At 30.4% G+C, this 235,180-nt stretch overlaps 5 protein-coding genes across 8 annotated transcripts; 4 read left to right on the top strand and 1 right to left on the bottom strand.

The window, feature by feature from the left end:
- Positions 1-1,956: 1,956 nt before the first annotated feature.
- Positions 1,957-7,747, top strand: LOC126833948 (retinol-binding protein pinta-like). Its single transcript, XM_050565551.1, has 6 exons — positions 1,957-2,213; positions 2,328-2,505; positions 2,740-2,989; positions 6,356-6,466; positions 6,528-6,633; positions 7,239-7,747. The coding sequence occupies exons 1-6, from the start codon at positions 2,066-2,068 to the stop codon at positions 7,394-7,396; spliced, it is 951 nt and encodes a 316-aa protein (XP_050421508.1). The 5' UTR covers positions 1,957-2,065; the 3' UTR covers positions 7,397-7,747.
- A 36,058-nt stretch (positions 7,748-43,805) lies between these two features.
- LOC126835827 (uncharacterized) lies at positions 43,806-48,205 on the bottom strand. The gene is made up of 3 exons (XM_050568664.1): positions 48,082-48,205; positions 47,816-48,003; positions 43,806-44,003 (listed from the first exon to the last, which is right to left on the bottom strand). Exons 1-3 carry the CDS (start codon positions 48,203-48,205, stop codon positions 43,806-43,808), a joined length of 510 nt encoding a protein of 169 aa, XP_050424621.1.
- A 362-nt stretch (positions 48,206-48,567) lies between these two features.
- Positions 48,568-180,088, top strand: LOC126847069 (zwei Ig domain protein zig-8-like). Of its 3 annotated transcripts, none has more exons than XM_050587294.1 (9): positions 48,568-48,849; positions 64,492-64,622; positions 86,792-86,872; positions 150,922-151,082; positions 168,947-169,157; positions 177,766-177,893; positions 178,023-178,191; positions 179,251-179,385; positions 179,458-180,088. In XM_050587294.1, exons 2-8 carry the CDS (start codon positions 64,568-64,570, stop codon positions 179,361-179,363), a joined length of 918 nt encoding a protein of 305 aa, XP_050443251.1. In that variant the 5' UTR covers positions 48,568-48,849; positions 64,492-64,567; the 3' UTR covers positions 179,364-179,385; positions 179,458-180,088. The 3 variants fall into 3 exon arrangements, with proteins under 3 accessions (XP_050443251.1, XP_050443172.1, XP_050443092.1); XM_050587215.1 differs by having other exon boundaries at positions 179,251-179,362; positions 179,448-180,087; XM_050587135.1 differs by having other exon boundaries at positions 179,448-180,087.
- Positions 180,089-189,953: 9,865 nt separating this feature from the next.
- Positions 189,954-190,922, top strand: LOC126835819 (nocturnin-like). The gene has a single exon (XM_050568650.1). The coding sequence runs from the start codon at positions 189,954-189,956 to the stop codon at positions 190,920-190,922; it is 969 nt and encodes a 322-aa protein (XP_050424607.1).
- A 3,116-nt stretch (positions 190,923-194,038) lies between these two features.
- On the top strand, positions 194,039-214,237 carry LOC126834592 (COBW domain-containing protein 2-like). 2 transcript variants are annotated; one of them, XR_007685085.1, is made up of 12 exons: positions 194,039-194,329; positions 194,728-194,916; positions 194,988-195,047; positions 195,123-195,160; positions 197,895-197,962; positions 200,475-200,561; positions 200,873-200,917; positions 201,004-201,063; positions 206,116-206,173; positions 206,257-206,391; positions 210,918-211,125; positions 213,663-213,777. XR_007685085.1 is itself a non-coding variant. In XM_050566631.1 (12 exons), exons 1-12 carry the CDS (start codon positions 194,158-194,160, stop codon positions 214,084-214,086), a joined length of 1,098 nt encoding a protein of 365 aa, XP_050422588.1. In that variant the 5' UTR covers positions 194,039-194,157; the 3' UTR covers positions 214,087-214,237. The 2 variants fall into 2 exon arrangements, 1 of the variants encoding a protein (XP_050422588.1); XM_050566631.1 differs by lacking the exon at positions 210,918-211,125 and adding an exon at positions 214,022-214,237 and having other exon boundaries at positions 213,663-213,783.
- The last annotated feature ends 20,943 nt before the right edge of the window (positions 214,238-235,180 follow it).

The raw sequence follows: 235,180 nt of genomic DNA, 5'->3' as shown, positions 1-235,180 counted from the left end.
TTTTGTTATTAATTACATTTTTGAAACAGTACATTTTGCGTCAAAACATCTGCAAAATATATTGAAAACACGTTTGACAGTATTTTAAAAATATTTTTTAATTTTTATTTTTAGTAGCTTTAGAGTAAAACCACCAATCAAACCTTAAAAATATACTTATTTATAATAAAACTTTAAGACACGAATGTTGGCAGATTTTTAATATTTTATTTAGTAACGAAATCATTTATCAAAGCTATTTAAATTAAATAATTATTAGGAAACTCTATTTAAATTCATCAAAAATTCTAGAAGTATAACTTTCAGAATTATTGTATTTTATGAATTTGGTAATTGACTTGTTTTGCTCGGGATTTTGGGACGTGTGTTAGTAGCTATGCCCAGGTTGAGAAAATACAATTTATTTATAAAACAAATGTTTATTGTGACATTAGTTTTTGCTTAAGACTACGATTTTTCGGATAATGTTCTATACCGAACGCTTTGAAAAAAAAAGGAGTGTAGCATCCTTTTCAAAAAAAACAGCGCTACCATTAACCATAATAGTATTACACCGCAGCGTGTATCTTATTGAAACGATGGTCGGTCGTAGTTGATGCCGGTTACAATGTGAGCTGCATGTGGGCGGGACATGAAGTCATACTAGTAGTAATGGTATAATATTTTGTCTTTTTAATCTAAAAAGACTGTATTTTTTTCTTGCATCGTTGAAGTTGCACGTGGAGACGTTATGAATTTTCCGGTCCAGTCGTTCGTGTCCTCGCGTAAATGCGAATTCGATTAACCGGCGGTGGGATCAAACACTTGAGTTGTACTTCGGACAAAAGCGTCGGTCATGTCGAATGGAAATTTCGCGTGTACCCTTCAGACACCGGCCACACTTGTGCTGTGTTTTCACTGTCACATTTAGAAACGCTAACTCGAGATAATAGAATCAAGGACAGTGTCGGTTTTGTGTATAAATGATTTAAAAAATTACAAAGCCAAAGAAGAAAAAGTCGAATACTAAAAATATATGTTTTCGATGAACGATATATAAACGTAATATTATAAGCATACTGAGTAAACGGTAGTCGAATTAAAATATAAATCTATAAAATAACAAAAATACTCGTATACTTGAAAAAATCCAGATCTCAGTAATACATTTAATTTGTACAATCGACTAAACCAAAACAAAAAAAAGTGCGGTAAAGTAGATTTATGTTTCCAGTTTTTAATTAAATTTCGTATGCATATTATTTTTTTGACCTTACCGCCTTTGGTATGAGATTGAGATAATAGTCCCGCATGCTATGTTGTTAATTCAGATATATCTCGCATATATCATACTTCAATATAGTATGTGCGCAACCACAACACTAATATTAGCTATTGATGCTGCACCATACTGTAGTGTTCACCCATCGACAAGCAATATGCATGTACGTCAAAATCCGGTGTTTCGCCTTTGACTGATCATAGTCTCTATATTTAATATTATGATTATTATTGGATTCGTTGACTCGATGCCAAATGTACCATGCAAAGATTGAACGGAGCGATCAGGAAACGATGCGTGAGACGACTGCAAAACATACAACCAATATAATAATAATATTCAGGAATTATTATAATCATTGTCGGATGCCACTCTAACGCCTTTCCGCGTAGAGTGTAGGGTTATACGTTTTTTTAAGTATAATTACGAATAAAATGCTTAAAGGAAAAAATGTCACTTATACTTAATTGGTTACCGTCAATTTAATTATAGTAAATAAATAACACTACTGAGTATAAAATATAGACACGTGTGAAAAAAATTACAATGCTATTTATGATAATAATAATTAATTACGCAACTTAATTAAATCTTTTAGGAAAAAAACAAACAATCTTGTATATTAATTATTTTTCAAAAAAACTCCTAAAAAACTGAATGTCGTTAAAGATATAGTATTAGTATAGTCTTATACCTTTCTCAGTCTAGAGTGTTATTCTACAATAAAAGTCTGTTTTCATTTGTATTATAAATTAACCATTTATAACACTTAAAGCTTGTGTGTAAGATACCACTTCAATAGAAATGGAAACTAAAACGTTAATACTACCATCGCCGAGCACAATCAAACAAATATATAGCAAATTCGATACGACGGATGAAAAAATGGATCTCGACGTGAAAATTCTTAAGGAGTGGATGCGAAAACAGCCTCACCTTCCTAACCCAGACGGTAAAATAAATTATTTCTATTTTTGGGCATTATAATTTTTGTCCAAAACATTTACTGTCAGTACGATATTATGTTTATGTTATTAAACACTAAAAAAATAGTAATATTTAATAGATGATGAAAAGATAATAGATGAAAAGCGAATCAAAATGGTTCTGTTGATGTGTAAGAATAGTTTGGAAAAAACCAAAGTCAAGTTGGACCAGCATTACACTATAAAACTCTCAGTACCAGAATGGTTTTCCAACTGGGATCCGACTTCACCAGAGTTAGTTCAATCAATAAAACTAAAGTTAGTATCTATGTGTACATACTTATTTTTTTTAGTTGCTTCAAATTAAATAACCGATAATCGTTTTAATAAATCAAGCAGAATTTTTTCACAATCGTGCGTATAAGAAATTACTAACCTTATATTATTTATTATTATTATTATTAATATTATATTTCAGATGAAATGTTCTTAAGCATTATGAACATTTGATTAATATTTAACTAACAATTTTAATTGATAATCATTTTTTAGTTGTTTCGTCCCATTACCAAAGCCTACACACGAGGGCCACAGAGTTAGCGTTTTTTATAGGAGTACTCAAGATACCAATAATTTTGTAACTGATGATTATACTAAATTGAGTTATATGACATATGATCTCAGAACCGCCAAGTTAGACACCTGGGTAAAGGATATATACATAATTGATTGCAACAATACTACAATGAATCACGTAACACCAGCGTTACCCATTGTGAAGAAATACATGGAAAGTTCATTTGTAAGTAATTTTTTTTGATTTACATTTAACTTAACTGTGATGTACGATCTGATAAATTATTTGTTATAAATATACCTATACTTATATAAATATAACCGTAGATATTGTTATAAAACTACACTTATAAATCTATAAGGTAATTTACAAAATATGATCCCACCAATAACAGTGAACGTGACGCCTAGGTACGCATTTATACGTATTTTACGTAAAAAAAAAAAAACATTTATCAGGTAATGACATTATAGGGAGTTAAGCAAAAAAAAAAACAACGTATAGCTGTTGTATACAGGGTGATACACTGTGACCGGTTCGACACTATATGAATGGCAGGCGCTCCGTTTGCCTGGCAAGTAATCGTCCAGTAAAAAGTAGCCGCCGACCCCCAGGACATCCCGTCCCGGTTAGCGAATCCGTCTAGAAACCGCATCATCTCATGTTGGCAGCGTTAGGTGCCGTTAAGCTGATGATAATAATACAGGGTGGTCTACCTGATAGAATACACTCACAGAAAATATGAATATTTTGTAAATATTTTTTCCCAATACTTATAGGTACCTACATATATATTTCAATCCGTTGAAGATTTTTATTTATATCACATTTAAGTAAAATTTACATGAATCTCGTTTTGTTAAATAGAAACATATTTTTTAAATTCCATTAATATGTAAACAAACAGTTTTAAAATGTTGGTGTTCAAATTTAAACTTTCATTTATATGTTCGTTTGCTATGACTTTGCAAAGCGATTTCATTTCCCTTTATAACTATTACACTTCTTCGTTTTCCCAAATTCCAGTAGCTCATAAAATTCATATTTATGTTCGCATTGTCCGATAGGTGAAAACACCAATATCCAGACTATACATGTTTTAAGATAACGATAGACAAGCGGACCTTACTGCCTTTTCAAATATATTGGCAATTACTGTGCTATCTACAAGGGTCAATTAAAAATTAATGAGAACCTGTTGTGCTACTGTTGTAAGACCCGAAGAAATATTGTTCTTAAATTTAAATATTTACAATGTCATAGCAAACGAAGAGATTAATGAAAATTAAACATATCAAAACTTAACATTTTTTTTTAAATTTTGGCCTACATATTTAAAAAATTAAAAACATATGTTTCTTTTTGAAAAATTGGCAAGTTGGCAATACAAGTATGTCAACATATATGTTCTAAAAGATAACATGTCTGTAAAAAGTATCAAAAATATACATTTTTCCTAAGTGTATTATTGTAAGGCTATATTGTGTAAAGTTATGTAAACTGTAAAATTGTATCTAGACAAAAACTAACTTACTTAATTAACTTATTCTATTATCCTTGGCGGTTTGCAAGGATTACCCACCTTGCAAGACTTAAATTTCTGAGATTTACTAAAATCTGATATAACTGTTATCGTGACTTATTATTGTTAGTAAATAATTCGCAGTTTTAAAAGTTAACGATGTACTTACGTCAGCATTCACATAATATGTAAATGTCATAAGCTCTTTCCCTCAGAAAGGCTTGAAACTTTTAATAGTTAATGTTAGTGATGGGAAATAAATCCGGATTTTCTTAAAATCCGTAAAATCCGGTTTTCGAAGTTCAATGAAAAAACTCCCGATTTCACGAAGAATCCGGGTTTAATGACAAATCCGGATTCCAAACTTTGAACTTGAGAAACCGTAACCTGGGTTTAAATAAAAAGCCAAATTACCGATTTTAAAATTTATAAAGCCATTTTGTAATTACTAATTCAGCAGTACAAGATGACCAAATTGTTTAAATTAGTTGACTTTTAATCCTCTATGAAATGCTATTATCGGACCCTTTCAACTAAACTACCCTAAGTTATATGTTTCTAATGAACTTTAAGTTTCATATATGTAATTTAGCTTAAATACAAAGTAAGTATGCTGTATTACAGTTCACTATTTGTGATATATTGAAAACAATTACCTATTTAAAAACTGTAAGCTATATTTGAGTAGTTTTTATATGCTTTTCTTTAACTCGCTAACACGTACGTACGTCCGTACGTCTGTATGTTTGTACGGATATTTTTCAAATCTTGCAAAATTAATTTAACCCACTTCCCGATGACGTAGAAGGCTGAAACATGGCACAGACACTCATCTCGGATGACACTATAATATAATGTTATCATATTGGGACTCGGGCATCCAGGTCGCCCTACACAGGGTCATATGTGGGGGTCATTTCACTAAAATTTCATGTTTTTTTCAAGTCTTCTAAAATTAATTTAACCCACTTCCTGATATCATATAGGCTGAAATTCAACCTAGACACTCATTTTGGATGACAATACAATTTTACGTCAAAATATGGGGACCTAGACATCCAGGTCGCAAACGCCGGGGGGTCAAATACGGCGGCCATTTCACTAAAATTTAATTTTTTTTTTTCAAATCTTCTAAAATGAATTTAGTAATCTATTCACCAATTATTAAGTACCTTTAATAGGACTAAAAAGTAAAAAATAAAATAAATTAATAAATAGAACTTTGTTTTTAAAAACATGCTTTTCTAAAAAATAGTAAAAAGTGAACTAAAAAGTAAAAAATAATTTTATTACAAGAACAATTTACCAATCAACTGTAGCACATTTTATTTAAAATGTCAATTACTTTAAAAACAACCGAAAATTAACTACAATTTTATATAATGTAATTGGTTCTACTGCTTAACTATTTATATCAAAAAGTATTATTAGTATTATTATTATTTGTTTAGATTTAAGACATATACAATTCCAGATTGACTTATTATTTTTCCTAATTTATATATATATATATATATATATATATATATATATTGTGTTGTGTATTTTTCATAATATTACAACTTATTGCTCTAATCTATTATAAAAGTGTCATTGAGACTTGTAAATCGTGTTTATACATAATGTTCATATAACTATAAAAACAGATACCTAATTTACCAATTCAATAATTAAATATTTTTTTTGTACGCTACATAAACGCGTTGTACATAATACTAAATAATTAACAATTATAATTTATTTATTATTGTAAAAAAATTGAAATCCAATCTACGAATTTATAATGAAAACTCCGAAATCTGGATTTATAATGAAAACTTCGAAACCCGGATTTATAACGAAAACTTCGAAATCCGGATTTCGAAGTTCGAATACTACAACTCCGGTTTTTTGAACTTCGCAAAATCCGGATTTTCCCATCACTAGTTAATGTATGTATATGTTTTAATAATTAAATAACATTATGTATAAATAATATAATATAATGTTTAATTTAAATGTTAATCATAATTCATAACAAATAGGTTAATAATAACTTATTTGTATTATATGATTTTTATTTTGTTCAGGCGGCATTTCCAGTACGGCTACATGAAATTCACGTAATTAATATAAAAAGTTTCTTAACTCCATTTATTAGTTTACCATTAAGTTTTATGAAAAAGAAAATTGCCGACAAGGTAAATCATTCATATTTTAAGAGTTATTTATACAAATTTCAATGAAATATTAATATTATAGGTGTTTGTTCACAAATCCATTGAAGAATTGAAAAATTTCATCGATCCTAGTATTCTTCCACTTAACTACGGTGGAACTTATCCAAAGACGATTGAAGAAATAATAGGTTAGTAATCTGTAAAAATTATTCCAAAAAAAAGTGGGCATGATCTCTACTGCAAGGAAGAACATAGGAACATGAATATGTCTTAATATACAATTATAGGACCCTGGTAGTAATTGGTACTATCTAATAACGAATGTTTTATCTCTAATTTCTTACCTCACCTCCAGCATATAGCTGGACCACCTTTTAACTCTAATCTCTTTTCCATTATCTTTATTTTTATCTCTGATATCTTATCTCTTATCTATAATTTTTTCTCTATTCTAGTATCTCTAATATCTAATCTCTTATCTTTAAATCATTACTCTATTTTTATCTCCAATTTCTTTTCACTATTCTATTATCTCTAACCTGGTATCGCCATAACAATTTTAGTGTTAGTTCTTGCTTAAAAACGGATATTATCGCAGTATCTTTTGATGTACGAATTTCAGTTTTTGCTTGTTATAAAATTTATGAATAACTAACAGACTATGTTGATGGGTATGATATGTATGATTAAAACTAATTTATTTTTGAACTATGGATTACGAATTATTTATTTCAATAAATATGAATGTCGTTTTAGCTTGAATATATGAACTGTATAATAATTTTAATTTTAGATGACTGGGGTGATGAATTGATAAAGCATCGAGAATGGTTTATGACACAATCGTCAATTGTTGCAGATAACAGTAAACGCCCAAAAAATTCTAACAATCAATTGGATTATTTTGAAAACTCAATTGAAGGTTCATTTAGGAAATTAGAAGTCGATTAGTAATGATTCATTGTCAGTTAATAAAAATTAGTTTAATTCTTCAAGAAACCATTTTAACTGCGCATAATAGTGCATCATATATCTGTTGATATTATCTCAGCAATATATTTATTTATGTGTATTTACATTAAAATTTTCTGGTTGAAAAGTATTTTGTTTTTCTAAAAACTTATTGTAATATTATGTAGTATAAAAATGTATGTATAGGGTTAATTTATTTAGTTGTGTTGTTGTATAAATATGAAAAACAATGTTACATTTTTAAATAGGTATTACAATTGGTGTAAGTAGCATATGAGAGTATAGTTTGTTAACTGTAGTTTTTTTACATTATAAAATATTGTTATAAAATTGCTATTGTTTTTTTTTTTTTTGAGAGAGACTTTTAATACAGAAACAAATAATTAAGGCTCTAAGAACAACAACAATGTAATTCTTATTTAACTTTAGGTATTTAAGTGTTAAATCAGTTAAAATACTTTCGTTTGGCAAAGGTCTCTGTTTGGATGTCAGTTTAGATGTGGTGTTAAAGCTGAGGTATATTAGTTGAATAACATAAAGATTTCGTTTTTGTTTCAAATTTAGTGTTACCTAACTAAATAAATAATTTATATGAAAATTTAAAAAAGTTTTTCAGCTGAGTCTGCAACTACGAAAAAGCATTTTCATGTCTCGTTGAAGTACCGAATAAATTTAGAGTAGTGGTGGAATTATAGATAATGATATAGTATATTAAGAAGCAGTAACAAGCTAGTATATTAAAACATCAAGTTTCTGGCTAATATTGTAGTATTTAATATCTGGCTTAAAACAATTCATAGAGAATCTGGGCCCTTAAACTATTTTGAATTCATCATTTAGTTCTAATTTGAATAATCTCTTACCCTTATTTCTTAACCTTATCTCCCACCCCTAATAGACACATAAAACACTTTATGATTTTTCCCTCTGTACATAAATTAGGTGGTTTTTACATGTACTCGCATTAAATTGATTTAAATTAATTGACTTAATTATATAGTACGTCATATGTAACAAAACATTTTCCAACGAATACGTATAACAGGATAACCATATTTCTAGCTGTTTGATATACATAATATTAATTTTGTGTATTTAAAAAAATAAGTTAAAATAATAATAAAGTGTTAATAGTTTTTTTTTCATTCGCCGTAATAATAATATTATGTAACTATTGTTACTGATGAAGTCGGTGACGTCAGGCGTATGCTATGCCCTACAGCGACAACAATATAAAGCTAAACTATATCTGATTTTCGTTTCATGTTGAAGAAGTTGATAGCCAGCAAGGGGCGTGTAAAAATGCGATTTTCAGGGACAATATAGGACTTTACGGCTATTCGGGTGGCTTACTTTACGGTATCGTAAATCTGCCCCTCGGGATCTTACGAACATGTAAAAGTGTCATTTTTTTTTCTTCCTAAAGTTTTTCCGATAAAAATATGCTCAACTCGTACACATAACACAACAAACGGTTGGGAAAGCTACTGTCGTTTTGGTTTGTAATCGTCACACTAAAAATCATTGCCCCCATAATGAAGGGCGTAACCGCATATTACACAATATTATTATTATCTTTATTATACCTACAATGTGGTCATATAGCTGTACTGAGGAAAATATGTCTTGAACGTACTCGGATTACAAATAAAGCTTACGAAATAATGTACACCATAAAAAGCCTGCACAATATTTTCAACGAATACTATTTAAAAGCAAACATCAAAATATACTGTTATCGACGACGAGTGTAATGAAAAATGTTGCAATGAAAACAGTTGAGTGGTAAAATGGTATCTTATCATTTTTAGTAAAGTGCGCCTTTGCCAAAAAAGTGGGATTTATTTATTAAACAGCTCTTAGAAAAATAATGATTTTTAAAGTTACTATATTTAATTTAAACCATGATATGCCCAAGTATACTAAGTATACATTTAAAATAATTATTAATTCAATTTTGTGTTAGGTATTTTTTAGGATAAATATTGTCAAAATATTCTTTGGTTAAACTTCTAAAATAACTATTAATTTCACTGAAAACATATTTGATAAAACCATTGAGTTTCAAGTTATAATAACTAAACTCGTTTCTAATAGCTGCTATGCTTTTTGTAATCATTACAAATATAATGCCAGATAATTTTTCTCCATGTATTTTTTTTATATATATATTTAATAGAAAGATACCTAATAATAATTTATAACAATAGTAGTTATAAGCGTTTACTTATTTAACGAAATTTTATCAAAGAACATTTTGTACTTTAATGTAGGTAATATATTTAATATTTTATTTTCAGTATAATTTTAATATGTTATTATCACTTTGTTTTGACTTTTGGTTGCTTTTAATTAATGTTAACAAAGATATTAACGGCGTTTGTTAATTAATGAATTACTGAATAATTCGTATTGTAATTTTTTCGCTGTAAGAAAAATAAATCGATATTATTTGACATTCAAAAAAAAAAATTCGATTTTCTTTTAATTAGGGATAAGGAAAAGAACATAAATTATACTGCCGAAAAAACACCTGCGTATATACCAGTATTATACGTCTAAAGTGGTTGGTAATCAGATTTAAACAAATATTTTTCGAGTCACAAACAATTAAATACTTAAGCAAAAAGCAAAGTATTCGTTCCATTCCTAAAAAAGTTATAACTATAGATTTTGCAATATTTTTTTTAATTGATACTACATACCTAATGAAAAATAAAATTATTTAAAAATTTTTAGTTATCATTCAGTGGGATGAATTGTTGGTTAGCCATCTAAAAAAAATATCAATATATGGATTTATACCTTTCATGGTTTAATTAAAAAGATATGAATGTATATATCAATTTATCTATTTTATATAAAATATGTTTCTGGATAAGTATCAAATATTGTAGGTATTTAATGCACTGAATATTATTATTATTATGTAACTGTCCAGATCTAAACACTTAAAAGTTGTTTTATTTAACTGTTTATCATTTTGTACTCTTTGACCGTTTTTATAATCACCGCCGGACACTCGAATAATCAAAAATTAAAAATATTTGCTACAAATTATTTTTACTTACTTATTATTCTTCAATTCTTTTCTTTTTTAATATATACTGATTGACATCTAGACGTTTTATTCATGTTTTGTACTCTTGAATTCCTAAGTAACCGTCAGACCTTAAGTATCAAAGTACCTTTAGCATTTAAGGTCCAGATCTAAAATTTTAAAGATTTCGAGACATTTCATTTAACCTCTTTTTGTACGTTTTTATAAGCACGGCCAAATAGTCAATTAAAAATCAAAATAATATTTTTATCACTTTTCACTTCTTTCCCTTTTAAGTTTTAATACATACAGATTAAACTCTAGACATTTCATTCATGTTTTACTCTTGAGTTCTTAAGCACTTTTGAACTTCTGTTAAACCACCATACTTTAATGTACATATTTAATGCATTATGCTGATGGTTACATTATAAACGTACAGTGCGTCATTATCAGATAATGGCATAGACAGTGATTTCTGAACAAATAAGGATTTTAATTCAACCAATATCAAGACATATAACATACTACGTTTGATAAAGTTTTGTTATAGGTATCTACAGTACACCAGACATTCGATATTTTAGCCTACCGACCTCTAAATATTACGTTCTCTTTTAGACCATTGCTTACTAAGCCCTTAAGTAAGCAAAACCGGACACTTGATTTTTAACCGTCTGATTTTATATATTTATTGTAGTCTAATTAATCTAATAGTGAAAGGAGCACCAGCTACTCGAATTTTTATAGTTACATAGATCGTTTCTGATCTGACAGATAGCTAAACTACAGTTAATCAGTTAGCTTGGAAAATATTTTCTTGAACCTAGGTATGATAGCTAGACTACTATGAATTATAACGACATTGCTTTAAGACACAATGCGTTGGCCCGACACCCCCTCGGAACCGCTGTAAACCATTACAGACATTTAGCCGACTGACCTCAAGACATTTTTATCTGTTTTCAACTCATAAAGTTAAGCGGGATGACACCACTTTTACCAAAGACCTTTTTTCCCAATGGCCAGCTTCTTATCAAGTCTCTTTAACTTTTTAGAAAAACCTTACTTAAACTTAATTTTAAACCTGTAACCTTTTCCTAGACTATAGCCTACAAACCTAGGATGTTTTTAGTTAGCGGAGCGAAGCGACGGCGCCGAGCGAGCCTAGCGAGCAAGTGCCAAAATACTCGGAGACCTGTAGTCCTCATCAGTTATCAATACGAATTCCGCCCACTGATAAGAAACTGGACATTGGTGATTCATGCTATTTGGTAAAAGTGGTAGCAACCCAAGTAAGCAACACCGGACACTTGATATTTGATTAACCATCCAACTTCTAGAATATTCTTTTTAAATTAAAATTAAAAAAATTACAGATACATAGCTAGACTTACACCACACTTAATCAGTATTTAGCTTGAAAAATATTTGCCCAAAACTAGGTATGAATTCTGATCACTAGATATAGCCTATAGGTACCATGAATTATAACGATATTATCTTAAGACGTATTGCGATGGCTCGACACCGTGGCCGGCGCAACCGGGCACCCCACTCGGAATCTGTGACCTCCCCGAAAATACTTTGCAGCGAGTGGTCGTGAGCGTGTCCGGCGTAGTCGTGTATAGTACCAGGGGTCTGTGACCTACCCACTCGACTCGCGGGCCTAAGGGCGGAGCCCCCAGCTAGAGTGAAGCTCTAGTTTAGTACTAAAAAAAGAATATTAGATAGTCGTATAAAGAAGTTATGGTAGAATTGTCTTGTTTAGTAGAAGTTTTATAATCACTATATAAATATTTAAAATAATATATAAACATACATTCAAATTGGTCGATAAATGGTATCTTGGTAAACATAATCCTTTCGATCTCTTTTATTCATTTAAAAAGTCACAGTAAACACAAAATACAAATAATTTTTTTAAAAAATCACGGAACTTTATTAAGAAAAAATAATTTTATGAGTCGACGTAAAAGTAATGACTTATGAGTTTATGTTTTGTCCAGGCGATTCTGATTTGTTTGTTACCAAGCAAGTTATTTATCGTTATTATCCACAAAATCTATAAGTAGGTTACCTAACCTAACTATAATACAATATAATATTGTTAATCGAAAAATACATTATTAAATAAAATATATCATTTTATAAATTAAAAACCAAACGAATTGGTATCATACGACTGGATATTAAAAGATTCAATATTATATTTCAAATTGTAAAAAAAATGGCTGCTAAGGGAATTGGGAAAGTGGGCAGTTTTTAAGGAGTTTTATATAGGCAATATTTAAGAAACAGGTAGTTGCATTAAATTTCGGTCATATCATTTTTGTTTACGTTAATTTGTACAGGCTTTGCGGGGTATTATATTTTTTATATTGTATAAAAAATTTTCCATGAGTTAAAGCTATTTTGGTGGAAAATATTTTGCCTGATCAAATTACGCCTAATGATTGGATTTTTATTCTGTAAACATAATATATAAGCTCGGTGGCCTATTTCTAGGTTATTTTTGAATAACTGTCTTATTTACTTAAAACTAAATACTAAATATTTGAGAAATTATAATTATTATTAGAAATTAATATTTTAATTGAAATATCAAAAATCGATTCCCACACATAACCATGAAAAATAGCCAATATACTCAAATATTTGTTTGATCCATCCTAAGTAGGGCTAATTTTGTCAGGCTTTTTGGTCTGAAAGGTCCAAAAAACAGACCGGTTTCCATTCCCTTTGGTTTTTCAATCCACGAGAGGTTGAAAATTCCACCCCTAAGGGGGTTAAAATGGGGTCGATTTCTTGTCCGTTGTTCCGGGTGGAATCTTGCAATTCAAAAAAACTTATTTCTCACCCGCTAACTAAAAATTATGCGTGGTGCATTTGGGCGTGAACGGTGCTCAGATATGAGCGGTACCAGGTTCAAACCCGTTCCCATCATTACATTTTTTTGCATTTTCTTACAATTTTTATGATAATTTATATAGTAATTACAACTTAATTTTAACTTTTATGATAATTTATACAGTTATAAATCTAAAATTATAAGCTTTTAAATTGATTACTAATTCTTATGATAATCCTTCTGACCATGCAGCCTTTTCTATAACATGCTATAAACTTTTTATAACATTGTACATTTAAATTTACAGATACGTACATACGAAAACAAAAAAGAACAAAATAACTAAAGTAGATTAAAAAATTAATCTAAAAATAACGTTTTTATGCGTCTTAAAAAGTATAGAATAACCCTCCGGGGATCTTGATAACCAAATAGGACAGGTGAACTAAAAAACGTGGGGCGCATCTTTACTAATTCACACGTCTGAATATATTATAATAACATTCTCTTCTCACTACCTTAACTCATAATTCATGTACAATCATCTTTTCTCTTCTAAATAAAAGAATACTTAATGACATGTCTTGTAAAATTGAGCACCACATTACTTTAAATGTTAAGCAAGTAGGTAGTTAATAAAAAAATTGAAGCAACCTACCTTTTCAATTTGCAATGAAATTTAAGGCAAGTGGCACGGAAATCCATTAAATTTCATTTCCGATAAAAAGTCATACTATCACTTTCTGATCCGTTCGGTTAAAGAGACAGCATTATGAGAGACAACTTAATGCATTAGCATGAAAGCTTAGGTTTTAATATCTAAGTAGAAAGATGCGCCCCACGTTTTTCTAGTTCACCTGTCCTATTTGGCTATCAAGACCCCCGGAGGGTTATTCTATACTTTTTAAGACGCATAAAAACGTTATCTTTAGATTAATTTTTTAATCTACTTTTCTATATTCTTACTCAGTATCATGGTGACGTTATATACAATATTGTCTGGTTTGATTTAATTCCGTTTAAAATCATGCTTGAACGTACAAAAACTTAGACGTATAGACATATTAGCAACGCCTGAAGGGGTGGGAGCATAGGTGCAACTAGACCTACATTTTATGGGGTGCTAAAATTATGTATACCTGACAATACAGAATTCTTATCATCAAGCCATTAGAAATAAAATAAAATACTTTTAGCCAATATAAAGAGAAAAACTGTACTCCTGACTTTTCCCCTGTTTACTAAGTTATGGTTACGTATGAGTCAGTCCTACCTCCTGATAAATTTTAAACTGAAAGGTCCTAAAATTACGGCTCAAACACACAAAAAATCTCCCCCCCCCATGTACCATCATAGGGATGTGAAATAACATTTTTATACGTATCATTGTTTTTTTGAGATTTTAATTATTATATTTTGTAGTATGTTGTTGATATACCTACTACCGCTGTCATAGAACGATGGACCTATGCAAGCAAAAATAACCGTAGACCTAAAGTAAAACCGAAAAATCCTAGTTATTTTTTCAGATCCACGGGAAGAAATTGAATCATGGATATCAGGATATGTTATCTCATATATCGTATCTCACATCTCTTATCACTCATCTTTAACTAAAAGTGAAAGTGTAACGAGAAAATGGCGACATGGAATTTCTTGTATTCACCCCATAATAACATATTCACGTTAATAAATATACCAAACTCAATACTTACCGAATATAATATCATAAAATATATTATACTTTTATATATTATATTATAGCAATATCGCGTTGCTTTGGGGAGTTCTCTTGGTGCGGCGCGTTGCCGGTGAAATGTGCGGCTGGTGGTGGTCCTCTGGAGGAAAGGTTGGTTTTATTAGCGACCGTTATTTTATAGACGCCAATCGAGAAATTATTATTATAAACGGCCGTCGCAATAAATCGCGTTTAATCGGCTTGGCAAAATCGAATTTTTTTTCCCCCTATCGTTTAGAGGGGTTTTTTTTTATATTTATTTTATAACGAGTTTATATTGGACGCGCGTACGAATTTGCCGAGTGCATAAATCTTTACAGGCGGAGAAAGAAGGGTCGGCGGCGGGGAGGGAGGGGGCCAAAAGTTTCGATCACCTAATAATATAAACTTATCCCTGTGGTCAGGGAAAAAAGAATTCTACCAAAGGCCTCACACCTGTCGTAAAAGGCGACTAAAGTGACGTAGAGCACTCCGATAAGTGGCCTTCTAACAGGTCACTTCTTCTTGAGACACACTTCCCCGGCCCGCAAGTAGCACTAAAGCCAAGGAACACCTGTAATAATATAAACTATACGGCGGCGTTCGACGACATAGTAAAAGTTGCGTTTACGAGCGGTGAAGTAAAATTACAACATTTAACATTCGTCGGATACTGACGCAGTCAGTGCACAGTAATCGTGCATGTTGTTTGTGGTATACTCTGTAAGTGTTGTATTATAATATTATTATTGTTATTATTACTATTGTTAGCCGCTGTGGATTCCGTCAGTTATGAAAGATTTCCTTCGTCCGCTGGTAACACAACTGGCGGGTCTGTTTGGTTTGTTTTCGTCGGAGGCCGCGAAAACAACACAGCAGACTGTGTGCCGGAGGCATAATTATTTTCACCCATTTTTGTTAACACCGGCAAAAATCGAACAAAGAAAAATAACAACCCCGGGTCGTTAAACCCAACGGTGGCACAACATATTATGTAGACCGGTGTGGTGACAAAAATACAAACATATAATACAATAATATAACAACACCCGACGAAACCAAAGACGACACAGACCTTGTACTTTTGCGATTACCGAAACAAAACGCAATTTAAATTTTTATTTTTCGCTCGTTTGGGCCCGCACAAAAGAGTCCGTCGGCGCACACAATTGCTCGAATCCACGCAAATGCCTTCAGGCATTCGCGACTTTGCTTGACTACACAGCAAACTCAACACATGTCATGTTTAACACGTTCTTACAGTTTGCCTTAAAAACAACGTCTCGAGCAAGTTTTTTTTTTTAACTTTCTCGCTATGGTTGCACATATAAATTTATTGGTCCTGTAAAGTGAATCAAACTGCACAATATCGTTAGGCGTAGTAATACAATTATTTTACAATAATGAAACTCCGCAATAAGTAGTTTAATTAATTTTTCTCAGTTGGCACGCAAACTGTTGTAAAATATTATATACGACCTGTTAAGCCTTAATAACTAGTGCCCCCTCCCTCATCAAAATATTAAAAATGCTTTCAAATCTATTAAAGACAACAAATAACATTTATAAATATATATATAAACCGTTGATTAATTAATATACTATTATTAATTTATAATATTTAATAATGAGTAATGGTCATTTCATTACAATTTAAAAGTAACTTTCCCCATAACGAATGAATGGTGTGCGGGAAGTTAGTAAGTTAGTTATTGTCAAATCGAGAAGCAACTTAACAAATAAATAATTTATAATGTGCACTAAAAATGACATTTCTATGACAAAAAAACTAACAATTTTAAAGAATTTCATACAGACCTATAATAAAATAAAGCTTTAAAACTCATTTTAATAAGTAATTTATTTTATCTTAAATTTTGACCCTCACTATATACATGCCCACTTGCATTTTCTAAATGGTTTTATGATTTGTATGATCTAGATATTTCTAATAACTACTTCAAACTAGTTCTATATTATAAAACATATAGCTAAGAATTAATAATTTGTTAATATATAAAAAAATTTAATTGGATGCCTGAATTAGGTACTTTTTTTTATTCAATAACTAATAATATCCACAAAACGAGAAAACTTTATTATTTTCTTTATTGTTGTTGTTTGCTATTCGGTTCAATAATAATAAGACTTAAAGAAGCTTCTCGTTTGTGTATTATACAAAATGTTTGATTGTGCACAAGTTGAAAATGAATAAATTTGAATACATAGTTTTCTGCGAATTTCACCTATAGTTTTTTTTGTTCATCCAAAAGAATTCGCAAAAACTTTAAGCCGGTGAAAATACATTTTCAATCTTAACGAACTTTAACGGAAATCTCTTTAGTCAGAAAAAGCAACAAATCAAAATAATCAATCTGATTAAGCAGGCGGGGTTTTGCGAAATTCTTAACATTATTTTATTATTGGTTGTATTAAAAATCGATCCCGTCAAATGAAAACCATATCGAACGTCCTATTTAATAATTACATAACTTTTTACAGGATTTTTTAAATTGTTTTGTTCAAAATAGAAAATGTGCAGTCTGTTGTATAACACAATGAATAAATAATAGTAATTATATAACGATTACTAAGCATGGTGGCGTGAGATGAGGTGTTTATTAACGTAACTTCAGATTATAATTGATTAAATGATGGTTGTTAAATTTAATTGTTTTTTTTTTGTTAGGAAAACGTTAACAGATCTCGCGGACATTCCTTATAATACGACAAGAGGGATTTGCAGGGATAGGAGCAGAGAATACGGGATTTTTAAATTATTATTTTCGATAAATTACTTAAATTCCTGTAGACAACAATACTGTTATACATATTATAATTACAAGAAAAACAAAAATTATTTAATGTAAAATTTATTCAAATTACTATAACTTTGTTACTTGATTAGTTTTACCTTGTCACTTTGTTACTAATGTCTTATTATTTATTATACATAACGAATGGTAATTGTTTGCTTTTAAGATTGTTTGTGATTTTTGAATAGATTTCAGTATCAAAAAGATGTTAGCTTACTGATAAATTATTACAGTACATAATAAATAACATACTTTTATCGCACTAGAAACATGCCTATATCAATGGACACGATCGTAACTCAATCTTGTTACACATTTTAATTAAGTTAATTAACCTAAATAGTACATTCGTGCAAATTAAGCCAGTAACTCTAACACATTTCTTATGTTTTAATTTTTCAAACGCAATAGCTTAAACATTCAAATGCAGCTATACAAACAATTTTATTTACTAACTAACAGTAAAGTTTAGTTAAATAAAACAATAACTAATAAAAAAGGGTCTTTGCACAAACATTTGCCGTTGTTTAAATCTTAAATTTAAATTAGTTTTACATTGGTCATTTATAAAATATGTTGATTGTATAAATAGCTGTTTATGTACACCCAATGAGTTAATCAATATTCAAATGAAACGATTAGATTGTTGTAAAAAATAAACGCATGTCGCAGTAGGGGAAAAAAGGATTATACAGATCATTATTTTTTTTCATTGTATTCACAACCGTTCTTGTTTTATCGTGCGTGAAAGTAAAAGTAAAACTATACAAGCAAGGGTTTTCCGCACGAGTAGGTTATTTGTCTTTTATAATACGCGTTCTTCTGGTACTGTAAGTACAAATTATATATATATATAATATATGAGTATTATCTCTCATCTCACTGACGTTTGATTCCTAGTACGTTCGATTCGTTTTCGGTCACGTACGGATAAAAATCGAATAGAACCGCACGGAATATACTATTTCATTTGCACAAACGTTGGGTAGGTAAACTGAGCTGACACACACCACGTGTGTTATTCATATTTACGCATACACTTATGGTGTATTCGTATCCGCCGTAGGCATGATATATTGATATTTACATAGGTACTTGACGCGTCTATACGGTAAAATATGTGCCGGTAATGAAATATAATATTCAGCGCTCTTTTAAACAAAATTCCGAACTTATAGATATGCAAACATAATATCGCAGATACTACCCACGAAGTTCACTATAATATCATGACAAACTGTATCTGCGGTAGTTTACAAATTGGTACGATTTGTACCCATCTGGAAAATCAATAGAAGTGGTTTTTGGACGAATCCGCACTTGTATATTATTTTAAAGTTTCCTCAGTCTTGTTTTAAAATTGAACCACACTCGCCATGGGCTATAGTTATATCGATCAAAAATAAGCTAAAAATCGTTGCGTTCTCTTGCAAATTAGCTTGGTCACAAATCTATTTTATTTATAGTGTGAGTTTATATTATATTCTAGTCAATATATTATATTTTTTTCCATTTTGAAGACAAGTACATGCCCAAGTGAATATATCTTCCAAACGATAAAAGTATGCCCAACCAGTGTAATGCAGTATGTACAAATGGTGGAAGCGGCCATCGAGTTGGATACCAACAGAGTTGTTGTATTTGTTGAAAATTTTATCACTTTTACCCGTGTAATATTTAAGTGGTGGTTGCCGAACTGATTGGCAAAAAACGTTCAGCTCATTATAGAGTCACTTCTATTACCTATATGATTTATTGTGCAATTGCTCAGTCAGTTTTCTCTTATGGAATTGCTGCTTGGGGAGGAGCTTATGATGCGCATTTAAAAATTACTCCAACCATAAAGATTTTAATTTTAATCATGCATATAGTACACGTCAAATTGTTAAAAATGTTTTTAGAATTTTTAAGTATAATAGTGAATTTGGTTAAAGAAATCCGTATTATATGAATTAAAAACTCTGTAATTCTTTGTGTATTGGTATAAATAGTTTCCATAGTTTTAAGTTGTATAACAAATATGTCATCTATAAATTACGAGTGTCAACATTTTGAAAAATGTATGCTTAACACGCTAACTTACTTATAATTATTACAATCTACTTATTTTTTTTTTTATTTGTTCTTATATTATTGGTATATTATACTATTATTTCTCATTTGTAAATTATCTAAATATTGAAAACAGAAAAATGTATAAAATTTAAGACATAAGATATGAACTCTTGTCTCCTCCACAAGCATCAAGCTTTTGAAGACAAACTTTTTCCTTTATTACTCATATATTATAAATTATGTAAGTTCTGTTTGTTTGAAATAATAAATAAAATCATCATCATTATCATCACCTACCTAGAAAAATAAATTTGAAGCTCATTCCAGACGACGTTTGGCAAAACGTTTACTTTTAAGTAGAATAGTAAATGAACGCTGTGAGAAAGAGTTTATCTACGGTCTAAGGTCTGAGTGTGTACTGAACACACACAAGCTTCATTGACTGTTTAAAGACACGGAAACTTATGCCAAATTAGCAACAGACTTCAGTCGAAAAAATGTCTACAAAATTAATCCAATTGAATGTTATGTTCGGGAGTAAACGTCGGGCATATAATGGCCTCTATCCGACTAACGACCTGAATGTTGCTTGTCCCCATAGATCTGCACTCCCTTCAAGTACTTCAAGATATTTTCTTTATCTCTCCACAGAGGCGGTTGCAAGCTCAAGTTGATACTTCAGCTTGGATCGGCCGATGTGAGAGTTACTTTAAGAAGAGATAATTATACAGCAGTTATGTCCACATTTTACGTGATGGTGTTTAGCTAATTTTCAAAACTAACATACGATACTATTCAGACTATGACTATGACACCGAAACCACATTTCTATCGAGGAATCGTTTTCCTTATGGGTGTAAAAACTGGGAAATTCGTCAAAGGGCCCTGGAAAGCGATCATGTATTCTGACTAAACTCTAACTACAAATCAACGATAATTGTGATCAAAGTGTACGCCAGCAGTGGATCAATCATAGCGAAAACTGAAATTTGGAAACTGAAGAGTTCAAGTCCAAGCCATAATAAAAATGGATATCGAATACTAAAACCAAACCACTTTTTATAAAATATACAGTGGTCAACTTATTTGAAGGCTTTGGTAAAATTTGTAGAAATAACACCCACTTGGTAGCTAGTTTGCTTAATTGACAAATATATGAAAGTGTAAAATATTTGTTAGTTTAGATTTTGAGGAACGAAAACAACGTAGATCGGAAATAACACATTTATATACATATAATTATTTAAACCAACGCAATAGTTCTCTAGTAATTTAAATTTGTATACTTTCTCCCATTAAAAACAGAATTTACATAAACCTTTTTCCAAATGCTTGGAAAAACACTACTGGAAAACTAAAGTAGAGCTAAAATATGTAAGAGGACAAAAATTTTACATATTATCCAATAATATGAAATAATATAATATATGAATAATATATCATATAATATATGAACTCGGCAAGTCACCATTATTTATTAATTTTTTTTATTTTTGAGCAAAAATAGTCCAAAAAACTTAAAGATTATGAAAGATTCAATAATATTTAATATCAGATAAGTAATTTCAATGGTCAAGTTTGCTATGTATTTTACACTGATTGCGTATAATAGCTTATTTGTCATAATATTATAAATACATTCATGATTAATGTAAATTCAACATAGCATGTTAAATCGTAAATTGGCAAGTAACTGTTATAAATGGTCAACTGAGCAGTAATTAGCACGTTGTTTACTTATAGATACGTAATACAATTTTGTGATGGCTTAAAGACACAATATAAGATATGAAGGGCACAGGGGAAAAACGATAGTAGTCACATTATGATATTTTTTTTTTCAAATAGTTTTTTTCAATTTATGCCATTAATTTATTTTATTTATGTCGATAGATTGTTTAAATAAATAATTTTTTTATTAGAATACCATTTTATGTGATTTTTTTTTGTTCTTATGTAAGAAGGAGAGGAATTCACGAACTTTGTTTTTGCTATACTCTAAAATTTTCATAATGTGTCTACTACCGTTTTTCCCCTATGCCCTTCATATGTTTCCTGAAATATAGAATATATTTGCAGTAATATTTTTCAGTAACAATTTATATGCATTAAGTGTAGACGTGATGTATAACTAATACAAGTAATACTATTGGGCTTATTGCATTTATTAATAAACCACAAATTTCGAAATTTCCTTAACATTATTCCACGACACAAACTCTGGATGTACAAATTGTTTGGGTTTCTAAAAGGGTATTAAGGGTTTAAGACATGGAATTATCACTTAGTTTATCTACCCAAAATTCAATATTATTTTACCCTTTGTTTTCTTGTCTGGAACGTGTCTGGGATTCGAGGTATATAGAGTACTTGGTGATGAAAATTATAATTTTTTTTTTATGATGCCAGGGTTGTGCATTTAATTATGTTTAACAACAGGTATTTTTAACTTTCCTTTAAAAAAACTTTAAGAAAGATTTTTAAGAGTCTATTTGATATTTTTATTAGACTAAACTTTAAAAACTATGATTTAAACTCTTTTTAGTAAAATGACTGAATGGCAGAATAGGGTCACTAAGTAAAAGAACGATTAATCATTGGTCTGTATGAACAAGGTTAAATAAGGTTGAATAAGGTCCAACAATATTATTTTTCTGGAAATCTATTATACCCCAAAAAAATTGCTTTAATCCGTATAATAGAACTATTAGTGGTTTGCAATGCATACGTGTCAACACCACAGGCACGGTTTAAAAAAATTATTTTCATCTTTAGATAACACGTTATAAATTTAGAAATATCTGCAAAGATAAAAAAGAGGTCCGTATCGTTAAAAATAGTGTTCTGTGTAAAATAACCAAAAAGAATTTATCGAGCTGAGACTAATAAAAATGTTGGTCCCATCGAAATAGTTTTAGGCGATCATCAATCCTTAAGTAGTACCAGCAGTGAAAACGGCGGACAAATTTTTGTTTAATAATTCAAATAACATTAATAAATAATTGTATAGAAACCATTGTTATATTATATCCAAAGGCATTGTTTATAGCCTATCCAGCTCTAATGTGTTAGTTGTTACCTACAGTTACTAATAATGATTCGAGCCTATCCTAATATCGATTGTTAACTTAATACAGCTGTAAATTCCATAGGCGTTTTTTTTCAACTCTGATAAATATAATACAGACACATTTGGCATAACGACATTTGTTTAGTTGCCTATTCAATATAAAATTCTGTTCACATGTTCTGTGAATCGCTATTGCCGCTCTGTTTTTCTAGTATGTAGAAGCCAACTCTTAAACGTAAATGAGTTTCGGATGTTTCGGAAAAATATTATATTGTACATTAAATAAGTACCTTGACGATACATGATTTCAGATACGTTATTAGAAAATTAAAAAACAAAAAGAGAGAAAAAATCAATAACCATTAATTTTATTGAGCGTGGAGCAGAAAGGCAGGCAAAAAAACTAAGAAAAATAGGTACAATTATTTCTATACTATTTGGACAAGTTCCAAAGTAGCGTTGCTCGCTCAACGGTCGGAAAACAGTGGAAAAAATAAGAGGGGAATATTTTGATTCAAAAACGATTAATAGTATAATGATATTAATTTATTTTCCTCAGACTTTTGGGTAAACCCAAGGGACGTTTGTTGCACTTTTGTTTGTGTATTTTCGTTGGTCAGCGACGACGGGATTAAGCTGTATAAAATGTTGTGGGAAAGTTTTATTGGAAAAGTTTACAGAACCGTTTTGCAATTATTACAATTGTAAAAATCTGATACCATTTGAAATCCTTGTGTATTACTAATTTTTCTGATGGCATATCATAAGCGTGCGCAGACCACAGTCTCAATTAAACAAATTGTTTAATTAAAATGCATCCTTAAACAATAATATTGGACCCTTGTCAGTAATAGTCTACCATTTGATCTGTATATATATATATATATATATATTGATCCTTTATTAGATAATTTAGGACCTTTTTGGGTCCCGTTAAATAATAATTAATACATTTCAAACAGTAGGTAAACTTGTCATTATGCTTTATATTGTAAACATTATATAAAAATTCTTGTTGTTTATTCTTTTTGTTAAGATCAGTTACATATAATAAAAACGTACCGATGATTCAAGTGTGTGTAGAAATGTACCGTTTTATTTCTATTGGCATTTGGTCCAGTGCATAAACGATTCACGGATCGACGCAGCGTTTTAGCACTTGAAATTCCAAATTCTTAATAAAGCACGTCGGTTTTGGAAATATGTATTGGTTCTTGATGCTTTTCGTTCTGACGTTTGAGTGGTCAATATGTATTCCGGAGAAGTACACTTTCACTCGTTGAGATGTTTTTAAGACCACGTATGGTTTCGCTTCCTTGCACATTTATTTTTGTACTCTTAAGCCCTTAGGTTTATTGATTCTGACGTCTTGTCACGCCTTTGTTCCACTATTTAATTTACAGTATATAGGTATTTGCATTTATTTTTGTAGTCGGCACTTTGTATTTTATCTGACTGCGTTAGGACGAGAGATAATGTAATGCGTTTATTAGGTTCAATATTAAATATCTCGATTTGACGGGCATTATTTTTACATTCTCAGTACCTACGTCATACTTTTCACTGCAAGAATTTACAGTCAAAATGATATAAAATTATTTAAAATTGCATTTGATTTAACGCAAATGTAGTATACAGTTCAACTGCAGGAAGATTCAGTAGTTTAGAAAAAAACATAGTTAATAATTACTCAGGATTAGAAGATGTGTATTCAAAATTATACATATTATAATTATTTATATATTCAAACTAATATTATTTGCCAATCTATTTCTGATAACGTTCCAGTATAGTATTTTACAAACTAATTAAAATACTCTTCGTATATCAACCATATTCTATAATTGTTTCCATTAAAACTATATAGTTCAATTCCTTATGTAAAAATATACGTACAAAAAATAAGACAAGCAAGAATTGTTGGATATTAAGTTGAATGCTTGTTTTATCACTCGCTCGTATATTTTGCCATTGGGAAATAAATCACTAGATTTTGGTGTATGTAAAACTTTTATGTCTATTAATAATTTATATAAAAATAAATACATGGTAACAATAATACAACAATTTGTTAAAATTGCGTATTACCGTCCAACAACGTTCTATTTAGCCAGCCATTCTTCTAAGACAATTTTGGCGAACAGTGTTCCAATAATATTCCTATTATGAATTAAAACACCATCGCAGACTAAGGCAACTAAGACAGTGGCCATAAGAGTTATGGAATCGATCCTATAATATTCCCTATAACATATCCCTGAAATTATAAACCCATTACACTGTGTCACTGATCTAAATTAAATGTTAATTTAATTGATCTAATAGCCTGTTTTATTTGCGTTAGACAATGAGTTTAGCCAAAGATGATCAGACCCTTCAGATAATCTGCTAGCCCGATAAAGCACAATGGATTCGGTTTTCTGATAATCTATCCATTAACGGCTATGCTCTGTTAAACAATTATGATCCAAGTTAATTTTATGGAGTTTCAATAAAACTGTCTCCAACAAAAATATTCTGTGCGTGGCGAAATTCGGTTCTGTTTTAATGTTGTAAACAAAAATCTGTTGGTCAAATACAGTTTCACATTTGATTTGAAGCATTTAACACCATTGCTTCAAAATTAAACAAAATAAAAAGACAGTAACATTTGTTTAAAATTCAAAGACCTCAAAATCCAATTTTAATGTGCCCAAGTACAATAGCGTTACGCGTGAGTCCAAAACAATTTTCCGCAAGCCAAATATCGTCCAAAGTCGTTCAAATTAAGAAAGCAACACAAATTCTAGTATTTATTTAAGCAGTTTTAATTTGGTATTACAAGTATACCTGTGCGAAACAACTTTATGCAAAACAAAATATATGTACTTGTTATGAAAATCATATATTTTTTTTTTAATATATAAAATTAAAATCATATTATTAATTTAAAAAGAAAACTATTCATATTTAATGAACAATTGTTTTGGTTACTTTCAGAATTTTTGATATTGTATTTTTTATAGCTATATATTAGGCACTACTAACTATTGTTCTACTTTTACCACGGACCGACATATATTATAAATTGTTTCCACTGTGAACAAAAGACGGTTTCAGAAAAATGGTGTCATGTCACTTGTACAAAAAGAACACGGTAAACACATTTGGTAAACTACAACCTGCAAACAATGAAAAGTTGCGGTTCAAATTTCAAATACAATTTTTTTTAATAAACATATGCATAGTTACTAGAAATAATTTAAGATAGGTAACATAGGTTCATTCGTTTATAGTATTGATAGAAGTTTGAGTCGACTAACAATACAGTAACTAATAATAAATAATATTGTGTTGAGCATTGCTAATATCAAAATGATATCTTCGACAATGGATTACTAGAAAGATAGACTACTAGTTTTTCTACTCTTTCGAGTGAAACTAAAACTTTCTTACAAACAAGTTTGTTTGCTTTTAAGTACCCTTTTAGATGTAATAACATTTTATATGAAGTTTAAACTTTAAATACTAGTTTGCAATTAACTTAAAAAAGAGCTCCCAGTTTGATTTCAAGGACGCTAATTTCTTAGTAAAAAACAAACGCTTTGTTATTATTTCAATGTATATATTTTTTTATTGGTCATGATTTGAACTTTCACTTTTTATAGTAGAATGGGCAAGAGCAAATAGTTATGTCTGTCCGTTTATCAATAAACCAAAACATTACTATTATTATTGCTAACAGTTCTAATTTTTATCGCCCTCCGTTTTAAGAAAGAAGAAGATGACCACATTATGTAAAACTAACGATAAATGTTATTATTATTTTACATTACGATTGGATAAACGTACTAAGACAACAGAAACCCAATTGCATGACATAATAATATTTAATGTCACGGGTTACAGGCAGCGTTTTATCTTTGCAATAGTCATTAGGTCGGACGTGTTATTAGTTGGAAACGTTGTGGAGTCTTACGTTACACGTAGACATTTGATTCACTGCCAAGTATATAAGGTTATCGATTGTCGCCGGCTTTGGACATGCCAGGAAATTTCTGGAAGTCGTTTATGCCTTTTCTTCCGACGCGTTTTTGTGTCACTCTCCACACTCTATTACTAACCGGAAAGGTGGCATCCGCTATTTTTTATGGCTAGCATCTCAACACTAACATTATAGGTGGCTGAATTTTGTTTGCCAAGAATAATTTGTCGTTTGCCGCAAAAACCCCGTGACGATGAAATCTCATTTGTTATAATTGTATCATATTTAAAAAATGACATTGTAACGATATGTTATTTCAGTTTGTATTCCTCATGCTACCTGAAAGTAATCGCCCAACTACTTATTGCAATAATTGAGCCAAACATAATTTTTAAATTTTAATACTTATTATTCTCAAAAGAAGTGATATCTGATTGAAAAAACTTAATCTTTGATTAAGAATGTAGTGGCCATAATGGATACTTAACCAGTAACCAGTGAATGATGAAATGCCCTAAGGTAATAAGATAAATTATCTGTCTTCAGTCGTTGGTAACCGAACCGGGTATTTAATGTAATGTGGTCGTCACTGTATGTTCTTCAGCACTGCAGTAGTCCAGAGACAGATTCAAGGGGGGGGGGCATGGGAGCTGAAGCCTCTCTCCTATGTACTTAAATTATATGCTTCAAAAGTGTATGTTTTTTTATAATATAATAATGTATTAGATTATTATAGAATTTTATACTTTGTAAATTTCATGACTAATGCTTACATGTTTAAGTAAATATTTTTTGTATAGCCCCTTCTTTTTGTCATTCCTAGATCCTCCTATGTAGTAGTCCCATTTGAGATAGTTGATTATGCTTCTTCGAGCAGAGACTAAGCACATCTACCTTGAGGTAACCATAATTGGGTCAGAGTTCGCTACGTTTTTCGCGGTGTAAGCCTTTTACTTGCGACCGTGAAAAATAATGTTTGTTTTAAATACGGTTCTACTAATGCGTGTCTGCTCCTGATTATAAATCGGGTTAATGAAAACATTAATATAATATTATATAAGTTGAGCAATTGTAAAGTGACAAACTATGTACGTACCACCGTCTCTTCGTATTTTAACTTTGTTTTGTATACATATATATATATTCCACTCGATGGTAAAATGATTTATTATTGTGTTATTACGTTCTCACGAAAGAATGGTATTCTCGGAACCGCAGGGATTTAGACGTGGCGCAAACAAGATTTTCAAAATGTTTAATATCCGCATGGGGTCGAGAATACGCGCCTTGTAAAAAAAACAAAAATAAGTAGTAGTCTCTATAATATAAACAAAAGAAATATGACGAGCACTGTCGTAACGCTTATTACGTGTGTGATGTGAATAAAGTCTTAGTGTACACACGATAACGGTCTACCGCCATTGTTGGTCACGATTCCGTTATATTTTATTCAAAACAGAGTTAACCCCGCAGTGACAAAGTTTCAAGATGTGCTTTTACCATTTACCAACCCTTTTTTATTTTTACTACCACTTTTTTTTTTTAAATTCCGAAGGCGACCCGCACTCGGTCTGGCGGTAGTTTTACGGCCTATGCAGAGTAGGCGTATTCTGTCTTACACGATTTATAAGTCAATATTGTGCTTAAACTGCACACACGTCTGAGATAATAGGGCTAGCATATTGATTAGCCCGTCTCAATGTACTGTCGTTTATCAACGGTACTCGCAGACAAACCCCAATGCTATTTATCGGTCATTTATTTAAAAAAACGGAAAAAAGAAGTCACCGTGAAGTTTATTTTGAAAACTTTGAAATCGCCTAATATTTTTTTCATATTCCATTGATCACAGACGGTAGGACTTGTTTAGGCCTAGCTAGTACTTTTGTATTCTAGTGACAGAATGTTTTGTTTTGGCTATTTAGATTTCCCACATTAGAGGGAGGTGACAGTCTCTCCTAATCAGGTTGCTCTGTCCGTGGCTGGATTCGAACCAATGATGGTGCTTGCCAGCACTGGCACCTTAATTTACTCGGTCATTTTGTTCTTGTGCCCTCCCCCCCTCAAACATATTTATTATAGTAATAAAAAAATGAGTAATTTAGTCGATACAATATATTTAGCGTGTAAATCGTAGCTTTAACAAATAGAAGCAGTGCATTTTTAGAAAAAAATATTTTTAATTTTGAATGAAATAGTTAGACTAGGACGAACGGTGGTGGTAAAAAATGAAACACCATCCATTGTTAGAGTCGTTGTCGTTTTTATTTATGGGAGTTGAAATTGAAAACCGTCGAATAGGAGTATTTTAATAAAAAGAAGCTCCATGACCGTTATAAAGGCCAAACCAACCAGACCATTGTAATTGTATGTATTTACCTGGAATCGGAAAGTTGTTTTTTACAATGGCAAATAAAAACGTAGTTAATAAAAAGAAAACGTTGCTTTATCAGGGACAGCATTTTATCACAACCGCAGTGAATAGCGCAGTAATTCAAATTCGAATATTATGTAAATCTAATATCAAGATAAAAGAAAAGCATCATGACGGTCGGGATATGGCGGAAGATGAAAAATAAATAAAAGTAAAACAAACACATTGAATGATCATCAAATAAGGTACCCGAATCCGAATCCGTTATTACTACTGTTACGCGGTATATTAGAAGAGAATATTACAGCACTACCGGTATCAGATTTTGCAGTAAAAGTTTTGCTATATCTACGAAAAGCTAGGAACCAAAAGGAATATTAAAACAACGTCTTTAAAACAAATTTTGATTTCGTACGTGTGTCATGAGAACATGTCAAAGCGCAACGGTTGACAATATTAGAGATGATAATACGTTAAAAAATCACTGTACCTAGATGCTTACTAATATTATGTTTTTATGTTCTAGACAATGTGCAATATGAACAAATAAATAATCAAAAAGAAATGTTCCACGAAAGAAACTGCTTAGAGCAAAATAGAAAGACAAATACAAATTTGATACATTTTTGTAATACCATTTTTAAAAGTGACTGTTAATAATACCTACTTATCATTTCAATAAATTGTATTTATAATAAACTTTTTAAATAGTTAGAATGAGATTATTTTTACTGCAAATCCGGGGTTTCCAGGTTCTATCTCTAGTTATTAAATTGTTGTCAATTAGCCAAACCGAGGTTAAATTGTAAAACTTGGTCGGAACAAATAAAGTAATTTAAATAATTGACCGACCGGTTGACACAGAGTTTTACTAACAAATGTCATTAAAAATAGTTATTTTTTCCGGGTACATATATAGTCACGTCCTTGACAAAATTAATTTAAAGGTAAAAGGTTAAGCGCGTTTACAATTTATAATATGAATTCAAGATTTATTTATCACAGCATTCAAAAATCGGTGAAGCCCGCCTTAAAATATCATTTTAAAAAAATTGTCAAAATGTATAAACTGAAAAAAATGTCTACTTTTATTCTTTAAATTTTCTTTTTACTCTCGATATGATAAATATTTTCTTTGCATTTTTAGATACACGTAATTTAAAAAATGAAACATATACTGTAAAATTTGCAGTATAAAGCTAATATCAACATTCTAAAAAAATTGGGTGAATATAAAAAAATACCAAAATATGAAACTCAAGTTTTTGAATTCTGATTCTTTAAAATGTAATTAAAATTTGTAGCTCAGTCTTTTTCGAGCCATTCAATAAAAACATGCAAATGTATCAACTTCCGGGTCTTAATAATAATACAATTCAGTTATCAAACTATATATTGAGAATTTAATTGATTTTGAATTAAACTATTGAACATTGACGATGTGAGTTTTTATTGCTAAAAGCGTACTGTACATTAACTTTTTTAAGAACTATCTTTTTACATGGCATTTAAAAATTTATTTTTATAATTTATCCATAAGTTTTAATATTTTAAATTCAAACATAATATAAATTTATCTAACAACGAGAATTTGCTAAGAAATATATATTTAATAAATTATAATTTTTGCATTCAGTTATACAGTAGACAATTTGTCTAAAACGTTATCAAAATGTTTTTAAAGCAACTTAATTTTATAAGACTTTCTAAAGTTTCTTAGTTCATTAAAATACAGTTTTATCATAAGCCGATTAGACCTAGGCGGACTTCGATTTAAAATCCTTTAACTTTTTTGTGTTGGGATCCACTATGCCTCAACCGCTGAATCGATTTCTCCCTGTAACAAGTCTATAGAACAGAAAACCTGAAAGGTACTTATTGGGCCAAACATTAAAAAAGATTACCGCTTCATTTTAAAAATCGTAAACACACTAGAAATTTACAAATCTTTCGTCTTAAAATTGTGTACCGTAACTTTTATTAAAATAATCTTATTAATTAGACATTTGTATGGAACACAAATTACATTTTAAATATAGTACTAATTTAATATTAAAATAGTTTAATAATTTCAATTTTAATAAATTGTTGCATATTTGATTTACAGTCATTAAGTACCTACAGATTTATTACATTGAATCTTTTTTCAAGAATGTGATTTTTCATTTTAAAATTGTATTTTGAGCTGCCTTAAAATCTCTTTCAAATTATATTTACTGTGATAAAATTTGGAAAAAATGTCTGAAAATGAAAAACAAACAATCTCTACGGACCAATGATGGAATACTATTATTTCCTGTTAAGAAGTGTATAACACTCCGTCAAAGTCCTAGTCAGTATTATGGAATGAAAATGAATTTTTAAATTTACTTCGATTTGACTAGGGGCTCATAATACTTTTATATTTAATGGACCAAGCAAAGTTTGTTGTGCAATAATATCATCATGAAATATTTTATCATGTAGTAGGCTGTTATAAAGTCTTAGTATTTCATTTTTATTACCACGAAGCATATTATATTTATACTAAGATGCAACAGTGCACAAATAGAGGTTAGTTTTATATGATAAACTTTGATAAAAAAAAGTGTAATTATTTGCAAGCTATACTTAAGCATTTTTACTTGCTTTAAATCAATTAAAGTAAATTAAGCATTAGCTTAAGTCAAAGCACCTGTGTAATGAAACGGTCATTTTGTTGTATCGAATTTCTATGATAATATTATAAGATTATGCAATGAACCGTAAACGTATAAAATTTCATCAGCCAGACACTGCTCTTGTTTGAGAAAATTAAGCGAATTCAAAGAATACAACCTTTATTATCCCGGCGTCCCCTGTTATTAACTTTATTGTCACTCTCGTGATCAATGTCATAAAATAACGTACTATAGTATTGTTGCCCTTGAAGTTTTTTTTTCTCTTTTTTGTCATTTTTCACTTTTATTTAGTCTCGTGGGCAAAACAAATTATGTAATCAATAATAATCATTGTCAGTGTCTTCGCCCGGTGATCGTGTAAATACCGTTAAGTAAATGGTCTGATCCGGATTTAGGTCAACGTCATCGCTGCGTTACCCCACTGACAAGGATCATGTGAGAGAAATATATATATATATTTATACATTTGAAGGTAAAAGTGAGTAGGGGTCAGGTGAGGGAGGTATAGTTACTTGGTTGGAGCTATTTTGCGTTTTTCTCAGGTTGGCGCAAAAAGAAAAGCAGTGAGACGGAAGACAAGAGAAGGTCGGATTCCCACTCATCGTTGGGAAGACGGACCAAAATCACCCCCTCAGAATTCCTTGTGAGCAACACACATACACACAATGAACACTACCAACGCAGGATTCGTATCCCATGCGTTATTTATACAGGTTAGTTGGCGCGGTATCAAATAACCAGGGATCCGTTGCTGGTTAGGTAGCTGTTATATATAGGGAAAGCGCCATAAGGATGTGCACAAAAACGTACACACACACAAATAGACTGTAGCTGCTTTTGGTGTTATCCCGGCCTTCGGTTTAATGGATAATCTCTTGGGCGTCTCCTGCCACGCTAACGAATAACCTCTAACACCATAACTTTTATTGCGTACTCAGCTTTATTTTTATACATATACAGTAAATGTATATACTGTATTTTATAGATTCCTCGCTGCATACTTCCCCTGAGCATTAAGATATATTTTCTATTGTTTTATTTTTGAACGGGCAGTTTTCGTTGGAAAATTATTTCTATACGATTTTATAACATGCAGATATTAATCTACTATAATCCTATTGTTAAAGTGACATCAGTTAACGTGTATTTAACAGGGATATAATAATATTATGTAGGAAATTAGTCATTGCTACTTCAACTGCTGGCTGATTTAGTGTAAAAGTACAATAATTATATTGAAATAATCAATAATCAAATTATCTTATATATTATCAATTATCTCTCAGCAACTATATCTTTTTAGTCATATATTATATGGCATAATGCGTAACGTCCAGCACAGCGGTTCTTAGGAAGTTTCATTTCATCTTCACTGTTTATTCGAGTTCATTATAAACAATAGGATTATGAATAACTGGTTACTTCATTTGAAACTTGATTTTTTTTTCTCTGATATTGAATATGGAAACTAATTGTTCTAAGAGAATCAAGTGTTTTATTACAAAATTAAAGAGGATAATGTTTTAATTACCAATTCCAAATTTTACTTTAAAAAAAACTTACATAAGTTATAATATTAATTCCCACAAAATAATCTTGGATAAGGTAATAACTATAAAATAACCTTGTGCTATTAATTATCACAGCATTTCCGTTTACCGTTTAGATATTATAACTTTGTGACGCTTAATTAAATATCTAGGAGATGATCAAAATATTGGTATAATTTCCCCACGTAGCGAATAGATAAAATTTTTATCAATATAAGTTGTAATCAAAGAAGACGTTTGTAGCAGTTGAACAACTATCGTATCATAGCAGAAAATAAAACTTATAATTTACGGTAATTTGTATTCCAATATATTTTATTAAATAAAATTGAAGGATTTAGATAAATGCATATGTATATGTTTGCTATTACTGTCACCTGGGAAACAGTTACTTGATATAAATATTTCCATAAATTGTTATAATAATATTAAATTTAATTAATTTATGAGAATCGAATTCGCTATCTATGTTAATGTTATTTATTATTATAAAAGTTCAGTTGAAAATTTAAATTTGCATAATTTTTTCTTAACTAATGAGTATCTAACAATATCAATGATTAATTTATCCGTGTATGTGTATATGTGTATGTTTTTGCCGTTTTTTATATTAGGAGAAGACTCTATAGATAAGTTCATTTTATCAGAGCAACCATTCGATGACGAATACAAGGATATCCAACCGAAGAAAGATAAAGAAGAAAGAACGGCAGATGAGTTCAGTCTTTGGGCCAGCGAAGCTGTGTTAGATGTGGCATTTTATTTGAGGGCGCACAAGTTCAACGAGTTCGACCGAAGGTAGGGGCGCGGTCGATTCCTATATGTAAGTCTCATGTTATACATATTTCAAACGTGAGTTAAGATATTGCGTAAAACGTTTCACGAAATAAGATTATAGTTTACACAAAAAAAAAAAAACCTAACAAAATCGTATAGGGTGTAAGATTTTTTTGATAGGCCAAAAAAGGATTTCCAACTTTTCTTTTCTTTGGTTTTTTGTTTTTTTGTCAAAGAACTCGTTTGTAGAATACATTATACTATGAATTGCTTGCAAGCAAAAAATAATAGGTTTAGAATTTAAATAAAACATGAAAGTACAACTCTGATGTTTGGTATACATACTTGAACTTATAATACTAATTATATATATTTTTTAATGACATTAATCATAATTCATAAGTCTTGTTACTGAACTATGAATAAAAAACGATTTACAATTATTATTAAGTATATCAATTTATACTATAATGTAATATTGAACAGCTTTATCTCTACCATAACATTATACTGTAAAAAATATATTTAATGAACAATATAACCCAGAGTCAATTTATCACTAATAGGACAAACTGAAATAAGTATTTTATTAGAAATCCCTAAAAACATAAATTTGGGTTTTGGAATATACATAACCTTACAAATACATTTAATAACATAAAAATACACCACTTTCATGACTGTTATAAAAAAATACAGCAAAACTTGTGGATGGTTAGTGTATAATATTGTAGTAACATACTATAATAGCAGTATATTATAATATCGACAGTATAATGTTACAAAATATGACAATTTCGAAAATTCTTGTAGTTTAAGGATAAGAATATCTTGTATTACTATTATTTATATTTACACTTAAGCAAAGATAATTTTTATTCGGACACACAATTAAATTTAACAATAGTTTCCGTTTATAAATTACTTTATTTATTAGTTATTAGAGTTCATGAAGTAAAATAAAATAAAGTAAATATAAAGAATAAAATATAAATAAAGTTATTTTAAATGTTTGCAGTCAAGTTACAGCTGTTCAAATCAAGTTTAATTTGTTGATAAAAATAATTTCTCAAGTTTAATATATCGTTTATTAATTACCAAGTGTGGTTTCTTAAGGGTTTTATTAGCTGTTGTGTGTAATTATATAATATAAAAAAACTATAATACATTCACCAGAATTCGTGTAATTTATTAAAAAGCTATTAGCCGTTTTGCCTATAGTGAACCGCTAATACATTTTACGAAAACGGCGTGTTCGTTTTGTTCATTGTTTATAATTAACGTCGTGATATTATACTTATTATAGATTTTGAACTTCTCGGTCATAACCCCCAGTCGTAAAAACTTAAGCATTTTAAAGTTAGTATAAAAATATTTTCCAGAGTCGTATTTTTCTTAATTCATAAACGCAGCCTCGTAGCACATTTTCGCTCGTAAAGTGTAGAGCTTATTTTTCATTATTTTCATATCGTAAATAGTGTTTTTTCGTTTTATTTATAATAAAAATACACGGTATAAAAACGATGAGAGATTATGTAAAATTACTTTTTTTTTTTTATTTATAATTAAAATTAAAAAAAAATCTTTACAAACAAATATTGCGGCAGCAACCTTTTGACAGTATTGCTACAGCAACAATACTACATTTCGTTTTGCACCGGCGACGAGAAACGTTAATCTTGCGGTAAACGACGCCAGTTGGCGCCGCAATGATATTTTATTCAACCGACGTTGTTGTGGGTTCAAAAACGGTATAATTATTCGGAAATCGTAGAAATATGAATCGCGGGCTCAGTTAAATATTTCCACTGTACTCGTATTATGTTGTCACCTCGCGGTAATTTTTCACTTTTATGTGCTTGGCTTAAATCCGGCGACGGTATGGGGCGGTGTACGGCTTTTTGGCCGGTTTATCTTGCGTGATGTGTCACATTCCAAGAAAACGCAAAGCGCCAGCATGTTAACACGATAGCACACACCGTTGGAAAGTGTTCGCCACAAAGCGTACTGTATTACGGTGAACGCAATTTTTAAAAAGCCGTAAAAAAAAAAAAATGTGAATTTTATCGCCGCAATTTATACGCACGAGGTAACGGTAACGATCAAGTTTTCGCACTTAACACTTGTAGGTAGAGTTACGCAAATTCTTATTTAAATAAAACGTTAAAAATGTTGACTGGTCGACAACAAGTTTCGAATGAATAGTCTTAGAGTTGGGTTTAAAATCTAGTACGAGAGGAAGGGTGGAGTGTAGAGTTATTTTTTATCTGCGCGCATTACTCAACCACACTCCACATCCCTTTCTAAATTTTAAACTTTAAATAACTTTTAAACTGGCTCAGTTAACCAGTCAACATTTTCAGAAAATTATTTTTAAACGTTTAAAACGTTTATAAAATATGCACGTTACCGTTTGTGTTTCAAACTTGAAAAATCTCTAGAATAAACTAAAAAAAAAAAATTTGAATTTGAATACTATATAATACAATACTGTAACACCCATAGTATAAACAAAAAAGAAAAACTATAAAGTATCTGTTATTTAGGAGAATACTGGTGTAGGGCGTACAAAGAATCATCTGGTAACTTTATGTATACAAAATATGTTTTGAAATTAAATTACTTAAAAAAGCACTTACAAACTGTTTAAAGATTATTCGAATAATTAAACTTTAAATTATTCCGATCAATTTTCATTGCAATAATTATTTCTAAAATTATTTGAACAATTATTTTTGAAATTATTCCAAACATTTTTACTCGAATAACATGCTTTCTAGATGATAATTTAAATAACGTTTTATTCAAATAATGCACAACGCTGGTTGTAGGACACAGAACTTGGACTAGTGTTCGTTAAATTTTGCATAATAACAAATGCATGACGATGTTGCGTTTTTGAAAATAAGAAATTTACAAAAACATTTCTGAAGTAAAAATTAGATACAAAAAAGTTGTTGTTTTTTTATTTCGTTTATACAGTAGGACGTTTGATTTTGCATCATATTTATAAACCAAATATATTCAATAAAAAAAACCCAAAACAAATCTTGAAATGAATTCCTAGATATTGTCGTCGTTTCTAGATCTGAATAAATGAGTTTTGGAAATATAACATCTGGTTGCGGCTTTTGATCGTAATTTAATTTGTTCATTAGCACTCCATTTATAATACATGTGTATATTTTAATTTATAAAAAGGTACTATTTGGAGATGAACGAAAACAATTCGTACTTTTACGCTCAATTTCCGACGCCGCCGTTAGTTACATTCCACTGGGAAGCATTTGAGATGTGTTCGACGAGCGTATTCACCTGTCTTAAATATCTTCAAGACGTTATTAGCGACAGCAACTTCCAGGTAATGAACTTATCGTTAATACGGTACAACCGTATTGATCTTTGACGTTTGCTCGGTAAAGGAATTCGGATAATCTTGCATCAACATCAAAGCATATGCGATAGTTGCTTATATTTCAAATGAGAACTGTTCGGTGGAATAGATAACAATATTACCATTGAGTACCTATATAATCAGTTATATTCAAATGAAATTTATCCCGAGAAATGTATATGTAATACGTTATTATTTACATTACATTTTAACATCATCTGCAGTTTAAGTGAACTCTAGTAATTACTACAGTAAAAGAAAATTACGGATGTCAACATTGTTAAAAACTAATATACACTTGATATATTACAAAATTATCCGCTATAAACCATTTCACACTTTCAGCTTTAACAAATCCTAAATGTAAAACAACTCTAATCTATCCTCACTATGTGACAACCCCGTTGTTCTGCATAGGTTAACAATATTAAGTTATAATTAATTAAATATTAATTATACCTGAGGATTAAATATTATATCCTTAAGGTTTTTCTTTTGGTAACTGTCTTTACAAAATTGCATAGTATAGTTCATACACAGCTGTAGCAGTATGATAGAATATTAGTTAAATACAAACAATTATTAATAACGAACCAAAAAAAAAGCGATAGCTATATGTTTAAGGTATTTAGTACAATTTGTATTCAATACTTTTTTAAAGTACTTTATTAAATACCTGGAAATAAAAATATTTTAATACTATACAACACATTTGATAACAAATGAGAAATAGCGTGCAAGACCTTCACAATCAAATGCACAATTTGCGTTTTTGTTGGGCAACTTTTAAACTATTGCCATATCGTATACCCTAGAGGGATTCTTCAACCATTCACGTGGTGCGCCAAATGAACTGGACGATGGAGGATCACAAGGAATATATTCAGATAGTGGACAAAGAGTGTTTGAGACTCAAACACTTGGATTTTATCCGACCGGAACCGTTTCGTGGGCCATTGGATAGATTTCGATGGCGAGTGACGGCCAGCTATTTCATGTGCTGGTACACAATGCAGGTGAGCACAGACGCTCGTGTTTTCTTGTATTTATTTGTTCTTTTAATGCGTTGCCAAAAGCGTACAGACAAATCCAAAATTGGCCGTTTGCCGAACGAAAACGACGTTTTTTTTTTGTCCCATTCCTTAGCGTGAAAAATGTAATTCGCTGATTACAACATTGCTAACACCGATGTATTTCTCTACCTCGTTTTTATTGATTATAGCATTGATAATAATATTATGTCTGTTTTTTTTATTTTATCGAATATCAAAGCTATCTATTCTATAACACAACTGAAATATAAAATTTAAATAGTTATATAACATTGAACCATATTATATACATATTACACACACACATACATATGTATAAATATTTAAATACCTAAATTTGTTGTAGAATATATATTTGTAGTATTTAAGTTGCTCAGAATAAAAATTTCCCAAATTAAATACAAGATCTTTGGAAAATGTTGGCACTTAAGAATATAGGTTAAATTAACATACTTAATAAATTAGCAGCACGTGTATAAGCTATTTATAATGATGAATATTTTTGCGCTGATCGAATCAGAATATCACGTTATTGTCGAGATTCAATGAACCGTGCGACGATATTGGCGAATGCTATCAAACTGATGCGCATCCTGATTTTCGGTCTGATAACACAGTTCCTTATCAATGTGCACTTTACAGTTTTTGTCCGGATCCCTGTTGCCCCGTTCGTCACGCATCACATCCGACCGAGTGTGAAGACCTGGATCCATGCCGGAACGTTTCAGAAACCGTGTACAACAACACGGTCAGTAAATATTTATACAACATAAATGATACATAATATATTTAAAAACATTAAAAATATTATGTACCCATAGAGAAAAATATGTAAAAATAAGTTGTTTCAAAATCCTTCATTAAATATAGTACAGAGACTTTTGGTCTTGGTACTGATTTTGGGAACTTGCAAGTTTATAAGCAAATATTTATCAACTTATTGAAAGTTTTCACTAAATTATTCCGGTTAGGTTCGTAGTATAACGCAAATCTGGAATGAACAAACTTTGTTCTAAGGTTTCTTGGATTTTTTTTCTTTAATTCACCAATCAAGTTCTAGTTTCATATGCGAAACAAGTGCAACACAATATTGCCTTTTTTTTATATAAATATATGTACTTTGTGGTCAACTAATATTATACACTCATGTACGGCCTTTGCAACCGCCAAAACCATAATACTAATGCTTTATTAAACAACCAGTGCACGTTCCATCGACATCAAAACGGGTATTTGCCATCTGTCGTGTACAATGAGTGGAATGTGTCGTGCATTTGTGACACTGGATACACGTGGAACTCCAGGTAACTGATACACACCGTAGCTTTTGTGTAAAGAACTGTAGAGTTCAAATAAAGCAACAAGCGTAACCTAACTTTCAGTCGAAGTATTCACTTCAAACATGATGTCCACAGTATTTTAGATATCTTTTTTTCATAGAAAATTCCTTAATATATTTTATGGTGTCATTGAACTCAATTTTTTTACATAAACCGTTTTAGTTATGTTTTCAACACAGACACTGAATTTAATTTTGTTTTAAATAAATACTGATACGATTATATTTTCAACTTTGTTTACATAGATATGGCACTTGTGTTGATGTAAACGAATGCGCTGTCGGATCACAAAAGTGTGATTATAAATCAGAAACTTGTATTAATCTACCAGGGAGTTACAGGTGCATTTGTCGGTGGGGATTTATGTGGTCGGAGGACAAGCGAACTTGCGTACCGGATATGTCTGTAAAAAAAGCAGAAATCCGGTTGGTAACATACGATATATATAAATACTTAGTTAAATATTTGTATACGGATTTAGTATACTAGGACACGCAACAAGTTTACAACAACTATTTTGCTTAAACATATTCTGTTTATTTATTTAACTACATATTGAATGTATTGTATGGTTTTAGATTTGGTTTACGAAATATGCAAAGTACAAAGAACTCTAGAACGATTTCCAATATTACATGGTTTTGGACACACATAAAGAATATATGGATTAAGTATATTCTTAATTGAATACTGTAGAAATATATAAGGGACATAGTAATATGAGTATTACAAAACTGATAATACTGTATTTATTATAAGAAAATAAATAATACCATACACATTTCACAGGTTGGTTGGATAGACATACTCGAATCTAGGACATTTTATTCTTATTATTTAAACATTTGTTTATTTTTAATTTCTATTTTCTATACATTTACTTAACAACATTTTTGTTCTCTAAATAAAATAGAATCATGAAATAATAGCTGGAAGAGTAAAATGATATTTTTTTCTTCAAATAAGAATAAGTACTTGGTAATTTAAATAATAATTATTACATATTAAACCAAATTTAAAAAACCTGTATTACTCATTAGTATAGTAATATTGTGAAAAAATATTTTTAAGTGTCGTTTGTAATATTGTTATTTTTGTATAATTTGAATATAAAAAATAATTATAATTTTAATAACAAGTAATAATCATTTAATTTAATTTGTAATAGCTTGTAATTATTTTTCTAAAACTTTTGCTACCACTTTTAAACGAACTCTAAAAGAAAAATAATAATAAATTGAGTTTATGGCGAATTCATTAATTGAACAAAAAAACAGGACAGTTGGGCGCCAAATCATAAAAGTTTAGCTTAACCACTTAAAATTGATTCGTTATTACTACATTTAAACGTATAACACTCTTCCTTTATTTTATTAATAGTTTGTATAGTCCAAGTCTTGTAAACATAGATAAATCATAGTAACTAGAAAAACGTTTTTAATGTAAACCACCAAATTAGAGGTTTTAAAAGAAATAGGCCAGTGTTCTCTTGTGATACAAATCATAATAAAATGTATTTAAGCGGTATAAAACTACTTATAGTTATGTGTTTACCGTTGGAAATTATTTTAATTTCAATAAAATGTTTTCCTGATTATTTTGTAAATTGAACTCATCATTATTTTTATCGACAATAATATTTATCGTTTAGAATATTAATTTGACAGTCATTTTTTATTCAATTTTGTAAACATTTAGATAAATTAAGGTGTCTAATCTGTTTATGATAATCGTGTACCTTGACACGTGTCTCAAAATATATGTATTTCTTTGGAACTGGATATTTAAATAAAAACTATAGCCTTTAAATATGCAAGTCTATACTATTATATTGGCTTACAGCTTAAATTACACAGTAGTGTTAGGATAGTATAAATATAAATTTATACATTTCATTTGAGATAAATAAGAGATTAAGTAAGAGATAAATCAAAGTATTTTTTTAATTCTTCGATCGAATCTCATCGAAAATAAATACCCTAAATAGTGTAATGTAAATAAGAATTTTATTATTTTTAAGGATGTCTACTTGTCTCGTGGGATCGTTTAAATATAAATTTATAGTATAGTCTATACAAACACTCCCTACTTGCTGTAGCCCGTTTTATGCTTCGATTCTTCTGAAAATTCTTTTTATTGTTATCCCTTTTGTTGTTTCAAAATGAAAACGGTGGCCCTATAAAGTGTATATTATATATACTCTAAGCATTTTCACATTGTTCATAAAATCCGACCAGTTTTAATTTTTAAAACAATTAATATTCAAAATGGTTATCGGTTTTCGTTGAAATAAGTATTTTTAATTTTTTTTTTCTTTGAGTTTACAAACTAATTTTCTTTCCATAAATGTTAAAAACTTTCACTTGAGTAATTGTTTTTTTTAGTATGTTATAAAAAGGAATACTTACTTGTTTATTTATTCCATACAATTCCACTGTGAGTATTATTAATGTCAAAGAACAAGCCAAGTCAATCACTTGTATTCAAAATAAAATCGGATGGATGAACTGGGAAACTCATGCGTAAACAAACATTGAACGGAAAGTTAGGTTAAGAGTCATTAATATTTTTTTTAGTTCAAGAACTATATATATATACATAAATTAGCTCGTTTTAAAAACAGCTTAATTAAAATCGATTTTTATGGTCTCTTCGAGAGAAATATAACAAGCAAGCTGAAAGAAAATATTGTTTTATATAAAGCTCCGACCTTTGTTATAAATAATATAGATATCACATTTCATTTTAGAGTGCTCTCGCACAATTTCTAAGAGTTAAAATATTTTACTTTTGGATTAATATAGCCAGAATTAATCTGGTCCGGTAATTTCAATTGTTTTACGCACATGAATAGTTGTATATTTTTTTAAAATTGTTCAGAGAAATTTTAAGCAAACAGCAATTTTTATTACCAGTTTTTAATAGAAACTAATATTTTTAACCACAAGAAAATCAACAATCAGTAAATAATATTCTTACTTATAAAAATACAAAAACAAGTTAAATTGAAATGTCTATAACCGCATATTATAATACTTTAGTAAACCTTAATTTGAACTTCATAGTAATATTTCAACTTTTTCCATTTTTTTGCTACACACTTTCATTTTTATTTATACTATTTAATCACTTCTTCTTTGGCATTTTTCAATCATAAAATCATTAATTTTTTATTCAAAATGATCATTATGAATTCATTCTATATTTTATTTTAATAATTTTTACTGTTATTAAACAATTCATCTTAACACTTCTCTTGTACGCATTGCTTATTTTGCTTAACCTAAAAAATATCTAGTCTTTTCTTTTATTACATTTTTAACACTCAATTATACACATCATTCCTGGCTTCACCATAGTTTTATACAATTTACATTTTACTTAAAAAGTGCCTATTGTTTCCACACAATATCACTATATATTTGAACTTCAAACTTTGTCAGGGGGTACTTTTACTAGTTAGTAGTGTACAGTACAAATACTAAGTAACTCACCACTGAATCAATTTATTAATTGATTTGTACTTAAATATTTTTCAAAATCTTGTTATAAGCGCTATACATACATTATTGTGTTATATTCTAGCCTAAGTTAAAATATTAAACATTTTAAAACTATTACCTCTATTATTTTATAATATTTTAGTAAAAAACATTATGTTTATAAATAAAAATACAAATACGCAATGGTTAAATATAGTAAAAAAAAAACATTAAAATGTATTGTATTTAAACATACGCATAATGTCCTGGAGGTGCTAGTGCATGGGTATCTTGTGGATTGCTTAAGCGACTAGTAAAACGGCTATCCCGTTTGAATACGTCTGAAAGTGGTTTGTGAATTGCTTCTTTTTTTTTTGTCTTCTCGATTTCTCTTAAATGGACGGATTTTGCGGTGTCAGTGTAAAGTGGATACTTACTTTCAAGCTGTAAAACAGATTTTTTTTTAATTTCTATGTGTTAAAATAACAATTATATAATGAATAATATTAATGAAAATGACGATCGACGATAACACAATAATGCCAGAATTTATCTCAGCACATAAACATCATGTAGATTATTGTATTTTTATTTATAATGTTGCATAGATCTAAATTAGAAAATTATTGATTTCATAGATAAAGTTATTGAGTACTGTTTATTATGTATGTTTAATTCGATTTCGGTGAAAAAAAAAACAGAGTTGCTGATAGAGAATGGAACGATGCAGCGCATAGAATCGGACGTGAAAACTTTACAAAATAGTGTACGTACAGAAGTTAAACAACTAAATTTAAGAAACTTTATTTTGAATATTTTGATTTGTTTACGCATTCTTCGTAGTTCGTCGATCAAAAGATACGTTTTTTCCATTTAAAAATAAACGATAAAAGTTTTTTTATTTTTGTTTTATACTCTACGTTTCTTTTGGTTTTCATACCTTTTTTTGACCGTGTTAAAGCATAAATTTAATTAAATTCTGTCATGCGTAACATGTACAAAAATTAGATTTACGATAACTCTTAAGCAAATATATAAAGACACTTTACTATGTCAAATGATACTGGTCATTTTGTATTTATAAAAATGTATAAGTATAATCATCGGCATCTAATGCCATTAGCTTGTTAGTTGGTTTGGTTGGAACATGCGGGGTAGAGATATATGGCAAGGTCTACCGCACAAATACCCAGGTGGTCACTCATCAGGGATCAAGTAGCAACGGACACAGCTTAACCTCAAGTACCGAGTAACACCTAACACTAACAATTAAGGTGGCCTTTTCCAAAAATGTGTAAAACTGGTTAAGAACTATTTTTTGCAATTAGTATGTTAATTTTTTTAAATTATGCAGTAATTAAAAAATAAATAATTAAAGTAATTTCGTACAAGCAAAAATGTTTTATCGAATAACTAATGTTTTTTAGTAGCACCCTAACGGTTAGAAATAAGTATAATTAGTTATAGCAGGAATATTTTATTAGAATAAAGACGAATTAAATTTGATTTTATTTATTTAACTGTACTTTTAGAATTAGAGAGGATACATTAGGACGATACATAGAGAGGACGATTAGGGTTGATCGTCCTATGACAGTTATTGTGTAATTCTTTTTTATTTATCTTAGTAATTTTCCCTTTTTTTTTGTATTTCTTTTATGAAAAAAGAGTTGAACTAATGATTTCTAAAAAACATTGTTTAAGTTACAGTCTCAATCTAAATTTACCTACTGTCTAATTTTTATTTAACTTCACCTAAAAAAGTGAAATAAAAAAAGATTACCGTTGTTTTAAGTTGAAAAATATGTAATTTTTTTTGGTGTTTTCCAGATTTTGATGGTGAAAGGATTTACATTTTTGGCTCAATATAAAATATCGTTATAATATATAATCTACAGACTTTCTGCATGAAGATATCGGTTCAGGGGTTTAAAAAATATCGTAGATTCAGACATAAAATATAAAAACAACAGAAGTGAATGAGTGCAAATAAACCGGCTCAATAATGGAAAAAAAATTTGTAGTTTTTAATTAGATAGTAGTATATCTCTAATACGCATAACACAAATTCAAAATTTTTATTTTTACTATTATTATAAAAGTTAAAGCGTTATGTGTTTTAAAGTTTGAAAATATGCTAATCTGTCGAAGAAGATGAGATCAACTGACTTCAACTTAGAGCCTTTACAAGTATCTTTATGAACTATATATATATATATATATATACGGTCCATACTACATATACTTATACTATATTAAATATAACAAAATAAACACATTATCTTTTATATGTTTATAAGTTTTTACTTCTGAAACATGACAAAGAATTGAGAGACTGAATAGTCTCAACCATAGTCCATAGTGTAATAATATAAAGAAATGAACTAATATCATATATATATATATATATATATATATATATATATGATATGACCTTATAACCAGGTCTGGTAACACGGAAAAGCGTAGCCGTTTATTTCTAATATGGCGGCCACAATCGTGATGTTTTACACACGAAAAACAAAAAAACACAATGAGAACTAAAACCAGTATGATCACACAAAAAAGAAAAAGAAGTCTTCACTGTTGAGCACTTAATACTCTATGTGATGAAATAATATTTTATCCCTCATCTTAAAATATTACTGTTTTTATCAAGGTTCTGTTATCATTTAATATCTTATCACCTTTGTATATTGAACGGTATAGATAATTATTTTCCTATGAACAACTGTGTATTTTAAGTTGGAAAAGTAGTAATTATACAACATATAGTAGATACTTCAATAGTTGTTCAGTACCGAGTACAATATAAAATTTCGTAATAATTGTTAACGACTATAATGCAATTAAATGAGATTTCGCTGGGGCAGTATTTTAATGAATAATTTTGTATTAATCATCCCATTATTAATTCATATTATAATCATATTTCCAATTTAGCTACTTAATTAAAACTTTGACTTGATGAAAATTACTTACAGCTTAAAGTTTTATTTTAAACACTTCACAACCAGGTGATTATTATTTAATCTACATTCGTTTAATTAATATAATTATTATTATTATGCAAAAAGGGACGATGGTTAAATGATTGTATTATGCGGATTACGGTAATACAACAAGACAGTACTAACACACAAATAAGCTTTAAAATGTTGTGTCTACAATGAATTTTCCTACCTCTTTATTATAAAATACAGTAATTGCAATGCTCGTTTTATTACCTAATTTTTTTGACTAAATAATTCATAACATAATTAGATATTTACCATGCATATTAAGTGAAATAAATAAAAACCATTTTAAGTTATCAACGATGTGTAGATCAATAACTGAATTGCAGAACCCCTAATATAAAAGACTGGACCTCAAAAAGTAGAAATTCACGAAACCCTTAAATATTTATCCATATATATGTCTTATTTATACTCATTAATACATTAAAATTTACATACATCAAATACAACTTGTATGTATTTAACTAAAGTAAAAATATTTGCTAAAATAGTTATAAAAAAGTAATAGGTAACTGAACTAAAAAAAATTAATATATTTAAGAAAACTTCAAATTAAAAACTTCAAAGAAAAGATTTTCTCGTTCAGTATTGATTTAATACTATTTTTTTTTGTATATTTTTTTACCTACTTGGGCATTTGTTTTTTTATATTTCATATTTCAAGACTTAAAAAATAGTAGCCTCCATCGTTTTTTTTATATCTTAATTTTGAAAACTCCTTTCCTAATATATATATAACATATATTTATGATAAAGATTCAATTTTAAAAATTGTAAATGTCTATAAAGGAGGTCCCTATTTTAACTTTAATTATATATAGTAACTATGGTTTTTCCTCAATTTTTTTATTGACTTTAATAACGCGATAACATCTTATTTCAACTGTATCAGTATCAGTTAAATTCAATTTTTTTGCTTTTAGTAAACCACTAGAGTGAAGATTATGGTGAAATTATAATATAAAGGCTTTAGTAGAAATGGACTTTCTGTAATAAGCTAACCTATAGTAATAAAATTTGAGTTATTCGCTAAAGACGTGGACGACGAAAATTCACGGTTCAAAGGAGGTACCTGGTCACTCATTCGGGAAACCACTTGACCTGCAAAAGAGAGGTCGGGGGTTCGGGCACTAAAGGTTTTCTGCGATTTCATGCCTTTAACGACATAATATTATACGTGTTTGTATTTCTCTTACAATATATAGCTAGATGTACCTATAAGTCGGTTGCATTTACCTCTTGATCGATTTCGGTACCCAGTTCTTTAACGCGGAATCCCGTTGTGCCATAAGACTCGCAGTAAGACGTTTGACAAGCGGGTCGGCCGTATTCCGCGGCCGTTTGACGCTTTTCATTCATTTCGTTTAAAACCCTATCGGTCATGGTTCGCCACATGAACTGTTCCAGATCCCGTCTTTTGCGGTCTTTAGCAACGCGAAAAAAAACATGTATGTAATATGTAAACACCGTTAGAAGTCGCCAAATACACAACCGATACACACCGATTTCGTTGGCGGATTCCTTTTGTCGGACCACGGCTGCGGTGTAATGTTCCCTGGTGACCGAAGGCTTTTTGTACTCGTCTTCGCCGCCGGGCGACGTGAACACCCATCGTTGACTTTGCATGTCGATGGTAATAAAAAAAGAAACGCACACAGAACTGAGAAACAGGTACTGCTGACAACGGAAGTGGTGACGGCAATCTCGTCGCCCGGTTTACCGACGTTGAAAACACATTTTGTTTGTTCGCTGAACATATTTTTTAAACGCTCAATATAAATACGGCCAGTAAATATACAAATATATATATATATATATATATATATATATATACATATTATTACATTATTGTTATTATTATTATACTATGCTGTGGGGGTAACGTCTCGCGGTGCGTTCGACATGCGCCGCCCGGCCTGTGTTTTAGGCGCCAGGGGTAGTCCTTCCAAGAGCGGAGCGCGTTGCGGTTTCAGTCGTTTAAAAACCGTTGCTGTCGCCACCGCATCCGCCTCCGGCGTGTATACCTTTGCCGTACCGCCGTCGGACTACTTATCTTAGCGGCCGAGACACGACCAACGCATATTGCTGATATTTCCGATACACTCAGAAACGAACCGTCCGTAGTAAACGTTCGCTTTGTAGTTGTCGGCGATTAGTGTGTATGATATTATACGTGTGTTGACATCGGTAATAATATTATTATAGACTATACTATAGCATAACGGATGTGGTGTACAAGTCCTACGAAGGGTAACGCGGGTCTGTTCCCGGTAAGTCCAATTTGATAACATGATATATAGTTAATGGAATTTTCTATTGCCGTGACTAATATATAGGGTCGGGACTTTTGAAATCGGATTTACAAAAAAAGACAATAGATAATGATTTTCAGAAGCGTCTTCATTATCTGCGTATTTTTGGTAAAAAACGACACATTTTAATTTTTACATAGTTTTCAAAACGTATATACATTTTTTAATAATTGCTTGGTGCATCGACCGGCGTACATATTATTTTGTAATTTTCGTTTTTACTATTATTGTGGAAATCATAAAATAAAAACTTTATAAAATGAGATTGTTCACTTATAAATTATTAATTCCCATCGATACCTTGTAAATGTTGTGGAGAAGTCAAATGTTTTTTTAAAACTTAAATCCGAGTAAATAGTAAGTATTTGTATAAAAATAGGGCATTTGTGAGATCTAAAAGTTAAAAATAAATAAATATCAAAATTGATCATTTTCTCCTGTGTTAATATAATATATGTTTACTAATTTCAGCTCAATGTTAAGTTTTAATGAAAAGAGCAATGCATAGTGTATAAGCTCCTTAAGTCAAAATAATATGCAGGTCTAGAGTATACAAAAATAAATTAAATACAATATATTGAATAAGAAATAAAATAAATTCAAAAAATTCAAATTTTATAGAATTTTTCATTTATTTTTTACTTTTTAATAACTTTTTCAGCAAATATTTTATAATTTCAACGCATGTCTACAATTTGTGTCTTAAATGAGTATTATTAAGGCATTTGTATAACTAGACAATTTGTTGTGAAAATTCGACATGGTGTAAAAAACAAATATGCCTACTTAGATTAACATGTAAATTCGAGCTGATCTGTAATATACTATAACTTGAACTTAATCTAACCTAATTTTTATCTAACCTTGCCACCATATTTTATCAACTATTTTTTTTTCTACTTCTCAGAAAATATAATTGTTTTTTAAATAACTAGAAAAATGCTATAAAAAGTAATAACTTTTAAATATTATTCCAAAAACTATTAAGCTGCAATTAATCTGAATCAACTTAACTATAGCTCTCGGCTTGTTTCGTTGAGCCTTAATCATACCTACAATTATTATTTACTGTTTTTAAAATTAAAAATAATTACTAGGTAAATGAGAGTTTAGGCATTATAAGGCGTTATCAACAAAAAGTAGCACTTAGATTATCCGACCTTTATTAACTAGAACATAAATTATACAACAATTGTATAGCAAAACGAATTGTCGATAATGATATTGTTAATTTATATAAATTATTATACAAGTACACAATATGTGTTCTAATATGCGTCAGAGTAATATAATTATGAAATGTAACCGACAGATTTACATCTGTTGTGGCGTTGAACGTACTCAACAGTAGGAAGTTTAAAATCAGAAGTTCTCAGAATATTTATGCTTTCTACAGGTTAATTTTATTATGGCGTACTAATTGTTATTAAAGTATACAAACAAGCGAAATTTTGGTTTGAAATATATTTAAAGTATTCTTTGTTTTTAGATTTATCACAAATAGCACATTATTATAGTACCAGTAAACCGTTTAATTTGAAAATTGTTATGAAGAGGTACAGTAGATTCCGACGAAGTGATAATATTAAACTTAACTATATGTCAGTTGTTACTGTTATACGTCTTGTCGTTGAATAATAACTTACGTGATAAATAAAATACCGAACACGTATATTAGTACAACTCAACCAAAACTTCATGCATACGAAGTAACCGTGCGAAGTTTCCAATAACTATTATGACCCACAACTGTATTATTATTAATCAAACAAGTTAAAATAACAAATGCGGTTGGTTAGCTTTTAGATTTTCATCTAATATATTATAATCGTTTTAGGCAATTTGTTTGTTTATGAGATCGCTCGTATGTCTTTTGGTAAAATTCATATTACTACCGTTTTAACGGTCAGTCAAAAACCTAAAAGAGCTCTCGATTGTTTTTTTAAGAGCATGATATCACGTTTTCGGTCCTGCCCGCTCATACGTTATCACTTTTCTGGAATATTTCAGGCCAAAAACTTTTGTGAACTGCTTCTGTACACAGATACATTTGTTTACTGTCGCGCCGGTCCTCTCACCGGCCATGTTGTGTCTTTTGTTTTCCACAATGTAGATTTATTTAACATCCCATCGCTACCCTCAATTAATTTATTAAGATCCGCGGTAGGCCTATGTATTTAATAACATAACCCATATTATGTATGTTACCTATGTTCTGAGGTAATACTCATATTATTATAAATTTTAGCGCACAACAGCTGTACGGACAGTATATTAGGTTAATAATTTCTTGTCAGCCATCACAAATAATGCTCATTTAACTTCATAAAGTAACATGCCATTGAAGTCTGTTAACGACAATTATATCAGTAGCATAATTTTGTATCTTTCTTCCATTAAATCGATAACACATTGCACTTCTAAAAAATCGAACTAATCATTCCGATTTATAACTTTATTTTTTTATTGTAGGCATCTAATTAATTATATATTAGTAAAAATATTTTTTTATATAAACTTCTTCTCTAAAATAATTATAGAAAACATGTAGTCATAATTCCATAATTTATTTGGCCACTTCATTGTGCACAAAATATTATTCAAGAATTAATTTCTATAAAATTCCTTCTTTATAATAACTCATACTTCTTTCTTATTCATTTATTTTTAAAATATGCTTACCAATAATTTATTTTCATACCTTTCAATATTATAATTTAATGATATTATATAAATATGTTAGTATACATACAATATCTGAATAACGATTAAATAATAAACCAAATTTAACATTTAGTGTGTTTAAAACCGATGGATATTTTACATTTTGCATTCGAAAACTTTTTGTGTTCTGGGTAATATATACATCCAAACCCAACTTAATGTACACGATAACGCCAACGTTTTGTTAGTTTTTAATTTTGTTCCGTTGACCAAAGTTTTTCTAATAACAAATGATGAATAACATATTATTTAGTACACATTTATAATAATAAATATTTCTTGGATAATTGCCTTTAGAAATAAAAATCAATACGCATCAGCGTCACATGTTGTAAAATAATAAATGCCATAATGGTATACATTTTAACTACACAAAATATCGCATAAATAAATTCCTAGAATAAATGTTAATTATTTTTTGGATACTTGGTGAAATTTCGTTATACAGTTTAGTTATTCTGTATGGATAGGTTAAATGTTTTTGGAGTAAACTATAATATTAATTGGTAAATTTCATATTGAATTTGTCGTATATTAACTATATTGTAATTTAAGTTGCTGAGTGCTGACTAATGTGACTGAATTAATAATTGTTTATATTTGTATGCAAACTTGAGAAAAATGTCACATTTTGCAACCGTCCGATTGTTCAGACACCGTAGCCAGACCTTCCGGTCGTACTTGATAAACATATGTCACGGTAAAGTGTCAAAATTAACTTGATCCCACCCGAACGCCCCTCGATAGGCGCTTAACGTACCGAGACGTGATGGTCACCAGCGAAATCCAGGGCCGCGCTACCTTCCAGATTATTATTGCACTGACCCTACCTGATGGGACGGTTCAATTTAAATCCACATGACTCGCTTCGGGTAACATGGTTTGAAACGTCTTTCGATTAAGGAAACTTCGGTCATGTTTGAAAACGGCAAATCATATTATTTATCTCAAAACGACTTGACTTACCACCGTTGAAAGTGTGTAAATCAAGAACCATAGTAGAAGTTAAATGCCGACCGTGCTTGGATTGTGGGATGTGCTTATAATAATATTATATTTTGAACCTAAAAAAGTATTTGCACTCACGAGTATGCTCCGTCTTTTTATACTCTTATAAACTTATTGCAAACTTTAATTAATTAATTATTTACGTTAATCCAGTACAAAGTCTGCAGAGAAACGCGACGGAAATATTAATTAATGTTTTAGTTCTAATTTGTTCACGATGCGAAATCTTATTGGCGCAGATAATTTATATTTTTATATTTTTTACACGTACACCGCACTGTCGGCTGACAAGACTAATAATACTTTTCCCTGATTATACAAAAACATTTTTTAAACTCTCCAGTATTTTGTAAATATGGAATATTAAAAAGTCTATACCGCTTCATTTATAAAAGTACAAAGGTAATAACACTTCAGGGCATTATTTTAAATGCGATATTCTTTTGTACTTATTAAGGCATAAGGTTTTGAGTAGTATTCGACAAAGTAATATTGTCAATATGCATTTATAGACAATTTCCAAAGTATTTAGTATTAACAAATCTGGTACCCACTCGACTATTCTATGTTGTCAAAATAATTGTATGGGCGTGCTTACGCTCACTATGAGGAGAGAGTAGGGAAGGGAGAATGGTTCACCAATTTTTTTTTTTTTGTTACAAGTATTTGTTTTCACTTACTGTACAAATTTATTTTTACTCATTCACTACCATTATACAATTTCTGAGAACACCCCTGATTTTGGTCCATTTTTTTATAAACGAAAATCATAGTTTTTAAAATTGTATTATAATGCTTGTACGGTACTACGTTCAGTTAATGAACCTCGTACATGGTTAATAACAATATAAACACAATACAGTAAAATATCTTCTTGATTAATTTTGTGACATATTTGCTAATATTAATAATATTATCACCGGTTTTTAGTTGTTGTTCCTTGTACAGTTGTATAGAACAGGTAAAACTAACTTATAAATGAAAAACAAGTAGTATTTGATGAACGAGACATGTTATAGCTTACAATTACAAGTTGGCTATATTATATATGCGAATGTATAAGGGAAGTTTTAATAACATCAACGTGTACTAGTTATCCAAGTAGCCGTTCAGAGTGTAGCTATTTATGGTTTAAAACTTATTTCTTGTCTGGCATCTTATCGCTATTAAATCGAAACATATTGACATAATATTTATTTGTACTTACACGAAAAGTATAAATAACACAAACTTCTCATTTAATCGACATGCAAAGTCGAACGGCTCCCTTGTATTTATGTCGAATTGTATAATACCCTGGAAATAATAATAATAATAGTATAACGTTTAGAACGTGTGTACTTTAGCGTAATATAACAAAGGTTTGTCATTGCTTTGTGTCTGGAACAACCCTAAACCACAACCGTCAAAGATTCATTTGAAATATATTACTGAAAGTATTTTGTAAATTGGATGAGGCATAACAATGTAATTACTATGGAGTACGATATTACGGGAAAGTTTACCAGTATCAGTAGTTGTACAACCCAATTGTAATGACTTACGCTTGGTATTATAATATATAATATATAAATGTAGATAAGCGTTTTGACCGCAATAAACGCACGCATATGAAATAGATGGCGGTAAAACTTTTAAAATAAATTAAAACTCTATGAACTACTACTCCAAAAAAAAAAGAAATAAAATTGATAAATCAAAAGAATAATTTATGAGATAAACTTGGTACATCCCGAGTTTTAAAAGTACTTATCTCGAATTAAAAAAGCTAAACTACAACACTTGTAAAGTATACCTAAAATGTTTAACGAGTGTAATGAGATTATAATAAACCTTTGAAGTAGATATGGTCGACTTATAAGCGGAACTTATTTTGAAAATCTGTGTCACGTTTTTCGTTCACGTGTTTTAAGATAACATATACCATGATGTCAGAAGAGATACAACAAGAAAGACGAAGGGAAAATAGGGCTAGTTTAAAATAATTAGATTTCAGATGTAATTCGAGAGGAGACCCATTCGTAACAAACAAAATACCTAATGATCTTTTTAGCCTAAATTCAATGAAGATAAACAAGATCATATCTGTGTAATAATTTTTAGTTTAATATTTTATTTATAATATTAAAAAATTTAGAACAGCTTTTTTTAAAAGGAAGCAACAAAATAGTTGCTTTATACACTATCGATTGATAATATACTATAAATACTATTAAATCTAATTTGAATGGATAAGTAAGAGTATTTTAACAGTCTTATGAATGTTGTTTTTACAATGTTCGATAACAAATAGTTTGTTTGTTTAAATAAATCGTATTGCGTTACATACAGAAAAGACTCTTCTTATGAAATAGATGAATAGAAGTTAAAATATCTAACTGTATACTTAGTACGGTTTATCATAATATTTTGTATAGTTTTAGAAGTTTTATCGTGTATAAAAAACTTCTATTTATCTACTCAAAGACGAATACTTACGTTTGATGTGTTAAAGAGGTCATTTTCAACCTCTTTCTTCCTTTTCTCTTACCTACGGAAAAAAATGCATATTAAAAACGTTATTTACATTCACAAAAACAACATTTAATCCCCAAAGTAAAACTACCTGGAAATGGTCTAAAAGGATTAAAATAATATACCTTTCCACTTTTTGGGTGTATTATTTTTAAAAAAGATATAGTACACAAAACTGATGCTTGTGCGAAAATGGCTTTGAACGTTATTTGTTTTACCGTTTACTTAAGGGATTTTGTTGTTATTCTTTGAGTGTAGATATATTGGAAACAATCACAAAATAAATCAAAATTTCATAAAAAAAAGTTATACAGGACGCAGGTCAAAGTCTATTTCCAAGGTGAAGATAATAAAAAATGACCTATGTATGCCGGTTGATTCTTTTAACGCCCTACACCAGCTGTTTTCTCTTAAAAATATTGCAATTTTATAGTTTTTATTAAAAAAATTGTTATAATATTTTATTCAAAATATGATCATGTGCAAATAAAATGGGATAGTTAGTAAAATGTGATTGAAAAAAGTTTTCACTTTATTTACATACTTTTCAGATACTAGACATCATATTATTTGATGGATGACAAAATCCTCAAATTTTTCATCTTTACTTCTGTTCACATGATTTCAGTCGTGTCGTGATAGTAATATGTTCATATAGATTCAAAGGATCGTTCATCATTTAAATGGAACGCACGCTAAAACTAGGACCAAGGTGTACTAATGGGGATTTCGACATGCCGTTCTATAGGAAGATAACTCACACAAGTGTAAGCTTCTATAATACTTCCAATCGTACCATTACTCAACGCAAAGAACGTATAAAAACCTACTTTATAGTATTTTTATACAAGTAGGCCGTACGACAAATGCTAGGAGTATATAAACGATAAAGTAGTTGTAGCACTTCAAAATGGAGTTTGAAAATTTCATTAAGTATCTAAGTTTTAAATATTTAAAATGAATAAAATATTCCAATGAAAAAATAAATGTGTTTACTGCTAAAAAAAACTGCAATAACATTTTTCTTTTCAAATAAAAATGGAATATTTATAATTTTTTTTTTTTACCATAAATGAATAAGTAATATATTTAAAAAAAAAATATAGAACTTTTTCGCTTTATTATATTTTAAACTAGAATTAATTTATCTTGTAGTCAATAATTTAAACAAAGGATTTGATTAATACTGTATGCTCTTTTATACCTTAAAAAAACATAACTGTTTTTGTTATAGACTTTAACAAATAACACAAGGATTGGACTGGTACATATATTATTTAATTAGGGTAACATTCATAAAGCATTTCATGCACTATGCATTAGAAGCAATCTGCATACTCATTTTTTTTTATTTAAGTCTTGTGTATCATTAATACATGTATTTTTTAAAACATATTTTCGCGTATTATCGTTTTAAGAGGATTTTACTGTCGACCCAATAACTGGAGTGGGTGTTATAATATATTATATTATATTCGACGTCGCTAATTAAACATAGTGTTTTTCACTTATCGATTTAACAGCGTTTCACGATTAATGTTATATATTTTTTATTATTATAATTATTATTATTTGTACGAACAATACATAACACAAGTATTTGACCTAAAAAACTCGTAAAAACTTTTTATCCTTTTGGGCGCGTGTGTTTGACTAGTTTTTTTTTTTTTACAGACATCGTAAACTAACAAAAATATTAAATTACTGTATTTCAGCGCCGTCGTAAAATAAAACCGATCATGTTATACTAAAGTTCTTCCTTAAACCGCCTTTAAACATTTTCGACGAATTCGAATTGTTTTTATTTTTTCATCTTTGTGAAAATATCCAAATAACGAACGTTTTCACCGGATAGAACGTTTATATCTCATACTGTCATTTCTGCACTGCGAAAAAACAAAAATATTTAATTAAACGCCACGCATACAGATAACACGTGTCAAGCTCTTTTATTTTTTTTACCTCTCCTTCATTTCTGACAAACGTGCGGATATGTGTGTGTTCATTAAGCAACGAAACTCAAACGACTAGATAAAACGTTACACTTCAAGGACTACCGTATTACTATTGACATGACACTGCAGCGAAATTTGCGTATGTTTGATGTACTTTATTTACATCCGATTGAAACATTTCCGAAAACGTTATAATGTATTATATTATTAAACAGGCCATTGCGGCTAACACTCCAATAATGATGAAATTAATTTTAAAAACTGCTGGTGCGGAAGGCAACGGGAAACCACCGCACTATGCCCACTTCCCCAGGACGGCAACTCTCCTGCAACGACAAGGCCATCAGGCCTTTAGTAGAAGAAGAACATTATAACATATTAAAAAAAAAATGGAAATATGGTTGACAACATTTTAAGAAATTTTTAGTAGCTAACAATTTCAACCTGTCGGTCTACTGTTGTCTGGTATGTCCTTTTAACGGTTTTGTATCTTGCCGACAATGTTCGTTTAACTGTACTGATCTTCCATGTTTTAGCTTATTCTTTACGAAATGTTACAGTTATATACATTTTAGTATCTCACTTAAACTAGCACCCATCTGAGACATTAGTAAAGGATTTTTTTTTAACCCTTATGAGAACGTTCGACATTGAGTGCTTTATTTCGACCGTTACCGTTTATGTAATTTGTTTTAATCAAATTAAAATGCATTGTGTACTGTTATTCGGCAATCGCGTAATAAGTTAGGTTTCTTAATTTATTTACTTATATTTTTTAATAAAATACAAAATCAAAGTTATTTCCTAGCGAAAATATTTAGTCGGCTTTGTGATGTTTATGTAATTTGTAAAAATCACATTTATCTTGTATTATAGACCAGTGGCTGTTCGTAAGCGAAATAATAACAATAATTAAAAAACGTCGAGACCTAAAAGATCAACCAGATAAGGGAAAAACGTTTTTTTTTTTTTTAAACTGTTTTATAGTAATTAGTAAACGGACCAACGTCGGCAAAGTTTATGTTATCACGTCATAATAAAATGAAAAAATGATCGCAGTTTGACTTCATATTATAATATAGTGTACGTCCAGGTCTGCACGTCACATTACTATTAACTACTCGTGCCAACTATTTATAATACTATCAAGTGGGGAAAATAATTTCCCGGTGTGTTAGAATGTATGCAACGGTGCTCACAATCAGTATAATATCCACGATACGCGCCGGTAATCAAATAATACACGATTAAGCTTATGAGATTCGGATTTAGCATCTATAACCTGTATTACATTATTATTGTAATACAGAAACATTAAGGATAGACATTTTTATTTACTTATTATTAATACTTTGTAATTATGTATGTACATTAAAATACTGTGCGTTAAAATAGGATTCGAAAGTAATCGCAACCAATAATTTTTTTTTAATGTTTCCTTGTTATGGGTTGCCTGTAGTCACCTTTCGGTGGCTCTATAACGTTAACGTTAAAGTAGGATAAATATAACATTTTGCGCAATATTTTTTTTTCACAACTGATAATTTTGCCTTTTGCACATGGGTGGTTTCAAAAAAAAAAATAATAACCAAGTACGTTCCAACATGTAGGATAATAATACAAACGTGTAGTAAGCGAATCGATTTGCATAATATAATATTATTTGCATGTTTCATAATATTATTATAATAGAAACGTTTGCTCTGGATATACTACACTACATGAGATATTTGCATACTAAGTTCGAGAGATAATCGGAGCATCCGTCACTGGATTCAATGCGTACGAATAAGTGTTTTCGAATCCTCGTTGGCTTTTTCATAGGTACTGTGTCGACTATGACAACAACGACATACTTGGGTTTGACGATAGCGTTATACGCGTATAATGCTGTGCAAAACAAATAATGACGTATTGCACGCATGCCATGAGAATAACAATATTGTATTTTTGTCTGGGCTATAATCACAAAATATTAATACTTTCCTGTTTATTCAGTATAATGATTATTTTTAGACAGCTTCAGAGCTACCAAACGAAAATTTACTCGCAACCGAAGCAATGTTATCATTAGGCATGTTGTATAAACTGTTTCGTCTTTCCTTGGAATATTAAAGAAAATATTGTTACTGTGTACACGGTACACACATACAAGCGTACATATTGAACAATATATCTGTACCTCAGATATGTAGGAACAATCCCGATTTTCGGTAAAAATGAGTAATGACTACTCAACATAATTTGAACTGTCTTTAATTAAACTCTCCTAAATATATCAGATCTTTATATTCTCTTATGAAAAATAAGGACTCTAGTAACCCTGAAGGCCGTCCTGTAGAAAGCCCCAAACTCAGACGTTTAACCGTTTTGGGAATTCTCATTTGTTTTAATCTGTTGCGGAATTTTTTTTTTTTTATAAAAAGAGGAATTATACGTTTTAATACTTATTTACCGTCCGATGTCATTTTATTAGAACACATAACCCATAACAAAAATTGAACCACATATAGAGTTTTGGCACTAACCGGAGAATGGTCGATTTAGTCAAAGGTCTTATATGACAATAGTCTTAAATGGTCGAACCATTTTTCCATATTCTTTAAACATCTCATGATTAACTAGATAAACATTATTTAAACAAATATTAGTGGCTAATCGACTGTAAAGTGTTTATCAGAGCTCGATAAATTTTAGCGGATAAGCATATACCGGGTACTGATTTTCTACAGTACATTATATTCCTGTGGAATGTTGAATAATGGATGTAGAAAAGTATTGCACAACATCAAACACGTTATACTATGTACCTACAATATTTCATATATAGTTCACACGAGACCACTCGTGTATGGTGGAAGCTGAGTTCATGAGTATTAATTTTCCAGATTAGTATTCATTTTTATTACCGGCCGACAAGAGATGTGTAAAAAATAAAGTGGTGTGAGCCATTCGCGTATTCTTGTCTAAAAAAAAACTCTCATTAAAATAACGGCCATTTTCTGTACGGTTGATATTATTATTATTATTATTACTATTATTATTGATGTGCAGAGGAAACGCCTCTGTTTTTGCCTGCACGCTACGAAGCTGCGTGCTGGCGATGCCCCTGTAAAATCATCAAAAAAGAAATAACAATAAGAACAGACGCTCCGGCGCCGCTATAAAATTTTTTACTAACGACAAGCCGCCTCGGCGGACGGATGCTTGCCGCAAGAAAAACACAACGCACTACACTACGGCGGGCCCAGGGAAAATGGATGCCGTTTTTTTCTTTCTTTCTTCTTCTTCTTTATTATTCCGTACACTTGTACGCGGGCACGCATACGCACACAACCACGGCCGTAACAGAAACGAATACTGTTATTATTTAAGGGTGTGCCCGGCCGGAGCCGATTTGGCCGGGAATCAAATGAAACGGACCGGCTGAATTGCTGCGGTTCCGGCGAACGAGGCCCATAAATAATATCCACGCAATATCGGCCAGGGCTGGATATGAATAATTGTGGGCAGTGTGTGTATCGTCGACGGGGATAGACCTGCCGGGGAAACATCTGACGGTCGGGGTGGGTTGTGCGGCCGGCCACACCTCGAGTGCCGCCGTGATCTTGTCAAAATATGACACCAATGTGTGTATTACCGGGGCAAAAAAAAACCGACAACAAATTATGTGCGGAGGGGGTAGAGAATTCGAATTGATGACGTTGGGACATAAATAAAAATCTGTACATGAAATTAATTGTATTTGTTATTTACCGTGTACGAACAATAATTGTCTGATGCTAAAAAAAACGCGCGTTTTTTTTAACGAAAACCTATGAACTAACCAATTTAACCCACTTTGTGTCGCGAGGGGTAAAAATTCGTCCAAGTCACACTATGTAGTTTGTGTGACCGACGTTAAAAATAACACCCAAGTCAAACTCGATGTAAGTGCAACGGGAAACCGCGAAACTGATAGAAGGTTAAGAACATTTCTAAAATATTACATTTTCTTCGGAGCATATTTTGTATCGTAGAACAGATTAATATCGAATAGTTGTTTTGGAATGATGTTCTTTTCTCTCATACGATAGATTTCTAAGATATAGGTTATTTCACTAGGTGTAGCCTAATGTTACGGTAATCATATATGTTTGGATGATAAAATATTATATATTCACAAAATGTTTATTAGGTTTGAGCGTCAATTTTTTGTATGGAGTTACTTTTTCTATTATATTTGAGTTTCTGAAAAAAAAACTAGGTACTTTCTAGATATACAAGACAACTCTTTTATTATGTTAAGCTAAGGAACATATTATCATAAAATACACTCAAAGTTATATTATAATATGTAATTTTAGTATAGTAAGTTCTTTAATTTTAACAAAAAAAATAGTTGTCTTACATTTTTAACACAACCGGATTCCTTTTAAAATATATTTGATAACAATTCTCTAGTTTTTCAGTTTTTCAATATAATAACGTTATTGTTAAATTGTATTTTTTTGTTAGGACTTGAATTAATACAAATAATGCAATACTTAAAACAACTTTACTATTTACCAAACAAATTATTGTAAGTAATTGGTTAATCATTGCTTAAATTAGTTGTGAAATATAATAAAATTAAATATTACAATTATTACTTGTCCTATTTAGCAAATATACATTGTTAACTATTGTGTAAAGGATTAATAATGTTAATCAAAAAGGCTAAGGCCTACTTAATGTTGTACTATTATTATGCATTTAAGTATTTACAAAGAGGGAGGGATGGAGTATTATTATTTTTTTAAAGTAATTAAAACTACTATTTCTTACTGATATTTTTTTGACTGGAGAATGATAAAATACCAAAATTTACCGCAAAAGATCTACATAAAAAAATGGGTATACTTAACGAATAAAAATATATAATCATTTATGAAATGCTTAAAGACTTCATGGATGAATAATTTATTCTTCAATATATTAATAAAAAAAGTATAATTATTTTTTTATAATAATTATTGTGCTTGGAAAAATATATTTTTTAATTAATAGAGCATTAGCGTGTTTGAAAAAATATAAGAAGGAACCGTCTTTGAAGTTTTCTTAAAATGTTTAAACGTTTTCAAAGTAAGTTAAAAAAGTTCTGAACAAAATAATAAGCGATATCTTGAGATATATATAATATATGTAATTGTTTATGTTTTAGGACTAAACTTAAATTTAATTATTATAGTTTACCATAATATATAACTGGCAGAGATCGATTCGTTATCTTCACATACAAAAGAATACACTGTTCTACCTTCCAACATGAAATATATTATAAGTCTTATAAAACAATTATTTCAATTACAAATTAGAAAATCATTTTCTACTGGAATTTTAGGTCGATGGCTACCATAACTATTGATGAGCACAGCTTTCTTTTGGTCTTTTAAGCTCAATACATATTTATACTGTTCAACTATAAAAGTAATACTAATTTATTAAATACTTTTTTATTACAGTTAATTGTGTGTTTACTATGTAATACTTATCAATAGCTAAAACGTGATCGTTATTAACACAAGTTAATTTTTTGTTTACCTATATCATAATTTTTTGACAAAAACAAAATCCATTGTTTCGTGGTTTACTACAATTTGACATTATCAAACAATGTCTCTACCATTTTTTTTTTTTTTTTTGAAGCTATCTGTTATTTTCGAATAATTCTATGCACTGTGTTTGTTATTTTATAAGTGAATCAAAATAATTATTTAACTCCTTAAACGTTATTTTGTAAAAAACAAAGCATTATTCAAGGCAATTATGTTTTGTTTTTATTGGTTTTAAATATTTTTTTCAGGTTTATAATGCCACTAGTAGTGATAATACAATACTGAATTCAATATTAAACACAGTACAGATGACTTAAACAATAATTATACGTATACAAATTTGTACACTTTGTTACCTGTACACTATTATATCTCATACCAGATAGCAACAGATAGTCTATTGGATGCAAATTCTGTTAGGTAATGATTAAAGTTTGTGTACCGGGAATATCACGTACCGTATTAATCTTGTGTCGAGACGGAGTGTACAATTCGTCGAAAATCCTATTGAGCACTATAGTTATAATATTTTGATAATCCTAAATTACCTAATCAAAACGCCTGCCCGTTAAATTATATTCAAATAACTGATTCTGCCGAATACAAAGTAGCCGCATTAATAATAATTTTAGCTTTAAACTTAATTCTAAACTACAGAAGTACCTGTTTACATTATATTGTTATGAATAAAAAAAATCCATTAAAATAATTATTGTGGTCTTATAATAATAGTTATAAAGAAATAATTTCCATTTTAAGCAGGTAACTTCTACATTAAATCCGTTAACATATTGTATACAGATCATCATATTAATAATAATTTAAGTAGACAGTTGCTCAGCACAGTCTATTGTGAGCGCTGAAGATGATAATATTGCATTATTCAATTTTTATTTTTTAAATATTTTTATTTAATTTATTTAAATTATTTATTTGTTTGCTTAATACACCGTAACCAAGAGTGTTGTTTAAGTTTATTTTATTTTAGCTACGATGCTAAACTTAAAAGTTATTGTTCTTACAATATATGTTTTTTTTGTTCTCTGTGTTTTTATAGAAAACTATTTTTAGAAGAAATTACTTTATAGAACAGGAATAGTAATTTAATATTCCTTTAAAAATGTAATATTTGTTTTATGTTGTTTTGATATAATTTATTGTAGAGCATAATATTATATTATAACAGTGTATAACAAAACATATTCTATTAAATATTTATATATATTTATAGATATGAACAAGATCATAAATGTATGTGAATAAATGGACGTTATCGGGTTTTCGTGGTATTATATATTTTTCGTCCATGGTCTTTTTCCGTCCGCCGGCGACAGTTTTTTTCCACATCAAGCTATTTGATCTCTTTTTTTTTGTCCCACTTTAAGCAATACTATATTGTATCTCCTGAAATAAAAACGATACAAATGCTACCAATATTTCCGAACTCACATGATAACTTTGAAAAAAGTCAATGTATTTATTGTCCAAATAGTGTCTTAAACACTTTTTAAAGTCCATGATATGTTGACATAAGAGATACCGAAGTGAAACCGATAAAACAATATTACAATAATTAAAGTTATTCTTGGTACTCCTAAATTTATTTTATTTTACTTTAGTTTTAAATAATTCAAGCGATTTAAACGCCTGTAAAATTAAAAAAATATTAAACATTGCTATTTAACAATGGCTGCTTGCACAATACAAACCTATTTAGTTTATATTTAATAAATAAACATAGTTTTTAATTATTATGTATGTTAATTTTTGTAGGCAATAGTAAATACAGCTTTTATTGTAATGTATTTTATGCTATGTTTCAGTGAATTCAAGACACGCGATGTTAAACGTGTATCATACCATTTTACGGAGCGGTTTATAATTTTACAAACTTATCTCATGCGTTTCTGGGAAATGGTTGTTCATTTCATCTTAGTCGCGCTACTTGTAAACGGTGAGTGCAAAGTTTTGATATTTTAGTATAATTTATGGTAAACATAGAAAAATTAAAATAAAAACAGTTGTTACACAAGCTTTTAATTTTTTACGGCTTCTGGATTTAATAGATTGTTTCTTCATTGAAAATACAATTTTATAAAATAAATTATACATATGCAATTTTTCATTAAAAATTCATTGATTTTTTTTATAATCAAACTTCATTATTACACTTTACACAAAGAATTGAAAAAAACTGACCGTAATCCATAAATTATACTTACACAATTTTTTTTCTTTTTGATTGACATTTTTTTAATCAAACTACAATATTGTGTATTCATTTTAAATATTTTTCTTTATAATTAGATTTCATATTAATCATTATCATACCTTTTAATTATTAGCTCAGATTTTATAATACTTAAATATTTTAAAAATCAATTTACAGTTTTTTTTTTTACTTTATTATTGTATGATTTATTTGCATAATAATATAAACTTCATATCTTATCTTAATAGTCTAAAGTAATGATACAAAACTAGGTATTTCGCTTACATTGATTGTGTTGCATCATAGTGATAGCTACGACTGTATGGTTTATGTAAAATATTCTCAGATAATTTGTCAAGACACAATGCAGTCGAGTTGTTTACGTATTAAAACGATATTATTTGTGATAAATTGCTACTTAATAACATGGTAATGAAATGTCTGTCAAAAGGCTGCACATGGGGAGCCGAGTACTATATGGCACATTACAAAAACCTCTTCATTACTCGTGTCTCACGATAAGAAGTTAATTTTACTCTGGCTGCCATCAATAACGAGTAACCTCCCGCCAACAAAACCACTGGCAATTAAAATAAATTACTTTGAAATTCAGGACCCATGTCCTTGTTCCCCTCCAGCTTGTTGTAGACTTAATGTTCTCTAAGCCAAACTTTGGCTCTTCCACGAGTCCAATCTGCTTTATGTTTGAAAACGCTGAGATTTGAAGGGGAAAAAAATATGTCAACTCCTTTTAAATAATAAAATGCAGTGTTCCGTTTGTGTAACGAAGTGTCGCCAGCAAACATTGTGCATTTTGTTTTGCTTCTCATTAGCGTTTTTATGCTGTCTTACATTATTTTCGTTAGGGCCGCGTTGATTAATGGCCGGCGGGTATAGACGGCGATTTTCGGAAGATCCGAGATAATAGAAAACGCATTAAGAAGACGTATAGGCATTGGTATACGATCGGTAACGGTTATGTTAACGATTTCCTACATCAATTGCCGTCCGTCGTTCAAAAACATTACTTACTAGTACTTACTTATGGTGTATACGGCCGGCATAAGTGTTACATATTTAATCGCCGCGTCGTTATAATACACCTGTTATTGGGAACGCGGTAATTTAGAGGTAATCGCACATTATATAGTGCGGTAAAGGAGGGGCAGGGGAGGGGAGGGAAGCGTTTTTAGAAACATTTATTGCCACCACACTTTATCCGGCTATCGGGTCGTAAATTCAGCGGTTTCAATTAGGCCGGACAAACATTAATTTTCAACGGTGGCCGCGTCGAAGCTGTTATATTACTGCGGCCGTTGTTGTTGATGATAATATAACTTGTGTGTGTGGTGTGTGTGTGCTATAATATGTGTATTTATATAGATGTATAGTACTACATTATTATTATTTTTTTTTTTTATTAATCCAATCTACTTCGGGGCTTAAGACAAAACGACCGTTGTCGACTCGAAAATAATGTAAAATGATCTATGTAGGCCTATTGCTACGGTCGCCAGGCACATTTATCAAACTCCGTCACGGCGAAAACAATAAGAACTCCTTCTGGTCACGGTTTTAACCCTTGACAGACGCGCAGAGCCGACGAGGAGCTGCTGCCGTTGTTGTAGTATTAACAACAGTAGGTACATGTTATTATTATATAGCCACACCGACGGCAGTGCAGCAATGGTAGTGGCGTTGATGAGAGTGTACAGTAGACTGTAGATATATAACAGTAGGCAGATTATACACCGAACGCCGGGACATGCATTGCACATAGTATTTAATAGTATAGAAATAAAAACCGTTTGTTTCCGAACACCCTATATAACGCGAGACCCATCTATTTTAATTCGTCATTAGGGAACAACGCTGTCATTGGGAATTCTCCGGCGCGTTTTCTGTGTTTATAATGGACGGTCGATGCCGAACAACGGCGGCAAATAAAGTTATCTCGTTGGATTTCGGATAAAAGTTTTGACCCTGTCAAAAATGATTAATATTTCGTTTTTGTGTATTCGGCCGTTTTCCAATAGGCGTTTATTACATTTAAGTGTGCGCCCTTTCATTATAATCATTTGGTTTGACGGATTCGAAAAACTTTTGTCTCGTTCCCGCGACAATGTCCACCCGAGGTGGAGAGGATAATGTAAAAAATATCAATACAATATTATATCCGTTTTTCGGAATACATACTATTTTTTACTTAATTATATCAACATTAAAAAAAAACATGCTGGTACAGTATTTCTTTGTGTTAGTTCATAAGTAGGTTATACAAAACAGTTATTTTCACACACATTTAAATAGCAAAAAAAAACAAGTTGTACGCCTTTTTACTTTTTCGTCATAATTTTATGTGTTCGATATTTTTCTTTTCGTCTAGACCAATACGTGTTGTCGAGACAAAATTGTTTTAAAAGTTGTTTTTTAGCCGTCTAATTGCGCTCAAATATTTTTTAGAATCATACTACGATTCCCTGCCTTGATAAGATGTGTTATAGTATAGCGCAATAAAGCATCGATTAAATATTGCAATTATAATTTATTTTTTGTTTTCTTAAATTGCCAAAACTCTTGTAACACTTCTAGAGCACTATGTGTACATTTTTTTTATAAATGCAATAATACTTTAAAAAAAAAAAACACTATTTTATAGTTTCATAGTATACGCTGTAAAGTGTATAATATTTAGTTTTCAAGCAGTGCAGATAGAAGAGTTTTTAAAATTGAGTATTTCACTTGAAATAAATTAGACTCGCCACACTAAATAAATAATACCTATACTGAGTATTGTGAGAAGTTATTATTTATTTATTTAGAATGGATAGCGTTTTGTTGGAAATTTCTCAGTGAAAATATACACTTCAACATAAAGTTAACGGAAAACTAATTGGGAAAACAAACGATCATGATTGACAACGCGCCCTCCGCGTTGTTCCCATGGATCTCGTTGTTATTGTATATGTTCATGCGGATGTAATAGTTTCTAGAAGTTACGAATTTCGAACCAATCCTGCGTTCAAAACCCTTGGGATGTTAGCATATTTTATACAATAGGTATTCTCTAAAGCCTCAACAATTCTGCATTGATGAACACGAACCGCCAAACTAGTTTGGTACACCGGTTGTTATTGTTGATATAATTCTCATAAACTAAACTTCAACCGTGTAGATTATGATGATGTATTTTGCTGTCGACGTTTCGCCACACCCGGAGACTACAAAACCCAAACTAAAGCTTAACTTTTTCATAATGGTTCAACTTTTATCTGATTACTGTACACACAGGTGACGTGCGCTCCTTTACTATGTTTGACTTGACGTGACAATAAATGACCATCAGGTGTATGAGATCACGGCGTGCGCATGGCATTTGACACAAGGTAGTTCAAAGATTAAATGCATACAAATATGCAAACCGCAGATATTAGCGTTTTAAGTGCGGAATTTAAAAAAAATGCATTTGTTACACGGATAAGGATCAAATAAAACCGTTGTATAAAATACAAAATTAAAATTACACATTCTCTTCCTTTGTTCTTAATTATTAGAATACGCAAACATAATGTATACCTATTGAAAATGACTTTTGTTCCACCACATCTGAAACTAATGGCCATAGATGCCGGGTTGTATGTTATTACTAGATCAATAAAAAAAAAAAAAATATAAAATTATTTACTTTGTTACTAAACTTTAATAGAAATTTCATTGATGATTTCACATTTTATATTTACATTTCTTGTATTGTAAACGTGTGTTTTTTTAATTGTGCATTATTTTTTTTTCGATCTGATTTTCCAACTAAGCAATAAAGCATGTATTTACATTTCCCAGTACTTCTATACGCTTCGTTACATAGAACATTTTATTTGGCAAAGAACGCTTTCAACACACCTACAAATTAATGATATACACACTTTCTATCAAAAGTTGTTATAAATCTCTCTAAAATGTTTTTACAATTTTGTTTTATTTTCGACACGGTATAAACCATAACGAAACATATGATATTAAAAGTGCAGTTGTTGAAACAACATAACAATGAAAACTTTACCCACTTAGGATATCTGTTATCAACAATTGTGTAACTAAAAAAAATATAACTACTGCTAAAAATAAAATTTTTATGTCAATATTAACTTTAAAAAAGAATATAGGAATAATGAAGTATTATTATTATTATTACGGCCTTAAAGTAAAAATTAATTGACCTTGTTTAAATTTAAAGGTCTGTATGTAATAACAACCTAACTTATTTTCAAGTTTACTTTTATTTTTTTAGCTACCAAATAGCTCAAAAAATATTGAACACATTTGTTTTATTTTAAATCTGTTTCCATAAAATGTGTACAGTGAACTTTATTTAATGTAGATATTTCTATATAACTATTGATATAGCTTTAAAAAATGACCCTGGAAATTCGTATTATTATTGACATTTCTTTCATTATATTTTTTTGAAAATTAATTACATTATATCAAGGGCTAAAACGCAATAGTGTTACGAAATGTAATTGTATATTGCACTGACAACGTATTGGAAGTACTAAATAAATTGCTTTTAAAAGGGCACTTCAAAGTGAACTGTGTTACTTTAGATTTTTAGGTTTATATCTTGGGGATCCCACAAAAATCCATAGGATTTTATCATAGCATTCAACAGAGATATAATCCCATCAAAATGTATAATGTGCTCTTATATAATGCAATTAAAGATAACAATGAGCTGTTAATTAAATTACACATTTTAGCTGTTTCGTTCCTTTATCAATGCAAACTTTCCCCTTTTTGTGTGCGGCTAATATTCTTTATTATTGCAATATGTAATATTATAAATTTATAGTTTTTATAATGGTTTATTCAATTTTTATGTTACACTGTTCAATAATTATAATAGATATAATGGATTTTTTTGAAGATGAATAATTTGAATAGAGCCGGTGTAGCCACATGATACTTAGTAAAAATGTGTGTGTGTCTGCGTCTTAGCCGAGACACACGCCACAATCCATCATTGACCAATGCCATGTCACGTGACTCAATTAAGAACCGGCTGCTCCCAACGTACTTCAATCTAAGACTCCCTTCCCCTCTTGTCATTTACTACCGCATCTCGCTAAGGTGGTCGTATAATGACTATACCGAAACGATATAAACATTCATCATGTTCAATGTTGAATGGTGATCCATTAGACACGGTAGTTCAATTTTTCCTTCTATGCCAGATAACCGAAAAACGTTTCTAAACACCCATCATACCCTTGTATAAATAACCATGGCATGTCGTTCGATACCGACGTTCACTCTGATTTAATTTATTGTTTTCTACTAAATTGCCTAAACATGTATTACACAATAATGCCCTACAAAAACTAAGTTAAATAACAATATTAAAAAGAACGTAATGGTCTTAATTGTGGGAAAATATATTAATTTCTTGAAATAAATGTATTAATTTATTATACAAACATAAGATAACTATTATTAAAAACATATTATGATTTTTTGGAAAAGTATAACGCATAAGACGTTAATATATAACCATTTTTTTTATAACTAAGCTTCTTTGCAACAAAAAGTTGTCCGAAATAAAAAAAAAACTAAATCAATATACCCATAAAAGTAATACAGGAGTTTCATTAAATTTATATTAAATGCCACATGTTATTATTTGTATAATAATAATTTTGCAAATTGGAATTTAAAATGTATTGAATAATATCTAAATAATTCGTCAATGATATAAAAAGTATTAACAGAGTTATTGTTCACAAATCAAAGAAGAATATTATAAATGTAAATATTAATGTTATGATTTCCATAAAACCGTTTATTATTTTGTAACTGACATGAATATAAACTTTATTTTTCTAATCTGGCACAAACATACAAATGTTAATAAATAAAACAAACACTGATTACATTTCTGGAACAACAATGTGTTGATTAAAAACATTGTTTTAAATTACCAAAAACTCTATTAACTATATTTTGACCTAAATATTAGTTAAATTTATAGTTTTTTTATTATATTAAAATATTTTATGTGAAATAAAATCCTCACGTTCCAATAAATTATAACATGTTCTAAAATTTATCCTCTTAAATTTAAAATGATTAATAATAATTTTTTAATTTGGATAATGAAATTCGTCAATAATTTATATCTATCTAAAAACTACTTTTTTTTTAAATGTTATAATTATACAACAGGATACATACTACACAATTATATATTTAGTAAAATCGATATAAATAAATAAAGTAAGATAAACTTAATATTCGACATTTATAAATTTATAATGGACTTACAAAACTTACTCACAGACAGTATGACAAAACTGTGACTCCACAGCCGCCATTAAACATGTATTAACTAAATGTAGAAAATATAAAGAACTTAGAAGTCTAAATCAACTACCGAGAAACTTAAGGGAAATCCTTGGGCACAATGCGGAAACTTCAAAAATCATTAATTTAATTTCTCAATCCGACGTGTATAAACTTATTTAAAAAAAATTGTATATACCAAACTGTTGTCAACTTTAACTGTTTAAATCAATAGTATGTAAGATAATATGTATTTTATAGCCAATGGTCTGAGTAACTAGGGTTTTTCATCAAGGAGTAATTTTAAAAAAATGTATAATATTTTTTATAACAACAAAAAATGAATAACACATAAAAAATATTGCTAAGCTACTTAAAATGCAAAAGGTGTTGATGTTAGGAATAATTTATTGTGTTAGTACAATTATATTATTATGTAATGTATTACATAAAAAAGTCTATGTGCAAACCACCGTTTGCGGCGCAGTAAATAGGCAATTTAGGGTCATATATGTAGTGTTGGCTTTTTAACAATGTTTGTTAAAAGCGCTAATTTTTTATATTTTTATTGTTTTAAAAAAATACATTATGATAATAAACGTACACAAAACGATAATAAATATTACACACAAAAACAATATGGCATCGACCCTGTTCTCAGCGTTAAAAATATTTGATAGAAATTAATGATTCATTTGAATAGCATTATTCCGTTTTAAGTGTGCGTTCTAAGCTATATTAGTTATAGATGCGAAAGCTACAAGGAGGAGAATGTTGTTTCAAATCACAACTAAGCTTAATCACCCAAGCCAATTTATGGAATTGAATACATCAATGCATTTCATCATTACACTATTTCGTAGTCTAACAAACGTTCTTGGAATACGCCGCTATGTCATATCTGACTGTAATCGTGTAATGTATAATCAATAAAAGCACGAGGAATGATGGATCATCTATATGTGACAAGCTCAAATCCTTGCAGCTACAAGTAACAAGTTGTTGTATTTCTAGTTGGGCCACATAGTGGAATAAAACATATGAGAAGGCGTACTAAATTTATAGTTATAACAAATCCTTTTTTTTTCACAAAAAGTAATATCGTTTTCATTAGTTGACTTTAATTGAAGTGTTTTATTTAGTAAAATACTGTTAAAATAAGTTAGATAATACTTGTATATCAAATTAGGTCTATTATTTTTAATAATATTGGTAACTAAAGACTTTATAAAAATGTGATAAAAGTTTTTCTGAAAATAGATACCTCGTAACATACACGCTTTTTTTATACTATTGGCAAGTTGTACAACTTAAATGTTTTTGATTAAATATCGAAATACTATAATCGCAATTGAATGTATTATTATTGATTTTAAAAGTTCTTTATAAATACACTATCGAAGAATAAGTTATTTGAAAATGAAACATCCGGAGTTTCAAAAACATTTACCTTTTGCATTTAAGTTTTTATTAGTATACTAAAAAGTTTTCACTGTGTTGTAAAGTATTAGAAAAAAAGTATGTTATGTAAACACAGGTACAATATACAAATATTTTTTAAGTGCAATAATTAAAAAAGAAAAATTATAAACAAATTGTCAAAGAGTATTTAAATAGTATTTTAAAATATATAATTCAAATTAATATAGGGATAACATCATTATCAATGTTTAAGGATTAGTTTTTCATTACAAAATAAAATCTTAAGTGTACAAACCATAAGCACGTTTCGCATTATGTTTAAATATATTTTTTTTCTGTAAATAAGTCTCAAAACTAATATATTTTTAATGTTTGACAATATTTATTTAATTTAAAAACAAAAGATACAGGATTTTTGAAATAACATAAAAACTCAACAATTTAATGGTTTATGATAAAAGGGTTTGTTTATTTAATAGAATTTAGTTTAGCCTTATTATTTTTAGCGGAACCGGAAGTAAGTCATTATGATATTAACATGAGTAAAACAAATATTAGCTTCCGTATTGTTATTACAACAATCAGTTTTTATTTTTTTCATGTTTGAACCAACGGTATCTTCTAAAACGCTGAACCGATTTTTTCATGTAGCAAGTCTATAAATCAGAAATCGTACCAGAAATGATTTTATTTAAGCCAAATATTTAGAAAGTTCACACTTTCTCCTTTAAAACTGAGAAAAAACTAGAAATTTACATTTTTTAACTTAAAATTACGGCACTCTATAATTTTTTATTTAATAGTCAAATTAGTCCCAACTTTGAATGAAATATTTATTTTCCATAGTATATATAAGTATGCATGGACTAACCAACTTAAAAAATATATCATAACCCCTTTCCTAAGAGGGGGTTTGAAACTATCTTTTTATTTCGCTTCTTGAGGTGAAGTTTTGGGAAGTTTAAAAATTTAACCGAAAGTGGATTTGGAATAGGTAGAGCAGAAATTAAACGGTTTTCTCGAAAATCTGTAGTCAAGATTGTTTTTTGTTACAGAAAGCTCAACAAATAGAAAAACTACACCTTATCATACGTTAAATTTCCAGGTTATTATGTGTGACTGAATCAAAAGACAACAAGTTACACAACATTATATGATTTTGGTTAATTACGATAAATGGCTAACAACAACAACAAATTATTATATAAAGACGATCAAAACTAATCGTATTAATTTGTCATACAATTTGTTTAATTCCATAGTTATATTTGCACCCTCTGCAGATTATCATCGAAACGTTTTGTTTGCAATTCATTTTATCATAACAATGTTTAAGTAATGATATTTAATGAATTCCTACCGGGAAATAACAACGAAATCAAGTTTAACGTAATGAGATTTTATTCTTATTATATTAAATAAAAAGGAAAAGAAAATAAACAACTGTTGAGAAATGATTGTGTTCATGAACATAAATTTATATTTATTCATATTTCATATTGTAAATACTGTATTATATTATAATGTTTAACAATGTAAAAAATGAGTTTGAAAAATTATCATAATAATGTATAATAGATTATAATTATGTTTTTACATGCAAGCTGTACTCGATGCGCGTAACGCTATATGGATTATAATGCTTATTATAACTCTTATGGCATACATAATATTTATATCTTGCCTTTATTTGGTAAGCTAAACGGAGAGGGATCAGTCTTTTATTCGATGCGATTTATCATGAACCATGGCTTAGTGAACATTTATGCCTTTATGGGTTAAGTCTGTCGGTCAACTGGAATATCCGCTTTAGTACGCAAAACGTGAAATATTTTATTCTAATACGGAAAAAAACAAAAATGTACCAACATATTTTGAAACCGTCGTCGTTTTATAGTCCGTTTATAGGTCGACTCAATAGTACTGTAACGTTTATTACCTACTTTTATCATTGACTGGACGGCTAACAAAACTAAAAAGTCCAAGGTGTTTCAGCTTCCACATTTGGTTTCTGTTATATTACCCAAGGCACCGTTAATATTAGCAAGCACATGTAAAAAATACACCGAAGAGGTTCGCGAGTAAAACAAAAATTACATTTCTTATGCAGTTGCCCGTGTCCGGACCTACGGACAGGTCAAGTAAAAAAATATTACTTTCTAATGTTATAAATATAGCCCACGGCGTCCTGCTGAAACCGTCGAGAAAATTCAATTTAAAACGAATAGCCTCGCGTCGCCTTTCCTCGGCCGTCGTTGAATATTATAGACAATTTGTAAAAAGCGTTTTTTCCCCTCCTCGTCCGGAGAAAAAAACAGATTTTCTTTGTTTGAAACGTTTGATATCCGACGCGAAAAAAAAACCGAATATAAACGTTAAATAAAAAATAAACTTCGCGCAGATGTAAAAACAAAAAAAATGAAAAAAACTGCTCTGTACACAAAACGGTTTTCCAACGTCTCTCGAATCCTTTTGGCTGTAACGAAAGTTACTTCATTATCCGCGCGAGACCAAATGTTGCGGATCGGTTATTATCCGTGTTGTCGAACACAATGGCAACGGTGGCGGTCTATTGCCTTTGCACGTGAATGTACCTATCGGCTGAGTCCAAAGGCCCAAACGGTTAAAGCGTTTAATGCTAGGCATACTCCGGCAATCGATGAACTGCAGCCCCCGGCGGTAACCTACCCGATCACGGACTCGTGTGTAGTAAAACGGCAAACGGTACCGTCCGAGCTTATCGCGCGTGGAACTCAATGGAATTGAGCCCAATTTCCAAAAGTATACTACTTAAAGCAATAACTCTTTGAGCGAAGCACGGGGACGCGTTACGATCCATGATAATAATACGGTCATTGCATGTATCATACGGTAAACGTGGACGGTATCAAATTCGACACGACCCTTGAAATTGTAAAAGCCGATTTTATATGCGAGCCTAGTACTTGACACCTAGTTATTAGTAAAGAAAAACGCGCCGAACGTGTTGTAGAGTATGCGATATAAAACGTACACACAAGTACATGTTGGTCGAACTACCCATTGTGTGTAATTCATTGTGCTAATAGATAACTATAAAATGTAAACGTAAGTTTCTTTATTTCTTTTTATATACTATTACATTTTGTTTTGAGGCATTAGCAATATTGTATAAGATCAAAGGAGATAAACTCAAACCCATACAGCTATATGAAAGTTTTGATTTTTTCAACATGTTTTAAAAGTATATTTTGGCAGGAGATAAAATATTTATGAAATAATATAAAACAAAATTGTGTTTAAACTTTAAATATTATTTAAAAAAAGTAAATATTTACATGATGGTTTTTACCGTATGAGTAAAATATTGGAAATATTTTCATAATATCTAATTAAACAACAGTTTGTAAATAATAATTTTTGAAGCGTTTAATGTCTTGCCAAAATGTGATTTTAAAACCATTAACAAACATTTTGATAACGTTGATATTATTTGTTTAATGTACAAAAATAATTTTAAAATATTGTACAGGTCATTCGACGTTTCCTGACGTCTTAATTTGTAATTATTGAAATTAAAATAATCAAAAGAATATTTTAAGTAAATCATCATAGAAAAGTTACCGGCAACACGAGAATCAAAATAATACAATTTTTCTATACCAAATAATAAAGATTTTGATAAAAAAAACAATAAAATTATAAAATGAGAAAGAAACTGAAAAAAAAATTATTAAACAGCAGCTATTGGTAACTTATATAAAAGATTTAAATAATATTACTATATATTAATTATAATACAGCAATGGTCCATGTTATAAATCGTCAATTCGTAGAACAACCTTCAAGTAGCACAATTGTTAGAGTTGTAGCATATAAAAGAGTAAGAGTTATGAGTAGTAGATGGTTATCAGCAGACAAATAGCCACACAAGATAAAAATAGAGATAATAATACTATTTTTTACCACAAGAACTAGATGGCTAGTTAGTTAAAACCTAAAGAACGACGAAATAAGAAATAAATTATTTTGTAAAAGATTATAAAGCCAAGACAAAAAGGAAATGGATTACTGACTATTATACGTAATCTAGGGAGGTCAAGGTCCGGACAATTTCTTTTGTGCCATAAAAAGGCATTGTGAGTTGGTGAAATGATTATTTGGATTGTCAAGTATTTTGTGATATAAAACTACACAGCTACAAATGAATAATTTTAAATTAATTAGTACCTAATTAATGATAATAAAGAGCTCAATAACTTATCCTACCAAACATTAAATCAGAAATATGGAAAAAATAAAATAAAACACTGTACATTTTAAAAGCTGCAATTATACAGCCTTCGTGGACAGTTTTATTTTAACTATTAATTTAGAAATGGGGAAGTTAACGAGTAAGTGAGAGTATTATAATTTTTTAGAGTGTTGTATACAACGTGTTCACTATAGCGACACCTCATTCAAAGTTTCTTTCTGCTATTGAAATGCATTACAATCGAAAGTGTTATACTGTGTTAATATTAATCCTCATTAGTACTAATGATGGTAACACGATATTATTGTTATTCATTACTCAAAACTCTTCAGAAACTACAAATGATATTTTTTATGTTTTCAATCTGTCAACAACAACAATATAAATGCAACTCGCACGTACAACTTTTTTGCCTTACAATTTTTTTTAAAAACATTATCATAAGATGAGATTTTTTTTTTTTTGAAAAAGCTGAGAGAGATTTTATTTTTAATATTTATAATAATTTATTTACTATCCATACTAATAAGTTTTATACAGCATGAGGTAGTTTCCATATTATGGAGCATTTGTAAATATACTAAAATATTTAAATGATTTCAATGGCTTCCATAGTTTTTAAATTATATAAATAAAGTTACTGTAAATTAAATTAATTAGGATAATTATAATACAGGACTGGCCACTGACCGATGGGTGTATGAATTATCTAATATATTTCAAGAAAAACTACAATATTCCGTTGAATAAACACTAAAGTATTTATTTTCAAATAAGTATTGTTTAAAAATTAATAGATAGCATTATAAAGAATGAAGATTATATTAAGAAAAAAAGTAAGACTGTGGAATCAATATGATACCGTAAATATAATATGGTCAAGTCAGTCCAAATGATAGCTCTTTTTTTTTTTGTAGCAATCGCTCTAAACCACATGGCTTATAATCAAAGATGTCAAGCATTACCGAATATGGGTTGGCCACAAAAACGTTATTATAACTTATCTATAATTTTTTGTCAGTTGGTCAGTATAACGATTAAAGCGATACAGATGTCAATGCTAACAGACAATTCGTTTATTAAAAGTCAACCAAAAAAATGAGTACATTTTTCTACAATATTGCGATACAAAATTTGTTTATAAATAAATATGTTTTTGTATGTAAAACCAGCATAGTTTTACTGATACATTGTCATTTCATATTTTTATAAGTATAAAGACAATAATTAACATTCGTCGTTAGTATTATAATTTTGCTGTAATGTTTTTACCCTTCAACTTAATAAAATATACTTTATATATAACAAAATTATGTTGTAAATTTGTATCCCTTGAAGTATAACCAAATGCATTTGTCAGTTACACGTACATTTAAATTATATATTTTATGTTAAGCTTCAAGAACTTGAGTTTAAAAGCATTTGAAAGTCTCAACTTTTAATTAATACCATAATTGAGAGGTTTCCGAAAAATACATTGCATAAAACAGCACGAAATAACTTTATAATAAAGTTCATAAGCAACTTTAGAAATTCACAATGGACTACGTTCAATAAGAAGAATAAATACAGCGTTCCTGCATGTTAAAGTACATAAACAATATCAATACTGTTGTCGTTGGAGTTATTTTGTCAGTTATTTCTTAACTAATAAAAATAATAAATAAAAGTTATAATTTTATAAACAAAATATCATTATAATTTAGCAGATATAAACATCATACTCGTTAATTTGGTAACATTATTTAGGTTTTCTATTAATAATTACATGAGACGACCGTTTTAGGACCGGAGCCAAAACGCTTGTTGTTATCTTTTAACTCCATTCGTGCGTAAAATATTAATCCGTGGTATTTTAACTGTTATTGCAACGACTGTTAAGACTTAACAAAATCACAACGTTTTATTGATATTAAGACGGACGCAGGCCGGGTAAAATAATATGGTCGTTACCAGGGTAGGTAGGTACCGCTAAAATGAAACTAACATAAATCAAAAATACATTAGTATTTGAGTAGACAACCGCAAGGAGTAAGGACTGTTAGCATATTATTTTTGCTGTAATATCGCATGTCTGTTTATATATCTATACATGGTAGTAATAACGTTTAAAAGAGGTTTAGTTTTCTTATTCAAACGCGTTTTACGTACGACGGTTAAACAAATCAAATGCTATCATTGTAGAAACTATTATGTTCAAATACAATATGACACTTTATTTTTATGATTTCATATTTCTGAGTGCACCTTTTTTATATTATACGTTTTGAGTTTTCCAAATCAATTTTATCAAGGACGGGCGCCAACAGTTTTAAAATATATTGTAACATTTGTAGAGCATCATGTGTTTTTAAATACTTAACCGTGTCTGTTTTTCCCATTAGTTTGCGAATTAAAAATATATTTTATATAACCAACATATAATGAGTTTAGAAGTTCAGAGAATTTTCACTTTTATATTATCAACCATTGACACCAAAAAAAAAACAGGCTCATACTTTTTATTGGGCCAATTTGAATAATATTGTAAGCAAATTGGATTTTCAAAAATAGAGGCACAAATATGGGCGCTCGTATGTGTTTTAAACTCTCTTGTGTGAATCTCAATAGTGTTTTTTTATGGTTTATTGTACACACGAATGGGAAATGTGTCTTAAGCAAATCTAGACTTGTTTCTTTTTTTGAAATAATAATAATGAATAATTATATGAAAACAAATATCGCGTCGCAATATTATTTTTTCAGTATACCACTCTTTATCGGGTGACTTATGACTTTCAATAGCAACGTCCAAACGCGCAGTGTTCCGGTTTCCAATACAGCTGCGAGTAATTTTGTTATATTTTATTCTGTTCTATGTATGTAAACGCGCTGAAATACATTACATATACAATGGTCCCGGAAACCCGTAACAACAGACGGTTGGGTCATTGCAGTACTGTGCTGTTGCTGTACAATTGCTGTTCGCGAGACGTTAAAAAGATACTGAGAAAAAAAAGGAAATCGTCCCGGCCGAGGGGAGGTGATGTTGCCGGAGTTCAAAATTTATATCTTCGAAACAGACGGTAGCGTTCCGTGGTACCGAAGCAGCGCGTCTGTGTAAAATGGTATACGCCATAGTGGTGAACAGGATACTATGGGTAGGTCGGATGATAATAAAGCTGGCGCGTACGGACAAATTGTCGGAGGGTGCCTTTGGCAAGATGCGAGATTCGCAGCAGTAGCGGCTATAGGCGCAATCGTTGAACTGTTTTTTTTTTCTTTTTTGTACGCCCGTTTTTACCCTTCCGGTTTCCCGGGAAGACGTGTTTTCGCTTGCCCGACCATTAGCGTCTTAATCCGGCCGCCCGTTTAGGTGTTGATCTCGGATTATGGCACTTTGCGTTATCGCCGTTGCAGTGTAGCGGCCGCCTGTGCGGAGGACGTGCTCGCTTTAATGAGTCACGGTGCGATAAAATTAAAAAGAAGCCAAGAACAACGTAACGGTTAGGGCTGAGGGTGGACCAGAAGTGAAGACGGCAATGATACCAGTTTTACGACCTCGTTTTGATGATGGTCGCGGTCCATACGGTCGGAATTTACGGCCGTTAACGCGCAAAAAAGCACCGACCGAAAGCAGCCGCTTGCCGTGCAAACCATTTAATTGCACATCTGCGCAGAGATAGGCAAACTGATCGCCGTACATGAAAACACATCAATGAGTAAAATAATCATAGGCGTGGCTAGTACTTTGTGGCTGGTATCAACGGCCAAACAACAAAACAATTATTTTCACCCGACTGCGGAAAAAGGAGAGTAGTGTATTTGCTATATTTCAAAATGCCATCAAACATGTTTTTAACATATTTTAAATATGTCATAATTTAAAAGTTATAATTTGTAATGTAAACACTAAACATGTTTGACAAAATTTGTAAATATTAGAAAATGTTTGCTGCTGGTATGGATGGCGTTTTGAATGTTTGGAATTTGATACTAGAGGCTGCAAGGACATCATTAACCAGAATATCATATTTCCAAATATTTGTTTTTTCTTTAAAATCCGTTTGTATTTTTTTAAATATTCTAACGTGGTTGTTATTAATGCTAAAATAATAGCTATGGTTTTTTGTGGAGAACAAGGTACAATAAATTGTGAACGCGTAATCCACGAGGCGGACGATACACGATGATATTATAAAATATGTATATATTGCCCCAGTATAAAATAATCCAATCTATTTTCTACTCTCGCCTACCAATTCTGTTCATAAAACTTTAACCGTAACGTTTCATGCCAATAAAAACATTTAGAAACCTCTTTAATGCTTGGAACTTGAAAAGCATATAGAAATTATTAGCATTTTGTATCATAATATAAAAATAAAATTCATAAAATATATTTATCAAAATAATGAAGATTAATATAATATATTATACAATATGTTAAAAATTATAATGTTTAACTATAGTATAGAATAGTATAATATAGTGATTGACTTTATTCCATGAAATAAACCCACGAACGTTTAATTAGTTCATTACTTTTTTAACTATATGTGTATACTATTCTTTAATAGCATCAGAAAGTTGACCAGCTAATAAGAAGCTCACAGAATCAAGTAGAAAGTCAATAGGACCTCCCCGCGCAAGCCGATTGATCATGCTTTGAGTTCTTCCTAAGTATAAACATTTTGCATTATGGCATGTAACTCAAATTAGATGAAAACTCTCTAACTAAACATTCTTAGTTAAAATTTTTAAAACTAAATTCTGTTAAATGCTAAAATAACATAGTCAAAAGTAAAAATAAAAATAAAATAATCTAATGGTTTCTAATATTAGTTTATTTTGTTATACATTGTTTAATATCATTTAATAATTGAAGTTATTGATTTTCTTTAAGGGTTAGTGACTTTATGGCTAGAAATTTAAGGCTTCCAAGTGAACGAACCTTTATTATATTTCTCAATACATAATTTACTGAAAGTATATCCATCTCAATATACATCCGTCGAACCCTCCTCTTACAGCCCACATGCATCATTAACAAGTCATATGATTGCATATGATGCGAATATACGCATAAACTTTAACATGTACATCTATTAATTCACAAATCACAACGTATCTCCGTTAAAGTGTTGGTACAATTTTTTTTTAGCTCTCCTGTAAAGTTTTTTAAAAACCAATTGTATCCTTTTGGTTCTCACCACTTTAGTTATTATACTTTTAGTATATTTTATTAAGTAAAATTATTTAAAATAATATTCCAATATGTAGAAAAGTTTACCTCTGAAGTAGGCTCTGAATCAGTTATAATTACACCATTTGAAAAACTATTGTGGCTATGTTTAAAAGACATTTATTTTTTTAAGTTTTGGTAGGTACACTTTTAGAGTTATTAGGGCACACATTTAAAATATATATTGATACTTTTTAGTTAAACGTTTTAGTAGAGATACAAATTATATACTATTTCATATTATTAAATATTTATAACATGGCATAAATAGTTACCTTATAAATGTATAGATAATTTTCTTTATTTTTATTTGTACAACCACTATTGAGCCTGTAGTACAATATATAGAATACCGTGAAATGTACGTTAAGATTATCAGTTTATATCAAATGTGGGTATGTTTTTTTTTGCTTCTCTTACCAAAAATCAATGGCCGACATGACGTATTTTTCATCTTTTACGTTCTGGTTAATTAAAAAAAAACAAGAAAAAACTCACCTGAATTCGATCACGTTTTATTCAGGTGTCACGGTGGTCCGGCTTTTTATCTCGACGCGTTCATGAATATTTCATTAGCGGGAAAAATCCATTGCAACCCACCCAGTGCGGTGATCCCGACAAACGGCGGTAACGGTAATAACCGGTACAATGGGAAGATTTAAATTTGCCAGCAGGAGACACGTATACGCGGTACCTTTTTCATTATAAAAAAAAAAGAAAAGAAAAAATTGAAATAGCAAAACTAAAATAATAATAATAAATAAACGAGGTAACTTTATACGACTGTAACATTTTTATAAGGAAAATTGCGGATCTAAAGTTTAGTGTGGAAACTCATTTGAATAGGTGCATGCGTGCGTGGTAAATGGTAGTCGTGTTCCATCTTGGGGGGGTTTAACTTTCAAAATTGCCGGAACTTGCTCAGCCACACATCATTTGTGGTTAAACTAATCTTAAGAATAACATGGGCCATTTAATCTTATGGCCGCTGGCTAATTTCCGTTGTACTACTATTATTAAACGCAAGTACACAAATACATTATATTAATATGTTGGTAAATGTGCAGTGTGGTAACCAAAATTGGTTTTCGGTGAGACCAACTTGAAGCCAACTCAAATCGAACTGCCCGATAATGGAGATAATAGAGTTCTTCAAAAATGTACTGTAAACTTTTAGATCCAGTAAAACAATACGAACTCTAGAAAACATAGTTTACACTATAAATACAGCTAAATTTACTGTCATTCTCAGGTAATATCACAGACAAATTCGTCGTCGTGTACTAAAGTTTGGTAGAAACATGCAATTTCTTTTTTTTATAGATATACTCGTATTAAGAAGATATCTACAATTAATTTTCTTTATAACATAAAAATTAAGAAAATGGTTACTTATAAATTCAAACATTTTAGTCAATTGAATTCTCAAATCTTAAATTTGACAACATAATTTGATTTGTAAAAATAAAAATATTTAATGATTCATAATGTTTAAAATATAATATTTGTGAATCGATAACATTTTGTCATAAAATATATTAGTTTTTATATTTTAAGTTTTCCAATTTATGCGATTAGATCATTCTAATTTTTAACTTTAATTTCTATAATATCTCTATAATTAGTGTTGATGATAGCAGAACAATGAAAGGCTGACGGTCAAAATATTGTCTATAAGGATAGATAAAGTAATTAATTTTAAAAGTGTTGTCAACAAAGTTGAACGTTCTTGTCATATTTTAAAATCATATTTCTCGAGCAAATTAAATTTCTAATGGTTTCATCACAGTTAAAAATGAAAACAATATAATTTAATTTAGAAAAAGTGGAACATTTTTTTAAAAATTTTACTCTGGAGGGTTATTATTTAGCAAGCGAGAACAAACAGAGGATGGTCAATGATTAGTATACATATTTATAGAGTACAATATATTAGCTGCTTACATAAAGTACAATGAGAACCATAGCATAGGTTATCGATCGCATTGCGTCAAACTAAAAAAAATATTGACTATGCATATTTCTTCTGTTCATCGTCTGGAATACTAAAACCCTCCTGCCGACGTACGTTCGTATCGAAAAGCATAAAATAGAAATTGTTTCACTTCTTAAAAATATCTGTTTTCAATACTGGTAAAATAATACATTATTAATGTTATATATTAGCAGTAATATGTAAGTATAAAAATAACAATCACACTAATCTTATTCTAATGGACCTGCAAAAGCTCATTAACAACCGGACCGATTTTTATATTTAGTTCAAAAAACCCGTCCACCGTTTGTATACTTCACATAAAGCCAAACGGTGTATATATTTTGACTGTATACTTTAATGGCTTTAGTTAGATTCCCATCAGTGCGCGCTTGGATCAATTATTCAGTTGACAAATGTGAATTGCACATCCATTACAGTATACATAATTTAATTTAATCATACTTAGTCTGAATCTCTGCAGCGATGTTATACTTGTTGGATTCAAACCTGGGTTTTGATGTAGTATTTTTTTGTCAAATGATATATTGACTGGTAAGAGGCAAATGGGGCTGAACGACAGTTTTACTACTTTTCAGGAGAACAAAAATAAAATTTGGAAACGTTCTTAACTTTAACGAAGGCGCTTCGGTCGTTATTAAAGTTTTAGAATTGAGGTTGTTATATATTTCCATTCCACATTATGTTACATCGATGACACTTGTAGCATTGAAATCTTACATATATTTTTAATGAATATGAATTCAACAAAAACTTACCATTTTTTTGGCACTTACTCCTATTTTTTTTAACCTGTAATTTATGACGCTTGTACCCTTACATAAATCTTCCCCGTAATACGATTTTTATAACTGTGATTTTCCCATGTTCAATTGTACGTTGGAAATACTGTTATGCATTTTATCTTCAAATAGAAAAACTGTGAGAAAAATTGATTGTTTCTTTCTACCATTACAAAAAAAAAAAATGATTCAAAAACATCAAGCGGTTGAATTGATTATTTATTTTTGAACCTTTATTAAAATGTAGAACTATTACCTTCCATAAATGCTTTTTGTTCCAAACAAGGTATAGCCCTGAATAAGAAATGTAGAAAAATAGTTATCTGTACAATATTTTAATACAGAACTGAATAATGGAAATTTAACTGGATTAGGCGAGTACACAGGCAATTCGTTTTTAATAAATTAAATAATTGGTCTTATTAATATAGGATATCCAATTTGTTTATATCGTTTTTCTTACTTACGATTTTCTTGTTTGTTTCATAATTTAATTTAACTTTTGAGAAATAATTTTTGCTAAGTTTACGCAGGTAAAGAAGTAATCCTAGTTTATAAGAGGTAACTTTTTATAACTACATAGTGTTTTATTATTGTTATAAAGGAATGCGGGTTAAGTACTGTAATACATGGCGTTATAAATATACACATAAAATTACAACTAAAAATACTGTAAGGAGTATGTATAATATATTATATACATTTTATACCAAATAACACTTAAGGACAAAGGTAAAAAGATGTTACTTTTTAAAATAGTGTAAGCCGCAAGAGCAAATTTATATTATAATACGTGTTCTAGTAGCAGTATATTTTATGTGTAAAATATAAATTATTGTTGGTGAGTGTAATAGTGCGCAGTGTAAAATGGAAAAAAAACAGGAGTCGTTGTAAGCTCACACGAGTAGGGGTCTAGCACGTTCTTAGTGCTATTGAAATTTTACACTCATAATATTGCTTGTAAAACTCTTTAGTAAAAGTATTAATAGATAAAAGATTTTTATTTTGTATTATTTAATTTCATAGCAAATAAGGTTTTCACAAACTTAAGCATACAAGACTAGTTGATTTAAGTGTAAAATATTTTTTGACGTAGAAAAACAAAAAAGCCCGCCACACGATACCACAATGTCCAAAACTATCCCCATCCCTTTACAACAGCTTGCGCACGAGTCCACAACTACGGGAGACATTTTATTTCTAATCTCTTATCTTTTATTTTTCTTATCTAATCAGATAAATCATCTGATATTTGCGTTAGGTTTTTTAGTAACGCTAAAAACTGTCGGTTTTCCGGTTGTGTGCCAAAGTAAAAACATAAAGTGTCAAAAAATAGTGATTAGGAATCAAGTTTTTTTACCAAGCCAAGAAACACATTCCTGGTTCATTACTCAGCTTATTTTTGTTTATAAGCAAACAAATATTACAATACAATCTGTAGATACAAAAAAAATCTGTATTGATACATATAATGTAACAATAAAATTCAATATTTATTTTCTATGGTAAATAAATAAAGTTCTTATTTTTATATAATTTTGATTTTTTATTGACATTTTAGCTTATAACTATATATTTCTTCAACTATTAAAATCTTAAAACTAAAAATGATATTAATCTTTAAATTATTAGATACAAAGGATAACGGTAATTACAATAAAAAAACATATGATTTAAGATTAATTATTCAGAATACAAATCCGGGCTCATAAATATATAAGAGAACAGATTTGATTACGGAAATGGCTAAACAATTAAGTATAAAATTAAGGTCAAAAGGATTAATTGCATAGAAAGAAGTTTTTTTATCATTTCTGTGTAATATTTTCCTTGAAAAAAGCCATTGTCGGAAATCTGTCATTTTCAAGAAGTTTATTGTTTAAAATTATTACAATCTGATCATTTTTGTTTTTTTAGTATCCTGTCTACGGGCCTCGGACAGACGTCACAGTCGCTACGCTTCAGTCGGCGGAGGGTCTATCAACCGTCTGGATTCGAGTGAGTTTATCATGCGTTTTTTTTAAATTTTTATAATATACCTATACACGCATAGTTTTTTAAGCACCGGCTATTATAGGCTTACCTACTCTTCGCACCGCGGTGCCGCAGTCGATTTAATTCCGCTAAGTGCCGGCCTATGAACGGTTTTGCGATAGTTTGTACGGCATTAATAATATGGTGCACATAATTATAATAATAATAATAATAATAATACACACATAATTTTGTCGTTAAACGAGTAAATTTATAACGGATAAAGGACGACCCGGGTGTTTTGGAGGCGTAACACCAGCATGTAATAATTATAGTTATTATTATTATTACTGTACTTACTTTCCGGAGTATTGGAGGCGGCCCGGTCACGCAAACAAGTATGATTCGCGTGCCATAGGTACTCCCCGCCGGTCGATCGTGTGCCTCGTCAATCTATTGTATTATATTATTGCGACACGAGAGAGATAGTTATGGCGGCAATCATTAAAGTCGACGTTAATGAAACCGACCGGGCAGGGTTACTTTTTTTTTATACGTTTATACCCCCGACGAAATACAATAAAATATCTACCTATATATGTATATAAAGTATAGCGACCGACTTAAATTAATTCGGCTATTGGGAATATTGTTTTTAATTTGTTTTATTAGTTCACCGATCGATTTTGCCATAATATTTTTTATTTTTATTTTACCGTCCATCGACGGTTTGTCTATTGTATTGTGTATAGTAATAATAATTATAACCGCCGTTGGCTTTTTTCCCCTAGTCATCAAACGTAACCTGGGCGTCCAATTCGCCGGGCAAACCGACAAACACAGATTAATGGTTTAATCGGTAACCCGGCAAAAATAATTCATAATAATATTATTGTGCGTTACCGCGCGTCGTCGATCATGGCGACAGACCACTCGCCGGAGCGGTTCGCAATGAAATATTATTATTATTATAACGCCTGCTAAAGTTAAACCTGTGGACCTTGAGAATTTTGTACATAAAAGTAACAGCTTCAATCGATAAGGGCAATAAAGAGCAATGGCCCTTGCCTAATCCCGAACTGTAGAGTGAGTATAATATTATGTACATGTATATACAAGTACAATGTACAGTATATATATGTATGTATATATATATATATATATAATATTATATAAAATGGATCAAAAACATTTATTTTTTTACGGCTGAAAACGTCCATTCGGAAGCTCGGATTGCTGTAACGGCACCCGAATCTCTATAGATACTTCTTCTGTCTCTTTCTTTTCTTTTTTACATTTACATACATCATATACACATTTATGTAGTTGCCGGAACCGAGAACTATCGTTATTTTTGGGCCACTTTCATTTCAGACCCGTCGCATCTGTGATAAATGGATATGAGAATAAAAGGTTGGACCATAATATTATAAAGAATATGTGTTGGCCACGTATTGTTTTATAGAAAATATTATAACGGAAGTAAAAAAAAAAAAATGCAAAAGCCGTATAGCAGTTAATTTTATAAATATAAAAAAAAACACAAGTGCTTTTAGAAGTACCTAACTAATTAAAATGATTAAGTATTTATTTTTATATTATAATTTATAAACTACTAAGCATGTTAAACTCTTAGATCGTCTATATACTCTTAGATCGTCTATATACTCTTTGGTAGTAGGACGGCGTGTAGGACGTTAATTAAGTGCAAAATGTTGTTTCAAAAATTCAAGCTTTATGTTATCAAAACTAGTTTTTTCTTTTTTGTACATTACAGATAATAATTAATGACGTGTTTTTGAGCTTTGCTCTTTAACAATATAGCATGTGAATAGAGTAATAACAAAACAATAGAGTTTTTCGAGTAAAAATATAAGTGTTAATGTGGGTACATTTTATTATTTTTCTGCTGTATGCTATGAGTTATTAAAAAACTTGGTTATTTTTATAATATGTTTATTGATAACACTGCACATGAATTTAAATATATTAGCTATGAAATTAATGAGTTTATTAAATCTACTATATCATAAGATATTTAAAAGTAATAAAACATTTTGTTAACCCGCAAAAGAAATCTATAATATTGTTTTTATATAATACATTTGGATGGAAAAAATAGTTTTAATTTTAATAAGTTAAAAACATAAAATGTGTATACATTGAAAGTTAATACAACCGCGATACCGTTTCTTTTTTCACACGAAATAAATTATATTTAAAGTTATGGTTGAAAATTCCTTTTTTACAACTTATTCGATTTGTCGTTGCCAAGGTAAGACATCAATGACAAATAGCCGTTCTTTGGTTAACCAGATCTAAATAGGATTATTTGAAAGTGACGACAATAAAATAAATACTTTTCCCGATAAACAAACAAGACAAATGGCTCCTGTAAAATAATATAAAATCAAGTAAATTGGCTGTTGGAAAAGTGTTAATACAGAATTAACACAAAAATGCCTTTGGTTAAAACGATAAGGAACAATTAATTTAACAAAATATTTAGTTCAAGCACGTACTGGTAAAAAAATAAACAAAATGTTATATATTTTTTATCGCATTTTACTTAGCTCTCACCAAATAATTGTTAACAGTATAATTAAAATTTGTTACTAGTATACGTTTTCTGTAAAGTGTGTTTTTCGTGTCGTTTAAAATGTAAATTTTTATATAAAACCACTAACATTAAATCTTTTCCACAGTTATGTAATATTTTAAATATCTAATATTAATGTTGTTTGGTAAAATAAAAAACGCGTTTTTTTTAGTAATAATCAGGAATTAAATTTTTAATGAGTCACTATTATAGTTCAAATATTTAACTAATAATTTTTCCTAATTTTATAGAAAAAGTTATTTCAAATCTGTAAGTAATATTATTACGTTAGATACAAAAAAGTAAAAACAAAATAAAAGTTGATTATATTTTTAAAAAAAACAGAAAACTCATTTTTTATAAGAGAGCTTAGCGTGCATTTATTTTATTTGACGTCGCTTATAAATTTATCGTTACTAATTGTCAAAAGATTCCCCTGTCTTTTTGGTTTCTCAAGCTTAAGTGGAATTTTTTTTAAGAGGGGGTGGATTTTTCCACATTAAAATTCATGTCATTATAACGTTATCTTGTAAATTATTACTACAGCTTTTAAATTTGCTTACAAGGATGTTTGTGTTTTACGCCACTGTTGTAAGTTCCTTAAGCGAAACAGTAAAATAAATAAGTCAAAATTGAAATATTTTTCTCATTTTCGATAAATTAATATACTTAGTACGCTAGTATAGACTCGTTTTTCTTTTAAACCCTCGCGTTTAAATATTGGATTTTTTTAAGTATTTATTTAAAATCTTACACAACTGTTATTTTCTCCAAAAGACCTGCCTTGCGCGAATTAATTTCATAAAGGTTGTAATCAAAACTAAGAAACCAAATGTTCACATAATAAAGACTATAACATTGTCTATGTTCTACCATTGCCTTTTTTTAAATATTTCAACCAGATAATGAATAATTAATTGTATAATAATTAACTATACAAATATAAATTTCTCTATTATTTTGTATTAATAATGTAACGCATTACATTATTATATTGCATCATTTTTACTTGAAATACAAATGCCATCTTTTTGCGTACAAATAGCTTATGCCATAATATGTTGTTTTCATTTTCTATGTGTAATTGTGTCTTTAAAAAATCACCATTTAAAACTTTTCGCTCGTGTAAGTTGTCATTGTGTATTTACAGTTCAAAAAATCTGACGGATAAACTACATCAAGTAAAATTTGAATTATTATTTCTTATTATTCAAGACTTTTTATAACACATTTTATACTATGAAAAGTGTATATAATATATTATTATAAACGATAAACTTTACTTTTGTTTATCCTAAATAGTGATTAAGTTTTAGAAAACCATTACTTGTAAATGATATTTTATTATTTCAGTAAACACCCAAAAAAAAAAAAATGTTTAAAGTTTGTTGCTATTTTAAAAATATTAAAAATGACAAGAAACTGAACGTTTTATAAGTATTGTTTACAAAAGTTATTTAAGTACTATGAATTTCCAAATGTGTTTCTTTTACTAAAAATAATTTGATGGCATTTAAACAACATTTTATATAATATTATTTTTATAAAAATGTATTCTCCTACAATATAATTTAATAACTTATTTTAATTATAACATCTTTAAATAGGTCGAAAGGTAAAAATGGACAAGCTTTTTAAGATAAAATATAGTGTAACTTTCAACGTTAACTATTGGAACAATTCTAGCTGACGTTTCATAAAATAAGTTCCCTATTATGATTAAGATGCTGAATCTCCCCTAACAGCCTTGAGCCTATTTCGACTAAATTGTATTTATAAGCCGAAAAAAAAGATTTTTTTTTTTGTTGAATTTTATCATTGCATTAACAATATAATATGTAGAAAAATATATGGTGAAAGCGTTTTTAAATTGTCTTAAGTATCCAGTGCATATTTACTTTTATTGCTACTACTGAACAAGGTATTCTCATTTAAACTATTATGTTAATAAACTGGTATCAATGTAGTTTAGTAGTTCATGTGCAATCATGGATTTATAATTTATATCGAAACAAAGTGTAGTGTTAAGTGTTAAACATAGATCAAATATAACAATAAAACATTATCAAGAGTTTTTTACGAATTAGTTTTATTAAAAAAACCTTGATTATGTCAATATCATTAGTGGAAATTACATAAAATATACATGGTTGTACAATCAACTCCAATAATAATAATGTGCTTTTGTAAACATACTACTAAATGGGTTATAAAATAACACTGAATTAATAATTAATATTCGTTTAGCATATTTTTTTTATTTTCAAACAGTTTTACGCTTACTAAGTAATTTCAACAATATCTGACTCGACTAATAAACATTTTTTTTTATATCGTTTTAAGAGTAAATAAAATCTCATTCGAGCTTTTAAGTGATATATTGAAGTAGCTGTTGCGAAATTAAAATAACAATACCGAAAAAATAATTGTTAATTAAAATAGTGGTCTCTCGTCGAATGATGTACAGGGTGATCCAATTGGTGTAAGACACTCATTTTCTCAGAAAATATAAATATTTTGAAAATACATTTTTTTCCTATTTTTATGGTTCATATTTTACTTTATTTTTCAATGCTGTGAACATTTTTAACTTCATCCCTTATACGTTAAATGATTAGTGACTTTATTTTTCTAAATGGAACCAACTATTTTTAACTTGATATATATCGTGTAGTATAAAATTAAATGTTATGTTTGAACAATTATTGACGAGACGTGTATAAGCTGTCAAGGTATAGATAGGTAAAAAACTGCTTTTCCATATAATATTAAAAAAAATAAGGAGTGTTATTAATGTCTGTTTATCGGTTTTATGGCGGGATCGATAGTAATATTATTTAATAGGAAGTAACATGCTACTTGAGTTGAAAACCCGAATGAATATTGATAAAACATTATAAATATGTACATTGTACAACGTAATAAGTAACGAACCCAGTGATGAAAATAAAAATTCAGTAGTAAAATTTAATTTTATACTACACATAAATAGAGTCAAACATAGTTGGTCTCATTTAGAAAAATTATGTCATTAATCATTTAACGTATAAGGGATGAAGTTAAAAATGATCACGTATTGAAAAATAAATTAAAATATGAACCATAAGGAATAGGAAAAAAAGTTATGTTCAAAATATTTATATTTTCTGAGAATACGAGTGTCTTACACCATTTGGATCACCCTGTATATATATACATATATATAATAAAATGTTTGCGGGTTTCTTTCGGCAATAATTATAATATCCCATGAAGATTGTGATAATATATTTAGTCAGAAAATGATAAACTACAGTTTGTATTCATGGTTAACGAACAAGGTGCTCGACAATTTTACTCTCTCAGCCATAAAATACAAGTAACAACTGCAGCTATTAATAATTATATTTACCCCAGAGAAGCGTATACTGGTGTTTAAGATTGAACTTTAATACTTGTTCAATTACCCAGTCCAGAACCTGATGTGACTGATGTCCTTCAATAAAACTTATAAACTTCAGGTCGATTGTTGACAAGAATGGATGTGTAGTTTTTTTATGTCCATGTTAGGAAGATCTACCTTCTCAAGGTTTTCCTAAAGCTCGTGTAATAAAATGTTTGGTAATGGAATAGTAGTGAGGGCTATAGATATCGATTGAGCCCATGTGAAGTGCATTTGAAATTATAATAATATGTAAATAAACCATTCGGCGGTGACCGTCGCAATTACCATATATCAAGACTTGGGTCTATCATTTCAACAACCTTTTGCCAATATCTACAATGCACCTTAAATATACTATAAATTGAAGAATTATAAAACACCCACGGGTGAAGTATTTCAACGTTCATACCCGTTATTTAACATGAAAAACAGAAACCTAAGTACTTAATATTTCGGCCATTCAAAATGATCGATAGTTGAAACAAATTTGGACAAATAGCTTGTGCGCGGTATGATGAACATCAAGGGTTTTTAGTTTTTTTTTTTTAAAACGTAAATAACTCAAAATCAACTTGTTGGCTCTTAGCGGGTTACTGATTTCAATTCCTCGTTTGAACTAAAATTAATTATTAATTATGTTGTTGGGCTCAATCACATTTCAACTTAGTTGAATTACAAGCTACTAGTTAAACAAGTGTTGTCCGAATCGTGACACTGTAGTATAGCAAATATTTGACAATTAATCTGTTTTTCGAGTTGGACCACAACTTAATTCTGACGGGGAGTAGTTAAACAACCGGTAATTGATTGGTACAATTAGTGTTGGGGCGTTGAAGTTGACAAGTTTAGCAAACGAAAGTGCTCGACGCAGCATTTAGATAGAAATACTACAACATCAGTTGTGTTTTGCCCACGGCACGGCTTGTAGATTAATGATTCGTTATATCGGAGGAAGAAACAACGCCAGGGGAGTGCGACACGTGAAAGTAAATTAATAAACTTTTCTAAAAGAAACGAGAAATATGTGAAACATTCGTCGAACAAGACGTGACGCTTGGCAAATACTGATCGGTATATGTGCGCAACATGGTACTAAATAATCCTCAGGACCATGACTCTTGTATAATAATGAAATGCATATAATATAAAATATGTTTTGAGGTGTCGCTTTGGACTACATGTGAGTTACTGTAGAGACACCCGACCCATATATTAATGCTACATTATAGTTGTAGAATATTAAAATATTTTTAATTCGCGTGATTTAATTTTTAAAACTTCACTCGCATTAATCTTGTTACCAAAGGGATACAATTACTATGACCATGAATTATGTACAAAATACTGTACGATATAAAAACAAAAAGATATTACTTATGTCAATTGTTTTATAATTTTAGCTTGTCATCAACAATTTTGCTGGTCCATGAAATATTAAAAGCTCTATATATTGTAGTACCATAACAGATTTACTTAATTATACCAATAACCGTGTAATTAGTTGTTGAGCAGAAAGTTATAATCGAGTACCCGCCTGTAGTTAAGTTAGATATTATAGATTGCTTTCGGTTATTTGTAAATCAGGTTACTTGTCTCCCAGTTAATAATTAATTCGCCAAGTGACCGCTAAACTGTTATTTAGAAAGTTTGCATAATATTCCAAAGATGTCTATATATCTAGCGCAGTAGCTGTATGTTACGGCAGTTGCAGATATTACGGAAATTATTTCTACTTAGAAAAACTACAATTGTGTAAATAGTTTACTAAAAATAAAACGTTATTTTGTTGAATATTCGTATAATAAACTAGAAACATCGAAATGTTCTTTAAATTATGATTTATATAATATTATTTAAAAATAAAGTGTTAGATTAAAAGTTGTCATCATTTAGTACAATCAATATATAAAATACATTTTATTTAATAGGATTTAATGAAAATTTGTAATGTAAATTGTGATTGCTTTTATAAAACTCGTTCATTTGTACTACTTAACTTTAAGTATAAACTTAAAAACATCTGCAAAACACAATTGTATGAACGATTGTTAATTATTAATTAATTGTAACCTTCAAACTTTTATAAGAATCAAATTCCATGTAAAAAATATAATATGCATCCAAATAACTTTCCTAAAGTCGTGCTAAAAATAGAACTTTAATTCTATTATTGAAACAATAGTTTTTGTATATAAATATCGATTGGGTCGAATAGCCAAACACAATGTCTGTCAATGTCAGCCTGTAATATTATTATGACGTATTTCTTGATTACACATAATTATGGTATTATTACATTTTTAATAACAAATCTAGCTGTTTGATAAATTTATAATATGTTTACCCAATTCATAATTGTGAAATACAATTGTTTTTGTTAGCTGTAAAATCATATCATTAAATAATAATAACAGCTGAGCAGTTTTACTAATAATTTTACTAACCGAAAATTAGAGAGAAAAATTGTATTTTATTACTGGAAGCGTTAAGGAATTATTTACACAAAACGTTTGATGATTAGCCGTGATGAAATGTGTTATCCGCGTTGAACGCAATATGAATCACAAGTCCCACGGGTAACCGGTATAATATTATTTGTGTCATAACATAATAGAAGGTAGTTTTGCAATAATATGGCAAGAGACGTTTCTACTGTGTAGTTAATTGGAAATGTATTGGTAGGAAAAACTAAGTTTAAAATTTAAAAAAAAAAACTGCACTATTGTACCTAGCGGTACTTCCAGTGTATTATTTTCCTATTACAAAATCCGCGTGTGTTTTTCGCCAAAACTAGTTCAACCCCTTGCAATCACTACCATTGGTGAAAATAGTAACAGTATTCATAATATTCATAGAAATCGGGTCACGGTCGCCAACAGCGGGGCCGACACAAGGATCAGGTATCTTTGCATAGGTCGTTTAATATTCATTTGGTCGCCGAGGCGGTGCGCGTATCGTCGTCGGCCGGGTTTGTATTTTCAAAAGCGGACAATTATTATTCGTCTTTGAATTGGCGTGGCAAAGAGGTCTTTAATTTATCTTCATTTATTTACGCGCGTGTGTGTATGCATTACGGGCGAATGGAAATGATGGATGACGGCTTGCCCAACTTCAGCATCCGGAGAACTCTTTAGAAAAACGGCGGACCCCTCTGTGCGCTTATCGTGCGCCGCCTGTAATATTTTTCGTTTTTCCGTATCGCTCTACGATCCCATTGAATATGACCGGTTAAAAGTTGAATTCCTATTATATCAAATTGTTCTCTCCGCCACCACCGTCGCGGCCCACTTTGCCTCGGTAACGAAAATAATGGACGAGACGATCGCCCGAACAACAATGCTAATCGACAGATTTATCTAACGGAACGGACACCTGGAATGAAAAAATATATATAAAACTAAATGTAAAATCGTGCGGAATATATTTAAACTGGTCGACCGTAAACCGTCTAAAAAGTGGAAATAGTTTGACGTTGATTGCTTTTTTTTTAATAAGAATAATAAATAATATTAATATATAATAAGATAATAAAAAGCCAGTACAGTGTGGCCGGGGCACAGTGGGGACGGTGAGGTCACAGGGTTAGAGGAATTATTACAACTGACAGTGATCAAATCAATTTCGAATAAACGCTTCGATGCGAATCAGTATTTATTATTTTTAAACCAGTAAATTTCAAACCAAGCACAGTATAAACCAGCAAAGTAAGAAAGAATTATAGTGAGGTGCAAAGTTTAAAAATTAGTATCGAAGCGTTTATTTGAGAGTGATTTTATCACTTTTATTAATAATAATTCCTGTAGACCTGTGACCTGTAATTTTGACAGTTAGTTTTCATTGGTTAATACAAATTGATAATATAATCATCAAACTACGTCAGCAACGTGACAAGTAAACGAATTAAAAAAAGCAATTCAAAAACCTTGGGCTAGTATTACTATAAAGTCATTAAAAAAATTGTATGAAACTATACCCAACAGAATTTTTGCAGTCATAAAGAAAAATGGAGGTTCAACTAAGTACTAATATATATTAAAAATTGTTGCTCAATTATGTTAATTATTAGCTTTTTGTCACGAAAAAAAAATCAAAAAAATTTATTATTATTAAATTAAAATCTTATCAAAAATAAAAAATTATATTTTGATATGGTGTTATTTGTACTAATAACCTTAAAATATACATTTTAATTACTCTGCATTTAGCATTTTGTCATGCAGTGTATATTTGCTCATTTATACTATCACTTACAATATTCACTCAGACCATGAGTTTAACACACAAAACCCTACTACCTATTACGAAATCGAATAATGATATTCTAGGGAAAATATCGTATTTGTTTTAAAGTTCGAATTAAAAAATTATATATAACGATAAGTTAATTACCGTTAGGACAAACTTCAGTAACAAAATATAAGAACAATTTTGTTGAAATGAGCACATTATGTAAGATTTACACCGTTTGCTTGAGTAATAGTCATTCGACGCCTGTATTAGTTAATGGATTTACAAACAAGATATACTACAAAAACATATAGATGTATAGCCATTATATATGACTCTTTGGAATTCGGCAAAGCCATAATATAGTGTTGTCGGTTTGTAGTATTAAATCAAACTAGAGCTTATCATTTGTAACGTGTTTTAGAATACACGTGTATTTAAAGTTCAGATAATCGTAAATTTAATGTTCGAATGGCCTTGTTTTAAATTATGTATTATGTTCTATTCAGTGTAAGCTTAAACCCCGTTTAGATAAGAACACGGCTATCTGTGTTTTTAACTGCACGTGAAATAGACACCTCTAAATCAAACTATTGAAATAAACTAGGAAGTGATAGACCAAAATAGTAAACATTGAAAAATGTGGACAATAATTGATTAAAGTACTATATTAATTGTTGTAGTTGATCGAAATTTGAATTATTTTTTAATATTAATAAATATTTATGTGAAAAATTGATCCGTTTTAATAATGTATGGCTCCTCATTCAGTATTTAGCACTTATTTAACACCTTTGTATGGGAATTAAAAAAAAAACAACAACCATAGTCACACGATTGGCGACAGACAGTGAGGATTTTATTAATGTTCATGTAATGTTTAGAGGAAAACCCTTTAAAATTTTCGGAAGTTTAATATAAGAAGACGTGTTTTAGTGCAGTTAAACTCCAAAGCGTGTTTTACTAATCATTGAAGTCAAAATCGATCAATAATTAGATACTTGGAAGTAAGTAATCTCCGATGAGTCTACAGAGAATACGCTCAATGCTGATAAAAATAATTGGATCCATAGAATTAATGCATAAGTAAGCTGTATTACTCAAGAGCCGTACGGAGTAAAGTCCCATTTATTTAGTTCACTAAACTTAGAGTAGCTATTACGTGAAAAATAAACGTTTAAACGGGAATACAACGAATTGCATTAGATGTACCTAATGTTCTTTGTTAAGATGGTTCGTCGTGAAGCGAACTCACGTAAATAAATTAGTTCAAATAATAAACTTGTTGAAAGATGTTGAATTAACTGTTATTTGATGCCAAATTAAATATTTAACTTGACCTCGCGCAGTGCTTCTCGAATCACTTAGTATGTCATGTGAGAAGAAAACTAAAACAAAGCTCTTGAATATAATATAAGAAATAGACAGAGGAAAAGGAAGTTGCTATGAAAAAAAAAACAGCCGACTCATCTTAACATTCCAGAAATAATTTAATTAAGTGACTGGTATCCAAGCTATGTCTTTCACAAAATCGCTCTAAAAATCCGTTAAATATGAGTTGCATATTTTATAGGTGTAGATTATATTTTAAATATCATAAAAAATTCGAAACGTCGTTTAAAAAAAACAGAAATTGATGAATGCCACATTGACGCTTCGTCTAGTTTTAAAACCAGCTAATAGATAATGTCAAACCGTTTTTTTTACTTTTAAGTGGCCACACTGTAGTACACATGAATCGCCCGTCTGACGGAAATTTTTTGGTGTTTGTGAAAATTGTCCACAATTGCTTATTGCTGGTTTCGAAAATACACGTGTCCAATAATAAGCCCGTCTTGAGTTGTATAAAAGTTGGATGACATAATATTATTTGCCCGCAGCGTTTCTGTCGTTTGTCGTTTTGAAAATCGAGTTACATGAATAATATTCCACAAGCACGAAGGCGAATTTATCCGTTCAAGGTGAACCCAGTTGAAATTCAATCAGTTGAACCAACCGTGAACACGCTGAACATGCAGAAACGAAAGAGTCGTGGAACCGAAATACTGCCAAGGAGTATTATATTAATGAACAAACTCTTTGCGCCAGAGTGCACGCTTATTATATAAATATGCATGTATGTACGGTGCCGTTATTAATTATTAATGTGACGCGAAACACACACGTTGGGCAGATGGTGAACTAACCCTGCCGAGAAATGTTATGGTATTATAGTAATACGGTCGAAGCTTATACAATTATTATATTATTACATTTCATACGGCTTAAGGGGTTTTATTTAATTCAACCGAAACGACTTAGACAGTGTACCTACACATCCGGTTCGAGGCAAGTAAATATTATACGTCTTGGAATGGGCAAAAATGATCATCGAGTTTGTATTTATTTTTCTTAGTGTTGCAGAACGGCAAAAACGAGCGAGCAGCACAGCGGGAACCGTGCGAACCTCGAACAGACGGCAACGCTATGCACTGTCTCTTTGTTTTTTAAGATACGAGCAAAACAAATGTAATTAAAAAAGCCACTAAAGAAACGTGTCGACGGTTATTAACTAATGGAGGGGCGCCACCGCGCCTATGCCGGATTACCGAGTTGTTTTAGGCGCGCAAAAGAGAATAGCCATAATATGCGTTTTAAAACAGTCGCCACCTTGAACCTTGTACCGGGAAATTAATCGGTTTTTACATTTTTGATATAATATTATTATACTCGACAACCGGCGGCCGTTATCGGGTTGCTTAGCGAGCTGGGGCACAGTAGGAGCCGATGTGGTGTATTTGGAGTGGCAAAACTGTATACCTAGTGTATGCGCGGACTCGTGACACAATAGCGGCGGGGCTCGCATAAAACCTCTGTAATGGGAAAATGTACAGTTTTACGATCATCGAACACAGCGTGGTGTACACGGTTTACCGGATAAAAGTTCTTTTCATAACGAGACCAAATTGTTTCACACGCCGGAATCGATAAATTTCCATTAGTTAATCAATTTATGCGCGCTCAGACACTATTAAATATCGCGTGCGGCCGGCGGTTGGTCTTTAAACAAACTAAGCCGATAAAAAATGTAAAAAATCATAACCAATTTATGATGCGGTGGACGGATTATTATACAGCTGCAATAACACTCTTAACTGTAGCATTTAAGCGCTTTAAACTTGCGTCGTTTGCGAGTTAACCGAGAGAATTTATTTTAGTATTCTGTGTTTACTTTATCCTTGAAACAGAAATTTTCCAATCTAATTTTGTGCCGAGTGTGAGTTTACTAATTCGCTTTGCACAGTCTGCTAGAGATGTTGCTCGTGTTTGGCCGGATCTCGTCGACTCGTCACATGTTCAAATGACATTCATGATCTAATTTATGCGAAAATGTTAATATTACACTTTATGAACATTTAGAAATGGTTTTGTGTCTTCAGTGTATTTTACTAAACTTGTTAACACTATTGAGACGTGTACCCAACATACAGACTTCCTGACTACTTTGGATAGGTTCGATGCAAGGTGTTATATTTTAGTTTAAGAGGGACGCCTAGTTATAGTTGTTGGATACAAGATGAAATTCCACACGTAGACTTGTGCTAAGAAGTAAAACAAAGTAAATACAATTACATATTTTCACTGTGTTGACAGAAAACAATACCGCTCCGTCGTGGATTGAAGACCGTTCTACCAAAAAGTCATCTTATATTTCCGGTTAGATCATCTCTTTTTCCTGTATATTTTACGGGGTTTTATTTTGGTATTACATTTACATTATATCAAATTGGATAGATAACCGAAAGTAGGAGTAACTTTTTGATATTATTTACTAAAAATAAACAGTACCTACATCGTTCCACGAAGTTATGAACGAATAATTTTTTTTTTAAATACACAATGTAGAAAACGAATGTTCAAATAGCAATTCCAGCAAGTAAATACTGTGACGTGTTATGATTTATTTGTTTTAAGACTTAAAAATATAATAGATTTCTGTTTGTGTGTACATGATGTTGATGTACGATTTTCGTCGGTTATAACGAAAGTCTGCAAGTTCTGAGCAACAAACGACTGTCACAGAGAAGAGGAGTGCTGTAGAAAGGCAAAGAATAGAAAACGACGCGACCGGGTCGGAGATAGGATGAAAAGAGTACGGCAACGGAAAAATTGAATAGAGCAAACAGTATATTATATTATGTAGGTACGGTTAAAGTCGGCCAGAATTGAAATCGGAATAGAAAACGCGTTCAGGTATATTTGGAGTTAATAAGAAAAACGCACAGTGACGTACACATGATATTATAGAATCTCGGTTTTGGATGATTGGAAAAAAATGCAAAAAGGAAAAATGTCAAAAAATAAACCAAACGACGACAATACGACGTTTACAATGGTATACCAGAGTTCAGAGTTCTGGGTACACGGGCTTGTGTGAAATGTTCAATGTTCATTTATACCTAATGTATTGTTATAACGCGGTACAACTTTATGTATATATTTTTTAATAAGATCTAAACCTACAATAAATTATATTAAGATAGCGTCGATACCCAAACGTATTATGACGTTTAGCGATTTCGCGAATAGTAGTCGCCGTGAACTTTGGCAATTTAAACAAATGTAATCGTTTCCGCGATTTCATCAGTGTTTATCAAAAACTATTTCAAGGCAACGCGTTACCGACAACGCAGCGGTTCGGTTTGCATATTACAAAATAGTCAAGTCGTTGTAAATGGCGTTGGCTCTCGCAAGAAAACTGTCTCGGAAATGTAGATTGTACAAAGGGTAACAAAAAATACTTACTCTTTTGTAGAAATCACAATGTATTCATATTTTATTTGCGCGATTCCCGCGTTTACCTGTCAAATACTTATTTTGCCTTGTTTTAGATTTGTTTCGTTTTTTTTTTTTTTTCGTAGCGGGCCGGCCGGAAGGTAACCGAACACAAGTTGAATATCATCCGCACTGAAATAATTCCGGTTATTATTATTTATTACACTCGCCGCCATCGTCGGGCCGGCTTAAAAACCGTTCTCGTTTTTCTTGTCATATTCAACCCCCCCCCCCACTCCCCCGACCAAGGGTCCAGAGAACACCTGCTACCGCGGGGCTGCCATCGCTTTCGACGGCGGTGCTTTACTCCACCCGTGGCCGGGCCGCCGACATCGCGCATTTGTCAACTAGGGGCAAGGCGGTGAACCGCGACTCTGGTTGAGCGACCGTTTTTTCCTTTGCCGTCCAGCAGCAGCACTCTCTCCCCCAAGTCTCGGTGTACAATCTCATAAAATATGTCCGCATATTATTCTTTATACCGTACCCGGTTGTTGCTCGGATTTCCTGCCGCCGCCGCCGTCACGTTATTGAACAACTTGACCCCCGTCATCGTGTAGAGATGTTTTTTAGTTTGAGTATGTTTCACGGACCAACCTGCACGATTTTGCCGACGGTTTTTTCTCTCCTCCTTGTATTTTGACGACGTGTGAATTTTTACGGCACCGCCCCTTTACGTGTACCGTATGTTACATTCGCCCTTCGCCCTACGTCTATTTAATACTACACGGACGCGTATACGTCCAAACATGCGTGTGCACACATACACACATTTATAAAGTTTACTAGGTAAACGCGACGCACTAAGTCGCACGTGTACGTGTGTCGAAAAATAATCGAAACATAAATCCTACTTGCAAACAAAAAAAAAACACACGCATACCGTCGAACGGATGCGGGACAGATTAACTACAACGTATTTTCTTTATTATATTCACGTGACTGATAGTTTTTTAAAAAAACCGGCCACAGAGTTTGACGGGACAGTTCACAAGCCACGAGGAAGTGAATTATTTCGAGATTTAAATAAAAACATATTTGTATAAACATAATAAAGTACATTAATGTCGGTTGCACTTTGCTTGGACAAATTTCGGCTAAATATAAAAATAAAGTCGTTTACTAAATGCTGTTCTACTAAATCACAGATTTCTAGAATTATCATATTATTTTTATTTAATTATTAGTCATAGTTATAAGTGTTCAATGTGTGTTTAATGTTTTGTAAGTCATTAATCTAACTCATATAATATAAGTGGAAACTATAAGTAACAAATTATGTAAAATCGAAAATGTGCTTAAGAAAAAGAACATTACTATACGACTATAATATTATAATCCCATTATTAGTTTTTTGCTGTTGTGCGAGTTGCAGATAGCAGACATCTGTAAGACGGCGTAGTGAGTAGGCAATTTAGGGGCATTTGTGCACAGCTGGCTTTTGGCAGTATTTCATTAATCATACAAAATTATTATTTATTTTATTTTTAATATAGTAATTTATTAGTATGGTCAATACAGTCAATTATTAGACTAGCATTATATACACATTATTCAACAGCAAGTGTAATAATAGATATTTTTTTTAAATATAATATTAAAGCAGTCTTGGGACTTCTGCGAATTAGTTTCCATGTAATAGTTTTTATTCGATATATATATTAAATTAACTTTTCCGCTGCTTCACAATATGAACAGAGAGCAAAGAGGAAAACTCATTGTTTTCCCTCAGATTCGCGTGAAAGTTACAAACTCCTATCGATTTTATGTCTACAAAGCTCGATTCGGTTTATGCAATTAATTGGGGGTTTTGCTTTTTGCTGCGTATACTTTATACCGTAAAAATTGAATTGCTAGATATCTTTTTTTTTCACCTGGTAAAACGAACGACTTCAACAGTTCGCAAAATAATTGTTTTTTGCCAACCGTTGCGTTGGCCCTTTTTAATCACGGGTCATGATTAATAATTTTTATTGCCCTTTGCGCCTATACCCGGTTATATGCAATTTCACACTTGTCGATGGTGGGTATTAACAGTGTTTGCACTTGGGTGAAAATAATAAACCACGCGAGAGAGTTTTGCTTCCGATTGTTGGTTTTACGTGGATGTATTTGTTTATTATCTTGCTCGCTGGGAGTATAAACAATAGAAGTTCTGGCATTAACACTGTCCTTTCGCCCTTAATCAACGGTTGTATGTAAACGAAGCAAGCCAAACCGATTTATACAAATATAGTAAAAGGGAGGCGTTAAGAAAAGATTGGATTTATAGGAGGGGAAATGAATAAAAATAACCTATAAAAAAATTCACTATAGTGTATTATTATCATATTGCACGTTGTATTATTTTTCGACTCTTCATATTATAGGTTCGGACATTTACCGCACGCACTGTCAATATTCAACTATATTTTTTTACCTATGTATTCGACATTGTTTTAAATATTATAATATCAAAATATGTTCTATAGCTAACGTGTACCAGTATGAAATGTGATTAATCATTGTGGCCATAATGGAAAAAAGTCATACGCACGTAATCATAAATCAAAATGTTTTACAATTAGTTTAACATTGACGGTGCTGACTGGCTATACGGCTTAAATAAACAGTTGTAAAAATTAAAAAAAAAAATTGCATTAAAACGGTTTTCTTGTATTGGTTTATTTTAAATAGTGCACTCAGGTAAAGTATGTTATAACAAAATAAAATAAATAATTCGGTTTTTAATTAAATGTAGGAATCTTTTTTTTAGGAAATCAGATTAAACTATAAATAAAGTTTCCGAGAGGTTTGTACCGTAACGTTTTGCTGTTTAGAGTGCAACTGTTTTTCCGACGAGGTAACCAAATTATAAAATTCCTGTAAATTATTTACAAAGTTATTAATAAAAAAAAATGGAATACAGTTTTTTTGCTAGTGCGTACATTGTTCGAGTAGAATACAGAATTGATTTTCGCATAACATAACGGTTCGAAGGAAAAAAGGGGTCGAATGGTATCTAGACATTCTACAAGTGCAAAAAAACAATGCCGACGTCAAACTGGGCTGGTAAAATTATTGTTTCTCTAGTTTAAGTTATTACGCATTATTTAGTTGGACCTTTATGGAATTTCTTCTGAGTTCTGACGACTTGTGCGTGTGGAACGGCCAACGTAGTGTGGCGTTACCAAATCTACTGTAACTATTATTAGTATTTACAAAACCATATAATATTATGAAGGGTTTGCTAATAAATGGCCAATCGATAAGGAATTTTATCATTCGACAATCACATAATGTATTACTGCTTCGATTTTAGAAAACTATTACTCAGACGAGCTATATAGTAAAAACCGCATAGCAGGTAAGTTTAAATACATATAAAACAAACAATCTCTCGAAGGACATGTTTTCATCATGCGGAGTAAGTGGTTTATGATGTTATTGTGTTTGTTATAATTATAAATAATGTGTTTATTTATAAATATAATATTAATAACAGCACAATAAAAGCATAGTAAAGAAATTAAAATTATTTTGCTCGGGATTTATACAATGCTTGTGTAGTTTCCACGCTAAATATTAACACATTATGGCATTTTCATACACTGATTATTTAATCTTAGCTCCGGTGAGGACCATTGGTTTTAGACCGATTTGCTTTTTTTATCTAGGCCACGATATCTTATATTATGTATTAATCCTAAACTTTAGCATATTTTTCAATTTTAAAACACGGTACAAGTATATTTGAACGTCTGAAGATGATTCCGAAAATTACACTTATGATAAAAGTAGTATGCACCTTGAAAGAATAAATGCAATTAGAAACTGTATGATTTATAACGACTCTTTATAATTAGTTTTATGTATGATTTCGTTTTATTTTAGGATCAATAGAGTATTTTATATTATTCTATCCAAAAAGCATAAATTATCTTCTGAATATTTTTTTTGCTAGTTCAGAATCAGAAAATTGTATTGTTGATCATTTTCATCAACATGCGTTGTAGTTATAACAAATTAAGTAAATTTCGATTTGGTAACGTTTTCAAACCCTTATTGTAAACACATTTATCGTCTGTAAAGTTTTTCTATTAATTAGTGAACCTTTGACATTACCAAGTTATCGTAATTGAATTTAAACAGTGTCGTTTATATTAATATTTATACAAAATCCCTATTCTTAATTAGCAATTAAAATACAATAATGGTGGCGCGAAGTGAATGAATCGGCACGTCGCACACAGTTATATTTATTTTAACCGTCCCAAATGCACAAGTACAATACTTAACAATTTTGGCGCGAGTGGGTTTTCGGATGGGAATTATCCGTTCGTATGCCGGGGTGCAAAGTGGATGGCCAAAGGTTATTAGTAAACCACTCTAAGCACACAGCGACCGGTGCCCTTCACGCTAATTCCAAAACGAGAACGGGTACCGACTACCAAGACATCAGTCCATTTCGGTTGCGGCGTTAATCCGCGCGTAGGCGTTAAATCGTGATACTATATACATATTATATTATTATTAAGCTAGACTGCATTAAAACGCCGCTTAGACCGGTCACCACTTCCGGCAGTGTACAATGGAGTGCACTATATACACAATAGCGTTTTCCGTTTACATATAATATACTTTATTGTGGTAGAACATATATGTATAGGCTTTATACAAGTCTAGTTGCGGTGACCCACGAGCGACAGACGTTGAGAATTCCACCGACCGTGGTAAACGATCAACTCAAATAACAGTCTGGTACATACCTACCATAGTACTGTATATGTGAATAAACACGGTCGTGGACTATACTCGGTCGGATAAAAATATAATACCGTGACGTTTTTTTTTTCCTCGAGCAGAAATTCTCTTCGACGACACGATCAAGATTTAATTCGAGACGTGTCACTTTAAATCATGTCGAACCGTCGGTCGGTGACGTTTCACGCTTCAGAGATGTCTGTTGGGTGTATTTGCGTTAGCATAGCGGACGGTGTGTGTATGCTGTGGTTGTCGAAAAACTTTAAAGAAAACAAAATATAACTACAACACGGTTAATTCGAAAAATCGATCTCCGCCTCGCTGTCGTCGCCGATTTCGGTCAGGCATGTTCAAGCTGCACACCGTCATGTTGGCCGCGGTGTTTTATATTATGTACATACAATATATACTGCCAAGACCGTATCGGTACTGCGGTACAACGCATGTTTTATGCATTAAAATAATATCTTAACCGAGTGACCTGTATGGCACACTTTCCAGGCTTATACAGTGCAAGTTTGTTCACACACACACCCACGATCGTTGTGAAACACCCGCATTTGGTAATTATTATTGAGATATACTATATACGTATAAGTTTGTGCGGCGGTCGCGAGCCGAGATACTTAATTAAAGCTAATTAGATTGTGCGTGCATACTTAAGAATATAATAATATGGTTCCAGTAGTTCATATATGTATACGTTTACACTATGTATTCGCATAATCCTATACAGAAAGTTAAATTAACTCTCTGAATGCTTTTTGAATTTGCATTTCGTATTGACGATGTAAGACCGCGAGTCGTACAGCAGATAATATTATATCGGATACTTTGAAGATTTAATAGAATAAGATACGCCGGCAGACGAAATGTCTTAATTCTCAAAACTGCTTTAAACGTTGCCGTCAGATATTAGGTAACATATTATTATTTAGATTGCAAGAGAGAAAAACTTTTTCGGTGATCTTTAAATTATGAACGGTTAATTTTGAAAGATAAAGTTGTTACCACAAAAATACATTGCTTTGACTTTCGGTCTTGATGTGGTTATTTAAACTTTTCCGCTTGCTAATCAAAAAACTTTCAGAAGGAAGATTTTTGAACTTTCTCTTGGCTTAGCCATTCGAGCATTACGCATTCAAGCTTGATAATATTATATCAGCTGCCGATAATTGACACAATGTCAGTTTTATTAATTTTCATCAGAAGTGGCGTATTATAATATATATATATATATAATTTTAGTTTTCGCTTGCAACCACAAACAGAAAATCAATATTATTTTTATTTATTTGAAACATTACTGTTGGGCTCAAATCACTGGAAAATATCTGCAGTTTTAGTCGTAACAATAGAAAACGTCTGAGGTGTTCTTCGTCCACTTTAGTTCTTTACTTCGAGTTTAAATTCGTCGTCGTTCATATTTTGAATCTACTAAGAGACCTACTATATAGATGTTATAATCATAACCGTTGCTTCCGGACGATCCCACAGGATTTCACCGAGGGACGCGGTTCACATTTTAAAATAAAAAAAATGTGAGTCCCGTGGAATAGCTGACGAAGAATTGATATAATTTAATTCGCCGGCAGCTCTTTTTACAGGAAACTATTTTACAAGAGTTTATTGGGCATGACGGTATTGTGTGCCCCCGGTGCGTCAGTTTCGCTATTACCATTGCGATGTGCCCGTGTGAGTAAGAACATAATAGTATATGAGAACGTGTCTTAGAAAATCGACTCATATGTTATCCTCAAGAGGAGCCCGTCCCGTTCCCTCCGGCGTGCGAACACTTCCGTTTGAACATAGTTTTTTCGACACAATTATGTTTTTTCATCAGTGTCTTTGAGTCGCACAAAAAATAAATAAAATAATAAGTCTGCTGAGCCGCCATTATGAGAAATTCTGGCGATACGTCCGATAAACCCGCAGTAGGTATATTATAGTACGAAATGTCATGGATTCTATTCTTTTCGGCGTACTTACGTTTACAATGAAACCCACAACTCCCTCCCCTCTCCCCTCTTAGTTATTCAACGCAATAATACCCTTTGTGTCGCGAAATAATAATAATAACAATACCGACTGGATAGAACAACAACAAAGTATATCCGAGTTTAACGTGAGCCACTCGACGTACGACGCTTCTACCACGACAATATTACTTCAATCACTCAACGTTAGTCTGTATAAATTATGAACCTCTCCAGATAACGTCACATCACCTGTTTACTAAAGAAGTAAGTATATGGGTAAATTTTCACAAAATCCTAATTCAGAGCTTAAGCTATACAGAGTATTATGTAAGTGTAATATTAATAACTGAAATTTAGTACGGTCAGTGTACATGTTCTCTTTGTTTTGGTTTCTCGACGAAGAAGCTACGGTTGCGACTAGGCGGTTTCAAATTTTTCTCTAAACGTCTTATCAGTATGTTTTTTCAATTTCCTAGATGAACTGATTAAAGTTTAGGGGTCATTGGATTTCATTTTGCTGGGAAATTTTCACGAACTAACGTTTGAAATGTTGTGGTTTGTGTGATTGGCTTGTGTTAAAAATGTCGGTTGTGTAGCTCAGAAATGATTTATGACTATTATTACTGTAATAAGTCTAACTTGCCTTAAAACTTTTGGCCCTAAGATTTTTCTTAAGCTTATGTTACCTTGGAAACCTATGTTCTTTTGTTTTGTTTATTATGTTGACTACATGTTTTTTAGAAAATTGTATAAATTATTTAGATCCACACGTCGTTCGTGTATTCAATTTAACTGTGGTGGTAAAGTTGTAGCATTGTTATTGACTATATAACTGCGTGTATCGATAAAACGTGCAACGTTAAAATTACTCATAAGAAGCACAGCAATACTGTATAACATTACATAGCACCGAGATGTGTAATTGCGATTTCTTAATCTTTGGGTCTTAATCAATAATACCGTTCAACCGGTCACTGATGGCGGCCGTGGAGAGTTTTCATCGTACGTGTTTCGCGTTGTAAAATCCGTGTACTCGAAACAGCTATGATAGGGGTCGACTTACTTTTTGTAAAAGGTGTGCTAAATTAGTTTTTCAACACCTTCGAGTGCCTTTGCAAAATCGGCGATATAGTTTTTTCTCTTCAATTCTTCAACTGTTCACTTCAAAAACTACAAACTTAAAGTCTTGATTACATTTAAAGGAAATGGTTGCACCGTAAAAGTAATTACTCTATACCAACAAACAAACCGTAGATACTTAGTTTCGTTCGTGAAGGGTTTCAAGAACTATTGCAGCAGTAATTATTAAAAAAAAAAACAGTGCGAAACAATTACAAAGCGTCTTTTACCATCAAAAGTATTTTTAAATTTCTTTATATTTCATACATAGTGCTATTTCTTTTAATAGTCAAATTTATTTAACTTAAAAATATAATATCAATTTCCGTAATTTAACTTGATTAATCATGAAAGATTACTTGAACCGATTGTTTTGAATTAGAATAGAAGTTAGTTTTCAATGTATCTTCATTCATTAGTATTGTAATTCATAATATGTTATTTTCTATTGTTCCGTCCAAGTTATTGAAAGTAGTTAATACTACACACGTCGCTCATGAATACATGAGTTGTTAACAACTAAAAACAAAACTCTAATGTAAAAAAAAAAATAATTTTAAATTATAAAACCACAGAGTTATTCGCTTCACAATTCATATTATTAGAAATATTTTACATTTTTGGAAAGATATTTACTTATGATAAGTTTTTTATTTGTAAAACAAAGAAATACGATTATTACGATATTATTTTAATAATATCAAGAATTTATATACTTTTAGAATACTGAGAACCCTATTATAATATCTTCAGTTTTCAATAAAATGTAATATTCATACAAAAATTATTTATTTCCCTACAAAATACCCTTAAATTTATTTTCACGTTAATTCAATTTTTTATAAAACAATTCAATTGTTATTTGTTTTCTACTAACGCTTATTTAATATATAATAAAACGAATATTTAAAAATATTTTAATCGGAATTGTTTATTAACTCCGATTTTTAGATTTAATTTATTAGGCTTTTTTACAGTAATTATCTGTAATTTATTTTCTTTGTTTATATAATTTTAATTTAAAAAATAACTAAAATCAGTAAAAAGTTTTTCGACGCTTTAACTAGTTATGCTTGCTGTAAACTAACCAATTAGTCTTAATTAGTTTTAAGCTTCAAAACTGTTTGTCTTATGACATCTAAATTCCAAGTAGTATGACAATGGATGGCGTTATGCGTTGTTTATTGTTTCTCCAAGACAACACAGAAACATTAAACGGAATATTGAAGAATATTTTCCTAAATTCAACGAAACACTGTAATGTAATGTATTGTTGTATGTAATATATATTATATTTATTATGATTCATTTAGTAAGATTATAGTACAGTATATATTGGGACAAAGTCATTTGAAATTGAAACTAACTTAAAGAATTAATTATTTTCTCATCAATAGTTTTTTCGTAACTAATTATAACAAAAACAATTATTATTAAAGAGCCAAAGTTCCGTTGTTTGATTAAACAGTGCGGATGATACTAGTTAAAGTTTATTGTGTCAGCATAACATAGGATTTACTTAATTGTGCTCTATACATCATGTGCGGGTAAAACGCCATTGGTTTTATTGCAATTTCTAGTTCCAATTTGGAGATGTAAGAAAACTGCCGTAAGTGATATATTGTTATATAAAGGTCTTTTGTCCTCGACGCACATAAATCTATTGCCACAAAAAAAAACTATCACTAAAACTGTTTCCAACAATAATCGTTTTATGTATGTCAATAAATTAAGTCACATTCACAATTTCAAGCTTCTTGTAAAGATATCTGAGTAAGAAGAGATGTGTGTATACAATATTCAACTCAAAGATGTCTTTATAAACGTTTGGGATAATTTATGTTACATACAATATACTCAAATAAATAGTTACATAATATACTTAAACTTCTATAGAACATCGCATAATACTTCACTAAGCTATTCAACACATAAAACATGTATTTTTAGACACTACGTTTTTAATTAATTTAAAACTAACTTATAAGATTACTTTAAAATTCTTTCTAGGGCGTTCAGAGTTTATATTGTGTGATAATTCCAAAATTTTCATTTACTTGTGTTACATTAATTTGACCTTTTTAATGCTCTTAGACTTTCAATGTATAATGAGTTCATTGACTTTTATCAAATTTTGATGTAAAACATTTAATTTTAATCCAAAGTTGTAATATTTATAGTAATCCATTTTAAAATGTAATAATATAACCTTTTTAAAAAAACAAGATATTTTACACTTTTTTACAAAAATAGTTCTCGTTAATATAAATATTAAACACTGGTTTAACTTATTTACTACTAAGTTTATTTGTTTAAACAAAATAATGCTGCCTGAAGCCATCACCACCTCTAGCCTTCACCCCAAATATGTCACTGATAACATAGCCTATTCTAAAATACATTGATACAGTTTTAATCTAAAATAACATTTTAAAACCTAATAGAAATATGAAAAGTAATGTAACAGTATTTTTTTTTAATCAAGCACTGTAAAAAACTTAGCTTTGGATAACATGCTTTAACATGTATCCAATTTTCCAAACTGATATGTTAAAAACAGAATAAGAATTTAAATTTGAATGTTTGTTTGGTTCATCCTGAAAAGTTGCAAAAAACGAGGTACGACCCTTTTCGTTGGGGCAGTCGATATGTACACAATATTAAGTTGATTAATCCATACTATAAATCGGTATTTCAGCGCTAATAGTATTTTAACTAATCCCAATTGTAATATTGTCTCCCACGTCGTACACGAAGCCCAAATTATAGAACCAACTGCTCAAAATTTCATCGACGTACAAATCGATTACGTTTTCCAAATATTCCATTATGGTCGTTTGCTCCGGTATTAGCTGGTTGCTCTTTTGGTACTCAAATACATGTTTAAATTTCTGTGCTGTCCATTCTGTTTGTTTCGGAATGTTGCAATAGCGGTAGTCAAAGTTATATACATTCTCCTCATATAATTCCACGATATATTGGAGTATGGTTTTTATTTCGAGACCGATCACCTCGAGGAGGTCCTCGTTGGGACCGTGTGCGGACAATTTTGTCAACGATTCTGGCCCTAAAGTCAAAGTAAACTCGGTCAATTTTTGCGTGGCGACCATTACACCAGACTTAGGTTTTGGTTGTGCGACTAGCGAGTGAATAAAGTCCAACGTGTCTCTCATGCATTTAAACCTCGGTGACATGCTGTGGAGTTTTGGTCGGCAACGAACGAAAACAATACCTTCGATACGGAGAGTCGGACGAATTTTTTTTCGTATCGGCAAACCCGTATAAAGTGCTGTATAAGAATCTTGTATTTATAAATAATTTCGCCGTACTTACAAATGAGTAAAGTCCAGATGTCCTTATATCTTTCCAGGACGTTGGATTGGTCGACCGGCTTCCCGATATTGCTTCGAGTATTGCCGACATGGGATCCGCAATAATTTCTTTGCGTTGATTTTTATGTCTTACTATTTTAACGTTGTACATGCCATCCCGCCATCCCGAATGGCGCACCAAAATGTTTAGTTTCTTAGCTAGTTCCGATTTTTGTGATTCGGTCATACCCGACACAACGCGTGTAAAAACACAGTACAGAAACCCAAACTAGTGTGGAAATCAATGCCAAAGCATTATCGTAGCGACTAAGAAACAAAACACAATAGCACGGTTCGATGGAACCGTTTTTTAACTGACTGATAGTGTTAAACAATTTAATTACAATTTTTATAATAATTGCTTTTTTGTTTAAACACACGCCAAGACTATTTGTCAATAATATGCTCTTGATATTTTACACGCAACGTCCCGCTTGTTTATTAATTTAAACGCCACCGGTTTTTAGCTTTACCCGAATTTATACAAACACATATTTCAAGAAATGAATTTTACCAACGTAATATTAGTTCAACTAGTTTTTAAATAAATAACAATTACTTTGTTAACTTTCGCCTCTTTTTTTGTTTGTTGTAATTATCATAAATGTAATTTGAAAAACCTTTATTAATGCAGTACATATACTATGTAAATGTGTGTTCGTTTAATCAAGTAACTATATTACTTATAGCGGATTTTATTTGATTTGTCGCGGCTGTCGACTGCACGAGAAAGTTTCCCTTCTATATACTATTTCTAAGAAGAAATTTAATTGTCTTCCGAAAACTCAGCAAAACCAAATAATGTGAAACGCATTAAATGTGGCACTAGTGGTATAAATGCGAAAACTCTATTTAAAATTGTAGTTAGGAAAACTCAATGCTACTCGTGAAATTATATTATTATACATTGCGTTTAAGATGTGCTACTACAATTTTTTTGTCTCCTTTATATTTTAATTGCATGATGAATATGTAATTTATTAAAACTATGAATTCGATGAACAATGAGCATTAGATGTTGTGGTCACGAAAATAATATTAAGACGTGGATAATTATCTTAAGTCTGATAAACTCAAATAATAAAAAAAAAAATATATGCACTAGTTAGATATTGTAGTTTTTGCTCTTAAACTTTTTTTAAACAATTTATAGGTGTGTACACCAACTAATTATTAGTTTGCTTAAATTGTGTACAAATGTTTGAAGTTAATCTAATTAATGTGTGTATGTTTTTATTTTTCAGGTGAGTACCAATCGCATCATGAATAAACTTTGATCTAACAAGATAATATGTGAGAAAGCATATTATAGCATAATATCAAGTCACTAATCAGGTTGTTATAAAATTAAAGAAAAAAAAATATGGAACGGGGTGGTTACAGATTTACCGAAATTATTATAACTAAAAGTGGTAAAATCAATTTTAAATAAACGCTTAAATGTGAATCTGTAGATTGTAGAAAAATAAGTATCGATAAAAGCATTATAATATCAGTAGTGTGATTAAAATTATATTTTTAGTATTACAGTGGATACAATTAAGGTGATCGTCTACTTATAATAATTTGTGGCTGTTGTTGCCCATATAGCGTAGTTAACGAATTAATGAAACAATTTTTTAGATACCTGTTGACTGTTGATTTACTTTCGCAAAGCAACCTAGAAATTAACTATGGCCTTAGTGTAATATACCCTTTTTTTTGGTTTTCCATCATAAAAAAAAAGTTTGACTACATATTTTTAAGAAAATCTTATATGTCACAGCCCCCCCACTTCATATACACTTATAATCGGTTCAGCGGTTTAGAAAATATCACGAGTCCAGACACATAAAATAACATTATTGTAAAAACAATACCTTCTCATCTCCTATTTGCGTTGGAATATTCAACTGATAAAATATGTACCCGGTATCGTATTTCACCCAATGCTATGTTATAGGAAAGTTTTATTCTTAGAACTTGTAGGTCAGTTATAAATAATATGTTTTATCTATTTTCACACTAGTTCACTTTATTCGATAGCTTTCTTTTATAAAAGAGTACATATTTGAACAAAAGTTTAATGTATAACATTTTATAGTCGGTATCAAATCGATAACGTATGAATTTATTAAGATGACTGAAACAAAACTGTAAAAAAAAAAAAAAGAAACCATCCATAAATAAATATTTGATTCCAAAGTTTCAACTGTACCCAAACTGCGGCCAGGAATCTTAGTATTGTCAAGATACATATTCTATAGTTTTTTTACTTTATCGTACAAAATAATCTAAGAATAATATTACAGAATACAATAACAGGAAATGTTAGTGTAAAATTTATGTACATATTCCTAGAAAAGAGGAATACATTCCTTCAAATGTATATTTTGTGTTTAAAAAAAAAACATAGTGGTAACACAATATTAAACGAAACCAATCACAAATATTTTTATATGGTTGTTAATAAATAAAACTAATTATTTAGTAATTATTATAACCGTAATAGTATAACGATTCTAACAAAGATAATATTATGTTCCTTGTACTTATACTGTGGGAAAATTAACCGGGTTGTTGTTTACTGACTTAAGTATGATATTGCAGAGTAACGCTTGTTGGATAATATGGTTGTAAGGAAGCTTAATAAAAAATAAGACTATAAATTTACCAAATGATTTACGGTGTCACATAATACGGTATCCGGGCAATAACTCATTGACACTGTGACATAACTGCACTGTCTAAGACTTTATTTAATAGTCTTTTGGCGATACCACAAACATACACTGAAATATAATAATAATTATTATTATAGTAGTAGGGAACAGACTTGGGGGGAGGGGGGGCGAAGGGAGTAAGCTGTGCATTCTAAAATTAGCACAAAATGACATTTCAAGAACAATATTGTTGAAAACTTTAAATTTTTTCGAAATACATCTTATTTAGTAGGTACACAAAATCAATCAACTCCTATTACCTAATTTGTCTCAGTACGTAAGGAATATTTAAATACCTACGTTTATTATTGTTTAGAATTTTTATTTTATTGGTCTCGCTTTAGCGAGATTTAAACTCAATATAATTTGTATCTACTGTTAAGTTAAAAGAAAAGAGGGTGGGGTATATCCTTTTAATTGCTCCGCTAGTCTTTTGGGATCGGCGTTAGTTAAATCTGCTAACAAAAGGACAAAACAGATGAATCCATATTAAAGTTAAAATAAATTAAAATGGTCCAGTAAACACATGTGTAATTGTCCCAACTGTCCATCATAATTACTAGGACACGACCTACCGCTTGGCGAGGTGTCAACAGTAATTAAGCTAACTAGGACCTAGGTCATACATGTATTGTACATAACTGTATTAAACTTTATTGTATCACGACATTAACGTCAGGCATAAGGTTAAATAATGCTTTATTTATAATATTATAATGTCATCGTATAATTAATGTAATATTGAGTAATTAGTGGAACATGTTCTTAAGAAAATACTTTTCTTTTATTATTATAATATTAAATTTAATTATTCAAAAAAAATTATTGAATTATAAATAAATCAATTTGTGTTGAATCTCTTGGTGATCGATCTTGGTTAGGATATAAGAAATCAGAACAAGCATGATATTGACGAATGTTATTAGTTATTAAAATTGATGTGAGAGTGCATTGAGAGATGATTAATGACAGACAGAACATTTTGGTTTTAGAGAAGTAACTAACTGCTTTTGCAGGTTACAAATTACATTTTAAAACTAAACTAACTACATTAAAATATTTTCGTAGTATTAAATATCTTTAAATTTCTATGTTATATCATAGGGAATTTGTAATGCAACCAAATGATACATAGCAGCGTATATCAGATATAAACGATAATGCAGCTGTTAACCATCTTGCAAGAGGCAAAAATAAAGGCAGTACCATTGACTGACAAGTTCTGGATTTAAAATATTTAATTATATCCAACGGCTAATTAGAAAGAACTGGAAGTCGCAGTTTGCACAGCTTATTTTTTTTTTTGTTTCTACCTCCGACCTTTTAATTTATCGGTTGTAATTTATTTTAACGTAAATAGCGAATTGTATTAACGAATTGAAAAAAAAAAAACAATTAGTTGCATTCTACTAATAACATGTTCAATACCAATTTCGTTTCAATTATACAGACAATTAGAAATACACGATGTGCATACAAAATTAAACTTTTATTAATTTAATGATACTAATGATTTACTACTATGATTTAATATAACTAGGTAATTGATCCAGAATTATATTGTAATTCACATGTTAAAAACGATGGATAAATTTTAATTTACAGTGCAATAAAAAATGTTACTAAAAATAATTTATCTTTAAAATAATGTTCATTCGATTAATAAATAACTTTGTTATTAAAGAGATTTAACTTTATAGTTATTTATAATATGATAAGCTAAGTTTTAGTACCAAATATTAGCTTTGGTGCGTAGCTAACATATACCACAAACCCTTTCCTCTAGAAGGGTTCAAAACTTTTTCTTTATTTCACTTATTTTATTGTACTTTTCGGATTCAAGGTCTGAAAATAAGATCGGAAGTAGATCTAAAGGAGCTTATGTCAAAGAAAATTTTCTCAAACATTTGTAATCAAACGGTTTTTTTTAAGAAGAAACCAAAAAAGCGGGCAAAATCATACTTTGGCCTAATTACATTTTCATGTCACTGCAAGTGAATGAATTAACCGTATCTGACGTATATTTTGGATTTATGGTTGGCAATGGAAAAAAAATTATCATAGACAAACGATCAACCATAAATTGTTCGAGATTAGAAACAGCAAGATTATGGTCCCTTAGCCACTTGCGGGTCCTCTAATATATCATACAACTATTCTATTTAGATAGTATTATTATAGCTTAAAAAATATATAAAAATTATATAGTCTATGTAAATTTATTAATGGTTATTCGACCATCCACTTGAATGTGTCTCCAAGATATGATTAAAATTCAAACCGAAATTTATGAATTGCATTGATTACCATATTTTGAGTAAGCATTCATTTTGTATACATTATCTGTAAGGGGTTAATTATTATTCTTTTTTTTGGTACCAAATACTCTTCTTCTTTATAATAATGATTATATTTTAAATAATTTAATTTGAAAAGTTAATTTACATAATGGTATTAGCTCGTATGTTTTTTTTAATTAAAACTTTTCATACGGGTAAACATATTTCTCCGTACTGTATATGCAAATTTGAACTTTGAAACAATTATTGGCTGCAGGAATGATTATTTTAAAACTTATTATAATGGTGTTAGTAATATAAAACTCTCGTGTATGTTTAATAATAATGCAATTGGAAAAACATCAGCATCGTTTTCCAAGAATATTATAAACAATGATTCGTCACAATCGAATTACACTCTATTAACCGATTTTTAATTTGGACTTCCTGGTATTATTGCATTCCTTCCCAGAAATCTAACTATGTGAATATACATATGTAAATTCAACATTTAATTAAGTCTCTATTCGTTTGAATACTTGAATCGATAAATTATTAAAATTAATCAGTTTTGAAACGTTTTAATGCTATTTATTATCCTATAGAGCAAACAATTTAAATATTTTCAAAACATAGTCAAATATGTTTTCGGTTAAGTGTCTAAATATAATATATTAATCACGTTTTGGGCCGAAATGTAAAATTTAAAAAGTGTTATTTATAAAGAATGGGAAATATTTCTAATATTTAAATCGTTTTCAATTAATATTTTGTAAATAACATTTTAAAGCATTACATTTTGCTTTATATTTTTTGCAATATTCTTGCAACATAAACATGTTGTACGGCTTTATTATAAATCTCATTTTGTACAACAAGCTTTGTTGTCGACTATGCGCCTAGATAAAAGCTATTTTAAAAGAGACCTAATCATTTACAGTATTTTTTTATCTGCTGAGCATAGTTTCTTTTACGCTGAACGACTGAACATTACATTATTGTCTTACTATTGTCCTTAATGAAAAATTAATTGGGCCCTTTAAACAAGATTATGAGCAGTGCGGTCTCTCTCTTAGTGTAGCCCCAGTTTCACTCGTGCAATACTTGGCGTGCCACTTAGTCCACATCGTGTAGCCGTTGCGCCAGGTGGTCTAATAAGAGCAAGCCGTTTCTCGAACCGCCACGGCGATCCGTCTCTCCGTTATATTGTCTTTTGCCGGCGACGTCGTTATCGGCATCCAAAGAGTCTGGTACACTTAACCAAAAAAAAAAATAAATAAATAACGTGGTAGTGGTAACGATAATGGCTACCGACAACACGACGGTCCGTGGTAGTTGTTGCGCGACGGCTGGGCACGAGATGACGGAGTTTGCTAAGTGTGTGTGTGTGTGATGTGAGCATGAGTGTGTGCCGAGGAGAATACAACATAAAAGCTTTTAAGATAATACGGCCGAGAAAATAACATCTTGCCGAGCGTGTTGGATGGCGGCAAGTCCATTGTTGGCCATTGTTAAACGGTCGGCCCCGCGCCGTTTACTGTGTTTATCTTGTACCGGGATTTTGTGTTCTCCCGGCTCGTATGCCGCCGGAGTGCTGCACTTCGCCGTGCCCCTAAGGGCTGTAAGTGCGGAAACTGCCGCCGAATATTGTTGTCGAAACGACGATAATAACATACAGCTCTCCGATAGATGGAACCAGTGCCCAGCAGTCTTATTAATATCACTCTGCTCTCGCGAGACCGACCCCGGATGCGGTCATACAATACGGGAATTCCGCCTGTCTTATCGTTGTATAATATTAGCCCGGAAAAGCCCGCGAGTAAAACGATACGGGATGCCCGAAGCACACTGACCGACAGCGGCGAGACCTATTCGGAATTCCTCGCGCCGTTCCCCATATCGGTTTCGACCCTTTCGGTGACCGTGTAATGCATACAATATATAATATACAAGCGATTGGGTTTCCCCGACAGTCGATACGAACGCGACGCCACTCCAAAGTGAAAACCACCTTACTCACTCCTAAAAGAAATACGGACCGTATTGTCGGACATAAACAAGGTGCAAAGGTGAAAAATACAAAACCGAAAGCCCCAAACGGTAAATAATGCCAAACAGATGCCAATAATGTGTATCGTTTTGATATCGCCGGGATAGTTAATACAAAGTGTATCAATAATAACATAAAAATAATTCCCGAATATTACAAATTTAACAACTACACTGAACGAAAACCCACAGAAGTAATTCATCTGTAATAATATAATATATATATATTTATTTGCAAATAATTCCACGTTGTACATAGAAACATGATTTACAGTAAACAAAATAAACAAAATAAAATAAAAATGTTTCAGTTGAAAGTAAGAATTTGTAATATTTGCAACCCTCCTATAAGCGTATAGCTTGTGGTGAAGAGTTCACAATAATACAAAATACAACAATTTTTAAATTATATAACATAAAAAAAAAATCTGCTTTTATTAATATTAAAAATATTTTGCTTATGAAAATATATTGTATCAAATTAATATTTTTAACTTGCATTTTTTATCTAGGTTTTACATTTTGTATAAACGCTTTTATCGTAACAAACACAATTTATTTTTTCTACTAAGAATTTCATAAAGTATAGCGCGACTTTTATTGAATAGATTTTGATTTTTGGTTGAGTATATATGTAACTACTCTGAAACCCATAACAAAAAATACTTTATGCTTACAATAATATATTCAGCTAAACCGCAAACAAATTATTTAGGAAATATGTACTTTTAAAATGTCATGTAGGATGTCTCAGTAAATCATAATTCTGCAAAAATGAACCAAACTTATCACCTAACCGTTTTAGCTTTGATTGGAGTGCAAAAAAATTGTTTTGTGCTGTGGACTAATCTTTTATCTATTCACTGAATAGTATTTACCTAATTGATAATAACTGTAAATATAATTATTTCAACAACTTAATTCTAAGGGATTTATTTAAAAATAAAATTAACTATACAGTTCTTAAGGCCCCTGGATACCGACCGTTTTTTTCAGCCAAAACGCATCTTTTTTTGTCCATCGCACAGGTCTAACCAGTGATCCGATTAGCAATCTAAAAACAGATATGCATTTTTTATGAAGTTTACTTGAGATCGGTCAGAGCGTTTTTTTCAATTTTTAATTTTAACCCTTTCCAAATTTGAATTTGAATTTTGAAATTTTATAAAATTTTCAAACGTGTTTTATGCGTAGTAGGAATAAAATATCAAAAAAGTACGCTGACCGATCTCAAGTAAACTTCATGACAAATTCAAATCGGTTTTCAGATTACTTATCGGATCACTGGTTCAGCCTGTGCGATTGACAAAAAATGTATTATTATATTAACTAAAATGGCTTTTACTCATAGACAAAATGATTTAAATTAAAAATAATACCATGATGCTTTTAAAAATTAACCGGTTAATTAATTGGCATGGTCGAAATGTATTAAAACCACTTTTTTCTTAAATATTGCCTATACGAAACTCCTTAAAAATGGTCGGCATCCAGGGGCCTTAAATGTTTCAACCAATAACCAAGAATACAAATTTAAATTACTTATGCAAAGTGTTAATTATTTTACATGATGTTTTATCAAAGTAGATTAACACAAACATAATTTTATTATAGTATTAAAACGAACGAAAAACGTTAAGCCATTACTACACGCCATCACCTAAATTGCCTACTGACTACGCCGTCTCTTAATACTCACTACTTTCAACTATTCTATCTTACACATTTTTTTAATTCGACTCCTTTTATAATTTCGAATAACAATCAAAATAATTCATGACCAGAAATCAGAAACATACTGAAAATCAGTCTGTTATTTGGAGCTGGTAAGTTTTCTTACCATAGACTGTAGATAAATTAACTTATAACATTACATCATTAAGATTTTAGTATAATATATACTCTAAATAGTATATTCAATAACTATATTCTATTAAAAACAATTTTAGATGATATATAATTTATTTATTTTGACTGATTCTATAAATAAATAAGAGAAAAACGATTATCATTTTTATGATTGGAAGATTATAAAATAATAACATCTTTTACTTATTTGGACGGAAGAAAAAAACTACAGTAAAAATCATTTTTAATTAATTATTTTATTAAATTTCAAATCAATTGATTTATTTGCTTTCCAGGACCCTGTCGATTCGACAAACCATGGAAGTGTATTTAAAATAAATTTATTTTTAGTTCTGTTTCCTGTTAATGACGTCTCCTTTTGAACCAATTAAATGTATTGTTTTTGTATCGTTTTCGTGTGATCGTCAAAACAATTTAACAAGAAATCAAGTCACTTCCTTTAAACGTGTTTTCTGGAATTGGAATTGAGACTTCACAAAGTTCATAAAATATTATGTTGTGTTGTTTTCAAATAATCAATGATACCTAATAAGAGTTATAAATATTACATTATAATTGTTCAGACAACTTCATTATATTTTCACACGTTCATTGTTTAGTTTGATTAAAACAACAAATTAAAACGCAATAAGGTACGGTATACTAGTAAACTGATACGGTATTAATACTCATCACATGTACTCGCGGTGTGATCGTATCTATCATGTTTAAGGGATGTAAAGTTGTCGTCTATAATAATGAAGAAATATATAATTCAACATAAAAGCTAACGCTAATGTTATGTATCTAGTGAAGAATAACAAAAATCCTATTATAGTTAAGTTAAATACAGTTTGAAAAATACGGCGTTTGTTGTTATTCTCAGAGATAAATTATAATAGCGTTCTGCTGTGGAAGGAATACTTTTACACTAACAAACTGATGAACGCAGAATTTTAATTGGTTACTCAGTTAATCTTAAAGTCATAAAATGGGTGTGAAAACTATAAGTTTCCTTTTAAATTTTCCCTCAGAGACGGCTCATCGTCTGTACACAAAATAAATGTACATAAAATAAAATGCCATAAAAAGCGGCGGTCTTAAAACGTGGCTTTTATACATTTTATTCATCGCACCGATGTTTTTTACTTAATACCACTAGCGAACAAACACCGAACTATCAAAACAATAAAACTGGTATATATAATACAGTATAATACAATTTGAGTATAAAAAGTGTGATGTTTGTAGTGTAGGGTTTTGCATAGAAAAAGCTTGTTGGGAAATAACAAATCTGGTAAAATAAAGCATTTGTAAAACACATTTTAGGCATTTTTAAACAAATAAAAAATTGATCACTTTTATACAAACGTATCATTAAATATATTATTATTTAATGTTAGTGAATAGAAAAATTAAAAAAAAAAACATTTAAAAGTAATTTATCATAATATACAATCAGAACAATTCAATGTTCATTGATGTTTATTTCGGCGATTTGCTCGTTTAACCTGTATCCTCTGAGCTTAAGTAATTTTGGTAGCTTAAAAGTTATGATGTTTTAGTTATAAATGTAAATCTTCTAGAGTTAAACGGGAATATGTCACGTCTTACGTACACGGTTGCGAACTTTTAAGGTAAAACTTAAAACTGTCGTGTTTTGAAACGTTATAGTTTATATTAATCATGTCAGAAATCTCCACTAAATATATAGCCGATGAAACTAATGGCGGAAGTAATTGGGCGAAATAAATTGTATATTTTCACAATTTTCATAAAATATAGCTGAACAGTTGCAATCTTGTAAAAAAACTGAGTGTTTTGACGGTCGTTTTAATAATTAGTAGTAAAAAATGTAGTGCACTTAACTTAATGTAAAGACTATCAAATTTTAATTGTTGGTGTTTACTGTTTAGTATCAACAGATTGTTTTTAATTTAATTTTTCCATTTTCAATTCCTCTTTTTGACTTGAATTTATTGCTAAAACATTTAAAAAAAAAAATGAATTCTAAAGTAATGCCCAGGGTCGGAGTATATTATATTATATGTATAAAACTATTATAGTTATAATTATTTTTAAAAGCAAAAAATAAATATTTGTCGAGCTATGCTGACACCCGTGTGTTATACTTTTCACTTTCGATTAGTACGAGCACAGCATTAAATTAATAACTAAACATTTTTTACTAGTCACGGTGGAGTAAATCATTATTGTTATTAGCGGGGTAAAAGGATCTGCTTTTACCGGACATTGTCTATAATACATGGTAATTATTTATGTAAGACGGCGGGTAAAAAAGATTGTACGTCAAAATCGTACACGAACCCGGGCGTTTCGACGTGGAGTTCACATATATGAGACGAAGAAGTATAGGTGCCGTCAGAAACTTGTACGATGCCGCATACATCAATCTGTCACTTAGGTAGGCCTCGGTAGTGTATTATTATACGACCGTGGTCGTGGGGCGGATTTTAGCGGCGGGATGTGGTGCCGCTGGAAATAAAACGGGCTACGCGGTAAAAATAATACCTTTTTATTATTGCTATATTATTATATAAATTTATTACAGAGAGAGAGAGAGAGAGAGAGATAAAGGAAGATATTGGCCGATGGGTGGCGCCGAAGGAAAAGGAAGGACCGAACGCCGGCAAAACGGTCGCGTTCATTATAACTCGAGCGATTTCGCTTTCCGGCAGACGTATTTGCTGAATTTCAATTATGATCCGAACATTAATAATAATTTTCGGTTTCATTAGACGTCACCACATCCATAACGCAGTCGCTTCGGAATTCCCGGTCGAAAGAACGAAAAAACTTATCGACGGCGGTATCTCATGCCGACAGCAATTTTTACACGGACACCGACCCACCTGCGCGTGCTTGCCGCTGTTCGCCGAGGAATGTGACCAGACCCCTCTCCGGTGACAATAGTAATAATAATAATGATAATGATAATAACGACAATATGGTTGGTTTGGAAATAATGCGCCAGAACAGTTAGGAATTCGGTATACTATTATGCCGCCACAGTGGGCGCAAACGGTTGCAATATACCTTTAGGGGCGTCCGATCAGCGGCCCGGTCGTTTAATAACACCTAACCTGGTAAACGGTACGTGTCGCGGTTGGAAGTGACCGGGATTCTTTAAAACTCGCTCCTTTGCCCGGAACGATCATGAGAGAATGTGTTCGGTTATGATATTTGGGCAAGACAACGCCAAAAACCATCTCACGCACGTGCACGGCGCATAATATATAATATTATTATCTAATAGCGTTTCGGTGTCACCAAGAATGTCACTGAAGGTTTCTGACACGTCTGTTTGACATAGCATTGTATTACAACATACACACACACACTTATATATATATAATCGTCATCATCGAGTAGCTTAACAAGCCTCGAAGGCCCAACGCTGCCGTCATGATTTCCACTTCTCTACTACGGTATAATGCCATAGCAAAATATATTATATGCCCTTCGAGCGGGATTCGAATATAAAACACAACAACAACTCTCTAGATAATTATGCCGATCGAGTATAAAAGCAAATTAAAAAAAAAAAGTTTCATTAAACATCGAGATTAAGTACCCGGAACAAAACAAGCACATTTGTTCGTCAAACAAAAGACAATAAATAACGCTACAATAACGTGAACTAATACGGTTTAATTAGTCTTTGGACATAATAATCGAATGGGATAACAAAGGCCCAATAATAACAAGGCATCGTACTCGAATAGAATAATAACTTTATCCGGAGAAAAGAAAACACAAGTTTTCACTTTGTCAGTAGAAAGTAAATAGTTAACCCTGTTGTGCAAATACAAGTATACGACAATCGTTCAAACACTAATAAAATATATACATCACTATGTAGCACTACGTTTAATGTAAACTCACAAATAAACGTACCTATTAGTACACTTACAATTAATTTACTGAAACTGAAATATTTGTCTACACGAATCTTGAGAACTACTTTATATTGTTATTATGAAAATATATTGCACAACTTTAGTAATTACTACTAGCTACTCGTGTACCTGTAGCGTCGCTCTGGTTAATAAATACGCGACACATCGGTGTTGAATAATAATAATAATTGTAAATCCCTTATCAGTTATTTATGGATTGTCGATTTCCCTCTCCAACCCCAAGACATCTCCTCCCTCCGCCTTTCAATACTATGTATGGCCTCTTCTGCCTATAAAATATATATTACATCCTGGTCAGAGAACATGTTTATGAACTAAAAAACCAGCAGATAAATCAGATCGATAGTTTCCAAGTTATAAGCGCACAAACAGAAAAACGTCTTTTGAAATATTTAGGAAAGTTGTACAAAATAGGTATTTGTTTTGGAACACAAAATTCAAATATTTCTTTATGGTCTTAATAAACTATGTTAGTATCTAATTTGGAAGTTTAATAAGGTTTATTTTATTTTACAACTGCTTTAAATATTTAAGAAATATGTTTTTTCATAAGCAAATTTTGTTTTATAACACTCAATGTATTCCGATGAAAAAAAGTCACCTAAAAGTATCATTTTGTTTTGCATATAAATTATTAAATTTTTTTTTCATACAAAATACACTTCAGCTATTCTGCTTTGTAAAACTTTAAAAAAGTTACACAGTTAATTTAAATTAGTTAATAAAGCCAACTCGGTTTGCATAATTTTGAGTTTGTATTATGATAAACATAACATTTGACCTACGAATAATCACAAGGGTCATCTCCAGTCGTGTTGGTGCTTAGAATTGCCAATATTATTTATCATGATCATTTAATAAGATTTTTGTGCAGAATGTCTTACTCTAGCAAAACGTTGTCTGCTGTTTCAGCACTTAATCGCTTTAAGTTGTTATTAACTTTTTAATTAAAGTCATTTCAGCTTGTTTCAAGTTGTAAAGAGGTTGTCAATAAAAATTATAATTTAATTTTCAAGCAGTCATATCAAATTAATTAATTAAAATTATTATTCGTTCGCTAATATTGTAATTGTAAAATATTGTGATTTCGTAAAATTTAATTACTTTTACTTACTAATAAAAAAACATTTTCTCTCAGCTGTTTTTTTATTAATTATTTATTGTATTCAAATTGTACAAATAGTTTTTAATAAAATAAAATTATGATCCAAAAGTTAATTGTCTGTGTATAATAATATGTTGCCGTCGTAATCGATAATATAAAGATAATTTATTTTGGATACCTGTTGTCGGTTGATTCACACATAGAAAAATTTACCACGACACAAATGTGATTTTTTTCTTTTGACATACATGTATTTTATCGCTGGGGGTCATTCTAAACATTTGTCCGAAACGTAACGCTGGATGTCACACTCAATAACCAAATCGTTTTTAGGGAAACAACACAGCTGACAGTTAATCAGCTGACATATGAACAATTTGACAGCTGATCAGCTATCATCTGTGATATTTGCGCACGCACCGCCATCTATTGGAATAAAATTTCTCTATTTTTTGGTTTGTCAACTTACATAGAAAGTACTATGTATTTTAATTTATATGTGGTAAATAATATAATGTACTTTATCCATTCATAGTCTACACATTTTGAGTTAATGTAAATTCTAATAAATTTTGTAATAGTTATTATTATAGTTGTATGTTAAAAATAGTTTTATGTTACCTTAATGCCTAACCCGTAGTTAAATCAATTGTGCCTAGATAATAAATGTTGATGTGTTCTGAAATATTGTAAAAATAAAGTAAATATATTGTTAAAAACACACAATAAAAAAATATATATTGATACCGAATTTCTTTAGCTCAGTTGAAATGAGTATTTTTGTTTGAAAAACTTTGGTCAAAACGAATCCCAGTAGCGTTAAACAAGTTAGTGGAAAAACTTTCTGTTCTCTCGAGGATCAACCAGCATTCGTTTCTAGTAATCTATTTTCCTGTGCTATTTGATTTGATTTTCTACGGATATATACATAATCGTTTTTCTGTAAGAGGAAACTCTGACTTACATACAGTCTAGTCTTTTCAGAATAAACGTAACGGTTTATTGAAGTTCTTTGTGGAGTTCTACGGTATCGCAGTCAGTAGATTTAACACAATTCATTTGATTGGAATGCAAAAAGCATAGTGTATTTTACAATGAAGTCGTTGATCGTCTGTTAAATGGCATCGAGAGCTGAGTGTATTTCCGAATGTCGTTTAAGACAAATTGATAGAACGTCTATTTCTAAAACGTTTTAAAACGTGCCTATATTATCACAGCAAAAAAAGTTTGACATTCAATGTAATCGAATTATAAAATACTGGTATATTAAACATCCATTGGTTTTTTTCTCATATCAAAATAATATATTATAAGTAATGAAGCCAACGACAAGGCAAGGACTTTAGTAGAGAAGAAGAAGAAGTAAGTAATATTAATCATTGTGTTAGTTTTAGGTTTTAAATTACCAATAGGATAATGAGTAACTAAAACAATTTTATTTATTATTATTATTATTGCAGGTATACTTTTTACATAATGACCGATCAGCGATAATAATTGTTTGAAATCCACACCACGTCAGACGTTAATAATTCCTTCACAAATGTTGTATGCTCTCAGTGCTCTCAAGGTCTTCTAAGTAAACATATGATTACTAAATAGTGGACCTTAGAGTCGAACAAGCACTTATGTGTTAAAAAGCCGCTTTCTATTAGGCGATTTATACAAAGTTATATAAATCTAGTTTCTTGTACAAACATGTATAAAAAAACAACATGTCGTACAAAATAGCATAATATTTATTACTTTAATGTAAAACGAGTATGATTTATACAATTCAAACTAATATATATATATTCTTTATATAAATTTCTTCTGTCCGTGTGTAAGTATGCAAACTCCTCCTAAACGGCTGGACAGATGTTTATGAAATTTTGTGTGCGCGATTAAGTTGATTCGAGAGAGGTTTAGATTCACCATTTTATCCCATAGAACATGTTTTTAATTTTTAATACTACAGGGTTACAGTGATCCGATCAGCTGATTATGTGTCTATTCTAATACACGGGCAACGCCGGGTCGGGTTAGCTTGTAAATATATGTATATTAGTTTTACAATGATGTGTTTTTTTTTTTTGACTTAGGCTTTATAAATTAGTAAATGGATTCCGTGATAAATGTTAACTGGTTTTCCGAGTTTAAGTAAATGGTTTTTGGCTTGCCTTCTTATCCGACGTGCGCAATTAATAAAGTTATGTAGTGTTCGACTGCAGTGTTTGGGTCAATTAATCACAGGCGATTCCACAGAATCTGTGTTACTCTGGATACGCTGGATAATCCTGTGTTATACATCACTACAGAAACTGGCGTAAAACACCATTTGTGTGTAATATTTATGTTTTTAATATATTATGAAAATATTATATAGTTCAAGTCATACGATACCAAACTATACCACAATGCTATTGTCACAACTAATATTAAATCCGTAACTATAGCTACTTATAGACACTCAATTTCAAATGGTATTGAAATCAAATTTTATTATTATTTCGTAGGTTTGTTATTGCAAATTTTAAACATGGCATAAGTACAATATTAAATATTTGTCACACAAAATGATTAATATTCAATTAATAGTAAATGATAATGGTATATGTTAAAGGTTGAAGATATTCATAAAATATCTGCAAGATCTGTTTTTAAATAATTTGATATTTAGTTAAAGTTGTTAGGTTTATTAAATTAAAAATATGATACATATTTAGCACAAAATCAAAATGTTCTTATTTATTCTAAACTAGATTAATTCAATAATAATTACAACACATTAGTATATTATACTATACGGACTAAAGATTTGAAGGTGAAATATAATATGACATTTCACAAAGTCCACTTAGTACCTTTTTATCGAACGTCCATGAGTTACTTAGTTTGTAAAAATAATAGTTAGCTATTGATATTGAGTCTCATTCGAGAAGCATCGAAAATAATTAAAGTCTTATTATTTTGTTGTTGTTAACCATAGATTTATTATAATAATAAGTTACTACTACAAACATCGTTTATCGCATAAAATGCCATACTATAGAGATTAAACCTTAGTTGCCATTTATTATAAATCACCCATTATAAAAATCGCATACACTAATGTATACAAAGCCTTACGGCTCAAATCGCTTTTTGGACTATAATCCCTTAAAACATGTTGCGAGAAAATATTAAATTAATAAAGGGGAAAACAGCATTTTCTTATACTATACGTGGCAATCATTTTTGTTTATTAAAAAAAAAAATGAAAAAAGTTTAGCTTAAGATATTATTCTTGATAAAAATGCAATTGACTTTGAAAATATTTCTTAGTTACCGCGTTCGCAAAAAATACAACTGATTAAAACCGTTATCTCAGTGTTATTTTCTAGTTAAATATTTCTTGTGAAATGCAGATTTTTTCCTTTAAACCCGACGATGTTTTTTTATTTGATATTGTAATTGATTAAGATTGAAACTGTTCTTGTAATATAGTATAACTATAGTTTACTCGTCAGATTGTTATACGAATTGCTGTCATATCATTGTGTACACAATTTTTGTACGTAGACAAATGTTACGCAGCATTCCACTATGTAAAATAACATAAAATACAACTAAATCTCAGAACAACGCTGTAACGGTCACATTTAGCCGCCCGTTACCACTCGCCTCCAAATATGCATTATTAGCAGTTTACCCCGATTAGCATGTAAGCCATTATAGGTAGGGGAGACAACAGACACACGGGACAATGCCAGGGGCACCGATGCCCAGTTAGTTGACATACTACCATCTTCGGACCGCGACCTAATTATTCTAAAGCCTATCATTATTATTTCACGTTACATTACTATTTTATATTTCTTTTAACTTTACCCGTACTCGTGTGTCCGTTCAACTCCGCCATTACCTGGACTAACTACAGAGAACGCTTTAGGATCCAGGTAGAGGTGTAATATATATGTACATAGCTTTACTTATTTAATAAACCTGTTTTCGTTTCGTTGCACACTTGAGAGTTAAGTTATTTAGAGGTACGATCGCCTGTTAAGCTCCTCAGGCGATATAGCAAATATACAAAGGAGACTTTAGGGATATTTAAGTGTAGATACGGCCTAGCCATCCGTCCCGTCTTCGGGTCCACTAATTTAACCCTATCGACTGTCGTTTCGGCCTAGCCTAGCCAACTAGCCAAGCAGGCACGTTACAACGCAAAAATCGTTCTTCTTTTTCTATCTTTATTGTAAGCATTATCGTTATTATCTTTTTGAAGTCGTCATCCGTCTGATGCAGATTATTTTGTTGACATAAACCAACGCCTACACATAGTAAAAAAATTACTTCAAATATATACTGTATACAGATATACATATTAAAAAAAAAACACAGACAAGCTAAAGTGTATAGTCATTGAAATGCTGAATAATCAGATAATAATAAAAATTAAGGTAAAGTAATGTTCATAGAGGTTGTTCATGTTGTCTTGTTACAAATTAATAAAATTGTTTACACTAAAGCAAAGCGAAAATTACATTTTTTTTCTTTTTAAAGGGATGTTCTTTGAGTATCTCTTTTTGAAATTAATAAAAAATATAAAAAAACAATATACCTAGTTCAAAAAGATTCTATTCAAATGTACCATATAATACACTTATATATGGTGTACACGATAATACACATTTTGTTCTCATCACTTTAATCTTTATAAATAGTAATATAATTCCTAATGCAATAACACTTATAATATTAATTGTTTATGACTGAAAGTAACAACCGTAACTGATTAGAACAAAAAATCGATAAAACTTACAATATATATTATACATTTATAAAATATACAAAAAGGAAAAAAACAATGATTTATCCTTGTCAGTTTTGGCCTATTCCGGGCGAAATTCCCGTTCCATTTTCCTCTTTACAACATCGTTTTCAATCATACGCTTTTGCGGATTTCAAAATCGAAATACTAACAAAATACAAATTGACGAGAACATAAATCCATCTGTTGAACGCTGTCCTATAATAAATGGCCACTGTGCGCGTATTCGACGAATAGCCTCGTTTGCTTGTGGTCGAGGCGTCATGTTTAGGTCGAAGAATTCTATGGAAAGGGCACGTCAAACTTCAAGAGAATTCTATATAGTTTGGTTAAAAATGTCCAAGGCAAAACAAACTATATTTTAGACGTTGCATTTTTTTTATGTCCTATGGTAAAAAATATTTTCTTAAAAATAATTCCATAAAAGACAGACACGTCCCGACGTTTATTGGTCTTTTCTTATTCAGATCTACTCCAAACGACGCATGTTAGTATAAATTATACGTTGAGCACGTTTCGTCTAAGTTTTTTAAGGAAGATGAAATTTACTATTATCTCGCTGATATGTCGCTGATAATGGTTGTTCTCATACACATGATATTATTAATTTCGTATACGATAATAATATTTACAGCAATGTACTCTATCGCTCTATACACATGAATTAAATATTTATAGTGATAAACTTGGGGTAATCACTATTTGACCTTTAGCCACAAATAGTATAAATACCTAATACGACTTTATTTAACCGTCAATTATTTATTTATTTAACTTAATTTTGTTTTATATTTTGAAATTAAAAATGCGATACTTATTTTATAATATAGTAGACTATATTATATAACTTAAACCACGATCCCTAGATTTGAAGATTCGGTAGTTATATATTATTGATAACTTAGTTGCTTTAAGTTGAACTAAAAACAAATTGCACGGGCTGCTTTTTTTCAACATAATGTATTTACTAAATAAACATTACTTATAAGTTATATTTAATAACTCTTATTGAATCCGACAAGCGTCTTCATTTTCAGTTTAACACAATAAATGATGGTAGTATCTAAAAGTAAATTAAATTTTGACAAAAATGTCAATTAAGTTATATTGATAAGGTTACAAATTAGTTGAATGAAAAATTAATTGCAATAGTTGCTAAACTATAATCGGGTTATCTTGGATGAACGCGTAGATGCTATAGACACCCTTATGAAAATTAGCGAGCCGTATTGTATGGTAATATTATGCATAATTATATACATAGGGTATAACAGCTATAAATAATGGATAGTATTTCAAAATTATTTAGCGTGACATCACCATAGTAATAATTATTTAGCGGATTGGTTTGAATTTCTTATTATTATTCAGCGACTTCTCTGAATACAAACTTTGGACAACAATAATATATTATACTTAACAACACCACTATATTAGCTCTACTATGGTAGCTCTTAACTAAAATTATAGTTTACTGATCAATTGGTGGTTTTAAGTAGTCCATATAATTTTGTATAATAGAATAGTTGGTTCTTAATTGTACGTATAATGATTATCATTAAACAATAATAAGTGATAAAATACATTAATACCGTTAATGAAAATCCAACTGGTATTTTCTTGTCAGGATTTATTTATTTTTCCTTTTAATATCACATTGAAAAGATCGGTACGTTATTGTTTAACGATTGTCGTTTTGATTTTTCCTCAACCGAGATTCAACTAGTTTACTACAAAGTGACAACAGGTTAAATGACAATTGATGGTAAACATAATAATATCTTATATCGGTTTTGTATGTCGAACATAATTACTTCAAGTAAATTTATTTGTTTTATAAAAAGCTTCAAACCGTAGTTTCGAACTTCTGACTCGCTAATCATATTAGAAAAATACTTAAACGTCTATCGGTGCAAATAATGTGGGATTTTAAGCGGCACTGGAGAGCTACAGTACCGTCTGATGTGTTTGTGTAAGTGGTAGGCATATACGTCACGATGGTGCCACAGTACCGACACTGAGGTATGGTAAGTTGTCTATAAGTGATGATGGCGGCAAATATGGATTTTCATCGAGTATTCCCCAAATCCATTAGTTCATTTTATTTGTATTGTGAGAATCCTTTTCATAAATTCTAGAAATCGCCATTTTTAAATTCATCCCGACAGTTACTTTCCAATATACCTAAATAACATTTATGAGACATGTGGTGTTAATGCGAGCCATTAGATAGACCTATATTGATTTTGAAAATACAAACTCAATACAATAAAGTATACGTCACGGGTAATAAACAGTAATCGCAGTTTCTTTGGAACTGTTAACTTGTGTGTAATTCCTAAACTAAGGAAGGAAACATCATAAAGTGGTCATTACGGCTCTCGTCGGCCATCGACGACAATCCTCGTTCGTAAAAGCCACTTCAAACGAAAAGCCCATATTTAGGCTGATCGCCACGTGGGACTCATACTGGACGACAAAACAAAAGACCCTCCAAACTAGAAAGCATACCTTTACCAGCACGGCAGGAACAACTTGTCACCATAAATATTCCAAACCAATTGGATATTTTACTCACTATCGAGTATTTTAATTATAAACTTGGGTTAGCAAATGTTTTAATGTTTAAAACATTTTGTTTAAACATTTCTGATTAAAGCACAAATACTTGTAATAGTTTTGTCACAAAAAAATATTAATACTAGCAACATTCAATGTAATCTTGTTTATTTTATATAGATCTCTACAAGTTTCTTTAATAAATAAAGAGTTTTTTTTTACTTTAGCTTTTAGACATAATTGGATAATAATTTTTAAAGAAAAAAAAAGTTCGGAAAAGTTAGTCTCATTATTATAAACCAGACTACCACTTTGTGGCTTTTAGTCATGATGCACAATGCTTTTTAGTGAAATTTTTAAGAAAAGACGACTTTTTGTTTATTCGATAAAAAAGTTTTAAATTTTGCAGTAAAGAAACGCTAGCAAAAATACTGTTTGTTCTCTCTATAGGACTCAAGTCTAAACCCTTCATAGACTTTATATAAATAAACCGTGTTGACAAAGTTATTTTATGAAAAGTTGTTTATAAGTTTTACCTACACACAAACGTCGGAGGTATAAATATTGCTGTCAACAACCCGAAAGCGGATAACACTACAAAGAAGTAAACTGGATATAATTTAGTAAGAAAAGACATTTTTTAAAATATAAACACAAAGATTTTTCTCACTTTGCTCAATTATCTCCCATGAGTTTACTATTTGAAGAATTGTATTTTATATATAGACTGACAGTTATATCACTGATATTGTATAAATTTATTTATTTTACTATACTCAACGGTATAAATCTTGAAGGCTTCTTGCATTACAAAATATATATACTTACCTTTGAATATTTATTTATTTGTTTATTCAACCGCCGTAATATAACAGCTTTAAACAGTTAATATTGTGTAACTTTATTTGTATTTGTGTTGACCGACATCAGGTAAAGGGATGTACTGTTTCTCGTTTTGCTGCACCCGGAAATCAAAAAGGACACGAGTAAATATTTAATTTGTTTATTTATTTTGAACGTATAAACCCGAACGTTTGGTAAACAGTTTCTGTTTGTCAATCGTCCGCTTTCGTTCACATAATATGTATGTGTTTGTACGATTAAGGCCAGTAGGTTGGAGCTTAACTTCTAAGCCCATATTAAATTATTCAACGTTGCCAATAGCACCGGCAAACGCATTTCCTATTTCCTAAGAGTGAATGTTCGTTACAGCTACGGTGTCAGCGGACCGTTTAGGCTGTACAAAGATGGGCGGCAATAACTACCATAGTATAGGTATACCTCGGCTGTATATCTCCATAAAATTATATTTATGGGTGGCCGGTGATAATATCGTTCAAATGCCTTGGACCTGAGATCAGTCTGAATTTCCAGAGTATAGTTTTTATTACAGTGAGTCTAGTAAAATTGCATTTAAAAAAAATTGTTTTGTTTGGTTTTGAGACTTGGCAATCGCATGACAATAAGGTGTTTAAAATTTAAGTGTAGAACCAATTTCATGGTTTTTGCTGTTATATAATTATTTTATAATAATTTGTCTATAGATTATTTTTCTTACCGTTTACATATTATAATATCCAAGGTGTTGAGATCCAGTACGAGCGTAGAGCGAAAAAATAGAGAACTTGTTAGCGTGAAAACTTACTCCGAAGAGTGGTCCAATTAATTTTCTTATTAACGTTTTTCCGCGTCGGAGTAAGTATAATAAATTTTACTTATACCTCGGTTCACTAAACAAATATATATATATGTTTTTTTCTGCACCACTGTTAAACCCTTTTATTTTTGATTCTTTTTTTTTTTGGTTCGTTGATTCTAAAAAAGGGAAAGGAGGGAGTAAACGGAGCATATGAATTACACCACTGGGGCTTCAGCTTGACGTCGAATAAAAAAAGGCAAAAAATTGTTCCAGGAGTGCTCTAACCTTAATGGTTAATAAAAATAAGTAGTTCACACACAACTAACGGCAAACGTTGATCATTATAAAACAACAATGCTGGGTAATTTGAATTATCACCCAGATTAAGACGCCTTATTGAAAATTAAAATGTTCAAGTGACAATTCGGTTCTTATAATATGAAATTGCTCTGCTTCGTGTTATGTATATACGCGGTTCTATGCGGTTCTTTTTTTTTTTTTACTTAGCTTCGCACCACTACCGTGTCGCTGGATATATAAAATTCCAAAGTGTTTTTGTAGACACTAACGCATTAAGGTTTATTGTGAAAACGTTTCATCTCCGTACATAGGTCGTATATAAAAGCTACAGCCGATTGAAAATATCAAAGCCATTTACTATACATACAATATAGAAGTAGATATAAAGAAACTGTATTTAGGAAAAAAGTTGTCCGGTTCTTTATACGGCACGCACGAAATAGTGAGATAGAAGGAGAGAAAAAGAGGAGAAGATAAGCGTGCGAGGGGTTTTAGATTGATGAGGCGTTTCTTCGAAAGCCAATTTAGATTCTGTTGGTACTGTGGCGCTATACAGACACCTCGTGGTTCTAGTTTGTAAAGGTTCTAAATAGTTTTTTCCCCCAAGTCCTTACCTTTGCAATTTTAAGTAGTTTTAGTATTTTTTCTAATTACATCTAATATACATTTTGTAAGTTTTTCCATAATAATATAACTTTATTCACTTATAATAAATGATTGTTCGAATATTGATTTGATATGTTAAAAATGTGTCGTAAATAGAAATAATATCGTGCAATTTCTTGTTATGGACACATTCGAATCCTTTCTCAATTCTCCCACTTAAGGGCAGAAGCTATAGAAAGTGTGTAACTTTAATAGATAATGAATATGTGTAATTTCTCAAACGCAAATTATTATAAACATTTATAAGAATAAATAATAATAAAGTAAAAATAGTTGTATTATATTTTATTACTAAATTCCATAATTATTTCTTACATAAAATATGATTAAATAATAATTTAAGTGACTGGTTTGTCCATTTTCTTTTCCAATAGTGAATAATTTATTGTTTTAAGTTCCCCGAGAATATTCAATATTTAAAGTTCACGCTGTACAATAATTTTGTGCTGTTACCTCGTTGTTTTAAATAGATTAAATTTTATGCAATATGCTGTTAATTTTAATAATTATTACAATAGAATGACTTACTTGTAAATTTCAATGTTTTGTCTGTTTGTATATTATTAGGGTTCATTAAAACATAACACATAATGTCCAGTCAATACAAGGCCATAATATACACAACAATTCATATTCTGTAAACGTTTTCAAGAATACAATGAGCAAATAATAAATATAATTCTTTGTGAAAATATTAAATTGTTGAGAAGCCGTGATGTTTTCTTTTTCTTTTCAATCACAATAAAAGCTAAATGGAATTTATGTGAATACCGCCTCCATGACAATAAAACGGCACCGTGTACACAATTTATGTACGCCTATTGTATTGATAACAATTGTTGTAAAGATCATTTCGAGCAAAAAAATTAATGTAATACATGAGTTATGAAAACTTAAATTGTGTAATATGCTTTAAAGATATTTTCAGCAGAAGAATAAGTGTAACATATAATGTATGTATGGTAAATGTTTGTTACCTACTATTTTCTATTTAAGCGATACATTGAACCGGTATCAGTTAAATAAGAAAAACGTATGCTGGATATTTTGGTTTTTATGAGAATGTCTTATAACACGATCAGCAATCTATATAAAATACAATTTTAGAATTCCGCTCGACGACAATGTCATAAAATAGGCCATTACGGGTTCATAATCACACAATCATCGCATGGTTTTTTTTTTAACATTTGAGGAGCTCAGAAGCCAAGAGATATAAGTGCATTATTAAAAATATTCAAGAAAGTATTCGAAAATGTATTACGCTACATCATTACACGTATTTGATAGGTCTATAAGTCCTCTAACAGTAAAGCTGCGCGAGTCTAATATTCGTATATAATGTGTAGGAGAATTATCGAGTATCTAAACCATACAATTGAGTTAACTGAATTTCCTTTAAAAATTCACCTATTTCCCTTGGGGGCTTTGGCTTCTAGGGTTCGCGAATGGTTTTACTTGTTTGAAAAGTATATATTCATTGTTGTAAAACAGAATAGACTAAAAAAAAAAAAAGTTGTATTATGTAGGACCTACATTGTAGGTCATTTGACGGTGTCTTGAGACAAAATAGGGGTACATGGGTGTTATTTGCACACGGTACGTGTTTACTGTTTATGGATTATTTTTGTGTGAACGAGGTCATTGCCGAGCGACCGCTGAATTAAAGACAAATGGTCCGGCAGATTTGTCACCGTACACCTCGCCGGTAGTCCGGCACAGGCAGGCCGTTCAACGTCTGTAGTAGAGTAGCCACGTGTAATGTAGCCCCCCGGTCTTTCGGACAACGGGGAAGCTGTAGGGGAGGAAGGATAGGCTCCGGGGCCATTACGATCGGGCGACCCTCGCAAATACCCGGTCATCTATTTCCATACGACCGCATTTACCGCGTTAGAAAACCCGTTGAAACAACAGCGGACGATCAGTAGAGTACACACATTGTACGCCGGAAAGACGGGCGAGTTGATGATGATATTGTTAAAACGGATTTATATCCGAGATGGCAACAACACAGATAGCGCTTCGCCGTCGCTAATATTATTGTGCCGGAGCCCGTGTTCCACATTAGGTACTTTAATATATGTTGTATCTCAGCTGTACATAGTCTTTACTGTAGCGCACACACACACACTCGGCGGCCGTATTCCCTGCGGACGTACCACTTGTATTTATACACATAACGCACTAACGGCGAGAGACCTTAAGACTTAAACGTAACCCTGTTTGTTTTGCTGTAGAAAACCTACGTTAATCGTAACAGCGCGCCTATATTATATGTTTATACCACTACATTCTGCTGTCTCAAACTCTTCGAAACCGTTATTACATCCGTCCCGAATGTGTTTGCAGTGTACTCAATATGTCTTAATATCAAACTTAAAAAAAAAAAATATATATGTATATATTTATATTATAATAATAACAGTATTGACATATTAAACTATATTGTTACTAAACGGAAATTAGTGGAACTAAACAAATAAATCGATATCCAACTCGCTATGGTTGTAATATTTAATTGGTGACACATTAGGGGACTGTGTTTTTGTGTTTTTATAAGAGGTGTTCATTCAAATCAAATCAAGAAAAATAATATCGTTCTCAAAATTACCAAGAACATATTTTATAGTATTTACAGTAGTAGCCAAATACCCATTTATTGGTAGTGAAAAGAAAGTTCGTTGTCAAAGAGAGAATTTTTATTTTTGAAGCTGAATGTTTTCCTTGAAAGTCATATTATATTTGTACAAAACTGTGAAATAAATGATGAAATTACACAAACACCGCTCATCTTACAACTCCACTGCAATATTAAATTTAACTCACGTTCAACCAGACAATATCATGACAACGAATTCGGCATAACTACTATGGTATCCAAAAATGATTCATTTCGAGATTTTATTTTTTATAAAAATATCAGATCATTGAATAGCATGATTACACTGAAATAAAATACATATGAGTTTTTTTAGACAGCTATTTTAAAACATAACTTTATCCAAATGTAATGTATATAGTACGTGTGCACATGTAGTATTATTTGTGTTCGCTCCACTAAATAGTGGTATAATATTTGACAATGAAAGAGTTTCCAAGTTCTCTCAATTTGTATATATATATATATATATAATTAGATTTGGATACAATACGGGAACCCGCACTCTGAGGTTTGTTTAGGGTTCTTGTATTGTGGCATACCACGTCGTTAATGGGTACTTTAACACAATTGGAGACTAAAAAAAATTAGGAGAGATTAAGACTGCACGCTTAATGATTAACCAGAATGTAAATAGTAACAGGTGTTTTGTGAACTTTTGTTCATGTTTACTGATCAATAAAAAAACTAACAACTTATTTTTTACTCGGTTATTTAATAAGAAAAGGAAATTACATTTTTGCGTTGAAATATCAAAACTACAATTTTAGAATAGGTTGTTCTAAATAAACATTTTACAATGAACAAAATATAATATATTATCATTACATAAGTATAATGCATTTTTAATTTTTTTTTTTATAACTTTTGATTTTATTCTGGTCAGGTGGCACTGGTGAGAGCCTTCCTATTCATACATTATTGACACTATATCTTTGTCATCAGACTTGCTGATTATACATATTTTGTATAGATTGTAAATAAAGAAAATATTTTAATAAAAAAAAATTAATTTAAAAAAATGTTTTGATTTTGTCATGCGCGTAATGAATTGCCCATTTATTGTTTAACTATGTAGTAGCGGACAAAGTTTTAACATATAAATAAGGTATTATTAGTTGTCTTTCAAGGACCTGCCTCGAATGAATTGTCCCGGCTATTCTTTGTTTTAATAACGGATTAACATATCAGTATACCTATCATTATTATAAAATCAATACAGTGGTCTGGTGCTTTGAATAACTTTAGGTTTCGTACTAGTCTATAGAAAACGGGGATTTTTTTATTAATATCAAAAAACAAATTGTCAATGTTTTTATTGCAATGAACAAATTTGAATTCTCCAAGGTAATGGAAGCGCTTAGAGATGTTTTTTTTTCAACAATTTGATGTGTTTAAATGCGTCGTTCCGCAAATCGTTTTGCGTTTCGGTAAAACGACAGCATTAAGGCATAAAAACTCAGTATAAGCGGAAAAAGAATTATTATTATTGCAACACTTTCGACTTGGATGTGAGTAGGAAATTTTTTTTATTTTTCAGCAGCCGAAGAGCAACGCTCGTTTTTGAGATAATAATTATTATGCGTACCGTATAAATAATATGTTTGATCACGTTGTCAACGGTATACGTGAGCGACAATCGTAAACGTCTTCTTGGCAGTCGTTAAACGGACGTTAAGGGATGTGGAAGAAAAATAAAATGTGTATATATTTATACAGAGAAATTGTATTCAATTGGAAGACTTACAAACAAGCTTGCTCGTTATAAATGCAATAACTTTTCGCGATAATTCCGTTTTGCCCGTACGTCATAGCTACGGTGGCTGATTCCTCGCACCCCAAGTCCAATTCAGCGTAAATACTTATGGGAAAGTGTCAATTGGGAATGCAATGTCGGGGTTTTTCTCTAGCGCGTAATTATACGACAATTGTCCTCTGAATGACCGTTCGTTTTCCGCATTTAAAAAGTTTTTGTGTTCTCAGGGAAAACTTTACACTAGCTGCCCGTGTTCCACGATAGCCGATTTTCTCACCGCCTATACGACCCACTGTCGGCAAATCGAATTAATACAAAAGTGCCGGTAAAACCATAATCGTTAAAAGTTTTCCTATTTTCATACTTTCTCCGTACGTGCTGGTGATTTATCCGGTTATTTTAACTCGCCCGGTCGTTTCCGTTCACTGATTTACATTTATAGCTTACATCAGAAACCATTTTTACAATAATAATAAAATAGAACTTGTCGCAAAAACGTTCTGAGAGTCGAGCGAAAACGGGACTTCTAGAATGTTATAAAAAAAAAGATTCAAAATGTTATTTATTCAATGGTAATGTATCGTTTAGGATTAGGACTGTACCTATTCCGTTTTAATGCCAATTCCTCGGTATGAAAACTAATAAATATAACAAAAGATGTTGCTGACATTCATTCAGATTGACATTTTTGAGTTCCTCAACTCTGGAATATGTCTTAAAATTTAAATTAGAAATTAAATTAATCAAATATTATTTCTAAGTAATCGCAAAAGAAATTAATAACGTTTTATTGAAAAAAAAAAATACTGGTTGAAATATAATTCAAATGAAGACCCTTTAAATACTTTTCCCTCAAAATTAATATGTTGATCCCTTCAGTTCTGACGCCATATAATATATGGCGTCACTTTTATTAAACAAAATATTATTTTGTTTAATAAAAGTGATGTGAATGAAAAAATGGATTAGCGAAAAAGTTTTGTAATTTTAGATATTTACTGAATAAAAATAGTATTATTTAAGAACATAAACATCAATAAAAAAAACATTTAGGATAAAACTTTTAGATACCTCCCAAAAAAAACAGCACCAATTCCTTGTAGCAAAATAATTTATTTCTGATATTTCACAAAACTTTGTCAAAGAAGATGTAATCGTCAAATATTTAAAACTGGAAAAAATAAGTTTATAATCATTAATAATTGAAATGAAAAAGTACTTTAAAATGCGGTTTATTTTGAAACCACCTCAAAAAAAGCTTTCGTTTAACTAACCAACCAACAACAGCATTAGTCATGTCGTGTTATCATCAACTTTAAAGTGTAAGCTAAAAGTCGTGAATGAAAAATGAGTTCCAAGAATTTTGTATCATTTCAACATGGGTTTTGCTATTTTTCAAAGAAAAACTAAGTTTTCCACAATACAATTGTACATGCGATGATTCTTTTATTTTTTAAATACTTCACTTATATTGCTAAGATAGTTTTTTTATTAACAAATTTACAGTTTTTAACAAAAGTAAATATAATATTAGTTGAACAATAAAACAAAATTATTAATAATGAAAACAATAATAAAAAGTAATTTAGGAAAACATAATGATTAAAATCAAAATAAACAGTCGATACTGTCCCTACTAGCATGGTTTTTTATTACAAAACTTAAAATAAATATTACTTAAGTCCATAATTATTGTGGCAAACGAGAGGAGATTCATCTATGAAGATATCATCTTATCTTTATAAAACACCTGACGGAGAATAAAAAGGATCAGATAAATAAAACATTTTCTTTCACTTGCTAATATATATTATGTCATTCAAATAAGACTTGAAATAGGATATCAAATTACCGTATTATGTATATAGCATAGGTTCGTAATTTAGCAAGAAGTAGGGAATGGTTCACAGTGTCAAAGGCTTCGCTACAAGTAGTATATTTGACATCTGTTTGATAACCAGACTCTACTGAGTTTATTAAAGTACTATTGAAAACTAATTAAATTAAGGAGAAACAGAATTATCTTTTCATTAAATTAGAAAGACACCTAAACGTAAAGAGCTATTGATAGCAATGAATTGTTGCATGGCCATAACTAGTTATTTAGTAAACAGTCTGGTTTCTTCTACAGACAATTTGATAATAGCTTGATCAATAGCCATGAAAAATCCATTTGAAGTGTTTTTGGATCAAGTATTTCTGTTAAGTAAAGATAATTAAAATAATCGTTAAAGTGTTTGAAACGTCATAACTAGGACTTTCGGTGGTATAATATAATATACAATTTATATCATAAACGACCACTTTTGATTTTTTATTGTTTACTATGACCTGTTTACTGCGTTGTAAAATATAATAGTATTTCAGGTTTCCTAAAGGGCTAAAAAACTTTTGTTGTTGTTGTTATTGCATCTTCCATCTTTCTTTTTTCTTTTGTTGACAAAAAGCATTATTACATTTCTATTTTCAAATTGAACACTCTATTAACAATGAGTCACGAGCACAATAAAAACATAAGACCTGTTTGGACGTTTTTTAAAGTCGTTTTTGATAATTATTATAGCTGAAAAACAAATAATCATTTTTTACCTCTTCAAACATGAAAAGTTTAGAAAAAGTTAATATCGTATGACGTAATTTCGTATAAAAATAATAAACTGAGTGAACAACCATACTATTATTATGTTACATAGTTGAGCTATACGTCTCAAATTATATATTATACTCGCCTCCCCCCCCCCCGTAAGAAACCCCGTGATTAATAGGATATACACTTAAGAATATAAGACATACAAATGTCATATGAATTCAATAATTAATAGATGTAAATATGACATCATGTTTCGACAAGCGAAAATTTATATCTAAGCTCAGTGAAACCGAAATGAAAATATTTACACTCAAAAAGTAAATGTAACCCATAAAATATCACACACGTCCATCTGATGACAAAAGAAACCCCCACATGGTGTGAACCCTGTGTTAAAAATAAACTCTCAATCAACACGAAACAGCTATGAAAATGATTTTAATGGACCACGATAGAAAATTCATAAAAGCAAAAGTAAATAAGAAAAATCGATAGCTGGGATTTTCCAGGAAACTTGCTGATTTAACAAAAAAATAATTTGAATAGAGTTAACAACAGACTATTATTGGATTTACAGCTCAACAAATTTTTAAGAAAAATGAATACATTCCTTAAGTCCGGACGATTCTGATTTCAATTTGATTCATATCTGTTGGCAAATCCGGATGCCATTTGGAATTCAGCGTAAATCCTTTTAAAGAAATATTATGAAATGAAAAATTCTCATTGGTATAATTTATATATAATTCTTTTAGTAGCACAAATAATTATAACAACTACCCATACAGAAAACAAATATAAATATTTCAAAATATGTGTTAGTATATCGAATCATGTTTTGATAGAGGTATTAATGTTTCAAAAATATTTAGAAAATGTTATTCAAATATTATCAAACCGTAGAAAATATTATGATAATACTTAAAACCCAACATAATTATAGGAAATATTTGCATAGTACTTTAAACAAAATTTTGTAAATAATATTTTTAAAACATTAAATTTCTTACTGAAACTTGATTTTATAATATTAACAAACTTTTTGACGTAATCTTGTTATTGTTCGCTATGGTTCAACCACATATTTAATTATTTTTCAAAACATCATTTCCGTTTAAAATAATAATATTATAATACCTATTAAATTAAATTAAATCACAGGTCGTAACATAAAAAAATCCCGTTTCAACCGTAAACGTTATAACACTGTAATTATTATTTGCTAAACGTTAAGAACTACTAACCGTTTGTTAATTACATAATTTTTAAAAATTCAATATACTAAATTCGCTTGTACTGCTGTATTAGCCTAAAGCAAACTTGCTATCAAATTTCGTTCACTTAATTTAATTCGTATCTACCACAGTCGGAAATCACTCAAGACTTAAGGAAAAGTTCTATTGTACCTAAAGGCTATATATATAACCGGAACCGATAATCGAGTTAATTTGTTATGCATTCAGGGTACGTGTAATGTGTGAGCAGTGTGCGTAATCTGCGATTTGCTCCGACCGATGTTGGTTTAAACTTGTACAATAATATAATATTATTATCATGTAGGTATATTGTGTTGTCGTTCAAGTGTTTAAGGTCCCAAAACGTATTTCTTTGACTGGCCAGCTGCATGTAAATATGCTCAAATGTTGTTGTATACGATTTTAACAACCACATTAGCTGCATCGAAAAATGTCCGTTGTATGGTGAAATTTAATTCAGCAAAAACTTCCAAATTAATACTTCCCAAGAGGGTCGCATTATAAAAAAAGCAAAAAAAAAATATATATATTTGTATCTCGTCAAAGCAACCATAAGAAGAAGAACCGTGGTACTCAAACCATTGTAATATATTTTAAATACATACGCGTTTTAAACGTTATTTTATGATGATGATAATAGTAATGCTTAAAAACGTTTTTGGTCCTTATTTTTTGACCCTCAAAGAAAATAAATCGACCGTAAAAATAATTTGAATACTGAAAAACGCATAAGTTCGTCGTTGGCGGGTAATTATATATCACATTATCCACGAGTGCTTTTGAGAGCCAAATATTTTGACTTTCTACGCGATGTACAATATAATGTCTATCTACCACGTACGAAAATCATTAAATTTCAAACCAAATTCAAAATATTCATCATATACTTTTTTACCCAAAGTAACTGTACTGTGGGTTGTAGTATACCACAGACTGATGTAACCAACATTAAAAAAAAAGTACATGATAATAAACATATTTTTTAAATTAGAAACCACTGTGACTCTTTGTTTTAACATTGTTCATGGCTAAAAAAATAAATTTTTTTCGTTTAACATAATAATACCGTATAATTTAGGAGCTTCAAGAAATTGTCGTTTTCCTTCCTGGCACGCTCGTTGACGTACACACATCAAGTAGTGTTGCTAAAGTAGAATGAGCAATTTAACTATAATAATTATTTTAATTGCGAATAATATAAGCTCGACAAGTGAACCGTTTATTTCACGAAACCCAGTTCGACTGTTGGAATGTTATGTTTTTATTTATTGCGCACTTTGTAAGTCCATGACAATAAAGTATATTGGAAAACATTAAACAAACTAGAATGTACATCAACGGAAAATCATTTTAAATTCCCGCCAACATGAAGACATCTCCTCGAACGATTGAATAATAATTTTATTACTTAGCCGCTGTGCGCCATAAATAGCTGTTCCAGTAAAATACACATTCAATATTATACTAAAATAATCATATTAAAACTTTGTTTGATATTATTATGCCAATTGCCTAACCCGAACACGAAGAATAATGTAGAAATGATGCGAATATGAAATTATTGTTTTGTAAAGTATAGTTTTGAATGTTATCAATATAAAATGGATGAACCTTCCATGTCGTTTATAAGAGCTTGGAAATTTAAATGAACTTATTCATTTTCCTAATATAATTGTTTTATAACGACAGAGCTTTAATGAAATCGGAGCATACAAATTTCGGTAAAAAGAAAAACAGTATAATATTCTACAGTTATCACTGAGTTTGAATCGAAACCACAAAATAGGAAAATTCAGAAGAGTGACTTTCAATGTAAACAAAAAGTTGACGACCACTTTGTAAAGACCTATTTAGTATTATGTGACTTATATCTATACACAACTAACCACAATGATGTATAGATATAACATTATGGCGGTGTAGCCTTAAGAAGATGGCCGCCGCGTTTTTGTGTGATAAGTATCATCCCCGTGTTAAATTTGATCAGTGTCTGGAGCCTGTCGAAACTATCAATACGGTATGATAATTATTTAATCGTAGTCGTCTATTTTGTTCACGTTTGAGTGTGACCTTTCAGATAAACACTACTGATCGGCCCCTACGATATTCCCAACGCGCTCGGATTAATAATAGGCAAACATATAATGGATAGGCATTAGGAAAGTTTCGGGTACCAACCACTGGTCAGTGTCGTAGTGGTGGTGGTGTGAAACTAATAAGGTCGACGTTTGATAAACATCAGTCACCGGGTCAGAGTCGACCGTTCGTTTGCCAAGAAGGTGGAGACGATATCGCCTGAAGACAAATATACTATGCTATATCTGCTGATTACACCATATCGTGTTTACCTTCAAACTGTCCCCGTGGGATATCCGTGGGTACGATTTTCATAGTTGAACGACAGAAGAGAAGAAGAAAAAAATCATACTCTCCTGCGGGACCTATAGTCGATTTGGACGAAGAAAAAAACGTTTGTATTCAATAGGAAGAAATGGGGTTGGCTCCCCGGGGAAACGATCCGGTGAAATAAGATTAGGTATGGTACCGTGTCTGGCAAGAACGACTTGTGTGTGTGCATGTGTAGAGGTAGGTCGAGACCAGGGCACTTTACATTAGATTTGAAATGACAGGTTCGAGTCAGAACAGAGACGAGGCAACAACACGAGAGTATTGCTTAATCCTAATTTTATTTTCCACGACAAGGTTGCAGGAGTGCGTATTATTGAAATTCTCTTTGTAGAATTTGCCAAGAACTGATACCGGTGGAAGGCTGGCGACACTATTCAAATTTTAAAACGGATTTTGCCCGTAGAATTTTCGTATCGTTTTTATCGACGACACAATAAGTACTGGAATGGGAACAGGCTAGATTAATGGTTATAAATATAATACAAAAAAATTCTATAAGAAATTTCCTTTGTTAACAATCGTGTGTCATTATTAATTTGACTTTTATTATTTTCTAAAAAAAAAAACTTCTAAGTTTTAAGTTAATTACCGTTGCTTAAGAAAGTTTTTAGTTACAAATTTTAAATTTATTACTTATTAGTGTCACCTAACCACTGAACAGCTAGACAGAAAGTTCTCCGAGTCAACTGTAATATTTACTGTTTTTTTAATTAATATACTTTTTACTAAATTTGTTTAGGCACTATGTTTTCTTGCGTTAGTTATTTTTAAATCGTAATAAGAGAAAAAACCGTATTTTATAACCAACATAATATCTACAAAGTATTATCCCTCATAAAATACTATGCTCTAGAAATATCAAGAAGGTTATTCGATCAACAGTTTAGACTTAATGGAAAACAATAAGTCTCCAAAATACCAATTTGTTTTTTTATTCGATGCACAATAAATTTGGATGGTAAGAGTATAGGATAGACATGAAGGACTTTATTAAGAAGCCACCCATTAGCAACACTTCGTTTGATTTTTTTTGTTATTTTCTCATATCTTTTTTTTGTTTTTAATCGAAAAATATCAAAATGAAACGCTTTTTAACACGCGTACGTCACTTTTTCACATGTCTCAATAGATTAGTCAACAAAAATTGCATAACTTATAGGATACGTTAGGAATTTACATAATCGTTAGCGCTATTATCATTTATCTGTATAATAACCAAACTGGGTTAGTATGCATAATACTATACATTTATAGTAACAATAATTTAATTTTAAAAATCACCATAAGCATTGTGTATCCTTCGCCGAATGCATTTTTTTAAAAGCCTGTGGTTTTTTTAAAATTATATTATACCGTATAAGCGCAAGTCTTCGTTACGGATAATTCTACGCGTAGACGTTTCCATAATAACGGTAGGTATTAGTAATTATACGTTTAATTGTGGTTTATGGTAAAAACACATTTAGGAAACGTTGTTGTAGAGTGTTGTTACTATTATACGTGCATAGTTTAACGGCCTCGTAGCAGCACTCAAAGACTCGAAGGGGTGGGGGGGGGGGGTTGATGTCTGCAATGTCATGCCGACGTTTTATCCGCAAAACGGAGCTGGGCGCTGTTTTTGTAATTATAACTGCGAGCCGTTACGCTTATGTAACCGCGTGTCTGGCCTATAGAAGATGTGTTTTATCGGCCAAGCAATTTACATGTTAATGTCCTAATGGTAACGCACCGAGAATGTGTAATGATAATACGCGTCGAGCTTAAGTCGAAACGCCGATTCCGGGGCGGGACTGACGTGTGGTACGCACTTACGCGCGATACCAATAACACAATAATGTAATTACAATACGTTTTAAACCAACGACGATACTGTGTATGGGTATGATTCCCGACCGTCTTCTTGGCCGGGTCTGACGGAGCCGGCAGGGCCGGTGGTCGTGTACAGACGGTGATGTGCGGCGTTTTTAATATTCAACGTACACTGTAAACCGCGAAAATAAGTTCGCCCGCCACAACAACGAGATAACTTCTGCGATAGGAATTAATGGAATTATCAAGTTTGCTATGCGAGCGTTTGTCGCGTCGGGTCGAACTTTGGCGATTATAAATTCCGTACAGGTATTACTCGCACCCCCCACCCCTCCCGCCCCGCCCCTTCTCCTCCTCCCATTCGAGTAAATCTCGTGACACGGAAAAACGCCGTGTAAAGGTGCCGCGCGCGCTTTCTTTTCGCTGACAAGTTAACTTACATTTTCGTCGCCAACTAAAAATTATCCTCGGGACCTTACGGAGAAAAAAAAAAACACCGACCAGCTAAACGGTCGTCGCGCACAGCTTTTCTCCGACAAAACTTTCACGAGTCCGCGTTGCTAAAACCTGCAAAGGAACACGCCTGTGATACGCCTAAATACGAACACGCCGAGACTGATAGAAACCGAGCACAAACGTCGGAGATTACATTTAGAAAATATAAAACTCTCCATGTCGAAATATTATACTCTGATTGTCGATTGAAATTCGATCTAGAGGAAAACGCTGTCGCGTTAAGTGCCTTTTAACCGTTCAATATGGCAATGACAGCCAACGCTGTCGTCTGGAATGGATAGTAATGCGTCTCTGTACGATACGCTATTCTATATTCAATAAAATTCAATCATAAGGTAAAAAATATGATATACCAATGACAACATAGGTTATGTACAATTTTTGTGTGAAGTATATAATATTTAAAAAACATTTATTCCAAAACGGCAAAATAGTGTCACAAAAAATTATTGTCATCCTAAAACCTATTAGGACTACATTCGAAAGGTTCGAGGCGACCAACTTAGGCAGCATCTGGTACGTTTGGAAAAATCATAATATTTCTCTTATAACAATAATTATAATTATTATATTATAACATAATATTGCGTTATACCGTTCAAAGCTACGACAGCAGCAGCTTGGTTTTCGGTTGTTGACACCGAGAGAACAATACATGTGTGATTTCCTTAATAAATTGATAATATGCTTTAACCCGCGAACGGTTTTCTGGGAAAATGTATTCTTCTCACCTTGTTTAATAATATACCAAACTATTGCTATTTATACGACGAACGGTTGTCATTATATTAATAATTCATGGACGTTTGTTTCAGCGACTTATGTACAACTGAACACTATTGTTGACGCTGTATTGTCTCTTTCATTGTAAATATCCGTAAAATATATCTTGTTTTAAAACTATTATCTATTTGTTTGCAGATTCCACGGCGTCCAGGAAGTTTTTACAGGAGTTTTTGCAAGACATACTGCCTCCGATCGAGGGACCTGTGTTTGACAAGGCTGTACCAAACAACGTTACCGGATTGGTGGGCCGCACCGCTTATCTTCACTGTAGAGTGAAGAACTTAGGCAACAGAACCGTAAGCATCATTTTTCTTATAAATTATAATTATATCTTACTAGTGTTCCGATTAAACAGTATAGTGCGTTATTCATTAAATAAGTGTAAATAGTTTCAACCGCTATTTCAATTGCTCAATCAATTTAGTATTTAGTGATAAATCAGTTAGCTAAAACTATAATATTACTCATCACGTTTTAATTAAATGTAATCAAATGAATATTAAACTAAAATTATTTAATCAAAAAACTAACCATGGATTATTTAGTTGTTATTCAATCAGTTTAAATAAATTGGGAAGTATTTCAAGTTTCACGTGCTGTTGTACCATAACAAAAAAATGACCCCTTTTTTTATAGGTATATTTAATATTTAATAAATTAAAAATACACACATTATCTTGATATAATATTATATTATAATTTTTGTTTGTCAATAAATATTTTATTTTAACTTGAGAGCTGTTAATTAGGTTAGTTTTGATTAAAAAGTATCTAAAATTAACTAATTAAGTATTTAAACAATTAAAGTTTTGTTTTCAATTTTTATTTACTGAAATCACTCACGAATAATGATCGACTTTTTATTTTATTTGCCTAAACCCATTAAAAGTAATATTAACTGTCGATTATTGAATTTTACTACCTTCTCAAACGTTAAGAACTTTATTTTTTAATTTTTACAAAACCATTTCTTCGGGGTTTCTAATTACTAAAGGTGTTATATTACCCGTTGAGTACAAATTATAATCGCATATGGCAACGTTATGTTGTTTTATTAAACTGTCTGTTAGCAGAAACATTTTGTTATAATGGAAAATACACTTTATTATTGCAATGACTCGAGATTTTATTGAGAGTTTAAATATATGTGGATGAACTGATCGGTAAGGTTCGGTATTGATGTAATAAAAAACACTAACTAGGTCGATTCATCTTATATTGAAGCCATTATTATTATTGTTATAGAGGTAAGTATTAAAGTTCATTTATAGAACAGCTGTACCGATTTTTTTCCGGACTTGATGCAGTTTTATACCTTATAACATCTGGTACATAGGCTGCCGTGTTAAATGTCTAATAAAAGTCGGCCGATTACTTCTTTATTGTATTTTTTTCTTTATTTACTTAGTCTCTATAAAATTCTAAGCAAAACACTAAATGTACCTGTTGGCTACTTGTAATCAAACAATACGGTTGAATGATATTATACTCTACGTGTAAATTGATTAAAAATGATAGCAAACCAATACATTTTGAGATTTAAATGTACATTTTTTGATAATATTGATTAGGTGGTAAGATTTTAACATTATGTGCTATTTATCATAATTAATAAGGTCACTTCACAAATCACAAAGAAAGTATTTACGCTGTAATTATATTAACTCTGGTGGGTCTTATACCGTTGTTAAAGTCGTCGAATTGAATATTATATAATATTTGCGCCGAGGCGAATAAAATATTTGTTCTCAAATACAGTTTTGATGTTTCATATTTATTTACACTTTACGTCTGGAAGACGATTTTTCAACCGTTTATTGTATCTTGTTTATATTTAGTCTACAATATAATATCAAAGCGACCACAATATTATGGTAAAGGAAGAAATGGGTTGTTTGATCAGTAGAATGCGTTTTTTTTTTTTTTTTTGATAAATGTGTTTAGGGATAAAAGCTTAAACACAATAGCAGAGCGAAAATAGTGATGTATATCAATAATACTATTGGTTATACATTTTTCGTTGTATGGCAACATGGTATTCTACCAACGACAGATTTAATTTTTAGCAATTCAATTCAATGAAATTTAATTTATCTTTTTCGGTTTTTTCCCTTGCTACCTGGACACATGGAACACGTCAAAACAAATGTTGTTATGCTGATACGAATGATGATCAATACAATACGTTGCCCTCGGCTAAACATGTTTATTTATCTTGGTAGACTTTACTTAACTTTTTATGGACCCAAACACTGAACTTACTAAATAAGTTGATACGCGACAATATATTACACTGACTAACGCCATACTAATAACGTTTCAGCTTACTAAAGCATGCGTTCTTAATTTTAGTGGTTTTGACAGATAATAATAATTATTCTTTTTAGTTCGTTAAAAAAAAAACTCACATTCATTAGCCGTCTGCGCGTTTAATAAATTCGTAGTCCTAAATTTCAACCACTGAGCTAATCATGAAATGTTGGCCAAAGCACAACAAACAATTTATCCGGCACCACGTACAATTACTACAAGCGTACGGCACACCATCAGTCTGACGAATTTAATATTATTTATTATAAATGATGCTATTTTTTGGTCATGCGTGTAATTTATGTGCGCCAAAGAGACGATTAGACGCTTGGGTGTGCGAAAATTTACACCCCATGTATTATAAATGACATATTAAGACTATTTATTTTAATAAGCAGACCCTCTCCTCTTCCCTGCGGGACACCCTCACTCTGAGCAGTTTCTATTGTGCGACGGATGAGCATATACGCGAGCTAATGGGATTAGCAACACCGAGCCTGTGGGGAAGAACAGACGGAGAGTATTATAACACTATTATTATTATTCAGCTGATGCAAAATAAGCGCAAGTTGACATACCCGCGAGTATTCGTTTTGCCGTCTTATAATATTCTTTCAGTAAGCACGACGCGACGGTTGATATTTTTTTTCTAAATCTTCAGATTACAGCTGTTAGTAGTAGTTAGTACCTATTGAATTTATATATACATGGCTAATAATCGATACATTTTGGAATTGGAACAAAAAATATCCGCGTTTTGCACCGTGCTTTTGTTGTCTAAAGTAGGCACCCAAGATTTATGCAGAAGCTTTAGTTATATTATCCAGTATGCAGTTTACGAGTACATTGTGAATGTGAAACGAGATCATGTTGGTGTTTGTGCCTCAATTAAAACAGCTTTCGTTCTATTGTAAAGAACCGGCGTGGCATATACGTGGTTTGAAGCTCTTTAATGGCTCTGCGAATAGCACGTCTCACAACAGAGAACAGAATTAATTTTCAATCTTTATGTTCCCATTTATGTTAACCACAATTGTTTTAATCTAGCTTTATACATTACTTGTCTTATGTAAACCAATTCCACAGCGTACAATTATTGTTTACCCGAAATAATAGTATCTTCGGTAGTCTTAAAAATGTACAGTCTTTATTAGTTCATGAAATAATATTAATACTTTAATAAAGTTTTTCTAATCGTATCTCGACTATTAACTGCCTACAATAGATAACTATCATAATATTACCGACTACAGAGAATTAGATAAAAAAAGAAATAGTTTTGAAATGTACTCTCTTTTTTAAATACAAATAGATAGGTAACTCAATTGTTTTAATCCAAAAAAAAGGCTTAAACTAACAAAGGCATGAATAGTGTATACTTAAATTTTAAAGAAATCTAAAAAATAAAATTCATGTGTTGCCTAATATTGATACGCATACATATATATAATATATTATACATAGATTAGACTATAATATATGTACAGAATATTCTTGCAGCTAAATAAATTTGGGTCTGCGATAACTTGACACTGGCTTATTGTAATGTTTGAATTTTCATTCTAAACATATTATATAGGTATTGTTTTCGTTTATTGATTGTTTCTATTACTTTTTGGTATTGTTTTTTAGCTGTATCATCCAGAAAGATTTTTTTTTTAATAAAAATTACATAATACAGATATGACGAGAAAATACATTGGGCAGTTGAATGAATAATGCATAATGTCGTTATGGTTCGGGAACGAAACATCTGTTTAAACTTACAGTGTTACTTTATAAATGGTATTTTCTTGCTCTCGTGCAGTTTCGTTTCCATAACATATTAAATTCCTCGCTTATATAGTGCATTAACTCGTTTTACATAATTTGAAATATCAACTTATTTAAATACGATAAAACATTCGTTGCAGGGGCTTATATTAAATGTCTAAAACAAAACAAAAAAATAGTCAAATTATATTTAGCTGCCTTAGTCATTTTGCAAATAATGAATACTTTAAATATAAAAATCGTTTATTAACTTAAAACTAGCTCAAAACTAATGATGACTAACACGAATAATACATATTAATAATACTACATCAACCCTCAAATACTTATATAATATTTTTTTTTTTTATACATTTAATTTGCTTAACACTGTTGGAAGGCTTTGAATAATTTGTTCGGCAGTTCTGTATTAAGAATACTGCCGACGTTATTAAACAGTTTATTAGGAAAACATTAAATTAAGTCTACGCCATTTGGACAGCGGGATTAAGCTCTGAACAACAAGACAAGTACTTACCTAATCCTTCAACTGACAGTAAAACCTTATCGTAGGCTTTATGATTTGTCGAGTAAAATTATTATACTAGCAGTAACACAGCAAATTCGCATGAATTACAGTCTCGCTCCTACCATTACCAACTATAATATTCTAATACTGGCGGATAAATTTGCATTTTAATCCGGTTTATTATCCATCCGCACTTGGTTTCGCCCTTGTTTGTAATGGCCTAAAAATGTAACTATTATTATTAAGAGGCATCGGCGTATAGAATGCCTAATTCCATGACTAACACTTAACCGTGCATTTACAAAACTATTTAAATTACAAAACCTTCTCGTTCAATTATTATTCTCACTTGGTACTCATTTTAAGTGTAATAATACGACAAAAATAGTTGTATCTCGTATTCACAACACCAATTATATCTACTGTTTGAAATTGTATAGGACCGAGGAGAATTTTAATGTTAAATTTGTATTATTTTAAAAATTAATTATTTTAGTAAAATATTCCCTTTTAGTGAAATCTACAGAGATAATGTCTCATCGAATAAAAATCTTTTATTTTTTTTAACTATCAATACTTTTTCTGCTAATCAATTTCCAAAACCGATTCGATTGATCTGAAAATCATTATGTTGTGTTGTAGTGGGTTTTGTGTGTTTAAAACGAAAATTTTAAATCTGTAGTGCTTGGATTTAAATATATTCGAAAACCATTCATGTGATGAACTTTATTATTTTTCTTTTATATTGCTTTAGCCGCTGTGTGCGTTTTTTTTTTCAAAACGTTCAAACGGCTACCATATTTAAGTGGTGAATGGTTTTTAGTTCTGTTTCCTTGGTTATATAAATATATAATATAAAATTAGTGAGAAATTCACAATTAATATAAACACAAAACCCAATTATGGGTTTCAAGCCACGACAAAAAAAGCGGCATTTAAAATATAATTACAGCGCCTGTATAGTGTTTTTTTAATTATCATTTGATTGCGATATACAGCATTCGCACGTAATTAAAAAAACATTTCCCTCCACTTTTCTAAACGGTCGGTGGCCTAGCGAGACGTGTATACTTTAGAACTTAACGTAAGCGTTCAAATCTCGTTGACTAAAAAAAAATGTTTTAAGAAAATGTAATGGCAAAAAAATCTCAACAATAATCCATTAACCTCGCTTGGTATCATTTTACGGGATCTCTGCGTTTAATAATAATATCTCGTTATTTATCGCGCTAGACCAAATAAATTGTAAACAACATTATGATATGCTCTGAGCCAAGAACACACAGCCTGGGTCACCCATGTCACCAACAATTCCCGTTTTCCATGATCGATACTGCAACTGCGCTGACATGGTCTAATGACTACCGAGAATTCCATCCGCTAACGCTTGTCTACCGAAACGGCCCTAATGTTGATATTTTTGCATAATGATATTTTGGTGGTACACAATAATTATTCCTTCTGACTCCCTTGAACCCCCAAACCAGTGACATTAAGGTCCAACTGCGATACCTATACAAAACAGAACACACAGTGTGTATCTATTACGTTACAAAGGTTCTCGGATCTAAATTGACAAACTCGAGTTACAATCTGTTACAACAATTTTAAAAAAAGATTTAAAGCTCAATTTTTTAGTTAATTGTAGACTTCAGCACCGCAGCTGATCGTTACGTTTGGTGTAAAATTATCAAATCTTTAAAATTGTGTTTAACTTTAAATGTAATTAATCAAATATAAAATTATGAATATTTATTAAATGTAATTATTCAATACTGCTTCTAGTCAATAATTTAAGCAATTTATTTTAAATTTTAAGTATAACAAACCTTACAATTAAGTTTTAAAAATGATAGGGTTCTATAAAATAACAAAAATGTAAATATTTGGGCATTTTATAATATTATTAGTTAAATTAAAAAAATTTATATAATTTATAAAAAAATCTATAAAAGTTCAATTATTATAACTTAAGATATGAGTATATCACTTTGAGTTACCTAATCAATCTGTACCTTATATTTAATTGAATAGGCAAAAATTCTAATTTAATCGTTATTAGCATAGTAATTATTTGAAAATGTTTACACAACTTTAAGTTTTACATAATTTTAAACAGAAAAATACAATGGTAAAATATATGCAATGATAGATGCAATTTATAGTTCATACAGTTATTTTGCATACAAAAAAGGTCATTTAGAATTATTTTTTATACAAAATTGGTTAGCATTTCCTTCAATAGTATGTGCGTTATAACTAAATATTGGTGTAGGTACTGTTTCATATTTAAAGCATTCTTTTATTCGGCGGTGATCTTGACACGGAAGCATATTTTATTTAGGCATCTTTTTTAAAATCATTATAATTTTTAAAAAAATGTTAAATAAAGGTATACATAATATACTATATATAATAATAAAAACTCGAAAAGACTGTTTTAATTGGAAACGTTATGACTAATTAGTCATTTGGCTCATTCATGTCGGTAGGGTAGGCTAACAACTTGCCTTTTCAACAACTTATGGTACTATTTTTCCTCCTTTAACACGAAAAATGTTTTTAATAAGCAAAAAATAATTATTAGTTCATACTACAATATTGTAGTCTGGTAACAAAAATAATATTTAAGAACAAACGAAAAACGTGGAAAGAGTTTTAAAACACTGTTGTTAGTTTCTATTTTATATTGTCAATTTTGAAAAATATAGTTTCTAATAAAAGAAGTAACTCAAGAATAGGTGAGAACTCAATTGAAAATTAAAGGTTTCTTTAGAAAAAGTTTGATATTAGTTATCAACACTCTAAACCTGACGAAGAAAGGTCTACGGAAAAGTGTAATTTTCCTGACCTCCGCTCCACTTTCCTGAAGTTTTTGGTAGGCTAAAGTTCTTGGATTACCACCCCACGACACAAAACTCGGAATGATTTATTGTTTTAATACTTCCAATTATTTTCTTGTCGACCGAGTGGATCTGAAAAGCAATGATGCAAGAAATACATAATGGTTTTTTAAACAACACGTACCGCTTTCATTTTTTCGGGGTTTAAAAATAAAAAAACCATAACATGTGAAAATATTAGTGTCAAATATTCCAAACTATTATAACGTACTTAAAAGTTCGTTCGACAAACAAATATAGTTTTGACAAACTTCTTTTCTTATTTAACTTTTGCCATCAATAACTAGATTTTATCATATAATATAATATGTATAACATTATAATATTGTACATATTATATAGGCATATTATACTCGAATATATATATATATATATATATATATATCTTCTTTATATATAATTTTCTTCTGTGCGTGTGTAAGTATGCAAACTCCTTTTAAACGGCTGGACAGATTTTTATGAAATTTTGTGTGCGCGATTAAGTTAATTCGAGAAAGGTTTAGATTCACAATTTGATTGGATAGAACATGTCATTATCAATAGTATCAATAGTTATCAATACATCTCTAAGGTTTTTCATACCATAAGGATACAGTGATCCGATCAGCTGATTGTGTGTATATTCTAATACACGGACAACGCCGGGTCGGAACAACTTGTATATATATATATATTAAATATAGATGATTTTATACTTCCTAAAAATTATAATTAAAATAATATAATAGAGGTACATAACATATAAAAAAAATTGCCGTTGTTGGTAAAAAAAGTGTATGATCTAAAAATACTTATAGGCATAAAGTATATTTTGAGAAATGAACATTGTTGATTCCAAATTAAAACTTAAATTAACTAACGTAAACTGTGTTAAAATCAAATTTAATGTTATTATGACAATGTGATAATTTATAATATATTTATAATATTAAAAATATTATACTATGAGATATTAATACGGACTATCGTTGAATACAATTGGCCCTATTCAAAAGTCACCCACCTATTTACGAAGGCCACCCTATAAATGCTAATTAAAGTTGTATGTTCGCAATATTCTGTCACGGTATAAATAATTACTCTAAGCTTGGCAATGATTCGAGTTCGAGGGATTATTTATCGCATTGTTCTATCACATTAACGAGGTTCAGCCATATTTCAGCTGTGGTAAAGGTTCCAAAACGTCTATCCGACATACCAGAAATTATTGCTATTTACACTAAATGCACGACATGGCAGTACTATTAGATATACCTACACGTGCAAATCAAATTTTAATGATTGTTTAAATCCAAATGAACGAATATTGTCATAAATAAAATCATTAATAATGGTTTTATTTTATTTAGTCTGAAATCATTAAAAAATTAACATATTTAACGTGAGTAAAATTTAAAGTGATGTGGTGTACGACAATCTTGATTGAAATGTTATGCATAATTGTTGTTTCATATTAAGACAAACTCAGATGAAAAATAAAAATCATCATTCAATTTGCCTGGCCTGGACCATTTCCAAGCCGTCTGCCACCGTTTTTTTGCCAAGAATGTTACCGTTCCAATCATCTGTGAAAATCTGAATTCAATATTCTCTTGTGTTTTTGCATTTAGCTATCGTTCACACCTTGGCTTTCTTCTTGAGTTTTTCATTGTTTGCATCGATATCTTCCTTTGTAGCATTCTATTCTTTCTTTTTGCAAAGATATCAAAAAGTTTTGTTTGGTAGATGAACTAAAATTGATTAACCATGCACATTGTCGTAGCCCGTGTATAGACCGATAACATTCTATTGTACAGAAAAATAATCTGAAACACGATTTGCTTTTTAATAATACAACGCTAAACTTCAATTGACCTAACTAAAATTACACATAAAACTTATAATGAATGTACCACGTTTTCCGAGAATATACGGAGTTCTGAAGATCCACAATCAGTCAGTGCAATCAACTGTCCATTTTGTAACAGGGAATAATGTTTAGCAAAAAAGCTACAATGTAATATCGGGAAAACCGAATCGTCCGTAAATGTTTCAAACAGTTTTGTGAATATCATAAGAACAATAAATTATGGGTGTATCAAGATTAGTGGTTCGAATAAGAAGCGATAGCGATATCTGAAAATAAACCGAGGAAGTGGCTGAGGTATATGGATGACAAATTTGTGTTATGACAGTATGAAGATAATAAACTCAACCGGTTCTTATAACATATTCTAAACAGCACCCACCCGAACATCGTGATTACGATAGAAAAACAGAACAGTTGCAAGTTGCCCTTTTTAGATGTATTGGTTAACAGAAAATACGACGGCAGTTTATAGATAGACATATAAACTTTCAATCACACGATTGTCCAAGACAAACAAATTGGAATTCTGCACACCCTGGCTATGCAGCCGGTACGAAAGACATCTGGTAGAAGAAAAACAACACCTGAAACAAACCCTATGCGCAAACGAATATAGCACATCAGCAGTAGAGACAACGCAATAAAAAGAGCACAAAGAAAACACGATCAACAGATTGTCACTGATAATCAACGCGAAGAAGATGGTCCCAAAAGTACAATAGTCACACCTTATGCTGCACCGAAATCATAAGCAGGTTACAGGGGTTTATGAGATCCAATATTCCTGTGGTCATTGTGCATTGGACATCGTGGTTTGATGAACCAAAATCTTGTGATTTGTGGTACATAACTTACCCATAAAAAGGTAAATATTTCAACGTCCACTTAGTAATACAAATTCGATCAAACGTTCTGTTGCTTGAATAATTCTTGTACTTTTTTTATATTTTCTTTTGTAATTATTTTCTTTTACTGCGTAAATATTATTGTTGTTTGTTAAATTATAATTAGCGACCATAACATAAGCTTGAAAAATTTAAACAATACTAATAGTTTAGCTTCCCTCTAAATTATTTTCTGTTTTGTTTTCTTTTGTTGTACTTAAATACGGTCCAACGTAACTACCTCCCTAATAATAAATTTTAGTTCTACCGCCATTTTATACATATATATAAAAAAATACCACATTATAAGTGAGAAGCTTTTTAATTGATAATGCATTTTTTTGGGTACATCGCACAATATAGCATTCTTTATAGTAAATAGCATATTTTTTATAAATATTACTGAGTATTCAGCTGGGTATAATATAGTTGAAGGATCCAGGGGTAAAACCACTTTACAGCAAAACTTGAAACATAAATTTAAAAAAAATTTCCATGTAAATGTATGAAGGTTCATCCAAAAACTTAAAACAAATTGTATTTATACAATACAAGTTCAGTACAGTACAAGTAAATAACAAGTTTTACAAAATGAAAATACAAAAAAATATAGACTAATTTCTGTAAAGTAATTTTACCTCTGGACCTTTCAAATATAATAATTAGATTAATCATTATAAGACGTTAAGTTTTTTTTTTTAAATAACCTAAATCGTTTTATAAAGGTGACAAACATCCCAGACATATTTTGATCATGATAATAGCTTCTAGATTTTTTTTGGTAAAATGTAAGCAAAATCTTATGGTGATAGAATGCCGTCAATTAGTAATTGGCATGCTTAAGAACTTTCCGGTATTGTTTTAAATTCGGAATTAATATATTTTATAGTACCAATTCAAAGATGATGTCAGACCTCCGAGTAAAACATTTTTTCTTCTAATACCATCAAGTATAAAATACTTGTGGCTCTTAGTATACTACTTGATACATTAATAACTATTGTATACCCGATAATCCAATTTGGTATACTATTTTATAGGACCGACTTTCGCTTAATGAGTGAAATACTGCGAATTAATTCACGTCTGTTCAACAGTGGTTAAGAAATTCGAATGAATTAAATTAGAATAAAATATTATACGCGGTTATCATACGACAGGAGCTCCTCCTCCTACGAAATGTCAGTATTTATCCGCTCTTAGTTACTACTTGAATACAATAAAATAAAGTAGCAATTTATAAGATACAAATACAAATCATTTGGTTAAACATTTTTTTTAAATATAGCAATTGCTTTTTACCGTTCATTTCGCAAAAATCTTTATAACACAAGACAACAGTACAGGGTGTTCCACAAAGATTAGAAAGATTCCACAAAGAAATAAAATAACTTTTGTTCTAGTGAATATTTTTAAGATTTTTGTTTTAAATTAATTTATACTTATTTGCGCTATAAGCACCACACTTTTTATCACACTTAACTATTTTACTTTCTTAAAAAATGTTTCTATTTTTTTTGTTACATTTTTTTTTTTTAATTCAATTTAGCCATTTTATTTAGAATAATTTGCTCAAAACAATGACTGATCGATAACCATATTTTGATAATTATTATTTAAGTTACTAAGGATTAAAAGGGTAGAATGGGAGGTGGAGTGCGGTAGAGTAACGTGTGCAGATAAAAATAGCTCTACGCGCTTACTCTACCGCACTCCACCTCCCATCCTACCCTTTAACCTTTAGTAACTTAAAAAGTAATTATCCAAATCTGGTTATCGACCAGTCAAATTTTTTAGCAAATTATTCTTAGTAAAATAGTCATCTTGAAATTTTTTGAAAAAAATAGAAACATTATTTAAAAAAGTAAATAAGTTAAATGCAATAAAAAACATGGTACTTATAGCGCAAATGAGTATAAATTAATTTTAAAAAAAATATTGAAAGTATTTATTAGAACAAAAGTTATTTCATCTGTCGAATCATTGTGAAACACACTGTATATCATACATACTTTTTAGTTTGTTTTGTTCAAGTGTACGAGATAAACCTTTCTACTCTTAAGGAATTACGTTATCGAGAGGATTTTCTTAAAACGAAGTTGGTTTGTTTGGTCGGTAGTTTTTTTTTTATAAGGTTAAAACTTTTTTTTTTGGTGAAAAGTACCTCCGGAAGTAGCATAGGTTTCGCTCCTAAGTCTTAACTCAGAGAAGGTAAAAATAAATCAGTGTCTTTGGAGAAGCCTTTTTGGTTATTTTTCTATCCGCTACTTTTGATCCGGATAATAGGCAAATTTCACAAACAGCCTATCAAGCCGGCCAGAACCCTTTTGAGAGCTAAACTTAACGCGTAGCGTTTCCACCCAGTGGCCGACTTTTATGGTACATCCCGATACAAAAAGCTATGAACTATATACATAATTTTGGGCGTGTAAATCTATACGGGTTTTTTTAAAAAATATATATGTACTTTGGGTCTTAAATCCACTTCGAGCCCAATGTGTATTCAATAATGTTTTAAATATTTAAGGGCTTTCAATTTCACGGCTGATGTTTTATGCACACAACGCAATGCATAAAAGGTTTGTTTAAAATCGCGTGTCTATAAAAAACAATGTAGAACGTAGCAAAGTAAATTTATAACCAGAACTATAAATTTAAAACACAAAGTGCAAGTGTCAATGAGCAGTTATTGTTTTAAAATACTATTTGCCAAGTTTGTGCAAGCGATTGTCTCGAGATTAACACGTGGAGAAAACTTCTACTGTGTAATATTATGTTTATTGCAAAACCCTACATCGACTTAAGTATTATGACCAAGACAAATCTTACGATCTGTAGTTACTGCATTCGTCTCACGTGCACGGGTTAAGCTTCGATACAATAACGACCCGGTCACGTTTGCAAAATATATATTATACATTCTCAATGACATTAATTTGGCCGCGTCTATGATACTAAAGGCTAGGTGAACACCACAGTAATAATAATAATTGAAGCCATTAGAACTAAAAGGGTAGAAGTGACCATTTTTTTCTTTCAAAAACGAGTCTTCGCTTATACGTTATTTTTTCAATGAAACTAGTAATTTAAAAACTTTCTTCAATTGGAAACTCGCTCTGTATTTTGCTCTCGTAAAAATCACATGTATTTGTCTCGGTCATACTCAAGCGGGCATGACCGAATATACGCCTATTAATTAGGTAATTAATCCAATAACGACAATAGGGACATTATAATATTATACTGTTGACGGTGACCACGCCTACTTGCGGAAGCTAAACCGTTGTTCGCCGCTTAACGACGCTCTCGGCCGCCGACTTGGAGGTTGCCGACCGTTGAATATTCATTCGAGGTTCTCTAAAGGCATGTTAGGGGGCGGGAAAGGTGTGCAAAGCTCTAATTAAAACCGTTATGATTATATGAGCTACTTAATGCGCCTGTATTAATAGCGTAGCGTTGTACCGCCGGCTGTAAAAACAAATACAAACGATTTATGGGCGCCAAACGACTTACGGAAGTCAGACCTATGGTAGTCGTTCATCGAAAAACGCACAGTTGCTGCTGCTGATGAAATTACTATTGTTTTGACGACGCCAAACTCAAGTTTCTTAAACTGCCGCCAACTCCGCTTGTTTGCTATATTTATACACACATAATAATTTATAGTGTCGTCACACAAGCCCGTGGACAATAAATTTTAAAGTATCGAATTTTTGTGGGGCGACTTCGAAGAGCCACGAATAACACAAAGTTGACGCAGACACCGCGAACCAACGTACCGATGTAATATATAATATGTATGTATACATTTGTATTTCCTCGAATCGAAGTTCAAACCGGTAAGTCGAAAACTTTATACGCGAACGCAACCGCGAATTATATCCGATTGCTTTTCCATGAATCTAAAAAATCCCTAGTCCGTAATGGACGAGTACGAGATTCGTTTATACAGCATGTATTTGTACACTTGTAGGTTTATATTGAATAATATTTATATTGCTATAATTCTGGTTTACCTTAGCTAGGTTAACTGCGAAAAACATAATATCTTTGTCCAATTATCAACACGAATTTAACGATGTAAATACCTATTTTGTCTAAAGTTTAACGACAAAAATTAACAACTGAAGCCGTAGTGCTATTGTTATAAATTTAATTATTTTTAAAACAAAACTGTTTTTTTTTTAATTATTTTTTAATGAGTGGATAAAACAAAAAAAGAATTTGTATTGTATTGTTTTTGTTATAAAAACCATTGTTAAAGCAAAAGCGTATTAAATATAAATATATCTATGTTTTATGGCATAACCGTAAACGTTTTTTTTTTGTCATACTTTGCAGGTACCTGCGTAAGTTTACTTCGACAAAATCTCTTTGAGCGCATTAGTTCATTAGTTTCTTTAGTATATATGCTCACATTTTACTAACCGCTTACGGCATTTCAAGATTTTTTTATTTTATCCCGAACTTTTTAATTAAGCTTTTAAACCGGAAGGCGGAAACCCAATCGCTCATTAACATTGATAAATATACAAAGTATTTTTTATTCTAAGAATTATTTTACCCCTCGCTATGAGTAGAAATCTTCTTAAATATTTCAATGCGATGTACTTCTGGGGAAGTACTTGAAAGGAGTGATGAGAAATATTCAAACACCAATAGGTATTCGAAATATTCAAACAGTTTAAATCATTTATTTAAAAAACTACTTTATTCCTAATTTTTACCTTTGACGTTAAACTAAAAAGTTATATATTTTTAAATGTTGTGTATTAGCTTTTAGGTATACATTTTACAGCCTTTCGAATACTCGTATATTTAAAAATTAAGTATTCTAACTTAAAAGGTCAGCTTGGAAATAAACAAATGTTTATGTGTATTTTAATTTGTTTAAATAAATTAACCATAAAAAAAATTAACGGTACAATCATATAATTATTTTGATGTTAAAATATAATCTTTTAAAATTACTAAATAAAAGTTAATAATTTTCTAAAAGTAACATTATTTTGATTGTTTTTATTGTACTTGTTCCGTTTCATGCTACTATAGTACAAGTCTAAATTATAAGTTATACCTAATAATGTTGAAAAATAATGTATTTTAAATGGCTTTGAACGAATGCGGTTAATCATTTATTATTTTATTTAAGCTTAAGTAGAAAATATCATTGGTACATTTATCTCTGCACGAGTTATAGCTAGACAGTTCAGAAGTATAATACATCTTGCTTACCTAAAATGAAACGACCACTTCACATGATATATAATATTATTTTATTGTTGGACATCGACATATATTGTGGAAACTTAACACTTATCGCATGTAATTGATAATATAAGACATGTTGAATGTGTGTTAGTGCATCCAAAAACAATAATGTTATAGCAATCACGTTGGAGTATAAATTAAAGCTGTGAGATGCATTACATGGTTGGATTTGGAATATTGATGAGTCATGAGAATGTTATTAAGGCCTCAAAACTACAGTGACCATTCAATCCTAACAAAACGTTTTAACACTATTAAGAGTGGCGCCGTTCACCTCAATCAGTATGGTTTTAGGGTACCGGGAACATGTCTAAAGTTTAATTACCAAATGATAAAATTCTCGAATATAATTAATTACAAAGATAGCAAGTCAGCACTCCTCTACGAGCCCCCGTTTCCAGTGTTATTGTTAGTATTTATTATAACTGAGTTTAATATAATTTATAAATCAATGATAATACAATTATTGGCTACTTATCATTATAAAGTGGTACACTTGTTTAATACACATTTTTCTACATAAAACGTTTTAATTAATATTCTAACCGACATAGTTAAAAGGTTCATTATAATAATTACAAAACAAAGGCCATAGAAAATTATGAAGTATCCGGGTAAAACCCCTGGTGAGGCCACTCAGTATGCGATCCCGAATAGTTCAACCGAGTTTAATGCCTTCAGTTTTATACCAATCCCTTAGTATACCCTTAGTTTAAACCTTAGTTAATATAAATCATTAAAATCCGTTTGATGAGTTACTAATAATGAATACTAGTCAAGTGTTAATAAACCTAAATCTTTTTTTGTCTTACAGCAAAACATAGTACGATGAGTAAAAATTATATAATTACTACTAAACATGGCGTGAGAGGTGGAGGTGTCCGTTAACACCACTTCAAATAAACCACAAATCTTGAAACTAATTTTCGTTAAAATAACTTAAATATTTACTATAAAATGACATTTTTAATCTAGCTATAGTTTTAATTTTCTACGTATAAATATGATAAGATAGTAAAAATATTAGCGCTATAGTTTTGCAAATTTAATGTACGACTACTAAAACGTTCATAATTATATGTAACTTACAATTTTAATAAATACTATACTGATCTTCATTATTCATTACTTCAATATTCTAATTTTTCTTTAGAAAGTTAACCACTAAATAAAAAAATACTACTTACTCGCTACTCATTTTTACCGAAACACCCTATAAATATTTTTTTCTTTTGAGACATTTTCTGTGACTGCAAAGTCTGTATGTATTTTGTTTAGCTTATTTCAAGTGCCGTTTTGCTTTATCATTACACAAATTCAAGACCTTCTTAGCTGCTCTAAAATGTTAGTTTTTTCATACTTTAATGTGTTACTTAAGTTAAAAGTTAGATGGTGTGTACAACTTTCACTAGTGGTATTTAAATTTAATTTAGTGTAGTTGAAAAGACTATTTTATTTTTACTTTGTTTTTAAGTATGTGTACTCTGAAGTTATCTAATTATGAGTTTAATGCACTAACATCAACTATTACAGACTTAATCTAGCGAACGTAATCGTTTCTGAATTAAATGTTATCAGTGATTTAGATTAAAATAGAATAGGAACATTTTGTGTTTTGTTGTTCTAGTATTTTGTCACAATGGGCTCATTTTTCATTTCAGTTCAGTTACATAATTGATTTTGTCTAAGTGTTTATCCTTTTAAAAAAAAAGGTACGCGTTAGGTATACACGAGCTCGAAGGATCATCTGCACGAGTTTGTTCTTGATGAAACAACCTTCGACAACCCGACTTGAATAATACATATCCAATCGAAAATACAAATCTATACGAGTGCGGCCTGTAAACGATTTTAAATATTTATAAATAATTATTTGAAATTTACATTTTCAAACAACGAGAAATTACGAATATCCAACGAGGTGTTCTTTAAAATAACACTGATAAATTTTTGATATTATTAGAACCCTGAATGTAATACCGTAGATCGTTTACGGCATTTGTTTTGGAAACAAAAACTTTCAGCATTTCTGTTCGCTTTAAGTTTCAAACCACTTAGATATTATGCTACGCAATCCACTCGGAATAACGTAATTTCGGATAACAATTTTTAGCACTGAATAGTTAATGGAACAAAACGAGACAATTTACATTACTGAACAAAGTTCAGACTTAACCCCCAATTGATTGTTTTTATTGTTACATGTTTATACACTTTCATGGCGTTCTCTAACGTATTCAAACGTATTCTTACCACCGCGTGACCTGGCATTGTGTAATAATAAAACATCGTTTATTAGCCTTTTTTGAATGAAAAATTATAATTCAAACTCACAAACTGTTTATTTATACAAAACAAATATACAACTTTAATTGTTCTTATCCGTGTTTTTTTTTTTGTAACTCAGAATTCATAAGAAATTTAGGATCTTCCAGAGTTCCAGACAATAAATAATAATGCGAAACAAAGTTCAAATAATAAATGTTTGTTAACGGTTGATTTCTTTATTGTTAGAAAACAATTTAAATGCAAAGGTCAGTTTACAGCCAAATGCTTGTTGACTGCATACGTACACTATTACCAGAGCCTATTAAGTTTACTTGTTATCGATAGCTTTAAATGCTTTACTCAATATTATTTTAATAAATCAAACTTGTTTCAGGTCTCTTGGATTCGCCATCGAGATATCCATCTTCTTACAGCAGGCAGATACACTTACACTAGTGACCAACGGTTCGAGGCCATACACGAACCACATTCAGAAAATTGGTCTTTGCGAATCAAGTACCCACAAAAAAAGGACTCCGGTGTGTACGAATGCCAGATCAGTACTACTCCACCCGTAGGACATCCGGTCTTCTTAACTGTACTAGGTAATGTATATTAAGTTATTCCAGTTTATTTTGATATTAATAAACCCTATCAATGCAACGTTAGCTGATGGTAGACTTTTAGTAGGATTGGACAGAGAGGAAAAACAACAAAAATGTTCAACGCAAAACCGACTAACAAATAATAATAACAATAATAATAGTAATACTATTTCTTTATTTGGTTTAAAAATAAAAACTGCACAGTATAAATTTGTTTACGTTATACATTAAGTTAAGTCCTACTCACCGCCGATAAAATTTAAATGTACAATAATAAGAGAAAGAAAACAAAATAATAGTCGTATACAATTGGTACGTTTAACTATCCTAATGTAATCCTATAAAAATGTAATAAAATGTCAATTGAATGTATAAATAATTTTTTAATGAAACATGCGGATTAAAAAACAATAAAAACATCTAGTTGGAATTTAATTTATTAAGTAATCAAAATTTAATATATTTTTTTTATTAATGTTGAAAGAAACATCTTACCGGAATATCCTTGACGAATAAAGGCTACTTTGAACAAAATAATTTCTACATTTTTTTTGTATTTACTAACAATTTTTAATAGCTGTATTTCTTATCTTAAAAGTGTATATCAAGCTGATTAAATTTTTTTTTGTGTGTATGATGTATAACATTTTTGTCTATGACCAGAAATACCTTTAGTGTTTCAAATATTAATAGTGGGGAAAGTTTTTGGTTGGTTTTAGGAAAACCAAAATCGTTATATATAAATCACTCGTAAAACCCATTTGGAAGTATAGTCTTCAATTATCGGGTACTGCTAAAAATTCTAATATTAACAATAATTACTAATTCCAGAACATTGCACTAAGAAACTATAATTTGTACAAATACCAATTATACAAACGTTTTTATAGCCGTTTACAAAATCACCAATACAGCCCTATTAGTAAAATACATTGTATCATTGTACCAGGTGTCGTTATTTACTAATAGAATAAAAAAAAAAGAGTTAAGCACAAACGAATAAAATAGTCAAATTTAAATGTCACTAATGAGTGTCTTCTTTAGCAAATATACCACTGTACTATTGTATTATATTATTATCATACATACTTATTGTGCTATTAAACTGTACAGATACGAAGCTGATCCGATAAAATAAGTTTTTAAGTATATTATTTTAATATAGCAATACTTTGTTATTTTCTATTGTCCGTCTAAAAATACCAGTACATGTAATTTTTTATTAAAAAATAACAATAAAAACTATGATAATATTAACCGTAACTTGTAGCTAATTTAAATGGTATAAAATAAAACTCGAACCCGTTATATTTCTGCTCGTACATGTATTTCGTTTTAACTAGTTTAAGGATAATATATTTAACGTTTAGGTAGTTTGATTAAGTTAAGCCAAGAAACCGTCTAGCGAAGAAACAATTAAAAAAAACCACGCACATATCATTGACGTATGAAAAAAAAAAAGCGACGGTATTTTAACACAAACAGAGGTAGGCTGAATGTAAATTGCAAGATCCCCGACTGTTAACCGTTTAAACAAACTACATGCGAGTTGGCATTATCGTATGGGGACACAAGCGTGACGGGGTCCTCGTGAAAGTTTTTTTTTATTTTTATTTTTACCGGATAAATTTGCATGCGACGATATAACCTAGTCTCAGGGGGTTAGGTAAAATAAAAAAAACCAGCGAGAAAAAAGTTTTCTTTGGTTTAATATGTGACCCGATAAATCCGTCGACAAAACGACAGGCTGTGGGCGTTTTAATAAATTGATCATTCACAATATTTTAAACAGTACATTTTTTTTATCTATACTTTGGTTTTTATAAAAAAAGAAAAAAATTGCGACCGTATTTTTACATTGACAAAAAAATGTATGCATAATTTATCTTACGGATTGTGCAAACATATAACTTACAGCGGCAAACAAGAGGCATTTGAACGTTTTATTTTTTTTACGTTTGTTGCGATAAATGCTCTCCAGAATAAACACGACCTGAATTAGAAAGGTTTAACTATTTAAGAGAAAAAGATTGTGAACGTTGTTTAACTAACCGGAAGTTAGTTAAACACTCATTCAATCCAGAGTAACCTGTACAAATTTTAATGTATACGACCGCATTTAACTCTCATTTTTTTTACCTTAAACTACGTTTATTTTGTTACGAAAAAATATATATTAAAGATAATGAAAATGTTTTTTTTTTAATTACTCGCACAAGATGGGTTTTTCCTATATTTGATGTACACACAATGAATAACTATTTAAATTGTTTTTTACAAATAATTTTAATTTCCTAAGATAATCTAATGGATAAAACAACTGAAAAGATTGTGGCTTACTTTAGTACCAACCGAACATAGTTTCTCATCGATACATTCGCTTAGTATGAAGAAATCGGTCCACCGTCCAGCGTTTAATAAAGTTGGGTGCGGATGTACATGCATTTAAAACACAAGAGAAAAATAAACGAAACGATTTATGTAGCCACTTATATGATATACTATTTTAATTTGTCATAAAAATCGTATTTCCTATTATAACTTCTACAAGGATTATGTATACTCACAGATTTTACTTAAAATAACATAATGAATTTATTACTTATATCTACAGCTTGATTATAGTATATGCAAGTTTTCAACTAACATATAATAGTACAACCTACTTAAGTTTGTAACTTCATTATACTATGTGTTTATCAACGCAGATTTAAATTTTAAACGTAAGTACTGAGCGCATACTATTTTATAAGTTTTTCGATTTTATTTAAACACAAATAATAAATAAACAGCGAATATCGTCCACGCGGTCAGTAAGTGAATATTGGTATTATATTCCTTTTCTATCTTTTTTAAAAGAAATATAAGAATAGGTTAGCCTAATGTTGTAGAATATCTGATCGAGTTTATTTTCTTGATGTTCGGCCAAAGCTAAATTCGCTCGAAAAAGAGATAAAAGCGATTATTTGATTTTCTTTTACAAAGATAGCTATAAGGATTACAGCCCGGCAATATATAAAAATGAAGAATTGGCAGCGCTTCTTTTTATAACGTCCATTGGAAAATTCAACCATTCATCGAAGGTTTTGCTCAAAATAACCTTTATTAAACAACACAATTTTGTACTCGTAATAAATTACTTTATATTTTGAACGACAATGATTAAATTTTGTTTTTTTTTGTATCGTGTAAAATAATTAATAAAATGACTTAAACGATTTTAGTTTTTTAACAAGGAAATGTTCACAACAATTATATTTTATACGATTAATTTATCAATTGATTGTTAATACAAAATAAATAGTCGTTTCGAATTCCAGTTACAATATCACATTCTTATTATACCTAAAAATGTTAAAAATATTATTACAGCTGTAGAAATAATATAACGGTTATAAAATATAATGAAGGTTAGCTACAAATAAAGTACAAATGTACAATAATCAATATATAACTGGAATGACATTATTATCATTAAAACATATTTTTGTGAATTTCTGTATTATATGAACATAATTATTTATATTTGGTAAAACATAATCGAGTACATTAAAATCAAATATCTAAAGCGATTATTTCCATTAACGTATATACATAGTCATTAAAAGTAATGAATTTATACTAATTTCGAAATATAATCACGATACAGAGCATACAAATGATAAGTATCTAATATTAAGTACACTTCAGCATATATTATTATGTATTTGTAACGTCTATGATGTTCTCTATGGCAAGCATCACTTATAACAATACACAGCCACAAATCACGATGATACTATTTAGTTTTAATGTATGATCAAAGCAGAATTTTGATTCTGAAACAGGAAACCTCAACATAATTTAAACATCATTAACATACAAATTTTGAATGATAAACTTAACTATTGGCTTTTATCTCTAATGGATGTAGAATTATTATTTCATTAGTTTAGCTTAACTTGTAATATTTTATCATCAATTGGAGAAGGCCGCTTAAGCAGCGATGAGCGTTAATAGCCTTTAATGGCTAATAACCACTTTAGTAGAAAAAAAAGTATAAAATATTTATTTTTTGAGGTAAATTGTAATTTACTTGCATTTGTTTTTGGCCTTGGGTAGTATGTAAATAAATAAACTGGGTTTGCTTAAACTTCAGAGTCCTCGTTTATTTTTATTGGTCAGTTGGTTGTTTAAAATTATGTGATTATATAAGGCAACAATAAATTCTTCGGCTCGTTTAAGAAAGACATCGGTCGTCCCGAATGACCACTCTTATGCGTTTAAGACCGTCAAACAAACAAATATACCACATAAAATCCAAATTTAATTGGTTGCCGTGGTAATGCCCTATGCTTCGGTTCAAGACAAACACTTGTGACGCTAAACAGATAACTATCGACAAAAACGTTATTTGTGATTTTTATTTATTCTTTATAATGTTTGACAACCGTGCGAGAAATCTCTATTTTGGTGTCATTTATTTACAACAGTTAAGTACTATGTGTATAGGAAACGCACAGGGCGTAGGTAGTAGATACAATAATATGGGATCCCACCAAACACAATTTGTTTATTTACTAAACTATTGTTGATTTTAAGGAGCTTAAGACGTTAAGCCGCTAAAACGAAAACCACGTAACAATTAATGAGCACACTTCTTGTTTTATTTTGTAGTATCCATACATAGTAGCTCTATATGGTTTTTAATAATTTCAACTTAGTAATTAAATAACAATAACAAATAAATCATTTTAATATTAGTATTTATTAACGTAGAAGTATATAGAATTATATTTTATTTGGGATTAGTCACTATAGATGTTAGTTATTATATAACTTTACATTAGAACAGATTACTCGAGGTAATGAAATAAAACTCGCGACTATGTCAATATTTTGCAAGCTATTTGCAAATGTATATTTTACTAGTCGACTTTACGAAGCCCATCCGGCATCCAAGTCGCCTTTGAGATTTCAAATTGTTTGTCAAATCAATTGTTATAACTAGCAAGTACACTTTTAGAATTTCCAAATGACCCCTACTCCCTACCCACTCTTCTGGAATAATTATTTTGTCAAGAAACTATCCTAACTACTAGAAGAGGTTTGATTATCGATATAGCTTTTAATACTAGTCATATATTATTATCCTACTTGAAATATGCGTATTGTCGATACTTCTTTTATTAATAAATACAGTTATATTATCTATTTTGTTTTAAATTGTACAATAATTTACATATAAAGAAAAGGTAAAAAACAATTTTTGAATGCGTTATTATCATTTTTTTTCTTTGGAACTTATCGGAACAAACATGTGTATAATTCAATTTCAAAAAAAGAAAAGTATTTTACAATTAGAGTGTGATATGAGTATGTTTCCCGGAACTTTGAAAATTATAGTTGTTGTAGGATGTACAATAAAAAAATTACTTCTACATTTGCAAACCAAATTACATATTAACATTTTTTATACATCGAGCAATTCTTCGAAAATCAACAAGCTATGAAAGTATATATATATATATATACATATGTGTGTGTGTGTGTATTCTTTAAGTCACAAAATTTTCTTGTCAAAATGTTTAAAATATTATAACGATCATAATAATTAGGTGTTTCTTAGAAATATTTTATTTCGTTTTGATTTCGTTCCTAATTCATTACTTTAGAAACATTTTTGTTCGTTTTATTTTCCAATATGTTGTGGAGTGGACTAAAATATACACCGTTATCAAGCCCTGATTCTAACGTAGTAGCTCACAGAACGCTAATCATTTTTTAGATTAGTTTACCTTGTACTCTGGCAAGCCGCTAAACAGTATTTTTTTACCTCCTTACTTTACCTTTTTAATAACTTCCGCCGTTTTCTCACAAGCTTTTTCGGTGTTACGCTTTATTACTACTACAAACCGTTTACACATACAGTTTTAACGATCAATTTCACAGACCATTAAATATAAATTTAAAAAAAAAACAAATTATTTTACGATAAATTATTAATGTCTAAAAATACGTCTTGAACAACCACTACGCACATCTCTCAAAGTGTAATCCATCTTTTGTAAAGTTTTTATATTTTTTTACGGTTTTCGTTTTTAACCATTGTTACGTCTTAGGTATAATATGATTTTTTGTTAATTATTTTTTAAAAACAAGTTAACGGTAAAATATCGTAACTCAATGCCGTTAACGGTCAATCACTGTCATTAATATTATTATTATTGTAATACTACTATTGCACCAGTAGTGCTACGGCACTTTAACGGCCAGCTTGTACTTTCTACATAGGGTTCTTACATAGCGTAAAGTTAAAGATTTCACATAGTAATCTTATGTTAATTTGTCAGAGCAGTTCGAGATATCCTTTATAAGTGCGTGTTATACGCAATATTATATTTATGTCAATCATAAATGTATGTTGGTGCCGGACGTTATCTTCTTTAGCGAAATCGAAAATGCTACTCAAGATGATTTTGTGACAGTAAAGCTTTTAGGCACACGCGGGAATGTACTTTATGAAACAGCGTGTTCACAACGACTATAAAACATATGTTTACCAGGAAATGTTTGAAAATGGTACAATTTATATTCTCTTCCGTATATATTTTCAAACATATAAATAAATGTCGCATATATACATATATAGATTATTCGATCATGTACGTTTTTTTTTTTTATTAAAACTTCATTCTATTCATGCTGTAATAAAAGTTGCGTGACATTGACAAGCCAGGGCTTTTTCATTGTGTTCAACATACATAAATACATCACAACGATATGAAAGTCCAACCCATACGTTGCACTGGCTTATTGCCCGTATATAAGCCACTGATACGTGCGTGTTACATCATACAAATTCAAACGAAATAGAATTACGAATAAGAGTTTAGAAATATATAAAAAACGTATTTTTTTTTTTAATTTAATCGAAAATTAAATGATTTTTTTATGAATTAATAAATATCGACAATAGTTTACTTTGTTCGTAAATCTGCGTTCACATAAAAACTCGAACAACGTGCAAACAAAACTAACATTTTTCCAACATTTATGTTTATGGAGATATTGTACGACGGCAGCCCTGGACCCTTAATGTTTATACTTTTTATAGAAGCTTCGCATAATATACTAACCATAAATTTGACGATGCCGGGTTAAGAAATATGCCAGCATCTTAAAAATATAAAGAGTAACATTTTTTATGATATATATAATGTTTTTAATCGAAGGCAATAAAGAAAAATGTTACCGATTGAACGTGACAGGAAAAAAGTGTACCTAACCACCAAAAACTTACTTAAGCGCTGTCATATTTTTTTTTAATTAAAAAAAAATGTGAAATTGACAGTAAAATACTACACCTCTATAACTTAAGAAGACAAGTAATATCTATCGTATTATTTATTCTACTCAAAAAGTGATGACCAAGAAACACCACAGTGTTTACCACATGTCTACCCAGTGATGTTTGTTTAATTAATGAATACTCTGTTAACAACGATCGCTAACGGGGCTTATAATTGTTTTCCGTTGAAATAAATACGAATATTAATGTCAAGTCTATTATTATAAAGTTGTGCTGTTATGATCGAACTATTAATAGTTATTAATAACGTACAACGTTAATAAATTCCCTTTATTAGTTTGTACTTGACATTTACGGTTTTGTAGGTAAAGTAAACTGTGTAATCCGAGCCGATAAGTAGTTGAGTAGAGTGTTGTTTTAAGTTTTATCACTTTCGGCTACAAAAATAATCAGCTTTGTAATTATTCCAAACCCAAGTTTTTACAATAAACGTTAACACTTTATACTAAGGACTTCATCGTTTCTCTTTATTTTTGAGAGAGTAACACAATTTTTTTTATAAAACGACACGAATTTTACAAAAAACACAATCTGTATTATTATCATTTTGTAACTTTACATAATCTTCTATTCTTTAAAAAAAAAACCATTGAATATGTAAAAATACACGTGACCTATAAATCGGTGAATATTTAAAAAATAACAATTTCATTGGTAGGGACCTAATAGTTTTATTTTTTAAGCTATTTGTAAAAAGTAAGCATTTACATAAAACGTGGTTTGACTATTATGTTATATTTTAAAACCTTCGTTAAAACCAATACATCATAAACAAGATTAACATTTTTAATGTTTAAATAGTGTTTCCATACCCTAATTTTTTTACTGCATAAGGTGATCAGAGTTTTATATTGCGGTAATAATTCTATGAGGGAATAATTATCTTAGATAAAATAGTTTCGAGTAAAATTATCGTTACCATACTAATTAAAAATGGTAAACATTTTTTTGTAGTCGTCAAGTGAAAAAATAGTATTCCTAACATAACGAAAGTAAGTCTCGGACGGCGTCGGCTCTTCCAAGATGATTTATCACTGTAGACTAACTTATATCCTAGTTCGGGACCGTCCACAAACGTTCTAAGCACGGACATGACAACTCTAGAAACACCCTTTAACTTGAACGCTAAAAATTATGTTTTCGATCATTTAAAAATATTTTGTATCAAACTATTTAAGTTGAAACAATTTTAAATGCTATTTTTCAATGTCGATATTATTAGTAGTTTTTAACGTTTTTTTTTTAATACATTTTCAGAACCGACTACCGAAATCCTAGGCGGACCGGAATTGTTCATTGACCAGGGTAGCACGATAAACCTTACCTGCTTGGTGCAATTCGCTCCAGAACCACCGCCCACCGTCGGTTGGATGCACGAGAAACAAGTGAGCGACGCGGCATACGCATCAACAAAGAATAATGGCCTTTTTGGATTTGGAAATGATTCATTTTGCTGTTTGTACTTTTATATATATTTATATATGTGTGTGTGCGTGTGTTTTCTTTGTTCGCAGCCCATAAATTTCGATTCTCCGCGTGGCGGGATAAGCCTGGTAACGGAAAAAGGGTCGACCACTAGCAGCAGATTATTAATTCAAAAGGCGTCGTCTTCAGATACCGGCTACTACTCTTGCGATCCGTCAAATGCAAATTCGGCTACCATCAGGGTTCATATTTTAAACGGTTAGTGGCCTTAAAATTACACTCGGAAAATATGTAGACCGGTCATTTTATTAACACCGCCGTCGTCGCGTCAGCAATGTCATACCCACACGTTTGTTTTGATGTTATCCCATAATACGGGAATAAATTATCGTCTCCGCCTATGATATAATATAAAAAATGATGAAACGCCGGCTATTAGGATAAATATATATATATATAGGTACCTATAGGATTACAGTACGCCCAGAGCGGCGAAATTGGCTTTTAGATAAATATCCGTTAAATAAACATTCGAGATGAGATTTTTGCATAAAGCTATAATCCCAAAAGCATAAAGTTTAGTATAAAATAAATATTAAACTAATCCACTGTCATCAACGATTAATCGGTCTGATGCAAACAACTTTTTTTACTCGTCCTTTAGTTTTTTATTGGAATCAGCTAATTTCTAAATTATTATAAAAAAAACAAATTTAATCGTGATATTAATAAAAAAAAACAAATATTGTTGCATTTATGTTACTATTATAAGTGTTAATAAACTATATGTCATAATGATTATCATTATCACTATTTATCATTAAGCCATAAGAACTACAGTTAAAAATCTCTAAGTTATGATAATACATCGGGTTACTTTCAATAATCGTACCTACTGAAGCTGATGAATTGCATTATTTTAATTTTTGTTGAGGTGCGGGAGGGGGCTATCAATTCATATGATAAACAATATTTGTTCCTAGCAAAACACCTACCTCATAAAATACTCCCAAGTACAATAAATTAAAGTTTTGAGACCATTTATGTCATTAGATAATGTGTTATCTTATTATGTGTTATCGTTTATCTTATTGACTTTTCAGTTTTTTAGGATTACAAAATATTTATATATTTTTTAATTTATTCGTTTGAATCTGTCTGACTGTTTACCATTACTGTTGTTGTTTTTTTGTTTGTTATACAACCTATATTAAAGATTATAATGGCTCATTATTGTTGTTTTCTTTCCACATTTATTAAATTTGCAACACTACAATAAAAATGCATTTGGTAATGATTTGTATAAATTATTTACAGGTGAACATCCAGCCGCAATGCACCACGGCCAGGGCAGCATTCCACTATGTCCGCCAATCGTGAGCGCCATGATCGTGCCGTTTTTGCTCATATTCACTGCCAGAGATCTATAGTAACAGTTTTGACATAAATAATGTGAATAATTAAATATAAATATATATATTATAATACCAACTTTATTTATATTGTATTTAAAGGTTATATTAGGTACGTTCCGTATTCCATTGATAAGGTCTAAGCTCAGCTGTTACAATTTGATGTGCAATTCATTTACATGATTTGCTATGAAACGACTACCCGTATTTAGATGAAATTAGTTGTTCCAATTTTTAAATAAAATAGTTTTAAATCGTATCCTAGCTCATTATCAAATACAGTCACATTAAAATTAATTCTACGAACACAAATAAACAAAATTGTACTCAAACAATAAAAAAAAAATTTGTACACTAAATAAATATTTTATACCTTACAACTGCAAATTTTGTTGAAGCAATAACTAATTTAATTATCATAAAACGTATGTTTTCTAACACCAAAATATAACAACTGATGAAAAATAAAAATACATTTTCTCTTTTTTTCCTTGTAGTTTTGCAACCTTTACAACAAAAACAATGTTTTTAAAAATATTATTAAATGGCAGTATTATGAATAATATCATTTTTTTTACAACTACATAAAAAATTATTAAACTTTTTTTTAAACACAACATAACGAGAAATTTTACCTTTCATCGCACAAATTTAATACTTTTTAAAGAACACCAATTATTTATCCGACTTCTTTTTATGATGCTATAAATATTTTATGAATGTAAATAATGAAAATACAATTATCCATTATTACAAATGTATTTACATCAGAGTGTTTTTATGTTTGCTATTCAATGCACAACATTTTTTAAAAAATTGAGTATATCGATGAAAATAATATCACATAATTTTTTTTTTCATAATTATAAAGTTTTTAATATATGATAATAACAACTTCCTAGTTTCCATTGCTCACTTTTATTACATTAAAGCTTAAGCAAGTACTCAATTTCTCTATTTTTTACTTGTTAAAACAATAATAATAATAAATAATACAACAGTACATATATTACATATCACGGATAAAAATAAAAATATTTTACCTTTAATAATAAAAAGAAAATTGTATAAATTGACTCACATTAAAATTGTACCGTAGTTGAACAACTTTAATAATTGTGCCTCAATCTTTACATACCTTTCGATTTAAAATTTAAAAAATAAAAATAAATAGTATCTAATTTTAAAAACGTTTAAAGTTAGATTTTTTAAGATACGACGGCCTACAGTTAAATTACTGTTATGCAACCTACATACTAATTATATATCATATTATTATAGTTTCTGTGTTATGCGTAGATGTTGTTATACTGTTAGTTCATTATAATTATAAATGTTTAAGAACACTATAAATATTTTAGTCTGTACTATAACTATGTCATTGTAATTACTTATGATTAAAAATGAATACATTTACCACTTGATGGATTTAATAAACATTAGAAAAATATCTACAATATTATTTACCCTGACATGCCCTTTACTTGTCGTCTTATGCTGTATACAAAATATATGTTCAGAATGACCTATGATTTATCATTTCATTGTATACACAGGGTGTCACTGTGCATTAATGTTAAGTCAATAAAATAAAATAATGTATGTGTTATAATTATTTGTTTTATTTAAAAAAAATGAATATTTTAAAAGTTGTGAAATATCAGCTAAGGTAATGTACTGTAAAATGTAAGGTATAATTTTAACTAAGATAATTATTATAATTATCAATTTGTTTTTGTGATCGTGGCACATAGCAACTTGATCATTGAATTAATTTATGCGATGATCATAATAAATGTCTTTTTATTTTAAAACTATTATTAGTCAATAATTTCTTGAAGTATATTATAACGATTATATATTTAAATTAGTATTACCTGTAATATAATATTTACTTCAAGTGGCAACCATAGTTAAATTTAAAAATAATAAAAATCTTTGTTATGATAGTAATAAGTTACCTGACTTATGTAATGTTATTGTTTGTTAAACCATTTTTTAATAATTTATTAAAATAACTGCTATAATGTTCCTTATGGAATTTTAGAGGTATCCGAAATAAATTATTCAAATTTCTAATTATTGCTAAATACTATTCTATTTAGCGCTCGTTTTGTATATTTATTTGAACATTGTAAAAAAAAACATCATGTTCTATTATTAATAATGTATATATTATACTGTATGTATATATTTTTATAAATGTACAGAGCTCTATCTTCGTTTGATTGGTTTAATAATTATTGTTGTATCTCAAATGAAAATTATTTATCAATAAACTTAATTACCCAGAGGACACTATAAACCTAACCTGTAAGTAATAAATAATTTATTATTTAAAATAATGTCCTTATCCAAAAATCTTAAATTACAACAACAAAAACCATAGTAATTAAGTGAAATTTATTACTTAACTTATTATATGAGTTATAGTGTAACTACAAACATCACCTATAAGCAATAGTTAAATTAAAACGCTTAAATTACTTTGAATTTAGACAGTCGTGACCACGGAATTATTTCTAAAGCTATTATTTTTGTAGGTATAAGTCAACCATGTTGTTTTGTATCAGTAAATAAACAAAAAAAAGTTTTAGGCTCAATACTCAGATTTGCGTACCAAATAGGTTTTTAAAAAAACATGAATGTATTTTTTTCCTTTACTCCCACCGTTAAACTTATTTTGGCAGAGTAACTAGTTAAAAAACTCTGTTGTGTATTAGATTATACCTTTGTAAACAGACTGACTGATTTATGGGTACTTTTTCAGTTCACTTTACGAACAGGGCGTAGATAGCTTTACGTTTAGTCTTTATACTCGTAAGTGTGATATTGAGATGAAATAATTATTTTATAATCATTTATTATGACTTATTATAATATATTATTGGCCGGATGAATTGCATAAAAACATAGTTGTATTAAACTTATAAGTCAAAGGACATCAATATTATTGTTGTGTATCGATATTACTAATTATAGCCAATTTAGCTGGTGTACTATTTTGACATTTTTAGGCAGTACAATTTAGAACTAAAAAAAGAGTAGTGTTGTTGAATCTAGGTAAATAAAAGTTTAGTATACATAAAGATAAAGAAAATAAATTGATAGTATTCTGTGTAGATCACAGTGATTACAGACATAATAATAAATAATACATATACAAAATTCTATTTAAGAATTTTATTAGCTCATGTTATTCTGTCACCCGATTAGATAATAGAACATCTTTACTGGATACTACTAATATCTTAAATCTATCCACCATTGTGTTTTCAGTTGAGGATATTTTTATTCGTCTTGAAAATTTAAATTTTGATCCTTTCTACTAATATTTTATAAACAATAAAATTACTTGTAAAATTATAAATTTAGATTTATTATATTAACACAATATTATATAACATGAAATTTATTCCTAAAAAAGGTAACATTTATATATTGCAAATTATCAGTTAAACAGATATTTTTCACTTGTTAAAAATTACTAATTAGTGTTAATGTATAATTGTAATTGAATTAAACGTTTCATTTATAGGTTAATGAAAAAAGATGTGAAATGCAGAATAAAAATACTTAAATTGTCCGATGTAATTATGGAAAATACCTAAACATATGACACAAGTAATAAAACGAAACCTACAGTCCAAAAAATTAAAAACAACAAAATATAATAATAGACAATTTGAAAAAAAAATTTTCTATAAAACGTTTGTTATAAAAAACACATTTTATTATTAGACGACTGTGTGAACAGGGTTAATTTTTTTATTGAAAGCTGTAAGTAATTGTTATAAAACAATTTTTGAGGTTGTTTAGTTTTACTAAAATTTGCTACAAAATGCGTTATAAAGAAACTATCTGGAAAGGGTGAGAATCATTTAAAGTTTTAATTTTCTGCAAACATTATCATGCAACTTAAAAGTGTTATTTATATTTTTTTAAATATATTTTTATACTTTTTTCTTTATTTCAAAATAGCAAGCGCAATTCTTCTTAATTTTCCTAAACAGGTAATTATAAGTATAGCCTAAAATATTATGTTATGTTAAGTTAAAAGTGGTATTTAAAAAGGTGTAGTTCTTAAAGTGTAATAGACTATCCGCTTGAAATTTGCTTGAACATGATTTTTTATTAGTAAATAATAATCGATCAAAAACGAAATTAGTGAACAAATATTATTATGTTTACGAGTTGGCTTTTAATAGTAAACTTAAGCCAAATATTGTACATAAAAACTAAATCATAATTGCAACAGATGATTAATGATTTAAATTCGTTTAAATGCATGTACAACGCTGGTCAATTTTCATGTGAATACATTTCTAATTATTTCTAGTAGAACATAATTTACCTACAATTTTCATATTATAAAAAAAATTATTTTTATGTTATTACTTCTTTAAATTTCTTATGTTATGCTGTTTTCGAATTAATGTTTTTACTCGTAGTCTTTTTCTAGAGTACACTTGTATCAATAATTTTTCTACTGGGTAAACCTTTATTGAGCACCAAGATTTTCTCGACGATAAGACTGTAGAAAAAAACTTAGAACAGGGTTTTCTATTGTTTCATCCAAAATATAGTATTATTTTTTTTCTAGATCAACATAATACTTAACATTATACTTGGCGAACACTGCAACTTGCAGGAATCATAGCTAAAATAGCACTAGGTAACATTATAATAATATACTTCCCAAAAAAATTTTTCTTTGTTCACCAAAATGACTATTTTTCTTACAAAAAATAATCGCAAATTCTAAAAAATATTTCATTATGAACAAAACCCAAAACAAAATTAGTATTCGATACAATGTAATATAATACAAACTGTATACGTATTATATTTATAGCTAAGTATTGCTAAAAAGACAAAGTACCGCGATCGGTATAAAATACAAAAAATGAAAATGTATTACATAAATATTTAAAATAACTTAGTCGGTGAAGAACAGGCTTCAACCATAGGTGCAATATTGCCACAACTTAAAAAAATGTATTTTGAGGAAATTACATTTTTAGATTCTTACTGCTCCTAAATTAGTTTTAAACCTTTAATTGTAAAACTTTGCAATTATTTATATTACCCAACGCTTGTTATTTTTATATTAAGCTACTTAGTTGAATTTCAATCAGATGCGAGAAATTGCGGTTATGGCTATTAAAAAAAAATGTTTTTAAAAAATTAAACTGCCACTTTTGGTTTTTGTGGCAGTTACCAATTCAAATCACATGTTTTATACATTATAGTGAAAAATGTAACAGTTTTGTTTGACTTTTTAAACTAATTTAAAGCTACAATATACAAAATGTGGCAGCTCATTGTTTTTTCACGGGTGTCATCTGGTTAAGAATTATTACGTTAAAATTCCTAAAATCGAAATAAGGCAGTCTTGATTTCATTTTTTTGTCTAATACTTAACAAAAACAAAATACAGTTTTGTTTTATTTTAACATCTTATGTAGTGAACGTTTAAAAAAACACATCCAACTACTCAGTGTCTAAAAATGCGGCAGTAATATTTTTTTTCAACTGCCAAAATGAAAAAAACGCCGATCGAATGCATTATTGAAGCGTTGGTTGAATTACGACTTGTGGCGGGAGACCACTTTGTAGTTAAATATTATAGCGATAGACCTTTAGCCTTGACTAAAAAAAAATCAAATTTTGAGTTGTGGCAGTCTTGCGAATAAATACTACGTATATTCTAAGTCAATATATGAGATGTTTACATAAAACCACACAGTATTTTTTTTTCAGTTTCGTTAAGTGTTAGTCATATTAGAAAAATTGTTGGGGTTTAGCACCTATAGTATGTTATTTGACTATTAGAAAAGCTTTTAAATATTTTAAGTTTTCCCACATATTTTCTGCAATCGTTCGCACACGACGTGAAACTGATACTTACTATTAAACTAATTTTTATGTTTTTCAACAGTAATTCATTATTTTGTTGCTAATCATGTTTTTACGAAAACTTGTGTTTCTTCTTACTGCAAAATTAGTCTTCGTTCATGCAACATTATCAAGTATTATATTTATCTATTTATATTGTATACATATACCGGGTGATTCTTTTAACACCCTACACTAGTTTACTCTTAAAATAATTGCAAATTTGTAGTGGTTATTTTTGAAAAACATTTTGATTATACTATATTACTATATGAAACAATATTTAAATTTTTAACTTTTTTAATATTTTCTAGAGCTTTATCAACTTTTGAAACTTAAATGGTAACGTATATATATTTTTAACTTTTTAAATTAACAATAATTTGCTAAAAAAAATTGACTGGTCGATAACTAGTTTTGAATAAATAGTTGTAAAGTTATTAAATTTTATAGATTAGGACGGGAGGAAGAGTGGAGAGTAGAGTTATTTTTATCTGCGCGCTATTTCTCAACCGCACTCCACTTCCTGTCCTAAATTTTACACTTAAATAACTTTGAGAATAATTTTTCAAAACTAGTTATCGACCAGTCAATTTTTTCAGAAAATTATTGTTAATTTAAAAAGTTAAAAATATACATATGTTACCATTTAAGTTTCAAAAGCTCTAGAAATACTAAAAAAAAAAAAATTTTAATATTGTTTTATATAGTAATATAGTATAATCAAAATGTTTTTCAAAAATAACCGCTACAAATTTTCAATTATTTTAAGAGTAAACTAATGTAGGGCGTTAAATGAATCACCCGGTATAAATTATACGCTAACTTAATCAGGGTACCGGAGCAATGATTCTTCTGGAATATAATACCAGTTTCGGATAACTATTTTTGAAGTTATGTTATTGAAATTTCAAGTTTAGGGCAGGAGGAAAGGTGGAGTGTAGTGTTATTTTTATCTGCGCGCATTTCCCAACCGCACTTCCCCTCCCATCTTAACTTTAAAACTCGTATAAACTAAAAAATAGTTATCCAAAACTAGTTATCGACCAATCAACATTTTTAGTACATTATTCTCAATTTAAAATGTCAATAATATATATACGTTACCATTTAAGTTTCAAAAGTTGCTATCAAAAAATTAAGTTAGAAGGGGGGTAAAAACAAAATAAATTGTGAAAAATTGAGATCACATTGTATAAAAACAATAAAAATGAAAAAAAAAATTTCTTAATTTCTTATTAATTATTGAGATATTGAGTGACTCATGATAAAAAATCATCCTGTATTATGAAAAATAAACACAATATTCTCCCAAGATCCAGTAAGTAGTACAACTACAAAAAAATCATTTAGCCGTCTAAAACTTAATAAAACATAACTCCGTTTAATAATTGCTCAGAATAGGTTGTCAAGCTTTGTAATACTGAGAATATTTAGAAATATAAATCGTAGAAATAGTTATATATAACAATGTAATTGAAATATATTTTACAAAAATCAATTAGTGCTTGCATATTTTATAAAAGTTATTATATTATAAACCATAATTACCATTTAAAGGTTATAAAGAATTATCCACATATTCGAGGTCCAGTGCTTTTCAGAATGTGTGGTATATGAAAAGAGAAGATACAGATGTGTTGACGTATCATGAAGATGTAAAAACGAGATGGAAAGAGTACTTTGAAAGGCTATTGAATGAGGAACTTCTAAGGGGGGAAAGATAGCAGGTAGTGTGGAATTTAGATATGGTGGACTTAATTAGAAAACAGGAAGTGTAGAGTGCAGTTAGAAAGATAAAAAGAAGAAAGCAGCAGGACCGGATGGGGTACTAGTAAAGGTATGGCAGGTGTTAGGCAACTTTGGCATAGAGTTGTTGACAGGTTTCCTTAACAAGGTATAAAAAGGTAGATGGAAGATGCCGGAATTTTGGAGGAAAAGTATTCTGGTACAAATATTTTAGGCAAGGAAAATGTGCAGGAGTGTGTAATAAAACTATGGGGGAAAAATACTAATATGTATTATTATGAGGGAATAAAAGTGATGAGGCATAATATGATAGTTTGAGAGAAAGTTATAGAAAAGAGAATGTGGAGTGAGACTATAACATCGAAAAATCAGTTTGGGTTTATGCCAGGAAAATCAACAATGGAACCATTATTTTGTAAGAGACATACAGGAGAAAAAATAAAACTGTGTATGATATTTATAGGTTTAGAAAAGGCATATGATAGAGTTCCCAGAGAGGTTTTCAGGTAGACGTTAAGGAAAAAAAGAGTGTTTTTGGTTATGTGCCAGAGCTAAGACATGAAAATGTCAAAAATAGGATATATTGTGGATGGATGAAGTGGAGGGGAGCGTCAAGTGTTAACAGGAAAATGCCTATAAGATTAAAAGGTAAATTTTATAGGACGGTAGTGAGGCCAGCAATGTTACATGGGTCGGAATGCTGGGCAGTAGACAAGAAAACTGAACAGAGAGTATAGTAGAGATGTGAATGCTAAATGAATGGGTGGAATGACTAGGGAGGATAGAATAAGAAATTAATACATAAGGTGGAGTTTAGGAGTTGCATCAACTATGGGGAAAATGAGAGAGAATATGTTGAGATGGTTCGGTCATGTTATCATGTTATGAGAAGAAATGAAACAGAAGTAGTGAGAGTTGTCACGAAGATGAATGTAGAAGGAAAGAGAGCAAAAAGAAGACCGAATAAGTGATGGATAGACGGGATACAGACTAAAAAGTGATATGAGGATAGCTGGGCTAGTTGAACGAGATGTAAAAGATTGCAAACTTTAGAGGTGTAGGACTAGGGTGACCGACCCCGTGTAATTAGGAGTGTAAGGCGAAGATAAAGAAGAAAAGAATTATTGACATTTTACAAACGATAATTACAGTATAAAAATGATATATACAGGGTGAACCACTTATCGTGAACCACTCAATATCTCATAGGGTTTAATAAGAAATTACATTTTTTCTTCATATTATTTTTATACAATTTGATCTCAATTTTTCACAATTTTTTTTGTTTTACCCCCCTCCCAACTTAGTTTTTTTGATAGCAACTTTTGAAACTTAAATGTTAACGTATATATATATATTATTGACATTTTAAATTGAGAATAATGCACTAAAAATGTTGACTGGTCGATAACTAGTTTCGGATAACTATTTTTAAAGTTATAAGAGTTTTAAAGTTATGATGGGAGGGGAAGTGCGGTTGGGAAATGCGCGCAGATAAAAATAATACTACACTCTACCTTTCCTCCTTCAATAACTTCAAAAATAGTTATCTGAAACTGGTTATCGACCAGTCTAAATGTTTGGTACATTATTCTCAATTTAAACATTTTATAAAATATATACGTTACCATTTAAGTTTCAAAAGTTGCTATCAAAAAAACTAAGTTGGGGGGGGGGGGTAAAAACAAAATAAATTGTGAAAAGTTAAGATCACATTGTATAAAAACAATGTGGGAAAAACAATTGTAATTTCCTATTAAACCCTATGAGTAATTGAGTGATTCACGATAAGTGGATCACCCTGTATATATATATATATATATATATATGTAAATAGTAAAAAAAAGGCATGTAAATAATATATTAAATAGTTGTTTTTCAGCTCAACACATTTAGTATATTTCTTATAAATTGAATACTATATAAGGAACCCTTACAAATATATATACAGGGTGTCATGGAAAGTTCTACCGAGCTTCAAATGAAACATTTAGGATGCTTTATGGGTACAATAAATGGTATTCATTTTTTTTTTTTTTATTTCAAAATGGCAAATGTGGCCAGATACCAAAAAATCGTGTTACATATCAACTGAACAAGAATTTTTCTCCCGATTTCAAATCTGACATTATTTTTTTTGTAAGATAATTTTTTAATGAGATACGAGTTCTATTTTAAATAATTTTAAAATTTTAAAAAAATGAATACCATTTATTGTACCTATAGAGCATCCTGAATGTCTCATTTGAAGCTCGGTAGAACTTACCATGACACCCTGTATATATATATATATATATATTTGTACATATATATAATATTTATATACCTATATATATATTTGTAAGGGTCCCTTATATAATATTCAATTTATAAGAAGTATACTAAATGTGTTGAGCTGAAAAACAATTATTTAATATATTATTTACATGCCTTATTTTTACTAGTTACATAACTCTTACCTGAAAACAAATAAACGACAATTAAAATTCTATCCTCAGTAGATGACGTTAATTTTAAATAAACTTTTAAGTTTTAACAATTTAATATAACAATATTTCACTCTTTACTCAACTAATGTTATGTATAATCAACCTGCTGTAATCATGAGCATTCGCTACAGTGAGGTTGATAACAGCATAATATCCTATGATAACAAATAATACAAATGGTGGTATCTTTTTTATAATATATATTATTCCAAAGTTATATTTATTATGTATTATTACAACTATTACTATCGTATTATGTCATTATGTTAGTATTGTTTTGAGAAAACTGAAAAACTAATTTCTAAAAAAGTTATATCTGTATTATCATGTAATCATTTAATTTTGATTAAATATATATAGAAATGCTCTGAAACGATTTCTCTGATACCTTAAACAATGAACTTAATATTATTTTTTCATTATAGGCGGCCAGGGAGATCATCAAGAATTGGAATTGGATTTCAAAGCTGATATGACGAGTGAAGATTTGTTGAGTTATTGTTTTAGTTACAGCCCATTAAATATAAGACAACTTATTCTAAGGAAGTCTTTACTAAACAATTCTTCCCGAAATTCAGAAGATACGGTAAGGGTGTTACAATGGAACATTTTGTCGCAAGTTTTAGGTCTTCAATTCGGTGATAATTTTAGTAGTTGTCCTACTGAAGCATTGCTATGGGAATATCGACGATGTCAAATACTCTATGAGATCCTGGAATATAAATCCGATGTTATGTGCTTTCAAGAAGTTGATCATTTTGATTTCTTTAATAGAGCCTTGGCCACTCAGTCATATAGTGGTGTATTTGTACAAAAGGCATATTCACCTTGTGTTAAATTTGATGGAAATAATGGACCAGATGGGTGTGCAATATTTTACAATAGTCTTAAGTATGAGCTTTTAGCAAAACATGAGTTGGTCTATTCTCATTCAGCAGAAGGTTCGTTTAGTCGTCAGGTGGCATTGTTAATTGTACTACAAAATAAAAGTTCGTTGAACAAGTTATGTGTAGCCACCACTCATCTCAAATCCATGACAGGTAAAGATAATGAATTCTTAAGAAACCAACAAGGTGAAGAGCTTTTGAAATTTGTAACCCAACATGCTAGTGGCTGTCCGACTGTTATAAGCGGCGATTTCAATGCTGAACCTACTGAACCCGTATATACAACTATGATCAGTGACCCTCAATTAAGCTTAAAAAGCGCATACAATATATCTAATAAAGAAGTAGAGTTTACAACATGGAAAATTAGAGGAAGATGCGAAATAAAAAGAACTATTGATTACATATTTTACACCACAAATTACCTAACTGTTAGTAGCACAGTTGACATGCCAAGTGAAGAATTAATTGGAAAAAATAGGATTCCCTCCATAAATTATCCTTCCGATCACTTCTCTTTGATTACTGATTTCTTCATTAACAAAACTTTATAAAGATTTTCTTATATTTTGTTAAAGAAAAAAATATAAATGAAAAATAAAAATATTTCATATTTTTGCACATAATATGGTATAATTAAAAATTAAAAACTCATTAAAAATATTGTTTTATTGTATTTGATTTTGAAACTCCGATACACAACTTAATAAAATCAAACCTCTGACCTTCTCCGCCCTAATATGCTCCATCCCTACTATGCCCCTACCTCACTTTGCTGGCTTTTTTTTACCTTTTAGTTATTTAGCCGCCTAAGGAAAAAAAATTAAGTCAATGGATGTCCGTAACAGTTAGGGCCGTATTTATTGTCAGTTTTTAAGAATAAGCATTGCTTAAGCTACCGTATTACCATACTTGAATACGGTAGCTTAAGCAATGCTTATTTTTAAGAACTGACTATAAATACGACCCTGAGTGTTATATAGTAATTGTAATAAAAAAAACAAGCGCATACCAAACTAGAACAGTATAAAACAAGCTTAATTATAATAAATTAGCATAGTTGTTAATGAGGGTATTTAATTTGAAAGTGATTTAATCACTTTCGAAAGCTTCGATGCGAGTCTGTATAACCTAGCACAGTCTAAACTAGTACATTCGGAACCAAGCACAGTTAATACCATCGAATCATTTTCTTAAATGTGATTTTATAGGAACTTTTCAACTATTGACTATATTATTGATTATTTTTGTATGTTAGCTTTTTACTAAGTTAGTTATATACCTACTATGCTGCTTTACTAACGTATTAAGATTTACTAGGGCAACGAGTTGTACGGTAAAGAATGTTAGTAGGGATTTGCTTTTAAACTTTTTATTATTTTCATACTGGAGACCTTCTGGCTTCTCTAATCCCATTTATTAATACCTAATAGCGTTAGTAAAGGTGATGCAGAAACGCAACATAAAGGAAAACATCTATAAAAAATAATATAAGTTATAAATAAGTTAAAACTATAATTAGTTGGCAATTAACTCATTAGAATTTACAGCGCTAGATTCTAATACTAGAAATCAAGTTATATGGAGAAAATATTAATCCACATCCAAGAAAACGCTTCGATACGAATCTCTGGATACTGAACACCAATTTAGTAATTTCTTATTGTGCTGGCTTAAACTGTGCTTGGTTTTGACTGTTCTGATTTAGACAGTACTCGTGCGGATGAAGAAGTTGAATTTTTCGAAAATTACTATATTAGTAATTACTAATCATTTAAATTTAGTATAATTTTATAAAAAAAAAACAGCATACGTAGTAGGAAAATTGAAGTCATATTAAACAGACTAAGAATTGGACACACAAAACTTACTCATATGTACTTACTAAAAAAAGAAAACAAGCCAGTATGTCAAACCTGCGGCACCTCTCTCACGGTCAAACATGTATTAGTTGAATGTAAAAAATACGAAGACCTCAAAAAAATCAACCAACTGCCTGACGATATATGGGAAGCTCTGGGTCCATATTCCGACGTCTCCAAAACTGTTAATTTTATCTCTCAATCTGACTTGTATGTACTCGTATAAATAGTATTTATTGTATATATCAAAAATTATAAAATAAGATAATTGTATTGTATAGCCAATGGTCATTGTAACCGAGGCTTTTGATCAATAAAAAAAAAAAAAAAAAAAAATGTATAAAAGCACGTGGATTTGTGGAATGACATTTTAATGTAAACGACAGATTTCTTTCGGCGAGGGCCTAAGAAATCACATTTTGTGTACACACTTTTGTTTTATTCACTGAACACAGCAACATAGATGTACCTAATATAATAATATCGTTGAGGGGATTGCATGCGGTCGGTTTTTTCAGTAAAAACACATCATTTTTATTCCATTGCACAGACCGAACCAGTGATCCGATAAGCAATCTAAAAACAGATTTGAATTTGCCATGAAGTTTACTTATGATCGGTCAGGGTACTTTTTTTAATTTTTAATTTTAACCTTTTCCAAATTTGATTTTAAAATTTGAAATTTTATAAAATGTTCAAACGTGTTTTATACATAGTAGGAATAAGATATCAAAAAAGTACGCTGATCGATCTCAAGTAAACTTCATGACAAATTCAAATCTGTTTTTAGATTACTTATCGGATCACTGCTTCAGCCTGTGCGATGGAACAAAAAATGTATGTTATATTAACTAAAATGGTTTTCACTCATAGAGAAAATAATTTAAAATAAAAATAATACCATGAAGCTTATACAAATTAACCGGTAAATTAATTGACATGATCAAAATTTATTAAAACCACTTTTTTCCTAAATATTGCCTATACAAAACTACTTAAAAACCAACCGCATGCAATCCCCTTAAATTTCAGAGGCCATCGGTGGGCAAATTTTGTTAGAAAAATTTCAAATATTTTTAATATTCTTCGATATACTTATGCGTTTTAATGAAAAAAAACCGTACAACCTACTTTTTCTTAAGGCAGGGCGACAGTTACGCGACAAAACTACCCCCGAAAAGTCTTTTTATTTTTTTTATTTAAATGCGATATTTAACAATCTGTCATATAAAAACATACAATATGGTTTTACATCTAACAAAAAATTCTTAAAAATAATCCGATTTTTGATTTTTTTTTGCAGTCGGGGTACGTAGGTATGGCTTGAAAAAAAAATTGATTGTTCACGACTTAAACTAAGAAGATTCAAAAAGTACTAAACAAAAGACAGGTACGTTGGTATTTTGCTATAGTTGTCAAGGTGATATATGCGGCCGTTGTCTCTAGGTACACTCGATCGACACGCTGTTTTTCATATTTTGTCGTTTTGAGTTGGCTCTACTCGATTTCACTGATCAACTTTTTACGAATTTCATATCGTTTAAATACGGTTATGTTATAAACGTGGCAGTCGTATTAGGGCCTTACTATAACAACAATTTGTTACACATTACAAAAAATGTTAGTTTGCTAAACAATTTTTTTTGTGCAAAATGTTACTGCTATCTGGTGGTCTAATACACTGTTAATGTAGTATTATATAGCTGCGGGCAGATGGTAGCTTCAGTGTTATATTGATGTCTATGTTATTTTGTTGTCAACTTCATATCAATAAATATTTGACTACTCTGCTTATCAGGCGTTGATAATAAACCTTGTGAGCTGTTATGATAATTATTTCGAAAATTGAAAACGAACGTTATTCAATTATTCATGGTTTCGATTGTTTTTGTTATAACTTGATGATAACATTAAGTCATTTTACATTATGGATTCTGACGAAGAAATACCGTCTTTGGTGGATGCTGTCATTTTAGAACCTGTACCGGTGACATTGATTACGGGTTATTTAGGATCCGGTAAAACGACACTTTTAAATTATATACTCACTGAACAACACAATAAAAAAATCGCTGTGATTCTCAACGAGTTTGGAGAAGGTAGTATTTTATTTTGCTGCATCTTTAGTCTGTATTAGTTGAACAGTTTATTATTAAATTGCATTAAGGAATTTTCGTCTCAACGTTAAATCATGTACAATGTCGCTTAGAGTATAACGCTATCGTTATTTATTCCAATATTAGTGTACATATTGAAATAATACTAGCGCCATACGATAATTGATATGGTTATGTAGTACAAATATTTTCTAGTATAAGACATATCTATAGATACCACATTATCCAAGATCCTGATATAATGATACAATAAAGACGTATATAGTAACTCTGTGGTTGAAGCACTTAAACCTATATCGTCTGACCTGTCAAATCAGACTTCCGATTACAATACTTCTACTTAAAAATACCAATTATTATCATTTTTATGTGATTTATAGGTGACACGATGGAAAAAGTAATTGCAATTGGCGAGAAAGGAAATCTTTGTGAAGAATGGCTAGAGCTGCAAAATGGATGTTTATGTTGCTCAGTCAAAGATAATGGTATCAAAGCTATAGAAAATTTGATGTTAAAACGGGGAAAATTTGATTACATACTATTGGAAACAACTGGACTCGCCGATCCTGGTAATATGTATATATTATAATAACGAAGCAACTTAAAACTCAGTTATGTAATACAATTTGTTTTTATGTAGGTCCAATTGCAAAATTGTTCTGGGTAGACAGTGAATTGGGAAGCGACGTTCATTTAGATGGTAATAATAATTAGTTATTCTCTATCAACTGAATTAGAAAAAAATAAAATGTATTTATTTATCATTTTATTTCAGGGATTGTTTGTGTTGTTGACAGCAAGTTTGCTACTAAAGTAAAATTATTATTGTTATTGTTATTACTTTGTTGCAATTACTGTGAAAATGGTCTAAGAAGGAATCGCTCGTGACCAAAAGAAAATCCCATATAAAAAGGGAACGGAAAGAGTAATATTTTGTCCAAAAAAAGACTAAAACACAGTGAAATTCCAAGGTGTCTACCAAACTGATATAATAAAAAGTGTTTTGTCATAAAATTAAACATCTATGGAAAATAGGATTGACATTTTGATCTTTTGATTTGAATAGAGCGCTGATATCTAAATTATTATTTAATTGTATTATAAAATAATATGGCACTATTATATATTTTGAACAAAAACTTAAACACGTGCATACATTTTGTCACAGAATTTGTTTGACATATTTAGTTAAAAATGATCTCTAAAGTTGTAAAATAAACCATAATCTTATGACATTTGCAGTGTGATGTTTTATTAGTTTTATAATTTTGAACTTACTTTCTTTGCTAAATTTAGATATAGTCTCAGATATCAACCACTGTTGATTGTTTTTTAAGCAAAAGGAAATTCTTGTTTATTATTTTTTTTTTTTGTAAGTTTTTTATTACATTAGAGAAAAAATAACTAAATATGTTAGAAAAATTCTTGATGCTTGAAAAGCCCGTCAAATTGTTGTTAACAATGTTTTCTTAATAATATAAATTAAATAACTCGGTACAACAATATTTTACATGTTTAAACAAAAACCAAAATAGATACATTTTACTTTTTTTTTTTTACTGAATTTGAATCTATGCTCTGTTTTACAAGAGTCTACACCTACCAAGAACCAAAACAAATAACTTGTATGCACTAGCCCAGAGTTCACGAGAGTAATGCGTTTTGGTTTTTGTTCAGACATGATCTCACAGAGAACAAACTATAAACTCCTTTTATTACCAGGTCTAATTTTTAAAATTGCCTTCAATATTGTAAAAAAACTCACAAAATAAAAATCACAATTTGATTGTAATTCAATTACGTTATTGTAGTTTGTAACTAAGTACGTTTTTTGAATAATTACCATTTATAACTTCTTAGCATTAATTTTTGTTATAGTTTTTCAAAAAAATGTATTTCTTTTTTTTTAATAACTTATAACAAACAATCGATACTTTGTATACTCTATATAGAATAATATTTTTTGTACAATTGTAAGCTTATTATATAAAAAAATGTTGAAATACGTTCAATAAATTCACCAGACAATAACTTCTGTAAAAGTATTATAAGATCAAACTGTGAAAGTTCGATCAAACTGTGAAAGTTCGATCAAACTTTCACCATAGATCACAAAAATAAATTAAAAAATAACGTAACGCATAAACACTAACATTTATTTTTAACAAACAAATCTTTAAACTAATACCTATATCATACTCGAAATTGCTACTAGACCAATTTATGTCAAATATTATCTATCTTTTACCTCTTAACAAATAGCTCTTTCCGTTCCCCTTATGCATGCAAACAATTTAACGTGACAATAAATATATTCCATCTTATGCAATTAATCATCTTTAACAAGTTACACTGTAAGAATATTAATTTTAACCTTACAGTTTATATTTATAATTTTTAAAGTTAAATATATGTTAAAAAATAGCCTACGTTTTAATATTATTATTCCAATGTTAACACTTCAACGGCTCTAATAATATGGACACCATCTCTCTACAAACCATTTAAAGAATTAAATCATTTTGTTTAAGTTTTAGAGCCATTAGCTATATTTTTATGTTATTCAAAATTTAGAATAAATATTAATAAATAAGACTTATTCAATTTATTTTGAAACGGTCCAATTTTGACCAATGACCATTTTAGCCAAAACCTATTTTTAATAGTAAAAAAAAGGCATACTGAATGTTTTAATTTTTATAAACATTAAATAATCTAGGTCTTTAATAATATAGTATATCAGTTAATACAGTTTATCGAAAACATTTTGCTGCTAAGACTCATTTTACTTAAAAACTACCCTTTTAGATGTAGATATGCCGTAATATTATATTGTTATAATAACTAGTATTGTTATTAGATTAAGAAAAAAATATGGAGAAGAGAAAAGTTAAACAGTTTACAGTGATTTAAATTAAATAATATTTTACAAATTTAAGTAACAGTAATTACATTATACACAAATTAATTTATAACTTAAATTTATAAATTGATAAAATCATCCTAAATTTTTAACTACTCAAAAAATGTTTGGTTTGATAATTATCACTTATAACAATTATTATTGTTTTTGTCAGAAATATGATGTCTTACAAATATAATTTACAAAATATTGTTAAATACTAAAAATATGTACAATATTAATAAAATATGTAAACAATACTTGAAAGGTATTACATTTTTGGCTAAAAAAACAACTAAAAAAATATTTAATTTTTAAATGATCCAACTGGGTATTTTTAAGTGAAAAAAGTAGAAAGGCTCATTCAAATCTACTATACAATAATATTTTTATTTTTATATGTATTATATTTTTGTTTTTGAATAATACTGTTCTTTTATTAATTCTGCAAATATTTTTAGTCTTTTAAATGCAAATCAAGTAAGACCCCCCATTGTTTTTCAGCTTCGTCCGCATAGTTTATATAATGAAAAAACAGAAGAATTCCAATTAAATTCTCACGTTTAACTTTTCTATACTGCTTTCCTTGTATATAGCCAATGCAGTGGCTTTAAAAGTATTGATAGATTTTATTATTTTTTTCAGCATTTAAATGATGACTCGTCTATTTCGAATAATCTCAATTTGGATGATACCATTAACCCTTCTTTAAGGTCAGTATTTTATTTATTTACAACATTTTACAATTTAACAGATAATTTTTAGTTTTTAATTTTATGTTGATATAGTCTAATGTAACCCAATGGCCTTTGCTGCCGAGGTTAATAATAAAAAATAAAATAAATAAAATGTTTAGCTTCAATGTGGAAGCACCCTTTCGTAGTCAAAATTGACAAAAATGTACATAGTTTTCAACTTAAAATTACGGCACTCCATACATTTTTGAAAAATAGATATAAATACTTCCAAACATGTGTGGCATATTCTTTGGCTATAGTATTCATTTATAATAATTCCTAAAGAGTTATGAATCAAATATTATTCTCCCCAATTATTTACCTATTGAAGTTAACAAAACATATTTTCTATTGTTTTAATTATGACACTGTATACTTTTTTTAAATTACCATGTATTTTGGTAATTCGGAATATTATGATTTATTATAGAATGCAACTTTTCTTCATGCTTTTAATTGTTTAATAATTTCTTCAGAGGATTTAAATATCTAGGTAATACCAAAAAATATATAGGTCTAGTGTAATATATATTATATCATGTTGCGTGTTGTCAAATAAATATATCGACTTCGCTCTAATTAAAAATACTTTGAAAGTTGGACTATAATATTACTTAGTTTTATTCTTAAATAGTTGTTACTTTGTTAACGTCTTCTCAATTTCGTATGGCTAAAAAGTTACACGCATAGTTTACAGCTGTAATTAATAGGCAGCTAATATGAAACTCTTGAAGGTTTTTTTGTTCAATAGACAGGATGTGCAATAAAATGAATACTTTCATCATACTACCATTGTAGTATGCTCCTGATTCACCTTTGGGCTTTCTGGTAAGCACACATTCCTATTCGATCCTCGATGGAGGAGCAGACCCTCTGGTCTCTTTTTACCGGTCGCGCAATGCGTATATAGTTTCCACATGGGGTATCAAAGGCGTCTATATAATTGGTTTTTGTACATATGCAATATAATGCAAAATGGATTGGATAGTTATGTGTTATAAATAACATATGTATATGTATAATATTATATATTATTATTAAGTACTTAGTATTTCTTAATATCCGGTGTCTGAGACACGTGACAAAAGCGAATTCCAAAGTTATCTCATATTTATAAATAATAGCTGTCCTTCACTCATAACACGTTGTATACAGTTCCTTTTAAATTTACTTGCACATGTATAGCGTACGCTGATTTCTATATTTATTGAAAATGTAATAAAAATAAAAATTATTTCATAACTCGTAAGTAAATAAAAGAAAAACTATTCTGATAGCAAAACCACATACCTATGTAATGTATATTTAATATAAAAATAACCTTTTTTAGTTTTTATATATAAGTAAGTTTTACATATACCTATATAAATTTTAAATAGTATTTAAAATCTATACATCAGATTAATATATACATATACGAGATGTATAAAATGTATCTCTAAGCCATAGGAATTAATTTTATTTTGTTACACTATGTAACAAAATGTATATATTTTATTTGAAAGTAAAATATTGTCGTTGTCGTATTTTGTACTTGTATAGATTCTACAAAGTTTCTACTTTTAAGAGTTCTATACAGGCAATATTTAAGAAAAAAGTGTTTATAATACATTTTCGACATCAATTTATATCCAATTTCTATGAGGTTAAAGCCCTTTTTGGTGGTGCAAGAAACCAATTTAGACTTAAAAACCTCACAAAATATACACTTACTTAGAACATTCAGGTTTTAATCCTGTAAGAATAATTGAGCTCATCGGCCATTTTTCCAGGTTATTGTGAGAGGTGATTTTTGAATAACTGTATCATTTATTTAAAACACAATTATTACAACACATCATATTATAATATTAAATTTAAAAAAATAATAAATCTCTTTCAGTTATCTAGAGTTTACCGATTTCCCCATATCACCATTCTATCCCCACTTCTCCATAACACTTCAATTCTAATTAATGAATAATTCTGAAATATGTTCACCAATTTGGTTTTTCTTGGTTTGAATATAATACTTAAAATGTATTACTTGGACGTAAATCCGTTCGATTGTGGTTATTTATTTACTTGTTTTTCTGCAAAGTTATCGTGATCGGTTTTGTAATTGCACAAAACGGGTAAACTCATTTTGTTGACGAGTATAAACAGATAAATAGATTACATACACGCTCTGTTGAATTTATTATGCAAAAACGACGGGACGCAGAATAATATATCCAAATCAAATCAGCGTCATGGAAACGGAGATCCGCCTCTGTAATCAAATTTTCAAACCATCGGCCCCCTCCGATTTCCCGTAAACGCCAAAACGTCTAAATAACTTATGCCGGTGCAATTTATACACATATACATATTAACATACAAAGTCCAATAATGATACAATTATCAAATTTACATGCGAGTGACAAACACTATATCACACATGTGTATCTTACTGAAAAATCGATAATATTATTAATGATTAGTGTTTTATTTTGTTTTTATTTTATAGACAAATAACTTTAGCGGATGTTATTCTGGTCAACAAAATTGATTTGGTCGACTCCAATATTGTGGAATCGTTAACGAAAACTGTCAGGTACGTAACAGATAATCCACTATCATTAATTTTTTTAATTATTAAACGAAATAGTTGTCTCATGAATTGTTATGCAAATGCTGAAAAGAAAGTAGAATATTTTTATAAAAGCTCCAGTCATATATATGTTTTTTCCCAAAATATTTCAAATTTCGACTACTTTTAATTATTTAATTAGAAAAATCGTAGTTATTTGGATATGTCTTTACATTTGCATGGCTCTAAATATGAAAATTTAATTTTAAACGAAACATAAAAGATGTTTTAAGTAATTTATTTACAAATACTAATATCTTTTATTTATTATCTAGATCCATAAACGGGACAGCTGAGATTATTAGTACCACCAACAGCAGGTACCTATTAATTTTATAAACTTACAACTCAATATTAAAAATTATTTATATAATGTCTGATTTATTAACTATGTACTTTTTTTTAGAGTGGATTTAAACAAAATTTTGGAGTTAAAATCATACTCATCAAATTTCAGCCCTGCAAGGTACGGATAAAAACATATATTTAATAGAATATTCTAGAAATTTCTCTCGGCTAGCCGTATGTATATAAGCAGTTTCTGTGCCTACACGAGAAAAAAATCTGATTTGGCGAATAGGACGAAAGTAATTCGGTACTGATATATTAGTAAAATGACCAAGCGAATCGGGTCTACCTCAGCCAGTCCAATTATAAAATTTGTTATTTTGTTGGTTTCGTTGCTCGAAAAATGTATTTGAACTAAAACAAGCGTCTTTAATCATATAGTTACCATTTCTTTTTTTATTAAAATACGTCATTTAATTTTTATAAATCAGCGGATGCATGTTTATACACAGCGCACCCCTACTACAGGCTGTGTCCCGTGTATGGTTTTTTAAAGATTCGTTGGGGTTTAATGCTGACGAAAGCACTATTATAGGCATTAGGCCACCATAAGACCACTTGTCAGAATAATAACCGTGTAATAAAGCAAATATAATTTTCAACCCTCGACGTTTTCCCCTTAAAGATACTTCACTGCCATCTGTTAAACTTTGAAATATTATTTTTTTAATCGATATTAGTTCTACAAGTATTCATGTTGCTATTAAAACATTAAAACATTAAATACATACAATTATAATATACACGTATACTTTTTTAACCAAGCAATTATATTATTATTTTTACTATGTTTATAATATGACTACTGACTAGATTTAAAACGGTTAACATTTTGGTTTTTTGAAAAGTTAAAATGGCATTGCTATTTTTACAGCCCGACTATAATATTTAGCTTTTTTACCCAATACAAATTTAAATCGGCGAAAAAAATTATCATAGTATAAGTACTTGGGCCAATATTGCAAATTACAACTTCTTGGGATGGCTCAAAATAAATTCTCTAGCATTAAAATTTGTTTTTGTTTATATTCTATAGATTACTCTAGAGAGAGTAGAAAAAAAAGGTTTAAAGAAATCCCGTTTTCAAACCACCCTACTCGTTTAATCACCAAACTTGTAAAATACTCAAATTTGTATTTTTAGTAAAATTATTTAGTAATTTTATTCAGTTAAAAAATATATTTTCCAAGTAGGATTTGTTAAATAATATGAAATGTACCCAATTACCTCTCTAGTTAACTTATTATTTTTCTTTCATAATTATCTTTGCAGTTATTTGCAATGTACACTATCGATCCCCTACATTTACCAGTCTTTATATTTATTAGTTAGTAATTATAAAACCTACAATAGTTTTTACTATGTAAATGTGGAAAAACATATTGGTCTTAAAAATAATAATGTTATAAAGAGTAAAGGCCAAGGCATGTAAAAATAGAACTTAAACCTAATTTAAAGGAAACACTTTTTAAAAAAACCACTTGCGTTTGTTAAATACTTTTTTCGTATTCCAATAGTTTTAAAAGTATTTTGAATATTCTTTTAAAATAAATTCAAGTATCTATTCTGAAAAACACTTAACTTCCACGCAAACGTGTGAAAATATCGCTTTAATAATTATGTGTTTTTACTTTATTTTTGTTTCTAAATTTACAATATATTTTAAACTGTCGTGCTAATTTCTTCGTGTAGAAAGCCGATAGACCAAAAATCGTACCCAAAAGGTACTTTACAAAGTCAAAATTGAAAAAAGTTGGGTAAACTTTTGTACTGATAGTAAAGGGTGTATATTTACTATTAAATATCTAGATAAACATCCCAAAAATGTTCATATTTTTCAAATAAAATTACAGCATATTCTAACTTCTTGAAAAAAGTCTTATTAATTTCAAACGTGTGTGGGATTTTCTATAGGTATAGAACTTCTAATAAATAGTAAAAAGACAAATAAACATTATAAACCTTTTTCTCGGAAGGATTAGGAAATTTTTCTTTTTCTTTTTAGATGTAACTTTAACAATTTCATCAAAAATCTCTAGTCAATATTTATTTATCTTAATGAAACCAAAAAAGGAAATTGAAAATGCGATTCTTAACACCTTTAAAATGTCGTTTCCTGTAATTATTTATAGTGATTTTGGCTGATAACTAATAGTTTTTTATGCATACAGGGTGCTCGTACATTACTTTAACACAATAAATGTTAGTCAGTTTTTTGAAACTACGGTAAATTTGGGGTATTTTTTTGACATTTTTGTTTATTTTTACAACATTATAAATGTCACAATCGAATGAAAAATTTTCAGTAGAGATTATTGTCAACATTAAATTTAATTTTTAATAAATTTTTTTTTTATGGAATACAGTCGCGCTTCTTTTTTATTCTTTAATAGGTAGGTAATAGTATTACCATGAATAGTGTGATAACACGATGGTGTTGGGACGTGCGTGTACCGCTTTTGCCGAGTGTTTACCCGACGAATACATGCGTGGTGATGGTGGTGGTTATTAAGTAAGGCGATCGGTGTGTGTGTGTGTGTGTGTAAGAGACTTAGGGGACGGTTAGATGTAAACGCGATAGCGTGTAAATGGACTCAAGAGAGCGGAAAAGTGAACACAGTCGCCGCTGCGCCACTCGGTTATTAAACCCCGGCGGATCCAATACGGCAGCCGCGGGGGGGTGACTGCCGACTGGAGAGAACGGCACCAACCAAGCCGCGTTATTAAACCACCTATAAATAATTAACCCTACTGTCGTCACTATGCCACCAGAGAGCCCCTGAAACGCACACATCTGCTGCCTGCTGTACGCCTTCAACCCGTTATGTGTGTGTGTGTATAGATGTAATATTATTATGGATGTGCGCGCGCCATCCGTGGTAACCGTGTTGGGCTCGAGGACAGCTCGTTATCTTGAGCCTTAAGATCATTTGGTACGCGCCAAAATACGTCTTGCTCGTTCGTCCGAAACGCGCTCGCCCGCACACGTTGGCTGCAGTCTTGTATAATTCAAGTTCGACGCATAATATTATTATAATTTTACATATTGTTATTTCCACTGACAAATAAAATTGTGCACATACGAATAATAATGATTATTGTGCATTGCGCGAGCACAACGATTATTTTAACGACGCGACAATGCCGGAATGCAAGTTTAATAATAGTAATGATTATTGTCGTATTACAAATGTAAAAAGAAAATCATTAGGAACATTTTTATAAAAACTCATTCCCTACAAACAACGACACACTAAGCTTAAGCTACGAAATAGTTAATTATTTTTAACCGGCACAATTAATAATAGAACAAAAAATATAGCTGTAAATGTGTACTACTACAATACAATGGGAGATTTTTGAAGTAGGTAATTCATTTTTTTTTTTAATGTTTCTGTTCTGCCTGTTATTAGATTTCAAATATTAAGTAGGTATAAAACGCTTCCGCTTCGTTCATTTAAAATTAAAACAATAATAAGCATAAACCGATATTGCTTATTACTGATATTAACTTGTAAATTATTTTTAATTTGTTGGGGTTTCTTTTTTTATACTAAATGACTTCCAAATATCAACAGCAATATCTCATATCTTGCAGTGTCAAAAATGTAATGAATGATTCAATGTCAAACCGTAATATTAATAGTACATAAGTAGAAAGTATCGAATTATCTAATTTCTCAAAATTTATATAGAAATAAAATTAAAAACATAAATAAAAAAAAATTTGTTTTAATCTAATAATCACGATACCTAATTTAAATAATCGGTTTATTTATATAACTATGTATTTTATTTACCTTAACATTTAATTTTGAATAAACTTTCTGTTATTTTTCTGTTAAATATTTAGTTTTAATAATACATTATAATCTTTATTTTTAGTATAAAATAATACAGCTCAGCTGTAGACTGTGTATAATTAACAGTATTGTTCGAAATTTGACAAAGTGTATTTCAATAACAATTATTAGCAAACACAAAAAAAAAATAAGAACATATTAATTGAACAAAAAGATAATTTGTATTCGTTAATTTTCGAATAACTTTATTCAAATCAAACATTATTAGATTAATTAAAATATGTTCATATTTATTTTAGTGTTTTTATTATGATGCCATAATAATCGAGCCTAACACAGTGACATTTCGAAATTAGAAACAACATTATTCGAGTAATCTAAAATTTGTTTAATGGTACTCCATTAAGTATAATATAATACTACTGTATAATAGCTAATATATTATGATAATTTATTTTGCAAAATTATTCGGGTAATGCCCAACTCTCGACTCAAACCGATCGGTATCGCTGCATTTAAACTACATCTGGTATTAATCGATTGTAGGAAAACTAATTAACATCGAAATGATCCAGTTTTTATATTTAACTTTATCGTCTAATATATTATAATAACTGCACAACATTATCGTATACAATTTTTAAGAATCTGTATGATGTTCCAATGTGGTGGCGAGTAAAACAAATTGACGACTCCATAAGGTTATATCATGTACACTGTTTATTGACCATAAAACAGAATCAATATATTATACAAGGACGAGTTCTAAAAACGTGCCATAAGTGTCGTAAAGCCGCTTATGCTTTTCATTAGTGAATTTACGAGGCGTTAGATCGGAAAGCCAACGTTATGACTTCCAAATGTTCACGTGTGTTATTAAAGGAAAATAAATTATTATCGTTATTATTATTATTATTATTATTATTGAATATTTTGGGTGTCCAAACAGTAAAAACACGGTATATAATATACGAAATGTGGTGACAATAATCGTCTGCGATAATAAAAACACCCTATTAGTCTGCGGCTTATCTCTGATCCCTCTAAATGGTCGGTAGCCGTATGGCCTGGGGGGTCTTGACTTTTCATCAGCCCTTTGACCATAACCGTACGCGAATTTCGATAAACCCTTTGTCCATATTATTATTATTATTATTATTATTATACAGTACTTTGTTGTTATTCGTCTAATGCGCTTATTGATTTATTTGATTTTTATGGTAAACTGCGGCGAAACTTGATGATAATTTTTCAAATTTCATCATTTATTATTAATACTGTTATAGTTATATAAAAACTTGTCCTTTCGCACGGTCCAGATTACACGGTTAATTCACGAGTAATTTTTGGTTTTGCACTGTTTGCAGAATAGAAGAAATTGTAAAGAACGTTGACGGGTTGGAAGGAAAAGCGCATATATACCGAGTAAATAAAGATCAAATAATCCTTGTATTTGCACGTGCCTCTTACTATGTGTAGATTTTTTGTAAATGTATATTTTTTTACAGAACATTAGTACAGTAACGTTGGATATACCCAACGGAATTTCGAAAACGTCTCTGGACACTTTTGTGTGTCAGATTTTATGGGAAAAAACTTTAACAGACGGCCAAGGAAACTTTTCTGAAATTATTCGGATGAAGGTGAGTCTTTGATGTCGTATGTAATAATATATACGAATAATATAATATGTCGTATATATAATAATATTATGTTGTGTCTGACCCGTCTGAAACGCAAAATATTTTTCATACTTTCGATATTTTTCTTTAAAGAATCGCATAATATATATTCTTACAAAAGTGTATGTAGTTGATTTGCACGTTAGCCGTAAATATTAATCCTCAACAAAGTTAAATACTTATTACTTTTCGACCTTTAATATTATAATGTATGTTTTTTACATAGAACCTACACTTGTTATATTACTTAACTTTATTATTACATTCCATCTTACCGCATTAAACGTAATATATAAATTATATATATATATATATGTACTTTGAATGAGATTGAGTTTGAGATTATTCTAAACGCTACATTTTAGCGCGTTGATTAATAACGGAATATTAACTCCTATTCAGAGTTAGGCCATTATTCGATTACTATACGAATGATTTTGTTTAAAAATAATCGGTTACAATTTTATCTTTTTGTTAATATGTTATTCATTATTTAATTAAATTTTCCCAACTCTAACACCCTATTTTTTTTTTAAAAATAATACCATATGAAAACGTTCGAAGCAAACATCTGTAATTGTATATTTTATATATTATTACACACGAGTATATAGATATTAAAGAAACAATAATTATTATTGAAACGCATTACCTACGTTTTTTTTTTTAAAACGGGGCGTACGGACCCAAATGAACAATGTTTTGGTTTATCGCAATAATTTCAGTTTATATCCTATTGTGCAATTCGTCAACTACACGCATTGAAATGACCGGCTGTTCGTATTCACGTTGAAAATGCATAACCAGAGGCTCACCCTTTTGTACACACGGTTATATTTACTAGAGAATAATATTGTTTGTTGCCTTTTTTTGCGCCCCTTCTCTTCTTCTCGTCCCCATTTTTCCCGACTAAACATTTACACACGCCTGTTATACGTGCCCGCGATTTTGTCGTATTTAATTGTTGTAGACAGCTCCGCCATTGTGCTCGTCTATTTTTCTCGTTGATAAATCCCTATTTAATTCTGTATAGGGCTAATCCCCGTTCCAGATGTAATCAATTGACCGTGGATCAGGTAGGCTCGTGTGTGTATACACATACTCGTCTCCCTTGTATGACTTATCCCCGTGTTAAGGGATCGCATGTGTACTGGAAATAATATAATATACTTTATCGTCGGACAAATACTTTTTTCGATTTAAACGTACGACTATGTTCTCAGTTCTTATCTAACTGTGTATTTTATTATCATGGCTCAATGGGGTCTAGATATGATAATCATATCAGCAGCATTCGAGTACAATGTTGATCGGATTAATGGCTTCCACTGTTGTGGCAATCACAGTATGTGATCTTAATATTATCACTACTCTGAAAAATATATATTTTGAAGGATGTTTTTTACTCGATAAAACGATTCTGCCGGTAGCAACTAGACCAGTATCTGTTTAATTTATAATATTATAACTCATTTGTAAAGCTACCCAATAATATAAAACTATGTCTTGTACATACATACATAAGCTGTCTTTATAAATTAAAATAATTTAATAGTACATATTATATCAATACCTACTCATATTTGTTTCGGAGCTAATTTAATAGAGTAAAATTAACATCTTGAACAATAGCTACAAGTATACGTAGTCTGTAAATAATTACTGCAGTAGTCAGTATAGGGTATGACAATAAGTGTTACTTGTTTGTCTGTTAAAGATATACCCAACATTTTAATAGAGTTTGTGCATATAATTATTTACTGTTTATAAAAAGGGGTGGACCTGATTAAAATGTTTGCATTAAGTTAAAAATCTCTTTTATCAAAATGTTGGCGCAATAAATGATTCACGACTTTTCAAGAAAGGATTTACTAAGTAATGTAAACTCTGAATATCCTTAGTTTTATGTCAAAAAAGGTTATTTAAAATCATGGTTGGTTGTAAAAATAATTGATTATATATAATATATAATAGTATTATTTCTGCGCTATTGTAGGTTTTTGCATTGCTGTTATTATTTAATGCTTTATATAGTTTATGGTCAGAGATTATTCCGCTCCCTCTTTTTCTTTGATCAATTGGGATAAACCCTCTTTTCTTTTGAAATCGCTTCAGCAGCATATTCCTAAACAGTTATCGGTAAATAGATTTAAAAGTTTCACAAAATTGTTCTTTTACCCAGACAAAAAACCATCTTACCTGGGCTTGTTTTTCTTCAACTGTACGCAGATATTGTACTAAAATTAAATCGCAATATTTTGTAAACCGTTACTTTTAAGAAGTAACATATATCATACCGATATAGTTATTAGTATATCTTGAGAATTTGTATCTATCTGTACTTGTATAGTGGTAAATCATAATTTAATGTTGTGAAGTTTTTCAATAATTGTTAATCATACTAGAAGAAACGTGTGAAGATATTTATTTAGTGGTGTACGTTTAAAACTTTGATGTAGATTGTTTTTCGTGTACTCCTCCGTGTCGAAAACCTCCCAAGAATGCCATAAACTCCCATCGTGTGCTTTAAATATACAAAATATTGCACATAAGCACGTGATAAGAAAATGGTGTTAGGACAAGAGAGTACCGTCGACAACCGTGTAATAATGATAATAATAATAATAAAAGGGGTTGGCGGCAAGCATCATATAAGCCTTTGCTATCACGTAGCCTCTGATCTTAATTTTCGGGTGTTACCTACAAAAACTCGTGAAGGAATTCCGTTGCCGTAAACGTGCCTGCATACCTGTCGCTGGCGGCTTTTCCTCAGCTGTTCGTCTTGCGGCTTTATAGAAATAATCATTCCGAATTCTGACATGATCGACATTAAACGATGATACCGTGAATAACTTCAACATGGCCGCCATAAATCAACATGAACATTTGACAATGAGCGAGAGTGACATTTTATATGGTTAAATTAATGTTTTTACGTTTTCTATTATACCAAAAAATAGTATTATGTCTGTTAGCATTTGGATGTGTTTTTACCGTTAAATCGGAACTGAAGAGTTATAATAAAATAAGTGGAATAAATGGTCACTGATGACTGATCGAGTATATATAACCGTATGGAGTACTATATAAAAGATAATAATATCCAAGTTTGTTTATATATATGCACAGTTAGCAAATGTGTCCTGCACAACAACTGTCCATTGGATCCTCCAGTTTAATACATAGTAGCACGAATAAGCTGTAAGTAATATAATATGATCACCCGCCAACCGGAGCAGAGAGAACGAGATAGTTAAAGAGAAATGGATAAACCGCTTTCGATTTGCATTCCTCGAATGTTTTATAGGCAAGTCAGCGAAAGGACTGACAGTAATTTCACGCCGACCAAATCTAATAAACAGACAATTCAAAGGCTCCACATTGGTGCCGCTTAAGCCGGCCAAGAATGTGCATAGTCCTCTCATAATATTTATATGAAACCCTATTTGGATAGTTGTTTTTTTCCTCTTTTATTTTTTTATCTTATTCACACATAACATCCATACTACATACTTAATTCGGTTCGCCAATTTTTCGGTGAAATATGGTAAACATACTTTTGTTGATCGAAATTTAGTATTTGTTTTCTAGTTAACACATAATATAATCTATAAAGACTATCGGCCAGAATTTATTGATTTATTACCACTTTGATCAGACAGTAGTAATTTATAGTAGTTGAAAGTGAAAAATTACCACACCTAATTTTTTCACACTGAAATACCTTATTTAAAGTTTTAACCCTGCATGGTCTATAATCTATATTGATTCTATTTAATGCAATAAAGCATAAATAAAAGCATGCAATAAAGATTTTTTTTCAAGACAGGTATTTACATGTTATTTACACAAAAGTTATAAAGTATGCTTTTTTATTCGGCTAAATTGTCTACTCAAAATTCCTAAAACTCGTTATGTGTGCCAATTTACATTTATGAGTTCCATATGTGTAACGAACCTAGAGCTTTGATAAAATTGTTGATCACAATAATAATTATGGGACTACCATAATATTTTCTTATTTTCCCATATGGAAATTACATTTTTCTGCGATTTTTTTTAGTACAAACCTAAGTAAGTAAGTATTTCACAACATTGTTTAATGCACTAGTATTTAAATTTATTTTGTATGTTATTTACTCGAACAACTACCTCGATTCTATTCTAATTTCCGTGAAATTAAATTTAAAATTTCTTTCTGAGTTCCTGATATTGTAATAGTAATAAAATTATCAATGTTAGTGGTGATATATTTACACGAAAATACAATGTTCAGTATACAAAAAGTATTTAATATTACAAGCTGATAGTTTAAATTGAGGAGGGTAGGGGTGATATTGTAGCAACTGTCTGAACCCTGTGAACTCATCTGATATGATTATTCACGCGTACAGAAAACCGATGGAGCGGTAAAAAGTTATCGTCTCTCCAGACAAGAAAAATAAAATAAAAACATGTCTTTGTAAAAACAAATACCGTTGTTTTAGCTCTGAACCGAATATATCTAGAACAGAAAGAAGAAAAAGGCGTATGTTCTCAAAACAACAGCTATATATGATGTAAGGGTCTTTGGCTCGAGTATGCAACAACAAAAGTCAAAAACGTTAACGCGTTGTTCAAAAGGCCGTGCGTGCACGTTTTCTGATTTTACTTTTTGTTTACGATGGAGCACAGCGTATACATTTTCTTATTCTTGTAAGTTGTGTATATATATATGTATATATTATAATAATATGTACATGTATAAGGGGAAAGCGATAGAAAACGCGCCTTAATAACGGAACAACTCGTTTATGCGTTCGAATGCGGCTCGTGTATTATATAAAACAAATAAATAAAAAAAAAACAGAGCATGGTGCGAAACAAGGGATATTGTCTTTGCCCGTGTACGAGTGTCAGTGTAAAATTTGCACTTCACGCGTGGCTAGTCCGGGAAATGAAAACGACGACCGGCACGCGTATGAGGAATGCTTTTGTGGGGAACGTTAGAGCTTCTCGACGATCATCGTCGCGTCAAAATGTTTTTTTATTATTAAATTTTCAAAACTTTCATGTATATCAAACTCTGTTAATTCATCGTACGTGTGAAAATTTGAACACGCACTTCGTCTCGCCGAAGCCTATACTGTAATATATTATACACTACTTATATCCGACACAGTTACAGTTTCTCAGTATAACTGAGAATTCATTAAACCTCGGGAAATTCGAGCCAATTTCACCCAAGGGTGAAAAATATGTAATTTTTTACAGTGTAAAGTATAGGCAATTTTTCGCCATAACAATTCACAGAAAAAAAATCTATCCATCATAAAATTGTCGCGCTTTAACAGAGATAACATTTCCCTATATTTTTCTACGAAATTCTGATGATTCTAGTTCTATCACAGCCTCAACAGTATTGATTCACGCAAACCCTGTATTACGCTAAAAATTACGGGTGAGTAACGTCTTCTTAACCTTAAATCGTCGGCAAAGGGTAACCACTGGTAATAATCAAGATAAAAATGTTTGAGAATCTCTGTTGATCTTTAGGTAATCTCTGTGCAATCACTATAGTAAGTAAATCTACGTTAGTCTTAATATTTAGAAATCTTTGAAAATCTGATATGCATAATTTCTATTAGCGTGCCTTCTATATTCTCAATTATATTATCTCTATTCTATAATCTCGGTTCGTCGGTTATTCATGCAATTTCTTTCGCCGTACTCTAATGACCGACTTAACCGATATAGAAAATTAAAGATCTTTTACATCGGACACGGTTTTCTTGCTTAACCTAACCAACCTAATTATTACAAACAAAAATAAAATCAGTTTCAAGTGTAGTCAGTAGCTATTAAAAACAAGATTAAGCAGCCTACACGCGTGATGTTCAGAATTACAATTTTACCAAAATAAATTATTTCAGCAAATTTGTTTAAACAATTTCTAAAAATGTTGTTACTTATTTAAAACAAAAAGACCCTTAGAGACCACCACTAATTTTCATGTTAGAGCTTTCAAACAAATGAAAATCGTAACTTCACAATTCTTAATATTATATATTTATTTTATTGTTTATATTTGGTTAAATGTCTATTCGAAACTGTCTGTTTAAAAACCACTGAACCGATTTCTCTAAAGTACTAAACCGTAGTCTATAGATCAAAAATCGTGCCTAAATGGTTCTCTATTGTGTCAACATTTTATAAAGTTCACCTCTTCCCGTTCAAAGTTAAGAATACTATTTTAGGTACGGCACATATATTATCACACATGTATTCACAATCTAATTAGATCCATTTTTTAATGCAACAGTGTGATAAAGTCGCGGCCTGAGGACGTTTAATTGAAAAGTGCAGGTTTATGAGGTCGGGCAAACATTTAAATGTGTGCATCGCGTGGTCGGTAGTCGACATATTTTAGGAAACAGCTGCTTTAGTTCTCGTAATTTCTAAAAAATCAGCACTACGGTAAGTTTATAACAACAACAATGTCGTTTACACTGTACTACAATATGCGGTATTGTGACGAGGGCTTGTGATGATGACTTCACGACTGTTTCTATCCGATAGACATTTGCTGGCAACAGAATTAGGTCTTTTGTAGTACCGTCTACACTCGTATTAGGTGAAACTAATTCTGAACGCATTACGTGCAAAACGAATTGTGTGTGCGATTCACTGTTAATAATTGATCAAAGCCCCGCCGACTTGTAACTACAACACCGAGAGGCGTTACCAATCAGCGGACGGGTTTCCGGGCGCCTTTGATGTTTTAATTAAACCGTGATTAACGCCTTTGCGTGCGGGGGAGGGTCTTTCTTATACAAACAACCCGCGACGTACGATTCAATGGGCAGTGCACGGTGGGATGATCGGCTAAAGAATTTCAATATTGAACGCGTCTACCCCGGTCGAATTAAAAAACACTGGTGCGGTGCTTATACAAATACCGAAGAAAACAAACTGCGAACACGTGATCCGATCCGTTACAGTGTACGCACTGCGGACATAAACCTTTTAAGCTTGGTGACAAAAAAAAAAAAAAAAGCAAAATAATCCTCTCCCTCAAATTTAATTTAAATCGTTATACGTCCCCCATCTGATTTCCCGTCGTATGCCTTGATATCGCGATGATAATAATATAATATGTTCTGTGCAGTGTTGTTCTGTTCCAATAACACTCGTTTATTATTATACACGCCTACGTTTATTGTTCAAAATGTATACACTTTGTGCTTGTTTAGGGCGTGATAAGATTCGCAGACCAGTCAGTGGCTTCAGTACAAAGCGTGTACGACATGTACGAGATTCAAACAATAAGCGGCCATCACAAAGTCCCCCCGGGAAGTAGAATTATTTTAATAGGTAACGTATGAAAATATTAGTATGACCAAATAAATATAATTGAAATATTTGTTTAATTTAATATTCAAACTTTAGTTGTCCGAATGCACATTTATGTATAGTAATTATTACCTACCGTACTGCTAAAATTTGATAATATTTTTAACAGTTTGACCTAAGCTAATAACTATTAACAAAATATACATTTTAGATTAGGCAACGAAGATTAACATTCTATTATATGGTATTTTTTTTTCAGGAAAATATTTGGATAAAAATTCGTTGTTGAGTTTACTTGAAAAATGTCTAAAAGCAAATGCCTAATGGAAAGAAATTACGAACTGATGTATAATAATAATAATATATATATTATGAATGTGAATATAACTGTTCTTTTCACTTAACTTTTATATCTATTTTCAAAAATGTGTTCAATATACTTTAATTACGATTCGAAAGGCGTAAAATATCAATTATGGGTCGAAAATTCTATAATAAAAGATTACTTTTTATATAAATTTCATGTGGTGAAGTTTTTAGTATTTGTCTAACACAATACTGATATTTTTTATTGAGTATATATTTTTTAAATCTTTTTTTCAAAGTTCTTCGTTCTTTCCTGTCAACATTTAGTGCGAAATTTTACCCTATTTTTAATTATTGCGATAATAAATAAAACCGACAATGGTGATCGACATTTTTTTTCCCAAATTCTTGAGCCGTCAGTTTTCAAGCGAATCGAAAGAAAGCAACGCTTGTTGTAGTAAACAACATAATATATTACATTGTAGTCCATACTTCTGGGTTTGCTAATAATCGCCGGTGTGATGATGATGATGATGATGGTGGTAGGCGTTTATTGGCCGTCTACATGTTATATGTATCATCCTCAACGACAGTATAAGCAGTAAGGACAATATTGCTTTCAACAAAACGATTGTTTCGTTCACACAAAAACGTTTCGAGGGGTAAGTAAATAAATGACTGTGGCCCGTCGGCGTCAACAGCCGCACTATTAGTCTTGGCCGACGGGGCTTGTGCTGCTGCTAAAACCAATCACATTGTCCCTGTTCGTGGTTTCTACCTTTTTGTTTTTCTCTTCTCTGGCATTTTCTTGATTTCTCTTTTCCCGTCGTTCATTTTGTAAGTAAAATGCCCATTTAATTAACGAGCCAACCGAGCGTAAGAAACGTGAAAAACAATGCATTTTCAATTTCACCTCTTCCAAATAAGTACTGTTTTTCTGTAACGGCTGTTGAAATCAGTAAATCACCTAAATTGCCACAGAAATATCTCTACGCATTAAATTACATTATTAAGTTTTTACTTATATTTGTCGCTTTATTTGGTTTTAAGTATATATTGTAGAACAGAGTTGTGCAAATTTCCAATCAACTGAAGATCTTAAAAAAGTATAATAATTAATCATGAATTATGAGTAACAAGTAAATTTATATTGAACAGCAAACAGAACTTTAAATGATAAACTGAGTAGCTCCCGTGGGATAGCACTGAAGTCCAAAATAAAAGTTAACAGGAAGAGCAAAAAGCTATTTAAAAAAAAATTCTTGATCATATATTATTTAGCCTCACTGATGATTTAGAAAAATGAATCTAAACCAGGTACGGGTATTGGCGTTGTGTTTTAGTTGCAGGTCTTTGAAAAAACCAAAAAAAAGTGATTTTTAAACTTGAGTACTTTCCTACGGGACCCCTTAAATTGTTGAATTAGTTACTATTGAAGATATCATATTTCATTCTAAGACCTCAAATAAAACAAATATAGGTATATAATATTATATTGGATGGCATATGTATTAAAATTAGTCGTCGTGGTCTACATAATTGCGATAATACAGTTATAACTAATAAATTAATAGTGAAAATAAGCATCTCAATAGTGGTTTTTATTATTAAGTATGTTTTATTATCAAGCTGTAGTTTTTAATTTCATTCCACCCTTAAGGAGATATTCAATAAACTAAAAAAAAACAATGTTTTTGTCATCTACGAATTTATTATATTATATTTATACTTAAATCACAACCTTACCAAATACCTTTTTTTACTTCTTTTTTTTAACATCGATGGAATATATTTAACATTATTCTAAGTATAGACCTCTTTTATTATTATTTAATAACATATTATGAACAAGGATGTATGTAGACAGATTTGTTATAGTGACAGTTGTTTACGGCGATGTGGAGTGGCTTTTGGCTAAAATCTTTTAGGGTTTTCAATACTATAGTGGTGCGCGCCTACTCTTCTCAGTTACACAGGCCTGAAAAGTGAAAACCACTCGACCAACTGTTCCAGTAAAACTTTTTATACACGGCCTTAATCAAATAATAATCGTCTGTTTGTTGGCAACTGATCCGTCATTGTTAGCGGCGTCGAGGACTCTAGGGAATATTTATGGTATCATTATCTTCAATAAAAACTAGACCTCAATCTGGCAGGGAATAATATTAATATATAGAATAATAATATAAGTTTGTATTGTTATTAGTATTGTCAAAAGTGTTCAATACCAAAATAGGTTAATGATATATATATATATATATATATGTATGATTAGAAAATTGTATGTGCTTAGTATAACGTTTACCTAAAACATTTCAGTAAAATACATATTATCTTTTCAGAGCAATAGAACATGAGCATTATTTAGTTTTAGTTTTAGTTAGTTAACGGGTGGGCCCAGAATGGGCCCATGCACTCAGACCTACAGGTCCATTGTGCACACCCTCTCACCGCATTAGAGATCAGAGCATTATTTAAATAAAATATTATTCGATTGAAAATATAATAGAATATCGGTATAACCATTTATTGGTACTATATACATAAAAAAAAAAATACATAGTTGGTCTAACTAAAATTATGGTTACATTTAATTCGGCTAACTATGTATTTTTTCCAATGTGATTTGTGAGTTATTAAAATAATATTTCTTATTGAAAAGCTATTCAAATGGAATATTATCATTTTATTTCAATTGGCACGTTATTCGATTGGTTTTAGTTGTCATTTGTTATATTTCAATTTAAAATTGCTCTGTTAATAGGTAAATTCATTAAACAGGTTACCCAATTAAAGGTTCTTCCAAATTTCAAGTAATTAAATACAACGGCGGAAGTCAATGTATTCCATCAAAATTATTTTTATTTTAATTTAAACTCGTGATTGAAGCTAAAAAGAAAATACTGAACATCGATTTACTGATAATTATTTTATATTAACTTTACTTGTCATGATGTACTATATTGTTTATAAAAGAATATCTTTGTTCTTTTGTGTGTAAACCAAATAAATAACTATTATAGGTAATATCGACTATCACAATATATAATTACAGTGTATATCGACAGCTGTATTTAGAGTTAGTAAAAATGTTAACCCAGCTTTAATAATTTAATAAAAAAAAAGTTATTTATTCATACTTAAAATTATTCGAATACAATGTCAAATTTAGTAATTAAATACGAATAATTTATTTTGTATTCGTTATTCATATTGTTACATAGACATTTTCCTAATAAAATGTAATTGTTTTTTTTTAAAAATGTTTGTTCTTTAACAATTTAATATGTCAGTCTATTAGTATAATTGGTACCTATTAAATAAACGTAATAAATGTAACATGATCGGTAAAAATAATTAAAATATCAAATTAAGTACCTGATTCGGTTGTTCCTATTACATTTTTTTTTTCGCCAACAATTAAATAACAATATTAGAATGCCTTTTTTTTTTTTTATTCCATCGTCTGTTATAAAATTGATTCTGTTGGTTATATTATTTCAAAAATGGGTTTACGTACAGTTTCGGCCGCACACGAGCGGCGCGGCCTGACGATTATTAATTAGTATTTAGTTAAACGACGTATGTTGTTCTATTTATAGACACCCACTCAGTTTTTCCAAGAGGCAAAACGAGAATTGTATAGGAATTTCTTTGAGACTCGTCTGCCGCGCGAAGACAAACAATCCGATAAACGCGGTACTGCACACACACACACACACTGCAGCAGCAGCAGTGTCGTGTTTAAAATCGTTTGCGCCATGTGTATCAATCTGCTGTTTTTCGGACAAGTCGAAAACATCAACATCCCGCAGAGGAGGATTGCGCACATGCCTCGTGAGCGTCATAGGCGACCAAGGCGGCCCCGGCGTTATTTAACAATGTTGTTTTTGGACCGCCGGTGTTTACATGCATTAAGACGTCGCCGGTGCCCTTTGAGAGGAGAGGGCCCGATCGAACGAAAATCTCATTATCGCCGGTGTTTATGTTTTCCGTCCGTAGGATAACATCGCATTTTTATCGCTTCCCGCGTCCGATCCGTGTGTGTGTGTGGATATGTGTGTGTATTGTTTATACAATAATAACATCGTGTACAACACAGTGTTTATCGATATCAAAAGATCTACCGACCGGCCGTGGCGCGCACTCGTTTGATGTGCTGGCCGGCGGCGACTGCGATGAGCTATTTTAAAGCCATCGCTTCTGTGTTGTATACCGCGTTAACTTCTTGTCTGCGCACACATTAATATTATAATATAGGTACGGTTGCCAATGATTTTCGATTCCGACGTGTGCACCGATATGCCGTACCTACTCGACTACTGCCGCTGGGTTGGTTATAAATGCGTCCGTTGGGCCTAAACTCTAAAAAGGCGGCCAATGTCAATTTTGCCCATTTGCCAAAAGTTACAAAAATTGAAATTGGCCTTCTTAGACCACGATCATAAAGAACTTCTTTTTAGTTTTTTATAACCGTGATTTGGATATGTGTTGTACATTTTATACTTTATAGTTGAATTTCACCGAATTGTTGAAATCGGATTTTCACATATTTTGAAATCTTAAATTTTTAGTGTATTTAAAGAAAATGGTTCAAATTACATCAAAGTAACATTTAATGTAACTTTGATGTAATACTAAAATTTAGATTTGCTTAAAAATAAAAATAAAAATCTTGCGTCGGAGATTCTGAGATATCTTAAACATCAAATTCATTTACTTCAAGATTATTACATGTACAATTTTCCAAGTTTCAACTATAACAATCATTTTCCCGACATATATAGTTCTAAAAGTATTTTTAGAACTGAATAAAACTTTAAATTCTATTTATTTAGAGTTTGCCTAGAAAAGGACAGTTGCGTCAATTTAGTTTTTTAAAGGAGAAGAAAAAAATTTTGACTGGTTTATGCAACTAAATAAACCTCTCGTGAGCTTCTTGTCATATTTTTGTTAATCTTACATAATTTTATATTATATTTGGATAATTTTCAAATGTGTCTTCAGTTTTATGCTAACGTGTCGACCTCATTCCAAACGTCAGCATGAAACTGAAGACACATCCCAAAGATATCTACATAACATTATTTCAAACAATTAAAGCATTAACACATTCATAATTTTATATTTGTTAATAGCCACAATATTGTACCTACTTAATGAGAACTTAGTTTAGGGACACTTGGTATGCTACACCAAAAATACCAACAAATGTGTAATAATAATATACATTCATATATCTGATATCATATATATGTAATAAATATTTATTTATATATAAATAAATAATAATAATAATAATTAATAAAAAATAATAAACAAAATTATTTAATTATAATAATATATATATATATATATATATGACTTTTTGGCAAGCAATAGCGATAGATAATTGTATAAAAATTCAAAATTGTTGTCTGGTTTCTTTATGAGAAGTGAGAACTACTATTTAGAGAAATGTATAAATTACTAAAAACGCAAATATTACATTAGATATTTGTAAAAAAAGGTCTTTTTAGTCAAGATAATTCCTCCAATCCTTTATAGTTTATACAATACTTTTGTTCTATTTTAAAGTCACTGTTTTGAACATTTCACATTTGTTTTATAAATAAAAACGATTATACATAGTCTAATACCTACCGATAACCGGGTTTAAGCTTATAACCGAATACTTTTTTACGAATAAACCGACCTCATTAATCATAAGTTCCTTTTTTTTTTAAAGAAATTTTTAATTTGATTAACAAAATATTAAATAAATTAGTTAAAAAAAACATAACCAGAACCGGAAAATGTTGAGTGGGTTTGACATAGTCCTTACTATTCCCTAACTATTTTAACTAATTAACATTTAAATAATTATGCGTACACTTCAATTAATTTAAATTAAAAATTATATCAATATCGTATTTGTTATTTAGTATAATCAAGTTAAAAAACGAGGTACAAAACACCAAAATCAAAAGGTATTTGCAATAAGCACAAATGCAAAATATATTATGTAGAATATTCAATTGATTTGAATAATTAACGAACGCACAGTAATAGTTCTCTTTATTTCGGTCGGCGCGTTCGAATATTTTATAGGGAAACTTTTCTGGAGGTGCTCATATAAAGTTAGCGGTGGCAATGACGGTGGGTAAGCAATTGTCTTGTGGAAGTTTGTCGTTGCGCCGCCGGGCTTTTTACACGTCGGCACAGGGATAATTTGTCGTCGGTTAATTCTACGTTTTCGTTTTGCCAAGTTTCACCGTGCCGTTACCGCCGCTGTGCCTGTGCTATTTTATTTTTCCTCTCCTTCGCCACTGTATTGTTTCCTGAACAAGTTTTTACGCGAACAATCACTTAACTTGCGGAACGCCGTCGAGTTTTTGTACGGACAACTTTTAAAAGAACCGCCGGGCTCCAATGTAGCCCACGCCGTTCTACCTTAATGCTCAAGTGCTGTATGTATAGTGTATTATTATATTATAATGCTCTTGTGTACGCTCTTTTTGTATTATTTTTATTGCGCTGTGTAACTCTCGATGGAAGAATCGCCGCGGGCACTACAATATTATGTATATAAACTTTTCGAAATGCTTGCATGCTAAAAACACTTGAGCGGTAAAAACAATTATTTCAATCTTAGCGTTTCCGGCAAAACTTTTTTTTCATCCATTGTTCTTTTGCCGTGTTGCCGCTATTATAGTCTATTGAACGAGTAAAAGAATAATGTTGATCGATGCGAGTAAAATGAGAAAAAAAAATCTCCAGAATGCAGGTTCTGTATATAGTATACATTAAACACTTGGCAAATATTTTAGTAACCGTAAAAGTGATTTTTTAAACATAAAGCGACGGTTTAATGACGGCAGAAATACGCTGAAAAAACGTTAACTTAATTTTTTTAGCTAAGTTAAGGAGCTCGGTATGAGACTAATTAGTAATTACCCAGTGACCTAATAGGTACCTAGTTTTGATATATTATAACGATGTGATTTTTCATGCTTGGACAATATTTAAATGACCACTGAATATTAAATGTCAAAAGCAAATTAATTAATTGAAATAAAAAGGTATTTTTTTTATTCGATAATTGTCTAATAACTTAATATACATCTAAATATAAAAGTATACATAATTTAATATGGCGTTTGTTTTATAATTCCAGCAATTAAATTATTATTGTAACAACATCCATAGGTGAAATATTAATATACTCTTGCTGTTAGGGGTGATAAGATTTATAAGGTACATTATGATTAAGTTTGAAAACATTTCATAATAATACTAATCATACAAACTAAAATATATGGACTATACAGAGACATACTTTTTATTTTATCTTTACTTTGTAATACTAGTATATAATATAAAGTAATATTTGACAATATCTTAGAAACTTTTGCACTGCAGTATTTTATTAGGTAATCCATCATGTTGTCTTTTTTTTTTTTATATTGTATTTGCCTGGTAGAATATAAGAGCATGATAAATACACATTGTGTCAATATTGAAGTTCTGGTGGTAAACGGTTCTAAAGCATGAAAAGAGAAAAAGAGATCCAATAAAAAGTATAAGGTTTTCTGCTTTAAGAGCGCATCTCCCCAACATCGACGTCAACAACCAATATGTGATTTATAATAAAAAAATAAAAAATGGTGTGTGTCAGTGACAAACTTCGCTCTGTGATTGGCCAATGTGTGTGCACTTTGCAAACAATTCCCTCATAAATATTAAAAATATATACATACTAAGTCATATATTATTCAGCGCAATCTTGTTGAGTAGGTATCGAGAATGGCGTCTTGATAATAAATAACTAGGCCAAATCATTTATAAGCAATATGTAAATTATTAATATTTTGCGCATAATAAAAGAAAAAAATGCAATGCGATCAGTTTTATTAATAAAGTATTTCCATAATCAACTTGCGTTGAAGTGACGTGGTAATAATTTGTCGGTTTATCCCATTGTTTTCTATGAGAAAAAACACCGGAAGCTAAATTTTAAAATTTAACAGGTAACTTTATTTTCATACAACAATAATAAACAATACAATTTAGCATAATATTATAATAGTTGATATACAAGTGTTCCTTCTTTATTAGAAGCTATATTATTAAGTATATCAATGAATCATATTATATTAAACAAAAAATTGTGTTATAAATATTTTTGAAATTATAAAAATTATTTTAACAATTTTTTGTAAAATATTATAATTTCAAAATTTAACATAATATTATTTGAAGTTCGATAACATTGCATATTTTGTTACGTTCCACAAAATGAAAATCTTTTTTTGTTTTACACTGACTTAATATTTGGCCAAAATGTTGTCTCTAATAATACTAACACTTATTATAACGTAACACATTTTCATGTAAAAATGATCAGTATAATACCTATATAATTGAACCATACAATCTCTCGCATAATGACTTTGGCAACCACAAGTCATGCAAAGTGTGCTCCTATCAAGTTTACAGATCTTGTGTTCTTAGGCGTGGTAATGGTAGTATAAGTTAAGCCGTTGTTCTTAGAGTCTGACGTCGTACATATAGCCAGATAGACTGCCGCTCTCTTGCACAGTTTAGCTGCGTTTCAAACAGAAACAATTCAAATGTATACCATGCCCTGATATTATTGTTGTGTGTTGGGTGTTGGCCATAACGTTGCCAGATAATTGATATTTCATTTCTACAAGACCAAACACTCGTGAGTAGAGTATGACAAGACGGTTTTAAGCACGTATATTAAAACATGTCGCTGCGAGTAATCCTCACGAGCATTTCCTGTTTTATCAACCCCAAATACAGTTGTTCTCACACATAGGTACTACTGCCGGGCGAAAACATAATAAAACACGTCTCGCAATAATATGTCAAAACACCATGAGACCTAAAATAATATACTATTATATATTATGTTTGGTCGAAGGCGCGTGTGCGTGCGAGCTGACAAAATACATAAGTTTTTGCCCGTTCGTTTCGCATGCACCGCCGCTGGAAGTCACGTTTCTCCAGTGAGCATCACAGCGACAACAACAACAAAGTAATCTTGCAACTATGTTTTCGTAGGACAAGCACATATCCGGCGGCCGGTGTGTCGGTGTGGTGCACGTGTTTTTTGAGTAGGCCGAGGCAAAATGGACCTGCCGTTTATGCGTTATTAAGGTTACCAGTTTCACGGTTCGGTGAAAAATCACGAGCAGAGTGAAGTGTACATAATAGTAATAATAACGTACGTATATAGCCTCGCCCTGCCGGTCGGTTCCCCGGGCTTCCTGTCGGCCCTTTGACGTCTTCTTCAATGACCAAACCGACAGACTGTGTGGAGCCCAGCCGCCGCCGCCGAATCCGTGTGGTCTTTGCGGCGGTAATGGACATTATTATTATTATTATTGTGTTGCCAACAAAAGACCGGTAGCAAATAAAAATATAATAAATGAACTGCCGCACAAACGATATTTTGACCAACAGCAGAAATACGTTTATTATATTTTACCCTTTTCTTGGCCGGTCCGATACACGTTACAATAAATGTATAAAAGTTTAGCAAATGGGCAATCCTACAGAGTATGCATTTGGTGTTTACGAAACATAATATTATAACACTGTTTAAATAGATAAAAAAAATGAAAAAATAAATAAGGTAAAGTCTATCTAACTATATCTTAAGCCTGGTTTGACCAACATAAACGAATCACCCAAATAACCTGCCAATATTGAATGGTTAACTGGGTGATTAACGATAACCGCAGATTGAACGTTGGCGAAAACGCAATATAATGTCGAGCAAGTGCAACGACTTAACTTTCACAAAGTAATAATTGAAAATATTAAATTATAATTGAATGATTAAACCACTATTAAGGTTAATATAAATAAATTTAAAAAAAAAATTGTACTTCTATGTAGATTTTTTCAGTTGCCCTTATTCTATTTAATTGCAGCTAGCCCGTACTTTACCCGATAATATATTTTATTATATACAGCAAAACATTAATAGTGTTTGTAATTTGTAAGGGCTAATTAATGCAATTAGTTAATGATCTGTGCAAAATGTTTTATATTACTTAAAATTGTGTACATAAATTGTTCAGTTATAGCTGTAAATGAAAATATATCAATTACTTGTTCTAGTCCTGGTCTGAGAAGTGAACTTCAAGTGGGATTTCGATGTTGCAGTAGTAGTTCATAGCATCAAATATAATATTGCTATAATGTAAGAATTATAGGCGTGTTACAAAGCATTTGCGAGGAACAAGTTACCATACTGATAATAGTAAAACTTTGAACTTACTTTTTAACATTTCTAACCCAGCTAGGACGAAAATTGTCATATTTTACATTTACCTACTTTAAAAGTATTACAAATTTATTTGTTAAATATCAAAACTTACAATAGTTTTAAGTGTTATAGATGTTTTTTATGAAGTTTTAGATTATTTAAATTCAATTAAATTCACATAATTATAAAGTATTTTCGGACCCGAGCAAGGTACTCAATACTAAGTCTGATGATTAAATTTTCTTTAATAACACATACATAGTTATCCATCTGAATAGCTCAAAAGTTCTATATCTCTGCGACTATTGTCAGAATCACTGTGTATTCAAAAATCGAATTATTATCAGCTATACACATCATTCGTAACGTGCGTTCGTGTAATGTATGAAATTTCTTCCGATGGCGACGATAGTATTTTTCTGGGGCGGTATACTTTAATAATATGAACTATATTATTATTACTGTTATAAGAAGATTATGTGTGCGTTTCTAAACGGATTATCGCGTACCACGTCGCCATACAAAGCGATCATACGGCAAGTTTGTCGGCGTATCGTACAATACGTAATTGTTTGGAACGGATTTTTTGGTTGTATTCTGTACAATTATGATTGTGTGTAAATTCGTGTGTGTGTGTGTGTGTACACTGAATACATGTGCGTGCACGTGAAATACCGCCAAGAGAATCAGCCCAAAGACAGCTGGACCTGTCGATAAGATTTTAAAGAAAAAAAAACCCCGGGCTTGCGGATTCATTCCGGCCGGGGAAACAAATTTTGTACACCATCCAAAATAATAAAAATCGATGAAAAAGCCCGTTGTTACATGTTTGGCGGCCTTGAATAATATTTATCCTTATATTATAACATAAACGTCGTGCCTGTTGGGTTATTGACGCCGTGGAATAAGTACCGCGAGTAAGTAAATATATATATATTTAAAAAAAAGTAATAATAATACAGTATCATTACAATACGTTCAGCGCCCTCGTTTTTTACCTCACTTATTATTTCAATAATACGCACGCACTGTAACATCATAATAATAAAAAAAAACTGTCAATATACATTAAATGAAGCTCAATATATTACTTTCTTATTTTGTGCATACATACTACTATGATTAAAATTTCTGTCTACAAAGTAAACAACCTACACTGTTATGATATTTAATCGAAATGTTTTCTCTGATATTAATAGGTTACACTTATATCACACATTTATATCAACACTTATAACAACACTTATATCTATTACAACGTAGCACATTTACATTAAAAAAAATATCAATATAACCTACATATTAATTGGACCTTACAATATCTTGCATGATGACTTTCTCAACCACAAGTTATACAGAGTCCACTCTTATCAAGCTTACAGACCGTGTGTTGTGGCAATAGTAGAATGGGATAAACCGTTATTCTTGGAGTCTGATTTCGTACAGCACCAGGCTGACTTTGCTCTCTTTTTCAACAGTTTAGCTGTGTTTGTTAAGGATACTGCGTCAAGAGCCATCTAAATGTATCTTTGTGAAGATGTGATGTCCTCTGGGCTGGCATCTTTATCACAGATTCTGGCATACACGTCTTCAGTATGGTCGTCACATCTGATCACCACAAGCTATTGTCTTTACAAGATTCATCTTATAGACTCTTGCTTATATTGGCAGGAATTTCTCGTCAGTAGCTTTGAACTCAACAGCTGCATAGATAATTTTTGTGCCCTTACTATTTTACCCTTCGATAGCGCAGCTTACATAATTTTATCCTGTGAGCCAGACTTGAAGAAACCTTTAAGTTAGAGTTTACCTCCTCGAAATTCATGAGTAAGTTGGCTGTTATTATATTGTTATAAGGTTACACGGGAAATATTATGCAGGTTCTATAATTTTTTATATGTTATTATACTGATCGTATCCGCACAAGCGGTGCAATTGTCTTAGACGTATCGGTGATTTTGTTTAAAACGATATCGCGACGATGGTGCACGATACGAACCCAGATGTTTATATTTTCATATAAAGATTTTTCCCGGGTGAACAAATATTTAGACAGGCCAGGGTACACACACGCACAAATGATGTTATGAGTCGGCTAAATAGAGATAGAGACGAGAGTTGTGAAAGAAAAAGGGCAAAAGGTAGTGTGACCGACAATGAGAACAGTGCAGTGAATGGCCGCCCGTTTTATCCGATCCAGGGCACACGAGATACAATAACAGGCCGGCGGCGGTAGAGAGGAGTTAATACACATAATAATAGTAATAATAATAATAATATACAGTCACGCAGGGTAGACACACATAATAAAGAGAAACGACATAATATGGGCTAAATAATATGATGTTTAGCACACACATACACATACACGTCCCAGGTAAATGTTGTTGTGAATAACAATATATTATATATAAATATATATACATACATAGAATAAGCGTTTGATTGATGTGCGTGTATATATAAAAACGGTTTGGGGTCCGACGAAAAAAAAAATTGCTAGAGAGAGAGCGACCCTTTATTACCGGTCGGTCGTTACAGATTGGCCGCAATCACCTGGAAACTAATACTTCCTCTTCTTTCGTTTTTTTTGCCGCCGCACCGCTCCCCCCCCCCTGTTCATTTTCTGGGGCAGTTAGTCCCTTGCCCACAGCTAAGGTCTCCCGCGTAAGATATTGCCATCAAATTTTCTATCCCCGATATAGAATTCTAGCTAAGTATATTATACTTGTTAATAGCATTTGTGATTTTTAATTAAAACTAACGAGTACATAACAATATTAATGTATTCCGTTTTTTTTCCTTGTGTTCCTCGTACTTCTTATAAAATATCCAGAAATCCTATAACTAGATGACAATGTTTTATCAAAGACTTTAAACGGTATAAAATCTATAGATAAACAAAAATGCATTAGTGGAAAAATATTTACACCAACATTACCGGAACTTGGAAAATAATGATTATTATTTTACAACTCGATTTCTTGTAAAAAATGTATGCGTAGTATTTTTAATGCAGAAATTTGTTTAAAATTAAAACAAAAATAACAAAATACAAATAATTTATTCCTAGTCGGGTGATATTGCTGAGTGGCTGCCCATAAACGATAATTTGAATGTCATGTTTATAACATTCACCACATTTGCTTAATGTACTTACTGTATAATATATTGTAAATATATTTTCTAATAATAATAATAATAAAAAAAATGTTAAAACAAAAATAATTGGCACAAATAATACGTATCGAATTCGACAGTAATTTGTAAAAACTACAAGCTTAGCCAAGCCGACATTTTAATAGGACATTTATTGTAATGAAATTACGTTCCTACTTCCTTTAATGTAACATCCGATACAGTAAAATCTAACCAAATATCATTGAAATCTATTCCTGTAAGAGGGGAATGTTTTTCTTTGTAATTGCGTTATAACCAGTGCCGAGTATAATAAATCAAACACATGTTATCTATAAGCCGGCAAATGAACTAATCAATAACATGGATAATAATAATATGTATAATTTTAACAATCTCATGTTATGTGTGCCAATCACTAACGGCCGCGGTTGTTTTTCGTGAACACCTTTTTCGATTTTTTGAGTTTTCCATTCGACTCGTTTACACCCGTAGTATAATATAGGGTAGGGCGGTAAACATAAAATTACAATATCGCGCTTTATTAGTTCCGGACCCTTAAACACGCCGCATCATTGTTGTACGTGTCCCCAACTTGAAAAGACCTTCAGATCAATTTTCCAAACGGAGACACTAAAACGTTTTCGCTCCCTCCGAATTAAACATCATGTGATCGCCGTTGTTTGACGACAACTTCACTTACCATAGCACAGGAGGTGGATTTTGTGCGGTTCTTCGAGCATGAGAGAAGTGCTTTTGTGTGCAATTCCGTTCAAACGACCCTGCGAATGAGGTAATAAAACAGTTTGGTTTATCGTTCCGGTCTCTCTTCCTGCGAACAATGCTAATGTTTACACAAATTTGCCTTTTTGCGGATTTTCAGATGTTCAAATATTACGTACTTACCATCTGTGTCCGACAGAAGAACATTGGCAAACACCAAAAAGAGCTCACTCAGTAATATGTACTCAGAGTATTTTACCACAATCCGTTAGGTATGTCATATTATAAAAATGCCAAACCAACAATAAAATAATATTATTTTAAAAAATATGTGTTGGAAACAATTAGTCGTTATGCGTTAGTTTTTTAAAGGTCAAACTGCGTACCTACGGCTAAATGTCTATAAAGTTATCAATGTACACATCTAGAATGTCTACTTACATATAATTAAGTCTACTATATAACAAGTATATCTAACAAAATGTCTATAATAGTATCTTAATAAAATTGTATTTTTGCCAATCAAGTTTACTTGGTTACAATTCGGCTATTAACAGGATACAGAACAGTACGTCACCCAGTTAAAAAGTCATATTAAAATCTAATCAAATCAACTTATTACAAGTAGAGAAAATGGTTGAAACCTATAAGAAAAGATGTGAAAGACATCTGTATTTACGATGAATAGGTCATAGACCTAAAATATATAGTGAAGCAATTTATAATGATTTTAATGAATAAAAATAAGATGTTATTTTTATATATCAAAATAAATATCAATTATATTTCAAGTATTTTATATCGAATAAATTTCATTAGCTTGACTTTAATTAGTTTAATTTAATTTAAGGAATACTTAAGTAAACCTCAAAGCGAAATTCGTCATACTCGTAATAGAACTTAAATAGTGGTAAACATGCTTAATGGTACACATAGTCATTGTAACAGTACACATTGTGTAATTGTGTAGACCAATTGGGTTTAAAATTGATCCAGAAAAATCTTCTAGAAACTTTCTATTTAAAGGCCAAGGTTAAAAATGTCGAAATCCCCTATAGCTACGGCACTGCGGTAATGGGACATACGAATATTGTTCCCCGTACGAACGTGAAGCCAAAAAAGGTGTTTGTTCTTGACATTCGCGGTTAAAAAAAAAACAAATTAGACATGTTTCGTAACAACTATTCGGATGGCTTATAATTAGTTTGTACAAAAAACAAAAATACGTCGACAAATAAATGCCCACGACGAACGTAAACAGTTTGAGGGATTTATTTATTTTTTTCAAATGGCAGATACGAAAAAAAAAACAAATCTTTAGGCCAGGGCGACACGCAGTCTAAGTCGAGACGGCAAACGGGCGCGGAGGAGTCGTCGCACACGTGTCTTTTTGTAAACGAGCTAAGGATGTAAAAAAATGATTATAATAATAACCGGCCACCCTATTGCCACGCCGGTGCTCAGCCCACCCGCCACACCGGTAACCAGATATGCGTTAGCTGGCTGGTATTACAAGCATAATAACAATATTGTAAACTCATGTCAGACACAACGACGGCACGCACAAACGTTTCCTTTAGCACTAGACCCGACGACACCGACAGCGGAGGAGACTGTGACTGAGCACATATGGTGGTGGTGGTGGTGGTGGTGTCGGCGACAACTCCTTATTAAACGACCGACACCAGCTAATTTCAGGGTGTTATTCATTTTTTTTTCTTCCCATATTTCTTTTTTGCCAAACTTGACGTGTATTTATTAGGGTAATATATGTGTATATATATATATATAGGTACCGTGTTCTTAAGGGGCGTTCGTGTACAGGACAACCGACTGTATCCCGTGTGCCAATAATTATAATGGTGAGCCGACAAATTACGAAGCTGTGCGGGAGCGGCGTTTTTGCTCTTGTTTGGATTGACATCTGTGTCGTGAACAAATATTATCCTGGAAATATTACCCAGCTATGCGGTACTTAAAAACTATCGTCGACGGCGCAAAGACAAAAATTACTGCTCGGTCAGCTAACCGCATAACTATACACTTTACCCATGCGGTGCTTATCTAAGTATCTTTATCGTTTAGATTGCTTAGGCGCACCCGAGCGTGTACAAAAATCACTTGGAAGACACTATGCTTTATCGACAAGTATATATTATAATGAGTGGTATCTCCTAATGTAGAACACTGTACACCGAATATAAATTAAGTCTTTCATATTGATTCCAATAAAATTCACGGATGATTTACCAAAATTGTTATGATTATACATTTAAAAATATTTATTCGATATTATGAAACAGCAATTCGTTAATTTAACAAATCGATAAAAAAAACATTTATTGATATCACAGTGTATCCATCGAGAATTACTATGTTCAATATTACTATGTTAATTATTATTTTAAAACAACGATATAGGTTTTTTTTAAAATTATTTTATTTATTTAACACTAAGTGCCGTGTGTATTAACTCTATAGACAATTACTCAACTACTCGATTCTAGCTGTGCCAGGCTAAAGTCTTAATAATATAAATATAGTAAAATTATAATACTAACAATTTTTTTTAATTACACAGATGCCTGAGGAGTTAAGTTAAGTTTTTACTTAAGTTTTAAGTTAAGTTTTGCTGTACAGCGTATACTCATCATCACCATATTATTTTGATATTGTGATGTTTATGATAATAATATTTCATTATCGGTATGATTTATTACCTTCAAAATATAATACATACTTATAGATATTATTAATATAATGAAAACGTGGCCATGTTGTGGCTTTGTGGCTATTACGTTATTATATTCAATTTGGCCGCCTTCGTCGCCGGTTCAACATCATAATCGGTCCCTATTTCGCGACCTCTGCATTCTATTAATACATGCCTGTGTTAAACAAATGAACACACGGTCGTACTGGGACGGGGGGGGGGGGCACCCTGTCAAGAAGTGTTAAGTTGCCTATATACAAAATCAGCAAAATATACCCGGTACAAAGGGACCGTCCGAGCCCACCCCAATCGCGCTAACAGACTATCGGCTCCCTTTCATTTATAATTATATTTATATATGTGTGTGCACATTATAGTTATACGTGCATATATGTATATATTATATTAGTATTAGAGCGCAGCACAAAGTCATAAAGAAAAGGGACCCAAACACTGTCCATAAACATTGTTTTATGGTGACGGTGTCGTTTTAATATACCTACATTAATATATATATTATTGTAATAATATATGTGGCATGTTCTTCGGATGATTCAGGACGCACGTGACTTCTTCTATCCGAATAGAATTTTAAATTTCTTATGGTCTGCATTACTATATGTAGCGCATTTCGGCGATTGTATTAGTGACCGTGCGGTCCGTGTTATTTTTCACTGCGCTAAAATGTTAATACAACCGTATTCAATTAGGTAAGCCATCGGCACAAAGAACTAAATATTGTGATTTACAGTGATCAAATACTACAAAAGCTTTTAAGATGCAACGTAATGTTCTAGACAATAAATGTATTTTTATTACCTATCTATTTGTTTGTGTATAGATAGTAACGAGCAAAAAGTATCAATTGATCACATAATGAGTCTTGATTTTATATTAATTGATCTATTATTCAAATTACTAATACAAATTGACATGTCAAATATAATTTTAAAAAAACAAACATAACAAATTGTATTAGATATTGCAATTATTAGGTTAACCCATGCATAATGATTTGTGGGTAATGAATGTAGGTATTCAATATTCATAATTATTTGTTTCGTATACAAATTATTATCAAAAAATATATAGCATAAATGTTAAGCTATTTAGTATTTTTATTTTGAAACGCAAACAATAAATTTACAGCACTATTTAAAAATATCGCTTGACTGCTACAGCATTTATTACTTTAATTTAATAAAAATAACATGTCGTTGAACTACCAATATACTTAATTTAGTGTTGTTTAAATAAATGCATTATAGGTAAAATATAAAGTTAAAAACATATTATACTTCTACTTTATGGTTTTAGTGGCTGTTTATATCACAGTTCTTCCTTTGTAGCATATTATCATAACATAAACATTTTTTTTTTCAAATACAGCTATTTTTATTTTAAATTATTGACTTACAAAAACAAAGTCAAACCTATGTTACGGTAGGTACTTAGATTTTTAGGATGACAGATCACAAAATAGTAACGTTAATTTCAAGCTTTCCAATGTTCTCTTACATATTTATCCAAAATATGCCTCTTAAAAAAAAACTCTTTGTGGATATTATGTATAAGTAGCGCTTTATTAAGACCCATTTGATCGTTTAGATTTCAATTTTGGGATTTAGCCAAACGTTCCAATACTAATAAATCGCATCCAAGCGTGCCAATCTCAATAGAGACCGCTCCGACAAATAACATTGCAATTTGCACAGTACCAGATACCCTATAATATACCAACAATATACCCTACAACATATCTATATGTTTTATAGGGTTTATATATTTAAAATCGATATCATAAAAACAATTGTTAAAAAGTATCTTTAAAAGGAATAATGGGATACAAAGGACGAAGCCTTTAATATGGAATCCTTAAGAATAAAAACTACAAAATCATTTTAGAAATACGCTTCGATTTAAAAGTGTTGCCTATCTACTACTACGTATTTATTATTAATATTATTATTTAATATATTGTGGAGGCGATTAATATGAACATGAGCCTCCCTCGTTGGTTCCATAATTAAAAATGTTAATATTATATTACGCGTAGAAGTAGATAATAACCCTTAAATTTAATTTAAAAAAAAAAACATTGATCTATAGTAGGTATATAAATACATATACTATTATATACATTTATGAATGTATGTGTTGAAACTTATCTTTATAATATATTAAATATATTTGATCTTATTTCGATATTTTAGCTTTGAAGAAAATTACGCGTTATCCAAAACTATTTGTCTAAATAAAATAATTGTTATTTGTACTAGCAAACAGTTACTTTATTTATTTATTTTTAAATACCTACTATAGAAAAATTATTTTTGTACTTCTTATCTTAGTTTTCAGTAAGTTTTATTTATTATATTTCTTCATATATTGCTGGGTTGTTTCGTGTTTGTTGTTCCTAGAGGTACATTTTTAGCTAAATGGTTTGTTTTTTTAGTTAAGATTTAATATTATTAATACTACACGGATATTCGTAAAAATTGATCTGCACTTTATCGTTTATCTAAGTATTTCACAATATTATTCATATATCGATAGATATAATCTAGATAATAATGACAGTTCATTGTCTTTTATCTTCGTCTGATAACTTTTAAGTTATCTGAGCTTTACACCAAACACGACGATATATCACCTATGGGGACTTTAGCACCCCCAGACTCAAAATTAGCACTTCCAAAAATTCAAGCCCAATCCTTGATTTGTACGCATAAAATTTTAATAATGTTTTCAAATGTTTAATATTGTATTTAATAGTTTGAAAATTGAAGGTAAGAATTATGATTAGTCGGGTATACAGTATATACAGGTATATAGTTTTAGCACCCCCAAAAATGTAGGCCAGTTGCGCCTACGATTATAATATTTTTAATGTTAAAATAAGTCAAGACGTATATATTATTGAAACAATACACGGACGTGTTTAGTGTAGATATTCAAAGATTAAGATAGGTACACTAAATCGGGCACTTGTTCTCCGACTGTTATTAACGTACCCATACGGACGTTTGCGGTTGCCGGTTAAACGGTCGAGCGACTTTTGGAGAGCGCGGGTGCGTATGGTGATTTCAACAAACAGCTATGTACGTTTAGCAGCACATGATAATAATAATATGCCAACAGGGCCGGCCGATACAATGTAACCACCGACCATTGGCTGACTGTGACCCGTCGGGGGGCGCGGTTTACTCTCATTCTTGTGTTGTTCCACTGCCGCCGCCAACGTCGTCGTTGCCTTTCGAAACGGTTAATCAGACTATTGCAGCAAATGTGTACAAATTGAAGCTTAAGAAAAATGATCGGGTAGCCAAAAGGTCTCGCACAACCACCGGCCAAAACCACCATGTCAAATCTCTCTCTCTTTCTTTTTCTCTTTGTATCTGTCTCTCTCTCTCCGTCTCTGTACACATTTATTATATTATGTGCTCGCCCGGATCAACTGTGATTTCCTTACTGCCACACTTGCCTACGTTATACAGTGTATATCCGTCTTCTTGTGTTATTTAAATTGTATATAACGGCAATGTGTATTATCCGTACATCTCTACAGCCGGAAACGGAATGTCAATGCTTTTTGTCAGCGCAGTCGTATACCGCACAGCCGACGTGGCCAGTCGGTCCATATCGTTAGGCTGGTTTTTTTTATTCTCTATAAATCAATTTCTCTATGAAAGCATGACGCCAAGAGGCAAAACCTATTGTTCACATGAAAAGTTCCGCATTATGTGTCTAATATAATTATCGAACAATGGTCGCTCCTCGCACAACAATAATCTCGGATAGCAAAAAAATAATATTTATATTTTATATTATACTAGCTGTCCCGACCCGGCGTTGCCCGGGATTTAGTTTACCAGGGCTGAGTAAAATAATTACAAATAAGATAAAAAAGATAGTACCTACTCTGTAAAGCTTTAACATACCCTGTCTCAGTTTCTTTTGAGATCTACATATGTACATTACATTATATTGATTATGTCCCCCTCTAACTCAAGGGTCCCAGATCTCGTTCCAACAGTAAAAAGCGTCCCCAGAATCGTTGTACATAGAATCGGCCTGTTTCTTTAGTCATCACCTACCATTCGCTCGAGTACCGTGGTTACCATGGTATGATCATAGTATGATATGATCGGTTTATCGGCGCAGCCCTTCGAATGTCTACGTTTTAGTCTCTATAAAAGTATAACATGAAACATTGTAAATATAGTTTAAACAAATAAACTACAGTCGGTCATTTT

Source organism: Adelges cooleyi, unplaced genomic scaffold (genome assembly GCF_023614345.1).
Source record: "Adelges cooleyi isolate 19-005CV unplaced genomic scaffold, UGA_ACOO_1.1 ACOO_flye_CR_arks_rails_tigmint_CR_PRNA_1, whole genome shotgun sequence".
NCBI classification, from domain to species: Eukaryota; Metazoa; Arthropoda; class Insecta; order Hemiptera; family Adelgidae; genus Adelges; species Adelges cooleyi.
This window is presented reverse-complemented; position numbering and strand designations above follow the sequence as displayed.

Bases quoted from the DNA above. Each gene is read 5' to 3' on its own strand.
- LOC126833948 (XM_050565551.1), top strand. From the start codon at position 2,066: ATGGAAACTAAAACGTTAATACTACCATCGCCGAGCACAATCAAACAA. The intron at 2,506-2,739 runs GTTAGTATCTAT...ATCATTTTTTAG, and splicing joins GTTCAATCAATAAAACTAAA to TTGTTTCGTCCCATTACCAA. The intron at 6,634-7,238 runs GTTAGTAATCTG...TTTTAATTTTAG, and splicing joins GACGATTGAAGAAATAATAG to ATGACTGGGGTGATGAATTG.
- LOC126835827 (XM_050568664.1), bottom strand. From the start codon at position 48,205: ATGCAAAGTCAACGATGGGTGTTCACGTCGCCCGGCGGCGAAGACGAG. The intron at 48,004-48,081 runs GTGTGTATCGGT...GCGTTGCTAAAG, and splicing joins GGAATCCGCCAACGAAATCG to ACCGCAAAAGACGGGATCTG. The intron at 44,004-47,815 runs GTAAATGCAACC...TCTGTTTTACAG, and splicing joins GTACCGAAATCGATCAAGAG to CTTGAAAGTAAGTATCCACT.
- LOC126847069 (XM_050587294.1), top strand. From the start codon at position 64,568: ATGCGTTTCTGGGAAATGGTTGTTCATTTCATCTTAGTCGCGCTACTT. The intron at 151,083-168,946 runs GTAAGCATCATT...AACTTGTTTCAG, and splicing joins AGAACTTAGGCAACAGAACC to GTCTCTTGGATTCGCCATCG. The intron at 169,158-177,765 runs GTAATGTATATT...ATACATTTTCAG, and splicing joins GGTCTTCTTAACTGTACTAG to AACCGACTACCGAAATCCTA.
- LOC126835819 (XM_050568650.1), top strand. From the start codon at position 189,954: ATGACGAGTGAAGATTTGTTGAGTTATTGTTTTAGTTACAGCCCATTA.
- LOC126834592 (XM_050566631.1), top strand. From the start codon at position 194,158: ATGGATTCTGACGAAGAAATACCGTCTTTGGTGGATGCTGTCATTTTA. The intron at 200,562-200,872 runs GTACGTAACAGA...TTTATTATCTAG, and splicing joins TCGTTAACGAAAACTGTCAG to ATCCATAAACGGGACAGCTG. The intron at 200,918-201,003 runs GTACCTATTAAT...ACTTTTTTTTAG, and splicing joins ATTAGTACCACCAACAGCAG to AGTGGATTTAAACAAAATTT.